The 211,227-nt window shown below is 37.9% G+C and overlaps 10 protein-coding genes across 21 annotated transcripts; 8 read left to right on the forward strand and 2 right to left on the reverse strand.

The window, feature by feature from the left end:
• Positions 1–14,113: 14,113 nt before the first annotated feature.
• Positions 14,114–61,024, forward strand: itga1 (integrin, alpha 1). 3 transcript variants are annotated; one of them, XM_028025536.1, is made up of 31 exons: positions 14,115–14,405; positions 31,654–31,736; positions 32,166–32,286; positions 36,075–36,184; positions 39,654–39,742; positions 40,838–40,952; positions 42,894–43,021; positions 43,310–43,458; positions 44,467–44,617; positions 44,714–44,888; positions 45,322–45,395; positions 46,997–47,144; positions 47,822–47,967; positions 48,630–48,773; positions 48,866–49,117; positions 49,341–49,471; positions 50,566–50,738; positions 50,840–50,994; positions 53,268–53,378; positions 55,530–55,606; positions 55,907–56,036; positions 56,125–56,202; positions 56,296–56,372; positions 56,481–56,570; positions 57,455–57,557; positions 57,650–57,766; positions 57,842–57,913; positions 57,995–58,099; positions 58,199–58,294; positions 58,405–58,518; positions 59,407–61,024. In XM_028025536.1, the coding sequence occupies exons 3-31, from the start codon at positions 32,213–32,215 to the stop codon at positions 59,461–59,463; spliced, it is 3,441 nt and encodes a 1,146-aa protein (XP_027881337.1). In that variant the 5' UTR covers positions 14,115–14,405; positions 31,654–31,736; positions 32,166–32,212; the 3' UTR covers positions 59,464–61,024. The 3 variants fall into 3 exon arrangements, with proteins under 3 accessions (XP_027881336.1, XP_027881337.1, XP_027881338.1); XM_028025535.1 differs by lacking the exon at positions 31,654–31,736 and having other exon boundaries at positions 14,114–14,405; XM_028025537.1 differs by lacking the exons at positions 14,115–14,405; positions 31,654–31,736; positions 32,166–32,286 and adding an exon at positions 36,703–36,704 and having other exon boundaries at positions 36,096–36,184.
• A 1,308-nt stretch (positions 61,025–62,332) lies between these two features.
• Positions 62,333–72,609, forward strand: kcmf1 (potassium channel modulatory factor 1). The gene is made up of 7 exons (XM_028026200.1): positions 62,333–62,531; positions 64,550–64,717; positions 64,835–64,974; positions 67,480–67,581; positions 67,697–67,880; positions 69,461–69,755; positions 71,068–72,609. Exons 1-7 carry the CDS (start codon positions 62,516–62,518, stop codon positions 71,330–71,332), a joined length of 1,170 nt encoding a protein of 389 aa, XP_027882001.1. The 5' UTR covers positions 62,333–62,515; the 3' UTR covers positions 71,333–72,609.
• A 3,020-nt stretch (positions 72,610–75,629) lies between these two features.
• ntrk2b (neurotrophic tyrosine kinase, receptor, type 2b) lies at positions 75,630–97,389 on the reverse strand. 4 transcript variants are annotated; one of them, XM_028026102.1, is made up of 18 exons: positions 96,572–97,389; positions 92,496–92,570; positions 92,344–92,415; positions 92,187–92,255; positions 91,934–92,085; positions 91,674–91,810; positions 89,286–89,418; positions 88,519–88,821; positions 88,267–88,281; positions 87,461–87,463; positions 87,299–87,327; positions 86,340–86,439; positions 84,904–85,092; positions 83,624–83,754; positions 83,358–83,530; positions 82,057–82,297; positions 81,045–81,203; positions 75,630–79,231 (listed from the first exon to the last, which is right to left on the reverse strand). In XM_028026102.1, exons 1-18 carry the CDS (start codon positions 96,769–96,771, stop codon positions 79,046–79,048), a joined length of 2,367 nt encoding a protein of 788 aa, XP_027881903.1. In that variant the 5' UTR covers positions 96,772–97,389; the 3' UTR covers positions 75,630–79,045. The 4 variants fall into 4 exon arrangements, with proteins under 4 accessions (XP_027881903.1, XP_027881901.1, XP_027881902.1 ...); XM_028026100.1 differs by having other exon boundaries at positions 87,299–87,348; XM_028026101.1 differs by lacking the exon at positions 87,461–87,463 and having other exon boundaries at positions 87,299–87,328; positions 88,265–88,281.
• A 3,973-nt stretch (positions 97,390–101,362) lies between these two features.
• Positions 101,363–116,688, forward strand: hnrpkl (heterogeneous nuclear ribonucleoprotein K, like). Of its 4 annotated transcripts, none has more exons than XM_028026247.1 (16): positions 101,363–101,482; positions 102,767–102,870; positions 103,456–103,553; positions 103,661–103,717; positions 106,929–106,972; positions 108,214–108,286; positions 108,578–108,691; positions 108,969–109,097; positions 109,244–109,551; positions 109,838–109,891; positions 110,685–110,718; positions 111,707–111,722; positions 113,453–113,485; positions 113,611–113,678; positions 113,770–113,939; positions 114,505–116,688. In XM_028026247.1, exons 2-16 carry the CDS (start codon positions 102,804–102,806, stop codon positions 114,533–114,535), a joined length of 1,296 nt encoding a protein of 431 aa, XP_027882048.1. In that variant the 5' UTR covers positions 101,363–101,482; positions 102,767–102,803; the 3' UTR covers positions 114,536–116,688. The 4 variants fall into 4 exon arrangements, with proteins under 4 accessions (XP_027882048.1, XP_027882052.1, XP_027882050.1 ...); XM_028026249.1 differs by having other exon boundaries at positions 101,379–101,482; positions 102,764–102,870; XM_028026250.1 differs by having other exon boundaries at positions 101,382–101,482; positions 102,800–102,870.
• Positions 116,689–116,896: 208 nt separating this feature from the next.
• Positions 116,897–130,780, forward strand: LOC114150060 (guanine nucleotide-binding protein subunit alpha-11-like). 2 transcript variants are annotated; one of them, XM_028026252.1, is made up of 8 exons: positions 116,897–117,229; positions 117,352–117,508; positions 119,530–119,714; positions 123,427–123,581; positions 123,794–123,922; positions 127,637–127,766; positions 128,273–128,426; positions 129,331–130,780. In XM_028026252.1, the coding sequence occupies exons 2-8, from the start codon at positions 117,373–117,375 to the stop codon at positions 129,519–129,521; spliced, it is 1,080 nt and encodes a 359-aa protein (XP_027882053.1). In that variant the 5' UTR covers positions 116,897–117,229; positions 117,352–117,372; the 3' UTR covers positions 129,522–130,780. The 2 variants fall into 2 exon arrangements, with proteins under 2 accessions (XP_027882053.1, XP_027882054.1); XM_028026253.1 differs by having other exon boundaries at positions 116,897–117,113.
• A 4,521-nt stretch (positions 130,781–135,301) lies between these two features.
• Positions 135,302–142,891, forward strand: LOC114150063 (guanine nucleotide-binding protein subunit alpha-14-like). The gene is made up of 7 exons (XM_028026256.1): positions 135,302–135,605; positions 136,688–136,872; positions 138,325–138,479; positions 139,251–139,379; positions 139,937–140,066; positions 140,173–140,326; positions 141,830–142,891. Exons 1-7 carry the CDS (start codon positions 135,494–135,496, stop codon positions 142,018–142,020), a joined length of 1,056 nt encoding a protein of 351 aa, XP_027882057.1. The 5' UTR covers positions 135,302–135,493; the 3' UTR covers positions 142,021–142,891.
• A 442-nt stretch (positions 142,892–143,333) lies between these two features.
• On the forward strand, positions 143,334–149,319 carry LOC114150062 (guanine nucleotide-binding protein subunit alpha-11-like). The gene is made up of 7 exons (XM_028026255.1): positions 143,334–143,596; positions 145,211–145,395; positions 146,449–146,603; positions 147,439–147,567; positions 147,754–147,883; positions 147,986–148,139; positions 148,538–149,319. Exons 1-7 carry the CDS (start codon positions 143,479–143,481, stop codon positions 148,723–148,725), a joined length of 1,059 nt encoding a protein of 352 aa, XP_027882056.1. The 5' UTR covers positions 143,334–143,478; the 3' UTR covers positions 148,726–149,319.
• Positions 149,320–149,712: 393 nt separating this feature from the next.
• LOC114150061 (guanine nucleotide-binding protein subunit alpha-11-like) lies at positions 149,713–155,021 on the forward strand. The gene is made up of 7 exons (XM_028026254.1): positions 149,713–150,215; positions 151,122–151,306; positions 151,654–151,802; positions 151,916–152,044; positions 152,246–152,375; positions 152,478–152,631; positions 153,196–155,021. The coding sequence occupies exons 1-7, from the start codon at positions 150,095–150,097 to the stop codon at positions 153,384–153,386; spliced, it is 1,059 nt and encodes a 352-aa protein (XP_027882055.1). The 5' UTR covers positions 149,713–150,094; the 3' UTR covers positions 153,387–155,021.
• Positions 155,022–157,165: 2,144 nt separating this feature from the next.
• Positions 157,166–173,755, forward strand: prune2 (prune homolog 2 with BCH domain). Of its 3 annotated transcripts, none has more exons than XM_028025044.1 (11): positions 157,166–157,292; positions 161,612–161,678; positions 161,763–161,963; positions 162,335–162,511; positions 165,725–165,827; positions 168,438–168,569; positions 168,718–168,804; positions 169,694–169,792; positions 169,899–169,937; positions 172,603–172,653; positions 172,781–173,755. In XM_028025044.1, the coding sequence occupies exons 1-11, from the start codon at positions 157,218–157,220 to the stop codon at positions 172,812–172,814; spliced, it is 1,065 nt and encodes a 354-aa protein (XP_027880845.1). In that variant the 5' UTR covers positions 157,166–157,217; the 3' UTR covers positions 172,815–173,755. The 3 variants fall into 3 exon arrangements, with proteins under 3 accessions (XP_027880845.1, XP_027880846.1, XP_027880847.1); XM_028025045.1 differs by having other exon boundaries at positions 172,784–173,755; XM_028025046.1 differs by lacking the exon at positions 157,166–157,292 and adding an exon at positions 157,652–157,916.
• A 296-nt stretch (positions 173,756–174,051) lies between these two features.
• pcsk5a (proprotein convertase subtilisin/kexin type 5a) lies at positions 174,052–207,098 on the reverse strand. The gene is made up of 37 exons (XM_028025048.1): positions 206,787–207,098; positions 205,665–205,769; positions 204,642–204,815; positions 204,405–204,545; positions 204,035–204,111; positions 203,696–203,784; positions 203,412–203,584; positions 203,108–203,314; positions 201,326–201,426; positions 201,108–201,211; positions 200,663–200,783; positions 200,219–200,407; positions 197,974–198,110; positions 197,719–197,841; positions 197,441–197,543; positions 195,255–195,445; positions 194,941–195,025; positions 194,429–194,532; positions 194,175–194,313; positions 193,874–193,989; positions 193,452–193,554; positions 192,845–192,981; positions 191,907–192,107; positions 191,676–191,744; positions 191,463–191,505; positions 191,150–191,292; positions 188,641–188,841; positions 186,498–186,581; positions 186,214–186,412; positions 184,292–184,506; positions 183,712–183,954; positions 181,523–181,759; positions 181,277–181,448; positions 180,569–180,786; positions 176,589–176,689; positions 175,976–176,174; positions 174,052–175,411 (listed from the first exon to the last, which is right to left on the reverse strand). Exons 1-37 carry the CDS (start codon positions 206,934–206,936, stop codon positions 174,954–174,956), a joined length of 5,652 nt encoding a protein of 1,883 aa, XP_027880849.1. The 5' UTR covers positions 206,937–207,098; the 3' UTR covers positions 174,052–174,953.
• Positions 207,099–211,227: the final 4,129 nt, after the last annotated feature.

The following is a 211,227-nucleotide window of genomic DNA, read 5'->3' on the forward strand; positions in this document are numbered from 1 at the left end:
AAACACATAGGACGAGAGGCCTCAATGTATGGGAACAATTAAGGAATAAAAGGTCACATCTGGAGATTTCTCAGTGGATGCTATTGTTTCTCTGTTTTTGGGTTTGTGTGAACTCAGATAGTGAATGAAACAGAAGCTCAAATGACAAGACAATTACGATAGCAGCACTCCCAAGGCTGAGGCTTTCAAACCCGATGGCTTAGATAACTATGCTTAAAAAGAAATGGCGTGGAGGAGAAAGAATAATGAAGTGACAGCGTTGAAAATGAAGGGGAGGGAAAATGCCTGTTGAATAGTCCAGCTCCAATTCTGCACAATGACAGGAAGTCCTGTGCTTTTGCTCCATTCACAGTTAGATGAACAATAAACATAACAGTGAGCTAATCTACAGCCTGTGATACAACTGACCAAATGTTAACCTTACTGCACAGCATAGACTTGAATAAATGTATTGTAAGTCTTGGGACCAAGAAAGTCTTATAGAAGGCTCATCACACGATGAGTCAGGAACGCAGAACAAGAGAGTTTAAATGAGAATTTTAACAACTCTGAATAATCTTGTTAAACACCTTTTACTCATAAGACTCAAAGATACAGTAAGTTTTTTGTTTTCAAGCCTTTAGAGAAGTTTAGAGTAAGCTCAAGAAGGTTTATTTATTTGTGTCTCACATCATCCAACTCTCTCATCATAGAGTTCATGATAGAGCACCAGTAAAATACACATTGAATTAATATTATGCACCATTAGAATGATAAACCAAAAACTAGAAAATTCCTGAAGAAATTTAACCGGGGCCTGCCAAAGTATGCCCGTCGGTGTGGACCCAGCGTTCTCATGCTAAAAAACATGGACTTACACAATTCAGTATGTTAAAGTAAGTGTATCAGCTAAAATTAGCCAAAATGTTAATGTTAGCATGATTGCTGTGATTAGCATGTGGGATATCACTAGCATGTTGTCTTACATTTAGTTCCTACATTCAGTGTCCTAAACATTGCTAATAAGTAAAAAAAATAGCTACAAGCTTATTTTAGGGAAAAGGCTAATGCTAATGTGCTGCCTTGCTTTGCAAGTCACATCAAGCCAAAAAGAGTAATTAAATGATGTAAAAATTGTTAAGGTTTTTATTTAGAAATTTTCAGTAAGCTTCATTTCAAAGGTCCAAACTAATCCCATGTGTAACAGTCATTGGGTTATATAAGTTATATAATGCTCAAAAGAGCAATTACCTGATGTAAAAATGTTCAAGGCTTTTATTTTGAAATTTTCAGTTAGCCTCATATTAAATAGCCAAACTAATCCTATGTGTAACGCTGATTGGGTTAAATCAGTTATAAAAAGCCCAAAACACAAGTAGTTCTAAAGGCCAGCTCAGTCCTCCTCTGTAGTAACTGACAGTTCCGCCATGTTGTAGTTCTGACATTCAGTCATTGTAGTTCTAAAGAGCAGCTCAACTGTCTTCTGAGTGAGACACACAGGGAGAGACACTGTGGACAAAAATCTTGTGTAATAACAGATCAGGCTGAGACTCTGGCAAAGAGCAAAGCTTTATTTCGTCTGCAGACGGAGAACAAACACAGCAGCAAGCTGCTTTGAGTTCTGATTTGGTTCTCACAATATATAGAACTCATGTTACACAATGTAGTCATTCCAGTTTCAGTTGAACAATATACAAGCCACGTAATCACACTGGAGGGCCAGTTAACTCCTTGGATGATAAACATCTTGTTAAAATATGTGAGTTTCCAAAAAATCAGGTTTGCTAATGGAACAATTTTGCATAACAAGAACATTGTCAAACCAGAATATTCAGCAGGTGCATCAATTTCTTAAAACTCTGAGCTGGTGATTTTCCATAGAGAAACTACTTAAGCCTCAGAACTTCTATCTAAACTATCTGTTCTTTTCTGTTAACAAATTCTGGTGCCTTGCTGTCGCTATCAGCCTGCTGCAATTGCTGCAGGGAGAGGTCATCAAGAAACCTATCTAACTGGTTCTGCAGAGATTCTCTAGCCTTCACACTCTAACAGGTTTAACAAAACTAATGTGGTTAAATGAGTAAAAGAATTAAATAAAATTGTTAAAAGAACTAAAACAATTTTTACTTCACAACAGAATTCTAACTGTTTGAAGCAGTTAGTTTTTTCTGAGCAAAGCAGGTCGAACAACTCCTTCCTGTTCAGGAACCGTAAGGCTGATGCCAAAAAGTATTTGAAGCATATGAGAGGGCTATTTTTCCTCTCTGATAATATTGCGATTCATATCTGTAGCTCTCTCTGCATTAACCTGAGAGAAAAAGATAAAGGCCTGAGAGGAATATTCAGGCTTTTATTTTGAAATTTTCTGTAAGCTTAATTTTAAAGGGCTACACTAATCTTATGAGTAACAGTGTTTGTGTTAAATCAGTTATATACAGCCCATAGCAGCAAGTAGTTCTAAATGGCAGCTCAATATAATATAATAATAAATAATAATATAATAATAATATAATATAATTTTTTAACCTAGATCTTTCTTGTGTGCAGCAAATCATATGTTTATGTATTGAACTTTTAGATTTTCCAAGTGTGTGGTGATGTAAAACCCTTCAACTTCAACTTACTTAAACAACTTTTGATGTATTCTTGGAAAGCATCCAAGAATAAGCTTAATCTTATGATGTGGTCATCAACTCAAATTTCCATTCTAAATGATATCAAAAGCTGTATAGTCATTCTACACAATTAAGTAATGAAAATCCACAAATTGATATGACATTAGAAGAGAATTTAAATTTCTCACTAGAACTGTCAATTTTATCAATAGTTAACCTGTTGCTACGTCATGTTAGCATGTAAGAGTTTTAGACTCACATATACATCAAGTTCTTATTAAATTGTTGAATTATTTTTGATAAAGTCATAGAAATTCTAATATGTTGTTGAACACTTTTCCAATTAACTGTGTCAATGCTGCAATTTCTTTTACGAAAAGTGAAACTGAAATTGCTCCTTAACTTTCTGCTCGGCGTCCATATTTGTATGATCCTCCCTTTCCCTTGCTCTGCCTGCTCAATTTCTGCAGGAAATCTTAACAATAGGAAACCTCCAGGGCTTCTGAAACTGAGCTGAAAAACAAACACACTCAAGCTTGTGACCTTATTTACACGTAGACGTACATGCATAGAAAACGTCAGCTGCCCATTAACTTGTACATCAAAAAGAAAGTGTTCATTCTTCTTAAAAGGAAATCGACTTGTGACTCATTTGATTCATTCAGGCTTCTCATTACAAGATTAAGGTAAACAGGGTGATGAACAAGCACAGCTGACCTCAGCATTTGGCTTATTTGTCTAGCAAAAGTGACGGAGTGACTGAAGGAAACCCTGCCCAGTCAAAGACAAAAACAACCCATTTTGAAACATAGCTGAAAGCAGGTTTTCCTAGAGGGGACAATTATAAGGGACTTTTTCATATTTTAAAAGCTACGTGAAAGGCATTGTGGAGCTTCTTTCGGTTCTGTTTAATAAAAATATTGATTTAAATGGAAGTCATTGGGGTCAACCTAAATACAGTATACACAAAGCTATAGAAGAGGAAATGTAACGTTAAAAGAACCTTTATATAATCATGTAGCAAATTTCAACACGGCAGTAACATCTGTCACAGAACAACAAAAAAAAAAAAGTGGTGGGAAACCAGAAAGTTGATGGAAGAAGGTAAAACTAAGTGAAAATAATATTGAGGAGATATTTTCAGAACTTTTGACCCTCTTGTGGTCAGAAGTTCACACAATCTCATCACTGGCATGATTGCTGCATGACTTTTTATTTTCTTTTGTGGAATAAATATAAGTCTTCTGAGGCTGAATTTTTAAAAGTACAGAAATATGTTTGAGGTTTAACATTCCTAACAAAAAAATATAATGATAAAATCTTAGCAAGATTGTGCTGATTATATCATTTGTAATCGTATTTCAGTCTCTCGTGTTATTTTAAAACACTTCAACCTCAAGTCAGATGTTTTTCTCTTTCAGATTAAAGATCAACATTTGAATCATAAAATGCCAACAATCTGAATGCTTGTTGGGAGCACAGCGGGAGCACTGCAAGGGTATCTGGAAAATCTGAAATAATCTGGTTCACTGCAGATGAAGGCCGCAAGTAATCCTGGCCAGATGACTTCTTGTGCTGCTCTTTAGTTGTGGTCAAAGGCCAAACAATGTTCTGCCCAAAACATGAGGTTTACAGCTGAAAAAGTCGAAGTGAAAGTGAGCACAAAGAGGGGGCACTCAGACCTTATGATCTCAGTCATCATCTGGTTGCACAGTGGGAGGTCAAAGAATGGCACGGCCAAACACAAAACAAACACCCACACACAAATACTCTTATTTTATACTCCCACTGAGGAGCATAGACCATACCTGTGGAAATGTGACCTCCAGAGAGCCAGAAATGCTGCATTCGTGCACAGAGTTCAGCACAGCAGACATTTTCATTTGACCAGGGCCAACCATGTCAAAACTTCACTTTCACACAGTTATGACATCAAAATTAATAAACAAAGTCCATATTGCCAACTGTGTCAAAGCCCTTTGGCCATGCATTTGACTGTGACATAATATTCTTCTCATTCTGCTGCAGACTCTCCAGCTTTAGCCTTTCTCGTTTGCTTCACTTGGCATCATATTTCCGATGTGGGTGTATTCACCTTTGCCTCCTCTGACATGTCACCAGTAAACAAACCTCTGCTTGTAATTTACAATCAGTAAAAATGGTGCAAGTAAAATAACATGTAATAAAGTCAGGAGCAAACACTGTGACCTTTAATCTCAAACTCTACAGTGTTAGACCAAACTTATAAAGGGGGCTCTTAAAGATCCCCCTTTAAGAAGCCATGCATTAATGAGGACAACTTCTTTCAAAAGGAAAACTTTAAAACTCAGGAGGTGAAAGGGTTCTCTAACTTCAACCAACTCTTAAAAGCAAAAGCAAATATGAACAATTCAAGCACAAAATGACACAAGTTTAACTTTGTCACACATTCCAAATTGATTTTTTTTTAAATCTGTGTTATATCTTATATAACATTTAATAAGGTGTTTTTATTTTATTTTATTTCATTTTAAGTGCATTTATCATGATATCTTCTGCTTGTGGCTGAGCTCCTTTTGACCTCCTTTCTGTCAGCACTTTCTTGTGTTAAACTGTGAGGACAACTTTCAGAATCCCCTCCCTCCGAACACCCCCGGCCTCCAGTTGTCCATCCTGTTTTCATGTCAGAAGTCACGCCAATAAATGACCCCACTCTGAGTAGAATGCGATATCCTTTAGACATAAAGGCTGTGAGACACGCCAAGAATGTAATGGTAAAAGCCAATGGGCACGGGCATGCTGACATGTCTTCACAAAAAGTAGCTTTGAAGCTTAATATGACATTTGTTGTGGATTGATGCAGCATTAAACTGAATTGTGTGGCATGTTTTGGTGTATCCTGTTCTGGTGCATGGTTATCATGCAGATTTCTGCCCAGGTCCTTCTTGAAAAATGACATCTGGATCTCCACAGGGTTTTTAAATAAAAAAAAAATAGAAGTAGAACCATAACATGTCATGAAGTGAAAGGTAAATTACAGAGTACATACATGAGCAGAAGACATGATCAACACAAAATCCTCACAATCAGGTTATTGCTCAACTAAAGAAACTCACAATGCATGGTGATGCATTGTCCTTGTTGAACTGCTTGCAGAGAGGCACAGCAGTTCTGTTATGGTACTCAGCAATCTGAAAACAATCCAGTGAAGCCCCACCAAATTTCCTACAGAGTGACAACAGGGTCTGGGGACAAACTACGATAGAAATCCGATTCCTGTTTTTGTTACACAGACACATAGAAAAAACAGAAACTTAATGGGTTTTAACTTTTCACTCTAATTCCACAACAATGACATTTGATATAAGATAGCTCTATATCCATGTAAGACTTACAGTGTCCAAGTCTACAGTATGCCAGCCTTTGTGAACAAAAACTGACAATTCATCATGACATTTTTCTTGACAAATGCAGCATGAGTTTAATTAAAATCCAAAATGTCATTGTCTACTAAAGCAGAAGAGGCCATATATGTACAGAGTGTGCCAGCGTTAACAAAATTCAGAGGAAACAAGTGTGTGCAAGCAACCATTATTGCTTCATTCTCATATCTCCAATATTTTCCTCACTTCTCATTTTTGTTTCTGGTTATAAGGGATGAGCTGAGACACCAGAAGCAGTCGTTTCAGTGAATAATCATTGCGTTTGTTGACAATCTATTAAAAAAAAGTTACTTTTTGTTGGAAAGGCAAATCTATTCAATCTTGAAGTGCATTTGTTGCTTTGTTGAATTTTTACTTATAACTGTACACTCCAGCCCTAGTTCGAGGACTAAATCCGTCAAAATAACTTTTGTGGGCTATTGACTTTAGCACAATTGGGGGTATCCCATGTCTCACTCAGGGACATTGGCAACAGATAAGACAATGTAAAAGGGGTACATTGAAATAATAATAAAAATACTCTCTATTTTCATTTGCATTCTTTTTAGCATACCCTTCTCAATGAGCAATGGGAAAACACTTATTGGCATTACACCAGTTAAACCCTTCTTATAATTGCCTATAATGTTTCTCTTCATTTTCGATGAAGAGCTCCAAGTCTTTGAGATCGGAAGGCCTCCTTGCCATCACCCTAATCTTTAACTCCCTCCACAAATTCTTTGCCGAGTCTGGACTTGGGAAAAGTGTTATGAATGTAACTTCTAGACAGAACAAACTTGTTGGTAAAATTAAACTGCTACTTTAAATCTAAATTTGCATAGAGTGTTATTATTTTTGGGATTGACTACATAATAAAATTGATGGAAAAGGAGTTTACTGTCTTAGTGTGGCTTGAGGTAATTTGTGGAAACATTGCTTTCTCATTGTTCTCTCATTATTCTTTCCTCCAAGGTCCATTATATTTGTGGTAAGCTCTTTTTTTGATGATTAAGCCATTGCTGACATTATTATTTTTTATTGATTTTGTTTTTCTCTTAGATATAAAACACTCCTTGGACCATCTCCCATATATTTTGCCATGTTTCTCTCCAGGGAGGAATCACTAACCAAGCTACCTGCTGCAATTAACTTTGTGTACTCTTTGTTTTTCTTCTCCCATACGGAGTGACATTTTTTCTGTCTGCTTCCTGTCCTTTCAACTTCAGTTCATTCCTAGAAGACTGCAGGTCACAGTGAGCCTGGCTCTCTTGCAGGTTTCCTCTTGTTCAAAGGAAGTGGTTCCTCTCCAGTGTCGTCACATGCTTGGTACAAACTCAATCTTGTTGGCTGGGTTTCCTTTAATAGATAACTTTTTAAGTAATTGTCACAATAGGATCAGCTAGAATTTACTCTAATGTGCTATATTTAGAACTGAATCTGAGTGTATGATTACATAATACTGGACTGATGTGACTTTAATTATTAGTGAAGGAGATTCTATATAACATGAAATGAATTTGACCCATTTGTCCTGTATTATAAATTGCAGCTACATGAATGAACTGATCAGAACTGAATAGACCAGCCAAACACAACAGGCTATCAACTTGGAGTGGGCTTTTACTGCATGAATGTTTTAGTAGATAATTGTTAGCATCGAGGATGACTAAGCCATTGTTTCCCATCATGCTGTTCAATAATTCTACACAATTAATTTTTGTTGGCTCAAAGACTGATGATGCAACTTTGTAAAAGTAATATAAAATAAAACAAAAAGGTGCAGTGGTTAAAAGACATACAGGTTTATGAGATTGTTTTAACAATTACTAGAATACTTGCCCATCACAATTGTATTTTAGCTTTATTCACTTTAGATTCAGATGCTAATGTTATTTTATGCCTATTATTATTACTGTTCTTTTATGTTGCATGTGTCCAAACCTACATGATATTATGATATTTTCGTGTCCTATGACTGTTTGACGGTGATGAAATTAAGCGTCACTGTAGTGGCTGGAAGCGACCCCACTGTGTCTGTGACAGAGACAGAGGATCAGTTTTGGGGGTGTAACTGAAACCTCCCTGTTGTTGACGGAGTCAGAGGTTCCTGACCTTGTGTTGTGAAGTAAAGCTCAAGTCCTGTCTAACATGCAGGGAGAGGAGATGGAATGGATCTCTAATTGATGCCCTCATATGTCAGACTATTGTTTTCCTTCACCCAAAGGGTGAAACCTGGGTCACTTTGAAGATACTCATATGATCCTATTTGGGTGTCAGAGCATCAGTTGGACGCAAAGACGATGCGAGCAAGACAAGAACATGAACATTTCTGGCTGGGACTCAAATTTAGATCCTTTTTGCTGCAGCAAATAGTGCTAACAACTGCATAAAAGGTCAACTTGTACAAATAAAAATATCAAAGCTAAGTATTTATGAAGCCTCCCTCCCTTCAGTCTAACCGCTAAATGAAATTACATGTGACTGAATGCCTTCAGGAATCGTCCAGACAGTAAAAAGATTCCATGCGTAATTTAATCTCAGTGTATATGCACCTAGTTAAAATTTTATTATATGAAAAATAGAAAAAGTATGGAATACTACTCTGGAGGAGTGGCAGAGATCAATTATGTGCTCCGTAAGTTATTAATTGAAGAAATATGTTACTGAACCAAAGCTATGAGAATTGCCTTTTAAATTTGACCAAGAATGAAAAAGAAAATCATGTATCAAAAACATATTGAGTATTTGAGTTTTGGTTTTCATTTCTTTGTATATTTATCATGTTGTTTGTTCATATCAGCTTCTATCTTGCCATCCGTATTCACTCTCTTAGTTTGCTCTTGCATTTTGTTCATTGTGATTTTTCTTATATTAGTGTTTCTCCATTTGATTATTGTTTATGTTCCCCTCAGCTTATCTCATGTTCATTAGTCTCCTTCCCTCAACTTGCCTGTTGAGCCTCCTCTCACAGCTGCAACCCGTTCCAAATCGCTCATCTGTCACGTCTGGTAATCAATCTCCTCATTATTAGAGTACCTCACTTTCTGTCACTCACTGCTGGCTTTTTCTATTGGCCACTCAGTGGGTTCCCGAGATTCTGCCCATTCTCCAAAGTTTCATCCTCTGTTTTCCTCTGGCGTTTTGTGTGTCTCCATATTTGTGGTCTTTTTTTTTTCATTAAAAACTTGTCCTTGCCGCAAGTGATCTCTGCGCCTGGATCCTTCACAAAAACTGAACCAGGAAAGTAGGGGACCAAATAAACATATGGAAGAAGATGTTTCAATCATACAAAACAACAAACGTACACATAAAATACTACATGTGGGAGAAAATTAAGAGTACACCTAGAACCCATCGTCCTAATGGGGGCATCATACTGTGGAGATGGTTTTCTTAAGTAGGAACAGGGAAACTGAACAATTTTGGTCATAATGAAGCAACTAGACGGTGACATAAAGCACATAAATGCTTCAAAATACTTGACTGGAGTGAACCTTCACCTTCAAGCAGGACAACAACCCAAAATATATAGCCAGAGCTTAATAGGATAACACATTCATTCCAACACTTTCTTATTGGAATGGCCTGTCCAGACCTAAATACAACTGAGAAGTATTTTTAATTGAAGTTGAATTCTAAAAGCTTGCAGCTTGTTGAAATGGTTGATGGCAGAGAACTAATTCCATGCTTCTCTGGGTTTGTTTTGCAAAACATTTAGTCAACCATGTATCCGTTTCCTTCTACACATGCATGACTGTGTTTAGAGTATCACATAAAGTCTTATTAAAACACTTTCACATTTGTGGTTGGAATGTTACATTGTGTAAAATTAAAAGAAGGAAATAAACTCTTCTGCATAGAGATGTGTTTCAAAATGACTGAGGAATTATTTCCCATCTAAGAAAGTTCATAAAAGATGTCAAAAAAAAAAAAAAGACCAGACAGTGAACACAAAAGAGGAACAAACATTTAGGCACAACATGATTTCCATTTGCTCATCTCCGTCTGGTTAGTGTCAGAGCTTTGAACAAAGTAAAAAGCTGTTCTCATCAAAGAGCAATCAGAACGGATGGATCTGCTTTCTGTCACTCTGAGCCGCCACACGACTTACTTCTTTCCCTGGAGTTCATCCTTCGGTGGTATTACAAAGTCACTACTATAAGGAGCACGTTGTGGTTAAAGCAAAGGGAACTCTACATTGCTGCAGAATGTGAAGCTTGTCTTGCAGCTCTCTTGAAGTGCCATTAGTAATTGTGGAAGATTAACCATATAAAAGTAAAAGCCACTTGTACAGTCAGTCTCTGCAGCTGCACAAAACCAACGTATCCTTATATAGTGAAAGTTTCTCTCCAAAAGCTAGCAGCTGCTTTCCAGCATTTTTGTTTACTGTATGTGGTTTATTACTTAGCTGGCAAAACATCTGCAGAAATAAGTGGAAAAACTCTTATTTAAATGTATGCAACAACTGATAGCATATTGCAAACTGGAATAGTTAAACTTCAGGAATTTTAAATAAAACAAGAAATTTGTCACTATACAAAATTCTTACCATAAAACTGATTTTAGGCAAATGAGACTTGATGTAGCAAATATGTGCTCTAACTCTCTCCAGATTATGCAACAGTGATTTTTTTTGTTCCCCAACAAAAACAGCAAAAAAAAAAAAAAAAAAAAAAAAAAACTTCTTTCAAAAAGAAAACTTTAAAACTCCGGAGGTGAAAGGGTTCTCTAACTTAAACCAACTCTTAAAAGCAAAAGCAAATATGAACAATTCCAGCACAAAATGACACAAGTTTAACTTTGTCACACATTCCAAATTGATTTTTAAAAAATCTGTTATATCTTATATAACATTTAATAAGATGTTTTTATTTTATTTCATTTTAAGTGCATTTATCATGATATCTTCTGCCTCTAAAATACTGATATTTGTACTCATCGTGAGAAATAAACGGTCAAGCTCAGGTAGACTGGATGGATAGCCTCTGTAAATTTACATTTTTCAACTTCTCCCATGCATTCTCCACTTAATTTTCTGCTGAAGAACAGGGACCCCACAGCATAAAGTTGCCATCATCTTCTTTTAACCTGTATTTTGTGGTGCTAGTTCTCCGCCACTCACAACATTTTGTGAGCCAAAACGTTTTGCTTAGTCATATTTGCTGTTTCCCTTAATCTCATTTCCATCAAGGAGACAAAGTTACTTTGCATCTCTCAGCCCTGCCACTCAGTTTAGGAAAACAATAATGTTTTGGTGAGTTTGCAGTTGTGCAGTACTCTTTCTGTTTTCAAACAAATAAAAAAAATACGTGGACTATTGTATTTAAGTACCTAACCCTGCTTCAAACCTTCCAACAATCTCACCTGTCTGCTTTGTTTTTCTTTGTCTTTGTGATGCTTGCTCACTAATGTTCTAAACCTCCGAAAACATCAGGATTAGAGAAAAATAGTAAAGACGGTGCAATATTTATGACTAGGATATATTTTTATATATTTTATTTTTTAATTGCAAAACAAAGTAGCATTTTTTTTGCACTTCTTTGTGTTGGTCGATTGCTTAAACCCCTAAAAATATATTTCAATTCTTGGTTATTCTATGACAAATTATGTAAAACTTAAAAGAACTTGAATGCTTTTGGAAGGAAATCTGTTTTTCCACAACTTTGTTTGACATCAACTACTAAGTTTCTCCTTTAAGGGGTAAAATGTGTGAAGATAAGCAGCTAAACATGCTTTGATCCGTTCTGCATCAGACCCAAATACAGTGAATACCAAACATAGCATATATTTACTGTGAGCTGTCACTAACGGCGCAACACTGTCCTCCTGTATACATTACAGAATCCTCAGATCATCTCTGTATATGGGCTTCTACTGAAACAGAAGCATTGTCGCTGCAAGACGTTTGTTTAACATCAGTGATTTAATGTCGTGGGTAAACCAGGCCAATTTTCTTCACTTAAAGCGATTAACTTAATCTGAGAAGTGCAGCTTTTTGCACAGCAAAGTGGAAGCGAGAAAAGAGACTGTCTGTGGCATGATGGCACTATATAAACATCCTTGAATCTTTTCTATTTAAAGAATTCAGAGCTGAAATTGAAAGACGAAACTTTAGAGCCCTGTATCTGTTCAGTCTTAATGCTCTCTTCCTGTCTCAGTGCATAGAGGATGTTAAAGAGATAGGGAGACGAAAAACACATTAGCATAGACTCCCACTGCTAATAGAGGCACGCAGCACGTCAAAAATGAAACGCAGGGCAGCAAGGGGAGGAGGATACTGTGTAGGTGTTCAAAATGAAAACATCGATTACGATTAAGACGCTTTCTACGCTTTGTTACCAGAAGGGTAAATCAAACCAGTAAGCCGAGCCATGTAAGAGGATGAGGAAAGGGTGGGTGGATGCTTGGGGATGGGCTATTTTGTGCAATGAAGCTAATCAGAGTCTTCCTGCGTCTCACTCAGGGATGTCTGTGGGGGCTGAAGACAGGAAAGACTCCTGTAAACTGTCTCATTTGTTGGGTGTTCCTGAGGTCCCGTCTCGAGCAGATGTGCTTCTTCGTTTACACTAAAAGCGAGCACATGCTGTGCTTGATATGTACACCTGATGCGTCATTTTTACAAATCCATCTGTTTTGCTTTTCTGGAAATAAAGGTTACATTGCATACATGGGGAATTATTATTTTTTGCTTTCCACGTTGCATGTTCCTCTAGCCAGAGCATCTTCTTCTTCATATTTGCTGTGGGTCAAACAGATCATAATATTTAGACACAGACATGGAGATGGGTGACTCTGTTGATATTCATAAAAGAGAGACAAGAGTGAAGGTGTGAATGAGTATACGCTGTGTGCTTGAAAGCTATGCATGGGCTATTTTGAGATTCTCTCTGTATGATAGCAACGAGTGAGGACATTTCAATGTTGTGGTGTTTGTCACAAAACTTTGAACAAAAATATTCAAAATAAACTTTGATTTTATTCAAAACAAGAAATAAACACATATGCCTATATGCCACTAGAATACTGTTAAATATCCTTATGTAATGTTTCTTGTTTAGATTTTAATATATCAATGAAAGCAAAGTTTTAAAAAAAATGACAAATACTCATGGCTCAGAATATTAAATGACAGAATCTGTGAAGTGCATGACAGCAAGTTGTTCTACTGAGAGCTCCCACCTGAGCTGCATCTGATTTAATGTCACCACAGTCCTCTTAACGTCACAATGTGTTCGTCTGTTTTCTTAAAACACCAATAAAATACTTTGAGGTTGTTCTACAAGGCTCTGAACTTAAATCATTAGGATCCTGCTCCAAATAGGTGACTGAAAAATATATTATTATAGGTTTGCTGCAGCTGTGTAGAATCAAACCCGTGTAACGCTTGAGATAAACCAGGCGGTGCTGAAATCCAATGCAAGATTTTCTTTTCAGTAACATGTCAGAGCAGTGCTGTGCGTAAAGAAAAAAAGGGCCCCATGTTACTTTGAGTCTTGATTAGTTTAGACAATATTAAAACAGGTAATCATGACAAGCTTCCTCTGTTTACATTGTACAGTCTACAGGGTAAAGTGAATTATGCTTCAAATGAGTGATACCGAACATCTTTCAACAGCCACGGGTTAAAACGCTGAGTTTTCAGAACTGTTTCTGATATATTACAATTGGGTGACCTCAACTCTCAACAGCAACACAGATTTGGTGAGTGAGCCTGGCTCCCTGTGGGGAAAACTTCCCTGGATGGTTGAAAGGCATGCCAGAGAGTCATTTTACTAATTTTATCAGAAAACACATTGAAGCAAAGCTGTTCTTATGTTTCCTCATATGATTTTCACGTTTCCCCTATGACTCGTCAATCATAAATGCATGTTTTCCCCTTTCAATTGAAATAATTTGACTTGGCCAGATCGTGAGGCACCATTAACCACTCATAATGCAATAGCTGCGTTGCCCAAGAACGCCCAAGTTGCTTCCAAACTTCCATTACATTCAGTTCGGTCTGCTCTGGCTCGTAGATAAACTGTGGTTTTGTCTTAAGATTTAGTTGTGCCTCCCTGCTTCTCGGGAGGCAGAGAAACCAAAGTCAGATGCGCCTGTGGGTGAGAGAACTTGCAACTCTGAAGTCCCCGCCCCGCCCCTCCTTTCCTACTTCCAGCTGAGCCGAGCGGACGCGTAATTTCCCGCTGAGCCGAGCGGACGCGTACAAAAGAGGCAGCGTTTTCTGTCAGCCTGAGCAGGGACCCAGCTCCGAAAAACCCCAAACCCCATGGACTCCTGTTAGTGGGTTAACAATTGTCGCTTCTTGGGGGATATTTTGGTGAAAGAAAAGGAGGCTAAACAGGACCCGCGTGGCGCGCCAGGATGCTGCGGCTCAGTCAGATTTCCACTTTGACAGCAGCGGCAGTTGTTGGTGAGTAAAGACTGAAAGAGAGCGGCGGGGCGTTTTGGCTGATTAGCGCATGAAATAATGTGACAGGTGGAAAAGATGGCACGTGGCTAACCGTGCATCTGTGCGCATGCAGCTTTGTCTCCTGTAGTGTTTTTATTCCACGCGCTCCTGTTGATAAATGCCTGTGTTGCTTCAAGTATATTGTCCAGGTGAGGTCATTTTGACAGCAGCTCAGCCTCACTCACCGCAACCTTGCAAAATCTCATTTTGAATTTTTTTTCACATTTGCAATGTTAGCTTAATACAGACATACATTTGAATACGTTTTCAATTGGATTTACGTTACTATATATATATATATATATATATATATATATAAACCCATAAATAAAAGCCAGTGCCTTCAGATGTCTCCTTTTTAAAGCAAATAAACATTTGTGGAATTAAGTCTGTGAAAATCCAGATGTTTGGCAGAAAACATGGGTGAGCAAACCACCTCATCAACGCCAAGCAATCACTGAAGATGGACAAATATGACGAAAACCTACAAACTGACAAAGAGAGCATTATTGAGAAAATGCAACAGTTCTCCACAAGCCATGTATTGGACACAGCACACGTGGAAGAAGGTGCAATGGTCAGATGAGACCAAAGTTGTTTTTTTGTTTTTTAAATCCATGTGGTGCTAAGCATATAACCCACATCAACATCCTCACCATGGTGAAACATGTTGGTGGCAGAACAATGCTGTGGGGAGGCTTTTTCTTCACAATGGTTCCCTTGTTTTACTTTTAAGATTTCTATTTGGAAAAAAAAGTTTAGAAAACCAAAACTTTTATTGCATCTCACCGTTATTCACCACTACCTACAATACAGTAAGGTTTGTGATTTTAATATTCCAAAATGTAAAAAGCAAAGCACTGTATATGAGGTGGAATACATCGAGCCAAGTAACTGTATAGTGCTCAGGGTAAATGTTAGTTTATGCTACAGCACAGGCCACCATCATTGGAGTAATGTCAATCAATCAAGTCACTTCAGGCTTTTAAAAAAAGGTTTAAAAATGCTCCATCGCTCTTTGACCGATGCGTGACGTGGTCGTCTTTAGAGCTTTCTCAGACTCAGGCTGCAGCATTTATAAAAGCTCTAGATCATTTTCAAGTATTTAAAACTAAATGTAGAGTTTCTGTTTTGAGAGGAGAGCAAAGGGAGGGCAGCAAAGCGAATAAGGACTTTCTTTAATTCTCAGATTCCTTTGCTTTCATGTGATACTGGCTTGTGATGGTCATTAGAGAATTGAGTTAGGAATAAATGGATAGAAGTGTGACTGTGAAGGAATCAGTTTGAGATCACACAGTGAACCATTAGTTTCACATTCAGACTGATGTTAATTAGAAATTTTTTTTTTTGTAAATTTAAATGTATCCATTCTCTCCCACAGTTGTAGTTGGTACGCTCAGTGCATGTTGTCACTTTGCGATAGATTTATTTCTGCTTTTCATGTTTCATGCTATGTGTTATTAACACATAGCATGAAACATGCTATGTGTAACATGAGTTATGCTATGTGTTATTAACAAGCTCTCACAAGCTTCTGAAGCGTGTTAGAGATTCAGAAGCTCTAGCAAGTTAGAATTTGGTGCACTCTATGCACAGTGAACACGATGCATTCAGTTCACACGTTTAACTTCCCTGATGCATAAGGGATGTCCTGGTTTTCAGACTGCTGCTGGTTGCTTGATGCAGCTGTTCTCAACAGGCTCATTTTCTATGTTTGGGTAGATGATGAGTGCTTGAGCTTCACACCTGATCCACTTGGTTTAACCTAATAACCTAAGTGTTGAAAGAAGAAAAAAAATGGAGCCTAATTTTTTTTTTTTGTGAACTGGATTGTTTGAACATTTTTTACTAAGTGAAACTTGCGTGTGAAATTTAAAGACTGAACCTATAGAATATATACGATCAAACTAATGCAGAATAGACCAATTGAAACCGATTAAATCATATCCATACTACAACTCCTGCAAGAATTTGAGGTTGTCCTTGCCTATTTAAATAAAGACTTAAGGAGCATTATTATGCGACAACTAAATCCTAATGGTACATAATCTGTATCTACAAAGCTCGGTAGTGTCTCATGTGCTATTGGCCACGGCCATGCAGTTCAAGTACAATGTGAGCTCTTGAACTCATGAACTCATGTGGCTCATACTGAGGTAGAAACTGTCTGGTTTTAGGTCATACTGAGAGTATCATCTCAGGTTTTCATACATCAGAAGCAAGCCTTGTAAGCTGTTTATGGTTTAAAATTTGCTTTAACATGGTAAAAATACTCATGTGTGACCTGACCATGTGAAAGCTGAATCTGCTTCAGTAAACTGCCTCTATCACAGAGATTACACATAATGGGATGCTTGTCTTTGGGGTGAAAGAAACAGCCAAAGGATGCTTTGAAGACCATACAGAGAACAAAAATAAATGTTTTAATACAGAACTGTGGGCTTAATGAAAAGTACAATATGTTTAATGTCCGTTTTCAAAAATGATTTTCAAGAGACTTTAATGTGACAAACAAATGTATTGAAATGAATAGTCCAATTTAATGTGTAGGACTGTAGCTTGTGCTTCTACACCTGTAGAAAAAAAAAGATCTACCAAGGTGTTTTCCAGTTTAGCGTGCCAGATGTTAAACTTTTGCTTCTGTCACAGCTTGTTTGGTTCAAACATGGAGAGAAAAGGTGAGAGGTTAGTTGAGCTCATCCAAATTTAGAAAACACTAAATTCTCTTGAGGATTGCAATGCACCCCCCTCCTCCCCCCACTCACAGTTTCTCACATCTTGAATCTGGGAATTTGTCTTTTCCACATATACTGTATATCCCAACAGTGCAGGACTTCTGCAGCAGAGGGTCAGAGAGGACGATCATTTCACTGAAAGCTGCGCGGTCCGCAGACGGGGTTCTCCAGACATTAAAGCTTTAGATTAGATTTATGAACTTGGCGAGACGTTTTGTGAACCCAGCCATCTCAGTCATTAGCAGTATGTCTTTTTATTCACCCCCCCTCCCTCCTCTTTGCGGAGACCGTATCTTTCATTTGAGTCAGCTCTCTGCCCGGGTTGCAGCGGTCTGCACTAATCTGTCTGTTGGCATCAGCAGACAGAGATTCTCTGGAAGAATGAATAATTAGGTCATGCAGTGTCAACTTACCCAACTCTTCCAGGTTATTTAATTCATCATTGTTAAAAAAAAACTGCACAATGGCATTTATTAAAATCTCTAAAAGCTTAAACTACCACTTTTTCTTTTTTGCATTTATTTTGCCATCATGCGCACATTTAATACAGGGTTAATTCAAATTTAAAGCTTGTCTTATCTCTGCATTCTCTGGCCTCGGAGGACAGGAAGCATTCAGCTGGTTATCAGTGAGGAATTCAACAGGCACAGTGATATACATGTCATAGGTAGCTTCTGAGAAAAACCATTAAGTCTGAACAGTATTATACACTGCCGTGGGAAAGTATTCAATCACTTTTGATTGTTTTTGTGTTACTTTAATACTACATATTTCAGTATATTCCAATGAGATTTTGTGTGTTAGACTTAATACAAAGTAGCATGTGGTCAATAATGAAGCGAGGGGATTATTAAACAGTTCTCAATAGGTTTTACAAATAAAACTCAGAAAAGTGTGTCATCTATTCGTATTCAGCACACAGCCCTTGAGTCAGAACGCTATGGCAGAAACCTTTGCTGCAATTAAGTCTTTATGGCTGGACGTTTCAGATTTGTTGGAGAATGTCCGTGAACATCAGTTTTTTGGATTTTAACCTGGACTTTGACTGAATCATTTCATCACACACAAGTCAAACCGGCTTCCTTCCTGTCCTTGGTGAAGAAAATAATCCCCAAAGCATAATGGTGCCACTGTCTAGTTCACTGTATCGAGGCGGTGGTGTGTTGGTGTGTTTAGCACTTATGGCATTTTGTGTATTTTGGCCCCGAAGCTCATCCGATTAGAGCAGTTTTTTTTGCTGGCATAGAGCTTCTCTTTGCTTTTTTTCAGAAAAAAATTTCTTTCAAATCTTGACATTCAGAAAATGTGACAGGTGTTTTTTTTTAAATTTTTTACAGCTTCTCATCCTGGCTTCTGATGAATTACTTGAGGTGTCTGTGGCAGGTGTGCTATAATTAATCCATGCAGCATGCAAAGGCATAAAATGTATGATCACGTCTGTCTTTCACTCAACACTTTTTTTGACAGACAAAATGATTGGTGCGCTGTCGTCTGGCAGCAAAACCACCTAACAACCAGGGTGAAGAAATCTTGTATGGGCTTGAAAAAGAAAAACAATCTTTGCTAAGAGAGATTTCTCAGCAGTCTGCAAAAAAAGTTGTGCAGACTTTTTTTCCACTCACAGTGCTGTCTTACTGTGACTTCCTATTTGGTAGAGGTGTAACCTTTTCACAGAAATGGAGCAGGTTAAACTTAACCTCATGGTTGATGCATGACAACTTTATAACAACTTCTGTCCTCTTTGTGTACCACGACCACAAGTCGTATATAAAGCAACCACAGTCACCAATATTGTGAAAATACTGTTTCTGTGAAGAAATAAATGGTTTAAGTTATGTATGTACATCTAAATATTTAAGAGAAATGGCAAACTTTTAGCGGTGGAAAGATGTTTCTCAGTTCTCTGCCATTTGTTTTCAGATCTGTAGCTAAAGAAATTGGTTGACAGTTTTACTCATGCTACTTGCTTTTATTTTTGCTTTAGATTTCAGGTCAACTACTCTCCCTATGAAGCCTAGATGTTTATGAAATTAAACATGTTTCATTCATTCTTAGATTGCAAAGCGCAATTTCTAAATGTTTTTGAAAAGATAGCCTTTTCATCCTTAAAACTCAGAAAAAAGTTGCAGAATAATTTCATTTTATATAAGATGTACACAAAGAATAAAACAATTTGCATGTTTTCTTTCTTTTCAAAGGCCAGTCAGCGTTTTAAGTTGTTCTAAGTGATGCTTATCAGGGCAGAATCACATGAAAACCCTTCTGATAATGAGCTGATTGTGGAGCATGGGTGCACGTAGAGTTGAACAATGCTGGAAAAAGGCTAATTTGGCATACAGTTGCCCTGTGTGGATAAACAGAGGAGCATATATTTACTTGATGCAATGTTAGTCTAAGGAAGATTCAAACCAATTTACCCCAAAGCCTTCAAAACCCACAAAGCCCACCCACATGACTCAGTTTCATACGCCGCTGCTTGAAAAAGGGCTACAAAGGTGCATCTGTGACAATGTTACCGATCCTGTGGTCTGCGCAGCATGTGGCGTGCATTAAACCACCTGTGTTAAGTGATCCTAACAGTAAGTTGAGGCTGACACATGAAGTGCTTTAATGATTGTTTTTCCAGGTACTAATCAAAAGTTGTTAACATTACTTATCACGAGACAAAACAGAGAGCGAGGGTATTATGTTTTTAAAGTTAATCTTTAATTGCTTTGTTAGAACGGACACAGCATCAAGGAAATGGAGACAGGAAGTTTGAGGGATGTGTCAGAGTTATGTGGTTAAACCGCTAAGCCGCTTCTCAATATTTATTTCCATCACTGAACTGATGCCTGTTGTTTGAGAAAACATGACGATTCTGACACTTTGCTAGTTCAACGTAATCTAAACTTACAAAGTCAGAAATGGAGTACCAAATGGAGTAGTCGGCAGTGATCTGGTTTCTACTGTTACTGCCCATCTATTGGTTTAAAACCAATTTACTACTGGTAACTTTCTACAGAAAAAAAACTGCAACCTCTTTTTTTTTTAAAACTTGTTTCTACCTCCTGTAGACATATTTCTTCTTTTTTAATGTAGTTTTTGAGTTTTATCATGTAAGTTTGTTTGTCCTGTTCATCTCTGTGTGAGATGGACCTGTTGATAGTCTTGCCTCAACTGCCTAAACTTCAGCCCTCTTGCATCCCTGAAAAGGATAAAACTCGTTAAGCCTTTTATTGTGTTGCACATAGAAGTTAGGAATAAATATTAAATAAATAAATAAATCTGGACCTTAATATAAATAAAACACTAAACTCTCGGTGTGTTTCTGTTCAATCCTTCAAAAACTGTATCATTATGTTCATATGTTCAGTAGGATGAACAGTTGATGTATTCATTGTTTTCCACCTGATTTTACGATCTTGTCAGCATCCTCACTAGATCTAGTTTGTTTTTAGTTAAAAATAGTGTGCTTCCTTCCATAGAGATTTCTTCTGTTCTTGCATTTTGTCACACTTCACAGTTTCAGACCAATTTTTACATCAGACTGAGATAACCCGAGTAAATACCAAAAGCTGTTTCCAAATGATGGTTATCTTTTAAGGGAGAAAAGCTATTGCAGCCACATATTTGGCTCAACTAAGGCACAAACAGGACTGATCTGTAGATCAAATACAGCTCTTAAGTATATAACCACAACCATTGATTACCCTTAGGGGGATCTACTTTCTCACAAAGAGCAAAGTTGCTTCAGAAAGTATTTTTCAATATGGATGCAGTGAGGATCACATGACGTTTCGGTGAAGTTCTTAGACATAAAGCCTTCATTGAAATAGACTTTTTATTTTCTTTGTGCTTCTGTCATGTTTCAATGTGAATCCATCTGCAGAGGCCAGTTTCAGCAGAAAGATGCATAATTTTTCTCAGTTATATTCTTGAAAGCCTGATATGTCATTCAACTGTTTTGCATTTGATGATACTAAGGGAGTGAGAAAGTTATTGATTATATTTAGGTTATCTTAAATAAAATGTTTTGAAGGCTAAGCTTCCCATAAGCAGCCTTTAAATCCCAACAATCCCCCCACTGAAGACTAAAGTGACTGATATCTGGAATACATGAGGAAAACACCCGTGATGATGCAGCGTGACACTTTTGTCTCATCTTGCAAAGGTCTTGGCCTGCAAATGGGGCCAAGCTGGACAGAGGTACGTACACACCAACACACACTGAGCACATAAGGGTGTGCGTGTGTTTTCACGCTTCTGCGCCAATCATCACTTCTGCTCCGGGTGTTACAAATTCAACAAGTTCAGGAGCATCCTCTTAACCCCTGTGAGCACTGGCTTAATTGTTCCCACATTGGCACATCCACAAAAACAATCTTCAAAACATTCAATTGTAGGATGAAAGAAACTGCTTTACGACTTTCAGAATCCGAGCAGCAGAGGGAATCTGTTATTTCCAGGAATTGGTGCCTATATGTCCAGTTGTGCCAGCATACAAAGCGTTAGCACTGAGTTATTCCTCGGTCACAAGACCTTTGCCACTGCACAGTTGTTGTTGTTAGGAATCAGGAGCAAAGCGGAGGTATGCAGGGTGCAGGAGAGTGGGGGGCAGGAGACAGACAGAGGCAAAGGGAGGACAGAGGGTTCCAGGTCGGGAAAACTGCAGCTGTGGGCGAGACGATGGCGAGCCACAGAGGAGGTCCATTATGAAGAATTTTGTAGTGGGAGGAGATTTCTTTATCGTTAATGTTAACAAAACCGTGGACATGAAGAAATTAAAGAGAAAACCGTCACACCACTGCTTCGGTTTAAAGCCAAAAGAGGGCGTGGGAGGTTTTCTGATCTCTGCAGCTTCTTCCTTGGGGTTTGGTCAAAATTCTCTCTAACAAATACATACATTTACGAAGAATGAGTGTTTCAGTCTGTTGATAAACTCTTCTTGTTTCCCAGCATTGATGCTAATTGTTGGGCCTGTTGTGGGGAGTGATGCAGTTTGTGGGAGTTTTTTCTTTTTTTTTCTTTGTTGAACAGGGTTCACGTCTGAAGTAATTTCCTTTTCTGTTTTCTCTTGCATGTCCAAACTAGGACCTTATCCCCTTTTGCCAGAATAAACACACAAGTGGTGTGTTCTTTTTTTCCACAGACTTTGCAAACATACTTTATTCCCATGGGGATTCTCAGTACCTGCTAGGTGTTGATGGCCTTAGATCCTAGATATATGTGCTTGTGAGACTTTCTGCAGCCAGATCAGCTCTGCATCTGTGCGCCAGGCCTATTTCGCCCTCCACCCCTTCATTTTTCACTCCCATGCCAACAGTGGTCCGGAGCTATCCATCAAACTGGCATTGTACGGGGGGGATTCAGCTTCTGCTGGGAGTACTGCATTCACGTGAACTCCTCCAACAAGAAGCCCACACTACACTGGTTATGATGGTCACCTTCAAAACATAATTTTAAATTGTATTTGTTTTAAAAAATGTCTAACTTTAGGTGAGGTTTCACTCAGACACAAGACTAAATGACGGTAAAAGTTTAGTTCATCTGAAGGAGATGAGAAGAATAAAGCTAGTCTTCATGACATCATACACATAATGTATGGCAATTCCGTACACAGGCAAGTTTTGAAAATATTTGTAGCATAAATACCAGAAGACAAATTATAAGAGTTGCTAAAACAGGGTAATGATGATTTTTTTTTCTTTTTTGCCAAAGAACATTCAGACTATTCCGTATACAGTTATGTTTTCTCTTTTGTATTTTTCTCGTCTATATATGTGAAGACATTTTTGACAAACCGCGTCCATCCCCTACTCATTTTTCTTTTTACTTATGGATGTTTTGGCTACGCTTCACTAGGAATGGAGGGGTTTAGGTCCCACGTCCGTTACACGTCTGGTCCACCTTTGTAGGTAGTCACAGCTTTAAAGATAGGATTGAGTGTGAGATAGCAAAACAATTCCTTTCTCCCCCCCCCAAGAAAAATCTCATAATCGAAGAAATCCTGAAATTTAGTTTTTGTCTTAATGTTTTTGTCAATGTTATTTGGATAAAAACATAGGGCAAATAAATTCAGGATATGGATTTATTAGTTTTGATTCTATTGCTAAAGAGAAGCCTTTCATTAATATTTAAAAACATAGTCAGTCATGGCCTTCCTGAAGCAAATCTGCTTGTTGTACAGATTAAGAGAGCATGTTGACTGTACTCATTTCTGCTTGTCACCAGTGCTTTTAGGAACTTTATCTTGTAATCTTCTCTGCTATTATCACTATTCATCATGCCAAGTTCGTACAAAACTATTTTGAAATGACTCATGCTGGCTTTTTTTTCTTCTAACAGTTCACACTGTGCACACGGCTCTAATGGTTTACTCATCCATAATACTTTTGTAAACTAAGAAATATGAATTAGCTTTAACATTACTGAAAAAAATGCTAATATTATTTAATTCAGGCCTTTTAAAGCTGAAACAGGATGCAGTTTTAAGACGTAAAACTGGTCAAATGTAAGGTGACTGAAAGAAGAAGTGCAAATAAACATTTCATTTTTAAATTTTATATTTAGACAATTTTCCATTTCAGTTTTCTATTTCAACACAGTCATTTCTTTATAAAAAAAGCAATATGAAGCTTTTCTGTACGTTCATCTTGTAGCTGTCTAAAAAGATTTAAAAATTGCTTCTGCTGAGACTGTGGTGTAAATTGTAAAAATTATATCTATTATTGACTAACACTATATATTTATGCACAAATGTGTTGCACAGCATATCACAATTAACAGATCAACTGAAGTAAATTAAAAAAAATTGTGTTTTGGATTTTTAACTAATAATGAAGAGATTTATTTTTCTAAAACACATTTGATGTATATAAAAAAATTCTCATCACTTTAATGTAAATACTTGACATTTCCTTCTTTAAACAAAGTCCTCAAGGGTAACATTAACGCTGGAGTATAACAGAGAGATGATTCGATTGATCTAACAGAAATCAAAGGAGACAACTGGTACAAAATAAAATAAAACATCCCTCACTTGTTAGCCCCAAAGAAGAGCACTTTCTGTCAGATTTGATTTAGGGTAAATGTTCTAAAATGCAACATTTTTGTGTGCAATAAATGTTCATGCACAGTGCGAACAATACTTAAATTTTAGATTGCAAGTTGCGAGTTTACAGGGGAATATGTTCCAGTTTTCATGTGTTCCGTCATGTTTTTTTTTTTTTTCCAATAGTCCACAGACCCAGTGAGGACTGGATATTTCCAGTATTTGCGTTAGCGGTGCAACATAAAATCCCTCTGGTTGATGTTTGTTCCTTTCTTGTTACACAGCTGAGCATTACTAGTGTTCTGCAGACTGTGATAGCAGTGACCACTGTGGTTTGTAACAAGGGCTGAACGTTAAAATTAATGGATAAATAAGCATAATCACTTGTTTCCTTTTTGTCTTGGACTGTGCTATGAAGAGTATACCCTTCTGTTTGTTAAGCTAGCTTCTTAGTGCTAGCTTACAAGAATGAAAGAATGCCAAGTAACTAAAATACATATTGGGTTGTTTGTCATTGTTTGTTTTTATCAAAATCATGTAAAAGACAGTTGTGAGCTGTATATAGATAAAATTACCAAAACATTTTGTTCTTTTTCCAGTATTAAGATCTTACAAAAATCATGTTACAGTCATTTTACTGAGCTAACCAGACCATCTGTGTTTCCTTAAATTTTTTTTAAAAAGCAGCTTTTCTCAGGAAATGTGTGTAACAAAGTTGATAAAACAAATGAAACAGACAACACTTGTTCTTCATCTTCCTGCTTTTAACCAAAATATCAGACAGGAAGCAGACCCCTTTCTGTCAGTGCTAATGAAAATGTAGACGTCATTAGTGGTCAGTTCAAAACCCCTGCAGTGTGGGAAGTGAGAACTTAATTTCAGCGTTATTATTAAAAATACCTTAAATATAACACAAATAAACTGAGCTGCACAATCCAAATAGATTGTTGTGATTTTTGTTTTTTAAATGAAACAATAATAAACTTCAGTAATATTGCAAGAGCTGATAATTCCAGGCTGATTTCCTCTCACATTTTCCTCACAAGACATCAAGATTGTTTTGATGTTTATTGATTCTGGAAGGAGCTTGGTCTTTGACCCCTGTCGCTGTGTATTATTAGCTTGACACAACCCTAAAGCGTGCTTTCTTCCACCCGCCCCATCAGCTTCACTCTGTTTTGCTCAGCAGATTCAGCCGACAGTACGTACAGTGTGTCTGCTGGAGGAATATGGTTAGGAGATTTCCAGGCACCCCTACGTTATTGGAGGAAGAGATTCTTGCAGGGATGAAAGCTTTGACAGCCGTCGGGGGGGGGAGGGGAATGATGTAATCTTGTTGGGCTGCATGTTTTCTGTACCAGTGAGAAAACAGAGCTCCAGAGAGTACATCTGGAAGTTTCACAGAGTGTAACCTGACACCGCCAGGCATGTCCAATCAATATAGGAAGGGACGCAAACATGGAAGATGGTGAGGTGGATGGTGAGGAGGGAAGAGCAAAAATGAATGGAAAGAAGGAAAAAGTGAATGAATGATGATGATGAATGTTGTTGGGGGACAGAGAGATGGACCAATGGATTAATGATTGGATGGAGGAGAGGAAATAGCCTGAGGAGGTTGATGTTAATGATTCTAGCCATGCCAGAAAACTGACTGGAGGGCCACCTGTGATTTTAGTCTAAGCTGAAATACCTCAGTAACAGTTTGCTGTCTACACAGACGATCAAGGTATAAAAAGTATCTGATGTCCTTAATGAGTATTTTTGGGATGGAGAGACAAAATTTGACCAAATTTTTAAAAAGTCTTCCAATAAAGATTTATTCTAAATTTGAAAAAAAAACCCCCATATGATCGCATGCTAACGCATTAAAAGTTGTAGAGTGTACAAATTGATCATTTCAGCGGTGGCATTTTTGTCTAAGTAATTAAAGCGGACACGACTTTGACTTGATCACTGTTGTGTATAGATTTCTTTGGCTTTTGCTTTTTGTTACGCTAACATATTTCAAAATATTCTATCAACAACAACAAAAAACTCCGGGGAAAAGGCATTACATACTGAATATTGCACATTTTGTGCTTATTATTATACCTTACCTTAAGCCTTTCAAACAGCTGAAACAAAGATTGTTTTTGTTTTAAGCAATGAAAAGGCGTACGATAGGAGTCATCCTTTAGAGGGGCAGCACTGTCATGCTTTGTGCTCCATGCAGACTGAGGAAACTGAGACCACCTTGCGCTTTCTCTGAGAACTTCAAGCCTTAGGAAATTGGTTTAAATTTTAGTGTCTGACTTTTTAAAAACGTTAGTATACTTAACCACCCAGTATCTATCTTGTTCTAAATTATTGGTAAAAGATTGCCATGTGCAGTCATTTCAGCTCTTCATTTTGCCCTTTAAACCAACTCAACTATTGGTTAAACAGAACAATGCCTCTATTTGTATCATTGCTTAACACAAAATTGTGGAAACTTGACAACCAATAAAAGTCAGACTTAACAAGCCCTGTGTAAAGGGCAGAGAATGAAGGTTTAGGAGTGAGTGATGCAATGTTGTTCCTGGATGCCTACTGTGTAAAAACACAAGCAGCACCAGCTTTTTGTCTCCAGTAATGGTTTTCTGCTGTGCAGGAGCATGGAGAACTTTACAGAGATGCTGCTGCTGCTGCTGCTGTTTCCACTCACACTGTCAACTTGGGTTATTTATTCCGTCCTCCTCTGCTTGGAGACATTTACTCTGAAATTCTGAAGAATTCAGCCCCCTGTTTCCAGGTGCATACAAAGACATGAACACACCCACATTCATAACCCCTCATGTCCACTGCACACCCACGCACTGTCAGTTTGCCAGGATGCAGAGTCTGAGCTGACATCCAAAGGAGAAAATGAAGTCAATATGAGGAGATCAAAATCCTCTGAAACTCCGCATAATTATTCCCAAAGCGATTACACTAGAAAGTATTAATATAATCGCTGAAAACAACAACAACAACAACAAAAGAACATAAGGAAACTGTGTACCGGAGAAGCACTTGAGAAAGCATTAGAACTTAGATAACCAGGGGAGAACCAATAAAGATAAAAGAATAAAGGAGGAAATCTGGAACATATTTCAGTTTCATAAGTTTCATGGCTCGAAGCTGCCCCTGGTCATGCCAGATGTCCGTCTCCTGCCAGGACGTCTGTTGTTAAATGCCAGCAGATGGTGCAGAGAAGTTCCAGGTCCCACCCAAACCCCTTCTGACCTTATTCCTTCTCTGTGTGTCTAAAATGTTCATGTTTGTGAGCAAGTATAGATGTTTCCCCTTTTTAATTACAAACCACCTAGCTGCGTTAGATTATGTTACTCACACCTTCTTTACCACAGCTCATTGAGGATGAGTTTCAGGGTCCTTGATGCCTGTTTTCCAAAGGTGCTGATTTGGTAAGCTGTAAAGGCTGTTTATAGCTGGTTAGATGCTCTATAAATGAGCAGGTGTCAGTTAGATGTGTTTTTTTTTGTTTTTTTTTAACTGTAGCTGACTCAGGCTTTGAAGCCTACAGGTGCAGAGCTGGGTGACTTTTATGACTGGTGGGAAGTCTAAGAGACCAACAGGTGCTGACCAGTTCTGACCACGTGACCATGTCTGTGAAGCTTTAAAGAACAACAACACTGTTTAGTGCTTGAGTGGAGCTACCTTTGACTGTAGAAACGGGGTGGTCTGCAGAACAAGATGTTTTTGTTGAAACCTTCCAAACTCCTTCATGTAGAAGGAGCTTGGCTTAAAGCAGAACCCTTGTTACACATTTTGTTTTTCCCCGCTGAGCAAGAACAAGACTTTAAGGCAAATAAACAAACCAAAGATTATTGTTCTGACTCCTTAAATGCCTTTAACCTCATTACTTGCTATGAGTTCTGGCAGAAATATATTGATAAATGGGCATTGAATTATGTTTACGGCAGAAATATTACACCAATGTTTCTGCCTCTTCAGGCTGGTGGATCAATTGACTCGTTTTTCACTTCAACTGTTTGTAATTGATATATACTTAATCTACACACAGTGAGCACAGTGATGTTTAGTCAAATGTTCTAAAGTCACCATAATAATTGTCAGTCAATCAAGTGTATTTGTATAGTAGATTTCAGCAGCAAGGCCGTTACATGTGCTTTATGCAATAAAAACTTTGTTCCATCATATTGCTTTAAAATCTTGTATCTGCCAACTAATTTGTGTGATTGTGGTCAGACACGTTATTGTTAGAGTTTTTTCCTCCGCTAAGAAAATCTGTTACATTGTCTGAGAGGTTCTAATCAAAGATGCTGTAATATCCAACCTGTGACCACCAGATGACAACAAATTTAAAATAAAATATAATTCAAAAATAAATAAAAAAATCCAGAGCGTGGCTAAAGCAGTTCTGGGCAAAATATTCTCCAAAACCAATTGGAACTTGGGTTTTTCCTGAAGCCATTTCTCATTTTCTTTCAGCCAATCTTCACAGTGGAAGATCAGCTGATGGTGAGCATAATGTACAGTTGATGTAGAAAAAGGAAAAAAAAAAACAATAAAAGTCATCTCAGCTGTTGTCGTGGTTACTAGCACAGAAAGCGACAATGGGTATATGCAAATTTGGCCTGTTTGTCATTGTTTATAATAATCTTGGAGGCCCAATCAATATTTAAACACCACTTACAGAATAAAAAAAAAAAAAAAATTTTTCTGTAGAGACTTACTACTTTTATTTTCTATAATTAGTGCAAGACAAGCAGAAAGGCCGTGTTGGTGTGGACAGGGTATTTTTACGTACAGTACAGACCAAAAGTTTGGACACACTTTCTCATTAAATTCAATGAGAAAGTGTGTCCAAACTTTTGGTCTGTACACGCCCGCCCACACACCCCTTCACACATATGCTGAAGGTGGCATGCAGCTTAAAATATTTCCTCTTTTCTGTTGTCAGCATGTTGAGCTTTAGATGCTCTGTGTAGCTGCTTGACGCTCTGCTGTGGTGCAATCGAAACTGAGCTTATATGCACAACAAACCTGTTTTTTCAGCCCTTGAGACATAGGGCGATAGTTTGTGTAGACAGACTTGCATCTCAGAACCAGATCCTGCCCTCAAGGGTAAAAATTTAGATTTTCTTTTTGACGTGTCGTAACTTTTACCTAATTATTTTTAGTGTACATCAGACGTTTTCTCAGAAATTGAGGGTTGAATTATTTTTCCGACGAAGTTGCTCAATTTAAATGGCAAAAGCCATTTTGCTTCAAGACTGAGTTTAAAGAAAGAATAATGACACCATTTATGAACACGCTCATTAAACACATTCTTCTGTAAACATCCTGTTTAGCACATTAGCAAGTTTACATATAAGTACAAATGGAAATTACTGCTATATTGTAGCTTAGCTAGTGACCTAAAGTACAAAAAACAATTAGATAAATGGACATGTTTTTAGCCAAATTCTGAGACAATTTCCATTTTCAAACAGAAAAACTCCATTGTTGATTTCTCGGGCAGAGAATTACAAAAGCTGGTTTTAATTTAATTGGACATTGTGAGGTGGTACCAAGGACAACAAAATGAAAACGACAAGCACCTAAAGTGTGCCAGGGGACAGAGGACATTTTTCTGTAATTTACTTTTCAGGACAGCTCAACTGTGATTTGCACTTGAGCTCAGTGCTCAAAATGAAAAAAAGAGAAAGACCTGACTGGCCTGGAGCCATTTTAAATCAGCTAAATTAGCCGTGCGTCTTGCACTATCCATGTGTGTATGGATGTGTGCCTTGAGAGTTTAGGGGATCTCTGTAATTAAGTTAATAGGGACAGGAAATGGATCTCTGGGAGAGAGTCACAGAGGAAGAACAGAAATTATGGAGAGTGGAAATAGTGGAGATAATTCATCCTGGCAGAGATTCCTTCATGTAAAAACTGGGAATGGAGAAGGTACAATAGTATCTGAAATCTTTGTCATTGAGATCAATACGTTATGTTTTCAACTTTTCTGTTTGAGTGAGGAAGCCATAACACCAGAATTGCATATAATTCTAGGATCCTAAGTCACCTTGAACTATGATCTGGATTCTTGCACATGTTCTTTTCAATTGTGACAAGTCTTTTTTTTTTTTTAAATTAAAGTATGAAGTGCACTATGTCCTTTCACTGTAATTTAAAACAATGATCAGAATCAATTACCTGTCACATTTGGCCATGAAATTCACAAAAACATTCAGACTTCTATTTGATATTAATGGATCACCATTAATATTCACTCATTGTTATAAATATGATAGGACATAATAAATATCGAAATGAATGAAGATTAGCAGTTTATCTGAAAATATATCCTTAAGCATTAACATGAGCCAAGTTTCACCACATTTAAAACAAACTACATCCTCAGGGCTTCCTTGCTGTTGAGGATAATTCATGTTGGCACAATAACTATCATACCTAGAAAACAAATAGAATAGAATTACTCTTTATTGTCCCACACTTTCTGTGTAATGGCAACAAAGTGACAGCCTATAAATTCACACAAATATAAAAATGTCAAATATATGTTAAGAATATCATACTTTACAGCAAGGGCACAATTTCAAGATGAGATATGGTGTGGTTATTAAAAATGGCATACACCAATCCAAAAGACTGCTGATTGTTTGGGCAATAACGCACAGGAGTGTAAAATACAACTGATGTTAAACTGCAACCTGAAGCGTTTATGAACCTCAGGGTCTTTGTTTTCTGCAGATAACGTGGGTTTGTTGGTGTTTTTTAACCTTAGCTATTAGTGTCCAACAGAGTGGGTTGTATTCGAAGGTGAATTTGTGAACTGCGGTCGCTTTTGGAGGTTTTCCACCACGTTTCACAGGTTTGCTCAGAGACCCCCGGAGCAGACCTAATCTCCTGGAGGGACTATATTTCCACTTTTGCCTGGAAATGCCTTGGGATCCAACAAAATGTGCTTGAGAGAGAGAAACAGCTTCTTTGACTCTGTGGCTAGGATGAACCTTAATGTGTTGTTTTCTTTCTTTTTATCTTTAAAAAAGATTTATTTTCTTTTTAGAGTTTTTGCTAATTTTGTTCAGATCAGAGCAGTGAATCAACTGGCCAAACGGCCACCATCATCATGCTTCAAACTGCTGAAAAAGATATAATTACACTGATCCAGACATTACATCATACTTTTCTGCAGCTTTTGGGTCAAACGCATGAACAAAGGATCCCCATCAAAAGACAAACAGCTGCTTGTGTTTGTGTCTCCATGTATGTGGTCCGAGTTCTGCTTGTAATCCCCTTGTTCTTCCGCATCGTGCTGCTTCTTCACAAGTCTCAGAATTAAATCAGTTATCCTGGAGGAATTCACTGGCACAGTAAGCATAAAGAGTGTCATTGTAGCGGAGGCCCAAAGAAACATGGAGGGATTAAAATAGCGTCTCTGTGATATGTTCAGGCGGAGCCAGACAGAACAGAGGGCAGAGAAGAAGTCATTGTCCCGCACGTCCGCCTGAACTCTGACCAATGTGCTTCGCTCTGGTGTATGAAATTCCTCCAACCTCCTCCAGAATGATTGAATGTGGGCATAAGTATGAATGTGTGTGTGTGTCTGTTGGGTTTATCTGTATGGCTCTTGTCTCATAATTTCTTTGCTGCCATGTCTGAATGACGGCAGCATTTGACATTTGAATTTACAGTAGAATTTCTCCAACATAGTTATCTTGATTATTTTTCATTTCCGAGTCGCGTCTTTAGTGATTTAGAGACATGTCCTGTGAATGTTTATGACTGTCTGAAAGGAAAAAAAAAACAACTCGTGTACTTCTCCTCTTTCTAGATTTCAGTCAGTTTATTTAATATAAACTCACTGGAGAGCTCTGCAGTAGACTAAAATAACTAATTATGTCCTTCAGCTGTAAACTGTCTTATTACATCTGACCTTTTGTCTTCCTTTTTTTGTGCTTGCAGTGCTGCTGACATGTGTGTTGTCCTTCAACGTGGATCAGAAGAATGCTATGTCCTTCAGCGGTCCTCTGGATGACATGTTTGGCTACACTGTCCAGCAGTTTGAGAACAGCGAGGGGAAATGGTGAGCTTCATTTTTGAAAATCTTTACTTCTGTCCAAGATATCTTCAAAATCAACATGCAACTCTGGCTATCTTAATCTCCTTGTTATTATTATAATTTCCTCACGAAGCACATTAAATAATGACAATGTTTTTTTTAACAGTACTTAAAAAGACCAGTAACACTTTATTTGAAGACTGACTATCACAAACATTACATAACACCTGTCATGAATATGAAGAAGTCTTTATGAATGTTTGACTGTTGTCATAAAGTGTCATTTGCCAAATGACACTTTTAATGTAAAGTTGCTTTAAAAATTGCATTAAAAGTCCATTAAAAGTGCCAACTTTGCATTAAAGTGTCATTACTTACCAAATAATTCAAAGTTGGCACTTTTAATACGCTTTTAATACAGCTTTTAAAGCAGCTTTGCATTAAAAGTGTCATTATTTACCGAATGACACTTCATGTCAACAGTCATAAACCTTCATAAAGAGTCCTCCGTGTTTATGACAGGTGTTACGACATATTTATGAAGGTGTCATATCAGTCTTATGCACACCCCTTCAAATAAAGTGTTACCAGAAGACTTTTAAATTCTTCTGTAAATTTTAATAAAGCAATTAATTATAGAAACCACCAAAGTAGGAGAGAGTGAACAACATGGTGAGCTTATAAGAGATTACAGAGGCCTTCAGAAAGAAGGTTCCAGGAGATTATGATTCTAATGAGGGATTTAAGGAGATCTCAAAAGAATTTGAAATCAGCCATTCAAATATGTGGCAACTGGAGGATGTTCAAAACTGCCAACAAGCCCGGGTCTGGCCAGTGAATTAGCACTGAAAGAAAACTGAAAGATGATAAAATCTCACAAAGACTGAATGTTGTTAATAAAAAAATGATGCAAGCACTGTTGAGGTGGAAATTGCTTATTCAGGTGAGGGCTTACAAAACCTGCCAACAGGTCAGAGTAAAAGTACTTCCAGAGTACTTTTACTCTGCTTTTATCTTGCTTTTATACCAAGAAAAAGGGTTCATAAACATATGAGAGACAGTCTGGCTCCCTTGCAGCTACAGAAAACAACATCTCCAGGACAGCTAACCTTGGGTGTGTATCTGAGTCCTGTTCATTCGGTGAAAGTTCAGAAGCATTAAAACCAAAACATAACGTGACGTGACTATCAGATTAATAAAGCCATCAGATATTACCCTGTAATAAAATCTGGCACCACAGTGAGAAGGCCACATGAAGTTTGGAGGTCTGAAGCAATTGGCTGTGCAGAAAGTTGGTGACCTCGGTGCACCATGTGCCTCAGTGTCCCCGATCATGTAATTTTATACATTGGTGGCCTTGGAAATGATTGGAACACCTGGATTTAATTATCTGCTAGGTGACACAATATTCTTTGTAAAATAGAGTATTTATTTAAAAAAGAAGATTGAATGCAATTATCACATAATGCTTAGTAGAGTTGCCTGACTAAAGTTCAAGGTGTTCTGATGTAGCCTATTTGATGAGATTTGTTTTATAGTGAAAAAAAGTTTTTTTTTGTGTGTGTGGATCTATTTTTCCTCTTTACTGTCACATTAGATGCTGTAGCAAAATAAAATAACATTTTAAGCCCACTTCGCCCTTCCATAGTTGCAAAGTGCAAGAAGTTAGTATTAAACTCCAAATACATGTCCTGAAATCCACTGAAGAGATGGCGTTAATAGTTTAATGTACTCTAAAAGGTATTTCTTTGAATTATACTCATTGTTAGAGGAACTATTGATACCAATCAAGAATAACTTTATAAAAATCTAAAAAAAAAGAAAAGACATTGATCATTAGTAAGACTAAGACAAAAATGACCTGTTTTCATATTATTTCGCCTTTAAGCTACTGTTTCAGGAGTTAGTCTTTTTTTTTTTTTCTTGTAGGAAATATATTGAATCTGTAATACATTAATGGTAGGGAACAGCAGTTCTGATGGTCTGAATTATTCCTGTTGCTCTGTTATTGTTCTATAATCTTGAGAAATGATTTATTTTGAGGAACTGAAGGGGATCTGTGCAAAAAATGCTGAGGCAGAGCATTTTATTTCACCAGGGTAATTCCCTAATTTCATTTATTTAAATTCTTAAATGGCTAAGGACGTAAAATACTCTCATTAACGTGCATAAATAAGTGAGAGGGAGCACCACAGCTGCTGCTGTAATAGGAATTCTTGCCTTTATTGACTAAAATCATAAATTGCTCAGTATATTCAGTGTTTTTACAGGCTGGTCCTCACAACCAGCCTGTAAATACACTGAAACCAAACATCCCTGACTGCCTGCTGCATTAACTTGTGAACACACTTTTAAAGCCTTGTTAATACTCATTAGTGTGTTTGGTTTTGGTTTCTTCTTTCTATACCTCATCTTTAGTTACGCCGGGCTTTACTGGTTCAGATTGCTTCTTTCCAACCTTTTGCAAAGCCACATTTGATCTCAGATTAGTCGTACCTGGTTCTGTTGCACAACACGGAGCTCGATAAAGCTCATGTGATATAAGTTACTCTAATTCACTCACTGCTAATCGGTGGAGTAAGCTGTGACTATAACCATGTTATTTTGATTTTAAGCCATCGGGAAGAGAATCAGTCAAAGTCCCAGTGAAAAGAAATTGAACCCTGAAAGAAAAAACAGGGTTAAAGAGTGCAGACGTGAGAGACGCTGGATGGATGATTGAGACGAGAACTGCAGACTTTGTGTTTAACAAACTTCACAATCACATGGTGATTTAGCACAAATATTGCCACGACTGGGAGGCGACTAACTAGCTTCAGATGTAGCCACCAGTTCTCCTCCCTCGGTGGTGTTGAAAACTAAAACATCCGCACAAATGCAGCATGATGTGGCATGATCATAATTCAGTGTGCTGCATCTTTGGTTCGCCATGAGTTTCATATTGTTCACGGGTGTTGCAATAAATCTTAGGAATATGTTGCATTGCTTTTGAGTCAACCAAAAAAAATGTTGCAGGAAAGTTTCAGGAACACTTTTTTCTTGTTCCTGCAGAAATTTGATGTCGGCAAATAAGCCAAAGCTGACCCAAAAGATTGTTTGAAACATTTTTCATGTCATAATTGTTCACTCGGCATGTGCTAACAGCTGGACTTAAAGAATACCTGCGGAGTGGCGTAAAACATTATGTCGCGGTGTTTCTCTTGTTGTTGCGTGTTTTAAATGACCCCATTAGAGTCGAGGAATGTTAATAAGCCTAAGTGTTCAGAGGAAGGCAGATGACCGCCTGTTTTTAGCATCAGTTTACTGACGGGGTGGCAGGATTTCGTGTAACACCCACACACACGTATCGTTGACACAGTTGGGCACCTTGACCTTAAATAGCAGAAACAGGCGCTCAGAAAGAGCAGCACTGCTCTGTCCAGCAAACAGCTGCAGCATTTTAACTGAATTTAGTGATGTAAAAACTAAATGGAATGATTTTTCTTTTATTAACTTAATGTGATAATACAGTTAATTAACAGAAGTCACTTGGGCCAATCATGATAAGCTCTAACAGCTTTCCAAGTCAAGCCGACCCTAATATTTATGCTTAATTTAACAATAAAAGTATAATTATAATTATTCCAGGTTTAAACTATTGTTAATAGCTGTGGACCGCACAGTAAGTCCTTTAAACCTGCCAACTCCAAATTGCTGTAATAGTACTTGTGTTCTGTTTATTTTCATGATTGTAAAAATCATCATGTTTTCCTGTTGCTGTTGGCTGTAGTTTCACTCGGCCAACAGTCTCATTTTTTGTTTCTTTTCCTCAGGGTTCTGATTGGATCGCCGCATTCAGGCCAGCCTGCTAAAAGGACAGGAGATGTTTACAAATGTCCTGTTGGACGGGGGGACAATACCTGCATCAAACTGGAGCTGCCAAGTAAGAATAATATATTTTTGCATTTAGGTTATTTATGCAATAAAAAGGTACATAAAGCTATGAGCGGTACTAGGAGCCGTCAGGGGCTAGGGCCCCTTTAGAACTTTTTCTGGCCCCTGGCATAGCTCCTGTACGGAAGAGATGATACTAAATTAATTAATTTTATAGTTTTTAAAGGTAAAGTTTTAGAACTGCTAAAATTTGCCATAATACTTTTCCTTAAGTTGAAAGTTTGAATGAGATGCCATTAAGCCAAGTTGTTTTCTGAATTTGTGGGGTATGACCCTAATCCCTAACCCTCCACCTATTGCTGTGCACTGCTGGTCAGTCAGCTGAAAGAATCTTATACTGGCCAATGCCTATAGGCTGTATGTTCACAATGGCTAAAAAAAAATGGTAAATGTTCTGTACTTGTATAGCACTTTGTCTAGTCCAAAACGCTTCACGCGATTCACAGATTCACACACTGATAGTGGCGAGCCATATTGTACCCACAGCTGCCCTGGGCAGACTGACAGAAGTCATACAATTTATGCCACCATCAGGCAATTTTTACATGAATTGTTGTAGGCTTGGCTATTTCATATTATCTTAATATGTCTTTAAACTTTCCTCAGTACTATAACAGTAATTTGTAAGTGAGCGAGTGTAAGAGTGTAATTATTTTTAGGAGTAATAAATGAAAAACCTACAGTTCTTAAATTGCATTTGAACCCATTGTATGAGGTCTACATTGAGTCACATGATAACCACAGATTATGCTGCCTTATAAAAGGATTTGGTTTGATTTAATAAAGATGTTTGTTTCTACCTCAAGGCTAAGCATTTTTAAAGACAATAAAAATCAGTTAGTTGTTAAAACAAATCTCTGTTGTACATAAACTTCCATGGATTTGAAAACGACTTGAGTGAACCAAATTACGTTTAGATTAAAAGATAAAGGAAACATCTCAAATTCTTAACTAAAATGAGCTTTGGGCTTTTTCCTGTTTCTGGTCTTTATCCCTTGTTCATCAAATAACATCCACTACTTCCTTCTCTGAAATTGTTTGTACCAATCTATTAAAAACAATTGGTAAGTAAATACAATGTTTGTATGCTCATTAACTTTCTGACACTTAATCATTTGGCTCTTCTAGTATGCGATACCTTAAAATATTCTGCTTAGAGTAACTGCTAACCTGATTGGGTTTTGACTGGAGAGCGATGCTACATGTGAACAGGAAGACGGATGATAAACAAGGTTGTAATGTTTCATCCTTCCAAGTTATCATAATTGTGCAGATAAACGAGACTTATCTGCTCCACAACACGCAACAAAGCCTTTTCAAGTTGTCCGTCTTTGTGTTGACATCTGTAGAGAGAGGGCGAGGAGCTGCACATTGGAACCGGTCACTAAAGTGGCTCAGGTCTCTGATCAGTAACTCAGACATGCTTATTTATTAAAAACTCAATCAATCGGAATTGAATTAGCTTTGCACTTTCCAATCAGACTAATCATAGACAAACTTGGATTTCCCCCCCCTTATATTTTATATATATTATAAACTGAGCTTTATTTGAAAGTGATCGTGACGCATCAACCACAACTTGGATCTCTGTTGATATTTCTTCAGCATGCCTGTTCCATCACCATGAGCTGTCAGTCAGTCTGTCGCTCTGAGCGTTTTTACTAATGACACAGAGCAGCCCCACTTTGCCAGCTCCGTCTCCACATTGGGTTTACAGTTTTCCCAGCACAGACAATAAAGCCCAAACCATAATGAGTAAGGTTAAACTGTGCGGTTGACGTGTTGTAATCTTGAACCACCCTTCCATCCAAACAGTGAAATTGGAAAGTGGTTTTGCCACGATCATTATGCGTGATGAAATGCTGCCAAGAAGTCACCCGACATCCATGTTTTTAGACAGACTTGATTCTGGTATGTTTAAAAAGGTGATTTATGGTGTGTATATAGGATAGAATAGAATAATTATGTAGGTTATTTGTGCATACATGCATAGATAACTAGTCGGAACATTATTAATGCCTTATCACGAGTTCTGTCTATGATACATTCTTTCTCTATCCCACTTATAATTGGGGACATTCAAAAAAGCGAGGAAATTCTGTATACACATGAGAATTATTGACATATTATAAAATATTATATTTATTATTAAGTACACCAAAGTCTATTTCCTAAATCAAAATGTGTAAAAGAGACAAAAAAACAAAACAAAAAACAAATACAAAAAACAAATACTAACTCCTCTAATCTGCTACAGGGATTTATAGGGGGAACATTTTCTGAAGAGCAAACTAGGCTTTCAAAATATTATCTAAGATGATTAAAGGTTTAATCTCTACTGAAGGTTTTCTGCTTGCTTTAAAGTTCACTGAAAGGGTTCTGCCACCTGGACATGATGTTACCAACAGCAGAAAACCACTTCAGCTGAACACACAGAGGACATTACATGCAGCCTGGATCTTAATGTGTCACATCCTAACAAATTTCTAGAACCACAGTCCCATAAACCCCAGATTGGTTTGATGGGAAAATTCATCATCATTTCATAAGTCATTTTACTTGTTATTGAATAAAATCATCTGTTTATCGGTATGTCTGTTGAGCATTTATTGTGTGTTCAACTAAATGTCTTACTTTAGTACAGTTTGTAACAACATCACCTATGGTTGTATTAGTATGTTCTCCATCGGTAAGAATATTTCACAGCCTGTTTAAGACTGATTTGTTGTCTTTTTCTGATTGTTATCAGGCTGGCGGCACAGCATCCACCTTCCTCTGCTCTCCTTCTTGTTGCATGTGCACATATGATGAGCCACAGGATGTGAATCAGTGCCGTTAATCATCCAAGATAATTAGGAATATAGGAACAGATGACTGATAAATAGATTTGTCATCCTTTTGTTTACCATGTTGTCCAATCCAAAGTATTCTCCATGTAATTTACTTTTGCTCTTTGGAATAAACTGAGGGATATTAAAGAAAGGCAGGATGCATATTTCTTATGAAAATCCCCTCCTGGGGAGCATCATTCAGAGTTAAATGGCATGTAAATGTGTTTGTGAGAGTATGTGAATCCCTCTGAAGAGAAAAAAAAAAAATCAGATCCAGATCATTCCCGAGTCAAGGAATTAGTTGCTAATTTTAGCCACATGTTGTGATTGCTTAATGATTCGATCCCCTCACCCCACACCCCAGAACTTTTCCTTCCTACATCATCATCTGTTTTAACAGCAATAAGCTACACTTAGAGGGACATCGTGGCAAAGAGCTAACATAAACAGTGTTTAAGCATATACATCGGTGACTATTATGTCTGCTGAACAGACAGAAGTTGTCTTCCTGTGGGAAAATCCAGGAGAGGAATTTGTTCAGCTGTTCGTTTTCTGTGCTGAGTTCTGTTTGTCTCGTTCTGTTTATTCACTCAGCTTTTTTTTCTTGCTTTTTTTGCTCTTTTTCAGAAAACACAACTGTTCCCAACTTGCATGAAGTAAAGGAAAACATGACCATGGGAACCACCCTGGTGACCAATCCCACTGGAGGATTTATGGTAAGCAGGAAGTGTACATCTTCCACACAAAAGACTAAAATAATTTTATTTCCTCCTATGAACTGTATAAATTGGCCCTTGAATGGCACAGTTTGCTCTATATTCCTCACGGAGACGCGCTGTCCTGGGAATGTAATGTGAAACTGTAAACCAACTGTACAGATGAAGAAATATTGGAACGTGTTGTGTAGAAGTGGAAAGCACTTTATTTAAGCTCATGATGAGATTGACGAGGCATAAAAACCTCAAGCGTGTAGATGGGTATTTACAAAGTGCATAATTTGCAGTGGGCTTATCTTAATAAAATAAAGAAGTAGTGAAAACAAATTTGTTTGTTTTAAATAAACACAAGATTAGATTTCAGGGGCAGAATGAAGGTTTATAAGACATTTTAAATGTCACCCTTACTATTTTTGAAGTGTTTGTTAAATAGTTTGTAATTGGACAGAAATTTGAAGTGGGTGTGTTTTTTTTTTTTTACACTGACGAATTCTGCAGCACGAGATGAACTATGAGGACTTCCCAGCAGCTTTGGTGGTATTGAAGTATGAAATGTCCCAGTCAGAAGGAATGATTTACTTGTTCTTGAGTTAAAAAAAACAACATATTTTTCTATTCTTATGAAGTATTTATAGGCTTTCGGCAGTCATTAAGCTGAACTTCATAAGTTCACAGAACGGTGAAATAATTGTAGATCTCTTGTACAACTCAAATATTGAATATGCCACGGGGATCAAGAACATTTTGGAATATTTATCAGAATTAGACAACTGTAAAATGATCGTTAATTATATTTTAAACATTTTTGTGTACTTTTAGACCCCTGCATCTTCACTTGCTCTCTGTCTGACCCTCTTTTTTTTGTGTGTGTTGTTGAGAATTTTCCGGCACTTCAACACAGCCTCTGTTTAGTCCTCCATTTGAGTACTTCTTTCCTCTGGGGATCCTTGCTTTTGCTCTCCAGTAGCCCTGAACCTCCTTTCACCCGTAACCTCCTACTGATGGAAATGATAACCAGTCGTAGCCCTGTGAGATCCTCTCCTTCACTGTCTGAGTTTATTTTTGTGTGTGTTTGTGTGACTCTTGTCCCCACAGGCGTGTGGTCCTCAGTATGGCTACATGTGCGGCCAGCAGCAGTACATCTCAGGAGTTTGTGCAAACGTCAGCCCGTCATTCCAGATCCTCAACTCCATAGCTCCCGGAGTGCAAAGTACGCCGCTCGCCTGAGTAACACGCAGCTGCCCTGCACAGAACATGACGCGTCTGTACAAATTATCTGAGCAGGATAAGCGATAAGAAGTATCTACCGATCATAGCGGTACCACCCAAGACCCCGGCGTCAAACTCACCCTCCCTTACCAGGAGAGGAAGATTAGAGCATTCTTCTTTAATGTAAACTTGTCTGCTACCTCGTATTCCTCTCTGACTTGGCCCAGCCCAACACTTCTGCTGCATTGTATGCCCAAGTTAGGAGACAGTTTACTGCACTATGTTTCCCTGGAAGGAAACAACCAGGGGAAAAAAAGCGTAGCGTAAACAGAGTCCAGTCACAGCTTCTATCTGTTTGTCAGATTCTTTCAGGATCATTTTTCTTGCTATTCTTTTACTAGAAACAAATATATGGATGAAACATGTAGTGTTTAAATGAAAGGAATAGATCCTTTCATTACCGCTCTAGAGCATTCCTGTTATTTTTACAGGTTGACCTCTACATTTGTGATTTCAATGTGATTTATCAAGAACCTTTTAGCGAAAGTTGTGCATATTATTCACGTAACCAGAAAATTTTGCCTTAAATGTTTGACACAGCAGCTTAAAGATGAGAACTGCATGATCCACAAAATTCATGTGCAAAATTCATTATATTTAATATGTCACAAAACATTCTTCCGAAATTGACATGCGAATTACATAAACTTATTGGTTGTTTAAAAAAAAAAAAAAAACAAATATTGTTTTCTGACAATTTGAGCTTTGTAGTGCGGCAAATTATCCTTCTGGAGTCAGCCACCAGAAGACTGGTGCAGCCCTAAAGTGATGGAGATCATTAGCAATAATACTCAGGTTGAGATTTAGACAATGCATTGCCCACTTTCATGTCTTTTATGCCAAATTCTATACTATCCAAATGTTTTAGCTGAAATCATTAGATTCAGGTGGGCCAGTGGAGCAGCCAATGTTTTTCCAATCTACTATCATCCATCTTTCATGAGTGTGTGGTATTCTGTTGCTGTTGTCCATTTGCTTCAAGGCTGCAGCAAGGTATTTGTTGCCTTTCTATAATCTCTGCCGAGTCTGTCCATTCTCCTGGATGTTTACTCGTTTTTGAATCGGTCTCAATTATTCTCAAAAATTCTCAATTTCTGGGGCGTGCCGTGGTGGCGTAGTGGTTAGCACAACTCGTATTTGGAGGCCTTGAGTCCTCGACGCAGCCGTCGCGGGTTCGACTCCCGGACCCAACGACATTTGCCGCATGTCTTCCCCCCTCTCCTTCCCCGCCTCCTATCAGCCCACTATCATATATGGGACACTAGAGCCCACTAAAAGAGGGGTAAAAAAAAATAAATAAATTCTCAGTTTCTGAAGTATTTAAGACTTGAGTGCTGGGGTCAAAGTCACTTTAATCTCTTTTCTTTCTCATTCTGATGCTGCATTTTGTTGTCTTTAACACGTCTAGCTAAGTGAGTTATGTGAGGTGATGAAATGTGATTGGTTGACTATTTGCATTTGCAGTTGAACAGTTGTAAAAATATAGTGCTCCGTGAGTGTATAAGGGAAAATATTAGTAGTCAGACCAGTAAAAAGTATGTTGAACAGGAAATATGAACTTTCAGAATCGCTGTTTGTCAGTATATAAAAAAAAACATGTTTTGTATCTAATGTATTGAATGCTTCATAAAAAATATTGTGTTTTAGGCAATCCCTCCCCCCTAACTATGACAGTTGTGCAACCCACATACATAGCTGTGTTTCTCATTCCCGCTATGTACTTTTCTGATAAGTCACATGCCATTTTAAAGATCACTAGACAGGCTTTCCGATTGTATAAAAAACACCACTAATTGCCTTTTATATAAGGTAAAATTATTAAATAAAAAAATAATGTCCTTTATTTTTTTGACATTTCAATTTATTTTATTTTTTTTTTCAGATTGTACAAGCAATCTGGACATTGTCTTTGTGCTAGATGGATCAAACAGTATCTACCCATGGGGAAGAATTGTTGACTTTCTTGTCCGTTTCCTGGAAAGAGTCCAGGTTGGACCTAAACTGTCTCAGGTCGGTAATTTATCAGTACCAGTTGCTCTGGAAAAAGTCATTTGAATCTTTATTATAATTATCTTTGTATAAGCCACAGCAGGGAGTTTTCCACAGGTAGACACTAAAAGATATTTTCACTTTGCAGCCTTGTATTTGAAAGTCAGATTATTCATTGAAGATGAGGTCCTGTGTATACAAAACAATGTAGACAGGCTGCCTGCGACAAGCAGTCCAGGAAAGGAACATTTAATAGGAGAAAAGAAAAATGTGGAATAACATTTAATACAATATCTATATGTTTTCCAGGTGGGCATAGTGTCCTATGGCCAGGATGTGAAACACCATGTCAACCTCAGCCAGTTTAACAACAACAAAGATCTGCTTAAGTTTGTCAGACGCATTCCTCAGCACACCGGGACAAAAACTCACACTTTCTTGGCCATTGACACTGCCAGGTACTCCGCATCAGCTGCACTTTTCATTTAAACTAATTAAATTAAGTTGCACTTTTCAGATGTTTTCATCGATTGGCATTCTAATGCCATGTTACATCCATCCCATTTAAATGTCCGGTCCACATGGTGATCAGAACTTAACTTCAAATGAAATGTGAATTCTGTGCAGAAATTCAAATGGGATGAGTTTACTTTGACAAATCTTGTTTCTTGTTGTTTTTTTTTTTTAAGACAACATATTTTTTAAGATTACATGTCACATGTTTAGTTTCCAGCACAGGTAAGTTTCTAGTTGACAGGCTTTGCAGCAATAAGCAGTGAGATGGGAGTTACTTTAAGAAATATTGGATAGAGTTTAAATAAAGGAAATTTAATTCTTGTCAATTGTTTTATACTCAGTTGTAATTTTATGTCATAAATCTATCAGCTTTATAAGTACAGTATTAACTTTTCAATGACTTTTTAACAACAAACACTAAAAAATAATAAAAACAAAATAGCATTGCTGTGAATTTTCAACACGTTTTGGCTTGGATATCCACTTTCACCAAAATTTAGAACATTTTCAAAAAGACTTCTCTTTGGACTGTTTTTAAGAGAGCTTTACGTTGCCAAAAATTACAAAACTGAAGTTGGCAATGTCGATTATAACAGGAAAACAGGTGGTGCTTATAAGAAGAGATTCCAGGGATTATTAACCAATGTTCAGATTCAAAGTCTAGTGTTACCAGAAGATGGTTAGTTGTATATTTACATTTATATTATTTACTGTCATTGCTTTGGAGTGTGATTTCAAGAAATTTTCAAACATGTCAAACAGGATTGTCTTATATTATCTTGTTTTCTCTTGTAGGAGCTGAGCTTTACCAATCTATTGTGGTTCAGTTAATTTGTCCATTTCATTATGCAAATTACCTGGTAACCTGAAACTCTCAGCTGATCTATAAAAGTTAAACATCTAGAATTTCATACCTTACTGTTTTTATATTTAATTGTGTACTTACTTAGGAAGGAGGCCTTCACGCAAGAGAGAGGTGCAAGAACCGATGCAAAAAAAGTCATGGTGATTTTGACCGATGGAGAGTCACATGACAACCACATGCAAAACAAAGTCATTGGTGACTGTGACCAGGATCACATCGAGAGGTTTGGCATTGCTGTGAGTACAAAAGTTATATTTGCATTGTCAAAACATTTCTGATCATTTACTGTAAATGTGATGTATTTTAACAAGGAATAATTGTAACACTTACAGGTTTTGGGATACTACAAACGTGAAAATAAAAGTGAAGAAGACGTGCAGAAGTTTATTGATGAGATTAAGTCAATATCCAGTAAACCCATACAGGATCACTTCTTCAATGTGTCTGACGAGCTCTTCTTGGTGAATTTAGCGGATACTCTGGGAAGAAAGATTTTTGCCCTGGAAGGTAAAAAGCACAAAGTAATATCTATCAGGTTTTACATGACACCTACAGATGGTTACATCTACAACATCCATCTTGTCTGCAATATGACTAGATTTTGCAATTATAACGGGAACACCATGACTGTGTTCATCCGAACAGGAAGTATTTTCATTAAAACATTATAGAAATTATGTATGATGTCCAACTGGCACGTGATTTAGCTGTGCGATTTTTTTAAGTTCAAACACAGGCAAAATTTCAATAGGTAATCCACACAAGTTTTGTTGATGAAGCCGCTGTCCTCCAGATAAGTGATTCAAAACTAAAAGTTTTTTCCAGTTTGACATAAATATTTAAATGAATATATTTTTACGAAGCTGTTATGTAGCCACAAGATGGTTTTATTTTGTGCTACTTGTCTATGCATCGGTCAAAGCAATACATTCTTCCTCAGCAACATCTGGGAACTTTACCTCTTCCTTTGAGATGGAGATGTCCCAGGCTGGATTCAGTGCCCATGCTTCTAAAGTAAGTCTAATTTGGTATATCAATATCTGAATATAAAAAAACAACATGTTTAGAAGTAGGGCTGGACAATAAAACAATGACATTGTATATTGCAATAGACGCATGATTAATATTGATAGGTTATAAATCTCATAAAATATTGAATATTCAATATATAGAATATTCATTGAACTCCGATCCAGAACCACACAGCATTCTGGGAGATGTAGGCAGAGGAAAGGCTTTAGCTGCTCAATCGCTCACAGCGAGTTCAGCAAAGTGACTGGCATCAACTAAGTCACTCACTGTTTGGTTACCAAGCAACAGCCTGTTGAGTGATGGTGCCTTCACACCAAACGTGTTTTGAGCGTCAAAACGCCTGATGCTTTGAGCTTCCACATAGTCATTCAGAGTCTATGTGGAGGTGCGTTGAGGGCCATTGTCCAGCACGATTTCAACAGTTTGGAGCGTTTCGAGTCTTCCAACACATCCAACATGTCTAACACATCCAACACATCCAACACGTCCAACGCTTCACATACACTTTGAATGTAAACCATGCGAACCCCAAAACGCTTTTGGTGAGAACATACCATAACATGTGCAACAGCAGTTTCAGGTTTTGCCACCTTGCCACCTAAATGATTAAACATAAACAATGACATTCAATGAAAACTGTGAATTAAACGGGGAAGGTCATGCCATTACTTGGGATTATTTCATATATTTAAAACAAAAATCTCATCAACAATTATTAATATCGACTGATGGGAAACACTTATATCGTGATACGTTTTTCAGCCATATGGCCCAGCCCAATTAGAGACGCACTCAACATTTCCCTTATTTTTATCTGTGATGGATCTTCAGCCTTTTTGTGATTCACCTCAGTCAGTAGATGATTGTAGACAAAATCCTGGTTTTTCCCCTGAGCTCATTCTGCCGCAGACTGGTGCTGTTTTGTCTGAATGCATTAGAGCATTAGTGAAACCCAAGATATATACAACATAAGAGATGCTTTGGGAAGCTGAATTAGACGGTTGTTGATTTTTGCCCCCTCACACACTGCTAAAATTCACCCAATAGGTATTTCCTGCATTGGCTTAGAACAAACAGGATCCTTTCTTACGTGTCCTCTTCCTGTTCCGGACTCGTGCTTATCACCTCCTCTGTCGCTGTGTACGGTGATCGCGCCAGAGGCGACTTTCATCTTTACACGGTCAAACAAAAAGAGTTGTGCCACGGAGGACTGAACATGCAACAACTCACTTCCACAGTCCTAGTGTGACTCAGCATAGAGCTTATTTAATGCAGTTTAGTGTGGCCAATTATCCAAATAAGGACTTATTTGACCACACCTAATCTGATTAAATTAGAATGGATGAGTTTTCTTTTTTTCCATTTTTCTGACATGCTTTATTTCATTTTCTCTCCAGTGAAATACAAAAATATTCATACTCTTTGATGTTTCAACCACAATCTTTTATATATTTTACTCTACAATCTACAATTTTAAAGATTAAGAAAGAGACAGATACCGTAGTTTTACAAATGTTTGTATATTTAATCAAGTCATTTAGCCTAACATGTTCTTCTGACATTTTCTGTGTTGTTTCCCATAGGACGGCTTGTTACTAGGAGCAGTAGGAGCGTATGACTGGAACGGGACAGTGGTCATGCAAACTGCTGAATCTACTATTACTCCAGAAAAAGATGAGTTTTACGATCCGAAGGATAATAAAACTGGCAGAGGACTGGCAGAGTACTTAGGTGAATCAAAACCTATACATCACACATGTAGAGATAATGATGAATCTAAAATTCAATAAAAGGAAACAGAAATAACAGATGACTTTGTCTTTACTTTTAGTTTTGAGACATTTGTGCTTTGTGCCCTATTCCCTTTGTTAATGTGATACTGAAAACAACTTTAGCTGAGAAAATAAAATAAAAATTCCAATGTATTAAATTAAATACTCCAGCTGCAGAGTCAATTTTGAGTTATTGCCAAATAGAGGAGAAAAACATGTAACTTGACTCTGACAGCTGATGCTCCTCTTTTTTCCCCCCTCCCAACAAAATAAAGCATACAGACTCTCCATTCTGCCTTCTTGCCTTCTATGGCTTTCAAACCAACCACAGCCTCTTAATATGAAATTATTTAATCAACATGTCATTAGATGGAGCACTGCTTGGTCCGGTCTGTAAACCCAAGCGATGGCACATGCTTTTTCCCGAAGGCCAGGCTGCAGCTTGCAGAGATGCTATGTTCCATTCTGAGGAGGTGTCTGCGCTTGCCAGTTTCCACTGGTGTTTTATGGTTTCCTCTACACAAGCCGAAATAAACAGTGGCTCGTAGCACAAAAAGCCTCCCCGGCTTTTTGTGAGGCTTTTTATTAATTGTGATATTAATCAATTTTTTTGCGACTGAACCTTGTTTTTTGTAGGGTATGACGTCCAGTCTGCATCCACCCCTAAAGGTGTGCTATACATCACTGGGGCACCAAGATACAACCACACGGGTCGTGTAGTTATCTACCAGCTGACTAAGGAAAGCAGGGTTGAAACTGTGCAGATACTGCGTGGGGAGCAGGTCAGTATTTATCAGTTCATCTCTGTAAATGCAGTAGGGACGGGTGTACAAAAATATTTGCTTAAATATTTCAGCAGATCCTCCCAGGTTTGGAAGAAATCTATATTTAGATATGTGTATAAATGACTGCAATTTCAGAGTAAATGATGTGTGATGAAGCAAGCAGTTATTGGGGCCATCAATTACATGGGGAAATAGGAGGTTTTAAAAAAGGTTATTACATTCTTGGAGAGGATGAAATAACCAAATAGAATAAGTGATCATCAGCAAATTTGACCACCTCTATGAAAGAAGAATGTTTGGCACTTTTCCAATCTGGAGCATACGGGTGGAATTTTGGCAAGCTAGAAATAAGACAACAAATTTGTTTGCATACTTCGTCATTGTCGATTTGAAAGCCCTACCTGTGCCGATGCGTTAGCTTCATGGCTGATGTCTTAAGATGTTACTTCGACATCACGTTATTATGTGGTGTCCACATAATGTTGTTTCCTCATGGTACCACCAAAGTACTCTTTTCATGTGGTCTATGTAAATCTCTAGTTTTTGCTGTTTGTGTGTTAAAACAAATTTAATGTTGAATTATATTTAACCTAAGAGGAAGTTTTTGGTGTAATCAAACAAATCCTGATGAGCGGATGGTTTCCTGCATCTTTCTGCAGATTGGCTCCTACTTCGGTAGCGTCTTGCAGACTGTTGACGTCAATAATGATTCCTACACAGACCTCCTTTTAGTTGGAGCGCCGATGTACATGGGTCCAGAAAGAAATGAGCAGGGTAAAGTCTACGTCTACAAACTCAATGAGGTACATGACACCGAAAATATTGCTACTCGTTGGACATTTTGCTGCTGAAAGATGGAGTCATGAGAGAATCATCCGGCGTTCTTTATTTCCAGAAGGGCAAGTTTGTGCACAAGTTTAATTTGAAGCCGGTGAACCAGTCCTGTTGTTCGGTTAACTCGGACGGCTGCACCATGAAAAACGAGCCATGCGGGGCTCGGTTTGGTACAGCCATAGCTGCAGTGTCGGATCTCAACCTTGACGGGTTCAACGACGTGGTGATCGGTGCACCTTTTGAGAATGACCACAGAGGAGCCGTCTACATTTACCATGGGCACAAAAGCAACCCTTACCTGAACTTAGTTCAGGTGAGAATCACAAAGGCCAACTGCAGCAGTATATTCAACAATAAAAAAACAACTGCAGCATGTTTTTGTTTACTTAAATTAAGAGAGACGAGGAAAAATTTTAGTTTGTCAAAGATGTCTCGAGAGAAGTGAAAGCTTTTCTCATTTATCTTTGACAAAAAAGGCCACCTTGAATGATCACGTTATTGAACTTTGCTTTTTTTTCTCTCGACCTTCTCCGCAGCACATCCCAGCAGGTGGGGATGGAGAAAAGGTGAAGTTCTTTGGGCAGTCCATACACGGAATCATGGACCTAAATGGAGACGGCATCGTTGACGTCACCATAGGAGGTCTGGGAGGAGCTTCCCTGTTCTGGTGAGAGGACTCATCCTCACATATTACTTTTCAGCCTTTTTTCTACACATTCCACTTCAGTCATAACCAGCAACGGCCCTCGCTTCCCAAAGGCATCATTTTAGAAGTCCACTTTGCATCGTCTTATTCTGCATTTTTACAGCTGTGTTTGTCCCATTGGACTTGCAAGCTGAAGACAAACTGCTTCCTTAATGATCTCTGTGTTAAAACCCCCACCCACATACAGTATTTCACTGCTCGACACCAGTATGTTGAACCCGCCCACATTACGATCTAGCTTCCCATGAAGATCTTCTCCCACAGCATGTCCTGGTAAGAGGTCAACAAAGCTATGTGAGAACTACATTTCCCATGTGGCTTAGAGCCTAAATAGGATTTGGCAGCATGGAGCCGCTTTCCCTAAACTCATGATGATGTTTTAGTTAAACGCGGCTAACATTCAACAAAATTTAAATCATTTCTGAAGCAAAACTATTACATTTAAATTATATCTCTGTGTGCTTTTGACATCTCTTTATGTTCCTTAGTGTTTGCTGGTAGAATCGGACAAAAAGACCAGAAAAAGAAATGCAAAAGAACCATGTTTTTTTTGTTTTGTTTTTTGGCATTTTTATGGAGATATATATGGTGTTCTGCAAAGCTCAGTGCTTTTTTTTGTTGTAGTTTTAACGTGAATGAAGACATTAAAATAGTGCATAATAGGAAAGAGAAAATATATATATTTCTTTAAATAGAAATCTAACAAAATTTGCAGCACATTTTTATTCAGCTGCAAATCTGCTAAGGAATGCCTCTGCTGCCTCTGCATATCCCAAGGCTGATTTATGTTGCCGATTGTTCTTAGGAAAATAGTTCTCCGTCAGATTTGCTAGAGTGTTTATAAAAATAAATCTCAGATATCTTTAGGCTGCACAAGTGCCAAGCAGTTTCACTGCATTTTCATATAGTGGTATCAGACTGAACTCTTTGGATTTTTATTTGTAAACATTTATGAAAAGCATGTAAAGTGTTCCGTCCACTTCTCAAGTATTCACGACTTTGTGTTTGTTTGTCACATGGAAGTTTTTGAACTGTATCTCTTTTCATTTCAAAAGGTCAAGAGATGTTGCGCAGGTGACTTCCAGCATGACGTTTGAACCCACTAAAATCAACCTGCAGCACTCTCAGTACCAGTGTGAACACAGGGGGCATAAATCTGTTTGTGTAGACACCACAGTGTGTTTTCAATATCAAGTTAAGTCTGAGAAGAGACATGCAAGCGCCACAGGTGAGCTGTTGAGCACTTTGTGCTTCCCTAGCTTCATAGTGCATACGTTGTTGCTTCTGCAACTCACTGAACTCTTTTCTCTCTGTTGTTGTGTTCCTTAGAAATTCGCTATAACGTAACTCTGGATGTTCTGCGTAGCAAAGCCAGAGCTTCATTTATTGACCAGGACTTGGACAAAAGTGATCGTAGGGTGACAAAGACATTCTTAATCAGCAACGGACAAAGAATATGCAAGACGGAAAGATTCATCATGTCGGCAAGTACTCTGACTTTTACGGTGTGCAGTTGTTAATTACTAATCAACAGCAATCATCAGACTATGCTTTTATTCACTATTTACTCTAATCCAATGTTCTCCTAGATTTTCCTACAGTCCATTTTGCGGCTGTATTTTCTGGTTTTTGCAACGTTTAAGTGATGAGGAAGGCTGTTAGTTGTAGAGAGGACAAAATGAACTGATGAGGAGTAGCTTGGTGAATAGGAGGAGCATGGCTCAAGCATGAAGCTGACTTCTTCTGACCTCTTCAGAGTGATGCTACAAGATCGTATCAAGGTCTTAAACAACCCAAATAAGTGAATACATTTATAAGGAGATGAATTACTCCATGTGTTTGCTGGATATGGCATTCTAGTTGAAGGCCTTTTCTGATCAATCATATCACTTGTTTCTTGTTTCTCGCTGCAGCAGATGGTTTTTAATGTTAGCACTTCAGTGTGTACAGGAATTTCCAGTGTTTTTTTTCTTTTCTTTTCCTTTTATACCAGTCCTTCACTGCAACATAAGAAGTCACTGATTAGCTGTCCTTAAACAACTGAAAGAGGAACTAATCAGTGGAAGCAGCTGCTCCTGCTGTGTGTGTACGGATGATGAATATCTGCTCTGTTCCTACTGTGCCAGTCTGTGCAGAAATTCCCCACATATTCCAAAGCAGAGCTTTTAAAATTTGTCTCGGACATGAACACTGCCTCTGTTCTTCCCTTGGCAATTCCTGCAGAATGAAACTGCAGATTTTGACATAGCGTTAGAAAAAAAAAAGGTATACTATGAACCGAAAGGAATCTATCTCGGGGCAAATGCTTAAAACGAACAGACAATGATCCGTGGGCCAGTTTATTGAACATTCATGTCTTTAGCAGCCATGAATAAAATCTCTGCATTGAAAGGTTTGTGTCAACAAGACGGTTCACACGTAGAGGTTTTATATTCTTAGATTATCAGATTTTGTGAGTATCTTCATATATTTTTATTGTAGTATAGTCAGGGTTTTAATATGACAGACCAAAACGATGTTCATTAAATGCCCTTGTAATAAAATAATAATAATATAATTTCAAAAATAATCATTTTCAGACTGTTTGTCCTAAAAGCGGCATGGAAGACGATGCATCTCAAACAGAGTAATTACAGAAAGCTTAAAGGACCATTATTCACTTCTTTGGGGTGATTCCTCTAAAAACGAAAAAAAAAATCCTTAAAACAAAAATACATATACAGATATTTCATTCAAGTACATTTAAAGTTCAGCTTAGGAAAGAGACAAAGCTACCAGTTAATGCATAGAACGAGTCCATGTTTGGGCTTCTCTAGTGGATAAAAATATTAAAAATGTAACATAGATGGGTGCTTAGATCCTATTACTTTTATACCCTTCGAAATCTGAAGGGCATGAATAAGTTTACAAGGCTTGAGTCTTCGACCCACATCAAAAATTCTACCACAGAGAAAATACAGTATATAAACTCTTGAGTCTGAGTTTTTCTTTTACAAACTGCAAAAGATCACTTTTTGATGTGTTTTGTACAAAAACAATAAAAGCCAACATTATTTTGTAGCTTTTTGTCTCTTGTTAACATCCTCACACCATGTAAGCCATATCCCCCCTGTAGCTTAACAAGTAAATGCATCATCTTAACATCTGCTACACGGACTGGTGCATAAATCTGTGCGGACATTCATGGTTCCCTAAGGATGGATTCTGATTGTCGGGCCTTTGCTCAGTGATGAGTTTGGTGTTTTTGTTTAGAGTAAAGGACTGGGTGGTTTATCTGTGAAGTTTTCTCTGTACACTAAGTTGAAACGGTTTGCTAACATCGGCCCGGTCTGATGTTTGTTCTCAAAACACTCATAAAGCTTTGTCCCACAGATCAAGCAAGTTGTTGGAAGGTTTCTTGAGAGATTTGTGTCCCCAGTGACATGGCAGTGTCGGTTCTGAACTTTTTTTGCATCTGTACAATCAATACACAGTTCTAGGTGGGACATTGAATTATAAGTGCCATGGGGCTGAAAGGTTGTGAGTTGTAAATTAAACATTCTCATTAGTGCCACAAGAATCAGGTTGTGGTGAATCAACTACACATGTCAGGTTTGGTAAAGATTCTCCAGCTTTGAAATGAATCCATTAATCAATCAGTCGCCTGTAGAGTGTCGATTATATAAGGGAAGTTAGCTCACTGTTGTTGTTGTTTTTTTGCTTACTTTCTCCTCCTTTTCTCAATCCTTTTTTTCCACATGTATCCTCTTTGCCTCAGGCCCAGCTGGACTTCAAAGACCCGTTCAACGTTACATTAGAATTTGGACTCACTAATGAGGACCAAGGCCCTGTCCTGGATGCAAACCTACCCAGATCTATCACTAAGACAGTAAGAACACTCTGTATCTCTCATCTGTCTATTTCACTAATTCAGATACCAAGTACCACGAAGCAGAAGATTTCAAACAGCTTTACAATGTGTTTTGTTTGCATATTAAACTTTACATACCTTCATGTCAGCAATTTTGTTCAAACGGGACATAAATGCATAACACAGAACCTTTTCTTTCCTTTCGTTAAACAGTGCTATGAAAAGTATTTGGGACCCTACAGATTTTTTTTCTATTCTTTTTATGTTGCACAGCTCAAAAATATTTGTAATATCTGTCAAAGATGTAAAAAGAAAATCAATACAAAATGTAGTTTTCAAATAAATGATCATTTCATTTTTTCCTTGACCACATAAAATATAAAACATAATAGCCCTCTGAACCCTAACAACTTGTTCCAAGTATTTACAAACTTTTGATAGCTGTTCTGTGTAAAATTGTTTAAATGAAGCCACATCCTTGCCACAGCATGATTTATGAGTTAAGTCCAGACTTTAACTAGGCCACTCTAAAACCCTAATTTATGTTGAGCTCTGTTGGCATTCAGAGAGGCAGGAGTGTTTGTGTCTTATAGATCATGACTGATGTTTTTGTCCTCTAACAAAAATAAGATGCAAAAGTTGGTGGGAGATAAAATACTGTTAGATCTGATATTAGTTGTATGAATAATTGGATTAGATGGTGAAAAAAGGCAAGAAAATCTAATCTTTATAATATAAATTTGTATATAGTAATTGTTTAATTTAGTGAGTCAAAATTAAGATTTTTATATTTTGAAATGTGAAAAAAGAAATTCAAAAGAAGTCATTTCGAATCACAAAGCTGAATTATTCTCACAGAATATTCATCAGGCATATTAAGAAAAATATTTTACCTCTGTGTAAAGAAATGGTTTTCCTTAAAGATGTTGGAGTCCCTAAAATTCACAATAAACTTTATAGATTCTGTTTGGTAAGAATCTAGTTGAGTGAAAATAGACAGAAAATGAAAATATTATCAGAAATATTTTCAGATAATTAAATTGTGACTAAATCTAAATTAAATTTTGTTCAAAAGTCTTAACAATAATTTAAAATGTGCTGTCAAAATTACCTGGAAAATTCATGGATTTGAGAAAAAACTGTGAATGTCAATAATATGACTGTATTTATTTACCAAAACACAATTACATAAGACAACATTCAATGTGAAGCCATGCGAAAATAATATGAGGGGGAAATAAAACATCAGAAAAGTAATATTTTGAATATGCATTAATAAGCCAATATAACATGGTGCAGATGGCTGCTCTACATTCAGACAAAAATAAAGTGCACAGAAATATAATGTTTTTTTTTCTCCCCTGTAAGAGTCACAGGCAGAATGATGTAAGCCTTATCTAAATTAAACATTGTCAGTCTGTCGGCACAAATAAACCATGAGTAAAATGTCTTTTGTGGATCCGAACATGCTGCAGTAGATTCATATCTGCAACAGCTGACTGCCGTCCTTCAGTGTTTCCCACAAGGCTGCCTCTGTCGGTTTTAATGGCCAGGGAAATCTTCCCACACTCCCACAAGCATGTTTGCCCTAACAAGAAGGTTTGCAGATTATCGGTAACAGTGAGCAATGTTTCCCGACAAAGGCGAGAAGTATCACAGAAGATGACCACTTCGTTTGTACATTATTAGTTTGTTTTGTGTCAAAAAATGCATCAATGCCAAATATCCTGTCTGTGAGTTACAGGCCTGACCTCCATCTGTGTCCGATGGCTGAATGCAGCAATGCGCAGTGTTACTGTAACACTACGCACTGTAAAAGAGGACACTTTTCAGACATTGCCTGTTGTTGTTGTTGAATAGAAGACACAGAAAGGCCACAGAAAAGAAAAAAACAGTAAAAAGATGCGCCTTTGCTTATTATTGTATTGGGTCGATGTTTGCAGCAAATACTAAAACAGCCTTTGGGAAAGAGAAGCTGAGAAAATCTGCTCTGAATCCATCTTGTTTCTCAGGTTGCAAAGGTTTTGTCCTAAGCACTGAAAGCACTTAAAATATGTGCTTTTAATTTGGTTTTGGAGTCCAGTTTTATTCTGTACCATGGATTTTGCCCTGTACTTTGACTAGATCATTCTGATAAATGAATGTCTCTGAATCTTTTCTATCTTTTAGATTCCCTTGGTTGACTGTGGAGATCAATTAAAGTGCATCACTGACCTCTCCCTCACGGCAGTGCCGAGTGAGAAAAGGTATTGATTGCTCAATAGGATTAAAACATAAACGTTTCCTACCATCCTTGCACATTGTCAGAAGGGAACATGAACTGAAAACTGTCATTTGTTTTAATGTAAAAAAAAATAAACATTTAAAGCAATTGGAAGATGAAATGTGTAAGAGACATCAACAGCTGCCTTCTGATATTTGGAGTCATGTAGTTTTATTTAGAAGTGAACCGGAGCGTGACTGCCCCTCTGTGGGAAAACAAGAACATGACAGTCAGTCGTGTTGACACTCTTTGTGTGTGTGTGTGTGTGTGTGTGTTTCTCCAGCATGCTGATCCCAGTCAAATCAAAAGATAAGCTTGACGTGAAAATTGACATCATCAACAAAAAAGACAATGCCTACAACACCAAGGTTATTCTCAACTTCACACCAAATATTAACTACGTTAAAGTTGAGGTAAGATTTCTGCTTTCTTCTTTTTTTTTTTATGGAGGAATGTCGAAAGAAAAACTATGTTTAATTATGTCATATTTTGCCTTTTCAGCCAGAGAAAGAGTGCACTCCGGATCACATGAAGGTGGAGTGCGCTGTTGGATATCCCTTCCTGGGAAGTAATGCTAAGGTAAGATTTAGGTTTAGTTTTAGAAGCTACACTCACTTTACATTTCACTTTACTTATGTTATTAAATTTCAACGTGTGATCTCTCATCAACAGGAAAGTTTTAAAGTGAGATTTGAGACAGACTCAACTCGCATAAATGAGAACATCCACATCAATGTGACAACTATAAGGTGAGCCTGTCATTTTTTTGCTGCACATTATTGATTGGAATATGGAATATGGATTGTTAAAGTGACTATTTGTGTGAAAATATTGACAAAGAAAAATGACTCTTACAGTGACAGTGAAGAGAATCCGAATACCCTCCATGACAACAATGTGGAAATCTCCCTCCCAGTGAAATATGAAGCCGGAGTCATATTCAGTGTGTAAGTATCTGTGGAAATCTGTGCAGATAAATTAACATAATCATGAAGTTTAACAGGGAATTCAATAAAGCAAAGATATTTGCTTAGTTTTTGTACATGTTTTGGTAGTGTAATAATTTGTTACATTTTGTCAGAATAAGTCAATATATGTAAAATATCGGAAACTAATGTGCATCCTGTCTGGAAATACATTCATTGTTACCTTTGTATGCTGTTTTTCACAGTTATTACTGCTGTCAAAAAAATTCACAAAAAGGGAGCATATAAATGTATTGTTCAAAATCAAGAAACGATAAAAAGACAATAAACTCTTAAAATTCACAACTATGAAGTTCATCTGCAGCAGCCATTACTTTTCCATCAGTACTAATAAATCTGATCACATAAATAATCTCATAGGAAGGAATCATTTTTGATGTAATTAAATTGAGACAAAAAAAATCCCAAGTCAGAATACAAAAGTGGATTTGATTTAAGAGGTAGTGTGTTCGCTGAGGATTTTCTTTTGTGAAGTAGAATTAGCACCATGTAAACTAAAAACCGCTCATTTTCTATGAATATTTTTAGCAAAGCGGCATATAAAAACCTCATTAGAAATATTTTAATTGTACAAATATCCATTTCTGCATCATTCATCATTATTATTTTTGTAATAATAATGACCTTTAAGTAAAGCAACATATAACGGTTAATGCAGTCAAGATGAGTTAGTGAAGTCTCATTTATTTTCTTATATATGTACGAGTAAAAATTCTAACTTTGATGCTCAAACATCAAACCTTGTTCAGGTTAATGTTTGCTGCCCCCAAGTGGCCAAACTGTGATTTAGCAAGTTTAATATCTTGTTGCATATCATATTCATTTTTAAATATGCAATCCTTTAGGAGTCATGCAGAAAAGCATATAATAATTAAAGATGGTGAACAGTACTCCTTGAAAGACAGTGACTTTGGGAGGATGATAGAGGAGGTCAACATCAGCTACACGGTAACACAAATAAAATATGACTTTTTTTTTACATACTTTTATATGTTGTAGTTGAAATATGTTGTCGACTCATCCACCTTTTTATCTTTCAGGTGGAAAAGGCAGGTAGTACCCTCACTCCACCTCTTGACCTTAAAGTGATGTACCCTTATCGGTCTCCTCTAGACAACGTGTTACTGTTCTGGACAAGCATCGTCTCCAGCACTGGGGTATGTACACACACAGAAACAATATATCTAAATTGCAAAAAATGATTCTCATGTCAGCTTCTCACTGCTCTGCAGGTAAAATGTAAAGAACCCCCGGCCCCTAAACACAACAAACCAAAAAAGGAAACTCTCACTCGCTTCCTACTGGTTAGTGGTCAGATGTTAGCTTCAGCGGCTGCTGAGACGCTGCCGTTCTTTTCTGACTGTTGGGTGTGATGTTCTTTGCAGGAATGTGGACAAACACAATGCGACTCATTCAGCTGCTTCATCCCTGAAACCAATAAGAGTCAGGTCAACGTTACCTTCAAAGTGTGGAAGCCGACGTTCATTGAGGTCAGATCAGATGTTGGCACTTATTCTGACCTACAATGTGTTGAGATTAAATGGTATAATGTGAGTAATGGCAACGTGACGAGGTGCTTTTTCTTACAGGGTGAGTTCTCTAGTTTAAAGATGATGGTGAACGCGACGTTGATGTTCAAACAGAGTCATCTGTTTGAACTGGGCAGCAACGCAAAAAATAGAAATGTAAGTCGTGTTTGGAATTATATTCTTGAAATTGTCACATCAGTTACTTAATGCACCTGTTTGTAAGGATGTATGCAAGTGTTGAGTTCATGTTTGCTTGTGCTTGCCAGGTGACGATCCCGATTTCAAAGGAAACGGTTGGAGGAATCCCTATTTGGATCATCATCATCAGTATCTTGATAGGATTGTTGATCTTGGCGCTTATTATTTTCATTTTCTGGAAGGTAATATTTCATGCCTCATGTCATGTTAATTGTCTAATCTCCTAAAAGGTTTGTTACACATTTTCAGTTAAGAAAAAAGCAAGTCTTGAAGAATAGTCTTGCCCTCTAAACAAATTGGTTAAGCATAGATAATTAAAACATGGAAAAATAACAACATGCGCTTTTCAGCTCTGCTCACAAAATGAGTATCTCTGCTTAGCTGTATCTTCTGGCCGCAAACAAACTAAAAGAAATTGGAGTGCCAAAAAAAAAAGTCAAGGTGAGCTCAAAAATTATATTGTTAAATTCAAAATTCTCAAAACTATAAGCTCCACTGTGGGTAATAATGTTCTCTTTTCCATCAATAGTCACTATCTGCACAAGATCTTTTACTTTTGCTCTGGGATTCATATGCACATTTAGCACCAAAATACACCATAATGAAAGTGGCAAGACAATTCAATGGACTTCCACTCATACATAGATTTTTGGATAAATTTCTCTGCTTGATATCTTGATTTCCTCTGTATGTCACACAAGGAGGCAGTGTGTTTGAGGTACACCTTAAAATACATTGGGGTTCACCTCCATTTATACAAACCATGACATCATCTTCTTGGTTCTCCTAAATTGCTTAAATGCGTAGTAATCGTAGTGCATGTGAATTTCTGAATTTAAGGAAGATAATCAACTATAACAACTATCATTATTCTGGCATTTAGATTTAGCATTTTTGGTCATTCTAACTAACCTGAAACAGGAGAAGTTTAAAGAATGAAATGTCAGACAGGTAGAACAAAATGGGTATGTCTTGGTTTTTAAAAGGGCATGTGAATATTTATTCTCAACTCTGTTGATATGTTGGTCTGTAAATCAGTCCCTGTGTAACTAAGTCCTCTGTTTCTGCAGCTTGGCTTCTTTAAGAGAAAAACCAGGGACTATTCAAAGGAAGAGATGTCTGATTGAGGTATTCGGACCACTGAATTGCAAGCTGCGCTTTAAGAGAACCCAAAGACACCTCAGAGCTGTGGCATATGGACTATCAGGGGAAAAAAAGGAGTCAACATCACTATTTTCTACATTGTCATGTGTCACATAGCGACGGAAAAAATCTCTCAACTGCTTCTCAGTGCTGCTTGGAGCAGCTGGTTGTAATATTTGGGCTTCTCTGGTGGGGACCACAGAAGAGCCAAAGACACTGACTGTAAATCACTGTAAATGTGACGTATTTGCTTTCTGATTTCACTTATGTTGTTGTTTTTTACCAACCTGTTGATAAAGTAACATAATTTTATTATTTTAATTTTTTTGTTGTCGTGGTTGCTATAGGTTCATTCTAATCTCTGATGGCTTCACTAAAGCTTTAGTGAAAAAAGTACTCAGGTTTATCACCATAAAAATCCAAAGTTACCTAATTCACCAAAAAAAAACAAACAAAAAAAACTTGACATTACAGTGAAAACACCAAAGGATGAAAAAGAAAAAATAAGTCTATATTAACTTTATTTTTACATGAGCTCTGAGTCCCATTTTCAAACATGTTTGCTTGATGAATTTTAGGAGACACTGTATTTTTAAGCATTCCTATAGCATTTTGTTGTTTTGTCAGCGTAGTTAAATATCATGGCACATCTTTTATTTTTCAGTTAGCTCCAGTAATTAAGTGTAATTATCACCAGGAGAGCCTTCTGTGAGTGTACTGTAAATAGAAGAAGTAATGGATGTAAAGCTGTAAAATGTACAGAATTATTTTGCATTGTATTTAATGTTTTGTGTGACAGGTGATTTTGCTCAGGTGCTAAAAGAATGATAAAAGGTGACCTTTGCTTTGGACACAATAAAAAAGAAAAAGCTATCCGGCTTTAGATTTTATGCACATATGTAAATAAGGTTATATTTTGATAGAAAAAAATACATTTGATACTATCATCTGCTTAAACATAGATGGAGGCTAATGTTTTTATCAAGCAGTTTAGCTTACTTGATGGAAAATTGTATTTCAAACTTATTTCTTGTCGTTTTTATTGCAGAATAGATGATATTTTCTAAATTTGGAAGAAATGTTTGCCTATGAACCATTGTTTTTATTTTCAAAGCCCCTTCTCACCTGCATGAAACACACTGTGGTTCACTCACTCCAGTGGGGTACATAATGCTTTTTCAGTCAGGTTGTTCACCTTTTTTCTACTTTCCCTACCATAGCTGTAAAGAATAATGTTAAGGGCAAGAAAAGATAGCTTTTGAATATTTTTATATTATATTTTATATAGGCTCTCACCCTCCACAATGGACACATGAAGCACAGGTATTAAAGTGTGTATTACGCAGAATGTATGGCCACGTCTGGTTTATGCAAGAGGGTGGAGCGAAAGGCACAAAGTGAAAGTTGTGAGCTCATGGCCAGCTTTCTGTACTGCTGTGAAGTCTTCATTGTAATGCACTGGTTTGTCAGAGGTTGTGTATGTCGTCATTAGCACAAAAATCGTCTGAAAAATATCCACTAAATAAAGATTTTTTTTATTCAACATATTTTGAACAGTGGTCCTTAATTCTTCTCGAAGTTTACTTGCGATGACGTTTGTCTTTTAAAAGAAAATAATAATTAGTTTGTAGAACAACATAAGTTATTAAATGCAAATAACCAATTCTGGTAATTCACTGATGAACACATCAAAATCTGAACAAAAATTTAATAAGTTATTTACTCTTTATTGTAGAATTTGCTGCTTTGTCATGTTTTACATAGATGGAAACCGGAAATATGTTACTTTTCTATGTTAATTATCAACATGGTTGATAATCCTGAGCACTGAATTGTATAAGTGATGTTGACTAAATATTAGGTTTTACAAAGTAATGGAAAAAAAAACAGAACAGTTCAGTCACATCTTAATAAATAAAAGTAGGATTAAAAGGTAACTTCTCTTATTAATTCAGTAAATTTGTACAGAGTGATCTACTTCAAGTGTTTATTTTTATTATTTTGGATAGTTATGAGTTACAGATTTGAAAATCTAAAATTCAGTTTCCAAGAAAGTAAGAATATTACTTTAAAAAAAATTAAAGATATTTTTGAAATGTTATGCTATCGACATCCTATGTCCTTCTTAGTCATTTGGAGGTTTCATGAGTTGACAGTTTTCCAGCTGAAGCTAAAAGGTTCTTGCTAAAGAAGCCAGCTGTTGACAGAGGGCTGTATCTGAGCATATTATTGTAAAGTGTGAAGGAAAAAAGTGAGGTCAAAATAGGGTCTCAGAATCTGGAAGAAGAATTAAAATGGCATCCATGTTGTTCCTGTGTGACTTTGAGTCAAATAATCTTTTGGTGTCGGTTTTGACACCAGAAGATGGGTAAAGAATAATTAAAATATTGATTGATCAAATGCAGCTTTACTGTTTTATCAAGTCCAAAGTCAGCACAACCACACACTATGACGTTTAACGCTTCTTTCTATTAAGCCAGTATGCAAACCTTCAAATTGTATTACTCAAAAAGATTTTCCATTATGTTTAAATGTATTGATTTGAATCTTATTAGAAACAAATATGAACGTCTTCATATATATTTTTGGTATTCCAGAAAATTGCGAATTCCTGAATTATATTTTCTGTTAACGGTTATCTGACTACACTGTAGTTCTACAGCTTTTTCTTAAAATATTTTTTTTATTGATGAACATTAGAAACAAACGTTTTTTAAATAACACAACAAGCAACAAGCCTCTGAGTTGCATTTCGTTAATGCAAAGTATGATTCTGCAAGTCAAAGCCCAGGGCTAAGTGACTCTTATTGCGCAAGTATCAAAGAGCGCCCCCTGGTGTCCACCCTTCGCAACATACGGCCATAAAGTGACACTCTGGGACGGGAAGCAGAACAAACTGTAAGCTGCTGGGGATCCATCTTGCTCGGAAAAGAGACGAGGTTGGAGTGGTTTACCAGCCAAGAGTCACAAAAACTGTATCGTTCCTCCCTGAACGCGCTGGGGAGCCCGAAGAGGGGCTGTGTCGCTGTTTGTAGGATGTCCCGACATGAGGGTGAGTTAATAAACGGATCCTCGGCGCCCGGGATGGGGACTACTTTACCTGATCGGCTAGCTCCATGACTAGCGTCGCTAAGGGCTTTTTCGTGTTAGGAGGGGTAGTTGCGCTTTTCTTGGCGGGCTTCCAAGCCTGTCCCTTGACTTTTTATATTTGCTGTCAGCAGCGCTGGTGGTCATGTGCCTGTCATGTAAAAGTATCTGTTGCAACCTCGCTCAACCTGTTCGCAATGAGACAGCAGCAGTTAGCAGCTAGCAGCTAGCCGCGGCTAGGTGCTACATTACCTTGTATTAGCCGGGCTAGCTGAGAAGGCTAATCTATGCGAATACCAGAAGCCTTTGGTTTTAGTTAGGACTTCCCAGTACTTACAGTCTCGTAAATCAGTTTTATACCAACACACGCATTAAAAACTGTTATAGTATTTATCCTACATGTCCATAAAACCCGAAACTACTATGTTATAAGCTCTTTATAATGTTGTATGTAAGTGCACTGTCACTAAAAGACAGAAACTCTGAGGCCTCTGATCAGAAACCAGTCTATTCAGATATAAGTTACAGTGTTTTTGTCTGGAGTTAGCCGAGTTTTTTTTCTCCCGTGGAATCACTGATGAGTCACCTTTTAAAGTTGTAGAGTTTAGTCGATGAGCATACAAATATTTTCCACCTAAAGTTTTGATCACAGTTGTCTTACAGTGAACAAACTATTTATTATGAGCATATTTTTTTCTGGTCTGTACGAATCTTGCGTCTCATGCTATTTAACCACCAAACTTATCAAGTAAACCTGATAGTGGAATTATGTCTGATGGGGTCAGTGCAGAGAAAAGTAATATCCCCTTTTTAAGCCATTTGCAGTCTTTTTAAAATATTTCACCAGTCACAGGAAATACTCTTAATAGTTGTTTACATCACAAGCTGGCCAAATATGGCATTTTCTGACTCTCCAATGAAATGTGTGTGTAATGTATCAGTAAAATCAGTTGTTTTCATTGTATTTTATGTAGAAACAGAAAGTGTAACAAGTTTTAACACTACAGAAATTATAACTGTTATATTTTTTTGTAACAATAAGTTATTTTGATTAATGCAGAGTTAAGTTAAAGATGGATAAAAAAAACAAGAAGAGCAGTTTTTAAGTGCTTATTTTTAAATAATGTTCTGTTTTGCAAGAATAATAAGTTGATAGTAGCCCAACCACCTGGTCCAATAGTCAGTCTTGCAGTTATCCTTAATCATTTGTACCGTCATACCTAAAAAATTATAGGCCTAAACATATTTCCAACATATTACATGCAAGACCTTCAATATTCTTGAAGATCTTTGTTTTAGACTTTGAAAAAGTTCTAACTTTCTCCATATTTTCCGTACTGGGCCTTAAATTACTTATAGATAATGATGTTTTTGAGAAATAACTTGATGGTATTTTTTTCTGTGAGATGTAGTTCTGATTTGTGTTTTTCTTTAGGCTGTCGCAACTTAATAGGCCTGGGAAACTTTAACAGGTTCTCCATGAACTTGTAGGGAGAAAATGTATTTCATTAGTCGGCTAAAACCCTTTATCAGTAACTCTGTGCTGTAAAATGAGGCTAAAGTTGCATCATGTAGGTTCAAAAGTGCTTGCTACACATACCAGAACAGAAACTCACACTTTTAATTCGACAGTTATGTCTAACTTAAGTTAAAGTTAACGCACAACTTGCTTAAGATAAAAAGTAAGAAAAATAAAAGTAAAGTTATCTTTTGTAATTTGTAGAGATCTTAAATTCAACATTAAAGTTACTAAATCTTGCAACAATCCTATTCAAACAGCCAAATTAGTTTTCTATTTAGGATGAGAAACGGCCTCCTTTCAGCCAGCTGATTGGAAGCGCATGACCTGAGCGCTTTTACTGGTATTTCATTAGATGGACTTAAAACTGATGGTAAATTTTACAGTTGGAAGCTCTGAAACCCTTTGACAGCAGTGAGTAGCCCATCCTCTCATGAGCTCCTCTCTGTGTTTTCCTTTTTCAGGTGTGAGCTGTGATGCATGTTTAAAGGGCAACTTTAGAGGAAGGAGGTTTAAGTGTCTAATTTGCTACGACTACGACCTGTGTGCATCGTGCTACGAGAGCGGGGCCACCACAACACGACACACCACAGAGCATCCCATGCAGTGTATATTAACCAGAGTAGACTATGGTAAGCCCCTATCGAGGGAAACTTGAGCATCCTATCGAGTCCATGCGGATTTAATATCTTTATTTCTCTGGCTGTCACGAACAGATGTTTTTATTAATGTTTCTTTTTTTTTTGAAGATTTGTATTATGGAGGAGACACTTTTTCGGTGGAACAACCTCAGTCGTTCACATGTCCTTATTGTGGTAAGATGGGCTTCACGGAGACGTCCTTACAGGAGCATGTCACCTCAGAGCATTCGGAGACGTCCACAGAGGTGGTGAGTGTCCTGGGATTTTTTCTTTCGCCCTGCAGGTCGAGCATCAACGCTGTCGCTGATGTGCTGGACGTTATTCAGTCGGCTGAAATGTCTTTGAGACATCTAGAGCTGTGTCTCTTTCCCCTTTTCTTTTCAATGAGACAGACTTTTTATTTGAAGCATCTTTTTTAAATAGTTCTTCAACCTCTCTTAAGAGTCTTTAAAGTGTCAGTTTTATTTAATTTTTCTTTACGTCAAATGGTTTTTCCAGATATTTCAGTTCATTTCTTCCACCTGGTATTTTTCAGCTTAGCGATGTTCCCTACTCATTTTGGAAAAGTTGCAATAGTAGGGGAAAGGAACACAAGAGTATCAAAAACCTGTTGCCATAAATTTACTGCAAGTTTTAGTATTTTATACTTCAAGGAGGCTGCAAATGACCTTACACAAATGGCGTTTATAACAATGTCTGATGCTTTACACTTTGCGCATTCTGCATTCAAAACATGAGCCACTAAGGCTGAGAAAACTTGAGTTTAATTCAGTCATGTAGGTGCATGTAAAATAGAAATGATTTCAGGCTTCTCCCTTTTATTTTACGGCGTCTCTCTCTAAAAGAGAGATAGACTGGAAATATTAGAAAGTATGGAACCAGTCAAAACCACACCAAAGTGCCTGGGGTGCTGGGTGTCTTGATAACATGGTTTATTTAGTTGAGAACAGCTCATAAAAAACAGTGGCAAGTAATTAATGATAAATTATGCCTTTTTAAACTTGTTCTGGCGGTCTTATGCCATAAATATGCCATTTGGTTATTTGAATGCATTAATCATCTAGTGTGATTAATGCATCACAGAGATGATACTTAAGGAGTTTTTTTTATTGCAAATCAGTGAGAAGAAAAGAGTGGATCTGGACATCAATTGAAGACCCACATCAACACTTTGCCCCCCCAGAGTTCATTGTCTTTATGATGGTGTTTATTACATATGAACTATTTATAATATCTGAGATCTGACTGATTAGAAACACCGCAGACGTTCATTTTTAAAGGAATGGGATAGTATGTGGAGAGCTATTTTGACACATCCAGGTCATGTATGTAGAACATCTGATGTCTCATGTAGTCAGATGTATCAGTCCTTTTAAAGATGGTTCTGTATGTAACACATGTTGCTCTTTGGAGGCATCGAGTGCCTGAAATGTTACTTTGTCAAAGTTTTGATGTGGGAGCTGGAAATGGACCATGACTCTTTGCACACATCTTTCATCCAGCTTCCTATTCATGCTAACAAAAAGGTGTTTCCACTTCAGGAAGCTTTTCAGGAACCAGTGTTGTTTTCTGGAGTAGTTTTAAAGAAGACATCTTCCCAAGATGTTGAAATCTACCCAGACATGGAGGTGAAACCTCTTGGATGGGCCCAAGCATATCTTACTAGTTAAATATTCACCCCCATTTGGTTTTAGTCATCTACCTTTCCTCCTTTGTAATTCATATTTACTGGAAATATATACCAAAAGTAATATATACCAAAAGTTTGGACACACATTCTCATTGAATTCAATGAGAAAGTGTGTCCAAACTTTTGGTCTGTACTGTATATTACTAAAACAATGTTCTCTATTGTTTGGAAACACAAGTAATTGAGTTTGAGTTTAAATACATGATTAAATCTGCCACTCCTCGTGGAAATATATAAAGTTCGGCTTTCAGCGTCTGCACAAATACTGCATAAAAACACCCCTTAAATCTTTTTCATAAAGAGATTTTAATTGGTTGAAATATGTTTTTTTATGTGGTGTGATACAGATGGCATTAGTCACAACTCCTCAAATATTCATTTATTTTTAAGTTTGAGGGAGCAAACTTACACTGACACAATGACACCGTCAATGCAGCTGCTGCTGTATGAGTGGTTTGTCTCCCTGAGATGCACATCTGACAGGCTTCAATTATTGAAAGTCTTGGGATTATTGCAAACATCATCTTGAGTTAAAACTGGTGGGAGTTATCTACATAATAAGCTTGGTTTAGGAACCCCAAAGTGGAAATGCACATAACGAGTGGCTTTGGTGGAGACAAAAGTTCAGTACAGTTTAGTTCCAAGGAAAAAACACACAATTAGGAGAGTCTGCAAAAACACTTTTTGTGTTTTAAAGAAATATTGTTTCGCTACCTAGTATTTTCTGTCCTATTTATGGACACACACAATCAGGTAATCATTTTCTAACGTAAAGTTATTTGAAATCTGCATAGTCATATATTATTGTTCTATCAATTGTTAGATTGTTGATATTTAAAGATTAAAGTTTGCTGGGCCCATCAGGTTAGAGCAGGAGCTTAGACGTTCTGTCGTTGGATGAAAAACTGCCTGCAATGATCTAATTTGAGCTTTGTTGCATTTTTGGGCCTAGATGACATCACTGTTGTTCAATAATTGAAATTTAGCATGCAGCTGCTTGTCTTGTTCCATCCAAAGTCCTACGATGTCTCTAAAGGAACCTGTCCACTTGCTCTCTCTTCAGATCTGTCCAATCTGCGCTGCCTTGCCAGGAGGCGATCCAAACCATGTGACGGACGACTTTACGGCTCACCTCACCCTGGAGCACAGAGCGCCAAGAGATTTAATATCCTTTTTTTCCCCCCGCGGGACATTTCTGTCTTTTGGCTTGTTCTGATTTAAAGTGATTCACATTTACGTCGTACACTGTCAAGGTTTCATCTTAACAGTCCCCCGTTTACGACGAGTCCAGTAGTGTTCGGCACGTACGCAGGATGTTCCACCCAGGGCGAGGAATAGGCGGCCCCAGAGCTCGACGGACAAATATGCACTTTACTAGCGGCTCCACGGGGGGGCTCTCATCCTCCTCATCACAGAGCTCCACTTACACCCCCAGTAACAGAGAGACAATGGACCCAATCGCAGGTGAGCCTCATATGCAGTACTTTATCTTGTGTTGGCGTCCCTGATGAGCAGAAATGTTGGTCTTAAAAACACAAATATGTACATTAAATAGGATTCTGCAGTGATAGTTTATATTCTACAGTAACAAAGGTTAGCAAAGTTTGTCAAAACTTAGTTAAAGTAGGACAATTTGAAATAAACATAGGTTTAAATACAAAGTACAAAAATCAGGGTTGCTTCAAGTGGTCAAGGTTAAAAATTAATAGCAATTTTAGAGTATAGAGCCATACACATGTTTTTCAAAACGGATGATCACTTCAGAAACATCTGCTGTAAATTATTAGAAAAGTTTTTTTTTAATTTATACTAAATTTGTGTTAAAGGGTTGGCAGCTCTAGAGGAGATGTGACATTTTGACATCAGGAATGTGCAGGAATCCATCTGTTTGATTAATTACTGTCCATCTGAGGTGTGATCGTAATGATTCCACTGAGTTGCCACATTAAACCTGGTAGAACGATCTCTAGATGTGGATTACTGCTGAAAAAGTGGATTATTACTAGAAATATCTCTGTGATTCACATTATTTGCTTCTGCACAGCGAAAGGAACCCAGGCAATATCTTTCCTTTGTTTGGCCACTTCAAGCAACTTCGAATGAAACCAGCTGATACTGTAATCATTACACCTGATATATGCTACTTAAGATGGCTCTGGTGATTAAGTATTCCTATTTGTTGACCAAATTACAAACTTTCACTAGGACTTAAAGAATTATGAGATTCATCACCATTGATATTGTTTATCATATTTTCACCTCGTAGCTCATTGGGAGTCACCTTTTTGGTGCAGAAATATGTTGAAACAATCCAACTGTTTAACTTTTTGTATTTTCCATAGACTCAGCTTAGCTATCTTATAAGTGCAAGAAAATTTTATTTAATTTAAATGACAATCATTTCTGATTAAGCTGCCTTTTTGTACCTAAATGATTTGTAGTTCCTTTTTACATCATTTAGCCAATAAAAAATTTGGTTTTAAAAAGGTTGCATACAAGCACGGCACTGAAAATAAATGAAAACGCCTACACTGCAAAACCAAATCTTACCAGGAAATGTTGGTTTAGTTTCTAGAGCAAATATCTTAGTTTTGTCTTATTAAACGTGTACAAGCTTACAAGTAACTTTTCAGCAAGATATAGCAGCTTGGTTTAATGATTTCTTAGTATTGTTGAAAAGGTACTAGTTAAATATGAAATAATCTGCTGGTGGAACAAGACATTTTAACTTGTATGGGAAAAACATGATCCATTAGCAAATAATTTTCACTTATAACCTGTATTTTTTTTTTATCAATCAAAATTTATCAAGAAATAACTGACTTAAAACAAGCTCTTGTTTCATTTTGAAAAGTTACTTGAAAGTTTATACACTTAAAATAAGACAAAACCAATATATTTGTGCTAGAAACCAGTCCGAAAATATTTAGCTGAATTTTGTGTTATCTAAAGTGTATTATCTAAACACCACTTTAACAAACAAACTCATCCAAAAATTAACTTTTTAAAGGAACGGACTAAAAGTTGCCTTGTGTCTCCTGCAGAGTTGTTGTCTCAGCTGTCCGGTGTGCGGAGGGCTGCGGGGGGCCAGATAAACTCGTCGGGCCCCTCGGCCTCCCAGCTGCAGCAGCTCCAGATGCAGCTGCAGCTGGAGCGGCAGCAGGCGCAGGCAGCCCGGCAGCAGGTAGAGGCGGGCCGCCACGCAACTCGACGTGGCAATAACCCCAACAACACGGGCAACTCTATCCCTCCGCCTAACTCGTCCACTGCCAACACCAGCGCCGTGGGTGATAGCAATCCTGCTTCCTCCTCCCAAAGCTCCCAGTTTCTATTAGCACGGTGAGTGGGGTCAGTCCATCACGCGTGACCCAGTGGTACTCGAAGCCATTGAACTGTTGTGTGTTTTATTTTGATTTTACGTGACCAAAACAGAGTATACGATTCTCAATTGGACTTTAGTCTGGACTTTAACATCAATTTGTTTGGATCTAAACCTCAATTTTCAGCTTTTAACAAGCTTTCGTTCTGTATTGCACAGTATTTAGCTCCATACGTCTTTCAATCAACTGATAATAATGCTTAATGCCCACAGCATGATGCTGCCATGTAACACTGGGAAAGTGGTGTAGGCCTAAAAGTTCAGTTTTGGTCTCATCTGGCAGAGCATATTCTGCCACATGTTACAAATTCTTTAATTTCTCAGTAATTTACAAATTTGTTTCTTATCACATTAATGCTAGTGAACAACATTGAAGTTTGTGACTTTAATGGATCCAAATGTGAAAACGTTTATGGGTTGTGATTGCATTTGTATGGCTCTGGAGCTTAGACTGAACTGTTCCTGTACATAGATTCAGAGATGTTTAGACCTGCTTATTAACCAGTGAGAGGAGACATGTGATCACAAATAGTCAGGGATTAATGTATATCTTTCACAGGATCAAATGTCACTCATAAAGTAACTTTTTTTTTGTAAAGCATCTCAGCTTTGAAGTAAATTAACATGCGTGCTGAATTTATAACTTTAGGGTTGAAGCTACCGATTATTGTAGCCATCAATATTCTGTTGATTATTCCATTGATTAGTCGGTTATAAATCTGAAGAAATTGTCACTTTTTGCAGATTTTTGCATTTAACCACTTGAGCTTTTATACAGCATTAGAAATGTACAAAAATGCAAATAAATAAATGCTTTTTGAATAAGAAAAAAACATAATTTTTGCCTGAAATCTAATAACACAACACTTCTTTAGCGTTGATGATTTGTGGCAAAGGATCCATCTACGACTAAACAAATATGTCTAACATTAAGTTGTGAAAAGCTCAGAAACTTCTGCTTGACTTGGCATGTATACAGTGTAGGGCTGATCTATGTTTATTAACCAGTTGATATCTGGATTACAAAAGGTGCCTAATAGATTCAGTCTTAGATTCAGAATTTGAACCACTAGGCTATATTTACATATTTTTTTTGTACTGTTTTGGCATAATTATTGATCTGAGTGTGTTCTTTTAACAAATGGCAAGCTTCAGAATCTAATTATTTATTACTAAATCAGTTGATAACTATTCCAACAATCACAATTAATCAGATTAATTGTTTCAATCCTAAATAACCTAACATTCTTTTTTTTTTTTTCTTTCTTCCAGCTTGAATGAACCCAAGATGTCGGAAGCGGAGCGCCAGTTCCTAGAAGGCGAGCGAGCCGACCGCAGCTTGTTCGTCCAGGAGCTGCTGCTGTCGACGCTGATGCACGAGGAGAGCTCCTCCTCCGACGAGGACGAGCGCCGAGACTTCGCTGACTTCGGAGCCATGGGCTGCGTGGACATCATGCCTTTAGATGTGGCGCTGGAGAACCTCCAGCTCCGAGAGAGCAGCTCTTCGGGGAGGGAGCCTCCGCCGCCTCCTCTTTGATGTCCGAGCATCAAGCAGACTGTGTCCTCTGTGCTGCAACTGTCAGTGAAGGGGCAGCAGACAAGTGCGGTCCTCCCTGGCCCCGCCCTCCTCCTTTTCTCTCTCTCCGTCTCCCTGTCTCTTTCTCCCCTTCTCTCCTCTATCTCCTCAGTTTGTTTTTGGTGATTGTAACTTAAGGCCCGTCACCGTAACTTGTTACATTGTAAACAAAACTAAAAGAGATCAATTGGAATAAAATGTTCATATGGGGAAGGAAGCAAGAGAAGAGATTTATATGAATATAAATATATATATATATATAAAATATATATGAAGTTGATAATCAATCCACTTAACTTTTCTTTATCAGGTAAGTTCTGCAGGCAGCTTTGCTTCCTGTGACATGTGAAGGGCCCTCCATATAAATACTCCACATTCAGAAGTCATAAGAACACAAGCCCCTCTGATGAAGCTGCTGTGTGTGTTTAATGATCATTAATAAATAAAAAGTGCTTGGATGGGTTACCATAACTTACCGCATGCAGTTATTTGCAGCGTGCATGACCTTTGATGACCCCGTCATCGAAATTTTGTACTTTTTGTTTTTCTTTAAAAATATCCCAAAGCTTTCGACTCTTTCAAACGGTTACATCGAATATGGCTTAAGTAGCATACTGACTCACTTGCAGACATCAGTTTCTTGACTGTCTTGTTAGGGCTTTTTTTTTTTCATCGAGTATTTCGAAATGAAGAAAAACAACTGGGATCTGGAGAAAACGCCGCGATTTGAGAATCCAGTTTGACTTTTCTGTATTACGGCTGCAGACGCGAAAGCCACGAATGTAAGAAAGGAGTTTTGCCTCTGGATGTTAATCTTTAGTTTGGAGATTTTAAAGCACAGTATAGTTTTTAATTTATGAACGACTTGATCCGGTGCTCCTCCGCTCTGCTTGTGTCAGACCACATGCTTTCAAAGGCTTGTTTGACTTTCGCTGGAGCTTCATTTATTTTCTTTTTTTCCTCCCTCCTCCGTAACTCAACTCTTTTTTTTAATTTTCTGATTAAAGCTAGCACTTTCTATTTATTTATACTTGTTTTTATGATTTGTTTGAGCCTTGACACGGATCATGCCACCTTCATGCCTCTACTTTTACCCTCTATGTAAAGAAATGTACAATTTTTTTTTTTTTTTGCGTTAACTTTCATAATGATTCTTTGACATGGGCAGACTTTTTTTAAAGTGTAAATTTAGATTACAATAAATATGGCACACATCTTTTGATGGAAGTGAAAACCTCCGTTCTTTTGCACATTGTCTTTTTTCATATTCGTTTTGTTAAAAGTAATTTGGTAAAATTCCTGAACTTAGGGATGGGCTTATTAGCTTTTCAAATACCACTATTTTGAAAATAAATAGTTATTTCAAATTCTTGTCGCTCAAAGATCAAAAGATCTTTTATTTTTATTTATTTTTTTGTTGTCACAGTTTAGTAAAGCATGGCTTGTGCCTTTTATGCTTTGTGTACGTAAAAACGTTCATATATAATTTGGACTTGGATATAATTGAAAACATTTATTTCAGTAATTGAAAAGAAAAAGTGGAGTGTATAGATGTAAAACGCAGAGATTGAAATGGGTAGATAGCTTTTTTTAATTTTAATAATTTTTTTTATTTTGAACATGATAAAACGTAGCGGAGCGACACCAGCAGCTGAAGTGGCTTGTCAAAGCTTTGCTGATTGTGGAAACTTCACACAGGATCTCAAACATCTTTGATTCTTCGTCTCCGCCAGAGTTGACGTCGAAACCAAATGCAGAATGTACTTAATCTGAAAAGCAAACGTTTGACCACAAATCAGCCCTTCTTTTTTCTCCTTGGGTAAGGTGATTCTGACATCATCTGTGGTTCAGGAATGGCATAAGGAAAATATTTTTAATGGTTGTTGCCCATGTTGGTTACGCGTATGTTTGTTGTTTTCTTTATTTAGTGCCAATTAACAACAAATGTTGTCTTGAGACATTTACATACAAATTCTGCTTTAGAGTTCTCTCTTCGTTTTTACATTTTTCTCTGTGGCTTTCCTTCCACTCAATTTTCCATTAACATGCTTGCATTCAGCACTCACACAAAAAACGGCCCTGCTCTGTAGCAATTCCATTTTGTTGCTCACTATCCTTCTTGGTGTTATCAACTCCTGTCAATACAACTCAAGCCAGGATTATTCCCAAGAATTTATGTGGGAATAAACACCTCTGCTGAAACCCTTTTGTAATTGCATTTTATTTAGTATTTAATTTCTGTAATTAAATTAAATGAACACTATAATCACCAAAACAAACACTTAAAGCACATGACTGTGCTTAATGAATCCACACAAGTGTCAATTCATGAGCAGAGTTACTAAAAGCTTTTCCCCAATATTGTACTGAGATGCACCTGCATGATTCTGGCAAAAACTCATTGCACTCTTTTCGACAGCGGTGATGCTGAGGCTACTTCTCTATGCAAAATGTTAGCAAACGTTGAGTTCAAAAATGTTCTAGCTTGGCCAAATACCAACTTTTTCAAATACGATCAAAACATTTTGACATTTTTCCTTGTCTTTCACAAATCATCGCCGTCATTTTGGTTTGTCTTGTACGATCTTGTCACACATCAACCCAGCAACAAGGGAGCTTTTCTAAATTCCCCTAAATGCATATATAATTCTTGGTAAATTAGTAAATAGATGTAATACATACTATATTAATCTTAGTTTATTTCAGAACTAAGCAGTTCTTAACTGCTTAGGGCTGTTTTTTGTTTCCTCAAGAAATGTACACTTCCAAGTCGTCCGTTTTTCGGGAAGAAATTAGTATTCATTCCAGAACTCCTTAAAAATGACAAGTACATCAATCTCTAATGACTCAAAATGTATTTCTCCAATTTGGTTTTGTTTGCATTCTCTTCCTATGATCCGATCTTAAAATTTTGCTGAAGGATGTTCAAAAAGTGCTGAAAATACATATGTAAACCGAAGCTGGAAAAGTTTTAAAATATTGACGAAAAAATAATTGGACCTATGAATTGAGCTGGCCCAAACTAAACAATCTTAAACCAAAGGGACGCCTGCATAAAACTACAGGACCCAGTGGCTGTTTAGTCCTTGTGTGTGAGGGCCTGTGAACCAACTGTCCGTGTCACTCCTTTATAGTTATTGTTAGAAACAAATGGTGTCTGCTGGATAACTTTCATGATAACTTGGGGCAGCTGGCACTTCCTAGGAGCCCAGCACCAAAAAACAACACAGATTGAGTTTCAGCTTGAGAGGAGACTGTAGTTTGTCGGTGTGCAGGATTTAGGTGGAGCTGCAGAGTCAGTAATGTGAAACGCCACCTGAAATGGTGAAAAATGTTTAGATAAATATATGAGTAATGGATTTGATCCAAAAATATTAGATTTTTGATTTTTTATTTTCACTCTTGAAAGCACAGAATGGAGAGAAGAGGCTCATGGGAATCATGTGACCAGGTGAATTCTAAAAGGGATTTTCTGGATTTTAATGCTAACTTCGTGATTGATTTGAACGACTCTGCAGAAGTTTCTCTTGACTTACTTTCTGCTATGCTTCACCAACAGTTTTTCTACACCCATTAAAAGCCTGTGCATGTCTGATCCTCATCGGTAAGCCAATATGAGCCTTCTTCCACTGTGCACCTGCTTGGAGGTTTGCTCCATATTTCGTTTTGCTTCACTGCAAGAGGCAATTTGCACAAAGTGGATGAAATAATGACAAATCCACCAATCAACAGCCAGGAAGCTAAAGGTCTGACACAATTGGTTGTTCTGGCAGGGTACCGATACCAAACACAACTCAAAACTGATGACAAAGCAAGCTAACGCTCATCGTCTGGAACGGCCTCGCCATGATTCCCATTGGAAAATTTTGGACCATGCTCAAAAGCCAGGTCAGTCCAAGAAAACCACCCAATTTAAATGAACTGTTCATGGAACTGTTTGACAAAAAGACTAAAAAAAACATAAAATATGAATTCTTATTTGAAACTACATTCAAACCAACATTAACATGGGGTTTAGGTGGGTAGGAAAATGACTATAAAATGGGCGTGCTTGATTTGAAATTTATTTGAAAGCATGCAAAAGCTCCCATATGTCTCGTCACTGGGTAGATTTCCTTAATAAGAAGCCCACTATGAGCATTACTTTATTTAGAATCCATGCACATGCTGGCAGTGATGTGAGAATTTTTTTAAAAAGTCTTAAAAGTAACTTTTTGAGTAGCACTCCTCAAACAATCCTTGATGAAGGACGCAGAGCTTATTGTAAGACATACCACCCTTTATTAAATGCACAGTATCACAAGAAACATTTCCAGTAATTGTGGATAAGCTACTCACATGATGCACAAAGCATTGAATTGATTGATAGAACTGGCTGATTAAAGCAGGATCAAATCTGCCAGAAGCGCACCACACACACACATCCCCCCCCGCCCCCCCACACACACTCACACACACACGCCCACACACGCCTTCACACATGCATTCAGTTTTCTGTGCAAATATACACACAATCACCCCAACAAACATGAACACACGCTCACCGTATTCATTAGTAAAATTTGTCATCGTTGTCGTCTTTTATTTTCTTCTTTTACCATATATTTACAAAAAAAATCATTGACACCACCCCTAAGATAGATTACATTCAAAAAAGATCCCCACCCTTCTAGATTACATTCAAAATAATATACTATTCATGATGCAAAGTCACAGTTATTCATCTGAAAGAGGATCAAATTAGGCTACAGTCAGTCAGAGGTGGTCCGAGTGTCGGGGGTCGGGCAGAAGGGGCTCTTCAGACCCCCACCCGCCTCCGTCGGCCACATAGCGACTGGGACACCTGCTGGAGAGGAGAAATCTGGGTGTGTGTAGAGTCTGTGTTCCTCCTGCAGACAGGTGGCCTCCCAGATAGCCTCTGTATGAGCTCCCCATCACAGTGGAGAGGAAAAGAGGAAATCGTATTTTTTTCTTCTTCTTCTTCTTTTTCAGAGAGAAAAATAAAACACATTGTTCAAACAACGTCCTCTGCAGATCAAGAGTCGCAAAAAGGGAGGAGGATTGTATTCTCACTGGTATTATGAACGAGCACGAGGAAATCGTACGACGGCGCACAAATAAAATCATTATTTACATTTAGTATGTATTGCCAGTGGCCCATAACACATTGTCTTCAATAGGTGTCACACAGTTTCTGACGTACCTGCTTGGGACAGATTATACTATTAAACGTAGCCTACTATTCATATAGAGAGTTATCAGAACTGTACAGGATGGACAGCAGTTTATATACAGCCCACACAGGACTATTGTACAGGACAGTGTATTAAAAAAACCCCAAAAACATAAGTGAGACGGACAGAAAAAAATTACAAATGCTTATTTTTTCTCAGGTTTACACTTTCCTTCAGCTCAGCCAGGCTGAAGGTTACAGCTGCGGTCGAGACAAAAGGTAGACTAGAGGGTGGCTGCTTAGGTTGTGCATTTTGGGGCGGTGGCGGCGTGGGAGGGTTACAAAAATGCTACAAACTGCACCTGACAAACAAAACTTATTGTCTGACTCATTTAAATATTATTTTTAAAAAAATAAATAAATAAAAACAAAAACATGTAATGGTTAGTTTGATGACAAGTGTAGATGACAGCACCCTAGCATGACATTAAGCCCAGTCAGCTGCTAATTTACTCTTTCCGCTGTGATTCGGCAGCATTTTATTTCACACCCCTTGGGCCTGCAGCAGACTTCAAAGAATAGATAGTAGATAGTAGTAGATCGTATTCTATGTGACAGACGAACACAAAGTAGGGCATAATTGTAAAGGTGGAAGAGATGTGATATTTTTAGATTTTTACAAATCTAAAAAGTGTGGCACAAATTTGCTCGAAAGCATCTAAATAAAATCTCATGCAACCAATTCTCTTTGGTGCTCAACTAATTTGTAAAAAGACCCGATTGTTGCGTAATTTACCCTCAGCACAAATCCAGCTGTTGTTAAACAGAATCGTGAAGGCCAACGAACACATTGGACAGGTCAGAGTTAAAGCTGTAAGCTAGTTAAAAGCAGCATATTTAATAAAATAAAAAAATCAGACTCCTAAGCTTTTAACATATGACCCAGCTATAAATCAGAAAAGATGCTCTGGAGGAGCATCAGCATCCACAATACAGGAAAACTATCATTCGTCAATATCTATTATAATTTTTTTAATTAAATTAGGCTTTGATCTAAGTCATTCCATAGTACCTCTGGCTTTATATTTACACTTATTTATTTATACGGATCTTCTTTCAGGATGAACCATCAGCTCGCTTTTGTCAGTTGGAAAAAAAAAAAAGCAATCCCTCAGCATGACACTGCCACCACCACGTCTTACCGTGAAGATGCTGTGCAGTTTCCCGGAAATAAATTGTTTCGCATGTAAAGTTTCAATAGTGAAGATGTGCATTGCATTTCTTTGTTTTTTTTTACTTTTATATGAAATAAAAATTTTAAAACACACATTTGTTTCCCTTCCACTTCATAACTATGCAGTACCTTGCAGCGGTTTATCTAATAAAAATGTTGATAGCATGCATTAAAGTTTGTTGCAACAGTTCAAAATGTGAAAAGAAAAATCAAGGGGTAAGAAACATATTTGGATGCACTGGATATAAAACTAAAGATGAGAAAATCAAAACAAGTTGATGCAAAGCGAGGACTTTAAAACTTCTGAAAATGCCGAAAACCTTAAATGTCTTTCAGCAGCATCAAAGAAAACCCTCTCGGCTCCAATCCGTCCTGTAAGAGCCAATAAGGTTTGAAATCTGGCTCTGAAACGTCATTCAGAGATGAGCCACAAAATAAAGATTTTGTCATTTTACTCAATGGCACTGCAGGTGAATGACAGACAAATGGAAAACAAAAACAACCAATGCTCCCGAGTTAACACTCTGTGCTTCAGATAGCCCTGCTCATTAAAACCTAGCCTGAACAACTGTTTCCCACCAGTGTATTTTATGTATATATATATATATAGAGAGAGAGATTTATTTTTTTTAATTAGAGTAAAATATGAACAGATATTCACAAAATATGTCATTTTTAATTCAGGATGTAAAATATATTCCCTTTTATTTCACAATTTTGAAATGATCTTTTCTTGTTTTGTTTTTTGTACTTGTCTGTAAAATGTTTTTACATGTGCATGACTTAAATACCAGATTTAAATCAACTGGACTTAAAAAGCTTTATCTACATAGATCCAAATATTCTCAGTCAATGAGTGCTTCTTGATCCTCCCCCCTGCTTAGTAAGTATGAAAAACATTGTGGCGATGGATTCACATGATGCAGAATGACCTCTCTCCTCATTTTGGTTTTGTTTTGTTCCGTTTTTTTAGACCATTATTTTAAGTAAAATCACATAATCCTTTCATTCTATGAAACAAGCCAAGGAGATTCTGCAAACTAATAAGAAAACAAAAGCAAAACCTAAACGTTAAGGGTTCTCTTTGTGGGATGAGGACACGGACAGTTTGCACTTTACAGTCACATTTACAACCAGATTCTGTACATAGACGTAGTCACGCTACCTTCACTTCCAACGTCCTCTCTGCCTCCCAACATGCTCCCCAAAAACCCGTCCGCATACGAAGCACACATGCACACAAACTGCATACACCGGCGCTGGTGGATCAGCCCAATATATCCAGGTAGACGGGGGAGGCCTTGGCCAAGCTCTGGAGCATGCTGTGGATTTCCTTGATGTTGAGCCTCATGTAGGGCTCCCTCTGCCAGCAGCCCAGCATCAGGTCGTATACCTCCTTAGGACAGGTACGGGGCCGCTGCAAGACTCGGCCTTGCGTGATGCACTCAATCACCTGCAGGAGACAGTGGAAATTTATGCTGTGACAGATTTACACATTTATAAAATGGAGTAAAATAAAAGAAAATAATTTATGTAAAACATCCAAACATCCAGGAGTAGGGGTGAGCAATATGGACTTAAAGTTTTATCATGATATTTTGTGGTACTATGACAATAAAAATGATTTGTTGCTCTTTTTTTAATTTTTGGTGACAGCGTAGCACAGCAATCATAGCCACACAAATACAAACACTACTTGTGGAAAAGACACCAAGTGTAGTGTGGTTCTTTAGGACACCAGCCACATGAAGAAGTGTTGTTTGTATCACTACGCTTCACACATTGATCCTATTTTCTAATTTATTAGAATATATATTTATATTGAGTGGAGAAAATAATAAAACTAAAAGTTTACTTTGAGGGGCTTTAAATTTATTGGAATTTATTGTGACAATGATGAATTTAAGTTCTTATTATGATAAGAAATTTGTCACAATAAATGAGAAACAACACGATAAATGCCCACCCCGAACCAGGATCACAACAGTTAATCTTGCAGGCACCAAAGTAATTTAACTACAGTACTACACAGCTTGCAGTGATTTGCACACCTGTTTCATAGCTCCTAAACTTTTTCCCATGTTGCCACACTGCCACTACAAACCTCAGTTTATATATTTTATGTAAGAAGATCAAGGTCGGTCACACTGGATGGAAAGTGCAAGCAAAAATCAAATCCTTCCCTGCCTCTAACAGGTTTTCCTCCTGCTGAAGTAAAGCAGAACAGAGCTTGATGTTGCCTCCACCTTGTTCCATGGTGGGGGGGGGGGGGTGATGTGTTCAAGGTGAAGTTTTCTGACCCACATGGCCTTTTCTTATGTTGGCCAAAAAGTTTAACTTTGATTTAATTTACTTCTTCTTACATGCTTGTAGTAAACTGCCAACAGGACTTCTTAAGGGTTTCTTCCAAAAAATGTGGATTTTGTTTTTGCGGGGGGGGGTTTTGAGTGGGTGGACACCACACTTTTGTTCTTTTTAAATATTTCTGAAAACCATTTATCTTTTTCTTTCCATTTAACATTTGGACTATTTTATGCAAGCCTATCACACACAGTCCTGTGCAAATATTGTAAAGCTTGTGCTTGGCAAACAGTTAAAAACGGGGAAAAAGTACTTTTTGAGGGTTAGAGTGAGGATTTAGGGGCTAGGAGGACTGTGCATTACAAAGTCAACAGGAAAGACAGCAGTGTCCTTACAAGCAGCGTAGAGTGAGCTAAGGCTTAGTTCAGAACATTAATGCATTCAAAATCTAATGCCAGAGTTTTCTGTTTTAATGAGTTTCTATTTATTCTAAAGCTCTTCACAGCCCATAACTATGCAACTTATGTTCCTGCTGATGTGCACAAAAACCATCCTCCTGTTTTTGCAAGGTAGCATTTAGAGATACATTCTGATGGATCAGAAAGAAAAATCTATACGAAAAGAAGTAAAGGCCTGAGGTCTGTAGGCTTACATTTGCAGGTGCTGAGTTTCTTTCAGAGCTTACCTCGCCTAAAATGCGTCTAAATCAAGGAAATTGACAACAATCGTGCTGGGAAATTCCACCTATAGCTCCATCTAACACTATATTACGTACAATACTCTGTGGAACAAACTGCAAATCGCATTACTAGAATAAAAAGCATGAACATTAACATCTTCAGTTTCTAATATTAGTCAACCTTCAACAACAGTAAATACTACAGTTCCCATGACGCCTTCACTAAAGTCTTACAATTAATTACAGCTTGAGAAGTTCAAACAGCTTTAAACCTCATGTGACTGACCTCATTGTTGGAGAGTTGGTACCAGGGCTGCTTGCCGTAGGTGAAGATCTCCCACAGCACCACACCTAGACTCCACACGTCACTCTCTGTGGTGAACCTCCGATACATGATGCTCTCTGGGGGCATCCAGCGGATCGGCAGCATCGTGTGACCGCCCACCTGGGGAGATGCAGCAGCCTCCATTAGTGAGTCCCCTCAGGTCAGATAAAAGGGTTTCAGTTGCTGGTTACACCATCTCTACTTGCTTACTTATATGACAGGCGGGGACTGGAACATTACTGTAACCAATAAACAACACACCATCAAAAGGACTTTGAAAATGTATGCTATACTATTCACATTTGTAAAGAGAACTGAGAGTAACAGCGCTTGACATCGTGCTGGTGGATCCCGTACTCAACTCATTTTGAATAACATCAGTGGGAGGTGAAAGGCCCTAAGTAGGATGACATTTTTTCCTTGCATTTCTGACTCCAGCAGAGGGCGCTGTGGGATTCAACTTAAGATGCGAGACAAAACGGAGATGGAATTAAATAAATCTATTTGCTTCTTCTAAATGTCTTTTATTTGACTCTTTTCAGTCTTATGATTATGTCCATAAATAGATGCAGTTCTCTCATGTTCATACCTGGATAATTACACAGTTTGATCTTATGTGGTTTAAGATGATGTTGTCAATCTTGAGTGAGAGAATACTTTAACTCATCGCTGAAAGTAAATGAAAAACCTCCCAGAGTTTTTTTGCACTGTTGATTCTTATTACCATAGAAACTTGAGATTTTTGTAGATTATGAAAGTTTCGAATAGATAAAATGTGTTAAAATTGCTATTTCTACTGATACACACCCGTCTCACCAAAGCTCGAGAAAGCAATCACTATTTGTAGATCATGTTTCTGTATTAAGCTATATTTATGAGAACCATTTGAAGATTGCAAGGATGCGCAATAGAAATAATGAGCAATGAAGGGTCACATAGGAAGATGAAGAGCAAACAGCTCTCAGTTACTCACCCTATAGTAGTCTGTGCTGTAAACATCTCTCGACATGCCAAAGTCTCCTATCTTGACCAGCAGGTTTTCCCCTACCAGGCAGTTTCTTGTTGCCAAGTCTCTGTGGACAAAATGTTGGGAGGCCAGGTAGACCATGCCAGCAGCAATCTGTTGGGCAATGTGCAGCATCTGAGACTGGGTGAGCTCCACCAAGATACTGTGCTGACCGTCTGCCATGAGAACTGCATCAGGACCGTGGGACCTGCACCCAAAAACCATTGCATATTTTACAAACTACAGAAAAAGAAGTAGCTTTTTGTCATTTCTGAATTTTTTTTTAAATACATTTCATCTGTCATGATTACTTATTGTCTCCAAAGTCTCAGTTTTGATTCTAATTTATGACAATTTGAAAAGAAACTTGTAACACCAGTAAAGCCAAAGCAAACCAAACAGGAGCGTTCCTGTTGCAACTCCTGACAACAGACAGAATACCATTAGAAAATTTAAGCTACATGTCTGAGGTTGTGTACTCTGAGATTTTAGCACATTCAAAATCTTTTGGTTAGTGTAAGTAGTAAATTGAAGTTCAACAATTAAAAATATATATAGATGACAGACTGTGGCAGGTTGTGGCTTCTTCTTCTCTTCTTAAAAGAGAAGAAGTTTATGGTTAAGCAACTTTATAGTGATGATATGAAACCAGGCAGGCGACTGAATGCATCCATTAAACTGCCCACATAACCCACAACTGACAATGTATGAAATGGAAATTTGTGGTCATTACAGATAGTCTTACCATAACTGTGACCACACCACTCAGAGTCTGACCTTTCAGCCACAGTTCAATCTTTTGAAAACGTCCTTAGCAGACGGCTTTCTTTATTACTTCAGTTGAGTTCAAAATCAATTCATATGACGCCTGTTAGGTTACTGAGACCTTTTAATGTTTTTATGAGTCTCAAATGTTACGATCAGGAAACTATTTAGATGTCGGCACATTAACTTGATCTCATTATGCTAGTTGTAAGCTTTTGAACTGCTGCGTGCTTAATTCATTATTACTTTCGCCTTTGAACAGTGATTTATTGTGTTTTACACACTAGTTTCTTTCTTTTGACAAAAGAATATGTAAAACTTAAATGGTCTTCTTCTCCAGCCAAGATATTTAATCAACAGAGATGTGCTTTGGAACTAACATATAGTTAATATAATTGAGCACAGCCTTTCTCCTTGCTACAGTTGAAGGAGGTGTTAATGCCCAATAGGCTAAATTAAACTACTTTTACAAAACGAGTCATTTCATTGAAAGACGATCTCACCTGAGGAACTTGTTCAGGTCTCCGTGCTTCATGTACTCAAAAACCATGATGAGCGGGTCGCTCTCCACACACACTCCGTAGAAGGTGACGATGTGCTCGTGTTGCAGGTTGGTGAGAAGCTCTGCCTCTCTGTAGAAATCTGCGCGAGCGCTTTCAGTGGCCTCCTTCAGAGTCTGACAGACAGAAAGAGGCAGGATCAACAGGAGCGAACATCCAATGGAAACTGTTCCCCAGTGTTTTTGAAGAAGGAGTTTCCTGATCAGTACCTTGACAGCCACATGGATCTTCTCATGGTCTGGCACCAGGTTATAGCACTCGGCTAGAAAGACTTTCCCGAAGGCTCCTTCTCCCAGCTCCCGCTTCAGCACAATATTGTGCCTCTTGATGTGCTGCACAACTTTAATACAGAACAAGTCAAATCACTCACAAGATCTTTTTTAGTAGGAATTTTGAGAAAAATATTTCAACTTTATAGTATACTGGAATTTGATCAATTGGAGATATGCTTTTGTTGCTTTTCATACATATGTGTGTTCATTATGCACCATTAAAAAAATAAAAAATTCCAAATGTAAAAATAAGTTGAATTAATAAAATTCTTATAGACTTTTCAACAAGTGTTGGCCCTTTAAAGCTGCTTTGCTAGGGTTGCTAGACAAGCTAACGCTTGACATCCATCATGTCCTTTGTTTTAGAAACTCCAGATTCTTACAGTTTACACTTTTAATTTATGACAGTGTTTTTGACTATAAAATACATTCTAATGAAGGGAATAGTCCCAAGTTTTCCAAGGTCTATTTTACAACTAACATATCCATTCTCATTCAATTGACCAATTTTTAGACACCTAAATTTTAGGGAAAGTTCATTACATTTAGTAGGTTTAAACAATAAAAAAAAAGTAAGCAGCACAAATAAAAAATTTAACTGTAATGATTGTTTTTCAATTAAAATAATTATATAATGTTTGATATTTTATATTAAAAGTGATTTGTGTAAATATTGATAAACTTTGGTATTTTCTTTGGTATTTTTCCTCAAGATTATCATACAATTATACTATATATGGACCACTCAGTCTAGTCTGTGCCAAGTGTTAATTATTAGTAATTTGATATGACATTGATATATGTGTGTTTTTTCCCTCTATTCTTATTTTTGACATTGTTATTATGAATGTAGAAATTAGAACTAATATTATTATTGTCAGTACTATTTTATGCTATTGAGCACTGTTTTTCATTGTCGACTGGTTCCTGACAAACTAAGTTAAAAAAGAAGGTTGGTATTTACAAAAAGTTTAATATTTTTTGCCCAGCAAAGAGCTAAGACACTTCAAATCTGTAGATTTCCAATAAAACAAAAAGTTTGTGTTTCTGAATATCTTGTCTGAGCTTTCCGGTTAGCTCCTGAAGAAGGAAGTCACTGCCGAGGCACAGTAGGAATCTGCTGATAAATATGGCGCCTATAGCAATGATCCCTGCATGGATTTATCAGAATAAAAGCCCAGGTTACCCGGCGTTCATCAAGAGCGGCGGTAACTCACACGTGTTAGCTTTCAGCATGCTGCCGGAGTTGCGGAAGTACTGCGGGTTCTCAATGACAGGAATCTTTGTCATCCCAATGATCACTGCATCTGGACCCATCTCTGAGGACGACGGGGTGTTGTTGCCATTGGAGACGTGATGAAGAGGGCTGGCAGAGTCATCGTCGTTGCTGATTACCGAGGAGGAGCCTAGGGACCCACGGAGAGGAGAAAAAGAAGGAGGTGGATGTGGTGGAGGTCAGGAAACAGGAGAAGGAGAGATGGGCAGACAAGAAGGTGAAGTGTAGGAGGTTGGTCATTAGGAAGAAGGAGTAAGAGAAGATGGAAAGAGGAGAAGAGTGGTTAACAGGGTGGATGGATGTTGAAGGGTGCATAGGTTTGATGGTATGTATTATACCCTAGTATCAGGTTTCTGAAAATTGTGGGAGAAATGCTGGACTAATAGAGAAAGTCAATAATATGTGATTTTATATAGGAAATAGCCATATCAGTGTTTATATATGTTACAGACTTCTTTATAACTAGCAATGGTAGTAGGCATTTTGAAAATAAAATTTGTAAACAACGCTTACCCTAAAAAGTAAAATAGAACATTTGGTCACATTACAAGCACATATCTTCTTCCATTGCCTAATTTGTAAAGGTATCACACCTTATTAATTATATCACTTTTGTGGTATGATTCTTTGTACAATCCTGTATAAACTCAATTAGCTGCTGGGCTGAACTTTAGGAAGGGCTTACAGTGGCCATAGCCCCAAGTCTTTAGGAGGGTCCTAAAGATTTTGTTGCTTTTTATTAAATCAATGCATGCTTTACAAACATTATACTCTATGCAAAACTCACTGCAATCAACATATTTTAATGTCATTTTGTTTTTGTTAATATAAACAATACTTAAGTATTTAAAGTTATCATACATATTTTTTGGAACAACATGAAGCCATCCAGTTCTTACCAGCTGATGCGTTGCCCTACATATCAATGTACTGTAATTTGCAAGAGTGAAATAAATATTTTGTGGTTGGCGCTCTAAAACAGGCTTCAGCCCAGGGGGTCACACATTTTTAAATCTGGCTCTTTTTAGCTGGAGCTGTTTTGCAAAAAATCGACAAGTTTCGAAATATGCAAAACAAGGAGAGACATACCCCAAAAGATTTGCAGCTTAAACTTCTGCAAATGTTTGCTCTAGAAACGGTTCCATCACATTCAGATTTTTATCTGTACATTTAAATTAATCTTTTTTTTCTTCCAGTTCACAGCTATGATCTATATTGTGTTGGTATTTCACATAAAAGCCCCAATAAAAAAATTATATGAATATTCTGATCTGACAACAGTTTAGGAAGGTTTTGTTTCTTTTATCTTTTCTGGAGAATTATGGGTATAAGCTTACGTCTCCTTATTTATGCAACAAAAAAAGATATTTATTTTACCTTTAATACCAAAGTTTGAGTTTCTTCCATATTTCAAAATGATGACCATGAGGACGCAGCCAGTCAGGGCAACACCGGCAATTCCCACAACGACATATACCTGGAAATAAATAAAGGAGAGCATGTGATCCCAGTAAGAAGACAAAACTAAACTGCAGAAATCAAAATAAGGTGCTGATCATAATTAGTGAGATCTCTGGTAATCATGTTTGTTTGTTTTTTTATCTATTGCAGCAGTCTAATTTTACACTGGAAAAAAAGAAGAAAAATAGAACATCTGATTTGAGCATATGTAATCAATGTCTAACAAAATAGAAACAATTGACTTTAGCAAAGTCACTTGTGGTACAAATATTAGTACAGATAAGTTTTAAGGTTTGTATAACTCCCCTTTTTTGGCAAAATAATAGTTTATAGGTCTTGACTAGAGATAGGAGACTACAAAGACATGGATTACAGACCAGTTCCACAATCTTAATGGTAGTCCATAGACCTGAGTAGGGGAGATTATATATTTTTCTTTTTACCTTAACACACAATTTAGGTCTTGGCATTGAGATTAGGCGGCGGCTTTCTAAAGCCACCTCCTTTCTGTGCAATTTCTGTGCTTCATTAGCAATTTCTGTGCTAATGAAGCAATATGTACTGGATCATTATTTAGCTGAAGGCCCACGTAAGACACATAATTCAGTTTACTGGACAATATGTTGGTTTAAAATATCCTTTTTGATGTTTTTGAAGCTATGCACTGCATCACTATTTCCAGGGCCTCAGGTCCCGAAGCATCACTGATCCCTATTCACTTGAAATTATTTGCACTTCTATATCAGCAAATTTGTAAGACATCGTAAATATAATGTACGTCATTGAAACCACAATCAAATAAACTGCAAATATTTATTTAAGTCAAAAGGTTTGTAAAAAGCTATACATGGCTAGTAATATTTAGGATCACTTACTGCAACACTGTCGTCCAGAGGCGGTGGATCTGGATAAGTATATATGTGATCTGTCAAATCAGAGTTATTCATATTTGGAAATATTTTGCAATTCTGACTTATCTGTGCAATATCTTATTGAGTGAAACTACATATAAAGTCTGGAAAAATTAAAGAACTTACCCTCTGAGCAGAAGATGCAGATGCAGGGGAAAAGGGGAGAAAAAAAAGATGAAAATCAGTAGATATTTTTAACTGCATAAGAGTACAGAGAAAAATTAAATGCACCTTTCTTGTGCTTTTTTTCTTTTTCGGCAGACTTAAATGTTTAAGATCCTCAAAGTAATCCTCTTATATCGTACAAAGATATGGAAAGATGTCCATGCACTAAAGTGGCAAAGAAGCCCCAGACCATGACACTATCACCATCATGTTTGACTGTGTCAAAAATGTCAATCACCTTAAAAGTTGGCCTGATACAATGGGACTTATGTCTTTAAAAAAAATTACATTTTTATCCCCAGAATAGTTTTCCAAAAGTCTTAGGATTGTCGGTGGACTCATATGAGGTGGGCCTTTGTGTTGGTGATCAGCGGTCTCCCATAAATAGTTTGTTCAAGAGTTTGTTTTTATTTTTGTTTGTTTTTTCACTGTTGAATCAAAAATGCTGATCTAAAACTGACATTCTATTGTAAGACACTGGCCTAATAGAAAATACAGAACAGAAAGATGACAATAATATCTATCTTATTATTTAAATGTAATTGTAATTAATCACCTTCCTGAAAAAATACTTTTTGCCAAAAGTAATATTTTTTGCCAAATTCACCTTTTAGCAAAAGAGAGGTGGCAGTTTTATTTATTTATTTATTTTTTGCCAAAAGTGACTTAGGCTATTATTTTAGGAAGGTGACAAAATCAAGAAATGAGTGAGGGGGGGCTAATACTTTTTCAGGGCAATCGAGTCATAAAACGTAAGTATTACTTACCATAATCTGGGTTTTCTGTAAATAAAAGAAATAAAAACAAAGAAATTTGTTATAATAATAACATGTCAGCTTTGTTACATATAAAACCCCACTCAGTTACAAAACTTAATCACAATTAACATAGCCATACAATAAAAGATGTACAACTGAAACAGTTGCACTTCTGCAATTTGAATGTACAGTAGTTGAATCTATCACGCTTAAAACCATGCTCTAAAAATATTCTTATTTGGAAACAGGAAGCAAACTGACCTGTAATGTTTGGCGGATAAAGGAACTGGGCGGTGACTGTCTTTTCATCCCGACCATACTCGTTCCTTGCCACAAGCTTGTATTCGCCGTTGTGGATGTGAGTGGGATTGGCGAGCTGCAGGCAGCCGTGGTCCTCGTTCTCAGTGGACTCGTGGATCATGGTGCGGATGAAGTCTTGCTCCTGGAGAAGAACTTTATTATGATACCACAACAGCTTGGGTTTGGGGTTCCCCGTCACAGTGAATGGGATGCACCACTGGTGGGCCTGTTCTGGAGCCAACAGCTGCTCGATTCTAGGGGGAACTAAGATGGAGGCAACAGGAGAAGAAGAGCGGTCACGGGGACAACAGGAGATAAACAGTAAGAGCAAAGGTGAAGTAAAAACCTTAATTGTGGAGAGGAAAGGTGCAGGTTGGAAAAATAACTGTGAGGGGAGAATAAACCTAATGAAAAAGTATGCATTCCAATTCTGAAGACAGAAAAACATGGAAGATGACCATGTATAAATGGATGTTAAACAAGTGAAGGCACGTGGTGAAGCATGAGCAGCTTTACAGGAAGAAGAGTTATGGACAGGAAACATGGAAAGTCAATAAGATTTTCCAGGAGACACTAATGACAACAAACCGAGAAGCCTTCGGCTTCCACATAAAAAACACGGTTTAGGAGAAAGTATTTAAATGCTCATCACACAGAGGAAATTAGATCAAATTAAATGTAAATAAAATAGGATTTCTAGAGATGTAGGCCATATTTGAAGTCCTTACAGAGAATATTGAGCTGAAGCGTGGCTTCAATCTGACCGACTATGTTCTCGGCGCTGCATACGATCACCCTGCCGTTATCATCAGGAGACAGGCCTGACAAGATGAGGGTGCTTTTTGTTTCCAAAGGATCAATCTGAAAAGACAAGATTATTAGATCAATTACAGACTCTGTGTACAGACCTATGAGACTGGTGAGATATAAAAACAACTTATATCACTCATAGTATGTGTAACGGTAGTATGTAATTTAATTGCAATATAAAAGTAACTGTGAATCGTTACAGCTCCTGGATAATGTAAATAAATTACAGTTATTTACAATTTACATCTAACTTTTTTCTGAAAAAAATTAACAAATTAGTGTCTTTTTCCCTTCACTTAAAAATGCTCCTTATTGACTGAAGCTATGCTTATTTGTGGTTCAATTGGATTCAGTTTTCATGTAGCCTGGTTTTAGTTCTGCGCTGTAACACCATCTTCTGCGGGTAAGTAATATTTGTCTGACGTGTATCGCTACGCTTCTGCTCTACAATGATAAAATATTCATCTGTCTGCTTTTACGTACATCCCAATCCCAAATCATAGTTAATGTCATGTTAAGCCACTCTTTTCAGCTAACAGCTACAATTCGACTGAGAATGTGTTCTTCTAGTTGTAGAAGTATGGGAACCATAATTCAACAAGACCATCTGTGAGGTTAGACACTGATGTTGGACTGATGTTCCAGGTTTACAGTCTCCACTCCAATTCTTCTCAAAGGCGTTGATTTGGGCAGAGGTCAGGATTTGTGGAGACCAGTTATTTACCGTATTTTTTGGACTAAAAGCCGCTACTTTTTCCTCATGTTTTGAACCATGCGGCTTATAGCGCGGTGCGTCGTTTCTGTGAATTTTTCTTCACCACCAGGGGGTTCTTTTGCAGGAAGTGTATCATTAGAAGTCAACATTGGAAATCAAAGAAGAAAGTGCTGATTTTCATTTAGAAAAGCACTCAAGTGCTAGCAGCAGACACGACGGAGAAATGTTTTCAAACTCATTACCCCTCATCAAGGAAACAACACGAAGAAGTTCATATGATGCAGCTTTTAAGTTGAGGGCTATTGAGCTGCCAGTACAGATCGATAGCCACGTAAGCTCGGCGTGAACAAATCCATGGTTAGGTATTTTAGACGGGGGGCTGCGTCCTTAATAGCAGATGTATTCAGCCCTCTGCTGCGTCCTTGTGGAAAACCTAGAGCGGCGGAGATACCAGCAGCTTATAGCCCAGTGCGGCTTATATTTGTACGTTTCCAGATTTTTTTTAAAAAACTTTGTGGATGCGGCTTATAGTGAGGTGCGCTCTATAGTCCGGAAAATACGGTAGTTGTCCTCGCAACTGCTAAACACAAACTCGTCCACTGGATTGCCAGACCAAGAGCAATGATTCGTCACTACAGAGAATATGTCCCTACAGCAAGAGTTCTGATTAAAATTAAAAAGAGATATCACAATTCTCCTACTTCAGCTTCTCTTCAATGGCTCCCTGTTAAATTCAGAATATAATTTAAGATTCTCCTTCTTGTTTATAAAACCTTAAATAATCAAACTCTGTCATGCATCAGAGATTTGATTGCTCCATGTGTTCCTACAAGAGCACTTTGCTGTGAGATTGCAATTTTACTGCTGATTCCTAGAACTTCAAGAAGTAGAATGGGAGGTAGATCTTTTAGTTATCAGGCGCCACTCCTATGGAACCAGCACCCAGTTTTAGTCCGTGAGGCAGACATCCCGTCTAGTTTTAAAACGAGGTTGAAAACTTTAGTTTTTCATAAAACTGACAGTTAGACTATACTGGGCAAAAAAAAGGAAGAAAAATATTACTCTAAATTAAGGTAAAATACTGGCAACTGTGGTTGCCAGAATTTTGCTGTAAAATTCTGGCAACCATAGAATTTTACCATTTAAATATGGATCTTATTTACATTGTAAACCACAGCTGCCAATGTTTTATTGTAAATTAGATACTCTTTTTTAGAGTATCTAAAAAGAGATAGATACTTTTTTTTTATCCCTTTTTATCCTATCCTTAGATTAGGATATCCTCAGCTATTTTTGTAGTTATGCTGCTGTAGGCTTAGGCTACTAAAGGACAAGCTGATGACTTTTCCTTACTTTCTTCTTCTACTACTACTCTGCAATTTGCATTATTTGCTGTTATTTCAATAGATAACTTTTTGCTTTCTCTCAAAAACTTGAAAAACAAATTTTCTTCAAGTACTCCAGCTGCTTCTCCCAGACCATTTGATCTTATATTTGAGTGTGTGGTCAGTTGTGTTGTATGATAGACTAAAATTATTTGGGCTTAGCATATTCCAACATTTAAAAGAGACTTGAAGGTAAACCATCTCACCTCATAGTGGGTTGAGAGCATATCGAGGGTCCACAGGATGTCAGGAACAGGGGAGCCTGAGGCACTGCACACAACTTTGACATCACGCCCTTCCCTTACAGTCACATTTTTGGGGCTCAACTCTACTTTGGGAACCACTGCAAGTAACATACAAAAAGTGGCAATATACATGAATATTGTCTTTAGTTTTAAACAGCTTCTTTATGTCTTCAAAAAGCAAACATAATCAGCCTAAGAAAACCAGCAACGCTTTACATTACCACAGTCTGGAGGAGTGAGTGTGGCAAAGTCCCTTGTCTCTCCCCTTTCATCAGTACATGTCAGCTCTGGACCGTCTATGTCTTCTTGGAGTCTTAGTTTGATCCACAAGTTTTCACAAACACAATCCAGAGGGTTTCCAGATAGAAGAAGCCTTAAAATGAACCAAACAAACAAACAAACGCAAGAACGATTTTAGGGAGAAGAAAGGGGATGTTGGACTACTGACAGTTTGACGCATGCATGTCAACTTACGGAAATGTACTGTTGAAGTTCTGAAATGTTCTCCATGACAGCATGGAGAGGTTGTTATCTCTGAGATTTCTACAAAAAAAAATAGCAACAAAGACTGTAAAAAGTCAGCAGGGGGAACAGGTGCGATAAAATAACTTTACTATAAGACGGTGCTTACACATATTGAAGTCTTGTGTTGTTATAAAATGCATCCTTGGATATATATGTTAATCTTGTCCTTGTCACCGTTCTGTTGGAAGTTACAGTGTACATTAAATTAGTTTAAATTAGTTTAATATCTAACCGAGCACAAACAGGTGGGATACTTACAGATTTCTGAGGTTTATGTAGTGCCTCAAACTGCTGTCACTTATGTTAATCAATCTGTTTTGATTGGCAATGTGTCTGTGGAAACAAATGAAACCAGATGTTAGACTTGTTACAATGCACATGTTTATGTAAAATGATCACATTATACTTGCTATGTCAAGTATTGAGGCAGATAAAGTTGATTTATGTTTTATTTTAGAGAACGGCAAGATTTTGCCCTCAAAATGTGGATATTTGGGGCGTGGTGTGGTGGCGCAGGGGGTTAACACGCCCCACGTTTGGAGGCCTTAGTCCTTGACGCGGACGTCGCGGGTTCGACTCCCGGTCCCGACGACCTTTGCCGCATGTCTTCCCCCCTCTCCTCACCCTACTTCCTGTCTGCCTACTGTCGAAAAAATACGAGCCACTAGCGCCGCAAAAACTCTTCGGGGAAAAAAAAAGTGGATATTTTGTCTCAAGCATACTGTTTTCTTTTTCTTATAACATGTATGATTAGGGTTTTTTTTTTTTACATGTAATTCAAGAACTCTGATCTCAGGGCTGCACAGTGGAGCAGCTGGTAAGACTTTCTGAAGGTTGTGGGTTCAAATTCAGGTCTAGGGTCTTTCTAAATATAGTTTGCAATCCCCCCTTTCTCTCCCCACCACACATGCATCTGTTAACTCTGGGTACTCCAGCTTTTTCCTACAGTTCAAGAAACATGGATGTTAATTGATTTCTCTAAAATTGTCCTTAGGTATATGAGTGCTTGTGTGAATGGTTGTTTATCCTGCATGTCTGTTGCCCTATGACAGACTGCCAACCTGTCCAGGGAGTACCATCTACAACTGCTGGAGATAAGCACCAACTCCCCCAATACCCTGTAAGGATGAGTGGCTATTGATGGATGAAACTTGGTTTTGCAGCATACCAATTCAGAAATCCATGGCATTTTCTTAACATCACTCCTGACATCCTTTATTTAAGTTTTGAAGAAAGAAATTACTATAAATGATCATCTTCTGGACTTGCAGCTGACAACCATCTATTTTTCTACACCTGTTTAACTTGTGAAGTCTTTGTTGGGGCTGGTGCCTTTATGTTCAGCGTTCATTAGGTGAGAGGTACTGATTTTCAGTACATCACATAGGAACAGAGACATGGTGACACAGGAGAAATATCCCTGCATGCAAACACTTTCATACCTAAGTGAAATTTAGAAAGATAAATTAACCTACCCACAAAAAAAAATATCTGCACATGTACGGGAGAGCATGCAAACTCCATCCAGAAAGATCCCAGGTCAGGATTACAGCCCACCTTCTTCCTGCAAGGCAACAGTGATCCCAACTGCACCACCATGCAGGTCAGGAAGTTGTTTAAAAATTAAATTATCCTTAAATAAATAAACCAGAGGCATGCGATTTGAGGGAAAAAAATGAAAACAGAAACAAGTAGGGTAGGCTTTGCTATTTTGAAATCTAACCAGTTTACCATAGGGGTATTTGTTGCTTAAATATTTGTGTTTAAATGACAATGGTTTGTTTTGAACTATGTCCAAATAACATACCCTATTAATTTATTATTATTATTTTTTTGTCTTTTTAATACAAATGATTATGCTGTTGGGAACTTGGAAGGGATGTTGAGTAGTTTTTACCAAATATTATGACCCATTTTGTAAGTGTAGAAAAGTCACCAAAGGGAAGCAGAAAAAACTGAAAATGTTGACCGGATTTGACTTAGATTAACGTCTTTCATAGTATAAAAATTGAGAAATGATGGGATGGTAAAACGATTCAGCATAAAAATGTTTATATGACAACTAAATTTATCTACATGTCAACGAAATTCATGAAACAATATTCACAGGCAGTGTGAGCTGTAGTCTTCAACCAACTTTCAATAGACATGTTAGTACTAGTAATTCTTTCTGCAGCTGCAATTTTTTTCTCCTGTGACTTTGTTGGTGTTTTCACTTCTTGCTTTGCCATTCCCTTAAGATTGACTTTTTATTTACAATTGCAAGCTGAAATTTCAATAACTTTTATTGAAACCAGTCAGTAAACACACTCATATCGTAAACATATCATTTGCTTTCTTAATATTTTTTCTGTTATTACTATGATGGACAAAGACAGGGATTTTGGGGGAGAAATTTTGGCTCAACAAAACTGTGTTTGATATACCTGGAGATGCCTATAATTGTTCAAAAATGATCAAATAAGTACCAAGTAATAATCCAACAATCAATTAATTTGACCTATAAACCCATGTTTTTAACTAAAAACCTTTATAATTTTAGTTTCACATTTCACTGCATTCAGTGTTAACAGAACAAGATAATTACACCAGGATGTCAACCTGTAAAATATGATACCCATGTTCATTTCTAAACTAGACATGGTGTTGGTATCATTTCAAAGTACTATTCCTCTCTCATATAAGTTCATTTGAGAGAACCCTATTTTGGAAATGTTGCTAACATTCCAACCTTTAGTGCAAAGATAAACTAAAAGTACAAATCTGTTATTCAACATTTAGAAGCATGTTGAGTGTGAATTTTATGCACAAACTGTTTGTCAGAAAGTCTTATTACACATTATGAGATTTATGACTTTATTTTATTTTAATCTGACAATTGTCAGTGCAGATGTTTTCTAAAACGACACAAATTAGTTTCACCCCAAATATCATTTGTGTAGAGAAAGTTTTTATTTTAAATTTATTCTTAGCCTTACCATTAGATACTGTTTACCAGAACTCATTTGACAGGAAACTTCACCCAGTATTTTGGTTAAAACCAAAACTCAATCTTGTTAAGTCAACCGAGGTCTGGATTGGTCCACATTTGACCCATGACAAGATTGGCACCATTACCCTAATTGGCAGAGCTGGCTCAAGGAGAAGTAATTTAGCTTCCATCCTCAGGAAAAATGTATTTGTTTATTCAAACTAAAAACACTGCAGGTAGAAGACTAACTGCTCATAATCTTAGAGATTAGATATTGGTTGTCTACCGCGAGAATCAGAGGAAGAGGGCCTCCAAGTCAAATTCTGCCTACGGCCCTGTACAAGTTTTGGCCGGCCCTGAACAGTGTCCGTTTCTCAGCCACAGTATAGGGATGAGATTTCGTTTGTAAGTTAATAAACAGTATCCATTACAATGCAGCCTATATAATAAAGTAGCTTAAACGATTAACTAATGCAATATATGTTACGTTTAAAATTTGATTTGCCTGCTTTTGCAAGTGTAGAAACTTTGCAAATCGTTGGCTGCTTCAACCGTTTTTTCCGCCCCCGGATGTATTCATAAATGAAGAAGTCATTTCCCCACAAAAGGCGCCAGTTGAATAATATCCATGATGGCTCCAGCGCGTCTGCCTCAGAAAAAACTAAACCCAGTCTCCACTACTCTGTGCAGTTGTAGGCTGTGTGGACTTCTGCAGCGTTGTAACAGGCACACTCACAGGCCTACACACTGACGCAGATAAGGGCGCACAACTCTCGGCAGCCTATTGCCAGCTGTACACAACTGATATGATCTCATGTGTAATCTGTCAACAGTGTGGGCATTTCGAAATATTGAGGATATCTCCCCCACGCCCATTCTACCCCCTCTCCTCCCCCCTCCCAAAAAAATATGTGTTTTTTTTCTTTTCTAAAAAAGAGGCAGAGTGAAGACCCTGGAGGCTCCGCTGCTGGGCCTGAGCGTTCAATCCAGTGCTCTTTAACTCTGGAGGAAAACACACTAATCCAAAATAAGCATGACGCGCACTCGCACCGCCTTTACGCACACGTACACGCACGCGTATCTCCTGCACTCCACACACTAATATGAACGCGCACACAAATATATATATATATATATATATATATATATATATATATATATATATATATATATATATATATATATATATATATATCGTTTTTCATACATCTTTATTATGATACCCGCCAGGGTTTTAATGGTAAATGCACTTGTCATTATTAATACTATACACCCTTGATGTTTGGTGTCACTGCCACCTATACTGTGGGTTTGAGCTACCTGCGTCGTAAGTTAATAAGATCGTTTATATGCACACACTTACATCTCGGTGATGTTTTCCATGTCATCTAACGTAAGGACAGGGAAATCCTCGATCCCCGGTTCGGGGTCGTTACAAACAATCCGTGAGATGCTGCAAGTGCAAGATTCGGGGCAATAGGCATCGCCGGATCTCCACAGCTCCATCAAAAGCACAAACAATCCAAAACGAGCCATGCCATATTTCCCCGCGCTGGAGTCCATCGCGGGGCCAATGAATATATCCCACGAATCCCCCACGACAGAACGGAATCTGGTCAAGCTGAATTATTAGCGTTTCTTCACTTGCCGCCTTTTATCTTGGCCAAGTTAATCCTTCCGATTCTACAGAACGAGAGGTAGGGAAGGGAAAAAAGAGAAAAGAAACAAAAAACAAGACTGTGCTGTCGGTTGGGAATGCGCAGAGCCCACGTTTTTAATATCAAGATGCCATGGACTGGCCTTCTCCGTCTCCGCAGAGCTGGTATCACGCTACTGCATATCGATGCCGTGAAGAAAGGTGTCAAGTGCTCCGTCCTGCTGCTGCTATTGCTGCTGCTGCCGCCGCCGCCGCTGTTGCCGCTGTTGCTGTCTCACTCCTCCTTTTGCGGCCACTGACTGCCTTGTAAAACAAATATGAGCTGCTCCAGATGTTCAGAGATCAATAGGCAGGAGCCCCGTGTGCGTATGTGCGCTGATGGGGAGGAAAGCTGCACAGCGGAGTAAAGGGATGCGTGGTGATGCTGCGTGTGTAGGGGAGGAAAGCTACCTGCATCCGTCTATCGATCATCACCGAGGACGGGCGCAGCTCCGAGCCATCTCATATGGGGGGTGGGCAGGGTGTGGGGAGGTGGTTGCGATGGTGATTTTATGTCTGAGTTAGATGCCGGCGAAAGTATCTTATTAGAGAAGCCTAATTTGAATAATGATAATACTAATATATATATATATATATATATATATATTTTTTTTTTTTTTTAAATTGCGTTCAGAAACGCAAACTGTAGCAGCTTTATTATACAGGCTGCTAGGAACACTAAGTGGCCAGCTTTGGGTCAAAGGGCCACCCGTCAACAACGACACAGATACAAACTCTAGTGTTGTGGTTACTCTGAAGCAATGCGATAGATGAAAGCTGAGCCTTTTCCATAACAACGCTGTTGTACGGCTGTCCAGTAGGCCCGGTGTGACGTGCGGGTGACGCACAAGTCGGGGTGCATCTATGAAAAATAATTACCTATACTATGTCTCCAAACTTCAAATAGGCCTCACACCAATCACTGAACAGAGCACAGATGGATGTCTGCTATTTTGTTCGTCACTGTCTAAACACCAGCTTTAGTGCAGCTTCTTGCTTTTTGCACGTCTTGTTAGAAATTTAAAAAAAGCCAAAAAATAAAAAATGGTGGTTTAAGATCTCAGAAACTCGACCTGCTAAGTACATTAAGAGGAGCACAGCTGCATCTCAGTGAATCAGAATTAAATTGAAATGTTCCGTTATTCCAATAATCTAATTTAAAGCGTGAAACACACTTGCTTTTCTAGATACATAGGAGGAACAACGCATTTAGGCACTAAGAGGTGTTGCTTCAGTTCAAATTGAGCATCGAAATGAGGAGAAAAGAAGACTTAAGCAAATTTGAAGGTGTTATGTTTGGTGGTGCTTGACGTGCTGGTCTGAGTATTTTAGAACTTGTTGACCAGCAATTTCTTAGGTTAACAGGAAATGTTTGACACTCGTTACCGAGATATGTGGAACACCATTTCATGCACAGCACGTCAAACCCTGCAGCACTTTAGTGAAAGCTGCAGAAGGCCAGGTGCCACTCCTGTCCGCTGAGGACAGAATTACCAAATTTGGACAAAAAAAAATTTGCATAAACATCTCTTGGTCCAATGAGTCTTAATTTCAGCAGCAGTATTCAGAATTTGGTATAAACAACATAGACTAAGACATAAGGTATGGATTTATCATATCTGGCAGTAGAGGTTCAATAGTGTGAGGGATTTCCTTGAAACACTTTGGTGCCTTTCTCCAATTTGAAGATTGCTTAAACACCACAGTCTCACAAAATATTGTTATGTCAATAGCTTTATGACCAGTCCTCTGCTGACTATACTTCCAGAAGCATAACGCACTGTGCCACACAGAATAAATAATAAGTATGGCACTGAGTTCACTTTATTTATCTATTTTTTATATAGATCTCAATCTAGCAGGGAACATGGGGGATGTGGTTTAATGGTAGAATTACTTCCTGAATGTTTAGCTGACAAACTTGTTTCAACTGCATAATGCTATCATATCAAAGTGAACCAAAATCTCTTGAGTATTTTTTCCAGGCACATTGTTGAATCTATGCCACAAAGAATAAAGGCAATGTCACACACTTAAGAGATGGTAGAAAGGTGTATCTAATGAAGTGTACTTCAAGCACTTGTTTTGGCCAAATTATGATATACAGCTAGTAACAAACTCTTCTTCAGTTTGTCCAAAAATTAGAATATTGTGTGGAAAAAGTATTTTTCACACATTAATGTTGCTCGATATTGAAAAGTGCAATAGGATACCTCATTATGAAGTTGTTTTTAGCAAAAGACCATTTCAGGACAAGAAAGAAATTTAACCATAGGTAAACACGAACCTTAATCTTGTTTTACACTTACATCAATTGTATAAAACAGTGTATTTGAACTTTTCTAAAGTACCAGCTTGTCAGTTTAGTCTAACAAAAGTTTGCCCCATCCCTGATTATCAGCTGTGAAATGTTGGAGAGGTCTTCTTGCATGTATAGGCTGCTTTTAATCTCTCCTAAACATCGCATTGAAATCCAGATCTGGGCTTTGACTCAGCTTAGGGCTTTTCATTATAATTCTCAGCCAATCCTTGGTGGATTTACAGGTATGTCTTCAACAATGACCTTTTGAGATCTATCCTCCTTGAGGGTTTCTGCTACACAACTGTCATGTCCAAAATGTTATTTTTCTTATGAACTAAACATGGAGTGTCTATTATCTCTAAGCCATCATCATCAAAATAACAACAATAAAAGTGTGAAATATATCAATCTTTAAGAAATTAACCTATGCAATGCACAGGAAGCACTTTTTGATTTGTATCACATAAAGAAATTAACTTTTTGATGATCTATTTTAATATACTGAGATCAACAGCAGAATCCATCCTACAAAATCTACAGTATCTGTCACATTCACCATAATAAAATTACTTCCACTTATCACTGAGCAGCAAACTATCTAGGTAATCATATATTTCAAAGTGACCAAATAAAAATGTTATTCAGATTCCTAAATTTCCCGTACATGATTAGGAGGCAGCTGGGACAAATGATCCATGACACAGTCTGGATGGTTAGTGTCGCTATGGTGACTTGCTTTTTAACAAATAGCACTGACAATATCAAGTGTCGCTATGGTTGCAGATGAAAATATGTACACTGGCTTTTCTCTCCCCTTTTTTTATGAGAAACATCAAGAACTGATTTATATTTGTCTCCATGGCAACCCCAGCATATAGAATGGACAGAAAGAGAGGCAGAGAGAAAGAGAAAGAGAGAGATATGTATTTTTGCAATATCTGAGAGGAATGTGGAGAATACAACCCTGCAAGAATGAGGTCCAAATCTGACCTCATTGGAACTCAGGATTTCCAGTAAGTGTGAAGAGAAGCACTGGGTTGAAGTTATGACCTCAGATCTGATCATATCATCAAACTTATATTGCTAGAAAGCAAAAAAATAAACAAATTAAACCTTACCCTAGTACTAAACATTTAGCATGTAATCAAATAGATAAGAATATTTAATATAAAAGCAATGGATTCCTCCTGGATTGGTCTATTTTGTTTAAATCTACCAAGCATTCCATAATAGTTTAGTAAATGTAACAATACATAAAAGCATACTTTGTACAAAATACATCAGACCATAGTGTTTATTTCTTTCATGCCTTGCCCTTTCTAAGCTAAAGAAACCTTTGCTTATTGCCACTCCTGCAACGCCTCCTGTGACCATCTCTGAGCTCATCTCTAAGCCAGCTGGTGGCACACTTGTCCTAAATCTCACATGGAGCTGTGATTTCACTAATACCCAATCTAAACTACCAAGTATGTTACATTTGTCATCTTTTAGATCAAATCATTTTATTTGTTTTATGCCACAAAGCTGATGTTGATTCATGTACTAACAGTAAAACCTTTGTGTGTGCTTTAGGCAGATTGGAATAAAATTCTCACTGTCTGTTCACCTTAAGTCAAAATATCCCATTACGACGGTAAATACATAAAATCTAAAGCAAGGATGCATAATGTGATTTAAAACAGAAAAGCAACAATTATCTTACCCTGCCTTACTTCAAATTCTTTACTTCTTACAGCTGATGTCATCTCCTGTCAGTTCAGTGCCCTCCTTGGCCTCCCATTAACTGGACTTCAATGTGTGTTGTTCAAGTGGAAACTGTTTACCTGGGTAAACCTTGATTCTAATAATCCCACAAGCCTGTTTCACATCATCAAGTTGTGTTTTACATACAATTTGATTTGTATATTTTAGCAATGCTGCCAAACATAATTTTTTCCCACAGAGTTTTACCACTTTTTAGGGGATTTTATTTTTTTTTCCCCCAAAATTGTTGTTTACATTTTTTAAAATCTTTATTTTACACCAAAGACGCATTAAATGTTGCATGTCAAATTAAGATTCTCATAATAGATAAAATTGACCAAATCGCTCCTGCACGGGGATAACCGGCTTATCAGTTCCTAGATGAATTTAGTCTTAACTCCGCCCATCCCTGCTGTCTTGACAAGGGTGTGCAAAGAGACGGAGCGGGAGAAGGTCGACAAATCGAGCCTATCCACAGATTTTTCAGGGCGAGGCGACGGTAGAGGAGCGCGGTGAACGCGGTTTGGCTGCAGGTCTGTTTTTATAAAGGTTACATTTTGATAGTAGCTCGTGACTTTACCTCCTTTGCTTTTGGTCTGAATATTGGACATTTTTGGAGGACGGTAATTTAACGTGCTTGCTCTGCTGTCTTTATTTTCTTGTCGTGCATGTTGGCCAGTCTTAACGTGGACACTAGCTGGCGCCTCGTAAAACGCACAGACCCACTAGCTGGCTAACTAGCTGCTAGCATGGAAAGTAATGTCAACACTGCTACAGGCTTTGTAAAATCCGGGGGGAAAATACGTTTCTCGTTCAAATGACACCCTCCCAATCTACAGTTGTAGTTTTTAATCAACATTATAAAATCCTATTCATAGAGAGTTATGCACACAAACTGCTAAATTGTTGCAGGCACTTTCCTTTCTCTGGACAGGACCTGTGCAAAGATGACCGGGGCTGCTCTATAAAGCCAAGGGTAGCATAACGTCCTAGCTGTGTTTATCCAGGCCTCTGCTTAGGAGTGATGCTTCTGCAAAAATGTAAAGTTCTCAGTTGTGGGAAGAGCACGTAGGAGGGTAGTATGTGTATGCTGGAGACACTCAGTTTCTGTAAGGCTAAAGTCCATATTCTTCCTCCTGGATTATTGTGTTTTATTATAAACCAGCAGGCATGTTTAATATGTGACAGTAGGAAAACACGTAAGGTTTAATTAAGCTCGCAGGTAAAGGTATACTGATGTGCTTACTGGGCTAATTTTATTAATGGCGAATGTGCTTATGCTATTCTTTATAAAGCATTTTATTTTCTCCAAAGTAACTAAACTACAAAAATAGAGAGGCTTTTCCTGATCAATACAGATTTCTTCCAATTTTCTTTAAAGTATCAGCTGCGAATTAAATTTTTTTCTTAAACTTTTTTCTGAGGACAAACGTGACACATGTTTGTCCTATAGAAATATTTTTTCTATTTGAATCAAATATAAAAACTATTTTTATGAAATAAAAAAAAAAGTGCATCAATAAATGTTCTGTTGGTTGACAAAATCTTTTGAATACTATTGAAAAAAGGAAGCACATTTTTCAGGATTTGACTTGAAAAATCACCAAACTGATGAAGGGAAATTTCTTTGACTATTTCAATAATCTGAAAAAGAAACATGAAACTACAGCATTCTAAGCTGAATAAAATACATGACGTAGTGTTTGAACAACAATCTAACCACTAGATTTTCTTTTTTTTGCTTCAATCATGTGCACAGTTTGGTTAACAAGCATACATTATTCCACTGCCCTAAGCTTATTCTTACTGTTTAGCAGATCCAGGAAGAACCAGTTTGCTTTTCACTGCAGACTCATGACAATGGAAATGAAGGGCGAACAGCAGGACGAAGATATTTCATTCAGCAACACTGACACTAATGGTGAGGTCTTGCATATCTTCATTTGACACGTTATTATTGCGCTTTAGAACTGCCCAAAATAATATCGTCATTGAGAAGTATCCAGACCCCACCCGGTTTTAAAGCCAGCAATGAATTTTTAGATTTCCATCAGCCAGTTGATTTGCTAAAGACTAAAATTATAATCATGAGAAAAGAACATTTCTGGCCGGGATAACTTGCCATGTGGTCATGTCAGATGGTTGAGAGATCCTCTTGTCCAGGAAACTGCTGTTCTGTGGGCCCAGAGCAGATCTGCCCATGTTTTAATTCAGAAAGGGTACATGTTGGTTCTGGACGTAGACCAAGTTGCATTTGGCTACTGAAGTGTACTCGGTGTTGGTGGAATATGCTGTAGACTTTGCTCATTCGAGGATTATTTTGCTAATATTTATTTGGTTTATTATAGCACTTCCACAGTGAATCAGGAGAACATTCTAACTTATGATTCTTCCAAATGAAATATTAAAAAGTAAACTAAAAAAAAAAGCTGATCTTTTATTTCTGTAAGTGCATAATTTAGGAGGTTGCTGCATGCTTTGGGTTTGACCTTGTCTTCTGTCTCAGGTAAACGTCCTGCTGAGGACATGGACGAGGAGCAGGCCTTCAAACGTTCACGCAACATTGATGAGATGGTGGAGCTGCGTGTTCTGCTTCAGAGCAAAGTAATCAGAGATCATATCATGAGCCCCTGCTATTTGCTGGGCCACATAGCGATTTATTTATTTTTTTCTCTCCCTCGGTGATCAAAGTGTTTTGCTTTGCTTCACAGAATGCGGGAGCCGTCATTGGAAAGGGTGGCAAGAACATAAAAGCTCTTCGCACAGACGTGAGTCAATAGATAAAAAATGTCTTCATGTATATTTGCTCTCAGAAAACTTTAGCTTTCTTATTCTTCCTTTAGTGCTGATCTACACAAGTCTTATTCAGCCTGTAGAAAAATATTGTCACATTTAGTAGCATTTTTTGGTCACAAAATTTGATGTATTTTACTTGGATTTTATGTGACTGACCTGAACAAATATGGAGTGGAAATAAATTCTGAATAATAAAAAAAAATCAATGTTAATCAGAAAAATCAGGAGTGCATTTGTGTTTAGCCTCCTTCACTTTGTTGAAAAAGAAAATCCAGTTTAGTTGAAAAGACAGAAATGCTCTAGTCAGAAAGAATCACAAATTAAATTTTAACCTACATAGAAATTCTAATTCCTGATAAATGCATAAAAAATTGTGGATGTGACAAAATATAAACAATTCCCAGGTGTGACTGGGGTATTTTATTTATTCTTGAGTTTTATATGTTGAAGAATGATTGAAAGTTAGTAGTTAGTACATTCTAGCATCTGAGCTATTATAAAAGCAGCTAAAAATTTGTTTGTTGGTTTTAATCATCTGTCATCAAGAATCACTGCACAGTTCTACAAAAAAGCATTACTGAGACCAGAGGGTAGAGGTTGACCGATACGAGATTTTCTATTACCGATACCAATTTTAAAGTGTCGATTGCAGATTTTTGAGACAGTTTATTTTGTTTTGTGACATAGATTATTTGTGATTCTTCCCCCTTTTTAATTTTTTTTTAAACATTTGATCAAAAAGTTGCCATTTTCTTTCACATGAATCGGTTTAGTAGTGGGATGATGTAAGAGCCTTAAGTTGGTAGCTTCTTTTTTCCCTACTGTAATACAATTCATATAGCAAAGGAGAAGTTTAAATGTGCCCACTGATTACTGTTTTATTAATTTGCTTAAAACATAACTTGTATGATTCAAGTTGAGGACCCAAAATAAATGTGCTGAACTTTTCAAGTTTAGTTAAAGAAAAAAAAAACTGTGCATCTTCCTCTGTTACTTTTTCCCCCCTTTAAAACAACTCTTAAAGCATTTTTAGCTAAAATTTCTTCTACATAAACATTAAGGAAAACATCAGAGGAAATGGCATTGATTAGGACTTGCATAATGTGATTGAATGAAACTCAATGCGCAAAGCACAATTCTTGTATTTAGTAAAATTTGTCAGTAACTGAAACATAGTCTCCCCTGCTACAATCTGCATTTATGCCATCCGTTGTCAGCAACATCTTCAGTCCATACTAATAAGCTTTTTAACAATTGGTTTTCCACCTTCATAAATAACAGTGGTGCAGTGGACGGAGCACTAGAGTTTGTACAAACACATTATACATAACAGTAGTGTGTCTGGTACCAAGCTAACAGTGTTACAACACAGGAAGACACGTTCTACTTTGTTTAATTTTTCCATACCCAAAGCTGTGAACAAGTTCTACTGTCATTCCACCAGTGATGCGCACATGCAGGCAATAATTACACATACAAAACAGACGCATCAGTTTACAGTTGAAAGAGGAAGTTTACATCCACCTAATAAAGACGCACTTTGTTTTTCTCACTGTCTGAAGTTAAATCAGTCAAAACTTCTCTGTTTTTAGTTAGTTATTACTAAAACTTCATATTTGCTAAATGCCCCAATAATATAAGAAGGAATATGCCTCTCTCATACACACCTTTCCAGATCTGCCCACAACTTCTCCATAGGATTGAGATCAGGGCAAAACATTGACTTTGTCTTTAAGCAACATTGTAACCACTTTGTATACTCAGGGTCATTTTCCATTTACAAGACCCATTTGCGGCTGGAGTTTAACTTCCTGCCCAATTGTTTTAGATATTAAGAGAAATTCGGTCTTAGCTTTGATTTAAGTTCAGACAGTGAGGGTAAAAAAAGTTGTATGTCTTTTTTTGTTGTTTTTATTCTGTGTACGTAAACTTCCAGTTTCAACAGTATGCAAGCAGAGGCCATGAACTCTGTCAACTTGCTAATTTGCACAGAAGCAACTGTGCGGCAGCCGCTCCACCGGACATTAAACCAGTAAGATTTTGCATGGGCCGTTCACAACACGTAAAAGCAAAGTTTTGATTTAGTGACACTCGTTTTTTTAGCTTAAAAAATGGTTATGAAAGACATAACCTTACAGTATGAAGGTTTATAGTGATTTAACTTTGAGACCAAATGCCGGTGAGTAGCTACTGCTGGCTAAAACTACAGTTTACAATCTGAATGCTTTGCCATGAATCCAAAGGTTATACATACAGTTTCCCCTAAAAACATATTCTGTTTAACTAAATAAATATAGATCTAAATATACTCAGCACACAGATTAATAATCATTGTCCTGTGTAACTGCAGCTCTTTGACTGAGGGGCTCTCTGCACATGACCTTATCACCTATGTGGAAACAAGGCACAGATTTGTGCTTTGTTTGAAGATTTGCCTGTTTAAAAAAACAAAACAAAAATCAAAGTCTGCGCCATCAAGACTGATGAAGATACTTTTAAAAACTGGAAAGTTTTGGCCAATTGATCGGTAGGCCGATAATATCGGTCAACCTCTACCAGAGAGTCACTGCTAAACTGCTCTGCTTGAGTTTTTTCCCCCCCATTAATTAAAGCTACAGTAATTCTAGATATTGCTCACATTGGTATTTTTTTTTAAACTGGGAATTTCTAACAGCCCTATTGGAACATCTTTTTTTTTTTTTCTCTCTCTGCGTTGTTAACTTGACCAATGTGCTCCTTCATATTGCCTGTTAAAACTTATCTCTGTCCTGGTCACACTTCCTGTTCTCCTTCACTCTCACAGTTTCTCTCATCACGTTTTGGGACAAAGTGTGGCGTGTATTCAATTAAAACTGTATTCCTTCTCCCCCTCTTCCCTTCTCCTTTTACTTGTTTTTGTTCTTACTTTTGGCCACCTTCCTCCGTTGCCCATGTACCGGATCGACATGCCCCTCCTGCGTTGCCCACCTTGACGTTGGCCCAACCTCCGCCCGCCCCCGAACGAAACCCGACCGCTCGGCCATCTGACACTCCCCGTCGGCCCTGCCCATAAACTGTGCCCCTCCTTATTCGGGCACATAACTTGACATGATGTGATTGAATGCCCCTGCCCAATGCCAACCTCCTCCACCACAACCACCATCACCACCACCACCACCACCACCTCCTCCTCGGTCCATGCAGTACAATGCCAGTGTATCAGTCCCAGACAGCAGTGGCCCAGAGCGGTATGTCCCACCAGTTATTGCCTCACTGCCTGATTAGAACAGTGAAACACTTGTCTTTGATAGCCTGCCTTCTGTTTCCATTTGAACATTTTTATATACATGACACTTTACAACCCCCCCTTCCCTTCCCCTTCACCAAACACCCCCTCCTTTCTTTATAAGACATGTATTGTTCCTTGAATTTTTTTGTCCATTTTTAAGCATTTCCTATTAAGTTGGACTCTCTGTCATTACAGTTAATCAATCATGCGGAAATTGTCTGACAGCCCACTACAAAGTAGTTGGTGTTTTATACTCAGCGACACTAAAGTTGGATGGTTTATTTGTTGCTCTGAGAAAATTTGTGAAATTCAGGCATCTTTTTAATCCCCCCCCCTCGCTCTGTCTTCTGTGACCCACCTCTGGTCCCTTCCCCTTGCCTCCAACCTCCCACTCTCCTCTGCCCTCACTCTCCCACACTGTTTCCACCATTACCGTCCCATGATCTCTGAGAGAGAGAAGAGAAAGAGAGCTTGCTTTCCTGTGGAGGTGCTGCCCTTTCACTTTGTCACTTCATTGATGTCTCTTGATTCCATTGTGCTGCATCCCCCCCCCTCTGTTGAATTTCTTAGGTTACATCAGATCAGATCTGCCTATCAAACCTGTCACATCACCCTTCCCCTCTCCAACCTGCTCTTCCTCTGTGCCACAAAGCACTTGGTAACCCCTCCCCAACCCCTCTGCTGTTTTAATGTTTTCTACTGCCCACCTCGTCTGCTCTCACCTCGGCGCCTTAGCTCTCTTCCCCTCTCCTTCCCTCTCCCCCCTTTCCCAACCTCGTGGTCACAATGAGACGGTGAGCTGGTGGTGCAGCTGTAATGGCAAGCTGTTTTCAAATGACTTTCTCTTTCCCCAACTTCCTGGTGGTGGGATGGTTATTGAAGAAGTTTCTCGCTCTTACACCACTTACCCAAAATCTGTGTGGCCACTTTCACGTTTTTTTTTTTTTTTTTTTTCTGAGACGCTCTGGAACCCCCTGTCCTCGTAAAGCTTCTCTTACTTTTGAAATTAGTAAGGGAGTCAGTGCATGTCTACTGCTGTCAGTGTAGAGTTGGGGAAAATTAAGCACTCGTTTAAAGCGTCTTGTTAGTTTGTTCAGGACTGTCTGCTGGGCTGTATTTTATGTCAGGTTTATTCCTCCGTTTTTCGGTGTTTGTTTTTGTAATTCATTTATTCCTGTTTGCCGAATTGGTTTCTGACAGGATCCTGAGTGTAAGTGCCAGTATCGACACCATTGGAGAGATTCTACTGAAAATCATACCAACACTAGAGGAGGTAAGATGTTATCTCAGTGTTGTGTGTAAGTATACAGTGGTGTCGTTTTTAGCTTCCAGAGATGAATCCAATGTCTTTATTAAATGAATAATAGTCTGACATTAATGATTTTTAAGCTAAATGTATATTCAAATAAATGAATATAAATTTGGAAAAATTGTAATGTAGTAAAGCAATAATTTGCATCAAATGTTAACTTTTTTATGCATTTCAAAAATATATATTTTTTCACAGCTGCTACACTAATATCTAAGCACAAAGAACTTTGTTTTTGTTCTTATGTTTTTCTAGTACCAACATTATAGTGGGATTGATTTTGACTGTGAGCTTCGCCTGCTGATCCATCAGAGCTTGGCTGGTGGGATAATTGGAGTGAAAGGTGCCAAGATAAAGGAGCTCAGAGAGGTAGGACACAGCCCAGATTAACCATTTAATCCTCTGCACTAACAGCCGAGCAGTAAAAACAAAAAAAGACAACTCTTTAACTTTGGAAATGTGTTTGCCCTTTGTTTCGCACATTGGTCCTCCTACAAACTCATCTTAAAAGACGTTTTATTTGCTACTGCTCAGACAAGTTCTAGTGCATTTTTGCATTTCATTAGGAAAGTTTTTTTGGACTGTGTGGAGTCAGAATATGAATGTGAGAAACTAAGGAAAAAAAACAAAACTTTGTGTGTACTAGAACACCCAGACCACCATCAAGTTGTTCCAAGAGTGCTGTCCACACTCTACCGACAGGGTCGTCTTAGTGGGAGGAAAACCAGAACGTGTGGTTGAATGCATAAAAGTGATCCTGGAGCTAGTATCAGAGGTAAATCTACGTTATCAATTGCTATTAATACGCTAAAAATAATTAATACCGACACATCTTGACTTATAGAACATTACATTTATTTTGAATGCGGTGTACTCCAACGTTGATGAATAATTTTCCCGTAATTTTTCTTCAATTTGCAGGCACCGATTAAAGGCCGTACTCAGCCTTACGACCCTAACTTCTATGATGAGACATATGACTACGGTGGCTTCACCATGTTGTTTGAGGATAGGGGCCGACGACCCATGGGTGGATTTCCCATCCGCGTACGCGGCGGTTTTGAGCGCTTGCCTCCTTTACGTGGCAGCAGACCTCTGCCTCCCTCCAGAAGGGACTATGACGACATGAGCCCTCGCCGGGGTCCTCCACCGCCGCTTAGCAGGGGCATACGAGGGGGCAGCCGAGCGCGTAACTTGCCTCTCCCGCCACCCCCGCCGCCAAGAGGAGGGTGAGAATTGGGCAGATTGTATGCTTTCAATCCTAATTTGTTAGGTTTTAAATTGTTTTGGATGAATTTGCTAACTTGACTGGTTTTGGCAGTTTTTACTGTAGATGATTAATTTGTACATCAAAGGTTTGTTTTGAAAATTGAAAGACTACTATTTAGTAACCAGCAACATAAAATAACACTGAGGCTTTAAAAGCACATCTAACAGTGGAGTTGTTCAGTCTTTATAAATTATTTTACATCTCTACCTCACATCCATCTGTTTTTTTTCTTATATTGTTTGCAGAGGAGACAGGTTTTCACATGGCAGCTATCATGGCAGCATGGATGACAGACCAAGGTGAGAAAGACCAAGGTTAAGCTTTAAATTTATTTCTAGGGCTTAACAGAACTTAGAAAAGAGCACATCTGTGGTTTAAAAGTACCTGTTTTTTTCTCCAGTAAATCAACCAGTGTCACTGCTTGCTTGGAACCAAATCTTTTTATTTCCAGTAACTGTTTCAACATCTCCTGCTACTTACTGAAATTCAGTTGTAGTTGCTGTTTTCGACTGAATTTATGAATGCCGTTTGTGGCTTTATTGATGACGGTATCAGATGTTTGAATATGCGCTGCTGGTGTTTGCAAATCATTCTTGAAACGTTGTGTATATTTAGAAATGTCAGTCGGAAATCAGATATTTTTGCTAAAATTTGTAATGTTTGGAAACGCTGACTCATTTTAGCGAACATTTGTTACACTTTTTATAGTATTTCAAATTAGAGGTTTGTGTTCATTCATTCATTGTGAGTTCATCCATCCATCCATGCACCATCAGTCCATACACTCATTCTGTAGAGAGGTCTGACTGCTGTGTAAATATCAAAAATTCAATGTGAACTTTGAGATTGAATAATTTCCCCAAAAATTGTAAACCTGGCCATTTGCAGTGGGTGCAATGTCCCCATGCACTGCGATCCTCTACAGATATTCAGAAACAGAGCGAGGATCAAACATTTAATGTGCAAAAACCACCAGTTAACAGTCTGTTATCTTTGTTAAAGACCAGTTAGAAGGAGATAAAGCACACAGTCTTGGAAAACCCCTGTTGGGTCAAACTGTATTAACAACTTTGTTTTTTTCCTGTTTCGTAGTGAAAGAAGAGGCAGAGACCGCTATGACAGCATGGTGAGTGTAATCAGCTGCAGCTTCAGGGCTCACTTGCTTTTTTGTTTCCTCAAAAGACTTTGTGGTCTCTGCCTGTGAGTTGTGTTTTCAGATGATGATTGCATTTCCTTTTCTGAGTGTAGTTCAGCACATTGACTCTGATATGGCTGCTTTTTTTTCCCCCTCCACATTGGATGCACACTCATGTAGACCTGTTGTTGCCTGGCAACAGTTGTCTCCGTGGTTACCACTGAGTAACTGAGTATGCAGTCCAGAGATCCACCAGGCGAGCAATTGAACCAGAGCAGTTCTTGAAGTGGTTCCCCGTAGGTTTTAGCTGCAAGCAAAAGAGGGCAGATGAATACTTTGACCATAAAAAGGGAGAACTGTTGAGATTTAAATATTATTTAAAAACGTCAGACTTGCTTCTAGTTGTCTCAGCATTAATACGGATTCTAGGATTTGGATTACAATACAAGTTAGGTTAGTGCTGGCTGCTTGTTAATCTGTCTTTGTCTTTGAAACACAAATTGGTGTCAAATTGGTCAAGTTTATGTCCTAATGTGAGTAAACAAATTTGTGTGTATTACTGTCTGGGCTTTTATTAGCCTCCCAGACATACACTGGTCGGATAAGACAACTTTTAAAAGTTCTCTTATCTCTTTTTAAGTTCTCTTATATCTATTTTATTTGTTTCTTGACTGTCTTGAACTCAAAGTAGCTTTTATTAAACATGCTTGATTCCAGCTGTGCGTTTGCGAAGTATTGCCTAGTGTCTTCAGATATGTAACATTGAGTTTGTACAATAAAGAGAGGTAAAAAAAAATGACATAACTCTAGTGAGACATCAAAGAGTTTAGCTGCAGCCATATCAATTGGTAATATAATGCATATGTGTATTTAGTTTATAATTTGTGTCATTACTGAAAGCTTAAAATGTATTTTGATTCCTTATTAATGTTTGTAAATTTCATCTCTTTCCCTCCTCTCATGTGATCCTGAAATGCAGAGTGGAGGTGGTTACGGTAAGTTTTGATATTCTTAGTAATCCTGCAGTTTTATTTATCTAAACAGTGGTAATTATTACCTTTTTACACACTTTGAAGTACAAAGATGTTTTTTGTTCAACAGAGCATGTGCAAACATTTCAGTGACAATCTTAAGATCTTCTGGACTTAAAGTTGAGTTTAATTTTTTATTATTTTTTTTATTTTATCACACATATATTAAGCTCAAACATTCATACCCCTGGAAGATTTAAAATATTTGTCATTAAACAAGACAGGGTTTTAAAAAATTATAAATGTAAAAGCTAAATGGGTTTGTGTAGAAATTATATTCTTGTTTCATCCCAGTATAAATCTTTTACTTAAGTGTTGAAATATTTTCTAAAAAATATTTTAGAGTCAGTGTTTTAGTTTGCTAAAAAAGTAAAATGAATTTACTAAAGCTAAAATTACCACTGATGGCTAAATTATGGTTTATACCAAGCTCAATCTGAAATAAGACTGGCTGATTGAAGATGATACCCAAATAAAGACTAACTAAAAAATAAAATGTTATTTCATTGTTCCACCTGAATTCAACATGTTCCTGTTGGGGAAACCAGTGGGATTTGTTTATCAATGTTTATTTCCCCATCTCATGTTAATAAATAGAGATTGTACATGATATAAGTTTTAAAGGCCTGGCAGCCATCTTGGTAATTTCATTCTGAGTTGCTCAAAAGGGGGGTAAAGGAAGGGGGAAACAACTTCCAAACTCCTTCAACGTTATCAACTTGCAGATTATTACCGTCTTCAAACATAACAAATGCAAAGGCACCAAAGTCAACCTAAAGAAGGAATAACAGAAGAGAGTGAGAGTTACTAGACTGAAGGGTCGAATGTTTTTTTTTGTTTTTTTTCAGATGCATGTTGTATATGTCTGTTTCAAATATTTTGTTTAAATGTCGTTTTGAAAAACTGAAATTTTCTCAAGGATCATGCAGCAGAGTGTGGAAATCCTCTTTTTTTCCTTCCTGTATGTTAATTTTTTTTAGCTTTAAGTTCAGCTCCTGAAAATTTTCTATTTTAGAAACAGCACCCAGTACTTAGTGCTGATGACTGAAATTTGTTTCTGTTGTCCATATCTATTTCTTTATAAATTAAGCTTCTGTGGAACGGATTGAGTAAGAAACAAGTTTTACCTGTTGATGTTGTTTTTACACTTTAACTATTTCCTCTTGAGTGGCATTTAGATTTTTAAACATGGCACAGCTAATTGATTCCCAAGAACTGGTTTGGGAAGTAGTTTAAATGAAGAGAAAAAACAGCTGAATTAAAAGAAACAAGTGCTAATTCTGTATTGCTGAAAACCCTTCTGGCTGCCTCATTAGTCACTTATTCTTGTAGTAGTAGAAATTTTAGTTGCAAAAAAATTTTTTTTTTAGTTGAACAATATCTTTAAATGTTTATTTACCATTGATATAGTGAAAGTGTGAATTAGTTAAACCCAGTAGATTAAAAAAAATTGACAATTGGTATTAATTTATACAGCACAATTTCAACTGTTGTTTTTCTAGTTACTATGAAAGGACAAACTTGGACCAACAAAGCTTGTATTTCTTTAGAGATACATCACCATCGCTGGCGTTTTGACCATTCGGGCAGTACTGCTCAGTTGCTGTCGCATGATGCATTTCCTTTCCTCTTCCTGTGGTGCATTTTCATTTTCCACTTTCTGTTTTTCCTTTTTTTAATGTTCTTTTTCAAAGACAACAATTCTTCTTGGGAGCGCTTTACATCTGGTGAGTTGGGATAGATCGTTACTGTCCCAGAGTCTTGTTTCCTAACCTAAAGGGATTGCTTGTTCTGGATCGCAAGCCTCAGTTAAAGAAAGATTTCCTACAAAGGTCCTTTCCTCTCTCCGTAGGTGGCAGAGGATCGTACAGTGACATCGGAGGCCCAGTCATCACGACGCAAGTCACCATCCCAAAAGATGTAAGTAGAACATGATTAGTGCAGTACCCTACGAGACAAATTAAATGCTTTTGGCGCTCCTAAATCTGTTTTCCTTTTTGCCCGTGTGCAGCTGGCGGGCTCCATCATCGGGAAGGGCGGCCAGAGAATCAAGCAGATCCGCCACGAGTCTGGGGCATCCATCAAGATTGATGAACCACTAGAGGGCTCTGAGGACCGCATCATCACCATCACAGGGACACAGGACCAGATCCAGAACGCCCAGTACTTACTGCAGAACAGGCATGTGACTTCAAGCAAAACAACATCCTCTCACTGCAGCTGAGACGCTTCTTATGCGTAGAATAAAAAATTATTGGTTTAATGTAGTTGTTTGCGATTTATAGTAAAAGATTGTATTTTTTGGATAATTGGTATCTTTTTTAAATTCATAAAATTACTTATTGGTTCAAAGTAGTTAACCTTAAGGAAGATATTTACTAATATACAGTATTCTGGTCTCTAGGCTAATTTGGGGCATGAACTATACAAAATCTTATCATTTGAGTCAGTAATTAGATTACTTGGTAGTACATGTGTGTGTGTGTGTGTTTACTTCCTTTCCTCCTCATCGCTCCACGATTGAGCAGGTCTGAGTTGGCGTGTCAGTTCCAGCAGACAGGATTTATTTCCAGCCTTGACCTTGGTATTCTTATTACAACTTGAGCTCTACGTGAAGGATGTCTTGCTGTTTTCAGCATCCAGTATTTACAGCTGCCCAACCCGACTTGGGTCGTGCTGCTGCTCTTATAAATATTTTTCTGAGTTTTTAATATATATATATATTTTTTTATTTTCTCCGTTTCAGTGTGAGGCAGTACTCCGGTCGGTTCTTCTAGAGGGAAGCGGAAGAGAGGGTGAAGCCATGCTGCCATACTGTTTGCTCATTCTATTCAGAGCCAACATTCCTCTGCTTTGGGTAGATGTGTCCCTTCCCTTTAACTGTCTCCAGCTACACCACCGCTGTGTACACCAGGTTTTATTTGGAGGCCTGAAAAATCCATAATTCAGTGCTGGTATCTTATTTTTCTTTTTCTTTTTATCTACTGGTGTGTAACCCATCTGTGTGATTAGGTTTGGTGTTGTGAACCGGCCCTAGGCCTTATCTTCCGCATTTCAGTACAGCAAGCAGAATGTACTTTTTTTTTCCTGTTCTTGTTTGAAAGATATTTTTATGATTTCCTTTGAATTTTAAGACCACTTTCCTAGCAAAGATGACTGGTTTTTGAATGGTTGAGAAACTGTTGGAGTAAAGTTAAATAACTGATTAACTTACATTTTCCATCACTTGTCTCCATATGTAAAAAGTGGTTTTTTTTTAGATGGTGTTTGAGGGGTTTGGGGAGAGTATTTATTTTGGAGCAGCGGAAATCAATAGTATTCTCAATTTCAGAGAGCAAAACTTCGGTTTTACATTTAATGCTTTTAATGGGTACAGAGGAGAAACTGGTTAGGAGTGTATGGGGCCTTTGTTCTGTATAAGCATGGATGTGTTGTTCGGAGTCAGTCTTTGAATTGATAAGCAATGTGGGCTTAAAAATGTCAAACCCCAGACAGCTCACTCCTACACCCCACCGCACACACTAGGCATGGGCCTGTATGATGACCTTGTGTGAAAATGTCACAATGAATATATCTACACAAAAAAAATAAAAATAATATATGTGATTTGATCTGCCTTTATTAAAAACAAAAAAGCATTTTTTTTCAGCTTGTGCTAAAATAGTATGCAGGATATCATCACATTTTTATAAACGTTGGCTAAATATTTTTTAAAAATTTTCCCATACTTTGTAAGGGCAACATGCCTTTCAAAATAAGTCTTTTTTCTGCCAGCTCATCGGCAGTGTGCAACAAGTAGTAGAGAAGAGGCAGGAAGAAATTCAGACATTCAACCACAGGAACAGTGAAATTCCTATGTAGGTCTACCACAAAAACAGACCAATCAAGCAAATGTAAAGACTATTTGATTGGTCTGTTGCTGGGAGGGTTTACACTGTTGACGCCTTAATTTTTTGTTTTTAGCAGAGCAGCCTAGTCCAATGCTTTTTGGTAATGACACCTTTTTCAAACATGTCTTCTGTCTGAAGGTGTAATAAATGTGAAAGACTGTTTAGGCAAAAGAAAAATTGTAAGAAAATCTACTTTTATTTGAAAGATGATTGTACGGTTTGTATATATATATATGTATTTGCTTAAAACCTGTAATTTTAAGGACTTTTGGTTCGGCCCAAACTGTGTGATGTTTTCTTGGAAGAAAAAAGTGCCAAAAACAGACTTACAAGTTTTCTTCTTTGCCACGTGGCCCTTTTGTGCCAAACTTAACAAAAATAAATATTCTCTAAAATCATATTAGAGCTATTGAAAACACAGCATTTTAAAAATATAAGATGATATAATAAAAATGTCAGAACAAAACTGCAGAAAAGAATTATAAATACAAAGTGTGCCTGTGTGGCCATTTTGTTCCTGCACTTTTGGTCGTTTTGTTTCATGACTTTCTGCAATATACAAAAAGCTACAAACAAACTAAATGATGCTTATGTGCGTGGGTATGAAACAGGTTAAAAGGAATGTAAAGGTGCACAATTGGTGAAGGGACAAATGAATCTAGTTATTTACAAATGCATTTCTAATGAAATCTTTCCTACGTGTTTTCTGATTACGGAATTATATTTTGAATCTTTTACTGTAAAAAAAAAAAAAATACACAATCAACTTTTCCATCAATATTGGGTTTTCTGTCACTAGAAAGGATGAATTTGCTGTTGTCTAGCCTCAGTCTCAGATCTGTTCACTCCTGTACTTTTGTTTTTCATTTTTGGACTTTTTTTTTTTTTTTTTTTCCTCTTTGAAAGCATCCCTGAAGATGCAGTTCTGTGTGAGGCGGATGCAGCTTTGCGAGTCCACAAGTGATGAATTCTGTATTTGCTCTCAGATATTTGTAGTAACTCCAAGTGTTTAGTAAATAAAGTCTGTGTCACAGCTCTGAGTTGGTGTGCGTGTGTTTGTTTTTGTTTGTTTCTATAGGGGAGTACGGTATATGTAAGGAGATAAATTATGATAAAAGGTGAAGCGTCTGCCTGTTGCTCTGTTAAGTGCATCCGTTGCTATCTGGCTAGCACCGGAAATGTGTTCTCCTATAATGTAATATTGAAAGCCCACACGGTTTCCCATCACAGCACAGCCCTCTGTCACATGGTTTAGTTAGTTGGGTTTCATCCAAGATACCAGCAGGTCGGGAACTGAACGCACAGAATAACGGCAGCTACAGAAAAGTCAGAACCTGGACAGGCGGATATTATCATTATTTTTTCAATTCCACAATCTATTTTTCTTTCTCTTTCAAAACGTTTTAAAGAGGAGGGGGAGAAATCCAGCATAATAAGCCCGCCACGCCCGGAGCTCTGCTATAGGGTTTGTAAAGACTCGCTACGCAAAAGTTGTTACACAAACTTATGTTTCCTCTTCACTAGAGAGGAACTTAACAGTTGTTCTCGCACTTCCTCAAATTGCCTTGCTCTTGCTTCCAGGTCAGAATAAGAGTGTTTTGAAGTTACTCAAATGAGACATTCGGCGGTCTAAAATGATGCAGATTTAAAGGTGCGCGGCGCTCTCCGTTCCTCACTTTTGCTGTGCGTGTCTGCCATGTAAGGTGAAGCGTTCTCCTGGAGCAATGACGCTGAGCTCCATGGGGACCTGCTGCCTCAGTCCAGAGGCCAAAGAAGCTCGGAGGATCAACGCTGAGATTGAGAAGCAGCTCCGCAAGGACAAGAAGGATTCCCAACGCGAGTTTAAGCTCCTACTGCTGGGTGAGGGACGAAAACCGCGGTCTAATAACCTCTGGCTATAAACATATGATTAGGAGTTGGGAGAGATATTCGCCAGTCCCCCCCCCCCCTCTCAAAGTTTCATTAAGCTTACTGATTTATGGTAAAAACACTGCTTTTTATTCAATATTTCTACGAGATAACTCAGGGTTTTGACATTTGTATTTCATAGGTAATCCTCATGCAACGACAACCGCAACATTGTGTGATTTGCACGCAGTGTTCATCTATCTCACGGTTGAATCATGTAAATTGCACCAAAACGCAAAGTCCACATTCGCTATTGTGTAAAAGGGAGTGCAGTAAAAGTACAGTAGCAAGAAATTATATTAAATTATATTCACTTTAAAATGAGCAAATAAACTGTTCATGTTTCACAATATTCAATCAAATACTGATGGCAAACATTGACTGCTGAGGGAAAACTGGTTTAAAGACTAACGCAATGTAAAGTCTGAGGCTGTTCTAAGGCGGAAAACAAAAAAACCCCAAAAACAATCATATACCAACCACTTTCATGATTGCTTGTTAATGAAAAATGAAGGAATAATCAGCCAATCAACAGCTCAGTGCTCTGATAAATCTAGATGAGGCGAAGAAGACTTGACAAAGTTCAAACTGCGCATAAGAGTCCAGAAGAAAAGGGATTTAGTTGACATTGAACGTGTTTCAGAAACTGCTGCTTTGCGGGCTTCACGTACAAAATATCTCTCCTGTTCTTATGATCCGTAAAAGAGAAAATATCTATCAAACAACAGTTGTGTGGACTAAGATGTCTTGCTGATTTCACACGTCAGAGCAGTTCTAGAGGCACAGAAGTGGCTCAAATAATGACTCATTAGATCCCTGGATCTAATGAGTCAAGGTTTACCATCTCTAAACCTTGTAACAGCTAGGCTAAGGAGGCGGTACCGGTATGCCATCATTGTCAGAAAAGAACAGGAAATTAAAGCAACAATTCACACAGGCTAACTAAAACTGGGCAATACCAGATTGGAGGAGCATTTGATTTAATCTCAATTTCGGGTTTAGTGTCAGAATATGGGGTAAACATGAGAGCAGTGGATCCATCCAGCCTGTAACCAGGGTTTAGACTGGTGTACTGGTGTGGGGGATGTTTTCTTGGAACATTTTAGGCGCCTCTGTACCATCTGAGTATCGTTTAAACATCACAACAGTATTTATGCGCTCTTTGTGAAGCACTTAGTGGTTTTTATATTTAGAAACAGCCATATAAATAACATTTACTTGCTTACTTAGAGTGTACCTGTTTGTTGGGGGCTACTTGCAGCAGTATAACACGCCGTGTTACAAAGCTCAGAGCACCTCAAACTGTTACAAAAAGGCCATCGCAGTCACTAAATCTAAATCCAATAAAAACATCGCTGTGATAGTGTTGGAACGGGACATTCGCATTATGGTTGTGCAGCTGACAAATCTGGATCAGCTGTGTGACGCTATCATGTCAACATGATGCTCTCTGAGGAATGTTTCAGACACCTTATTCAGTCTTTGGCGGCTATAATCTTTCCAAGAAATGAAATCAGCAATGCTGTGAACATGCTGAAAGGCATTTCGCAAAGACTGACTCATGCAGAACCTGTTCCCGTTACTTCAAATTCAAGACAGCGCATGATTTTGAGGAAGTCTCGCCTTGATTAGATGTCATCTACATTACAGTTTGACTTTGACTGACAATTTATGTGCTGGTCATAAGTGTAATCTGTAGATTTAGACTCATCAGCTACAAATAAAAAGTGCTGCTTCTTCAAGGTTTCACAATGATGTCAGCAATACCTTCATAGTGTGAACAAACAGAGGAAGTAATAGAAACAAATACAACCAAAATGTATGTGTTTAAGGTAAACAGTTTCATTGCTGTTTAGAGGTGAAACTTCTTGTTTTTGTAAAGACCACAGGCGGCATTATGGTTTTAAGATGTCTTGTTCTTCCAAGTTTTAAAATGAGATGATCTCGTTTCCGTTGCTTCTGTTGGTGGCCAGGTACTGGTGAAAGTGGGAAGAGTACTTTCATCAAACAGATGAGGATCATCCACGGCCGTGGATACTCTGAGGAGGACAGGAAAGGCTTCACCGGACTGATTTATGAGAACATCTTCACAGCAATGCAGGCCATGATCCAAGCCATGAGCACATTACAGATCTCTTATAAGTATAAGCACAACCAGGTAGGCCTGACAGCTTTTTCTTCCTTTTTTTTTTTTCCTTCTTCGTTTCATTGTTGCTTCAGTCAAACAAAGTGAGAAAAGAGGGTTTACTCCACACCGCTTCAGAGAGGTATTCGCAAGGTTTACTTACAGAGCATGCAAAAGGCGCATTACAGTCTGCAACACACCCCAGAAAAGCACTTCTGGTAATTTTCAACAGTGTTTAGGCTTGCAATGTTGCTGCCAGTGAATTTTGTCTGCTTGCAAAGCAGGCTGTCTCTCAGGTGAACGCATGGTGGAACACGGCAGGCCTGCTAAGGGCAGACAATTCCCTATTAATCCCACAGGAATTTGCACCTGTCACGCCGATGACAGGAGCACATTAGTCTCTTAAATTTGCTGGCTCACAGAAGTATACAACAGTTAAAAACAGCGAGAGTTTCAGGTCGGGACGAGAGGCAGACACAAGGCGTTGAGTCTGAGTCAGCTTTTGACTTGTAAGGGGATGGAGATCTGTGCTGGCTCAGAGGACTGAGGATGAATTTGTAACCCAGGAATAACATATTAGTTTAAATGTGATGATGGTGAAAAGTAAGTACACTTAATCACAACCACAGTCAAACTGGAGTGAATTCAACTTAAAAATTGAATTGCTAGTAGAGACATTAATTGGGCATTCAAACTATTGCAGGAAAGATGACCTCCTGTACTGCACTTTGTTTTTGTGCTGTCGAGTAAATGTCTGACTGAACGCATGCTGCTGTCCAACTTCTCTTTTATCTGTGCTGTGTAGAAGATGTGCAGCAGTTTCCACTCCACTTTAGCAGCCTGCTCAACATTTATTTTGCTTCTATTAGCTACAGAGACTCAAACACTGTATCTAGTAGAGAGGGAGAGAAAGCGACATTTTTTATGATCTCCGTTTGTTTATTTGAGTCTCTGGTTCTGATGTTGTTGCCTTAATTTTATTTTATTTTTTCGATAAAGCTGAAGATTAGGTAACTGCTACCACTTCATGCCTCAAAACGGTTGAATGTTTAACTGTACTTTGCAATGGATACACTGCAACTGAGGAATCTTCATACAGGAAGCTGTCAAAGGGAGACTAATAGGGCTGTTGCATTAATTACATGATCCATTTATCATCTGATGTGCATCGCCTTGCAGAGGTATTCACACACTTTGTGGTTTTGCATTTTGCTACAGCACAACCACAATCTTTTAGGTATTTGGTTGTGATTCCATGTGATAGAGCAACACAAATTGTGAAGTAAATACATTTTTAAAATAAATAAAATACTTAAATTGAGGTGTGGATTGCACTCGCTTACTTTTACGTGTTATTTATTTATGGTATGTTTATGTATTTTGGATATTTAAAATATCCACAATATTATCGCAGTGATTTCTGGGACTATTAATCAAAGCATATTTGTGTCTTACAATGGTCCAGTCAAAGTCCAGACGGAGCTCCAGTTGAAAATCTGTGGCAAAACTTAGAATCGGTGTTCAGAGACACTTGTCTTTCAATCTGACAGAGCTTGAGGTATTTTGCAAAGAAAAACAAAAGGTTTAGTTTCTGGATGTACAATGTTGTTATCAACATACACCAAACATATTCACATCTGTAATTGTACCAGCAGGTGTTTTGCAAGGCATTGGCTCAGATCGGCTGAATAAAAACACAGGTTACAGTTTTGTCAGATTTTTATTGCTTAAAAAGTTAAAGATAGATCTTTTTTTCCACTTCACACAAATGCACTACTTTGTTTTTGTCTGTCTCATAAAACCCATGCGAATAACACTGTGTTTGATGGTTGTAGCGTGGAAAAATGCGTAATGTTTCCAGGTGTGAATACTTTTTGCAAGGCACAAAAACATGACTGGCTTCCAGAATTGTTTTGAACCTGTCAGCAGTAAAGGAAAGTAGTTGTAAAAGAGGTAGTTTGGACAAAACTAAAAAAGTTTTCCAGTTGCATTGTTTTGGGAAATATGATTCCAGCAGGAAAATGTTGCACAGCATCCGAATCGTTATGGTGGGAATACCCGGCTCTCAGCTGGGAGCTTCCACCTTCAGCCTTTTTTACCATGTTTTCTCATCAAGCTTATAGCAGGAAGGAAGCCCTTCATTTGGGCTGGTTCATTACAAACCAGCAGGAAACATGATAAAAATCATTGAGACAATGTTTTTAAAACGGCTCCTGGAGCTACATTTAATGAGTGCTGATAAAATCTGAACGCAGCAGCTGTCACTTTGGCTGGAAATTCTTCATACTTGCCAGCTTGCTTTTGTTTAAATTTGAGGCTGAACGTTTTGGAGTATTGGAGGATGTAAAACACCAAATACCAGTGTTAATAACGTAGACTGTGCACGATATATCAAGCATAACACATCAATATTTAAATAAACGGCAAAGCAGCGATATTCTCCCGCAAATTCTTACAAATAACTTAATTAACTGCAGTGTAGGCAGAGAAAGGATCCAATAAACAGCTCTGTAATGGTTTTTGTTTGATGAAAGTTAATGATGGTTTAATCAGCTTGTTCAGTTTATTTACAGTGGACTAAGATGCATTACCTAACAATGGCATTTTGCTCAGATTAGCGGCTTGTGGCAGGAACACTACTAGAAGGACCGGTTCAAATCCGCCGCTTTATGAATCATGGATAACATGTTTGTCGTGACACATTACACATCGAGGCAGCTGGGAATGTTTCCTGATGGAGATGTAGTCGTAAACAAGCGTGCCTGAATGTAAACGGACTGTAGTGGTTCGCCATAAATGATCACCGAGCCGCTCCAACCCTAAGTAGATTATTGGTGAAAGCTTACTCTGAAGGTCTGCAGCTGAAGAACTTCAAACAGGAAGTGGAAGAACCAATTTTCAGGCTTAATGTGAAAGCTAAAGGTGCTGCACTGACTTTACATTATTGTTAAAAGTTCAGAAAGGTTCTGACGAGCTAAAAGTTGTTCCACTGCGTCGCTGCTTGTCTTCATTTTAGACTCAAAAATCACATTGTTTAAAAATATATGTATATTTTTTTATTGTTCTGGTTGTTATTTAGCACTCGGTTTTAAGTGTATTTAGGTGACTATTTTTCTCTCTAGATTTATAGCTTTAGTCGTTTCAATATATTTCTGGCTTGTAAAGCAGCTTAGGAAATATTGTCATTTTGAAAGTACAAGTAAACAAAGATATAGATTAAGCCACAAGCTGCAGTGTATTTTAATAAGATTTAATGTGGTAGAACAGCAGAGTGGTCTAGATAATTTTGAAGCAGAAGCAAACTGATAATTTTATTTACAGATAAAATCTGAAAAATGAGATTCGGTTTTGTTTTCATCCTGTTAACTCTGACACATCCACAAATAAAATCTGGTCCAACCAATTCCCCTCAGAATTTACTGAATCAGTAAATTAATATAATTAATTAGAGTTTGATTGTGTGAAATTTAATCTCATTATTAATCCAATTTTTCTACATAAGTCTCAGAGGTTTGTTGTAGAACATATTTGACCAAACAGCATCATGAGATCAAGGGACAGAGCAGACAAGTCAGGGATAAAGTTATGGATGAATCTAAAGCAGAGATCTGCAGCTCAGGAAGAAGAATTTGTGAAATGGAAAACTCATTCGTTCTCAGTTTGCAATGATGGCGTTCTTGTTGCAAAGTTGTATTTTACAACATGATCTTTGCAAATCAAACTGACTTTACATTCTGTGGCTCAGGAAAATGCCGTCTTGGTCATTGGCGTTGATGTGGAAAGTGTGAAAACATTAACAAACCCATACGTGGAGGCCTTGGAGAGCCTGTGGAATGATCCGGGAATTCAGGAATGCTACACTCGGCGGAGGGAATACCAGCTCTCAGACTCGGCTAAATAGTGAGTGTAAACAGACTAATAACTTCTTAAACGTTGTCAAATAGTTTACTGTGCTTAATTCTTCAGTATTCTCAGAAAAAAACAGTCTGATAATAATTCCTTTTTTAGTTTTTACCAAATGTCTTAGAAGCAAATACTGAGAATTCAGTTTTCAATAAATAATTCAATTCTAATTTTTTTTTAAACTCTGCAATATCTCCCATTGCCTTCAGCTATCTCAGTGACTTGGCTCGAATTGCTGATTCTGCTTATCTGCCAACCCAGCAAGATATCCTAAGGGTCAGAGTGCCTACAACAGGAATAATAGAGTATCCCTTTGACCTGGAGAATGTGGTGTTCAGGTGAGTTTTATTATTTTTGTTCATGCTTCTCTGGGTCTCTTGCTGCTGCAATATCACAGGTAGAACATCTGGTTTGCTGAGGCAATTATTGATAACAAAAAGTTTTATTGGAATATTTGTTGGGAATCAAAAAAAGCACATACAGTAGTTCATTTATTTTGTTATTTTTGTCACATATTTTAGGTTTCTCTAGTTATGTCATTTCAAATAAATAAAAACAGTTGGTGCAAATGGTGGATGAAGTTTGTTAACACTATAGAGACTACTTAAAGAAGAAGAATCACATTTTGGAAAAGAGCGACAGAGATCAACAATCGGGACTGATGAACAATGTTGTGCACTTTGTTGCTTTGTTGCTGTTGTTCTTATCGGCTTCCTCCATTTCTATCTGGTAATACCCAGATTTTAGGTCCAGCACCGAGAACCATTTAGAGCCTGCCAGTGCAGTAAACGCATCTTCTAGCTTCGGAAGAGCATAAGCATCTTTAATAGTTTGTATGTTGAGTTTCCGATAATCAATACAGAGACGTACAGAGCCATTTTTCTTACGAACCACCATAATGGGTGAGGCAAATGGAGACTCTGATTCACGGATTACTCCAGACTCAAACAATTCTTGCAGATGCTTTCTCACAGCATCAACATCCTGTGGATGTATAGGGCGTGGTCTTTGTTTAAATGGTGTAGGGTCAGACAATCTTATCTGATGTTTCACTTTGTCTGTTCGACCAAAATCAAGGTCGTGTTTGGCAAAGACCTCTGGTATGTTGTTGAGCTTTGAAATGATCCGACTTTTCCATTGTGGTGTTAAAGATGATTCTCCAAAATTGTATTGAAGCTGAGTTGTTAATGGCTCTACAGATTCATGGATTTTAACACTGTGCTCTTTTGAGATAACAGACTGGAACACAGCAATCTCTGCAATGACTGCTCTTGCGGGGATGATGATGGAATGGTCTGACTCATTAGTTACCACAACTGGCAAATTACAAGGCCGATGTTGAGGTATATTAATGAGACATGTATTAACCATAAGTCCCCCAGGCAGACAGGAAGAGGCTGGGTATTCAACAACAACCACCTTCTCTTCCCTCAGTAACCGTGTGGTCAAACATCCCTCAAGGACAACAGTTTGGCCAGATAATATAGTTTGTGGTTGGTCAGGCTGCAGAGTTAGGACAACTGGATGTTCAGTTGTGGTTTGAGTATGCCTGTGCTGCAAAATTTTCAGGACAGTTTGATACCCAAAGGCTGTGGGTTTAAAAGTAGTAGCCTGACTCTCAAGGTGCTTCTTGTAAGCAATGTCAAGGGTATTTGTGCCTACTAGTAAAAGTGGATGTGTGGTCTTGGTGTCTGGGACCACCAAAGCTAGGGTATCCACGTCAATTAGTGAGCCAAGAAATTCAGGTGGAAAAGTCAAATTTAATTCAATGTACCCCAGGTATGGCACATTTTGGCCATTAGCACCCTCAACTTCCAACAGATTGTTCAAAGGCATAATTTCATGATCAAAAAGGTGCATATTATAAAATGAATGGGGAAACTTGTATGGGCAACATCTATTTCACTCTTACTCAAAAATGCAGGTCTGTTGAATGAATTAATATCTTACACAGACCACACTGGAAGTGTCGTTCTACAGATCAGTGCTCCCTGACTCTTTGCTCGGTTATTTTATTTTTCTCTCTTTTTTTCTTCATCCAAGCATTCCCTCTAAAAAACTCTACTCCTAAAAAGTATTCTTGGCTGCAGATAATTGATCTGTTCTGTATTGGAGTACTTTAGTCTGGGTTAATGGGGGGATTTGACATCCAAACTTACACACAACACAGCGAAGGACCACATGTTTTAACTCAATGACGTTTACCTGTCCAGAGTTGACACACGGCTCTGGTGCTTGAATTTTTGAAACTCATTCCCTGCAGCAGCTCTAATATTGAAGGGCAGCTCTGTTTGTGCAGCCTACATTCACTTTGGCTTCAAATAACAGCCAACTGGCAGACAATGGAGACAGCACTGACTCCACCATTTCCTGTAAACTAGCATTCTATATAATCATCCTTCTACACAGCAGGTTGACAAATTTTTTTCATGGCCGTGATCCACTAATCATTGCAGCTCTGTCTTTGACTGGGTACATTTTCTCTGCATTGTTTCAGGCACGACTTCATTATCGAGGCTTTCCCGAAATTCTTTAGAGGCATTCTCATCTTTGTTTGGGAAAACGTCTGCCTTTAAAGAAAGTAATTTAAAATTATATCTTTCATTATTCCGGCATTGAAAAAATTTTGGTAGTCTTAACTGACCTAAAACAGGTAGCTTAGTATTGTCCCATTATGCCAGGGAGGAAAAGAGGTTGCTACCACACACTAAAAAGTTAATACAGTGGGTTTTTGGCAAAGTACTACTCTGTGTCTGGGAATGTCATACATTACAAAAAACAAAAAAAAAAACACTCAAAATGCGAGGCACATTGTTGACACATTAGGAGTGATTGCTTACGCTTTTCCTGTTGTCATATTTGCATGATTTCCAATTAGTCAGACTGCAGGAAATACCTGATTACTGCTTTGAATACGACGACCAAACAGAACATGGATCTCATTGCACAGTAGCAGTGAAGATGTTTTAAAGCCCTCATGTAATAGTTACATGGTAAATGAAACTTTGACGAGTCTGTATTTGCATGGAAAGCACTGCAGTTCACACGCACTCCATCACTGGGATAGTTGTGGGGTATTATTAGTAGTAGGAAACATTTTAAGAAACATAGAAGCTCAATTTGCATTTGATTTGTTATTCGGTCCAGATTCCTAAACTCTTTAGGTTGAGGCGTGTTTGAAATCAGCAAACAAGCTAAATGTGTGGATGCGCTCCTGGTAACATTTGGATAAACGTCTTATAGCTGCAGAAAAACCATCCACTTTTTGTGTGGATATTTGGACCACTCATCAGAAATAGTAGAGCTTATATAAATTGGTTTCTCGGCATGCACCTGGCTTTTCAGCATAGTTTAAACATTTTTAATAGAGTTGGGGTCTAAATGTGAAGTCAGGAAGAATGCATTAGATGAATAATGCTGGTCTGTTTTATTCATTCTGGGGCCAGTTTTAATTATTGGGCTTTACATGATAAAAACGTAGCACAATAAACAAACGAACAACATTACATTATGTTACATTATGGTGGCCATATAAAGAGAATTAAGGAAAAGTCGCGTGTTCGGAAAACCCTGTTGTGTTCCTATTTCACCAATCTTATTTGCTGAGAATAGGCGAAGTTGAAGAATGAACATGTAGTTCTGCAAATTTATGTTCATTATACACTTCATTTATTTTTGCGACTCAACAATGCCACTAGCAGTGTGAGTGCCAAATAATGACGCTACTACCACCATGCTTGGCAGCTGGTTTATTGTTTGAAAACGTCACCTTGACTTCTTCATACGTAGTTTTTGCCAATGTGGCCAAACGGTTTCATTGTTCTTGTCCTTAAGCTCTGCTGCAGATCTAATTGGCACTCGAGGGAGTTGACTTTGCAGCAAGACGTTCACGCCTGCTCAGCGCTTTTTTGACCACATCCCTAGCTCTCCTCTCAAGCATTTATTTTATCATCTCCTTAACATGCAATCTGTAGAAGTGTGATAGCATCACGATGTTTTCTTTTTAATCGTTAATCTGTGTTTTTCTTTATGGCTTTAACCTTTCTCCTCAGGATGGTGGATGTGGGTGGCCAGCGTTCTGAAAGGAGAAAGTGGATCCACTGCTTTGAGAAAGTCACGTCCATCATGTTCCTGGTGGCGCTCAGCGAGTACGATCAGGTCCTCGCCGAGTCCAACCATGAGGTGAGAGACAGACTGCTGCTGCTGCCGCCGCTGCCTACAAAATAAAACTTTTTTCTTTCACACAGTGTCTTATTATTTGTGTGCATGGGGGATGTGAAAGAGGCTCACTTTGGGATGATAAAAAAAAAATCCTTTTAAGGGACACAAAGGGAGATTGTTCCCTTTGTTTAAAGCCAAACGTGTTAGGTGGAAATGATGACCCAGATTTCTCAAGTCCGACACCAGCTTGATGCCTCTCTCCCTTCTCCGCTCTCTCTCTCTGTCTCTCTGTTTCTCTCTTTCTGTTTCTCTTTGGTCACGCTCAAAAACCTCCTCTCAATGTTCCTTTGTGGCTGTGCATAAGGTTGACCTGCAGGGGGAGCCCTTTAGTCACTCTGCTCTGTGGAAAACAGTTTTCTGTGATGAATCTGGCAGGAAGCTGAATTTGCTCACACCCTTTGCCGCTGAATTACGACTCTCGGGTTTTTCTCCTAATATTTTCACTCTTGCTCATATGCTTCCCACAGAATCGGATGGAGGAGAGCATGGCCTTGTTCGAGACAATCATAAAATATGAATGGTTCAGCGAATCCTCGATCATTCTGTTTCTCAACAAGATGGATCTATTGAAGGAAAAAATCACGTATTCACATTTGGTGGACTACTTCCCAGAGTTTAAGGGTAAGGGCTAACATGTTAAAAGTATGGCATCCTACACACCTATTGGCCCCCTTCACATGTGTAAAAAGCCTCGTAATACCACAATGTTTCACTTTATTACTTTAATTTAAGTACATTTAAGTGGGGGGGAGGATATTTCAAATGAAGGAACATCATTTTTTTCACACAGAATTTGAGTTTTGAGACATTTCAGAATTGAAACTCTGAAGAAAGTCTGTCCTTCTGTAACAAATGTAAACTGTGGAGTCAGGAATCCATAAGTGGGATTTTAATTTGGAACAATAAGACTAATTTTGAGCCTTTTATATTGAGCTAAAATCAAATATAATTGTAATGTATTATAATTATATGATTATTTTAATCATAATTGGAATTCTAATGACTTACAATCATAATTCTAATTAGCTGTACTATAAGTAATAAAAATAATCATATAACACTGGCAGCATCACTCCAGGTTGGTGGCTTGAAAACATAAGATTCTGAAAAAACCACCTAGTGCCCATGTGGTGTATGTGGTATCAAGAACTCTTTGAAATGGCGGGAGTTTTTATATGAAAAAATATGTTGCCCTTTACAAAAAAAACAGAAAAAGAGTGCAGACAGACTTTTCAATAAACACTCATCCCAGGTACGAGCAAGAGAGATTGTGCAAGGAGGGATGGACAAAGATCCAAATGATTTTTTAAAAAGTTAAAGATTAGATTTCTCTACCATTCGGTAAGATTAGTTTAAGGCTTTTTTGACACATCTTTACCAGGGAACACCCTTTCTAAGAAATGATTCTTATGCACCTGCAATTGTCACCTTACATCTATTTCATAATAAGTTAACTGAGGTGAAATCAACAGTTTTGCTCTACAAATGTATACTAAACAAATGTCCTGCTGGACCCCTCTCTCAGGTCCCCAGCAGGATGCTGAGGCAGGACAAAAGTTCATCCTGGACATGTTCCTCAGTCTCAATGTGAATGATGAGAAAACGATCTACCCCCACTTCACGTGCGCCACGGACACAGAGAACATCCAAATTGTCTTCAAGGACGTGAAGCACTACATCATGCACTTAAACCTGAGAGAACACAACCTGATGTGAGCGCCTGGCGCTCCTGCTGTAATTTAATCGTCACAGCGCAGCCCCCCCCCCAGACTGGGAGGGCTCTGCAGCATCTCCGTCCGCCACCGCCGCCGCTCCTGCTGTTCCTGCTGTTTCACACTTTAATCCAAAACAGGAAATTGAAGCGCTTCAGAGCTTGTCATCGAATGACTGTACAGCCGATGCATTTCAAATTTTCTTGTTAGACTCTGTAAGTGGATGTCTTCGGCTATTACAAAGTGTGACCTGCCAATTAAAGTGCTGGCTTTCAGCGGAGTCTAATATAGCGTGCACTCTGAAATTTATCGAGCGCTATGTGGACATTTTAGAGCGGTGGAAATGCACACTGGCAGATTAATAGGGGGGAAACATATTTTACTGGCTTCGGATGCCTCGGAGGAATTGTGATGTAGTAGATCTTCCATCAGGGAGGCTGTGGGACTGGATGCTCTGTGAAGACCAGCATCACTAAAGTGGTGTTTGTCTTTAGATTTGAGTTTGAAGCTTAGATTAGGGCTTGACTAAAAAGGAACAGGTCAGGGAGAACACGAACAACACCATTCATGTAAAAGAGCACAGTGCATGTTGCTGCATGAGCTTCAGTTAGTGAGATCTTGATCAGCACTTTGGATCTGCCTGTGGTGACTTTGCTAAAGAAAACTTTTTTGGGGAGCATCCATGTTTTATGTTTGGTGGGGGGATTAAAAGGGATATCCAGCATTTTGGAGTCAATTTACTGGGTAGTAAAAAAATCACATTCCTTCAGGGACTGAAGTCTTTAAAGTAGTATCATTTCCTTAATTTGATTAGATTTTGCACGTACTGTATAATATGGTGATGCTTTGGTTTGAATTGGTTTTATTTTGGTGAGCATTAAAGTCAGTGTTAAAAGGTGAAATCCTAAAGTGAAAATTATTTTGATCAAATATATCAAAGAGAAAGTACTTATGTTTACACAACCGTGTTCTTCTTAACAATAACAGTGTGAGGTAGAATAAGATAGTTTCCTTCTCTGTACTTTTCTTTTTGTTGTCTGGTATTAAATAAGACTAAACTAGTCCTGTTCAGATAAAATCTTTAAATATTGTACAGATAACTTAAATCAATATTCATGGTTGTGTTCCCTGTGTAAAATATTACACTTTTTTAGTATAGAAGGTGGTAAAGTAGTTTTAAAAAGTGTGAATACTGTTATAAAATGGAGTCCTTTTGACAAAATCTTTAATAAAAAGAAAACTCCAACCCATTTGAAAAATACAGTTCAATTACTTTTCTTTTTTTCTATAAAAGCTCAGAAAGGTTTGAAACTTTAGTCATTTTATTGACTGTACAGACATTGAGTTTTAGAGCACCAGATGTGGCAGGTGTTTCCTCAGTGCGTCTGTCCAGGACAGATGTCAATTAGGTTTACCTGCTAACAGAACATGCAATGGAGAGACAACTTGATGAGTTAAACACAACCAATAATTTACGTGAGACTATGGATCTAAAAGAGGTTGCAATACTGTACACTGCACGACAGCTGCAGTAGAATTTATTTATTTTGATTAACAACATCAATGTGATGGCCGAACAACATCAGACTCTCAGCATAAAGCATAAACAAGACTGCATCATGTACTTCATTCAGCAGACGTTCCTAACAAACCACAACACCGCTATAAAAACATCTTCCAGTACTTTAATCGGCAACTATTTTCTGAATTATATTTATATGTGGGCCAAAAAAATACTGTTCTTTACTACTTCACTTGAAGCTTCATAATTCTGTTTACATTAATAATGTGACTAATATATTTTGATCAGTTATATATATATATATATATATATATATATATATATATATATATATATATATATACATATCCCTTTTATACCTATGTAAAAGGAACCAAATGAAGAAAATAACTGACAGAAACATATATGTTCACACATAAGAGAAATCCCTCTCTGTTGAGGGCTGTAATTGCAATAATGTAATTAAAAGCTATGATGTGGCTACTGCTCTGTCTCTGCCCACATGACATAACTCCTCTGATTTCTCACCAATAGTTGTGATCGACAGCCAATTTGATAAGTGTGAGAGACTCCATACAGCTCGAGTGTAACTCAAAGAACAGGTGGAGCAATTATGATCAGGTTCTGCAAACTCATTTACAAAAATGTGTGTACAAAATGCCAGACCTGCTTCTGTCAGAACAGCTGGTTGTGAAGCATCAGTAGATAGATTCAGTTTTCCTACTCAGCGGATTTGATTGACAGAGGATCTGTCAAGTTGAGGAACGATCGATTGCTGTTCGAATTTTCAATTTGAACAGCAAGAGAAAAAAGCACCTGACAGGGCTGCGCGTTGTTGTTTATTTTATTCTAGGGTTTCCTTTGAGTTGTTGCAGCAACGGGACGCTCACTAGGCAACGACACATGTGGCTAATGCCCAGAGTTGGTCCTGATTGGGGTTATTAACCATTTGAAAATATCTTCTGGGCTCAAGCTTTGACTTCCTGGCTGATGTCTGGATATGTTGCTTCAGGATTTGCATATAATGTTCTTTCGTCCTGAGGTCTTTTATTTTGTGCAGTGCAAAATGGCAGCCTGTGGCAAAACACCCCTAAAACATGACGCGGCCACCCATGTCCTTAAAAGTTAAAATTGTGTTCTCAGGCATTTTTCTGTTATGCTCTAATACTTCAATATTAATTTAATAAGGAGACAGAACATGTCTTCAAAAACATTGGTAATTTTCCTTGAGGGCATTTACAAACTGATCTGGCTTTCTATGTGGCTAACTTCTTCCTTTCTAAGTGGCCTTTCAACCATGTTGCTACATGACTTGTTCTGCCAGGATTTTCACAAAGACTTTTGCTTTTGTTCTGTGGTTGATTTGCACGTTTTGGACTGGACAGATTTTTCTTGCAAAACAAGCTCCTTCAGCTCTTCAAACATTTTATTCGCAAGTACAAATTTTTGAACATATCTGGAAATTGTACCTGTGAATGCACCAATTCTTTTCCTTATATTTCAAAATATGTCCACAGATTTGGCTCTTGTTAACTCGAGGGTCGTGAATTAAAATGCAGCCTCTAACCACAGGGCTTTCCCAAGTTGCTTAAAAGGATAGCAGATAATTTCAGTAAATGTAACTGACCTTAAGTCGTCTTAATATTAAAGTGTAAGAAAAAATGGTCTTTTGTCTTTATGCAGAATATACGTAAATGTCTGATTTCAAAATGTATTTTTTTTTCATATTTTTATTTAAGTTTGCAAATTTGACAAAAAAATTAAATAAAAAGTTTTGGGTCATTTTGTCAAGTATACAATCTTTATATATTTGATAGATAAAGATGATTTACTTCTGTACACTGCCGGTTTGTCTTCCTGGCTGCATCCTCTGCTCATCTGGAGTCGTGCTCTTCCTGAAATCCTCCGCTGTGATGCATCCATCTGGCTGGAGCTCTCAGGAGGAGGACCATATTTTTAGGCCTGTAAACAGAGACCTATACTGTGCCAAAGAACCATTATTTTCAGGGGACAAACACTTAAAGTGCTGTAGCAGTTATGCTCCTCTTGTAAGGGCATTTAAAAGCAGTGCTTCCCAAAGTGGGAATCGTAAACTATATAGAGAATTAGAGGATTTTTAAATAATAGAAATCAAATACCTGAATTTGATGATAAAACTATTTTAAACATTTTGTGAAAGCAGTTCTTATCTCCTTGGGTTTAAGCTAACAGCTTTCCTGTGCTTGCTGAAGAAACGCAGCTTCGCAGCAGGATGCTGGCGCTAAACTATTCCTCCAGGGATGGTGATTTCAGGGAGATGTGCAATGTTAGTTTTCCTCCACATAAAACATTTTTGATGTAGAATTTTTTTTTTAAATTTATTTTATCTAATCAGAGCATCCTTTTCCAAATGTTTGTTGTGTTCATTATAAGGTTTTTGTCAAACTCATAAGCTTATCAAAAACCTCGACTGACAGCCACAGTACACCATTGTAAAAATGTCTTGCATTTTATTTGCATATTAAAATGCTGCTTTAATTAGATAAAACTCCAGCATATGCAAGTGAATCTGTAGCATGGCTAATTATTCTTCAGGGATGCAGGTTGCAACTGATGTTTATTATACATCAAAACGTATTGTGGCATCTCGCTAAATAATCTCGATAAGTAAAATAATCATTTAAAAACGTGATTTTTAGTTACTAATGTTATTTTTGTCCAAACAAAATTAGTTTGATGCAAGTGTAACCAAACCAAAGTACAAGTGTGAAAGCAATTTAGTGCCTATAAAAAAAAATTAAAAGAAAAATAAAAAGTTTATAAAAGCTGTCGGCTCAAATCCTGAACCAAAATTTAATAGGCTAGCAATTAAGTTTATTTATTTATTTATTTTGCTATTTCTAAGACACTCTGTCAAAGTCAGCAGGGTTTGGAAGATGTTTGCTTGTTAAATAAGTACAACCACTATCGTTGACAACCAATGCTTGGTGATAAATAAACTTGGGTTGCTATGGGCCTCGTGTTCTTTGACTGACCAGATGAATCCTTTTGCAGAAGGTAAGTTTGCTAATAACGCATGTAATTTGTAATATATGAAATATTGTAACAACGTGAATCAATTCAAATGAATGTCAAAGACTCATCCATCCTTAATAGTAAGCCATTACGGTGAAATGTGGCTGTTTTATTTGATTATAGGTTCTACAGAATGACTTACATCTGTTTTAATCAATATTATGTGTGTAATAGAAATGCCTGTGTCTGTTTACTGCTTATCAGCTCTTGTCCCGATTCTCTCTTTCAATTCTAGTGTTGCTGCAAATTGTCAACCAACTCTTTGTTCTAATTTATCTTCACTATGTTGAACTGTAAGTGTGAATTCTACCATTTCCTTCATAATGAGTTATAGGATGAGGACACATTTATTTTAATGAGGAAAAGTTGTTTATGGAATAAATAAAAATGACTATGTTTGCTGTCATAACTCATTAAATTGTACAAAGAAAAGAAAAAAAATGAATGTTATACTTTTGAACATTATGCATACCTAAACAAACTCTACTAACATTTTAGTGACTCCATGGTGATAGTATAATAGCAGCTTTACATTATTTCATTTCAACAAGTTTCTATTATTTAATTTTGCAAATAAATAGTATGTAACAATCAAAAATTTAAGAGTTCACGTCTATTAGTGAATATCAATGTATATTTTCTTGGGCCAGTGAGGTTTTCCGACTCTGATGTAAGACAGCAAAAACCGTTCACTTAAAAAAAAAATGTTTGGAAAGTAGGGATTTGAAATTAGTTTCCTTGAAGTCATGTTACAAATTCAATTACTCATCATTCAGAAGAATGGCTTCTGGAGAGTTCTGAAAACTATACCAACTAAATTAGAGTTTAGTATTTGGTTCATTTCGACTATTTTTATTGGCAAAATGTCATTGTCATTATACTTCTTTGAACTCTGGACCATTTTTTACTTTTTTAAAATTCATCAGGTTACATTTAACTAGGCTGAAATGACAAAGACCTACATTTACAGTAGAGCCCATGTCAATGGGTTGACATCATACACAGAACAAGTCATTCTAGGTGTGCCTTTCCTGTCATGCTCTTAATGAAAGTGAATAATTATTAATAATTACTATGCTTGGCTGTGTTTTCTCTATCTTCTTCAACACATCTTTGTTAAAGAAGCATTCTCTATCCCAGTAGTTCTGCTTGCCTACAGATTTTTCTAAACGCGGGTTGAAAAAAATAGACAGTTAGCAGTTACAGCCTTTCCTTTCAGTCACAGTCCGCCACCTGCATGGCATGCAAAATGTAGCAAAACTGGAAAAGTGACTTGTGACAGTCAGCCTGTTCTGAGATGTTTCTTGCTTGGCAGGTATGAAGAAACATCAATATGCCTTCAGTTCACTTTTCACCTCCTTCACAGTTTGACAAACCGCAGTTGACCAACTTGGTCAACAATGTTGAAGTGCTGCAAGTTGTCTCCGGAGGAACGCATGAGCAGAGAAATAGAAAAAGAGCTTAAAAGGGACAAAAAAGAACTGAAAAAGGAAGTGAAGCTGCTGCTTTTAGGTAAGATTTTAGAAATAATCTCTATCAGTTTTCAGACATTTTGCCATGGCCTGGCTTTAAGCTCACATTATTGAATCGGACACTGTTTTTACTGTTAATCGGATACATTCTGTTAATGTTTATGCATTTTTTTAATTTGATCATAACATAAGTTGCCAACTTTTCAACTCTCAATTGCTATATCTACCTAGATCCTTGTTTATCTGTTAAAAACCTCTTCACACACACCCCCACACGCACACACATCCCCACGCCCGCGCACCCCCCCACATTTGTGTGTGTTTTAGTCAGCTGTCAGAGCATCAAGTTTAGACTCATCAATGGTTTCTGGTTTAGGAGTTTCCTGTGGTGCATTTTATCAAAAGTTTTTGTCTTTGAGAAATGAATCTGCCTCCTGGTGCCTGAATTTGGAATCTTTTTTTTATTATTCTAGTTTTAGTGTCAACATCTGCTGATATTATTGATATTACTGAACAGATATTGTTTGCATATTTTCTAAAGATAAGGAAGATAGAAATTTGCTGTTTGCATTTGGATTGTGATATCAAATCATATACAGATTAGGCAAAACAATATGACCACCTGTCTGATAGTGCCCTCCCTTTCCCTTCCAAAACAACTCTGCTCCACTTAGGCTGCAACTGCATTTCACTTGACTTCCTTCTTGATGGTAAGATGGATTTTGCCAAATAGAATCTGGGAAGAAAAAAATGTTAGGGGCTGCAAAAGTCTCTGACGTAACAACCACTGACACACATTAAAATAACTCAATAAAAACCTACTTCTAAATCCAATCGAGAATCTTTGGTGAGGGTTGAAAATTGTTTCCATTTAATCTGACTGAGTTGAGCAATTTTGAAAAGAAAAAAAACAGGCAGGATTTCAGTCTTTTTGTACATTCTGCACCTGCAGTTTTTGCTTGAGACAAAACCATCCATCTTTACTTTAGATACATTGAAAATCTGATAAAAACATTCTTGCTTTTTTCCTAAATTAAGTCCAGTAGTGATGTATTGATGTCATTTATTTTGTCATACATTTCATTCTTTGCTTTGCTTTTAATACTTTGGACATTTTCCTAGGCACTGGTGAAAGCGGGAAGAGCACCTTTGTCAAACAGATGAGGATCATCCATGGCAGTGGATACAATGAATCTGAAAGGAAAGGTTTTACCAAGCTGGTGTGTCAGAATATCATCACAGCCATCCAGGCTCTAATTGACGCCATGGGGACTCTGAATATAGACTTTGTTGATGACGAAAATATCGTAAGAGACTTTTCATAATGTGCTGTCTGATGTTTTAGGATCTTTTGTTGGACAAAGAACAAGAGAAAATGACAGAAAAAGTGACTCAGGAAAAAAATAAATGTAACAATTTGTTACACATTGTCTGAACGTTTTCCATCACTGATAAGATGCCATCTCCTTACAGAGATTACTTGCGAATGGTTGTGTTACTGTTTCATAATTTACCTTCTTCAATGATGATGCAGTCTATCACTACATCCATATTTATCTTTCCTGAGAAAATCCATTTCACATCTTCCTTTTATATTATTTCCAAAGAATTGGCAGAGGTGAAATAATTTGACTGAAACAAAATTTACCTTTCTTTTTTATCAAAAAGTTAACATTAGGTCCTGTCAGCATCACAACAAAATAGACAGACAATGATTATCCTTTATTCAACTTGCTTAATCTTATTTTTTTCCATTTGTTCACCCCAATTCCAAACCTTGTAGGATCTTTATGAGAAAATTTACATTGCTTGTTATTGTAAAAAGCTTTGTTAAGTAATTTACATTAATTCAAACTGCGCATTGCTGAGACTTGGACAAATTCCAAATTATCGTTAAATGTGCCCAGAGGGAAAAGTGAATTAGTTCAACTGTTTAATGGACTCCAGTGCATTCTTTTAAATAATATTTTACTGTCATGGAGAGACTTCAGGTCAATTCTTGACTTTAAACATAGATTGTGAGAATTCCCCGTTTTAAAAGTTCTTCTCTGTGCTTGGCATGCAGTCAGGCAGTCACACTCATATTGTGTCATTATCTGCTATCTTGTGGGGATATATTATTGAGCAAATGTATGTTTTTGGCCTTGTTTAAAATTTTGTGTAAAGTGATATAATTTATAAAGTCTAAAGCTTTTGAAAAATGATGCCTGCATCATCAGTCTGCTGACATTTCTAGTACTGATTCTGCCCCCCTAGCAGATCCCAGCAGGATATATATATATATATCAAGCCTGGAAAAGGTTCTCCAGAATTTTTCCACAAACTTTAATGGTTTTCAGTGCATTACAGTCTGCTTATCACCTTTTTGTACAAGTCAGTTAAAAGTTATTCAGATCCACATTTTATTTCTCAGTAACCTCTTTCTCTTTCTGTATGGTGATGATCTGGTCAGAGATATTTATCATTTAAAGTTTTGGACCCAATATTTAATCTTTTTTTTTTTATCTTACAAATTTGCAAGGAAAATACTGAAGTTGAAAAATGAAAAAGAGCCATCAGCGTCAGTTGATGAACTGGCTTGTGCGATATATAGAATTACCATTTTACAATTAATCTGTTAACCTATTCATCACTCTGCTTAAGAGGGAGGCTCAGTTGAACATGTTGACAAAATTTTTTCAGTGGATTTTGAAGGTTTAATCTAAAAAATTGGTTTCGATTGACTCCATTCTGGATGTCTTTTTGCTTGTTTGTTTCAGAGCTATGCAGACAAACTGAGCCCAATGGAATCAACCGAGGTGTATAGGTTAAATTCCTGGCAGGTGGATGCAATAAAGCGAGTATGGAGCGACCTCGGGGTGCAAGAGTGTTATGACCGGAGGAGGGAGTTCCAGCTGTCAGACTCCGCTAAATAGTGAGCTTTTTCATTCTTACAGTACTCTTTAGCATTTATGAGATAGGATTGATTCTGTGTAATTTTTGTTGCGTGCATATATATTTAATTTTACAGTAGGGTTGTTAAAAACACACCTACAAGTGTATTTTAAAGTGACAGCTCAAACACCCTAATTCTTTGTGTGACAAAATAAGTCTATGAAGATGGATTAGTTGATAACACGAATAAACATAGAAAGTACGTGTTTTTTTCCGTGCGTGCGTCGGTGTGTATGTGTGTGTGTGTTTTATTTATCTTCTCAAATCGCCATTGGCTGAAATGTCAGATGGCTCACACTGAGTCATGCTCCACTGGAAATTTATTCCTCTTAAAGGGGAGTTTTTCATTTCCACCATCGCCACATGCATTCTCAATATGAGTGACTCAGTTTAGGAAGCAGTCCCGTCTTGATATATGCTCATCCCAGAGTGAATAAAACACTGATCTTGAACTTTGATTCTGCCTGTATGATTGACTTTTTTCTTTTTGTAAAGTGCCTTGAAATTATATTTGTTGTGAATTGGCACTGTGAGAATAAATGGATTTGAATTGAATTGGTGCAACATCTGAAATGGTAGAAAACTAATGATAAGACATATTGAAGAAAGTTAGAATAAAGACTGTCTTTATATCAAGTGTACATAAATGGTTTCACCAAGTGTCCTTTATAAATTAGCTTGAAAAACATTCTGCTTTAGATTGTCATGTCAGCAAATTTTACCAGATGTTTTTTTTTTTCTTACGTTTTAGTTATCTGAGTGACATAGACAGAATCACGGCCCCAGATTATGTTCCCACTCTGCAGGACATCTTGAGGGTCAAAGTTCACACCTCGGGAATTATAGAATACCCGTTTCCCATGAAACCAGTCATATTCAGGTATGATCCACCTTAACTACCTGTAAAGGTTTATATATACAGTACAGACCAAAAGTTTGGACACACCTTTTAATTCAATGAGTTTCCTTTATTTTCATGACTATTAACAGTGTAGATTCACACTGAAGGCATCAAAACTATGAATAACACATGTGGAAATATGCACTAAACAAAAAAGTGTAAAACAACTGAAAATAGCCCTTATATTCTAGTTTCTTCAAAGTAGCAACCTTTTGCTGTGATTACTGCTTTGCACACTCTACATTTTCTTGATGAGCTTCAAGAGGTAGTCACCTGAAATGTTTTTCACTTCATAGGTGTTGCCCTGTCAGGTTAATAAGTGGGATTTCTTGCCTTATAAATAGTCATGAAAATAAAGAAAACACATTGAATTAGAAAGGTGTGTCCAAACTTTTGGTCTGTACTGTATATATATATATATATTTAAGAAGATAAAACTGTTCTTTTAGTACTGGAAAAACAGTTTTATCTTCTGAAATAAAACTATGCAAGATATGAAGTGAATATATTTAAAAGCAACATTTCTTTGTTTTCAGGATGGTGGATGTGGGTGGCCAGCGTTCACAAAGGAAGAAATGGATCCACTGCTTTGAAAATGTCACCTCCATCATATTCCTGGGAGCCCTCAACGAATACGATCAAGTCCTGTACGAAAGTCAGACAGATGTATGTTCTGATCCAATGTTGTCTCTATCCTTTTTCTATGGTTTTGCAGCTTAAAATGGCTTTGTTTTTAAATTTAGTTGTAATTTTACCTATCTGCCTTTTTTAGAACCGACTGAGAGAGAGCCTCGCCCTGTTCAAGACTCTCATTTCATCCAATTGGTTTAAGAAGTCCTCCACTATCCTCTTTTTGAACAAAACAGACCTGCTGCAGGAGAAAATCAAAACATCACATTTGGCAACTTACTTCCCAAAGTACAAAGGTAAATTAAGGAATCGCTCTACATTTCTACAGTGCAGATCCGTGTTTTTATCTGTTCCTTTGAATTTCAGGCAAATTTAAAACTACAAGTCCAACAAATAATACAACACAAATAAATAGTAATGTTATTATTTTTTACAAAAACATCAGGGGATGAAGCATAGATTAATAAATAACTAATAACTATTCTGGTTGATTACAAATTAATCAAAATGAGATTGGAAATAACATTATAATAATATTATTATTTCATGATATTTTTGCTAAATAAATTCATAGATTTCAGTTTTTCTTTACTGGTGTCATTATCTTGTGACGTATAAATAAATCAAACTACTACAGAACAAACATATATCTTACTCTACAGTCAGTCTCAACATTATGAAAATGTATAAAATATTAATGTCATTCCTGATGCATCTGTTCACCGTCTCCGTACGATTTTAATTCTCCAAGATCCCAGTCGACACAGGAATCAGTGAGATTATAACAAGGATTTCTTACTTTCCAACAAACACCTTTTGGTTATGTTTTGGATTTTACAAATACTGTACAATTGATTTATTTATTTATTTTGTATGTGACAAGAAAGAACACACACTGCACCAGGTAATTCCTCAGTCAGAGTCAGAATTAGCATTACGGCATGCACAAACAAGAAATGTGACAGCGGACAGACGTCTTATTTCTTCTGCCACCTCCCACTTTCTAGCTTGAATGAATTAATGAATAAACTTTTGTTTAGTTTTGTGTGTGGTTTTAAGGACTACTTGGTGGCTCATTTGGTATCCATGTTGCCTTGCAGCATTAAGGTCCTGACAACATTCCATGCATGTCCTCAGTCACCTGTTGCAATTGACGTGGTTTCCAAAGATTGAAAGCTTATTACGATTGGATGTAATAGACGATACTCAACTGCAGTTCTTTATAACTAAGATTGAATTAGAACCTGTGAAATTAGGATTTTGCATATTTCTAAATGAATACGGTGAATTGAGCTAAAATGAATGAAATTGATGCACTTCAGACAGAAATTAGACATCCTCGTTCACATAACCTACATCATTTATTTGACTTTTGCAATTTTTTCATTCATTCGGTTTTTGTTAAATTAAGTAAAAAAACCCAAAAAAAACCCCAACACATTTATTGATTTTACATTGATTTGTACAGAAAATCCTTTAAGGCACAAAGTCTTACTGCCAACTTATGTTAAAAAACATTGATAAAGTAAAATAATTAAATGCACATAATGTAATATAGAAAATATATGTGTGCTGAATCAATGACTTAAAGTGAAAGAAAACACTACTTCACCAATGATGATAGATCAAGGTAACTTCATAGTTCGTTTAACAAAAATAATTATCTCTTTAAACACCTGTGAGGGAAACACTGACAGTCACATGTTGAATACACAATATAATTTGGCATTCTGTGTTGGCTTCATGATTTGTAAGTGATACGTTATTCGTGCTGATTCTGACCGCTCTCGTTCTCACAGGGCCTCAATATGATGCTGAATCGGCAAAACACTTCATCCATCAGATGTACAGCAAGCTTCACAAAGGGCAGGATAAACCCCTCTACACGCACTTCACCTGTGCCACAGACACTGAAAACATCCGGTTTGTCTTCAAATCAGTGGAAGACACAATCTTAGAAGAACATTTAAATCATTTGGGAGTTTTATAAACCAGAACCGCTCTGCGACAGACTGGCGACCTGTCCAGGTTGTACCAGCCTCTCGCCCGGAACGTTAGCTGGAGATAGACACCAGCGCCCATCCTGACCCCTCTAGGGACAAGGGTGTTAGGAAATGGATGGATGGATAAACCAGAACCAAGTTATAATGCTTCACAGAGAACATCCATGCTGTCTTCAAACCAGTCAAAACCAATTTTCCATGAACTGCTGCCTTTTTTAAGCCCCAGAATGAAAGAGGTTGTTGGTTATTTGGATCATAACATCCTGGGGATGATTACATATTCCAGAAATTTCAATGAATATTTTATTGAGGAAGAATGCCACATGTCCTGGCTTACAGCTTTGAGAGGCGGAAATTAAAAATAGCTCTCCAAGCATTAGATTATACTAATGCTAATGTTAATGTGTTGAGTAAAGTAAATAGTTTTGCTCCCATTATCTTCATTGCATGTTTTAAATTGTGTTAAAGTGTATCTGCTTGTTGACACTTTAGATTGTACATTTCAAAAAATGCTATTTATGTTTTGACATGATTCTTGCAAAAGACTGTTCAGAAGCTGTTCTAGCTGCTACACTTGGAAGAAATATAGATTTTGTCTTTTGTTTGCCTGTTATTTTTTTTCTGTCCATTAAAGTGTAAATATGAAAGCAGTTACTCACAATGACAAGACTGCATGCAGTTTATCATAGCTTTGTTTTTCTTTATATCTTTGCCAGATTTAGATTTAAATTATTAGTTTGTGTCTGATATGAAATTAAATTGTTTAATAAAACATATAAAATGTTTTTTTTATGTAGAATCTAATAAAAAAAGAGAATGTCTGTTAGTACAATAAAAAGTATATTCCCTTCTCAGTCATTAACGGACAAATCTTAACTTGTGAGTAACTTGTGATTTTGCAGTTTTGGAAAACCCTCCCAGGAAAGTACAACAAAGCCGCTTTGACAAAAGAAAAGAACTTGAACAACATGTCTTCGTTGGCCTTAAGCACAGTCTGAATCACTCCAGGGTGCGCCCAAATCTTTAAAATACTGTAGTATCTTTCCAGCTGTGTTGACTTTTGGCCAAAGACAAGTTATAAAACTGTCTCACACAAAGAAGACCATCTGAAAACTATTGTTTATTTTAAAAAATAAAATGAAATAAAAATAATAATAGTAAAAAATACACATTCTATGTCAAGATATTGTTCAGAGAACAACTCCACCTAAGAGCACTGGGCAGTTTTATATGACGTCAAAGCTCTTCATTCAGAGCCTGCCTCCTGCACAGCAGGTATGTAAAGTTTATCGGCAGAGGAAGAATGACTAACACGTCAACAATCTGGCTGTCCTGAGACATACAGGTTTACCTGGCAGGCATGAAAAACTATAGCAAACAGATTTCATCCATTCCAGTCAGCAGTAGCAGTTTATCTGAAAAGCAGCCAGTGAATTTGGACAACAATGGACTGTTGCTATAGGTCTCCTGAGGAAAAGGAAAACCAGAGAATATCCAGAGAAATAGATAGACAACTAAGAAAAGAGAAAAGCAATAATAAGGAGTTGAAGCTGCTGCTTTTAGGTAAGATTTCTGAAATACCTTTTGTACGCTCCCTCTTTGGCAACTCCATGTGCTGAAGGTGAGTTTCTAGGTCTCTGGGTTTTTATTGGCGGAACTAGTATTCAGCTGTTTTAGTTTCTTTTCCTCTTTCCTCAGGATCCATCCTTCCTAGTTTCTTCTGCATAATTGTAGCCAAGATGCAAGTTTTAGAAACTGACTCTTTTAAGCAAAGAGCAGCTGATGGACACCACATTGAAAAAAAATATTCAAAACCCTCACACTTTTACACATTTTGTGCCAAATATAAATGTGAGCACATTTTATTGTATTTCATGTTATAACCCAATCAAAAATTTTTGAAAGCTAACAAAATATTGACACACAAATATATATACAGTATGTTATTGTTTTTATACAATTTCTTTTGACAACCTAGACATGGTTTTGTTTCATTTAATCACTTGTTAGTTAACAGACTCCACATCTGAGTACCTTAATGTCAATATAAATCCAGCTATTATGTGAAGACCTTTATTTTACATTAGTAAGAAAAAACCCATCATACAGAACAAGAATTGTGGCAGACAAGTCAGGAATATAGTTGTAGAAAAAATTAAGACAGGGTTAGCTTTTAAAACAATATGCCAATGTTTCTCAGACCACATTTAATTCCATCATTCACAAACAGAAAAGAGTAACATGAAGCTGTTGTATAAACTTGACGTTGCTGCTTGCCTAAACTGACAGGCCTGGAAAAGAGAGACAAAATGCCAAGAGATCAACGATAATTTTGGAGGAGATGTAGAGATCCGCAAAGCAGCTGGCAGGATCTGTTGGCATGGCAATTAATTTGCACTTTGTCAAAATCTGGTGTAGGAAAAGCCGAAGCTTATCACTTGGACCTACATGCAGAGCCATAAATGTGGTGAGAAACTAACACAGGATGTCCCGCAGAACGCTTCCTCCCCCTCTGAAACATGTCGGTGCCAGCATCTTGCTATCATGCTGTCTAAATGACGTGAACAAAAGACTTAACGGTCTCATTCCTAAATCTGAAATGTAGACAATAGATAATAAAGTTGGCGGCATATTAACGTACGGACAGGAAACAGCAAATTGTGTATGATTTATAAAACAGGTCAAACAGTTTTCCAAAACTTCCACTTGTATTTCAACACTTGCTGGATTTTGTAAATTTAAAATCAAAACCTCGGTGTTTGCAATATAGAACGCAACATAACAGTATTATTAACATTTTGGAGAGACCCAACCAGAATCCTGACCTAAATCTGAAGAAAATGTGTGCAGGAAGTAAGAGATTAGTGTGATGGCAAGGAGGCCTTCCAACCTTAATCATTTGAAGCTCATCACCAAGTATAAAAGGTCAAAATACCAAACATGCACAAAACTGGCCAGCAACTGTGACAAGAGGCTGATTACAATACTGGAAGATATTTTTTCCATGTACTACTGCAAAAAAGTCAATCCCTATTTGATATTTAAAATGGAAACTCCTCTTTACATTACGTGGTACAATTTTAAGCACATTTGTTGCATGTTTATATTTTTCAATCTGATTTTTTATTGTCTTTACTCTGCATTTCATGCTTTATCTCATTTATTATAATTAATTAGGAACTGGTGAAAGTGGGAAGAGCACCTTCATCAAGCAGATGAGGATCATCCATGGCAACGGATACAGTGAATCAGACAGAAAAGGTTTTACCAAGCTGGTGTGTCAGAATATCATCACAGCCATCCAGGCACTGATTGAGGCCATGGGGACTCTGAAGATCGACTATCTTGATGAACAGAATATTGTAAGGACCTGTGTACTTTTTTGTGTGTCGTTAGTAAAACAAACAAGAACAATATTCTGAAATTCTTGTTGAAAAGCATATAATTGCATCAAAATATGTGCATTTTTATCACAGCCATATTAGCTACCAAGAGCTGTGGTCTCTTGGTAGCATTTGCCTTCGTATGGCCAGCTTGTTGCCTTGTCCACAGTTTAGACTGTTCAAAAATGCATATATACTGTATATGAGAAAGAAAATAATATATACATTTATAAATAAACATGTCAATGAATGCTATCAGTGGGAACCTAAATGAGCTCAATTTGTGGTCAGTTTTGATCCTCTTATTTCCATCCTGCCAGTGCATCTGGGAGTTCCCATTTGTTTTCTTGTCTTGTTCTTAAAACTATTGCACAGTCAAAAACCGTCTGTAATACTAAGTTACTTTAGTCTAACAAATGTCTTTTAGATGCTAAAGGCACACAAACACTTTTGCCCAACTGACACACAATCCAAAAGTTTACTTTGTTCTTAGCATAGCTGGACAGGACAGATGGTTCGGCGTTGATTGATACAACAAACAGGTTCAAACATCAGAATTCAAAATCATTGTGGGGCAGAACAAAATACCCCCATGCTTGTCAATGTTATATGAAATGTAGACAGTTAATTCCCACTGTCAATGCACGCCACTAACATGATTATTTTTAGCTTCTGTTGTTTTAAAGTCAGGTAAAGTAGCTGATGAAAATCTGACTGCCTCATTCACGTCCATCACTCCAAAGATCTATTTGCTTTTATGACAAGCTTATGGTAGCAGGACATTTTTCTGTGGCCTGCATTGAAAACTTTTTACCAAGTATAACTTCATGGAGTCTCACTTAGAAGATTTTGAACTAACCCTCTATGTTACCTGAGGAAATGGGTCTGTTTACTTCCAGAACTGACAGGATTCCTCTAATGATACACCATCCATCTACTAGCCAGCATAAACTTTACATTTAACATCATTTAAAAGTTCTTTTTAAGTTTGCACTCTTGTGGATGTTTTGTTTTTGTTGTCTTTTGCTTTAGCGCTATGCTGAAAAACTGAAAGAAGTGGAGGAAATTCAGGTGAAAACACTGGAGCCCTGGCAGGTGGACGCCATTAAGCGAGTGTGGAGTGACCACGGAGTACAGCAGTGTTACGACAAGAGGCGAGAGTTCCAGCTGTCAGACTCTGCCAAATAGTAAACCTTTTTTTCCCTCCCCTTTTCATGTCAGATTTCAGTGTTACAAAGTTTTTCAATATCACAAAATAATCTGACCTTCTGTTTCCTATTGTTTGGTTGATTTAAAATTCAAGATAGCTTTTTTGTCATCTCTTGTGCACAACTGTACATCAAAAATTATATGTTTTCACCCCAGGCTGGTACAAATAACCATACAGAAACACAAATAAGATATAATTATACAAATTGGGAAGAACTTCAAAGTGATGAAACAAAAAAACCCAACAAATAAGAGGATGAATGGTTTGGTCTGTGACGCCTGTGAAATTAAAGACTATATTAGTGTGAACTTTCTGGCTACAGTTTATCATAATTAAGATTGCATTATTTATTTTATTTATTTATAACAGGTTTTAAAAATCAAAAGGACAAGCAATCATTGGGACAGAAAAATTACCTGAGCTTACATAAACAAGAACACAATTATTTGCTTATCACTACTTTTATGCTTAAAAACGGGTGAAAAAGAAGTGAAGACAGTAACACTTTACGTGCAAAAAACTTACCGAATGACACTTCATGACAACAATCATAAACATTCATAAAGACTCCTTCATGTTTATGACAGTGTTATGTCAATCTTATGCACATCCCATCAATTAAAGTGTTACTGTGAACACTTATTCAATCACATCACTTATTTCAATTTAATGAAATATATTACCTACAGACTGAATAATTGTCAACATTTGTAAATAAAGCTATGTTATAATATTCTGTGCAAAAAGCCTTTTACAAACAATGATTTAGCTGGTATCAATAAGATATATATATATATATTTTTTCTTTATAGTTATCTGAGTGATATGGACAGAATCACGGCCAGAGAATACGTTCCCACTCTGCAGGACATCTTAAGGGTCAGGGTTCCCACCTCGGGGATCATAGAGTACCTATTTGACATGAAACAAGCTGTCTTCAGGTATGATTTTATATTGTTTTGATTAGCTGGAGGCCAAACTGTTAACGGAGAATTTATCTGTAAACACACTTTCTTTAATATGGGAAAAAATGTCTTCTCTGGTGATTACAATCTTTTTTTTTTATTTAACTTTTTGAAGGAAATCAATAAAATGAGTGACTAAAAAAATTGTTGCTGTTCATATAGGATGGTGGATGTGGGTGGCCAGCGCTCCCAAAGGAAGAAATGGATCCACTGCTTTGAAAATGTCACCTCCATCATATTCCTGGCAGCCCTCAACGAATACGATCAAGTCCTTTACGAGAGTCAGACAGACGTATGTTTTAATCCTGCAATCCTGAGTACAGATTATTTGTTCTGCAGCTTCAAAACAGTTAAATATTAAGATTAGGCACGACTCTTCCTGTTTGCTCTCTAGAACCGGTTGAAGGAGAGCCTCGCCCTGTTCAAGACAATCGTCTCATCCACGTGGTTTCAGGAGTCGTCCACCATCCTCTTCTTGAATAAAACAGACTTGCTGGAAGACAAAATCAGAACATCTGATTTGGCAACATACTTCCCAGAATACAAAGGTAAATTATACCTATTTCTATTCTGACTGTAAAACCTGACTCTTCAGTATGCATTATACAAAAGGTCAAACGTTCCCTCAATTCCATCTGCCTGTCATGACTTGTTGAGTTCAAGTTTGCGTCTCTCTGAACCTCATGTTTGGTGCTGTATTTACATTTACATTTTTGCATGCTGTGCATTTTTATTTTGTGACATGCAGCAGAATTTCACTGGCAAATTTTGCTCTCTGTCTAAAAAATGTATTATACACAAAGACATAGGATTTATACCATCTAAGCAGTGAATGCACCTGTGTTTACATCATTTTCTGATTTTTCTTCAGATCATTTGTTGTAGATTTGATGGAAATCGATTCAACAAATAGCGCTGTTTAAGTCATGCTCTTTCTCTGTCATAGGGCCTTCCCATGATGCTGAATCTGCAAAAACGTTTATTGAGAAGATGTACAAAAACCTCCACAAAGATCGTCATAAACCTCTCTACACACACTTCACCTGTGCCACAGACACAGAAAACATCAAGGTTGTCTTCAAATCAGTCAAAGACACAATCTTTATGGATAACATGGAATTTTTAAACCTTTAATAATGAAGCAGAGATTCTTTTTACGTGGTGGTAACCACAGGTTCCAACAACAGTACTGAATATTTGGTTGGTTTAATGGTTTTCATTTTAGTTTGTATAAAACATGAAAAATGACAGAAATTCAGAAACAGTTAAGGCAGCGAGGCAATCTACGCTTTAAATGATGTTTTATTGTAACAGCTACATAGTAATGTTGTCCAGTGTCAAATATATTATGGCAAGAGGTAATATATGTACAGCATTGACATTTATTTATTATGCCCACTTGGAAATTATGGGCGTTTTATAGTATGACACACTTTAATTCACTTGAATCAGATGACGTCTGTCTTGCAAAGTCCTTTGAATGAAGAATGCCACAAATCCTGCCCTGCAGCTTTGTAAGAATGACACCATAAGCAAAAGACATGAATTTATTTTCATTTTAATGTCACAATGATAATGACACAATGTTTTACAGTAAAAATCTTTATCTTTTTGTTCCCACTGTCTCCAAATTGTGTTTGTGGCAAAACCTAACGTGTCCTTTGTTGCACAATTTGAATTAAAATGTGTGTTGTCACTTTAAATTGTACATAATTAAAAGCCTTGATTGGGCTGCACAGTGGCGCAGTTGGTAGCACTGTTGCCTTGCAGCAAGAAGGTCCTGGGTTCGATTCCCGGCCGGGGTCTTTCTGCATGGAGTTTGCATGTTCTCCCTGTGCATGCGTGGGTTCTCTCCGGGTACTCCGGCTTCCTCCCACAGTCCAAAAGCATGACTGTAAGGTCAATTGGTTTCTCTAAATTCTCCCTAGGTGTGAGTGTGTGTGTGCATGGTTGTTTGTCCTGTATGTCTCTGTGTTGCCCTGCGACAGACTGGCGACCTGTCCGGGGTGTACCCCGCCTCTCGCCCGGAACGTAGCTGGAGATAGGCACCAGCAACCCTCCCGACCCCATTAGGGACAAGGGTGAACAGAAAATGGATGGATGGATGGATGGATGAAAAGCCTTGATTTTTATTTGACTTTATTTTCATTTTCTTCGTAAAAGCAGTATAAGCCTACTTCATTTAGAATAATCACCTACACTTCATTCTTTTCTCCACCTTGTTCTTTTGTATTGAAAAAAAATAGCTGTTGATTAAAGTATGAATGTGAAAGCAGATCCACATGACAAACCCTTTCAGCTGCTACACGCCTCTTGAGAAGCAGGAATGTAAAATGTACCTGAACTGGATCCTTGACGAGGAAGAATGGCAGCAGAAACTCACCAACAATGTGCTGGTTTCAGGGAAAAGATTTCCCTGACACGTCTGACAACATCAGAACAGATTTATCTCAGTCAGCTGCGGTACACTCTGTCAAGCAGAAGCTGCTAAACTTGGAGAACAATGGACGAGTGCTGCTTGTCTCCTGAAGAAGAAGAGGGCCGGAGGATATCCAGAGAAATAGAGAAACAACTTAAACGGGATAAACTAAACCTTAAACGGGAACTGAAGTTGCTACTTTTAGGTGAGAACTGAGAAAATTATGGACTCTCCAACTGATTATGCTTAAGAAGTCATTTGTCTTCTTGACACCTCTCACATTAGAGAAATATATATATATATATATATATATATATATATATATATATATATCACGTAGCTTTTAAACAGAGTTTAAACTTTCGTCTCAAACAAAAGAATGTGTTTTACATATTAGTAGGAAATATTTTGAATGAAAAAAAGATTTGGTTCTTTAAACCTCGAGGAAAGTAAGAATGCTTTCGTGTTCGGTTTGTGGTTTCTTTTACAATAAAAGTTTTATTAATGCCCAACAAATAAGCTTTATGCTAGTTATATATTTGTTCCCTGGTCTATAGTATCTCTGGTTAGTTGTTTTGTAGTAGGTGTACAAAAATCACCTGTGCTTATTTTCTTGTGTAATATATTGTATGCTTTCAGAATGCATATTAAATGTCTTGAATCATTCAATAAATGTTCAGGTTGTCAATAAATTGCAGTGTCTGATCATGAATTGGAAAATAATACATTAAACAAAAGTATTTAACAATGTTTTATACAATAGATTTTACTTTTGCAACATAGGTAATTGTAATTTTGTGTTTGAGTGTTTTTTTTTATACCAGGAAGTTTCACTGAAACCAGAAGTCTCAAGACAAGCTACACAAATCAGAACAATAATACCCAACTAAATAATACACTATGAAGAAAACTAAAGGACATTTTTATATTAAAACACATTAAAAGCTTTTCTTTTTCCACATTCCTCCTTTTTTGCAAAAAAAAAAAAAAACTGAGTCAAACACAAGATTACAAGGAAGCCTTATTTTATATTTAAATAGTCAATTAATGCCTGCCGACAAACTTTTCGAACATGTTCATGATTTAATTGTCTATTTTCTTGTTGTTGCAGGAACTGGTGAAAGTGGGAAGAGCACCTTTATCAAACAAATGAGGATCATTCATGGCAATGGGTACAGTGAAAATGACAGAAAACAATTCACTCGCCTTATCTTCCAGAATATCTTCATAGCCATCCAGACGCTGATTGATGCCATGAAGACTCTAAAGATTGGCTATGCTGATGCCAAAAATAATGTAAGAAGCTCAAACTCAATTGTTTATAAGTCTACTCTGACATCTCTTTGATTACAAAGGACTTGTAGTGCTTTCTATGGTCTCTTTATTGATTCACTGCCAAATGTAACCCCTCTCAAACTTCTAGTCATAGCAAATCTATATTTTGAATGAATGGGATATCTTGTGTGCCCGGTGACTTTTGCTAAGTTTTCTGCCAGTCAAATGCTCTGGAAACTGATTGTTACACATTTCTCCACTTGCAATCCCACCATTTAATCCGTCCGCCAACTCTCTACAAATGAAACCGAATACACAATGGTGATCGAAATGTGTTGCAAACGTTGTCCGAATGTTTTTCACGTCAGGGGGATGCGGAGAGACTGAGCCAAGTGGAGGATATGGACGTTTTCACAGGCTGGCAGGTGGATGCCGTTAAGCGAGTGTGGAATGACCGTGGCGTACAAGAGTGCTATGACCGTAGGAGGGAGTACCAGCTATCAGACTCTGCCAAATAGTAAGATCTATTTTGAAATTTGAACATGGGTATAAATGGCAATAGTTTCTGTACACTACAGCTAAATGCATGTCACAGTTTTAAACCTGCATGTTTTGTTGCTAATCTTTTAGCTATCTGAGTGACGTGGACAGAATTTCAGCCCCAGGATATATTCCTACTGTACAGGACATTTTGAGGGTCCGCGTAGCAACAACAGGCATCATAGAGTACATGTTTGATATGTCAAAGGTCATCTTCAGGTATGCGGCTGCTTTGTTACATCTCTATCACAAATTCATTGAAAAAGGTTGATTTTATTACTTCAACCCAAACTTCTAGGACTTCATTTTTGCATGTGCATTGAATTTCGGGGATGTTTTAAAAAGAGAGAAGCAAAAGTCAGTTTTTTGGTCAGACCTATTGCAAGCAAAGGCTCAGATCAGCATGTCATCTGCCTCTAGGATGGTGGATGTAGGGGGCCAGCGTTCAGAGAGGAAGAAATGGATCCATAGTTTTGAAGACGTCACTTCTGTCATATTCCTGGCAGCTCTGAGTGAATACGATCAAGTCCTTTATGAAAACCAGAACGAGGTATGTTCTGGTGGCGCCACTGATACTCTGTTCTCCAGTTTCAGAAGGGTTCTCCAAGAGAGGCTTGGTGTTTGTTAAGTTTATTTCAATTTGCTGTTTTAGAATCGACTACGTGAGAGCCTCGCCCTGTTTCAGACAATCTGCAGGTCTGATTGGTTTCATAACTCTTCCACGATCCTTTTCCTGAACAAAAAAGATCTTCTGGAAGAGAAAATCACCAAGTCAGATTTGGCAACCTACTTTCCAGAATATACAGGTAAATTTTGTCATGCTGCTACAACTGTTTATTTATTTATTTTAATGAGAAAATGAGTCCCAGTTATTATTTGCAGTTCTACAATTGATCACTTTTCACAATCACTCTACAAACACTACTAAATAAATAAATAAATAATTTCGGAGTCTAAAAAAGCTTCAAAAGGCATGTTTCACATAGTGATAGCAACAATTTGTGGTACCTCTAATGGAGGTAAAATGTCCAACAGGAACTATATAAGTTCCCTATAAAGAGAAACATAAACTAAACTGTAAAACTCAGCTTCCTCCAAAATCATAACAAAACCACTGATTATCCATTTCTGGTGGTTTGGGTATATCTGTTGGATCATTATCTTGCTTTGAGCCTCAAGGAGACTCCCTTTTGATGGCTTTTGGTGAAGGCCATCAAAAGGACCATGAAAAAGCCTTCACCAAAGATTTTTAATTTCAAATAGCTCATGCGCAAAAAAGTTTGATGCATGATAAACTATATATTTATAGAAACAGGTAAATTATGAATGCCTTGATTGTCCACTAATCTTGCCCACTCTCCCTCCAACAGGACCGAAGGGCGATGCCAGTTCAGCACAAAGGTTTATCGAGAAGTTGTACGTCCAATTCCACGGCAAGGATTCCAAACCCCTCTATACACACTTTACCTGCGCCACAGACACGGAGAACATTCGGGTTGTCTTCAAAGCTGTCAAAGACACACTCTTTCAAGATAACCTTGAAAAATTTGGCATTGTATGAGAGAAAACCAAGTGATGACTTTTGTTTTCTGTAGCCCAAAAGAACAATTACAAATACATTTTGCAATGTTTCGATATTCAAATACTGCCAGTCTCAGGTTTTTTAACCATAAAGAAACGATTATCAAAGGTGAAGGTGTTTATTTTCTATGTATTGAATAACATAATTTTATTAAAATACCAATGTGTCAAAGTAGTAAATTATGAAACAAATTCCATTAAAGTTATACAGTGATAATTAGAAATAGTACATTATCTGATGTGGTTAAAAGATTATCGCCATAAATAGCACCAAAAAAAATTGACTAATCAATCAAAAATACTTACTGATAATACCTCAAAAGATGACTTAAGTTCAATTGAAAAGTTTAACATTCATGTTTCCATCCACCTGCCATGCAAATTTTGAGCAAAATTTTAAAATGTTGCAAAAAAGAAAGTGCAAATTTGGCGAGTTTCCACTTATTGGTTTGAAGTGAATCAACTAGGCCACCTAAAGCTTATTTTCGTCAGATGTTGACGTTACGCAAAGCTGTAAAAGAATAAAAAACTTGACTTGGAGTAAAACTCCAAGTCAAGTTTTTTGACTTAATAAGTCAAACCAATAAGTGGAAACTCACCAAATCTGCACAGTTATTTTGCACTGTAAAGTTCAATAAACATCCAAGCTGAATTTTGTCAACAGAAGTAATGTCATTGCTCTTAATGTGGCCTGGTATTTTCTGGAATCTAAGAGATAAAAAGTTAACAAACAGAAAAAAAAAGAGCCCCACATCAACAACAACCCACATCCATGCTTGACACGGTTATTATTCTTCTAGTCTTAATCCTGGCCTTTCTCAAACCACGGATCCAAATGTCCAAACGTTTGCAATGTGACAAATTCCAGTTTGGTTTTTATCCATTTACAAAACTTTTGTCTCATCCAAATTCCTCTGACATGTTCTGGGTGACCTTTGATGAGTGGAGTGTCTGTTGGAGTCGGGCCACGACATCCTCTTGTATTCTTTGTATGACTTGCAGTTGCCACAGAGCATTTATGCCAAACCTTATCATAAGATTAGTATGCTTATTGAGGTCTCTTATTTTGGAATGACCGAGAAAATTTATGTTAGTGTATTGGATAAGACATTACAGAAAATAATCCATGAAAAATACATTAAAATAGATTACTTTGGCAAAAGGGTACATTTGGTATAATGTTTTTCTTCCTAAGAGATTATAAAACTTATTTGTTTTGCAGAACTGAACACAACACATTTGGGCATATTAGGTCACCTATGTTTACAAAATGCAAATCAATAAGAACTGATCATTCTTCTCAGACGTTTTATGCAACTTCTTCAACAACAATGTTATCAGACAAGTTTGACTAAGTTCAACTTAGTATGATACAACACTTCCTGCTTAACAGCTTTAAAAGGAGAAAGTAAAAGTATCCCCAGCAGACAGCTAAAGCACATTGTCTTTTTTTTCTCTCCTTTAATCAGCGGTGCTGATGGGAGTTTTATTTTAAAAATCCTTTTATATGTGTTAGTCACCACTATCTTTTGAAAATACAAATAATAAAGCTTCATGTTGTGTATGCGTGTGTTGTAAGACCTGAATTAAAGTGCGTCTGTGTCTGGTTGTTTTCCATTGTATGTATATAAAAATACAATTTATTTTAATTTACATTTTTTAAAGGATATGTGAAGGATTTGTGATGTTTGGATTTTTAAAGCATGTGTAACACAGAATCAACTCTGGTCTGGTTTAAATTATTTTTAAATCTACATTTTAGGTCTAAGCTTGTGCTGCTTTCTTTGCACACATGCTTTGAAACACATTTTATTTTTCAGACTGTCATTTATTTTACTTTCACGGTCAATCAAAGGGAGAAATAAAGCTAAAAATTAGACTAAACTGAATATGAAAGCAGATTGTCACAACCAAGCATTTGAGTCGGAGAATGCTGCAACAGGAATGTAAAAATGTGCCTGAACTAGTCACCAGCTCACCGGTAGCTACTTCTGGAATGAGGGTCTGACAAAAAAAAAAAATAAAAAATCAATAGACAGTAATATCACAAATTCCTGACAGGTGCAAAAACTTCGACAACAATAAAGCATTTCTAATTTTCTCCTGAAGAAATAGAACCCCTGAGGATTTCCAGAGAAGCAGAAAAACCAGTTGAAGAATCAAAAGAAAGAAAGTAAACAGCAGGTAAAGCTTCTGCTTTTAGGTGTGCTATTTTACTGAGAGCCCTGATATTTTTAAGACTTAATTAAAAGAAATGCTTCCAAATATTTATTTTAAAAACTGTGATTTAAAACTAGAGCCCACATGAATTTGGAGTTTAAGTAAAGAGATCTTAAAAAAATGAAATGCTACTAAAAATTTGATGATGGTTTATTTACATTATAAAATGTGACCTCAAATCAGACACAACACTAATGACCAGGCTAGTGGAAGTTATTTTGACTTTGTGGTTTCACAATTATTTCAAAATTTCCAATGAGTGAATGCTTCGCCTCCTTTTTCTGGGACAACTTAGCTCTCAGGATCCAGCAGATACGTCATTACTGTGTGTTTTTTGACTGTACAATAACAACAAACTTAAGCAGAAGCTCCTCTGCCCTGGCTTAAAGGTAAAAGAGTTAAAAGTGAGCAGAATTACAATTTAACGGCTTTATATATATATATATATATATATATATATATATATATATATCCAGTCATTGTTTTCAAGGGAACTTGTTTTCTTAACAGGTTCCCTGATCACAGCCACACACTTCCCTCTACAGTAACCATTTTTTCCCATTTGTTAGGTTGCAGTAGGACTCACGGTTCTCTGTCAAATACTCTCTCGACTGCTGAATCTTCCATCACATTCTGACCATGAAGCCAGGAATCACACATTTTCTCCTGGATGAAGAAAGTGTCCTATCTTTTACTTTAAATCAGGGGTGCAAAAAAGTCGATCCTCGAGGGCTGTCATCCAGAAGGTTTTAGTTCGCTCTCTGGTGGTAGTAACAACCTTTTCAGCATGTCAATGTTCTTCTTAGGCCTTCTAACGAACCATCATTTGACCCAGATGCGTTAAACCAGGGAGAAAACTAAACCATGCAGGATGCCGGCCCTCGAGGACCGACTTTGGGCATTCCTGCTTTAAATGAAGTGGAGTTGTGGAAATCTCCATAATCAGGCACATAAAAAGCCCCCAAATGCCATGTATGGGTTTTGTACAGCAGCCATCAGTTTGAACCTTTTTAGAACTATAAGGCTAAAGCCAGGCTAGCTTTTACTCTGAATCTGCAAAAACGTTTACTAGGAAAATTGTCTTCGAAGCTCAACAAAGATTGTCACGAACTCCTCTACACACTCCTGCCATGCCACAGACTCAAGCAACATCCAGTCGAAGGCATTTTTCCCCAAAATCTTCTTAATGCCACAGGAATAATCATAAACACCAATGACTCTGAATCCTGTTTCTTTAATGTTTAGATTTTAGACTGTGTGAACTGTACAAAACATCGTTAATGCAACATCAGTCAATCTGCTGATCTTCAGCCACGGAACATGTGCAATTCATCCTGCCTCACAGAAGGAAGGAACAAGAATATCCTGCAGCTTACAACATTGCTTAAGTTTGTACTTTTTGATTAAAATATTGTTTAAGCGTTTCGTTACTTTTTGACACTTTACAAAGAAATTTGTGTGTGATATTTTTTTAAGTACTCTGTGTGCACATTTTTTAAAGAAAGGTGTCTGTCTTAATGCCTGAAAGTCCATCAGAGCTGTAAAGGTACTGATTAACAAAAGGCTTCACACTTCCTGACATGGTGTCCTCATGAACTTTGAACTAAACAAGTTAGCATGCCAGCTGGAAGGCTTGCCTCCGCCTGTCTACTTGTTGCTGAGCAGTAAGTGACTAAAATATTTTCTGTTTGCTGAGCATTTATAAAAGCTGACAATCAAATTATATTTAATCTGGCAGTTTTATTTAATACTTTGTTTTGTTTATGGCTGAATAGTTCAACGTGGTCAAGAGCGACCACATTAGAACAATCAGCATAGTGAGAGACTCCAGATGCTTTATAGTTATCGTCTTTTTCTTGCAAATATATGTCTGCACAAGACATTGTGCCAGTATCTTTGTTTGTCTGTTCTCTACTTTCTCTCTTGCCGAGGGCTAACGCTGCTGCACATCTTGGCACAAAATGTCCAGACTGCAGACTGTGTTACACACGGCAATAACACCACCGAGCAAACAAACACAGAGACGATATTTAGAGATAATTACAAGCAGACGCACACTTCTTGATATACCCGTTCTATAGCACCGCCTGAGGAAGCAGCTCTGTTGAGAGCTGCCATAGCAGGTGATGTCCTTATTTGGAAGTGACCCAGATCATGTGATCACAAAATGGTGGAAGCTGTGAGCTGTTTATAAGCTGAGCATCTCCATCGAGAGGCTTGGAGCAGGAAAAAGGCAGTGCGTCCATGCGCTGAGACACAGTGGGACAGAGATTCCCAAGCCCCAGCAGCGGTGAGTAGACGGCTTTTATTTAGAGGAGATAAAAAGAGGTGTATGCTTTGTTTGGGTTTTTTCCCCCCCTCTCCTCAGCCAGCAGAGACAGGAAGCAAGAGTGAGGGGGGGGGCTGCTGTCATCAGCACCATGATCCTGTGCTGTGATGTGGAAGTAGATCTGAAGCAGCATCTTCCAAGGAGGATGTCATTTTGTATGATTCAGCAAAATAGACCTGGGTACCAGTGTAGATTTGAATGTAGATGGTGTGTTGGGGTGTGTAGGCGTGTGTGTGTGTAGACATCCTGGGGAAGAAGACACACACGCTGTTAAAGTGTGTAGGCATGGGGGTGTGTGTGTGTGTAGACATCCTGGGGAAGAAGACACACACGCAGTCTTCATTAAGGCAGTTATGTCGACAGTACAGCTTTCACAAGAGCGTTCAGCGTTTTTCTGTTTCAGCTGCTGATGTAATCACATTTCCACCGTTGCCCTGAAAGTCTGTTGAAGAGGAACAAGGATGGTCTTTCATGCGAATGAACATGCGTCACGTGACTCGCTGCGAATTTGCATCCCTCCCCAATCTGTGCTCAGGCAAGCGTGTGGTCTTTCGATTTGAATCAGCACTATAGGCAACACAGAGGGCAGTGAACCTGCCCCCATCCCCCAACTCCCGCCCCTTATTCAAAGCACCTTCCCCACCTCCTCCATTATTAATACAAGGATTGTTTATAGTTCAAAGATGACCTTTTCGTCTCAGTTTCATGTACTTCTGTCATGTTCGCCCCTTGCTACTCCTAAATGTGTTCCACCTGTTTTCTGTTCAGTGTGGAAGAATATTTCTTTTGATTCCTTCAATGATGCATGATCTCAGTGGAGAAGCTGAATAAAATAAAACAACCAGCTGCTAATCTTGAACAGAAACATTCAGGAATCTTAAGTATTTCTGCACAAATTATGTAGACAACAGCAAAAGCTGTTGTCTACATAATTTGCTACATATCTGCTAGCATTTTGACTGCTAGAAGATATTCATTATAGCAATTGTACTCGCACATCACCATAGAAAGACTCAGTGTATCAAATATCTGCAGCTATTATAACGGTTTTAATTTCACCTAAAAAATGAAGTGTTGGAAATCATGCTGAAACTTAATGTCTTTGACGTTTCTGCAACGGCCAACATTCCTGTATTAGTTTAAATAAACAGGAGACATCTTCAAATATATTTTTCTCCCTAGTTCGCACCTGCGAACTGTGACCTGGCTTTATCTGTTGCTTTTCAGAATAATGCCTTCTTCATCTCTGAGTGACCTTTCAGTCCATGTCGGTACAGGCCTGAGTTTAACTGTTCAGTCAGCATCTCCATAAAGCCTTTTTGTTTTGTAGTTGATATACGTTTCTTATTAAAACACATTCGTCTTTGGGAAACAGTATGATGGCTAGACATTACCAGGTATATGTAGACATGTGTTTATCTGCAGTCGCATTGGGTACTGCAACAGTATCTTTACAGGTCTGCCTAAAAATATCAGACGGCTGCAGCTGATCCAGAATGCTGCTGCTCGCGTTCTCACTAAAATTAGGAAGATAGAGCACATCACACCAGTTCGAAAGTCCCTCCACTGGCTCCCTGTAGCTCAGATAATAGACTTTAAAATACTGTTGCTAGTTTAAATCACTGAACGGCTCAGCAACACAATACATTAAAGATCTGCTGTTGTTGTACCAACCTTCTAGACCTCTCGGGTCTTCTGGTTCTGGTTCTGCTCTGCAACCCCAGAATCAGAACCAAACAAGAAGAAGCGGAATTCAGCTTCTATGCACCACAAATCTGGAACAAACTTTTTGAAAACTGTAAAACAGCTGAAACACTGATTTCCTCTAAATCCAGACTTAAAACACACCTCGCTTAGAGTTGCTTCTGAAACATTATAAATGAAGCATTGATAAACATTCTGAGGTGTAATGATGCCACCAGAGAAAATATCATATTTCACTTGTTGACTGTGTTGCTATGACTTTGTATTTTTGTGTTTTTATGATGAAGAGCACTTGTTGCTGAAAGTTGCTATACAAATAAAATATGGTTGATTGATTGAAATGAAGGTGTTACATTTAAACATCTATAAATTTGACCCAAAGATGAACCATACTTTTGTTCCTGTTAGCTGTTTTTTTTCTGTAACACTTTCACAAGGCAACGGCATGTTTGAGGTGTTGGACTAAAATACATTTATGTATCAGAAGCCTAAAAAGTCATAAAAAAATCTAGTGTCATCTGTAATTTCAATATTACAGTAAGGCCCATGTATCTTGTTTGCATCCAAACAACAACAAAAAAATTGCAGGCCTAAAATCTGATAAAGTTCCATAATAGATAATATGAAACTATTAAAAGTGAGATGTCAAACTAGTTTACAATACTTAGTCTTTGTTTAGGGTCAATATAATGACTAATGTCACCTACGTTATATAAAATTACACGATGCTACTTGTATCATGTTTCTGTTGGTGACCTGTTAAATGGTACAGATGTGAATCACTTTCCTTATCCTTTTAAAAGGTCTTGTCCTTGTAGAAAGTGCACTCTCTAAGCCAGATTGGTAATTACAGATGCATTTAAGTTGCTCCTGGAAACTAAAGTGGATCTAATTTGAGTATTGCCATTAAGTAGACTATAATAATTAGTGGTACAGCAATCAATTTACCAGTGATGAAATTAGCCAATTTATCCCTCGGGTTGCTCTCACCAGTGATCATCAGGTCCAGTATCTAAATAATTAGATTTTTTTTTATCCCATTTGCTAAATGCATAAAAATTGAAAACTTATATTTCTTTTTTCAGCAGATTAACACACTTTCTATTAGGTCTAACCAGATAGAGATTGGCTTGATTAAAATTTTGGATTCAGTGTTGTTATCACTGTCAAGAATCCTGCAGTACATTTATTTTCCCAGTTTGTTCTATTTAATTGGGGAATTGAAACCAAAATTTTATTACATGGGTTTATATCTAATACAGTGCCAGGAAGAAAACTGGTAGGTCAAACACAAACCAGTCTTGACCAAATCTCTGACAATAACTAACTTGTTTAAGGTTAATTAATTCAAATAAGTAGGTAACCAATTGTGAATGCAACGCTGCTGGTAATGCAGTGTCATACTTTGGATTTAAGGAAAAGTTTTGAAGATTCACCAATCAAGTGTTTTAACAGATGATGCCAAATTCTGGGTTTTTTGAGGCCTTACCTGCCAATGCTGCTTTTCTAGCTCTTGTCAAAATTTTCTGAACAATATGAGTCAATAGGTTTGGTGATTGTAGGCTGTTGTATCCTGTTTAGCTCTGGTTGAAGAGACGGGAGCCAAAGCTTTAACACATGGTAACTATTAATATAAGCCGTTTCAATGAGCTAGGTCTAAAAAAATAAAAGAAGTCAAAGTACATAGCAAAACATGCAAATAAGTTTATGGATGCAATTATCAGTAAAAAAATAAAAACATAAAAACTCTGGACACTTTAGAGGACTGAACTGATCCAGATCAAATATACATCCATTGCATAAATTACAAACTATTATAATTCAAGTATATATAATGTCACTCACCCCTTGGCAAGCCTTTAAAGGTAGAGGAATTGTGGTCAAAAGATTACACAGATTAGATTTTTTTCCATCACAAATTTCTGTTTACAGTGTAACTTTTTTTCTTTCAGGTCCCTCTGGGGATGGACCTGACCACACACAGTAAAATGACTTCAGAGGGCGATGACGGCAGACCAGGTGATAGTGAACCAAACATTTTACACATAAAAAAAAGGCCTTGGTTGTTCAAAAATAAATAACACTGTGCTTTTTTCATCCTAGTCCCCCCTACATCTCTACCCCTTCAAGGAGGTCCCAGCCAGAGGAAAAAACTTTCTGCCCCTCAGATCAGCTTTTCTCTGGACCACAGCGAAGATGACTTGGGGGAGACTCCAGATGACCTGGACATCGACGTGGATGAACTCGACACTCCAGATGAGGGAGATTACCTCGACTACACAGACCATGAAATGGACTGGGAAGGTGGGTTAGATAAAAAAAACAAGAAACAGCAACAAAAAAAAAACAGTTGAACCAAGATCATTTCTATAAAGTAAACTACATGCTAAACTATTGCTACTATATAAGGCAATATGAAACTTCTTTATGTTTTAGCCATGCAGTTTATTTTGTACTTTATCTGCATTTCTTTCACTTGAAATGTGAAACTTGAAGTTGATTTATTACTATGGAAAACAAATTATGATTACCAAGTGTTTTTTGTGTTGTGTTCTAATTGCCTGCTTTATTTCTCAGGGTGCTGCTGATCAATTCGCTATTGTCACATGGGCCACATAAATCCCACAAACTTGATTCAGTGACCAATAGTACTATTTGCCCTTTTCTCAAACCAGATCCCGGTGCAGCCACTAAAAGTGGGACAGGTGATTCCTACAATACCATTCCAACGTATAGCGCTGAGGAAGAGCGACGTGACGTCAAGCTGTGGAGGACCGTTGTCATCGGGGAGCAGGAGCACCGCATCAACATGAAGGTTATTGAGCCTTACATGAAAGTCATCTCTCATGGAGGTGAGGATGTTTGCTAAATCAATTTCTAACGTCACAAAACTATCAAGAATGGGGGAAAAAAAGTCCTATATTACACAGTCAGCACACACATTATAAACAAAGTGCACCCTCTGTTAGTTCTGTGGTTATATTTTATAAATGACCCAGTCTTTACTGGTTTGTAAATTTATTTTTAATGTTGCCTTGGGCGTAGAAATACACACATCGGTGATTCTGCCATGTCATTGATTCAATAAACAAAGATGAATCCAAATGGAAGAACTGTTGAAAAAAATTAAGCACCCTCCAAAAACCTAGAAGTGTAATAAATACGCAAAATTCTCCCATGTCTATTTGATGTACTTTCTTTTTACTATTACTTTGGGGTCCAGATATTAAAAGAAAGTATATCAGAAGCCTTGACTAATTAGTAAACAGAGTAAAAGCAAGTTCATTTTCTATATGATTTGCACTTGTATGTACAGTATTATGTACATCTGTAGCTAATTGGAGACATTTTCCAGTTGGCTGGTATTTTGGATTACAGAATATAACGTTTCCTAAAGATATTATCTTTGGTCATGTTGTTATGTGCAAACGTTGCTAGGAAACACTCTTTGCTTATTGTTTTATACAGCATTTGGAAATTCCCCTAAATCTGATCCGACAATCGCACTATGACCAAATCGAGCTGAAATAATCTTTTGTCCTGCAGATGGTGATCCTGCATTTAAACCGTGAAAAAAAAGCAATATCTACATCCATAAAGCTGTTATGATGAACTGTTTATTGAGGCAGATATGAATACATTCAAAGGCATGCTGCTCGTGAATAATCTGTTTGTCTCTTAGTGTATGTTAGTGACCTAGAGTTGAACTTCCGCCTCCAGCCTGTGCCTCTGTCTTAAACCACAGTGGTCTAAAAAGCAAGTAATGCCTTTTAATGATGATGTGTCACAAATAAAAGTACTCCTCTCTGTACTGAATAGTGCTGAGACACCGATCCAGCAGCAAGTGAGAGCTCTGTTGAATTCATCAAACCTGGATTAACTTGGTTAAATTTTGATTGCTTTGTTAATTCACCGTAAGTTTATTGTAGTTGTTCGTCGTCTTATGGGTAAGATCCTAGCAGTTTAATTCGTTTTCCCTTCAAGGACCTGTGGTACGGATGAGCAAGAGCTTTTCTTTTTAATGATCTTGAATGCCAAAACGAGGAAAGATGCTAATCCAACACTTGATGCCAGATAAAAAAAACCAAAAACTGGTGCGTCCCATCCACCAGGCTTGGGAACTGGACGATGACCTGAGTTCCCCTTTCTTGTCCGTTACAAATTTTCCATCAGACTTAAATTGGGTATTTAGAGTTAAAATTGTGCGTGAAACCTTAAGCTTACATTTTAGAGAAAGAACAACAGTGATAGTTTGATAGTTAAATATTTAATCCGCTAACAATACTTAGAATGTGCAGTTCTCATCTCCTCTCTAAACGTCTCTATAAGGTATCGATAAGAATTCGTGGTTGTTTTGTTTAAACAAAAACAACCAACCAGTTATTTTCATAATTAATTATAAAAAACATAAAAGAGATTAATAAGGAATTATAATTGATTATCTTAGTGACTAGAGCCAATATTATCTTTTAATTATCAGCTGTGGTATAAATATAGTCTTTTCTAAGCATATTTTACATAACATTTAATTCAAAGGAGCTAGACTTTCTTATCTTTTCAAGATACGTCATTTAATCATGAAAGCTGCTTTTCAAATGGATGAATAAATGTAGCATAGACATATAAGAAACATCTTGGAGGAGATTAAATATTTGATTTATGAGATTCAAGGTGACTTAGAACGTAAAGTGAAAAACAACAGACCTTGGTCTGGTGTGAAATGTAACTTTGAAAGTTTTGAAAAATCTTGATAACTGCAGAGAAAAACTGAATATTAGGTGCAAGAAATGAAACTTCCGCATCTGATATAGTGCATCAGATATAGTGCATCTGAGAGTCATGTCCTACAGAGATTGGAGGAAAAATACATCAACAACTTCAAACAGGACCTGAGAGAGGCATTATCCGTTAGCTTATCCATCTATGGGAACTTTTTATGTTGGCAACTAAGTGATTTCTCGATAATTTTTAAGTGGCTACACAAACAAAATCCCTACTCCTTTAAAAAGAGTCAGATACAAGAATGGATTGAAGATTTTAAAAGCAAAGAAAAGAAAGTACGACATTCAAAAGGCCTCTCCAAAGGTGACAAAATCACCTAAAATAAATGGGCTTATTTAAAGCAAAGTATAAACTACAGAGCTGATCAAGATTTTTGCAAAGTACTCAACCTCTTTGCAGAAATATTCACACCAAAACAAAATAGTGAAGTAGAAGGAAAACCATATATGTACAGTATGTACATATATATATATATATTTACATATATACATATATGTATATTTTTCCGAATACTAAAATGTTTAATTCAATTCACCTGGGTCAATTCTTTGTGGAACAATGTTTCTTTCCATTTTACTATTTAGGTGACTAATTAGATTAATTATGAAGTTGTTTCCTTACAGTTGATTTTATTTCGGTTTATTAGACTGATAATTGCCAGAATGCACATGAACACAAAGTTTTTTAGATTTTCATTAGTACATTTTTCAAAACGACTCATTTTGCAATTTGGTTATCTTTCGACAAGTAGACATACATCAACCTACTTATACGTCTGCATATGTTTATGCAGCATAATCCATTGATAAGACTTAAGCTTGAGAGATATAAAGAAAACTTGTCTTGTGACTCATGAGTTTTTGAGAGCGGCCCACCATTATAAATGCAAATGTGACCTTTACCCAAAGCAGATCGAGCTTTCTCCCGCTCCGCTCGTTGCTGGAGGCTTAAGTGAAACATAGCTGTTCCATGTAAACAGAGATGTCTGTCACTGGAAAGTCAATATCAGAAGGTCTGTCATCTGAAGAAAAGCCCTTCTGTCTGCATGTCACCAAATCTGCTGATAAATGGGCTGGTGAATAAAAAGGAAATTACAATAATTGGGGAAGCATAGTGAGAGGAAATGGGACAAAGAGCCAGACAAAGGAATCAAAGACTGGCAGATAAATAGAACAGAAAAGCAGAAAATAAGAGAGCAATCAAGTTTTCACCAACAAAGGCGAACTCTCAAGTTGACTCTTATTGCTTTCCTTTTTTGTGTTTTTGCAATTGTTTTTTATCAGGTTACTATAGAAGCGGGGTGAATGCCATCATAGTCTTTGCTGCATGCTTTCTGCCAGACAGTGCCCGAGAAGACTACCATGACATAATGGAGAACCTCTTCCTGTAAGTTTGCAGTGATGACTAACAAAGACATGCCTCTCATTTCATACTGACCTCCTACAATAATTATTGTTTTCTGTACTGTTAACAAAACACTGACTCATCCCTTAAAAGTGCAAACAGTTTACAGATGATAGAGAAATGATCTCAGTGACACAGTAACTCTCTAAACTTGCTTTGTTCTCAGATTAAGATTTATTTACCATTGCTAAAATGCCAGATCAAATTTAATTATTATTCCCAATTGGTAACACTTTATTTGACGGGGTGTGCATGACACCTGTCAGGAACATGAAGGTGTCTTCCTGAATGTTTATGACTGTTGTCATAAAGTGTCATTTGATAAATAATGACACTTTTAATGCAAAGTTGACTCTTTTAATGGGCTTTTAATGTAACTTTTAATGGAGTTTTGCTTTAAACAAGTTCTAAAATTACTGAATTGTGCACAATTGACACTTTTAAGTGACTTTTAGTTCAATATTACATTGAAAGTGTCATTATTTACTGAATGACACTTTATGGCAACAGTCATAACCATTCATGCAGATTCCTTTATGTTCATTGACAGGTGTTATGTCATGTTTATGATGGTGTCATGTCAGTCTTATGCACAATCCTTCGAATAAAGTGTTACCCCCAAAATTTAATTTGTGATCTAGTATAAATTTGATCTATAAAGTAGATCAAATTTCATTATCATTCACAAATATTAAATTTGTGATCCTCAGGTAAGTGAATGGAAACACATAAGCCCACAAGATAAAACAAAGATTCAGACTCTACTGCTACATCAAGAGCTGTTTTCCATCCAAGCAGACTGAAAAGCTGTTGGCTCTGGTTCAGCTGGTTCAATGTCTTTGTGGTTTCTCACATTCGACAACAAAACATGTCTAATGCTGGAGGGAAACTTGAGTTTTTGCAGAAACTTCACTCTAAAATCAAATAAACATAGCAAATCATGTTAATGCTAATAAAAACGTTCATCATCTTACAGGATAATCTTGTTTTGTCTCAGTCGGATGAACCTCCTTGCTGTGTAAGTCCTCAAACTGCAGCTTCCATCTTCCAGTGTGACCAGAGTTACTATAAGGGATTTTAAGTCACAGTGGGACATTTTCAAATCCGCTATTATCATAATTGTGCGGCGTATCCCAAGCTAATCCTGGCAAAATTGCAGCGTAGGTGAGAAAAGAAAACAACAAAAAACAGTTGGATCATAAATAAAAGGATTCTTTATTTCTATGAATGGAGCACATATTATGAACAAAGTTCTATATCCCAGATAAAATTTCTAAACAAAACCCAACCAAGATTAAACGTACAATAATACACACATAAATGATAATATAGAGAGTTGACTGTCTTGGAAGATGTACAGTGCAAAGCAAACCCTAAACGCTGTTGTTTCCACACCACACGAGGCTGTGTCAACAGCTTTATTGTTTGCAAAGTAACATCCCTGAATCACAGAGAGAGCGGAAAAAATCGCTCTGACTGAAGTGACAGGAATAAAGTTTGCTTACTGAGACTTGCTGGGCTTGTGGCGCCGCTGTTGTTCTGGCTGAATTGCGTTTCATGCTTCCATAGTGAAGTTTAGATCCCACAGGCTGTTCTGTGACAGATATTCAGAGAGCTGGCATGTTTCAAGAGTTTTGGACAGAAATGAGAGGAGGTAAAACGTGGTGTCTGCAGTTTTCCATGCCAGATGGCTTAAAGTCTGATTCCTTACGAGGAGGAGTTGCTGTGGAGAACTGTGTGTCGGTGGGAGATGATCTCAGTAGGGTCACACATCCAAGTCGATCGGCAGGGTTGGACCGTGAGGGTGTCAAGCAGGACTGGCACCAAAGTCCGAGGAGTTACAGAGAAAACTCGCTGACGACATTTTCAACTTTATTTTCAAAGGGAGCCGCAAAGTTCCCCGCTGACTGAGAGAACAGAGGAGGTGGATGCAGAAACGAGGACAGAAAGTGATAGCGCTTCATTATAATTTGAGTGTGGGATTTGATTTCAGAGAAGGAACTTTTACGATTGAGCCTCTGAGATTGATGTTGAAAAGAAAAGATGAAGAAATGGGAAACAGCTCATGAAGCAACACTTGTACCAATTTCTCGTCTCTTCTCACATCAGAGGAGAGAGATTTCAACATCCTGCTGGTTGGGGTTTTCAGATTTACTGTAACACTTGTCTACTATTTCCTCATATATCTGCATTCAGGTTCAAGACAACAGTTGTTTTCTGGATTTAAAATCTGCCCAAAAGTAATGCACATAAATGACAACACGTCTTTCTGTCAAAAAATAAAAGAAAAGAGAACAAACTACCTACTTGATCACACTGACTAAATAGATTAGCTACAAATTTTAGCAATAAAATAAAAAATAAAAAACACACATACTGCAATTAGTCTTCTGTTTCTCTATGAAGTCATGTTAAGCATTTCTAATTTAGTGCTAGAGTCCTTGAGTTTGATGTCGAGTTATGATCGCATGCCTCACTTTGATCCTCAAATTTGTTGTGGCCCAAAAATAAGTAAATGAATGTTACGAGAACTTGTCTCACGATCACCATGTAATTGTTTGAATTTACAGCAACAAAATATGTGCGTTTCAGCTATGTGATCAGCACACTGGAGCTGATGGTGGCAGAGGACTATATGATTGTTTATCTGAACGGAGCCACGCCCCACAGAAGAATGCCTGGCCTGGGTTGGCTAAAAAAGTGCTATCAGATGATTGACAGAAGGTGCGTCCAGTTGTCATACTTCTGAAATCTGAAGGTCACAGTATTAGCATTGCATCACTGTTTAAACTGTAATGTTTGTTCTACATATTTTGAAGAAATTAAGATGGTTATGTGCTCAGTATAACGTGATGTACTGATTTGTGTTTAGGCTCAGGAAGAATTTGAAATCCTTCATTATCGTTCATCCGTCATGGTTCATCAGGACTGTTCTGGCCATCACCAAACCCTTCATCAGGTAAATGTTTGACTCACTTGGAGTCTGGTTCATTGTGTGTTTTATCTCAGCGTAAAACAGCAACTATTTTCGGAGGACAACTTTTTGTCTATAGAATTATTTGCTAAAATAAATGCAAGCTTTTTTGATATTATTTGAATGTGCTCATAAAAGTTATAAGACTTACATCTCTGAAGAGTTGCATGTTTTTTTAATTTTTATTTTAAATAAACAAAATACTCCAGTGTTATGTCACAGCTCATATATGACAGTGCTTTCTTGTTTAAAAAGGTATTTTATTTCAGAAATGTTTTACTTCTCACTCTGAAAAACAATGGAAAGGCTAGATGTGATTTATTTATGTTTTATACTTTTCATGATTTTGTTTTCCCCAGGGTGGAAAACAAAATCATATATACTTTATGTGATTTTTATCCTTTAACACGGATATTAATATTAAAGGTTTTATGAAATACCGGTTGCATGAGCTGTTATAAATTTAGTTTGCTCTAAAACAAATTCTGATTCATCAAACCGAAAGCAGTGATGAACTTCTTTACTTCAAGCCAGTCGATATCTAGTCAGAACAGTGCGACAGAAATAATGTCCAAATTCCAAATGAGATTATGACAAAATAAATTTTCTCACTTTTAACAATAAACAATGAGATGTTATTATGATAACAATGTAAAAGATAGTTTAACAGGTTAATGTTTAATAAACATATCTTTTTAGTTATATTTTTGGTGTGAATTATGTAACTTAAATGGCATCACGGGTCTAATGTTGTGAAGGCTTTGTGCTATATGGCACATACTGCATAAAATTATTCATAGTATGAAACATACATTTTTAATGTGTCATTCCTTATGCACTTCAGTAAATGTGCACATTATTTCTCCTGCTACAGCGCCAAGTTCAGCAGCAAGATCAAGTATGTGAGCAGTTTGGATGAACTGCGGGAACTAATCCCAATGGACAGTATCCAGATCCCAGAGTGCATCATTAAGTGAGTCCTTCTTAGCCCCTGAGTGTAACACCAGTCTTATCCACTGCAAACCTGATTTGTGCTAATGGCTTCGTATTCATCTTGTTATTTGAACTTCCACCTCTAGACTCGACAAGGAACTGAAGGAAGCGGCAGAAAACTCCAAGTAAGTAAGCGTTTTGCATTTGTCAAGAAAATCCGAGCTCATCCCACTTCCCCATGCTGGAGATTTTAGTTTAACAGTAATAATAAATAAAGTTATCTTTAAAATGAATCACTCAAGTGACATCGTTATCCAATTACTAATAATGTTTAGATTTCATTCTTTAAAACTTTCATGCTTTAAACTAAGAAATAGTCTCAGCTATTTTTATAAATCTGCAGGCTGGAAACTTCCTCTTTTTCCAGGAAACCTGCTTTTCCTGTTTAATGAATCTCTCTGACTGACTATGATTTCTTATGATTAGATAGAAAAAAGTAGAATTAAAGCAAAGTTTGCATGAGACAAAAACAACACACACAACTAGATTTATTTTATTGACACTTAAGTCTAATGTTGGGCCTTGATGTCACTTGAGTGATTCATTTTAAAGATAACTTTATTTATTATTACTGTTAAACTAACTTTATTGACACTTAAGTCTACTGCTGGGCCTTGATGTCACTTGAGTGATTCATTTTAAAGATAACTTTATTTATTATTACTGTTAAACTAAAATCTCCAGCATGGGGAAGTGGGATGAGCTCGGATTTTCTTGACACCCCCTCCACGAGGTCAGACCTTTCACATGCTGGGAGTCCATCACCCTCCTGCAGTTCGCCGTCCTCATCCACTAGAAAGAGAAGAGATTCGTCTGGGATGTGAAGATGCAGATTCTTCATCCTCAGTTTTCACAGAGGGCTCAGTGTAGTCATCAAAACTCCACTTCTCTTGACACCCCCTCTTTGGAGTTTTGATTTCCCCCATGAGGTGATGAATGTCGAAGAAAACTTGGATCGCTCTGATTCTTCTACAGGAACCTTCGCTGGATGAACTGTCGGTTCTTCAGGATGTGGAATGGTTCTTTAGGGAAGATGGGCTGAGACAGAAGGCCTCAAAAAAAAAACTTTTCTGGCTGTTCAGCAGAGCAAAGCAAAAAGCATAAGCATCATGACGCTTTATCCGTAATCATGATCCTTTTCCATTTTAATCCATCAGGTTGTGACAGGAGTTCTTCTTTAGCATAATCCAATTTCTTCACGGCCCTCCCAGTCCAAAGCCTTGAAGTTGTTCTTTGAACGGCAACCTTCCTGTAATAGTGGCCAGTCTAATATAGGATGGCATGGTGCTTGATTCTCTGGCCATCTTCTTGTAATGTTCTGGTTCGCTGTAGCTAAGAACTGGCTTGAGCACTGCTTCCTCATGGACCCCTTTCTTCATCAGTAGTACTGTGCTGAAGTTCAGTACTTACTTTACAAAATTTCGGGCGTTGAATCTCAGCTTGATCACCGTAGTTGCAGGCCGATCTTGAGCTTTAATCCAAACTCTCTGCCCTGTTTTCAGTGACACTTCAAGCTGCAACTTCCCTTTTCCTTCTCTAAGCAAAAAGGAGAAGTGTCTTCGCCTCCCTGCTTTCTGTGACGTGAACGGAGTTCCTCTGCAGGGGAAGACCTGCTCTTCTAGCAGTTGTCACTGTGTCCATCAGCACCAAGAGGTACTTCTCACCTCTCTTTCCTGTTGTCCCCATTGGCTCTGCTACGTCCATGCAGACTGAACCCCATGGGACTGTGCTCTTGATGAACAAACCTTCCATCCGCTGCCCTCGGCGACCTGCGTTGTATTGACCACACACTTCACAGTCCCTCAGCACGCGTTGGACTTGTTTCACTGGGATCCAAAGATCTTGCTCCTCCAGCTCCTTACGGGTAGGTCGCACGCCTGCATGTCCAAGGGCCTCATGCACGCTCCGCACGACCTCGACCACGTACTCTTCTGGGACCTCCCGTCCTCTGGGAGTACTGTCCCACTTCTCGGTACCGACAAAGATGATCTTCCTTTGTTGGACATAACAGTCCACTTCATCATTCCCACGCCAATGAGCTCCCTCATGCGTGTGTGCTCTTTGATGCTCAACTTCTATCTCCAACTGCATTTTTAGCTCAGCAATCTTTTTCCACAAATCTTTGTGTGCCACGGGCTTGCCCTTTGCAGTCTCGAAACCATTTTCTTCCCAAATGGCCAAGTCCTCTCTAAGGGCCTGAGCACAGTAGTAACTGTCAGTTACTAACCTGGCACTCTTGATTTTCCTTTTCACCAGCTCCAGCAATCCTTCCAGTACTGCCGTTACTTCTCCGGCTTGAGCACTACCGGGAGCTTTTCCTTTCTGACGGCATTTCTCTCTGCCATCCTGCTTCAGAATAAATCCCCAGTATGCCGACTGGTCATAACCCTCCTTCGTGGAGGCGGTGGCCCCCAGTCTCGGTTTTCACCCTTGGCTGGAGTGTTCATTTATCAGATTGGACGCTTCTCCTGGACAAGGACCAGTTTTTATTTGGCTGCGTTTCCAAATACACCGGAAAGACAGAAAAAAAATAGCTGCTAAAGACGCTAAACGCTTTGCTTTTATCTAATTTATCATTACAGTAAAATAAACGAGCCAGTCTTTATTGTGCGTAGATCTATAACTCTGATAACTGTATAACCAAAAGATGCAGACATCACAAACTAATCACTTGCTGCCTAATTGTGTAACGAATCATAAATTGCACAGGCCTTCAAATTCCCTGCATGGAAGCATATTACAACAGTAAATCGTCCTCTAACGACATCTCCATTTGTTTCTTCTGTCAAGAATAAACAGTTTCCTGCAGGGAACCGAGCTGACAGGAGCCAGCAGACCAGAGTAAGTCCTCAAAGATGTTCACATATAGAAGACAAATGGCCGCACGTCTGCTGTCTGTCACACACACATAAACATGCCCGTCCTAAATGGTCTACTTTGTTGTTGTTTTTTTGTTTTATCTTCCCAGCAGACAAGACCAGGCCGGTGCCAGCAGCTCGTAAACCAGAGCATCCTGAATTGATGGGACGCCTCAAAAGTAACTGCAATGAACAGGTCAAGCTTGAAAAGTGCTGCTTGCGTGCGTGCGTGTGTCGGTGTTTTTCTTTCAGACACTGGAGTTCAACTTAAACACAACCTGCTGTAGTTCCTGGTAAAACTCTGATCAATTTTAACTGTAGCATCTGCTGCACTGTACACCTTGCAGCTTAGATAAACTCGTAGTCAAGTGTGCGATGCTTGCAAGCGTCAGCAGAGTAGCATTGATGTTAACTTTGTGGTAAAAATGGAAATGTGATCACACACAACAGACGGCACACCTCAAGAATTCAAATTTAGAGACTGCGTTTTATTTATGTGCATGAAAAGCAGAAAAGCAATAATACCACACCTTTTGTGGTTACCCGGTACTTTGGAAATGAGAGGCTACTTTTTGTGTCAGCTGTTTTACACGAAAATTGACCAGAAGACGCCAGAAAAAAGAAAAACCTTGTGCCATAGTTTATGACCGACTTGCAGTCGAGTAACTTAATCTTGTATCTTGTCCTGAAAGTGCGGAATAAACATATATAGATATTTAAACTTTATAGTGTCAATCTAAGAGCCAAGCAGGGGTAAGTTCAATATAAAATCAATCAATCACATTGTATTGTGGACACAAATGTGTGCGGGCGTGTATGTGTGTGTGTTTTGGGTGAAACAAATCCTCCTTTCAGCACTTGCTGGATCCTCAGACAAAACCTCAAATGACCTTAACAATGGGATATCAGTGAAGCACAACGTCTCATCAGTGTGTGTCCATATATGCATGTGTTTATTTGTACATCAGTGCATGGTCCCCACATCACGAAGCTGATGATCCGAACTCATGTGTCTTAATGATTGTGCAAAAAATGAAGAAATGCTGTCTATTGATTCAATAAAAGTGATTTATAGCCTGCAGGCCGTTTTGAGCCTTGTCTCGTTTGCGAGTTAAATCTTAAGGGCTATCTTACCACCTCGTTAGATCATTTTAAAAACCCTTTTTTATTTACTTGAGTGATGTATTTCCAAATTCAAATTTTAATGGTAAACATATAACAGTACAAGAAAGAAAACAAGCAAACACCACAAACAAATTACAGGTAGACATGACAGAAAAAAAACTGGCAAGCATCCGTGATTTATGAGAGGTCTTACTCTTTCAGAAAATTATTTCCATACTGATTGTATACGAGACCTGAAATTAAAGAACACTCTTGATCATCTCCATGGTTTTAATGTATAAAGGATGCGCTTGTAGTCAGCTTCTAAACTCGTAGATCTCATCTCAAACATCCAACACCAGACACACTACAGATTTTATAAAGTCATGATTTTCAAAACAAAAAGGAAAACCATTTGTACAAAATAAAGTGTGTGCTTTGTTTTTACGTTGACTGTAAATCACTACACAGAACATGATGCTTATTTCCGGTTTTGCAGCTCTACTCTTGAGAAATACATAAAATTTACATTTAGTTTTTCTCATGCCTAAATGGGATCCATGGTTCGATTACAAACCTTTACTGCATGTTGTCCACCCCTCCTCTGTTTGCCCATTTCCTGTTTTGGTTACTGCAACTAAAGGCCACTAGTGCCACAAAATCAGAATAACAAACAATAAATAAAAACTAGATTAGTTAAAATAAGAATTGGGAGGTCAAGACGCAAAGAAAAGTGGAAAAGTTATTTGCAGCAGAATAGGCGCATTTGACATTTGATAACAGCCTTTATTATCTCTAAAGATGCTCAATACCTAAAGAAAGCTATAAGCTGTCACCAAATGACTGCTTTGTGCACTGTAGGACATAAATGTAGACTGATGACAGCCACATGCGGCATCACAGAAATGAGGAAACCAGCATAACATGTCCGCTTTAAGCATGGTAAATATGGATTTATTTCTGAAGCACATTTCATTGTGTGAATGGATAGCAGTCATAAAATGCTATTCATTATAAATAGCTTCTCACGTCTCATTTGTCTGAGCTCATTGAGTGAAGGATAAATAGATCTGTCCCTCAGGGCAGAGCGAGATTAACAGTACAGAGGAGAAAAATAGGAGAGGCAGGAATGTCTAGAAGAAAACAACAGAAGAGTGTTCTCTTATCGCTTCTTGTGCCTTATCTGAACGTGTAGCTCTCATCGTCATACTCTAGGTCGTCCTCGTTGTCATCCCCCAGCTGTCCGTACCGAAACTTTCTGTACACCGTGCCGTCCTGGCCCATGTAAACTATGTCCTCATCGTCGTCATCGTCGTCGTCCCTTTTCCCAGAGTGACGCTTACCGATGTCGACGAGCTCAGCCTCCTGGAAGCGGCTTCCAGACGTGGAAGAGGCGGAGGAGTAGCCGCTGTATATATTGCCGCCTCCAAACCCCCCGCCGGAACCGAGCTTTTTGTACCCGCGGGGCGGGAGGTCAGAGGGGCCGCTTTTGGAACGGGAGTGCCTGACGAGGAAAACGACACCAATGAGTCCCAGGACCAGTAGGATGGAGGCGATGATGAAGATAGTCAGGTTCCCTCTAGACTCCTCTTCCTCTTCATTCCTGAATGCCAAGTTTGTGCTGAGGATGCACTGGCCTGGGGGAAAAAAAAGCAACAAATCATCTATAGATGTACTTCTGTCTTGTAAATAGAGCTATGATGATGTGTTTACTGTGGTGTGAAAAAGTGTTCGCCACCTTCCTGATTTCCAATGTTTTTTGAATGTTTGTCACCTTTAAGCATCTTAAAACATCAAACCAATTGTACAATTAGTCAAAAAATTATACAAGTCAACACAAAATGCAGTGTTGCAATTGTAATACCCATTCTGAATAATACAATGCATACAGAAAAAAATCACATAATACCCCTCTCATCCCCAACCACACACAACCCACACAATGGAGAAGGTTTGTCATTGCAATGTGACAAAAAGGTTTAAGGACTATAATTAATTTTCCTACTGATTGAAGCAAAGTGCTCTGCATGTAAATTAAAGCTGCATTGTCTAAATTAAGCAACAAGATAATTAGTCACAGATACATAGATAGATGAGACCTACAGCCGAGCTTCATGTGTCGATCATTCACGTCTGTTATGCAGTCATGACTCCCTGTTTTGCACTTTTTTTTGCACAAGCATAGGTTTCCGGCAGCTAACCTCGAGTCTCGGTGCAGTTACAACAGTCCTGCTTTGGTGTTTCCATGTCCTTCCATTCCTCATCAAGGGGGCAACACAGCAGGCAACGCCCGCCTGCTTCCAAGATCGCCTGAGCAGAACAGGAAGTGCAGTTGAACGGACCTGGCCCCCGACACTCGTGGCAAGAGTTGTCGCAGTCTTCACACGAGGCGTCCGATTCCTGCTGAGAGACAGAGGTGGTTGAAGCAAGGTATAGCTTTTTCTTTTCCTTCATTTTTTAAAATTTTATTTTACTTTTAGCTCGTATTGTCAAGCTTCCAAAACGTTCTTTAAAGATTTGAGTAACAGCTTCTCTCCATGAGTCAATTAACATGCACCGGTACCTATCAAACAGTCTCAATCAGCAACCTCACAGCAGGAGCAGGGCGATTTATTTAGAAAATGAGTCACCGCAATGAATTTCACTCTGCTGTTTGAGTCTGCTTCGGGTAGAGCGAGAAGTCTGTTTGAATCACATTATATGGTACCTGAGGCCCAAACATTAGCGATTATTTTGGTCAAGTACTAGGGGAATCTATTTTTAATTTTAAAAAGTTAATTTTTGTGAAATTAAAACCTGGAAAAGTGAGGTTACCTTTACAACAGGGTACTGGCCATTATCGCACATGGACTCACACCTTCCATCTGACAGCAGGTATCCAGGGTAGCATGAGTCACAGGACAGGGAAGCTTTTCCTGCACATACACATTCATTTAAAGGGTAAATAAGGTGATCCTCTATATTCTAGATCTTAAGAAAAAATTACAGAATTCCAGCCTTTCAATGAGTAATTTTGTTGATAGCCTCATCAGTTCAGTAATAACACTTCTACGTATGTCTTCAGTTTTATACTGCAAGTGTTCAGAATGGTCAAAATACAAGTTAAAACGAGTGCAATGCACTGCAAAAGTATTCACAGACCCTGAATGTTTTCCACATTGTGGTACATTGCAATCACAAACTTTTAGCAGAAAATGATTGCCTTTTTCCAGCATTTTTTTTATAAACCTTTATCTGAAAAGTGTGGAATGCATCAATACATTTTCAGCCTGTAGTGAGACCAGACTTCGTAGAAACACTTTTTGCTACTATAGCGACAAGTCTTTCTGGTTAATTCCCAATTAGCTTCGTACATCTGTTTACTTAATGTTTAGTTCAGCACAAAATATTTGAGTATGGAAGTGAAAATATCACACTAACGAAATGTCTTTTTATTATAGGGAAAGCACATGGGAAGTTGGCTGGAGCTACACACAGGGCAATCACAGAGGTCACGTTACATTGGAAATAAGAATGGCTGGAAATTCGGTTTCCACAAAGACTTTTACCAGTAGTAGAAGCTAAATTTATTTGGGAAAAGAATAAATGTAATTTTTCTTGTTTCACAAATGTACTGCCTTATGATGGTTTCATGAAATCCCAATACTCTTCAGTTTGTGTTTGAGCACTTTTCAAAGGCTGAGATCATTGGTCAAGACACAGTAAATCTTTCCTTTTACTACACAGTATCCTTTAGGCCAGTCGGACTGTCAGGTCTGTCTTTCTCATAAAGCAAATTAATTTGTGATTGTTTGAAAATGAACCCCTTGTTCATTTCTTTATGGTGCAGCATAGATGCACAGTTTGTTTAGGAGCAAATCTTATCAGACTAGAAAAGCCAGGAAGAAATTTATTATTGTACACTGAGTTTGTTTCTCCTTGAATCCCTTTTAGTCTGTGCTAAGCACTGAATGTTTGGGTCATACCACAAGCCTTAGCGCTCTGAGGATTCGCTGACAGTTAGCAATTTGCATGCCAGTTATGCAGACTATTTTGCTGACGCTATCGCATTATGATTAGGAACTGAACTGCTCCTAATGTTGCTCACTTTTTGACAGATGCCTTTGTGCAATCATTATGATTCAATTCAACTGTCAGTGGCATAATTGTTTAAGTAATTCGCTGCCTATTTTCTGGATCATTTGTAATATTCCAAAGTGGTGCAAGCTCAGTTTCACAGGCAAATATGCAAAAACCAAGTTCTTTCATTTATGTAAATCGTTGTATTTTCTGTGTGTGTGTGTGTGTGTGTGCAATCTATGACCCATTTATAGTAAAAAGTTTTTCAGTTTATCTTATAAATTTTCTTGCTGTAAGCTCACATTGTCTCAAATCTAAGCTCTGGACTAGTTTGATGTGCACCTCCTCTCAGTACACATCAACGTTGAAGTAGATATCATCCTCTTGGAAAATTTGGTGAGGGAAGAGCTACACATTTTTTATGGGAATTTTCCAGCCATCTCTCTGTCACTGTTAACCAGAGCCTTAAAAGGCTTTCAAAGGATTTATGTAAATATGCGTAAATGATTTTTAACAAAAAGGAAAGATTTAAAAAATGATGTACAAGATATAATAAATCTTGCATATTCCATTTTAAATCAGGTGAGGAACAGACAGAAACAGGAGGCCTAAATGCCAGTGGGAGTGATTAGTGGCCTGCGGACCAAGGCCCGCAGGCCTTGGTCACAACTACGATCTTAAATTGTACTCAGGAGCTGATGGGGAACCAGTGCAGCTGGATAAGTAGCAGTGTGATATGACAGATAAGGGCTGAAAACAGGGAAACGCTGTAAATGTGACCACACATAAGATAAAGAAAGAAATGTATGTTTTAATAGTAGGCTTTTAGGGCTGATATTTTTCTCAGATGGATACAATGATATTAAAAGTCAGAGAACCTAAATACAAGTTAAAAGGTACAACTTCTCAGATTGTAACAAAGGATCTTAGATCTTGTTGTAGATTTTGGGTTTGTTGTGCTTCTACTTGCAGATTACCTTGAAAGGTAACCACAAAAGGAAGAATTTGGTCAACTTTAGATCCTTACTAAGAAACTTTTGCAGAAATACTTTTTTCAGCTTATCTTTCAGGACTTAAGTAAATGTCTTTAGAAGACTGGTGAGTCTATCAATATGTGAATGTAAAAACTAATCTGCAGACAATTTACAGTGACTAAGTTAAATTAAAAATTAAAACCTGCTAGCCTCTTTTTTTGCTTCCTCCTGACTTAGCAAAGCTATTATCAGATGATAATAAAATAATTATAAGGCCAATTCTTTTAGTTTTTTTTACATATGGAGTTGAAAGAATATTTCCACAACAAATCTTTCTTTTTTTGCATCCTTCCTGCTTCCTGCTGTGGAGCATCTTCAGCTCAAAACCTCCAGCTGTGAAGCACATCTGCATCTCTGAAAGTCGGTAGAGATAAACTGTCCACAAATTGTCAAAGAACATACTGAGTATGATTTTGTCTCCTTTTTGATCACCAGGAGGGATGATCATTTAAAACAGAAGAAGTCAGATGAAGTGTGAGTGCACTTCATCCAAACGCAAAGCAGAGGAGCTAGAGTGAGAAACAAGTGGAGAGACTTTGACCTAATTTCTTTCACCATATCTTTATGCTCTAATGCCAATTTTCGTTCTTTTGTGCTTTCAGTTGCTCTTTTTGCTTAATCTGGAAACTTTTAAGAGCCATTTAGCCCATGGTTGAATTATATTAGCTCTATGTATAAAACGAGGTGCAGACCAGTCTGTTTTATAAAACTGAATAGTTTTGAGGTTCGAAGAAGTTAAAATTGGCCTGGTCTCTCTAAAAAAGTGGGGGAGGTTAATTTATGCCTCCAGTGGTTATAATTGGCTTTAGTCTGACAGCAATTCTTCTGTCAGCTTATGTACAAAGTTCAGTTTTAATGGTTAGGAAAAAAAACACATTCTGTTTTCTCTTTTTTACTGCATTTTTTTATGTGTTTGATTCTGTAGGGAGTTCTGAATGCCCATCTCCATTAAGACCTGGGCCCAAAATAGGTATTTTAATTATTACAGAAAAGCCTCTCCTAAAAATCGGTCATGGGAATGTTTAAATGGCGTTTTTTTTTTTTCCCTTTCTAACTTTCGCTTAAGGACAACACACTTTTCTCAATTTCAAATTGTAGGTGGGTGGATGGATGAATGGATGGATTGTTTAGACATGATGTATTTGTACATGAATTCTTGACAGTGGGAACCCTGTGAAAATGAAAATATTCACAGCAGTGCTTCAACAAATTAGTGCGCACAACTCAGAACATTTGAGGTTCAACTGTATATGGCATATTTATATCCATTATTTACTATAAAAGTTATGAAATGGTTGTTCTAATTAACAAGAGCTTCCTGATATCAGATGTTATCTAGATTAAATTAGATAACTTCTGATCTAATTCATTTACACTTCTGCTAAGTCGGTAGCATAAACGTAAAAGATAATAGAAATAACCAGATGTGTTGTCATTAATGAATATATAGTTCCACTATATCTATTATTTACTATGACATACTGCAGGGGAATTAAAAAGAGCTGCATACCAATCAAACAGTTAGATTAGGTTTTGGTTTACATCAGTGTGTCCTAATAAGACGCCCTTAACATGTGGGACTTCACTAAATTACCAATTTCCCATTTGGAGGCCACTGAGAATGATATTATATAACATAAAGTATTATAAATGTTTTTGTGTTATTACTTAACAAATAGACTTTAAAATAGATGCATGTACCTGAGCATGTTCTGCAGCCAGCGTGGCAGGGTTCGCAGGTCTTGTGTGCAGGGTCGTGATGGTAACCCAGAGGACACGATGGCAGGCAGCGGCCTTCTTTTCGCAGATAGACGAGGCCCGGAGCACAGCTCTGGCAGCCGTCCTCGCCGCCCTCAATGCACTCGCTGCAACTCGGGTCGCACTTCTCACAAATCCTTGAGACAGGGTTTCCATAGTGACTGGAGGACAGATGGCGAAAGTTATGATAGATTAGATTCAATTAAATGAAATGAGGTTAGAGCTTTCCCACGGGAAATTCCCTTTCACAGCCTCACATATAGTTAGACTCATCCAGCACAACCAAGATATGACAAGAAAAACAAATAACAGAGGGAATGCAGTCATAATGAAAATCCTCAAGTCATTGATGAGGGGTGTAGTGTTGTCCGCGCGCATCTCTGATGGTATGTAGCCTCTGTATCCTGTTTGCTTTCACTTGGGTATTTAACTGCACATCAATTTTCCGCCACATTAATTTGTCCCTCTCAGTTACTGCACTGAGCCTCATAAAGGAGCATTTAAATCCCAAACTAAATTAGAATGCATTTTAGAAACCTGTCTGGTGATCTTTTAGAGTCCAAAATGACATTTTGCGTCCGGGCTGATCATTTATTAAGAACGACGCTAATGAATGAGGGGTGCAGCATGACGGTGAGCAGGTTCGGCTACCCGTGCTGGCACGTCTCCACACACTCTTTGGCCTCTCGGAACAGGTGGGCTTTGCAGGTCAGGCAGTGGTGGCTCTGCTTTCCGACACAGGACTGACAAGAAGCATGGCACGGCTCGCATTTCGACTCCTCCTCAAAGTAGCCCGTTGGGCATTCGTCCACACAGGCGCCATCTGCACCGACACACATACACATATTGCAGAAGCACCAGACCTCTGAGAATTAACTCAAATCAAACCGGACTCACCGAGCAGGAGGTGTCCCTGATTACAGCTCAAACAGTGGGTTTTGCCTGGACCCGAACACCTGTAGCAGTATTTGTGGCAGAGATGGCATTCCCCGTCCTCGTCTGCGTACTGGTGAGGCGAACACTTGTTGGCCAAAGGGAGACAGCGGTTGTGGCTGTCCAGCGTTTGACCCGTCCTGCAGCTGGTGCAGGAACCCATGTGGGGCCCAAAACATGTGAGGCATGACGCGTCACAATCTGGGAACATGAAAAATAATAATTACTCAATCAAAGGATGTTATCAGTCCATCTGGTAACTACGACAGGGTATGTAAAGACTTCCATATAAAGGGAATTTACAGAATTAAATATTCAAAGGGTTTTAGCATTCAGTCACCTTACAAATACAAACTTCAATGTTCTTCACTGGGATTTTCTAAAAGGATTTTATGAGATTATGTTTTTTTTTTATTAACAGACGTGGAATCAAAACCCAGATGGATGTGTCCAACACCAATAACATTTGGGCCGACCTACACCTTTGCTGCACACGCAGCAAAGGTGCGTGTGCAGCAAAGCAGTGCAGAATTGTGAACTGTGAAGCAAAAGACATCACTTGCTGTTCAGAAATATATTATATAAAAAATAGGACTACCAGGATTTTGAGAAATTCCTATCTCTACCAAGAGGGGCCAAATTGGGTATCTTCCTAGAGCTACTGAGAGAGGGCCAAACTGGGTTATTAGCATCCAAATGTGGCCAAACTGACGACTCTGAATGGTCTAATTAGCATCCATGTAGATGAGCAGGGGGGAGGAGAGCCAAACTCACTACATCAACTTTCACGCTCAATACACAGCAGTTAACAGACGTGGAATCAAAACCCAGATGGATGTGTCCAACACCAATAACATTTGGGCCGACCTCCACCTTTGCTGCACACGCAGCAAAGGTGCGTGTGCAGCAAAGCAGTGCAGAATTGTGAACTGTGAAGCAAAAGACATCACTTGCTGTTCAGAAATATATTATATAAAAAATATATTCTGAACACTTTTATTCACACTTGATTTTCTATGATATGTCTAAGTAAAATCCTGTGAAACCAATAGTCTTCTTATGTCAATGTGTGATTTAATCTTAATATAAATACAATGGTGTTAAGCCCTCAAAGGTGTGTTGCTGAATATTAATGATCAAACAGTATTATGAAGACTAAGTAACACTCCAGACAGTTAAGGGAAAAGGTTGTGGAGACATTTTAAACAGGTGCAGGTTTTAAAACAATATCTCCAATCTTTTGTTCAAAATTACAAAGAGCATGGCACTTTTCCAATACACTGGCTGACAACCTAAAGATAGTAGGGACAAGAAGAAACTAGCAACAAACTGTCACCCTAAGCACACAATCCCACAGTAAAACATGGTGATTACAGCATCATGTAGGTAGTTTTTTTTTAGCAGTGACAGGAAAAGTAAAGGGCAGATGGCTAGCAAACACAGATCAATCCTGGAAGAAAACAAGTTCATTCACATAAAATCTCTGTAAATTAAAATGGAGATTGTGATTTCGAAAGAGACAGAATTTAAAAAGGTTTAAAGAATACTTTTTTAAGGCACTGCGTACTTATTTACTACACAATTCACCTGACAATTTTTACTGGTCGTGGTTTAAATATACCCTTTGTGTGCAATATATTCTGTATCATAACAGTTTCACAGCACAGCGGTGCTTTTCCCCATCTTCCTACTGGCAGCTCCTTTCAGTAGCAACTGAAGTAGGCATTGCCTACATTTTTTTCTTTCAGGTATACACCATCCTCTGTGTTTTTTGAAAAAAAACCCCAAAACAACCAAAAACAAAGCCAGAGCGGTGTGTCTTCCTCCAGGGAACTGTCAGTGGTATCACTATGCAGTTCCAACGTTTGACAGCTGCCTGTTAACCGTCGGAAAAGGGTTGCTATTTTAGTCTGAGCCATCGTCAAGAAACACACTCAGGCAAAGTAGAGAATATAATTGAGGATATGCATGAAGGGTGCTCTTTGGGACAGAAAACTCAGTTTCAGAGGTGACAAATGACTTTGGCATACTTTGAGTTGCAGCAAAATGTTAATTAGACGAGGAGATTTTCCTGCAAATGTATCCATTTGAAGTCCTTTCTCCTAAAAAGCCTTTTGCACAAATGCATGTCACAATGTTTTGCATTGACTTACCTATGCACTCTCCTGTAACTGCATTCCTGTACGTGTCGGAGGGGCAAGGTGCCAGGCAGCCCCCGTTGTGCAGGACAGCTTCCGGTTCGACGCAGGCATCGCAGTCGTTGCTGTCGGGGCCGTCACAGAGAGCACAGTCGGCGTGACAATGCAGACACTCCCCTGTTTCGTCATCCTCAAAGAACCTCTCTGGGCACTCCGGCACACATTGGCCTTCGTGGAGAAAGTGATACTCCTCGCAGCCTGCAAAAAGAGAATGACTTTCCAAACAAATCTGGGAGCAAACATTACATGTCTGTGAAATGAAGAACAGTGTCTTAGATTTTTTTTAAGAGGGACAGCAAGTAGAAGAAACATCATCATCTGTCACATTTCTAATATTTGGGCATTAAGATGAAAAAAAAGACATCTGTATATTTTGATTTTATGAGATAAAAAATGGTCCAAAAAAGAAAAAAAGAAACTTATGATGAACAAAATCCGAAACTTTATTTTCTAGCCCCACAAAAGCTAAAGTTAAAAATGAGTTTCTACAAATTATCATCATGTTCATGTTCAAATAGCAATCATGTTTCCATACCTGTGCATTGTCCAAGGGGGTCACAGTCCTGACAGGCGGGTGGGCAGCGACGGCACTCCTTGCCCTGGACAATGCGTGACGGAGGACACTCCTCCACACACTGGTGATCATGCAGGAGGAGGGGCTCGTCGCAGGTCAGGCAGTGAGTGGCATTTTTCTCACAGGACGCACAACCAGCCGCACAGCTGAGACACAGCTGGCCTGCAGAATAACCCCTGCAGAGATTTAGACGGATATCAGTGGGCTGATGGTGAAAAAAAATTAAATAAATAATAAAAATCACATTGATTTTTATTATGTATTTTGGAGAAGTACACTCAGTATATTGAAATTTTATGTAACAGACCCACGAAAGAGTGCATCTCTGTGCAGTAAAAAGGATGATACATTGTTTTCCAAAATGTTCTGAAAATGCAGCCTCCCTGAGTCAGTACTTTGTAGAACCACCTTTTTCTGCAGGCACAGTTGCAAGTCTTTTACTGTAGGTCTCTAACAGTTGTGAGGATCTGGAAATTTACATTTTTGCTCATGTTTTTTTTCTTCTTCTGTAAAATACCTAAAGCTTAGTCAGATCAGATTGACAGAGTGTCCGTGAACAGTAATATTTAAGCTGCCACAGATTCTCAGCTGGATTCAGGTCTGGACTATTCTAACACATGAATATATATATATATATATATATATATATATATATATATATATATATATTGATTCAAATCATTCTGCTGTGGTCTTTGCTGTACATTTAGTTTGTGTCTGGATGAACATGGTCAACCACGACTTTCTTGTGGGCACCACGCCACAAAGATTTGGTATGTCAGAAACAAATCTGACCAAACAAACCTGCAATCTGGATCTTTACATGTTTTCCAGCGTAACCATGAAACTCTTGGCTATTTCTATAGTTACTGATCTCCCCTTTTGTGTCTTGGTTGGTTTGAAGTTCTGCCACACGACACCTTGAGATGTTTAAAGAATTGGATGTTGTTTTATGACACAATTCTGCTTTTTACATCTCTGCAAATTTGCTTCTGTGTTCTTTTGTCTTCGTAATGCTATTTGCTTACTAATGTTCCTTAAAACAAAGCCTCTGATTACTTCACAGAACAGCTGGATCTATAAGTAAATTAGGTGACTGTTGAAAGTAATTTAATGTACTGGATTTGTTTTAATAACGGGGATTCGCAGGTTTCCTCATTTATGCATTGAAATGTTGTGAAATCTTGATAAAAGTCAATGGAGTCTGTAATGATAACGAGACAAAAATGCGTTTGAGTACTTCTACAAGGCAATTCATATTCTGACTGTGTTTATTATCCTGCATCAGCAAAATTATATCTTTTCAGCATCATCCTTAACTCGATGAAAACACCTGGAAAATAACATGTGTTGAGGAGAATGAAGCTACACCCATAAATTGCTGTGTTTTAGTTTCATTTATTATAGAATTTGTCTTCTATTGCATATGAAAAGATCAAAGAATCTGTCTTAAGTGCTCCTGGGCTACACAAGCAAATGGACGTGCACCATTTACTCCCACGGCTCTTCAATGAAGAAGACAACTAATAATTTATCCAGACAAATACGAGCCTGACTGTGTGTGGAAATTTGGTAGAATTTGAATATGAAAAGAGCTGCATGTCTAAACTAGACCTGTCAGTGCTAATGGAGCGCTGGGAACTATGTCTATGTCTGGGAACATCACACTTTAATGACCAATGAAGATAACATAAGAAAAAAATAACAAATATGTCTGCACATATGTGAATTAAAAATTGATAATACTGTAAATACACCATATTATGTCCTGAAAACTTACATTTTTACAAACAGTTAAACATCAGCTGTCAAGAAGAGCTAAAGCAATTGTGAGCACAGTTAAATGAGCCAGAAATTAAACTGAAACAGGACATATTCCTGACCTGACACACTCTGTAACACACTGTCCGTTCTGCAGGAACAATGGAGCCCTGCGCGAGCTCTGACAGCGGCTGCAGCGCCGAGCATCGACGCACAGCGAGCAGCCCTGAGGGCAGGCCTCACACACTCCGCTTAGTTGGCTGGCGAAGAAACCCGCAGAACACTTCGACACACATGTCTGCTGCATGGTCAGAAATCTCCCTGCAGCAAAAAGAGCTGGATGTAACCTGTTGCAACAGTTAAAATATAAACCTGCAGACGCGGCTCTGAGAGGTGATTGACAGACCTTGCCCACATTTTGTGCACTGGTTTTTCTCTGGTCCGGAACAGAATTCACAGGATGGGTGACAGTCTTCGCATAACCCATGATCTGAAGGGAAAACAAAGCAGGGGCTGTGAGGGTACACTCGTGAAAACTTTTGTTAGAAAAGAAGAGGAAGCCGAGTCTTGATCCAGGACCGGCAGAGTCACTTAATGTGGCTTTATCAAAATGATAATCAACAGAAACGAAACTGCAAAGCAAAGACACAATTTAGGCATGAAACAGCAGGTTGTCATGTTTATAACATCTTAGATAAATTTTAAACAATGACAAACTCAACTACTATGTGTTAAGGCAAGACCTTCTGTAGCTTTATGTTAAAGATACAGCTTTCAATAGGTAAAAGGTCTACTACCCTGTTGAAAATAAGTTTTTCCAAGTCAACTTTCCAACCTTACTTTCAGTAAGGTGTTGAAAGTACCTCAGTTAAGCATGGAGTTCATATCAGGCACAAGATGACACCTTCCATATTGGTAAAGTACATGAATGCAAAGCATCAGACAAACTTCATTTTTTGAGATTACTATGGTAGAGGAAAGTTCATTATTCACAGAAAACCTTGGGCTATAAAATGCATTCATACATATACGTTTTTATGGAGTAGAATCCAACACAATACACTTTCATCAATTTCAAAAGGAAGTCTTGGATGCAGAAGTTTGAATTTATCACTGATTTTTGGAAATCCAAGCACGGTCACCCCTACACACACAACGTGTCTTGAGTGAATGAGGTTAAAATTTCCCTCACTAGTTTCAGCTTGACCGCACTCTTTGAAGTCTCTTGGCATAAATATGATTGGACCTGACCACTATTCTTATCAGAATTGGTGGAGTTCAGTACAATTTTGTGCATTCCTGGTTCCTAACTTGCATTTAAAGATAGTCCCTAAATATTGGGGTTGAGAATAGGCCCATTCTAGTGTATTTTATCCATTCAGGAACACTCAACTCTCATGCTTTGGACTCTATTGTAATTTAGGAGATAAATATGTTGCATTTAGAGTTGTTGTTAGCTTCCTTTCCATCGCTTCCTGTTTTGTGTTGGATAGGCTGGCCTTTTCTTTTCTGTGTTTTCTTTACTTCCTGTTTTCTTCTCTAATATGTGTTATTTTATTCTCTTTGTCTTTGTTCTCTAATTGCACTCTCAGCTGCTTCCACAGCTCATTTATCTCATCTGTTTCTTGTTCCACTCATCATATCTCTTTGGTGTATTCCACATTGGTTCTTAAGTGACAGCTGGTTCATTTGCTCCATAATGCTCTAGTCTGTCATCGCCTTCACTCCATGTTCCTGGCTTGTATTTGGATTAATTTAGCTTTATGACCTTATTCTTATGGATATGGATATTTGGACCTTGGACTTTGTTGTCTTTTTGTATTATTAAGCATCTTTGTGTTTTTGCTCTACCTCTGCCATAATTTTGGCTGATTTTTTTGTTCTCTACACCCCACTGCTTCTTTTGTAGTTCACTGTGTCCAAGTGTGAAATGCTGAGCTGAGATGAAGTCGGAGAATTCAGAAGTCATTCTCCTGCATAGTTCCAGCTACTTGTATCGCTGGAACCAAATACCATATCATGATGCTACCACTACCATGCTTGAAAGACTGCTACCCTCCAAGGATACCTTTCATTACTGTAGCCAAATGATAAAATTTATCACAGATTTTTTAAAGAGGATTTTTATTTTGCAACAAGAAATGTGCTAATTTAGAAGAAGTATTAAAACAAATGAAATAAAATAAGAATACATTCATTGCCATGGTGAGGGTAAGTAAACTTTTTTTTATCAGAACTGTATTTTTAACCTTTAAGTTACCTGTCCAGTTTTGTCAGAGTTATCAAAGCTCTTATAATTAAGAGTACCCGTCTCACACTAATTTTCTTGTTGTTTCCAAGTTCTCCATGGAGGGAACAAAATGTTATAAAGTCTATCTGTTTGACATTTGTTCTGTTTTGAGTCTGTGCGGTAGTAGAGGGTTCAGGGACGGTGGCACACAGACCAATTACCCTCCACTATTTCATTCCTGCCCCTCTGAAAGCGGCCAAATCCCTGCTTCATTAAGAGCAGACAGTCGGATTAGCGGAATATAAGTTATTAGTCTCACCGTTGAAAAAGGTCCTAATGGGACAGACCTCGCGTTCCGGCACGCACTCCTCGTTTGCTAGCGTCCTCCCCTCTTCACACGACAGGCAGTCTTTGTTCTCCGGGCCGCTACACGTGGCGCAGTCTGGGTGACACTCTTCACACTCGTTAAGGTCTTCATTGCCGTAGAAACCATCGGGACACACCGAGACACACTTCCCCTCTGGCAAGAGAGGGTGAGAAGATTGTACTTTGTGATACAAGAGCTGGATATAACCCATTCCAAAAAAATAAAATAAAATAAAAATTTTGGATTTTTTGGGATGCTTCCAGTCAAAAAAACAACAAAAAAAGGAACTGCATTTAGGATTTTTCAGAATTGAGAGTGCCATGCAAAAGTACTCAATTTTTACATAATTGTCATATTTTAATTATAAATTTCAATGTGTTTTGTAGGGATTTGAAAATCCCTACAAAAAATAGAAAGTAATTGTGGACTGGAAGAAAAAAAACTACACAATTTTCAAAGCAAAGCAAATAAAAAAATATTGCAAAGAAGGAACAGTCTTTAAAAAAAACCCCGTAAACTAAACATAATGATTGGTAGACTTGAACAACTATGATATTAATATCTAATTTAAAAGACACTGAAATGACATTTAACAGTCTAATTCAATTTTCAACACTGCAGTGCAGAGCTGTATTTGTTTGAATAAGAGTATTTATTTTTCCTGTTTTGTTAATTATTGTCAAACAGATTTATATGTGTGATGAAAGCGTCTGCTAGTCTCCCACAGCACAACATCAAGTTTACATAAGAAAATATCAGAGAGGAAAGACTTATATATCGATAAATAAACAAAACCAGGGATCTTTTCTCCACAATGGAATTCAAGCATCTCATTTAGAACGGTGATGACCTTCTGTGCTTTAAAATGTATCATATTCTGACTAGGACTTATGGTTCAACAGAATGATTTTTTTATATAAATATATAAACAGTAAATTGTAAGCCACCCAGAAGTTAAAAAAATATATTAATTCCATGTTCATTCTGCTGTCCTTGTGAAATTCTTCCAGCAGCTCTGAGGGCATTTGAAATGTTAATTACGTCTCCAAACTTTTTTTAATCCGTGTTCCAGAAATGTCCCACTCCGTCCTCATCACATAACAAAGATACCACAGAGGACGAAGCGCTCTTCCTCAATGTAAAATGCTACTTACGAAACATCTCACTTAGTTGCCCTGCCCAGGAAAACACAAAGCTTCCAGGCAAAATGAAGAATTTATAGTATGCTGATTATTGCTGTTATTTGTGACATGACACGTCAACAAAATGTAAATAATAAATTAAATACAAACAGTAAAGAGTTCCAAGTCAGTGAAGTAAATGTGAGCCATGAGAACCTCAGCTTAAGGTCATGAAAAAATTGCAACAATGAACTAATTTTGGATGCACAGCCAGAAAAACCCAGAAACAACACTGGAATGATGTCAGCCTGTGGGATTAACAATCAAAATGTTTTGGAATATGTGTCACAATTATAGAAATTAATTAAAACACAAAACATAAGGAGAAAGTTAAAACAGATAGGAAACAGGATTGACCCCATTTGAAAATGATAAGGAAATGATCAGAGACACATCTTCATGAAAGGCAACTTTATTTATGTAGCACCTTTCAGCCAGAGACAACTCAAAGTGGCTGCTAAATATTATCTGGGGAAACTGTAGCCAAAAATGTGTAGATGCTCAACATAGTAATTTATTACAAAATGTATTTTGTTCAGAGTTAAAATATGCATAATAATATTAGCCTATTGTCCAGTGTGATTTAATGAAATGGATCATTTATCATTGGTAGGTAACCCAGCAAAGTAAAATTATTAAAATTCAAGATGCCACTTTGAAAAGGAACTCTTTATTTTACATAAATATAGGGTCTTACTGTGGGCATAATTGTGTATTTGTAGAAAGAGAATATCTTATAAAACACTTAAGAAACATTTCCAGCAGTCTTTCTTTGACATTCATTTTGCCACCATGATGGAAACTATAACACTGTGGGCGTCTCCACCAAGATGAAAATCTCTAAGTAGGGAAAGAGTGCATCTATTTTTGTTAAAATTGTTACTCCCTTCCTTGTAGTCTGCTGTGCTTTATCTAAATGTTTGTAACTACACATACATCCTCTGTGCACCTTTGCATATGGTATAAACAATCATGCTGGGCCGCCATGGACAAATATTGGATTTTTGAAAGTTACAGGTCAATATTTGATGAAAAAACAAAATGATGGCCACTGGTTTCAGTCTTCTTGTTGAAACCACCAGATTTTTTTTGTTTCTTTTTTAAATCTCATATTTTATAAAGATTACAACCCTATGCTCACAACTAAGATGTGGTGCAAGAAAAACAAGCAAAGATTCATTCTCACACTTAGGAGTGGGAATGAGATGTTTTTTTTCCACATACTTTTTCTCATGGCAAAGCCTAGTATTATTCTACATCTTTTCTATTATAAGCCTTACCTGATAATAAAAGGTCCGTCTCACACCAGTAGCACTCGTGTTCATCACAGCTCATGCAGTTGTCTTCACATGGAGCGCAGGTCATCTCCTCCTCCACGCTGTATGTTTTTGCCGGGCAGTTTTTGTAGCAGCCATCCTGAAAGCTGATATTAAAAGCAACCGTCAATACATGCAGTCATGAGAACATAGAAACCCACTCAGCTCTCACAGCCGAAAATAAGCCTTTTTCGGTCAGGTAAAGAGGCGAAATGAAAGGTAGACTAAAGAAGAGAGGTGAGATCACACGCGGCAACAGCGAGGCACACTGCCTTACTTGTAAAAGCCCTCAATGCAGGACAGACAGTGCCTGGGGTTATCTGTTGAAAGCACAGAAAAAACTCAGCCCTCTTTATTATATAGGAATTGTATGAAATGAAACCCTGTGCACTTGGGTCTGCATAGATTGACACGGCAGCTTCATCTTTTGTAGGTTTTCATTTCTAGAAAAAAAAAAAAACATGACCATTGCTACTGAACTGTGACTTACACAGAACACACTTCCTGCAGCCTTCCTCGCAGGGCATGCATTCTTCGTAATCTGGATCCTCCACCTCCCCTGAGAGCACAGGCAGCAGACAAAGTGACAGGAAGGGAAAAAACAAAAAACAATCAGAGCAGAAGGCTTAGAAAGAACTGAGGGGTGGAAACTACGTGATCCAAGGTCACAGATTAGACGTCTAGAGATCTGCCTCATAAATAATGGAGTGACCTTCTTTACCTTCTCCACACTCCAGCTTCACACACCGCCCATCAGACACGTAGAACGAGGAGTTGCACTGCAAGCAGTGGTTCGGGCTGGAGCAGAGCCGACAGTTTTCCGAACAGGGCTGGCAGGTTTTCTTACTTGTGTGGTAAAAGGTCTCAGGACAGGCGTCCAGACACTGACCTTGATGCAGATAACGTTCCACTCCAAATTTATCTAAAAAAAAAAAACATTAAAAAATACATTATTGAATGACATGTTGATTTAATTAAATTCCCCTCACCCCCAGCCATATTTGGCCGACATGTTTTATCAATCAGAACAGCTACATATGAATTTGGAGTGAACTCTTCCTCTAACGCACAGGTAACGCTGGCCAAATATGGCCGACCGTATCTTTTTATGTGGTCCTCTAGACTCCAAATCAATAAGTCCTTCCAGTTTTTCACAAATCTGCAAAATTCACACACAATCAACCAATTTCCAATTTTTTTTCTGCTTTTACTACAAATTTTCTCACAACTGGTCAAAAACATTGAATCCCTAACTGATACGGCGAGTGATAAAGAGTCACATTTATCATCATACATTACCGCAAATATTGTCAAAATTCCTTACAAACATTTCTAAATGGTCACCATCTGTAGTTATGATTGCAAAAAAAGAAAACTAAAACAATCACAAAATCCCAGAGGAACAGCTATTTATTAATATTTTCACAGTTGAATTGGTTTCATCAATATATTCTGGCACAAAAGGCCCTTTAAGAACATTTTGATTTTTGATATGGCCCAAAATGAAAATGAGTTTGACACCCCTGCTCTAAGGAAACAATTGGAATCTAACTGTGCCAGCAAAGGCTAAAGCAAATACTACAGAGAGGCCAATTCAATTTGTCAGCCATCTTCAGCACACATGCTGACACAGAATGGTTTTCTTGTCTTGTCTCCTACCTGTGTCACAGCTGGTACAGTTGGCAGGCCCTGCATCCATACATGTGGCACATGTGTGGTCACACAGGTGACACTGTCCACCTGAGCGGTACTTGCCCTTTGCACATTCCACCACGCAGAGCCCCTCTTCCAAAGCTCTGTAGCCAGCGAAGGGCAAAAAAAACAAAAAAAAAACAAAGACAAATCAACACATATAAATTATGTCTTTGTTAATGAGCTGAGCTCATTTACATCCCAGCATGCACCATATGGAACATTTACACAGATGTAACTGAGTGCGTTAAGAAAGATGAGGGAGAAAAAGACCTCAACATAATATCTGAAATGAAAGGTAACATGAGGTAATTATTTGATGTTTAAGTAACCTGTTGATATCCAATAACGTTCACTGATTCTGATTATATGAACAATATGATGACCACTAATACACATTTTCATAATAATTAGCTGTAATTTCAGGTTACAGTGTTTAAAGCTGATGCAGTTTTAAGTATTTGGAAGTATATTTGTGGTTTATTTGAAATTTGTATCTATGTCTCAGATAAAGTAGGTAGAGGGATTAATTTCCCCTTTGACCCTGAATCTAAAACAGCCAAGTGTAACTCACCGTGAAGAGCTGCAGCTGATGCAGTCCTCTCTTCGCGGCCCTGTGCACTTCAGACACGTTGCATCGCATGCGCGACACGCCCCATCACTGTCCTGATACTCTCCTGACAGACAGCAACAGAAGCATGCTGACTCAGAAATGAATAGCCGTCTGAGGCAGAGAGGAAGGCTTAATGTCAGATGCAGAACAGAGAGGGAGGCACGTAGGACCAAATGGCTCCACATTTAAACAAATATTTAAAAGGCGCCACACTTTGCATCATCTCAGTGGTGTTTGCAAATGTGTTAAATTAACTGGACTGTATTATTATTATTATTTTGCCTTAAAAACATCAGAAAACCGAGGGGGGGAAATACAACAAGGTTTATTTTCCAGGAGCATTGAGGCCAACATGTAATAGAGGAGGGAGATGGTTGACTGACCATCTGTGCACCCCGTGTTGACAACACACACTCCCTCCTGGAGGCGGTGACCGCTGGAACAGCTGCTGCAGTTCTGCCGACTCGGCCCGGCACAGGTGAGACAGCTGGAGTCGCACCTGAGGAGAACAGCACAGAAATTCAACACAAAATGCAGGGAAATAAGCTTCCCACACTCCGTTCAGGCGCGCAACAACAACAACACACTCGGAGCACCAAAGCAGGCGAGCCAACCACCAGATTAAGGCCTGCTGTCAGCCAATAAACAAACCACCCACACCTGAACACACACCAGCAAGCTCACCTCCTACATATCCCGTGGCCATCCGCTATCTCTGGGCTTGGCTCTGTGGCGTAGAAGCCAGCGCTGCAGGAGGACACACACCTCCACTCCTCCATCAAGAAACCTTTTGCACAACGGCTGCACGCCTCAACACCTGCCGCTGATGCCGCAAGAGAGAAAAAATTGCTCTTAAGTTGACTAATTTGTCAAGTATTTTTAAAAATGCTGTTAATTTTGACACGGATTGCGTCTGTAAAACTTGACCCCGTTCTCACCTGCGCAGGTAGCGCAGGCCTTGTGACAGGGCCTGCATTCGTCTTCCTGCGCGTCGTGGTAGAAGCCGTCATCGCAGCTCCGTTGGCACCGGTTCCCCTGCAGACTGGAGAGGGTGTAGAGAGCATGTGGCACCGTGACACACTCAGCCAGTCATGTGACACCACAAAACGTGAGTCATCGCCTTCATATTCGCAGGTTCGCTCCTCCAACCCACAGCACGCCGCCACAAGTCCTCACCAAACTGAGTCAGTGAACGCCGCATTCCGGAAACTTCTAACTACGCAATATGTTGTTTTTTGTTTATTTGTTTTTCAGACAGCTTTATGCTTTCCAGTATTGATTATGCAAAATCCAAAATTATTTTCTCTCATTTGGGTAACAGGCGAGCGACAGAGTTATAAAGTAGCTACTGTAGCCTGGAGCATTTACACAGGGAGCATCAGTATTCTCATCGGCGGCAGCCGTGTTTACCGAGGAGTTAATTCAAGCATCATCAGAGAATTTGTTTCACCTTGTGCCTGGTTTGCATTCTGTGCAGATGCTGTATGAGGTGCACTTCAAGCAGTTTTCACTGCATTTCTTGCACAGATCTGTGTCTGTGGGGAAAAAATACAAACAAACAATAGACATCAGAACCAGAAATCAACCCATACTCGCATACACCTCTCAACCACAGTTACAGCAGCTGACTGCTTATTAGCATGCTTCATTTCTGCTGAATGAATAAGGAAGCCTGAAAAGTTCAGCCAATGACGTCCTTTGTAAATATTCCGAAAGGCAAGAAAAACAAAAAGAAACGTTTGAAGGACACGTCAAAAGTCCAACCGTGGTCCAGGTAATAGTTATCTCCACAGGAGGCTGTGCAGGTATCGGTTCCCTCTGTCAGGTGATGACCAGGAACACAAGAGGTGCACTGGTTGCTGCGACTCCCGCTGCAGCTCGCACATGAGGAGTAGCACCTCTTGCAGCGCCGACGGTCACCCCAGAACCTTTGGGGACACTCTGAGACACACAACCTGATGGACAAACATGAAGATAAGAAGACTCACGACAAGAAATGCACTACAAAAAAAGCAATACTCGAGGGCATTCAATATCAGCCAAGCTGGTTTGTTGACCATCAGTAATGGCTTAACTGTAACACTAGCACTTTTTTTTTTTCTTTTTGCAATAAATCAGAGCAAAAAAGTTTGATTAACATAGAATTGAAGATCGTTTTTGTTAAATATTATTCTTGTTTGTTGCATGCAGTCAGAGATGTTGTCAAGACTCTGGGTTGGTTTTGCTTTTCATGTTATTTAGCTTTATGTTTTAGTTCACTTTAGTTTAGCCCTTCATGGTCCTTTTGTTATCATTATTTGAGGTATTTAGTGTAATTAGAAGTGTGTTATTACTTTACTTATTTTCAGTCCTTTATAGTGTTCCTAGTTAGATTTATTCTTTAGTTACCTTAGGTTCTGTCCTTGTTTGCCTGAGTCCATGTCAAGCCTTCTTTAATGACTATAGTTTAATTCTATTTTGTTCTTCTAGTTATTTCTTATTTCAGCCTCCCTGCAGTGTTTCTAGTAATGTTTATTTCTTAATTTCATCACCCTAGGTTCAGTTATTCTTCCATGTCCGAGTCTATGTATATCTTCCTTTAGTAATTCTAGTTAGGTTATGTCTTAAGTACTTCTAGTTCTTATTTTGTCACTTTAGGTTCAGTTAGTCTTTCTTTAGCAGTTCTAGTTAGGTTATTTCTTTTAGATCTTCTAGTTTCTCTAGCTCTATGTTCCTTAGTTCTTATTGTTGTTAGGTCAGCCTTGTTTCTATTTAGGTTCGGTTATGGTTTCCCTCATATCTTTCTCTCCTAGTTCATCAGGTTTTCTTTACTCTTAGTGTCTTTTGTATTAGTAGTAGTTTGCAGTTCCCTGTTTCCTCCCTTTTGTGTTCCCAGCAGATCTCCTTAGTTTCCCTGTGCCACCTTCTCCCCACTCCTGTGCCAACTACTCACACCTGCAATCACTCTTCTGATGTAGCTAGGCCATTGTTCCAATTACTATTTCCCAGTAGTTAAGCTCCTCTTTTTCAGTCCCAACTCGCCAGTCCGTCTTGTTACCTTGTTCACCACGTTGCCAGTCATTACCTTTGTTATCCCTCGTGTCTCCTGTTTCTTGTTTCCTTGTTTTCCCTGGATTTTGTTAGTTTATTTTCTTCATTAAAATAACATTAACATAAACTACGTCTACTGCCTGCTGCGATTGGGAACACTCCTACACACATCATCACAGATGTCCTCTAATCAGCCTGCTCAAGTCAAAAGCTTTGATGATGAAGCACAAGTTAGGTATCAAGTCTTTTGCAAAAAATAATCTTCAAATAGGTTGTTGAAAGTCAAATTCAAGACCAAAGTCTTAGAGGCAAGTACAAATCCTCAAGACATTAACCACAAGTACAAGTCAAATTTCAAATGTTTTCAGCGCTGAGACCAAGCTAAGTCTTAAAAACTTTTGCCTCAAGTGCATGTGACTGAAACTTGCTTTTCAAACAAATCTTCTGCCTAAAACAATTTTTTTAATGTTGTTTATTTATATCAATGTCCGTAAGCATAATTTAACACTTTGCCGTTGGTGGATCTCCAGCCATGAAGAACTGAAACTGCAGGAGGCTGATATATCATTATGCCCAGGATGCACACAGGAACTTATGTGTGTCTTTGTGTGTGAACGATTCATAGGTCAAAGCTAAGTGGTTTTAAAATAAATAAAAAAATTATAATATTTAGATACTGGACTGTAAATATGTGAATGAAACGCAAAGGAAAACTTGGATGGGCTTTAAGACACCTTAAGGGCTGTATTCAAGCCCACTTTAAAATGTGAAAAGTAAAAACAGGAGGAAATAAGGGTTGATTTAAAACATTGCAGTCTGTATGTAAAAGTGGACATTGTAAGAAAGTGAGATAATAAAACAGTATCATCACTTACCATCTGCATCCACTCACTGTACCAGCATTATGCAATCATGCTAACCTTGAATTGTTCTTGAACTTGAGAAAAAAGTGCAGACATGTGACACACTGCTGTGGGCCAGGCCCGTCACAGCCGTCGTCACTGCATTCTGGGTCACAGGGTCCTAAAGTGGTAAATACTCTCAGAATGCAAGCACAAAAAGCCTTTTGGATTGTTTTGTTATGTGTTCTGGTAAAAAATAATAATAATAACCTGATAACCTGTAATCACATTCTGCAACTATATGACAAAGCTCATAACGTTGCCTTCTGAAAACCCTGAGTTAGGACGTGACTCACCGTCGTATCCTTCTGTGAGATCACTATCCATGGAGGGTTCTGCTGATCGGACTCGCCGATGGCGCATGTGATACGGCTGCTCTGCAGTGCCATAAATCACCAGAGACCACTTCTTCAGTATCCCTGTGAAACAACAGAGGGAAAGAAAAACAGGTTTGTCCCCCGAGGCTGGCGCCGTGTTTCAGCTGCCTCCTCTTGATGTTCAGTGTAAATAGGTCTCACAATGAAGAGATGCTACAAAGAGAAAGAACAAACCTAATTCAGCGCTGTCTCGCTTCTGAGAGGGAGTATCCTTGATTTTCAAAGTCCATTCCCCCGCTGCCTGCTCCCCCCAGGAATGAGCTGTCATGAATTCCCAGTTCTGAAATCCCTCAGTGGAGTTGTCAAGAGGCCTAGAGCAAAACATTACTCAATCATGGGCATACATGAACTACTACCATCACTAATTAAGACATGTCTTTAAAGCAACATTGTTTAATTAATAGGGTATTTAATTTGTAATTAATTCCCCTGGTTGGATTAATGCAAAAAAAAAAAAAAAGTGCTTTTCATGTGATCTCAAAAGTTTTGCTTTTTTATTTTTGACAAATGTAAAACAAATGTGAAGGCTTCTGGAAATTTGAGAGCCTGTGCTGACTGGACACGTTTTACAGATCAATTGAAAAGCAGTTTCATATTTGTGGAGTAAGCATAGAATCTGCATTTTTTTTTTTTTTAAATCAACAAAATCAAGAGTTTCAGGCTATTTTCACAGTCACACCTCCCAACTATTTCAACGTTTTGTTTAAGTTCTAGGTTCTGGTTGAGTTACTCTTGTGATTTGCTATTTAGCTTTCTGTGTGTCTTTTGTGATTTACTGTTTCTTGCGCAGCTAAATGTGTCTCTGTGTTCCTCCATCTCCATTTTCCTCAGTTCTTTTGTTCAGCAGCCTCAAGCCTCTGTTTCATCACACAATGTGATCAAACTCACCTGTCCTTGGTTCCAGTAGTCACCCTCCCTTGTATTTATTAAAAACATTATGTTTATGTTATTTAAGCTAAAGTTTAATCAGTAATACCTTTATAACAAATTTATGTCAGATCATGATTTCTTGGTTAATGTCAAGTTGTTGTAACAAAGACATTTTGAATAATGTCAACTTTATATTAAACATGTCATGATTTACCAAATGACACTTTATGACAACAGTCATAAATATTCATGAAGACTTACTCATATTCATGACAGGTGTTATGTCATGTTTATGACGGTGTCATGACAGTCTTATTCACAACCCATCAAATAAAGTGTTACCCTTTTATTTCATGAAACAAAGATCTTAAAATGTTTTGACAAGCTAGTTTTACCATAGCTGTCACTAATTTTTATAATCAAGTCAGTCATGGGACTTGGAGGTTTTAGGATGTTGACAAACTTCAAACTGTTCCCCTTTAAAATTCTGCTTCAACAGAGCATTTCTTTTATTTTTCCAAAGTCAAATTTAGACATTGTAACTTCAGAATAAATGCAAACCTCTCCGTTCAATTACATTCTGCTTTGTAAAGTTTTTTTTTTTTAGTTTTAAAGTCATAACAACAAAATGAAAAGATTCATGTTGCTGTTTTAAAATGACTGTTGGTATTGTGGCACTTGCAAAGCAAAGTTTTTACTGAGGTGATACATGTTATAAAAAGTTTGGAGAGCCTCTTGGGAATCTATTGGAGTATAAATCCTACAATTTCATCCTGAAATCGTACTGTTCCTTAATAATCTGAGGCAGTGTGAGATTGTTCATTTCTGATCTACATGCACAAGGATTTAGGATAATTTAGAAGATAAAGATAAAGTTTTAGATGAATAAGAAATTAAAAACTACAAGAAGTTGCTTGTATAATGAGCTCAGCAGACGCACAGTCCCACCAGGTGTTTGCTAATTTCTGCTGGCTAGTCTGAAGGAGCTGAGTCATGGGAGAGGGCTGCTCAGTGAGGTGGAAGAAGGTGAACCTCGGTCCACCTAGGTGTTTTATACAGCTCAATGGTTGCCATGGGTCATGAAAGAATTTCTCAAACATTCATGGAAGAGTCAGGGCAACACTCCAGATATTTTAGTGATGAAGGAATAATATTAAAACATGATGTAAAGCTCAGAAAAGTCTTTTTTTAACATAATACTGCCCCTTTAAGTGTTTGTGTTTCTTATTTATGACGCATTCAGTTCAGAAAAGGACAAGCTGAAAATAGGAAGCTTGCCAGGAATTAATTTTTTGCAGAACCTTCCCAAAAACCGGTTCCTCTGGAATAACATTTCAGCATCCCTACTTTGCTTTTCTAGGAGTGCTTGCCAAAATCGACTTCTCCCATGGCTGCCATCTGAAGACTAATGGTATAAGCAGTGAATGCTGAGCTCTAAACAAATTCGTTTCCACCCTCAGAAATTCCCTCCCTACCCTTACCCCATCCAAAGCGGATGTGGTACTGTGGTGGTGCCACAGTAGTTTGGATGGAGCAGCCTTCTTGTTACCTGTGAGCCAGCAGCTGTGACACGGTGCCTGCAGGTGACGTGAGCGTGATGGAAAGGTCGCCACGACGGCTGTGAGTGATGGTTACGCGGATGACGACGTGCTCTACATAAACAACTTGCCGCGATGCCGCGCTGGAGCAGCCGGTGGTCTCATACGCAGACGTCAACACTGAGCCAGGATGAATAATTCTGTACGAGACAGACAGGAGGGAAAGAAAAAAAAAAACCATGAAGCAGCACAGTAAGAACCAGAGATGAGAGAGGAGGCGGAAAACAAGAAGCGAGTTGGAAGAGCACAGCACAAGAGAAAATGAAGCTTATTAAAGTGCGTGAGAATCAGCATGTGAACTGAGACAGAAATAGATGAAGTGTGATAGATGAGAAGAAATCAGGGGAAACCCTGACTCAGAACAAAGAGCTCTCGCAGAGTTGTTGGTGCGTTACCTGCTCAGCTGGATGGCCTCCTCCCCCACACACTCATGCTGTGCTGGGACTTGTTTCCAGCGCTCAGCCTCCTTCACCATGCTCTCAGCATCCAGCAGGCCAAAGCCGTACAGGTGGCTCACTAACAGACAGACATGCACACACAAATACACAACACATTAGCAAGGGGTAGGGAGGGCACAGAGGCTTCTAAAAGATTTCATGTCCCCCCGAGACTCTGTAGGCGTTTATCGCTGTTCTGCTCTCTGTACCTCGTTAGTTTTCAAAACGCTCGCTGCTTTATGGCTCTCCTAAAAAAAGCTAAAAGAACATTCACTGAAACATCAGTCTCGCCTAATCTTTTCTCTGAGTGTTGGAAGGATTTCATGCGGAAGACATCATGTGTTTTTATACCAATATCGGCAAAAACTCGGGGAAAAAAAGTATAACAGAGATATGATGTTACCTTTGTACCCAGCTCCATTATAGTGCCAGTCAGGAGCAACAAGATGATGAGCTTTTGATGTGCAGACGATAATGTGCTGCATGTCCCTCCAGGTCAGGAGAGGGCTATGAAAGGTCAGATAGATGGAAACAGAATTGTCTCAGTAGCTATTATGGCTATTGATTTAGACCCTTTGGTCCTGGATATGTGGATGTGTTGTGTGGCATGGAGCTGCTCACTTGGCCTCCAAAGTAAGAGCAATCACCCCAGCAGCCAATGAGGAGGAGAGGGACGTTCCAGACAGAGTCCTGCTGCATCCCTGCTGTGGTCCGAGGGTTATCTGTCAACAACAACAGCACTAAGTGAAACAATAATAAACTGAAAAGATTGTTTCTTTTGCATCATCATCATTCTGGATAATGAACCTAAACAAATGAAGCCACCTGAGATTGTACTGCTGCTTTTGTTGTCCACTATTTGGTTATGACACAATTTAGTGTTTCTGTTTGAAAATACTCACAATTCTGTAACATGAAGCAACTGTGTAGTTGTTCTCGGACCATCAGCTTCTCTAATACCTAAATTCACATGATCATTTTCTCAAGATCATGGTTTAAAATGTGTTATATTTTAGGTTAATTGCTTAATCAAATCATTATTATTTTTCAACAAACTTCCTTAGGTATTGATGACAAGATAACTTATCTCAATCTTTTAGCAATATTAAAATAACTTTTTAAACATCCCAGAACTTTCAAATTGGTGATTGACTTTATAAATCACACTTTTTAAAGTTTTATTGCATTGGTGTTGTTGATAAAAGTAATTTCTTATTTCCTTGAAGAAAACTTGAGCTCCAAAGAGATTAAAGAAATATTGTTTTTCACAGGTAATGTGGCACATAGCCTCCAACAACAACAAAAAGATTTTTGCTTAATTTGGCTACACCATCAAATGGCATTACCTCTTGTGGTCAGAAGTTGTGGCTTTTATTTGCTGATATTTAGGGTTTCTGTTGTCAAGGGAATATGTGTTAACAATCTTATTGAGGCTGTATGCATGTGGAAGTCTTTAACTGGGAGCTGCTAATTCTGATGACATTAAACAGCACTTTGAATTCACAGTGAGTAAACGGCTGCTGCAAAGTGGGAGTCTTCCAGAATAAACTTTAGATACATCATGCAAATTTATTTCCACCGAGGATAGAGGCTGGGTGTCTGCTGTGAGTTTCCTTTAAACATAACTTAAAGATTATGCAGAATGGTGTCTGCACACTTGGCTTTTTTGGCACCCCATAGGAGCCCGCTCCAGGCAGGACGTGAGTCCAGGTGTTTGCTTACAGGGACAGTGAAGCTGAGCTCAAACTTTTGAAAAGGAAAAAAGAAAACTTTCTCTCACTTTTGATGTTTCTCATTGTACATGTAGCCATCATTTATTTAAATGGAGGCTTTGAAAGCTGGTGTTATTAGATAGATTTGCGATTGTAGCATACAGAAAGGCTTTGAAACGCTTTAAAACTGCCACAATGAAAGGTAATGGACTCCTTTCCAGTCACAGATTCTGTCAGAAATTTTGATAACAAAAGATCTAAATGAAGAATAAAATCCATTTTATGTATGACTGAAGAAAACGGGGGATATTTAAATAAGCAGACACATTTTAAATTATGAATAACGTTCATGTACATTGCTAATTGACACATTGTTTTGTTTTGTTTAACAATAATCAATGTGACCTAGCTCCAGTGGAATGTGATTGCTCTCAGTAAGTTTGAGTGTTGTACTATCTATTAGTTAATTTTCAGGCTATGCAATACTTTTAATCCTTTTAAGATTCTTCATTTGGTTTCCTTGTTGTTGATGGAGCAGTTGTTAGTCCTATTACCTCTCATCCATAACCTCAGTTTCCTTTATTTTTTCCCCTCATATAACAGTCAGTATACAGCAAATCAAATTCAGTGACTCTCTAAAGGCTGGTCCCTGAGGTTTAACAACCTAATTCCTGATGATTTCTGAGCTCACCATCCTCTTTGTCTCTTCACCACTATACGCCGCTGTCAGTGTGGAGGAGCATTGTTCCAGGTGTTCTGGCCGGACTCCATGACGACTGACGCTGCTCACAGAAATGGTGTGTATGCTGTTGCTATAGCCATCACAGGAGCAGTGATCGCCTGCTTTCCCTCCATTCCCTGAGGCCCAAACAAAAATTGAGCCCCTTCCATGCCGGCCCTGTGGCGAATTTGAGAAAGAAGCCAACACTTGTAAACTATCTATAGTAGAATAAAATGATTTAAAGAGGAATAAACGCTCACGCTCTTTCTCTTACTGTTTCAACGGCAGTCTGTAAAGCGAGACGAGCAAGGGGTCCAGGTCCCTCTAAAGTGCCTCCGTCATCATCTGGCCCCCAGCTGGCTAAGTATATGTCAATGTACTGTGGCCTGAAATTCAGTGATACAGCTTCCACAATATCTGTCACGTCGCCTCCCAGCATACGAATGCCTAAAGGTAATTTTGAAGCAAAGAAAAAAGAAAGAAAAGAATGCTTGAATCTACTGCAATTCCTCAAGAAGACCTTCAAAATTCTTCTTTGAAGCCTTGTCGTGGACTTGCCTCCTATGCGTGCGCGGAATGAGACCCCGACTGTGCACAGAGAGTTATTTGCGGATGCAGCCACCGTCCCTGCACACTGAGTCCCATGGCTTCAGAGAAAGGAGGAGCACATCAGAACATGAGGTTAGATGCATATGCATGAAAAGAAGACAGAGTATTTCCGTGACATCAATGCAGGGACAAAGCAAAACTTTCAATTTCCATATCTATACATGCATGTAATTACAGAGAAAGAGGGAAAAAAATTACTTAGAAAACAGCTTTAATTAGAGCTGGTGTTATGATGGGGACGCTGCAAAGCACAAGCAAACGTGAAAGTTAGAGGTAAGGTGTACTCACAAGTCGGCTGCATTCTTGGAATATTTTGGAGTCGGGTCTTGATCTTGTTCGTTTACATCACAGCTGGCAAGTGGGTCCTAAATCAAGTGAATAGTAAGAAGCAGCACATAGCAGCTGCCAGCAGCTATCTGTCTCTGTTTCATCAGACAAATCACAAAGAGCATTATTCACCAGCCCACCACACAGCTAAGTGGATCAGACATTTAATGTCAATTCCAATACTCTTAACCGGCCTTTCCAAACCTTTGGCCCACGAGCTCCTGACTGCAATATCTGTCTCGGCTCCTTGCTCTTTCACTTAAAGCTCAGCCAAATTGCTTATGATTAATGTCCCCTTCCTGAAAAGAGCCTCCCATCCCAGGGCACTTACATAATTTGGCTTCAGATTTGGATGCTCTTTCTCAATGCCATCATCTAGGACAGACACCACCACACCCTTCCCGGTGTAGCCTCTCCTCCAGGCCGCTGCGATGTTCATACCAGTCTGGCAGCCACTGGCCTCACTACAGCTCTGTCAGGCACATTAGCATATTTGACTTGGATTATTTTTCTGGCTTTAGTGGGTTTTGTTTCAGAAACAAACAAAGAGGGGGGAAAAGTGACATACAGTGTACCACAGGTCGTTCCCCAAAGGCCAACTAAAATGCATGTTGTGTTTGAAGGCAGACTGATGAATTGGTGGATGAAGATCCCTTCTCACCAGGTCATGACCACAGAGGCGACTTCTTCTGGAGGTTCTCTTTACTCTCTTTAAGACCGCCTGCTGCTGGAACCATTCCACCTGAAAAGCAACACGTGTAATTAGGACAGATGCAGACAATTGTTCTATCTATTTTACAGAGAATATCTCTCCTTTCTGTCTGTCTTCCCTCTTTCTTCCCTGGTTAACCCTCCCACAGTCACAGGGGTAAAAAAAAGACCAGTGCAGATGTGTGAACGTTTCTCTCAAAAGAATATTAAATGACATCATCACTTGCCTTGTCTACTTGCCTTGTTTTCATAAATTTAAACTTGTAAACAAGGCAGACAGGAATAAATGATGCAAACAACATGGGGCTCAGCCAGCTAAATGTTGGGTGGGAGAGTTGAGTCAGCATGACTATAATCATTTTTTGTGACATCATGACCACGCTGTACCTTTTCAACATATTTCTCAGCAGCTACAAAAAAAAAAAGTTTTTGAGGAGGAACAAAAAGGTTCTTTGTTTTATTTCCATTCTCCCACACACGGACCCAGACAGACAACAACCTCAAAATGCTTTTCAAAGGATTAAGGCTGATGCAGAAGGCCTGAGGCAAGAGAGCTTTCCTTCTGTTCCACTTTTTGTGCAACAAACAAACAAAAAAACTATTTGTTAGGGTTACTCTTGTTTTCCTTCTTTTGGCATTATTGCAGTCCAGCCCAGTTTCAATGTTTCGTTTTTTTGCTGAAAGTGTTGCGCAGCTTATTGCAGTACTAAAGGTCAACAACATTACAAAGGCTTACAATGAAGATAAATATGCTTAACCCCCATAATCATGTGAACTTATTCTGGTACACCTTAGTGAATCACCACAAAAAAAACAAAACAAATGCTAACATTAATATTTCAAAAGAGTCTTCCATCTGCATTGTATTACGTTACTTTACCTTTGGGTCCTTTGCAAGGTGATTTGTCACTTCTTTGTAGAATTCAGCTGAGCGATTTGCTGTCTGCTGGTGACTGACGCTGTAGTAACCCTTCAAGTCTCCAATCTGGTGAAACAAATAAAATCCACTTAATAAAACTGTCTTTTTCCAGATAAATGTCTTGCTCTTCTCCAGGCTGTGTTCTAAATAGCCGCTGAATAATTAAAACAGTTGTTGGTGTCTTTCATTTGGTGGCTACCTAACACCTGTGATAGTTTTTCAGGTAACTGAAACATGAGCCCCGGGACGCGAGCCACACTGCTGTCTGAGTTTGCCTGAAACATGCACACTCAGACAAAATGCTGTCAGCAGATTTTTTTTTCAAACTCTTTTATGCTTTATTAAAAAAAAAATCATTGGCTTGCCATTTTTCACAAGAGAGATGACATGATTGCCTTACTTTATTCCCTTGTGGCTCTGTTGGTAAATTTACTCTGAATTTTTTTCCCCCTGCCTAGCTCTATAAAATAGTGTATTTAGCTTTAATTGAGTGTTAAGGTGCATTTTACTTTCAGCAGATCCAAAACCTTAAACTGTCATTACAGAAGCCAACTCGAGGGAGTAGTTGAGTTTTATAGACATAGTTTATTTATTTGATTAATACATTATTTACATGGTCTTGCTGTGAGTCTCAGAACCTTGCATAAAACAGTGATAAAGTTCAGGATTCTATTCCCATGAGGTTTTTATGCTAAGCAACAATTAATCTTTGATGGTGTGAACACGAGATGGGGAACAAATTTTGATTATTAATAGTAACTCTACTTTTTCCTTCAGCTCCACAAACGTCTCTATTGTTTGAACAAAGATATTATTATTATTGAAAATCTTCATTATGTTAGTTCTTCATAGATCTAAAATAACACATTCAGCTTCTATCCAGACATTCACAAAAAGAGAAATGTTTTGCCTCTTTAGAAAAATGTAATAAAACATTTAGATTTTATATTATTCTTTTACATAATACTGGAGTATTATTGGAAGGTTTTGTCTTAATAAAAATGTGTCGGTGATGTTAAAGCTGCTTCTTTCACGGTAACTGACTTAAGCAAGAAAATACGCTTTGTATTTCAGCACACTCACCTGACCCATGTTTGTAAAGCCATATTTCTCTGCTATCCTCTTCACAGATTCAGGGTCCCCTCTAATTTTTATCGCCCAGTCATTGGTGTAAATAGTAGCGTGACAAAGCTGCAGGAGAGTTCCCATCCACAGGGTGAACAAATGTCCCATTACTGCTCTGATCAATTGCAGTCTCCTTCCTGTCGAAGATTCATGCGTTGTTCTTGCAACCGGTTTGGCTAAATCTACTTCTCATTGCTGAGAAAAAAAAAACACAAATAAAAGCCTCCTCTCAAAGCCCTGAAGGAATAAAAGGGATGGTGGCCGACTGAAGCTGTCAGGTCTCGACTCTGGTTCACTGGTAGAGATCACCTATCAGATTACTTGAACATGGGATCTACGGATTACCTAATCATGTCAGCCCCTTTGAATGACCCTTCCTGTATGTTGCTCTACACAGTGTGCAATTTCGTTTCCCCGTTCAGGTTCAGTTTTAACAGACTTTCTGCATTTTCGACCTAGTTTCTGATGAACCACAGAGGCTTAAAGGTCTGTAGTAATGACAGCATCCGCCATTTAAAAATAAAACCTCCACATAATCTGTTTCATCTCTTTATTTCACTTGCTCTACTTTTATCATTATTCCAACACCAGTTGATACATTTTTATATTTGACTGATTCTGGTTCATATAGTTAAAGAAACAAATTCACTATTTGCCATGTTCACTGTAGAAAGCCTGAACCCTGTGCATAGGGGTTTCAAACTTCCTTTTATTTTCATCACATTTCTATGTTTATCATCATTATTATTTTCTCTTTTTTTTTGGCTCAACACATTTAGTCTTGGCAGCATGGTAGGCTGTGAATTTATATCCCTGCTTTTGGAAATTTGTCATTTAAACTAGGTCAGTCTGAAGCAATCACAGGAAAGCCCTCCGTGCTACAAAAGAAGAAGCAGTAGAGTTAATACATTGTTTAAAGATATGTATATCTGAAGATAGGAATTTATTTTAGATGTAGGCTTTAGTGAGCCTCATTAATAAAAGATACTGTGCTACCAGAGCTAAGTTTATGATTATTTTTTTGTTCATGTTTCCCTCCTTCAAATCCAGTGTGCAAAAGCTCATATGCACCACTTTTGTTCACAAAAAAGTTTTTTTTTTTTTTTATAAAATTTAATCAAATGCATTTTTGCACTTACAAGCAGCTTGGTGAAATTGCTAAATATTTCATTGTTTATCCATAAGTTCACATATGAAATCTCAATGGTTCAAGGTTCTAGAAACCATTTCTGAGTGTAGCAAAGGGAATGAACAGCACATTTGGGAAACAAGGTTTCTGTACTCTAGGAAGCAGCAGGGAGGTTCAAATTTATTTGCATTTTTCTGCTTGCAGATAACATCTATTTAATTTGAAAGCTGTATTTTACTATACTTAAAGCAATGACTGTTTGTATTTGAACTGGACTGCTGTTGATGCCCAACTGGCCACGTCATGATTATTTTTACTTTTAGACACGGTAAATACTAAGCAGCTGACTTGGTCTGTCCTGTGACCGAGAAACGAAGTATTGAGGAAGTCTTTAAGCCACTTGACAGAGCAACAACTAGAGTTGTTAGACTTCAAAACAGTTAGTTCTTTGTAACAGGGTCCATGTTATTACCAGAAACTAGACAGTGTTTGGCGTCTAGTTAGCTTTAGACTGAAATAGCCAAAACTGGAACCTGTATGTGTAGAGTTTGTTGAATGAATCTGCAGATGTACTTTGACTTGTCTAGGATGTATTTACCTCTTATTTTATAACTTTTGAAACAGGATATTCAACAGTTAACAGGATAAAGATCATACAGGACATAGATTAAGTGGATGAAAAGTTATTGTTTGCATATTAAGCCATAAACTTATGTAAGATTCATTCTTTAATTAAACCAAAAATGTGTGTTTTTTTTAAAGAAATTTTTTCATGTATTCAACAAATGTGATGTAAAGCATTCATTATAAAGTTGTTTGATTTTATTTATTTGTCTTTGCACTCAATTAACTGGCTGCTCACTGTGGCTTTTACCATTTACACTTTTCTGCTTGCAACATAAAACAAATGTTTGTTGTTTTTGGTCGAGATAAAAAAAATTTTACCTTCTGTTCTAAATATTACTCCTCAGTCATTAGATAAGTTTAAAGTGGAAATTAATTTTTCCCATCACTGACAGCGAGCTGTCCTGGCCTAGAGCCACAAATCAAGCCCCCCAACATGAGGTTACTTTCCCTGCTGGGATGATATTTTCATCTTGGCATATATTGTCCCTGTTATGTTGTTTTTATTTGGAAAATATGGCTAATATTCAAGACCTTTCCTCTATATGATATACTGATAAATGCCATACTCCATAAAACCATGGATCATTGTTTAAATTTGTGTGAGATTATACAACACATTATAAAGAAATCTTTGTGTGTTTAGCTCTTGGTGGTCATGGCGAGTGATTAATTTCCTTGGCCTGGTCAAGGCCATCAGCTAGCCTGCAAGTTCAGGAACTAATCAACTAAAATTTACAAATTCACATATTCACCATTAGACCATTATTCAGGTGTAGAAAGCCAGTCATGTTTTATGTTTTGTTAGTATTTTCTTAGACATAATTTAAACTCCTCCTAATAACAGTATTTAGGCTTTCTGTGTTTCTAAATGTCTAAAAATATTTGTGCAAGAATATGCAAAGATTCTGAAGAAAACACCTGGCTCTTCAAATAAATATCTTACATTGTAATATTGGTTATTTTAAATTGGATTCCAAAGTTATCCCACACCTGTTCAACACAATGTCTTATGCAGCCCTTAACTATTTTTGTAACTATTAATTATAAAAAAACAATTAGGTCTTGGACTAATCAATAGTATCAAGGTTTATCAAGGCTTTATTTCCTAACAAACACACCATGGTTTAAAGTGTTTTTAATGAGATATCTGAAAAAGTGCCAATGCAAATTCCCTTTTCTCTGGCCGTATGTAGCATCGAGTAATGTAGTGTAACCCAGTAACTGTTTTTTCCCCTCTTCTTCTTTTTTGCTGAGTTGTGGTTATTTTTTGCTGGGTTGTTTACATTATAATTAAAGGCAACTATTATCAGACTTTGGTGTTAATAGTATTTAGCCCTAAAGTAACCAGCCTACATAGAAAAAGGAGAGATGTCACACAAAGTGTTTACAGAAGTAATTGTGGATCCAAAATCAGATGAAATACACTTGAGATGGATGTTACTTAACAAAGTAGCAAATACATTTCCAATTTAGTACCAGCTATGAAAGTGACTTATAGTCTAACTATATGGAGTTGTGGTGTTCATTATGACTATTTATAGATTTTCTAAAAGTGGTACACTTTTGGTAAAACCGAATGATAATTACAAAAAAACAAACAAACAAACAAACAAAAACACATGCCACTATGTTTAAGCAGTTTTCTATTAGTTCCTCATTAACAAGGTCTAGTACATTTATCATAATTGGTCTGAAAAGTAGTTTAACAATGTACATTATTTGCTGTTAAGCATAATTTGCATTGTCCCGTTGCCTGGCATCTGTTTAATTCCTTCCTGGTGTCTTGTTTTCCATAATGATTGAATTCACACAAGAACTCCTCTCATTTACAAAATTGATTGCTTTTATATGAAAATACTGAAACTTTGCTCAGTGGTCCATGTAGACTCGTTTGTAATTACAGTGCATTTCAGCTCTCTCTGGCAACTTCAACCCACAAATGAAGCAGCTGCCAGCTGAGTCAGTGTTGTTCTGCGACGCATCTCCAATGAACCATTCTGACTCCAACTTTCTCTTTGTGTATGTATTTTGAAACAGAAAAATGAACATTTTTTGCCATCCATCAAAACCAGTAGAGCGTATATTGACTTTTAATCAGGACTTCGGGAGAAGAATGTAATGTGGATTCAAAGCATGGAAGAAGACAAAGAGGAAGTGGAGGAGGAGCAAGATTACAAGAATAATACGGTAAGGAAAAAGAACGTTTGGTGATTTTTCTTTTTTTGTTCTACCTTCTTATCCTTTATTGTCCTTCTTCTGCTTTGATGCCAAGTCTCGTGGTGGCTGTTACCTGATTATCAATCAGACTAATCAGAAGAACCACCGCCCCAACTAACCAATACGCCCACTAAACCCAGAGAGCAAACGCAATTTTCTGGTGAGAACGTACAGATGTGTTTACTGTGTTTCTCTCGGTTTGTATGCACTGTTGTGATACAACAGTGATCCACTGTTGGATCCACTGTTGGATCACAGTAAGACTGTTGGATCAACTGTTGTAATGTCTTACAACAGTAAGACATCACATGATTTTTGGCAGGAATGTGTCACCATAGTATATCTTCCTTTTGTCTTATATCACAGCTAATTGAATGCAGAAAACAAATCTTCTCATCCCAAGCCAAGGAGCATGTTATCGCTTGT

Source organism: Xiphophorus couchianus, chromosome 8 (assembly GCF_001444195.1).
Source record: "Xiphophorus couchianus chromosome 8, X_couchianus-1.0, whole genome shotgun sequence".
NCBI classification, from domain to species: domain Eukaryota; kingdom Metazoa; phylum Chordata; class Actinopteri; order Cyprinodontiformes; family Poeciliidae; genus Xiphophorus; species Xiphophorus couchianus.

Coding starts and splice junctions, on each gene's coding strand:
- itga1 (XM_028025535.1), top strand. CDS start 14,357: ATGCTGCGGCTCAGTCAGATTTCCACTTTGACAGCAGCGGCAGTTGTT. Junction 43,459..44,466: donor TTGGCCATTGACACTGCCAG/GTACTCCGCATC, acceptor GTACTTACTTAG/GAAGGAGGCCTTCACGCAAG. Junction 44,889..45,321: donor AAAGATTTTTGCCCTGGAAG/GTAAAAAGCACA, acceptor ATTCTTCCTCAG/CAACATCTGGGAACTTTACC.
- kcmf1 (XM_028026200.1), top strand. Junction 64,718..64,834: donor ATTAACCAGAGTAGACTATG/GTAAGCCCCTAT, acceptor TTTTTTTTGAAG/ATTTGTATTATGGAGGAGAC. Junction 69,756..71,067: donor TCCCAGTTTCTATTAGCACG/GTGAGTGGGGTC, acceptor TCTTTCTTCCAG/CTTGAATGAACCCAAGATGT.
- ntrk2b (XM_028026100.1), bottom strand. CDS start 96,771: ATGGACTCCAGCGCGGGGAAATATGGCATGGCTCGTTTTGGATTGTTT. Junction 89,419..91,673: donor TGCTCTCAACCCACTATGAG/GTGAGATGGTTT, acceptor TTGTCTTTTCAG/ATTGATCCTTTGGAAACAAA. Junction 83,531..83,623: donor AGATCCATGTGGCTGTCAAG/GTACTGATCAGG, acceptor TCTGTCTGTCAG/ACTCTGAAGGAGGCCACTGA.
- hnrpkl (XM_028026247.1), top strand. CDS start 102,804: ATGACAATGGAAATGAAGGGCGAACAGCAGGACGAAGATATTTCATTC. Junction 102,871..103,455: donor CAGCAACACTGACACTAATG/GTGAGGTCTTGC, acceptor CTTCTGTCTCAG/GTAAACGTCCTGCTGAGGAC. Junction 103,554..103,660: donor GTGTTCTGCTTCAGAGCAAA/GTAATCAGAGAT, acceptor TTTGCTTCACAG/AATGCGGGAGCCGTCATTGG.
- LOC114150060 (XM_028026252.1), top strand. CDS start 117,373: ATGACGCTGAGCTCCATGGGGACCTGCTGCCTCAGTCCAGAGGCCAAA. Junction 119,715..123,426: donor ATAAGTATAAGCACAACCAG/GTAGGCCTGACA, acceptor TCTGTGGCTCAG/GAAAATGCCGTCTTGGTCAT. Junction 123,923..127,636: donor CTGGAGAATGTGGTGTTCAG/GTGAGTTTTATT, acceptor CTTTCTCCTCAG/GATGGTGGATGTGGGTGGCC.
- LOC114150063 (XM_028026256.1), top strand. CDS start 135,494: ATGTTGAAGTGCTGCAAGTTGTCTCCGGAGGAACGCATGAGCAGAGAA. Junction 136,873..138,324: donor TTGTTGATGACGAAAATATC/GTAAGAGACTTT, acceptor TGTTTGTTTCAG/AGCTATGCAGACAAACTGAG. Junction 140,327..141,829: donor TTACTTCCCAAAGTACAAAG/GTAAATTAAGGA, acceptor TCGTTCTCACAG/GGCCTCAATATGATGCTGAA.
- LOC114150062 (XM_028026255.1), top strand. CDS start 143,479: ATGGACTGTTGCTATAGGTCTCCTGAGGAAAAGGAAAACCAGAGAATA. Junction 143,597..145,210: donor GTTGAAGCTGCTGCTTTTAG/GTAAGATTTCTG, acceptor ATAATTAATTAG/GAACTGGTGAAAGTGGGAAG. Junction 148,140..148,537: donor ATACTTCCCAGAATACAAAG/GTAAATTATACC, acceptor TCTCTGTCATAG/GGCCTTCCCATGATGCTGAA.
- LOC114150061 (XM_028026254.1), top strand. CDS start 150,095: ATGGACGAGTGCTGCTTGTCTCCTGAAGAAGAAGAGGGCCGGAGGATA. Junction 151,307..151,653: donor ATGCTGATGCCAAAAATAAT/GTAAGAAGCTCA, acceptor TTTTCACGTCAG/GGGGATGCGGAGAGACTGAG. Junction 152,045..152,245: donor ATGTCAAAGGTCATCTTCAG/GTATGCGGCTGC, acceptor ATCTGCCTCTAG/GATGGTGGATGTAGGGGGCC.
- prune2 (XM_028025044.1), top strand. CDS start 157,218: ATGAACTTTGAACTAAACAAGTTAGCATGCCAGCTGGAAGGCTTGCCT. Junction 161,964..162,334: donor CCATGAAATGGACTGGGAAG/GTGGGTTAGATA, acceptor TTCTCAAACCAG/ATCCCGGTGCAGCCACTAAA. Junction 168,570..168,717: donor TATCAGATGATTGACAGAAG/GTGCGTCCAGTT, acceptor ATTTGTGTTTAG/GCTCAGGAAGAATTTGAAAT.
- pcsk5a (XM_028025048.1), bottom strand. CDS start 206,936: ATGGGACATTTGTTCACCCTGTGGATGGGAACTCTCCTGCAGCTTTGT. Junction 200,784..201,107: donor TAATGGAGCTGGGTACAAAG/GTAACATCATAT, acceptor TCTGTCTGTTAG/TGAGCCACCTGTACGGCTTT. Junction 194,533..194,940: donor GAATGCAAACCAGGCACAAG/GTGAAACAAATT, acceptor CACCCTCTCCAG/TCTGCAGGGGAACCGGTGCC.